Raw genomic sequence first — 288,358 nt, 5'->3', positions numbered from 1 at the left:
ATGAGGCAGGGGAACGTCTTTCACGTTTGCCTCACTGCCTGGCTCAGTTAGTGCTTCTCAGAAAACTCAGAATTTCCTGGGTGATTTCCGGAGCAGAGCTGCTCTATCAGTCTGTTCCATGTCCAGCCGAGGGGGAGCCTGCAGTCCAGGAAAGTGCTGAACTAGAACATGTCACTGTCCCAGGCACCAGTGAGTGCACCAATGAGAGAGCAGCACAGACCGGAGAATAGCCTTAGGGTCAGGGACTGCATTAAGCAACTTCTTTAGATGATCTCATGCCAATTCTTTATTCCATTCTCCTAATCAAAAGGCACCTCCCGGCAATGAATCCAACACTTTCTGCATCTGATCTTAATTCTCCTGCCTTTCCGCTTCCCCTGCCTCATTTCACTCTACATTGTCCTTTTATCTTTAATCTCAAATTTTCTTTTCTCTAGTAAAGGAAAATGAGTTCATCCTGATCATGAATAGAGATTCTGCAACAAAGACTTCGGCACTAAAGTCCCTCAAAGTCGCTATTATTTGGAGACTGAAGTTGGGGCCTTCTCATTGCTCTGCACCGGGATACCAGGAAAACTCCCGGTGGGCCCAGGTCTCAGTGGGCCACTTGCTTCCAACCATTTAGCCTATTTCATGGCCATTCCCTATTTCTTTATAAGGAAAAAATGTTTAATGGAAGAATACAGTAAGTAGATATAAAAGACTAGGAGAATAAAGAGGCTGAGTGAGGAGAGGAGGAATAATAGTTTGGAAACTGGGCTCATGGTCTAAGGTTTTCTAGTGGGCCCCTGGCATCCCAGTCACTGTTACCCTGTATAATAGGCTGCACAGCACGGGAGGAGTTTAAAATGTAACCCACCTTCTGACCTGTCAATACAAAAATAAAGGACAATGTCACCCTTTCCTCGTATACATTCACTGCACATTTATAATGTTTTCAAGGAATTCCGTCATGATTTTTATGATTTAGTTTTTATTTCTAAATTACACTGTTTACACTGCAAATAATTCACTCTACAATATAAAATGTCATTCCTGAACCAGCAAGTGTATTTTTTTTTTTTAATTTATAATATTGGTGTGTAGGCAGCCATCATTTTGCCTGGTCATGTGCTTTCAGAAAGAGCCAGCACTTTAGGATGGAACTGCTTTCTGGTAGGCTGTTGTTTCTTCTTCTCAATGTAACTGAATGTGTCTCAGTGGGACCTGGCTTTTACTATTGAGTGCTGTTTTTAGATCTACCAGGCAGCTTTTATCTTGTGTTAGGGAGCTGCTAACTTGCAGTACAGCAGTAAAGTGTGACTGAAGTTTATCAGAGCACAAGTTACATGACTGGGGGCACTTGGGAAACTGGCAATATGTCTAGCCCCATGTCAGATTTCAAAATTAAATATAAAAAAAGCTGTTTGGCCTTTTGAGAAATGAATTTCAGTGCAGAAGTCTGCCAGCGCAGCACTATTAACTGATGCATTTAAAAAAAATGTTTTCCCATGACAGTATCCCTTTAAAGGAGAACTAAGCCCTATAAAGCAATATGGTTAAAAATGCCATCTTATTGCATTTAACTTATTGCATTAGCCTAAAGTTTCAGCTTGTCAATAGCAGCAATGATCCAGGACTTCAAACTTGTCACAGGGGGTCACCATCTTGGAAAGTGTCTGTGACACTCACATGCTCAGTGGGCTCTGAGCAGCTGTTGAGAAGCTAAGCTTAGGGGTCGTCACTAATTATCCAGCAGAAAATGAGCTTCCCCTGTAATATAAGCTGATGCTACAGGGCTGATTATTAAATTCTGATGCTAATTACACTGGTTTCTGTGCTGCCATGTAGTAATTATCTGTATTAATTACTAATCAGCCTTATATTGTGACATTTCTATTCTATGTGTACTGTATATTGTGAGTGGGTCCCTAAGCTCAGTAAGTGACAGCAGCACAGAGCATGTGCAGTGAATCAGCAGAAAAGAAGATGGGGAGCTACTGGGGCATCTTTAGAGACACAGATCTTTACTGCTAAAGGGCTGTGGTTGCCTTGGGCTGGTACAGAAGCCCAAAACATAATGTACAACATTTCTAGCTACTTCTCTAGTTAGGCTTTACTAACTGCCATCAAAAAGCATGATTGTTTATTGATTTTCGGTCACAGACTCTGAAACAAGGTAGTCAGTAGTCAGTTCTCCTCTGGGCAGCCTCTTGTTTCAGGAATCAGGACAGCAGTGCAGAGGATATTAACAGCCAGATAGATTACATTTGCCCGACAATGCTCCATGAAATGGTAAATAGCCTTGATTTAGGCAAATGGCAAAACATCGAAAAATTAGTAACCTTTGATTGTGGGACAGACATACAATGGGCCTCTTTGGTCCATATCTGGGGGGGGTGGATATCTGTCAAAAAGAATTTGTTCCTTGGGACGACATGGATAAGTGATACCGATTGGTCTGACTGTTGACCAAGGTGCAAAGCTGTGTTTGCCAGCCTTGCCATATCTCCCAACTGTCCCGTTTTTTGTGGGACAGTCACGATTTTGACAGCTCGACCCACAGTCCCAGATTGTTACTGAAATGTCCTGCCTTTCTCCTTGATCTCCTGCACTGAACTGTCAGAAAAAGATAGTTTCTAAAAACTTAATTGGTTTTGGCAGAGACCCCAGAGCATTCAGCAGGTGCAATTTAGATACTTTTGTAACCATATAAGATACGCAAAGAAACAATGGTAACAATTTAAGATAAGCAGGTCTCTTGGGGAAACTGTAACTTGCCACTTAAATAAGAAGCAACCCCTGCAACTAATGAAAACCCCTACTCTCCATAGTCCCCCCTCCTTGTCCCCCCCCCCGCACAGGTGTTAATACCTGTAAATGCCCCTAAGTCGTCTTTAATTACCCCTCGATGCAGAGTCAGTGCAGCGGAGCTCACAGGCACCATCTTCACCTCTTTGGGAATCTTCAGTGAGTAAGCGCCGTATCTGCGCATGTGCAGTTGTAGCAATATTGCGATCCCGAAGTGCGCATGCACCAAAGCCATGGAAATTGCTGAAGGGACCTGAAGATTCCCGAATCGACGGAAGATGGCGCCTGTGAGCTCCACTGCGCTGACTCTGCATCGAGGGGTAATTAAAGAATTAGGGACATTTACAGGTATTGACACCAGTGCGGGGAGGACTATGGAGGGTTTTCATTAGTTGGGGGGTTTGGTTCTCCTTTAAAGAGCACTTCATTAGAAAAACTGTAATAACAATTAGAAAACACAGAAATGTGTTCAAACGTTTCATAACCTGCCAAATTTTATAAAATGAACATGGTAATTAGGGGTGTGGCTACAAAAATGGGCGTGGCCAAAATGTTGTCCCCTCTTTCCTGCTGGTAGATATGCCTTGCCAGCTAAGCACCTGTTCCCACAAGAAATTAGGGAATTCAGGTGAACTGGCCCATATGTTTTATAATCTACATATTGTCTGCCATCAGTCATCCTGTCTAGTGATGGGCGAAAAATTAGTAAAACTCGATAATTGTTGCCCGAGTCAATTTTGGACACGCATCCTAAAAGATGCTTGCGTCAATTTTGACGGCGCAGTTAAAGTCAATGGGCGTGATTTTGATGCAAGCAACTTTTCAGACGTGCGTCAAAAAATTTTTGATGCACATTTATTTGCCAGCAGTAAAAAACACGGAAATTCGCCACAAATTTGCACCAGACAAATTTATTTGGCTATCACTAGTGATGGGCGAATTTATTCGCCAGGTGCAAATTCACTGTGAATTTGCCCGTTTCGCAACTGGCGAATAAATTCGCTGGCGAAAATTCACCAACATCTCGATTTCTACTCCGGCACTAATTTAGACGCTAGCGAATTGCCGTCGGCGTCAAAATCACCGTTTCGCAAATGTTTCGGGAAATTTGCGGTGAAGCAAAACAGGACAAATTCGCCCATCACTAATCCTGTCCAGTGCTCCAATCTGCCCCTGCCTTCTATCCAGTGTCGGACTGGGATGTCAGGGCCCCACCAGAAAACCTTAGACCACTTTTCAAACTATTATTCCTCCTCTCCTCACTCAATCTCTTTATTCTCCTAGTCTTTTAAATTTACTTACTCTATCCTTCCATTATTGTGCATTATTGCCCATAAAGAAATAGGGAATGACCATGAAATTGGCCAAATGTTTAGAAGCAAAAAGGGCCCACTGATACCTGGGCCCACCGGGAGTTTTCCTGTATCCCGGTGGGCCAGTCCGACCCTGCCTTCTATCATAGAGCTTCATTTAGTAGATAAATCTATGTAAATGTGCACCTTTCATATTTTCAGTCTTTATTGTATTTTTTTTACATACCTGTACCTGGTGATTTAAAGAGAAAAATAGGGCAAGGATATTTTCCATATACAGGGATGCAGCACACAGGCTCTTGTTTATCATGGGACTGAAAGGGTCTGCTGGGAGTCCTAAGAAAACTGTGAGCTGTGCCTTTAAAGGAAAAAAAAAAAGCTTTCCCAGTGCCACCCACCAAGCAGCGGCTGAAACCTGAGAATGGGAGCACCAGGAAAAGCTGTTGGGAAACAGAAGGAAAGAGCTTGGGATTCACACAAACAAAGAAGGGACTTGGAGGGAGAAGCCCTGGGACTAGATGCCTGGGAAGCTCTACAGTTGTGATTCAGACCCGAGCCAGAACCTGATGAAGTTAAGAGCCCATTGGATCCAACTGTCAGGAAGGTGCAGGGCTGGTGCCACACACAGGGGAGCCGCACACACTTCCTTTTAAGTTTGGATGGACATACCAAGGAGTTGCAGGCATCCACACACCCTCCTAGTGCTGCTGCTGTCTGCGCTTACAGGTCAGTGCTACCACTTCCATTGCCATGCACCTCCAGGGATGTTGCTAAACTACAACTCCCAGTATCCTCAACTAGCAAGTAGATGCTAGATCAGCTATGAAGTAACACATTGATATAGATATGTATGCAAGTGCCAGATTACTATACTGCAGCTTAACTACAACTCCCAGCATTTGCTAGTACAGGCATGGGACCTGTTATCCAGAATGCTCGGGACCTGGGGTTTTACAGATACCGTATTTTGGACCTTCATGCCTTAAGTCTACTAGAAAATCATGTAAATATTAAATAAACCCAATAGGCTGGTTTTGTCTCCAATAAGGATTAATTATATCTTAGTTGGGATTAAGTACAAGCTACTGTTTTATTATTGCAGAGACAGCCTTTTTGTATTGCGGAGCTTTCTGGATAACAGGTTTCCGGATAATAGATCCCCTACCTGGATACCTAACATTAGATGAGAATATATATGTATATGCCTATGGTAGGCAGGGGCTGCAAAGAAAATATACTAGTGATTTGTTTGGTGATACTGAACTGCAACTCCCAGTGTGCTGGGTTTTTTTTCCATTTACTGTACAGAAAGAGGTCACATGATTAATAGAAACCCCTGGTACAGAGGGTATCAAGGCTAATTAAGTATCAGAATGCACACATAAGTCTCTGCATGTCTATACTGCATGATAGAAGTTTCAGAGACCAGTGACCAAATACATAGTGTCGGGCTATAAGTGTGCAGTGGCAGCGGTGAGTGTGTAAATGCACAGGCAAAATAGTGATGGGCGAATACAAGGTATTATTTTATTATTACAGAGAAAAAGGAAATCCATTTTAAAAATCAGGATTTTTTTTTTGATTATAATGGAGTCTATGGGAGAAAGCCTTTCCGTAATTCGGAGCTTTCTGGATAACGGGTTTCAGGATAACAGCTCCCTGTACCACCAAAAATGAAAGGAATGACAGTATAATGTTCTGCCTCCCTGTACTGGTAAAACTGGTGTGTTTGCTTCAGAAACACTACTATAGTTTATATAAACAAGCTGCTGTGTTTATATAAACTATAGTAGTACTTATCTGTTATCTACTGTGTATCCTGTGCTTGAATGGCTGCCCCCATGGCTACACAGCAGCTTGTTTATATAAACTATAGTAGTACTTATCTGTTATCTACTGTGTATCCTGTGCTTGAATGGCTGCCCCCATGGCTACACAGCAGCTTGTTTATAGAAACTATAGTAGTACTTATCTGTGATCTACTGTGTATCCTGTGCTTGAATGGCTGCCCCATGGCTACACAGCAGCTTGTTTATAGAAACTATAGTAGTACTTATCTGTTATGTACTGTGTATCCTGTGCTTGAATGGCTGCCCCCATGGCTACACAGCAGCTTGTTTATATAAACTATAGTAGTACTTATACTACTACTATATATATAAATATATATATAAAGAAAGGAGAACTCCACCACAACCTGGAATAAAAGTTTTGCAGGAGTTCTCCTTCCTTTATTATTTTGATTGACTGGCACAATGGAGTTGTTGGCACAGAGCAACTTAATTGGAATAAGAACATTCAATTCCTCTTCAGCTGTACAGACCACCATAACCCTTTATCTTGGATCCCTGATACTCATCGGCTATTATGGGCACTGATATGCTGCATGTTGGATATTGCTGGTATAAAGGTAGAGGTCCTGGTGATGGTCTTGACCATGAAACAATTTCCCTTATATTTGTGAGAAACACCCCAAAGTGTGGGGTAGGGTCCCTGCCAGCTTTTGCTCTGGTGTTCAGCAGTGGCAGAACCATTTATGTACCAATGTTGGGCCCAGAGTAACTACACAGAAAGGGTTTTGCCTAAAGCAGGAAGGACTCAAGAACATCATTAACCTCTGCAAGTGACTCAGGAATGGGGAGGTCAAGGGAACACTTCCTCTTAATGTTTCCAAACATCCATGAGCGCCAAGTCACATATGTTTGTGGTTCAATGACAATGCGAACCCCTTTGGGAACACTATTCCAGATAACCACTGGTACTTAGCGTACGGAAATAGGAAGTGGACTGAAGACATTTAGATTTAGAAGTTTCCATGGCTTCCCAATAGCAGGACGTTCACAGCGACCCTGTCATCCACTCACTGGTTGCTGATATGGGGAAAGTATATAAGAAATGATATGGATAGGCAGTATGGATAATATTCTAGCCACTCTTACACACAGTACCCTTCAATTAAAGGGATACCGTCATGTGAAAACATTAATAGTGCTGTTAATAGTTAATAATGCTGCTCTGCACTGAAATCCCTTTTTCAAAAGAGCAAATACATTTTTTCATATTTAATTTTAAAATCTGACATGGGGCTAGACATGTTTTCAGTTTTCCAGGTGCCTCCAATCATGTGCTCTGATAAACTTCAAAAGGAAATTCACTGGCACACAGGTAATACTAGCAGGGTAAAACCTTGCTATTTTATTCAATGGTTTGCAGCATGCAACGTTTCGGGGTAACCCCCTTTATCAAGCATGCTTACCCCGAAACGTTGCATGCTGCAAACCATTGAATAAAATAGCAAGGGTTTACCCTGCTAGTATTACCTGTGTGCCAGTGAATTTCCTTTTGATTCGCCATTTCAAGGTGGGACGCCGATTCTACCATTGCTGTGCACCAGGGACTATCTTCTATTCAAGGCCAGGGTGTGCGAGTGCAATTTGCTAATTTCCCTCTGATAAACTTCAGCCACTCTTTACTGCTGCACTGCAAGTTGGCGTGATATCGGATTTTAATTTTCGAGTGGACTAGGGAATAATTAATAATTCGAGTTTTTTAAAAAAAATTCCAATTAGATTTTTTAAATTTATCATGTACTGGACCTTTAAGAATTCAAATTCAACTATTCGCCACCTAAAACCTGCTGAAATGTTATTTTGGCCTATAGGGGACGTCCTGGAATCAATTTGGAGTTGTTTGCAGCCTTTTTGAAAATTTAGTTTTTTTTTTATTCTGATTCGATTCGAGTTTGTGGGTTGATCACATTTAACCGAGTTTGAAAAATTCGAATTTTTTCGATTGGTCTTTTTTTTTTCGAATTTCGAGTTCTAACAAACTCCCATGAACTCTTAATTCAACCCTTGATAAATCTGCCCCTATTAGAGTTGCCCCTGGGCTGTACACTCTGGGCTAATATTTATTTATGCATTTTAATGTCTCGGCCATATTAAATGTCCCTGTTATGGCCCTAATAAACCATCCGATTTCTTAATTAAACATACCTTGTAGTGACAGGAACATATCTAACGGGGGAACTATCTGTAACAAAAGAACGTGTGCAATGGTGATTTAATATGGGCAGAGAGATGAGGTGATAAATACAGGTTTAAACCCCCCCCCCCCCCCGAAACCTATTTGCAACCTTCCTATTGGCCCGTACATTAATTGTAACCTTACCCAGGGCAGAGAGTAATTTACAGCCATTGGCTTCGCCTTGTTGTGATACTACATCAAAGGTTGTCATAGCAGATTCAATAGCAATCAAATCCAAGCCTCTTAAATAACCGGCTTCCCAGCTGCTGGCAAGCGGCAATATATAATTACTCATAAATTGAATGAAAAAAAAGAAATAAATTGGTGGGCAGTTCAAACGAAAATATATACTATAATTTACCTTGAATAGGAAATGACTGCCAAAGCCAAACAGGAAAGGATGGTGCATCTAGACGCAAAGCTGACACTCATGTCTCTAATGCAGGTTTTATACAATGAGAATTTTAGTTTAGAAACCCACAGCAACGAATTCATGAATTACTTTTATTGTACAATGAAGGTGCCACTGGCTGCAGGCAGCACTTTCTTTGTTATGTGAGTAAAAATAAGGAGTATAGGTATGGGAACCTTTGTTGGAAAACCAGTTATCTAAAAGGTTCTAAATTACGGAAAGGTTAACTCCCATAGACTCCATTTTATCCAAATAGTCCAAAGGCGTAGTTCTTATTTCAAAAAGGGTTCGATCATAGATGTTAAACACAGGTCATCCAGAAGACCCCCCACAGTTGAGATGCTGTAGTATCTTGAGGGCTTCATGATGGACTTCAACTTGTCTAGAATCTATCCATAGACAACATATAGCAGCTATCCCTTTTCTACTCAAAATCCCATGATAGTCCTGGACAGTTGTATGAATGACCTGATGCTGATCTTCACCATCTTCTATGATCTGGCCTTATATCATCCTTTTACATATTATAAACCTACAATCTATCCATTGTCCAGGACTATCCTGGGATTCACAGTAGAAAAGGAGTAGTTGTTATTTGTAAAGGGATGAAATCATAAAAGTAGTGAAGATTAACATCAGATCATCTGGAAGACTCCTACAGTTGAGATGCAGGGAGCTATAGTATCTGGTGGACGTCATGTTGGACTTCAACTTGTCCAGAATCTCTCCATTGACCATATATATAAAAACAACCCCATTTCTACTGTAAATCCCATGATAACCCTGGACAATTGCATGAATGACCTGATACTGATCTTCACCGTCTTCTATGATCTACCCTTATCTCATCCTTTTACATATAATAAACCTACAATCTATCCAATTGTCCAGGGCTATCCTGGGATTCACAGTACAAATAATTAGTGTTTATTTGTAAAGGGATGAAATCATAAAAGATAGTGAAGTTTAACATCAGATCATCTGGAAGGCTCCTACAGTTGATATGCTGGGAGCTATAGTATCTCGAGGACATCATATTGGACTTCAACTTGTCCATAATTTCTTCATAGACCACATTTAAAAACTACCCCATTTCTACTGTAAAACCCATGATAATCCTGTACAATTGCATTAATGACCTGATGCCTTATCTTCACCATCTTCTATGATATGGCCTTTTCTCATCTGTTTACATATAATAAACCTACAATCTATCCAATTGTCCAGGACTATCCTGGTATTCACAGTAGAACTAAGTAGCTTTCATTTGTAAAGAAGTGAGATCATAAAAGTAGTGAAGTTTAACATCAGATCATCTGGAAGACCCCTACAATTGAGATGCTGAGAGCTATAGTATCTGGAGGACGTTATGTTGGACTTCAACTTATCTAGAATCGCTCCATAGACCAAATATAAAAACTACCCTATTTCTATTGGAAATCCCATCATAATCCTGGACAACTGTATAAATGACCTACAATCCGTCCAATTGTTCAAGACTATCATGGGATGCATGGTAGAAGGTGGATAGTTGGACTTCAACTTTTCTAGAAGCTCTCTAGTGACAACAGACATAAACTGTGTTTACCATCATTACCCATTACTGGGCTCTTAATTAGTCACTTGGGAATGTTTTTCTTTATGTGCCGGGGAAATCACGGTGGTAACTCCCTCTCATGAGTGCAAGTGCAAATTGAAACTAAAGTACCTTTCGATTCTATACACAGGATAAACTACATGCACTCACACTTAGCTATCTGTTTAAGGCTCAGCAAATGAAAGGTACACACTAATTATAAGTAGGATTTGCTTGGTTGCCAGTGTGGTTTTAGACGAAAATAGCTGCAATGTAAAGGTAGTTTTCTCATAAGATACACACTAACCGCTTGTTCTGTCCTTTGCACAAACGCTAACTCCGTAACCGTTGCTGTGCCTTCACTAGCACTTCATTGGGATGGGTATATGCCAAAATAAATCTCTTTTTCTAAAGAGAACAGTGTGTTTGTTGTTTTAGCTTTGCCTTCATAAGCTCTCTTTTATGTCTCTGGCACAAATATCTAATCCCAGCGGATAAAATTAGAAAGGTGAGGTTTACTATAAATCCTGCGTATCCCATATTGGGCTGCAACGATGACGAGCCATGGACTTCCGGCTGCTGTGATGGGTGGCCCTTTGTATTGTATGCCAGTATTTTCCATATCTTGCATGACAGTAGCTGGAAAGCAGCTGCACATAGGGGAAGTGAAAGATCAGTTTGGGCCATTGCTCGTGTCATTTATAAATGTTCCGACTCCCAGTCATTTGTTGTTCTTGGTGCAGCTCACCCATGAATTGTTTTTCTGTCTTTTATGTCGCCAGTTATCACTAAAAAAACACACGTACCCATCTTCACAGGTCTAGTCTGACCATGACTGGACAGGATCTAGTTATAATACCTAAGAGCCATGGATATCTTGTAAAATTGATTTGTATGAATGCTGCTTAGTGATGTCATCAGTTAGAATTGTTGTTTAGTGATGTCACTTGACACATGACTCATTCAAACTTGTGCATTATGAACATATAGGCTCTGTACTTACCTCTATACAGAGTGCAGCCAGATCCCTGACAAAAGTGCTCTCTCTGCATAAGGAGAACTCTTTTATGCCCCTACACACCTACAGGGTCTGGTTCCTCTATAGCAGTGACCCCCGACCAGTAGCTCGTGAGTAACATGTTGCTCTCCAACCCCTTGGATGTTGCTCCCAGTGGCCTCAAAGCAGGTGATTGTTTTGAATTCCAGGCTTGGAGGCAAGTTTTGGTTGTATAAAAACCAGGTGCACTGTCAAACAGAGTCTCAATGTAGGCAATCCACATAGGGGCTACCAGATGGCCAATAACAGCACCCCAAGAACATTTTTCATGCTTGTGTTGCTCCCCAACTCATTTTTCCTCTGAATGTTGCTCATGGATTCAAAAGGTTGGGGATCCCTGCTCTATAGTCTATATAGCTGTTGATGACCTACAACTCTCAAGACTATCATTATGTTAGTGGTTCATTGGATGGCCACCTTAATGTACTGTTAGTTTTAGAACCATCAAATGCTTCTGAGCATTTGATATGGTGCAGTTACAACCAATGCTCAAATAATACAGTGGTTTGTATGAAGAATTGCCTGATAACTGCATAGTCCATGTGACTCCTTAGAGATAAATAGAGAAGCAATGGTTGATCCAGTTGACCTGAACTGTAGAAATTACTTCTGTTCCTCATCGTGTGAATAAATCCATTTGATTCTTCTAGAACATAATGGGGCCTCCCAACTAGATGAAGCCCCTGACTAAATTGGGATGAAATACTGCGTTGTCAATGAGGCTAAATGGGAAAATGGATCTTTTAGTTGCCATGCGTGAGGCTTGATTAAATATCAATGGTTAAATATAATGGTTCCCTGTGAGAGCTCTTTGTCTGTGGACCCTTGGGGGCCAGCTCAGGACAGAGCTCATTAAAAGAGACATATGGCAACCATATTAGCAAGCCAGTGGTGTTAAAGGGGAATCCCCGTGGGGCAAATTAAAATGTGCAGTAAATATCTAAAAAAAGCAAATGGGCTCCAGTAAGAATGAAGAAAATGTAGATTTCATCGGCTTTTTCTCTTATAAAGCAAATGTGCAGATCTGCATCGCACCCTGGAGGGAGTCCTTGCTGATGAGATCTTTATGATCCAATCCTGCCATAATATGGCATTATGTACCTTTCCTTCACACCTCCCTGGGTTTCTCACACTCCCCTGCCTGTTTTATGACTTAACAGAATGTGAAAAATGTACAAATACATAGACACACCTACAAAGCACCATGAAAGTGTATCTATAATATATCTATATTCAACTATACACCACCATTTGTATAATAGGGATGTTCTGGGTTTCAGGCAGCACTTCTGTTTCCTAGGTTTCCAAAAAAAATGCTATAAATGGCAGTCACATAGGCAGCTAAACAATCTACCAGCCAGGGAACTATCTCCACTTCTTATGTGAGTTTCCTGCACATTGTCTGGTTTTCTTCCACAATATGGCTGATTATCCTTCCGATATTGGTCAAGCATCTGGTTGGGAGGCCCCAATACATAAGCCAACAACCCACCCTGCACCTGTGCTGTGCCATATAACCTAGAAACCTTCTTAGAGCAATCAGGAGCAATTTAAGAGCTTGCCTATGCAGTAGGAGGCAAACATGGGTCCTGATGCTGGTTAGGGTCACTAAATTACAGTAAATCACATTGAAAGAGGTACATCTAAACCATCCGTGGGCCATGAAGCTGGTACCTTGCCATAGTTTGGGTCTTCTGATAAGGACAAGAATCACTGCCATAAAGGATGTTGTTTATGGCTCCAAGAACCCAAAACTTCTTGAATGACCATCCATTTTCCTTGCATCCTTGTCAATGCAGCTGAACTGGGCTTGACTGAGAGTGAATACAGAACTGTATCAAATATGTAGGTCTACTGTTTTTTTTTTTATATACAATTATTTTCAATTAACCTTCTTGGTTCATAGAACAGAAATTTGCTATAATTAAAAGGCCCTTTTCTTTTTAATACCACTGCAATAAAATTCCAAATTGCTGGCATAGAGGACATTACCCTTCTCTAACCTCTGTCGTTGTGGGACATTAACCCAGTTTATAGGCGGAGATATTGGGCAGTTTGATTAGCAAGCTGATTTAATGAACATGTTTTACCTTGTAGTTTATTATTGGTTGATGTTTTACATTGGTACAACCCAGTGGCAGCCTTTTTATTCCTGTTGCTTAAGGCAACGATGATTAGCGCCAATAATTACGCTTGTAATTGAACACAGTAAATAGTTATATAAGATTCATATGCAGGTGTTTTTATGAAGAGCAAAATCTTTTCTGGAGCTCCTCTCACTCTCCTGCTTTTAAGAAGTTTGATTTTATATTGAGCAAAATTGCTTTTACATAAAATGTAAAGTAACACCCATTCAGTGACCATATAGTCGTGAAAGATTGTGAAATGCATGTCTGATGGCTATACATGGGCCACTATAGACCAAGTGCACAGATTACTGACCCATGTACAGTATGAACTATGTCCTACCTAAACAATGTCTGGCCAGATATCTCTCAGGCAGAGTTGAGGAACCACAATGTGTTATTGATGGGTCAGTCCAATTTAATCTGAATAGGCCCCTGTTATGATCCAGCTGTTGAGCTCAGGGCCATATGGATTGGATAAGCCTGATCTGCTCCAGTACCAGGGCGGTAAAATCAGGATAACATTGGTTCCTTGATCTTAACTTTTAAGTAGAAACTCTCTACCCTTCAATCTACCAAAAAAAGTACTGTAAATATTACACTAAAAGTTAGACGCCTTTTTAGAGTTACGAGCAATAGATTTTATGGAAGCCAGTGATGAAAACTACAAATGGCTGGTACGCTTATATCTCCATGTAAGATATCAGATTTCTGGCTAATTGTGTTCAAGAAATCAGATGGACAGGCCGTGGCAGTGTCGGACTGGCCCACCAGGATACCAGGAAAACTCACGGTGGGCCCAGATGTCAGTGGGCCTCTTGCTTCTAACCATTTGGCCTATTTCATGGTCATTTCCAATTTCTTTATGGGAAAAAAGAGGCTTAATAATGGAAGAATAGAGTATAATATGTAGAGAAAAAAGACTAGGAGAATAAAGAGATTGAGTGGGAGAGGAGGAATAATAGTATGGAAAGTGGGCCCTCAGTCTAAGGTTTTCTAGTGGGCATCCCAGCCCAACACTGTAGACTGGTCAACAAGCTGTTGAGTCAGATGCTTTTATTGGCCTGTGTACGATGAACTTTAGACTGCATCAAATAGATAGTGATATGAATTGTAATTGGACCAGGAAAGTGGGCACAAGGTCATAGTTATTGTCCTGAAAGAAGGCTGTTTTCCCTATATGCTCACAGCTCAAGCTGAGTGAGCCTCTGGCAATGTCAAAAGCACAGGGCCACCATCATAATAATTCCATTGGTTTGGCATGTCCAACCTGCTGGCTTGTTTATGAAAAAAGTGTTCTGTGGCCATTCTTGGATCCAGTTCTTCTGGACTCTAGAGGTTATATGTCTATTTTGTTTTTCCTTGACCCCATCCCAGGGAGCAAATGTGTGTGTATTATGTTGGCAGCTTTCAGTTGCACCTGCTTCCTCTGATGTCTGCTCACAATGAACATCATTACGGTACAATTCTGTGTCTGTCATCAGGACTGTATAGTTCATGATTCCACACCTTGCTGATTAAATGATGTGTTTGTGCTTTTTAGACATTTGCCTGGCCTATTGTGAAGCTGACTGTAAGTCATACTGCTGCGATGGAACTCCGCCATATTGCTGCTCATACTATGCCTACATTGGCAATGTCTTCTCGTAAGTATAATCTGCTCTGCAATGTTCTGCTTTTTCTGTAGGCAAAGTGAATTATATGTTCCTTTAAACATGCTGGTAAGGGGTCAATAAGTCACGACAGTTTTTTCCATGTAACAGCTACAATCAAATAGAAATATAAGGAATCCATACCTTGTCCATTACATGTGCCTTTACTTGTTGAGTAAATGGACATGTGCCTCTTTCTATACTGTGATCAATACTGTTCTTCTAGGTACTCCTGGAACCCTACCCAGTTTATAGTTGGCGATATTGGGTAGTTTGATTAGCAAGTGGGTTTAATGAACAGGTTTTACCTTGTAATTTATTAATAGTTGATGTTTTACATTGGTAAAACCCAGTGGCAGCCTTTTTATTCCTGTTGCTGAAGGCAACGATGATTAGCGCCAATAATTAAGTTTGTAATTGAACATAGTAAATAGTTATAAAAGATTCATATGCAGGTGTTTTTATGAAGAGCAAAATCTTGTCTGGAGCTCCTCTCACTCTCCTGCTTTTAAGAAGTTTGATTTTATATAGAGCAAAATTGCTTTTACATAAAATGTAAAGTAACACCCATTCAGTGACCATATAGTCATGAAGGATTGTGAAATGCATGTCTGATGGCTATACATGGGCCAACATTAGTTGTCCACTTGGCCACTATAGACCAAGTGCACAGATTATTGACCCATGTATGAACCATGTCCTACCTAAACAATGTCTGGCCAGATATCTCTCAGGCAGAGTTGAGGAACCACCATGTGTTATTGTGTCTTAAGTATAATCTGGTCCGCAATGTTCTGCTTTTGCTGTAGGCAAAGTGAAAAGTACCTATAAGGAATCCATGCCTTGTCCATTACATGTGCCTTTACTTGTTGAGTAAATGGACATATGCCTCTTTGTATAATGAGATCAATAATGTTCTTCTAGGTAATCCTGGAACACTACCCAGAGCTGCCTTAGATATTCTTGAACCATGAGCTAAGTAGGGGCCAAGACCTACAACCAGTTGGGGATTTATTTGGGTAGAATTTCATCTCCTACAACCCCACCCTCCTGGAACCTCAGCTTGAAGGTCCATTAGAGCAACATTTTGAGTGAACAAGGCAGATTTATCAAGGGTCGAATTTCGAAGTGGTAAATACTTTGAAATTCGGCCATTGAATGGCTTTACTTCGACTTCGAATGTCGAAGCGTTTTTACATTTGCCCATTTGCGGTCAAAGTAAAATCGTTTGATCGAATGATTAAATCCTTCAAATCAAACGATTTTATCGTATGATCGTGCAATTTTACTTCTACTTCAAAAAACCTAGAAAAATGCTGTAGAAGGTCCCCATAGGCTAACATAGCACTTCGGCAGGTTTAAGTATTGAAGTCGAAGTTTTTTTTAAAGAGACAGTACTTCGATTATCGAATAGTCGAACGATTTTACTTCGAAGTCGAAGTCATAGTAGCCTATTAGATGGTCGAAGTATCCAAAAAATTACTTTGAATTTTGAATTTTTTTACTTTGAAAATTCCCTCGAATTCACTTCGACCCTTGATGAAACTGCCCCTTAATTTGCTGTCCTAAATGTTCTTGGATCTATGAGCTGATAAATGTTGGGGTAGATTAGCAGTAGGATAACAGTCAAGGGGAGATGGACAGGAAGGAAAAATAGAAGAAAAAGACTAGAACAAACGCCAAGAACCCGGAAAGGTACACAAATATAACTGGCCGGGGGGTTCATACATATATGTTTATTTTCAGCTTATGAATAGAAAGTGTGCAAAAGTGTATATATAATATACAGTGTATAAAAATATATTATATATATCATCATCATTCTGTTTGTTCTTATGTGATCAGGCATAGAATGAGATGGGTTGCAATGCGTAGAACCCCCCTCTTTCATACAGCATTTCAGTGCCAGTGTCACAGGGTATTGAACAAACCTGCCAGGAGCCTCCACTAAAATATTTGCATTTTCCGGCCTTGGCTTATTCTTGTGAAATTTCAGGCATCAGTTTGCTCTACTGCACGTAATCCTGCAACTGACAGGCATCATCCCATAAATATTAATTCTCCCCAGATGACACCTGAGGCATGCGATTCACTATCAATAATACATAAGCCCCGGTAACCACATATACCTATTACCTATTACATAAAGGAATGTTATGACTTTTACACCATTTCCTATGTTTTATATACAAATCAACTATCATGCGTTTATGTTTTTATATTGCACAGGGTTATTTGTGTGTACGTGAGGGGAACAGGTCTGATGAGAAAAGCTTAGTTAAAAGGTCTATGATACAGTGCCCTCCATTGGCCAAAGAAAAGCTCCACAAAACATGAACTTTTATATGGGATCAACGTACTGCCTCTTCTGATAAGTAATGTTTGTAAAGTTATTTCCAAATGTCATCTATTCTCTGCACTGCTAGTTCTGACTCTTGCAATTATGTAGCAGATGCCATCTGATGACTTGTTATTGAGTGTAATGATATCCAAGTTACTGGGAGTTCCAGCAGCAGCTGGGGTTCCACCATTTAGCTTTATTACTTGCTTTAGACGAAGAGCAAACCAGTAAAATAGAACTATTTAGATATAGGAAAAGTCCAACCCTGCACCCACCAGGACAAGACTAAGGGGTCAGAGGGTTAGATAGCTGCGTATTCCCTGCTGGCACCATGTTTGTGTTAAAGAAGAGCTCCCATTGGAGGTGGCTTGGAACATGGTGGTTTTACGGATATATAGCTGGGATAGTCTCAGTTGTGCAACATTACATTTATCTGCTGTGAATATAAACATTTATCTGCTGTGAATATAATCTGTCAATTTCTTGATCCACTTTCACTTTGGTGCCAACATGTTCTATAGAGAGGAGGCATTTCATCTGCATTCATCTCATTTTGGGTTTTTTGCCAAGAAAATTTAGGATTTTTTTACTATAAAGCTTGAATTTTTTTAGATTTATTATATCCCCCAGTAATGCAAAAAGTCAGAATCTGAAAATCCGGCATCTCAGAAATGCCGAGGTTGTATATAAGTCAATGGAAGAGGTCCCTATCCTATATGGAAGTTTCTGTGGTCTGTGCTTGAATAAGCCTGAAAATCATACTATTTCAGACTTTTCTGGCAAAAATCCTGGTAAGAGCCCGAAAAAAAACGTATGATTTGGGTTTTCACTCGATTTTAACGAGTTTGTCCCTGATCTGATTACATCATGATTTTTTTAATAATAAATAAGTTCACATCGTGGATTCTAGTTTGGTCAGACTTTGTTTTATATATAAAAAAAGAATCCCCTTAATGTCTCTGACTATAGAGATGTTGTTGTTCCCAGACCGTCATATACAGTAGTTATAACTAAGAAAACCCGCAACTTGGTATGTTGCCCTGCTTAAAACTGACTAGGAAAACATCAGATGACTCTTCTCTGCTCACTAACTTCATTTTCTGAGCAGAAGAACATCCTCTTCTCAATGACTTAATTTTCCGTTGTGTCCGGTTAAGAGCAAGCGGCACTTTGGTTTCAAATTCAACGGAAACACTATCAACATGACCACATTGAGGCAGATGATGACTGCCAACTCACATTTTTCCAAACTGACATCCTACTGGCTTGTGAATTCTTTTAACTCCTTGAGAAAATCCTTCAGTACCAGGTGCTTCTTTTCATTCATAATTGTTAGGACAATGGGGGATCCTGACCTATTGTTGAACACTAATCAGGGTATTGAAACCAAAAAGTCTGAAAAACACTGAGAGTGGTACCCTGCTATCGACATACATTTCATGAGCTAAAACATATTCTCATAAGAATGTATTATGGTTTTAGAGAAACATCTGTAGCCTGTTCTGTAGAATGCTGATGAAGGAGCATATTATTTGATAGAACAGTAAGTAGCACGAGTGTTAGTTTAATACTCAGGCCTGTAAAGTTCACCATTGAAGCATAATTAAGGTACTAAATCTCAAGCCTGAGATCTTTGCATCCATATTGCTGTCTCAACTTCTATTATTGACCACAGATTTATTAGTTTGCTACTTCGCTGGCGTTCTCACACTTTCATTTCCTCCGCTTTTGCTTCATTCAATGGGAGGGTGAGGGCACTGAGCAATACAGATTTAAACAAAGAAAGAAATTAATTTAATCCATCATTAAAAAAGAAAAAATCAAATAAAAATTGGCACAAAGCATTCCACTATAAAGTTACTCAACCTGACTGGTTGTGGCCATAATTACTCTGATTATAATAATCCAGTAACACCAAAAAAAAATTAATTGTAATTGAAATGATATTTATGCCTAGTAATGTTTGGAAACTGTAAGGAAGAAATCTGTTTTTTTAACGTGAACTAATTGGTTCATCCATGGTGGGTTAAAAGAAAGATAATGATAATTCTCACTGTTGGTTTCTCCAGTCCACTAAGTAGAGCTGAAAGAATTAAAATGTAGAGGATCCAAGAGGTTGATTCCCCTGCTAGCTAGGGATGTCCTCGTAGCTGTCACCTATGCCCCAGAGCAGGGGTCCCCAACCTTTTTTACCTGTGAGCCACATTCAAAAAAATATAAAGAGTTGGGGAGCATGCAAAAACTTCCTGGGGTGCAAAAACTTCCTGGGGTGCCAAATAAGGGCTGTAATTTGGTGCCCCTATGTGGACTGGCAGCCTACAGTAGGCTCTGTTTAGCAGTGCACCTGTTTTTTATACAACCAAAACTTGTCTCCAAGCCTTTAATTTAAAAATAAACACCTGCTTTGAGGCCACTGGGAGCAAAATCCAAGGGTTTAGTGAGCAACATGTTGCTCGGCTACTGCCCTCGAGTCTGAGGGATGGATGTGTTCCCAAGGGCCAAGGGGTAGTCATTTGTTTCTTATTTAAGGTGATGGCTCTTGTTTTTTGGGACTCCACTTAGTGCCGGGGCTGGATGCACTGGGGAGTCTGGAGGATAAGGTCTCAGTAAGAAGCTTAATGTTATAAGAGAAGTCAAACCCCTAACAGAAGTTGGGGAAACTGACCCCGTTAATGAGGTGTAGAGGGTGGTGGCTACTAGTTTTATGTCTAGCACACTGAAGTTTTAGTGATCCAGATAGAGTAACATCAGCTTCATTGAGTAGAAGTAGTTTGGAGACTCTTGGGGGTTACCTTACCTAAAGTGAAAAAACACTCAGTGGAGAGGGCTACTGAAGTCCCTATGAGGCTTCCACTGGAGAGGATCCAGGGCACTAGAAGGACATCCCACTAGCACTCATTCATTATTGCCTTGCCATGTGTTATCATCAAGGGACTACCTGTGGCTACCAGCTAATACATCCATTTGATGTTCAACAACCACCGGAGCCCTGGAAAATGGCAATATGGCCAAGAAAGGGATACACTTAATTTTGGGTGTTGATCCCCATTCAGTGTCTAAACTTGTTCTTATTGGGCCCCACAGAAAATACATTTTAGAGCCCCCAACATAACCAGAGGTTGTCCTGTTTTACCTGTATGTTGAGATTGCTCAATAATGAGGGTCTCGTGTGGCCCCCTATATCTCTGGGCCCTCCTGCAGCTGCAGGGTCTGCTTCTTCTGTAGTTATGCCCTTTTTCCATTGTTCCAACATCAGCAATTGCACTTCTTATGGCAAAACAACTCAGAGAAAAAATATCAAGTTGAAAAACCCAAAGCAGCTGAGAAAAATATCAAGCTGAAAAACCCAAAGCAACTGATTCCTAATCTGTCTGGTTCTTGCCCTGCCTGGACAGCCTCTGTTTCCCGCTAGGTATTTCAGCCTTGAAGTCTGAGCTTAATGTTCTGTACACTTCCACTTAATGTTTGACTGAGACAGTTAAAATGATGTTACTGAAGGTAACCCTCTATAGAATATTTCTACTCCCTTGTTCTTTTCCCAACTCTCTGACAACTGTAGTGCAGCTATTATCTCTCCTGACAGGTTCAGTCTCCAGGGTTATGTATGAAACTGGCTAAAATGTGCTTTTTTAGGAGAAATTACTATAACGGCACAAAAATGGACTTTGATACTTAATGGACATAGGCTACAAGAATGCTCAATTGCCCCGCTACTATATTTTGCTCTCTTTTTGAAACTCTAATAGCATTTTTTATATGGGGTCCGTTATCCAGAATGTTTGGGACGTGGGATTTTCCAGATAAGGAAATTTAATTTGGATCTCTATACCTTGTCTACTAAAAAAATCTTGAACTTTAATTAAACTCAATACGATTGCTTTGCCCAATAAGGATTCATCTTAGCTGTGTACAAGTAGCAGGTACTGTTTTGTTATAAGGAAAAAAACGTAAATCATTCTTAAAAATTTCAATTATTTGATTAAAATGGCGTCCAATGGGAGACAGCCTTCCCATATTTCGGTGCTTCGGGTGTCTGGATAACTGATCCCATACCTGTATATCAAAAAACATGTTAATACAGGTATGGGACCTGTTATCCAGAATGATCGGGATCTGGGGTTTTCCGGATAATGGATCTTTCCGTAATTTGGGTCTTCATACCTTAAGTCTACTAGAAATTCATTTAAACATGAAATAAACCCAATAGGCTGGTTTTCCTTCCAATAAGGATTAATTATATCTTAGCTGGGATCAAGTACAAGCTACTGTTTTATTATTACAGAGAAAAAGGAAATCATTTTTAAAAAAATTGGATTATTTGGATAAAATGGAGTCTATGGGAGACAGCCATTCCGTAATTCGGAGCTTTCTGGATATCGGGTTTCCGGATAAGGGATCCTATACCTGTATTACATTTTTCCCAGTTCTATAGAAAAACAGACTAATGAAGGAAATCTTTACAAACCGTTTGAGGGCGTTTGATACACGGTCCGCCGATACTCCCACCAGCTAGAATCAGATGAACTAAAAAGACCACACAGTGGGATTTGATAACCACTCATTCTTATTAAAGAGCTCTGCTTCCTACAGATTACTCTTTAATTATACTGCAACATCTTTGCCAAACAACTTTTTTTTTCCCCATTTCAAGGAGGGCAGTTCTGCATACCCAGAAGCAACATTTTCTCCTTTTATTCTCTTTTCGTTTGAATGGAGATGAGAAGTGTGAATGGTTTGTTATTTTATTCGCATATTGTCTGAGTGATTACTGTAGGGTGGTTCATGCTTTGTTCCATACATGCCATAATGAAGGGGCCTAGGCACAAATCAAACAAGAAAAGATGAGAATTATGGGTGGATTTAGGCAGATTTGTTCTGCTTGATCCTCACCTGAGCAAGCTACATGAGATACAACAGCCTCCAAAGTCCAGAGTTTCTCATCACCTCCTTGGTTAATTAAAGTGCCAGTTATCCCTCAGGCCTAACCCTATTGTTGTCTTGGCATGGAGTTCCATATATATTTAACCTATACTATAGGTTGAGACTTTTTGGAAAGCTAAGTTATAAATTTGTAGTGGTTTCTCTACTAAATTGTCATGTCCTATGGGCAAATTAAATTGAAAGCTATTGTCCCATCTCTGGATAGGAAAGGGCATTACTAATGTATGTCTCCTGCTCTTCCTATCACATATAAGCAGTAAACCAATCCATAATAAAATGCAAGGTGTGTGGCTGGCAGTTTCCAGCTGTCCATATTCTGTAGGAACATTTGAAATAAGACTTAAAAATGGGGGATGTAAAGGTAAGTTCTTAGTATGATAAGAATGCTGGATGCATTCACGCATTCCAAGCTGTTGTCCAAATAACGTCAACTGAAAAACCACAAAGAATGCAAAAATTGTCGTAGAATATCTCTATATTGGACTGATGGCTAGTGAAGGGCGAATTTATTTGGCAGGCATGGATTCGCTGTAAAAAAAATAGTTGCTCATCGAAATTGGTACGCGCATAAAAATTGGCGCGCATCAAAATTATTCGGGCGCACATTGACTTTAATGCATTTGGACAAAAAAGTTGCGTGTATAAAAATTGTCGATCTTGTAAAAATGTTTGCACGTCAAAATTATTTTGACGCCCATTGACTTCGATGCATTTTGTGAATGTTTTACAGTTTTGTGAATTTTTCAAAGTTTTGCAAATTTTTTCCGTTTTGCTAATTTTTCTCCGCTTCAGGATTTTTTCAGCGCTTCACAAATTTTTCCGTTGTTTCGCGAATTTGTCGGCAAAGCAAAACGGGAAAGATTCGCCCATCACTACTGATGGCTGCAAGAAACTAGGTTCATTTCAAGGAGACCTTCAACGTGGACAACCTCTTACATGCAGTTGTTCATGAGATTAGTATAATATGGCAAAAAAAAATATTGCCAAAAAATAAGTAATTTATCCAGTGGGGAGAAAAAAGGGGTGAAAAGAGTATCAGCAGAAAATTAATATATAGAAACATTTAATTGAATTACATCTAACATTTCAAGATATATAAAAGCATGGGGGTGGCCTTTCAGAATAATTCTAGGTCCTGTAGGACACCAGAGACGTGAAGTATAGTTGCTAAAACCTGTTGAGAAGTTCCTTCCTTTCAAACAATGTTTGGTTAAGAAATCTGTGCACAAGAATGAAAGCTGATGATTGATTGATTGAGGAACATTCCCTGTGGACCACCCAAGCTTTGTGAGAGGGATTCTGCTTCAAGTCAGAGTGTGACCACCCCTATTCTTAATGAGTGGCAACGGTTTTCCCAGCCCTTGCACAGATGATGAGGACAGAGGCTGACACGTGTTTACTTAACATCTGGTGGAATTTAAGTTTAAGAAGGGAAACCCCCGACCTTAGACATGACATTATTTATACTAATGGTGAAAGGAAGCGGAAAGAAATATGTTGTGTGTGTGTGTGTGTATTGTGTCTTCTACAATGGTGCAGTCCATAAGATGATTTTATATTAGGAAATGCCTTCTCCTATCCTTGAAGGCTACTGTGCCATCCTCTGCAGTTGGTTGTTCCCAGACTATGGGTCTGGCCGCCACTGGGGAGGCTGCAGGAGTCATGGTTCAAGTTTAATAGGGGACACCCTAAAGACTATATACAGTGGTAAATGGAAGAATGAAATCACAATAATAGGTGGGCACTCGTGGAAGAACATCGTGGAAGAACATCTCCCTCAAGGCAAAAGCTATTTGTCATTTATTGCTAACTGCACTTTGCATTGAGACTATGACTAACGATGTCACCAAGTCTCCTTTTGTGGATTCCTTGAGTGCCCGCCTATTTGTGATTTTGTATATCATGGCCTAAGAAGGACCCAGACTAGGTTCTGGACCTCAACAATGAGCTTGAACCAAAAAAATCTGGTAACTACTGCTCTACAGCAAAGTGTTTTGGCCACATGGTGCCCTGCTGTGACCTTGAGGCTCCACAGTCTGGCACAGTAGATGGGGAGTATCTGTTGCAGAAGCCTCATCGCACTCTCACACAGTAATAACCTTGAAATTTTCTGTATCAATTTAGGAAATTCAGCTTTGGAAATCCATGTAACATCTCCAGCCATCAGTCATATCAGGTCCACCAGCAAGAGTTCCACCAAAGGCAGGTGCTTCCCTCTCCCCGTTGAAGTCTCCACCAAATCCAGAGTTATTTGAACATGATATCCAGTCTCTCAGCCCAACTTGACCTAGATTACAAACTGAGCAATTAAACATTCAGTTTCACCATCTCATATAACTTTAATACCGACCTAATATCTAACGTGCAATTAGTTTAATATCCCCCTCGCCCTAAACACCATTGAGCTGCTTCTGAATCAGCGATAATTCGAAACTAGCTCCATAACCTGATAACGGCTTTCATTTCAGATCAACATTGACACTCATGAGTCGGAAACAAGAAAGACAATTACCGTTTTTTTATATTGCATCAGATTCTGAGCCATGTGATTGATCTTCTTCATAAGGAAATTGACTGATTGACACGACTGTAGAAAGCTTTTAATTAAGCAGCGGTTTCTCACGAGCGAGGTTAAAGCAATAAAATAATCCCAGTAGTTCAGCAACAAAATAAAAGGGAAATTATTTTGCATTCATTTACAAGCAGTAAAAGGCTGTTGTTGTTGTTGTTTTTTTTAGGTATGGAGGAATCTAATGCTCACAGACAATGACAGCCTTGACTCCTCGTTCTGATATTTGTCTCTGCAAAGTCAGTCTTCTCAGACATTATTAGAAAATAAGGAATATTGATCATAAATAGAGCCCCCAGCAAAAGAAAATTGGACAGAATGATTGTGATTCAGCCCAGGCTGGTCTGTCTAAACTGCCACCTAAATGCCACATATACACAACTGCTTATGTAGTGGCAGTAGGGTTGCAACAAGCAACTGCCTGGCCACATCTGGGCATGTATGGCCACCACTAAACTGGAAAAATGTTCAAAATTTAAAGAAAATGTATAAATTATTGTGAAATCGCGCCACTGTCCTTCTAAGCACTTTCTAGTTTTCTAGATGTTAGCAGTTTTATACGACTAATATAATGAGTTTGAAACAACACAATCACCTGTTGTTCACTGGAGAGAGGCGGATGTTCTTGCACAGAGAAGGCATGTGAAATTGTGCCAGTGTCCTTCTAAGCCCTTATTTTTTTGGTTTTTTTTTAAGATATTAGCAGTTTTATACAGCTAATATGAGTTTGAAACAACACAATCACCAGTTGTTCACTGGAGAGAGTCGGATGTTATTGCATCCGATAAATTCGCAAATCTCCTGCAACAATTCACCGGTGTCAATTTCCGATTTTCACGATTTTTTCGTGAAAACATTCGATTTGCACGATTTTTTCGTGAAAAAGGTTGAAATTGCTAGATTTTTTCACGAAAACGTTCGAATTGCTCGATTTTTTTTGTGAAAACAGTATAATTTTTCACAAATTTTTCGCCGTTTTGTGTATTTTTCAGCAAACTTCTAAGCCATTTTTTTTTGTTTTTGTTTTTTAAGATATTAGCAGTTTTATACAGCTTTTCATACAACAGAAACAACACAATCACCTGTTGATCACTGCAGAGAGTTGGATGTTATTGTGCAGAGAAGTCATGTGAAATTTTACCAGTTTCCTTCTAAACCCTTTTTTTTTTGGTTTTTGAGATATTAGCAGTTTTATATAGCTAATATAATGAATTTGAAACAACACAATCACCTGTTGTTCACTGGACAGAGTTGGAGGTTATTGCGATGAAAAGTCATGTGAAATTGTGCCAGTATCGTTCTAATAAGCACCTTTTTTCTTGTTTTCAAGATATTAGCAGTTTTATACAGCTAATATAAAGAGTTTGAAACAACATTATCACCTGTTGTTCACTGGAGAGAGTTGGAGTTTTTTTTGCGCGGAGAAGTCATGTGATGTGTCTCTGTGTCTAGTAAGTGGCTCTGTTCGTTCAAATTCATTATATTAGAGGTGTAAAAACTGCTGATATCGTAAAAACTAGAAAACACGTGTTTGTTTACATTTCCCTTAAGTGAGTTGTTTTTTTCAAACTCCCCTTCCAGGAACATTTTGGGAACATTTTTGCAGTATTGATTTTTTTTCTTTTTCTTTTTCTTGTTCTCATGAGAAGCCTGTTGTTTGATGTGTGGGTTGAAACTGATATTGGAGCTTCTAATAAAGAAGGAGCTTGTCGGCCACTGTAGCCAAACACTTTCTGCATTCTCAGTACAGATGGGCCAGCGGGGCCACAAAACCCTCTGTGTAAACAGCTTGCCAAAAAGGGAAATAGTCACTGTTACTGGTTTTGTTTCCCTTAATTGACAGTATAGCATGTGGGCATAGTTCAGCCTTTCATTAAATGTCTTTAGCCTAAGAGCTGCCATATTGCTTTCATAGGCAAAAGCATTATTTTTCATAAACTCCTTGTGACCTCCACTTCGTTTTCTTCTTTTCTTAAAGGGATACTGTCATGTGAAAAAATTTTTTTTTCAAAATGAATCAGTTAATAGCGCTGCTCCAGCAGAATTCTGCACTGAAATCCATTTCTCAAATGAACAAACAGATTTTTTTACATTCAATTTTGAAATCTGACATGGGGCTAGACATATTGTCAATTTCCCAGCTGCCCCAAGTCATGTGACTTGTGCTCTGATAAACTTCAATCACTTTTTACTGCTGTACTGCAAGTTGGAGTGATATCACTCCCTCCCTTCCCCCCCCCCCAGCAGCCTAACAATAGAACAATGGGAAGGTAACCAGATAACAGCTCCCTAACACAAGATAACAGCTGCCTGGTAGATCTAAGAACAACACTCAATAGTAAAATCCAGGTCCCACTGCAACACTTTCAGTTACATTGAGTAGGAGAAACAACAGCCTGTCAGAAAGCAGTTCCATCCTAAAATGCTGGCTCTTCCTGAAAGCACATGACCTGAGATGCACCTACACACCACTATTATAAATTTTAGGAAAAATACACTTGCTTCAGGAATTACATTTTATATGTTACAGTGACTTATTCGCAGTGTAATTTATGAAAAAGAACGACACTATAAAAATCGTGACAGAATCCCTTTAATGCTTGAAAAATTCTCATAGCTACCAAATGAATATAAGGGAGCTACCATAATGATTGTTTTCTTGAGATTAGAACAAGAAGTTATTATATTGGGCCAAAATAACTCTTTAAAGCAGTCAGCAGGGATTTGCATATAAATGTAACATATAAACAGCAGGTTTGCTAAGCACTGGCCTGAGTCCTGACAAAACCTGCACAATATGTGCCACTAGCAGTGCATTTGGGTTGATTTCTATGGTAAAGTCGATCCCGGTGTCTCAGAGCCTATTTTGTGAGTAGTCTTGTCAGGCCCAGCAGCTCATCTGGCAAACAGAGCAGGTTCATAGACACATCTCACTGGCGCACTCAGGCAGAACAGACGGGTCTCTGTCCACTTCATTAAGCAGCCGGATGCACAGACAGGTCTCTGGATACACAGAACCTTGTTTAGCTTTTAAGCACCACTCGGCTCGCAAAATAGGACATTTCTGCCTTTATTCTCTGCTCGATGCTTAAAGGGGAACTGTGCCGCATTTTTGTGGAGTAGCTTTTAATGCCTTTGTTAGAATTGATTATACTAGGGAATCTTTCCTTGGTGAAAGATTCGGCCGAATACCGAACCGAATCCGAATCCTAATTTGCATATGCAAATTAGGGTCAGGAAAGAAAAAAATGGAAAAAATCTTCTTTTGTGACGAAAAGTCACGTGATTTCCCTACCCGCCCCTAATTTACATATGCAAATTCGGATTTGGTTCGGCCAGGCAGAAGGATTCGGCCGAATCCGAATCCTGCTGAAAAAGGCTGAATGCTGGCTGCATCCCGAACCGAATCCTGGATTCGGTGCATCCCTAGATTATACCAAAAGGATCATGAAGATTATGTGTGATAGAAGTGATGTAATAACTGATTGAAGTGATGTAATAACTGAGCATATTACATTATGAAAGGCTTTTTCTGCAAATTTTTTTCCATTTACAAATGTTATTCTCTCCTTCAGGTTTGACATTTTCCCCGTTTTATTCCCACTGGATATTATAGCTGAGTGAGCTGCAATTCCAATAACCACCTGCAGGCAGCAGTGTTGAGCAAAAGCAAACATTCTCTTGATATCAGTAGTATGTAGAGAAATGCCATTGGCCAGTGCAAATTTGGGACCTAGGGTTCAATTTAACATATTTACATATTTAAAGTAGTAATCAGACACTGCGGCTCATTTATCAACACTGGGCAAATTTGCCCATGGGCAGTTACCCATAGCAACCAATCAGTGATTAGCTTTTTTTAAAGCCAGCTGCAAGTAGAACAATGAATGCAACGATCTGATTGGTTGCAATGGGTTATTGCCCATGAGCAAATTTGCCCAGTGTTGATAAATGACCCCCAATGTGCTGATGTTCTGCCAGTGACAGCAATCATACGAAATAGCAGTGACAGTTTCCCAGTAGCCGCTAAATTTCTTTCAACCTGTCCGATCGACTGAACGACCAATTGCCATATGGGCCCACATGGGCCGAAAATCGGGCGAAAAAAAGAATCGTACAATAGGACCTTTGCGTCTATAACAGTACCTTGTACTTCATCTTAACTAAGTTATAATTCATCTTTAATTAATCCTTATTGGAAGCAACATAATCCAAATTCTGAAAACCCCAGGTCCCGAGCATTCTGGATAACAGGTCCTATACCTGTAATAATGACTGTAAATATAAATGCACAGCACTTTGCACCTCCTGTTGGTGATTGCATGGACGTTGCTGCGCATGCAACATAGCAAGTGCCCAAAATAAGGGCAATTTGACTCCAAAATGGCACATACTGTATTAACTGTAATATATTGAGCCTCATAAAATACGTAGGGGAGTTGGTGATTCATGACTCCGGTCGGTATAACACAGACAGTTATGATCCACTGTAACACAGAATAATATAATTTAACATATATAACATCTCTCAGACAACAGACACTGGGCTCATGCAATATTCATGGATGTGAAAATGTCAAGGGAAAGACAGACAAGTGTGAATATTCTGGGTGTATCTGGAAGAAATTGTCTAGGAAATGATTAGAGTTCTAATAGATGATGTGTAATGGCTGGCAGATCCTACCTCCCCCCCCCTCCAGGAAGGGCTGCACTTTAGGGTAATCTTTCATTCAAGCCGTCACTTTTATTAAAATCTCCAAATATGTTTATACCAAGTAACCCTGGCCCTCATCTTGCCACAGAATTTAGGGGTAATTTTAGCAGCTGGGGTGGACAAGAAATCCATACTCACACACACACACACATATATATATATATATATTGGCCCTAATTTAGCAGTAGTTCTAGATTTGGCCAGGAGGTGTCAGTGTTACTTAAGTCTTTATAAAGGAGAGGCACCATGTGCTCTTTCTCTGTGGCTGCCACATACTGTGCAAGGTGGATGTCTGCTGGAGAGCCTGGGACTTAGGCTCCAGTAAGGAAAGGCCCCAATGGAGGAGAACGTTGGAGAAGTCAGGGAACAAGGCCCTCGTGGTAGGCGTATATCCTGTCATAGTATACTTGAGGAGTGTAAGTCAGATTGCTGAGCTAGAAATAGTAGCTCTGAGCTCTAATATAGGAGGATAGATTGGAGGTATCTCTCCCAGGTAGGGTTGCCACCTTTTCTGGAAAAAAATACCGGCTTTCCTACATATTTATCTTTTTTTTCCCTATTAATAACATTGGGATTAACCATAATTTTTACCGGCCAGGTGGCAACACTACTCCCAGGTGATACTGACTGTTAGCGTAGGGATCATAGTGGATAGGGATCAGGTTAGTGGGTGTCCCTGGAGGTTCCACTGGAGGTGACCCGCTAAAGGGTGTCACAGGGGTGTCAGTGTGTAATACGCTCCGCTATTTAATTTGCCTTGACCACTTTGCCTCAGAGAGTGTGTACTGTGTGAGGACCCTGTTATTACTAATAAATCGATAATTGTAGAGGAAAAGATAGATAGATAGATAGATAGATAGATAGATAGAGAGATAGATAGATGATAGATAGATGATAGATAGATAGATAGATAGATAGATAGATAGATAGATAGATAGATAGATAGATAGATGATAGATAGATAGATAGATAGATAGATAGATAGATAGATAGATAGATAGATAGATAGATAGATAGATAGATGATAAATAGATAGATAGATAAATAGATAGATAGATAGATAGATAGATGATAGATAGATAGATAGATAGATAGATAGATAGATAGATAGATAGATAGATAGATGATAGATAGATAGATGATAGATAGATAGATAGATAGATAGATGATAGATAGATAGATAGATAGATAGATAGATAGATAGATAGATAGATAGATAGATAGATAGATGATAGATAGATAGATAGATGATAGATAGATAGATAGATAGATAGATAGATAGATAGATAGATAGATAGATAGATAGATGATAGATAGATAGACTGATAGAGATAGATAGATAGATAGATAGATAGATAGATAGATAGATAGATAGATAGATAGATAGATAGATAGATAGACGATAGATAGATAGATAGATAGATAGATAGATAGATAGATAGATAGATAGATAGTGATTAATCAGTAGAGACAACCGGACCGCTATATTTTGTTGTATACTGTTGATACTATTGAGTTGTATCAATGATGCCACAGACACAGATCTTACACAACCTGCCTTTTGTAGTGGCAGGGCCCAGAGCAGCACAGGCTTTATATTGGTGTAGGGTGATTTATGTGTTTGGAGAGGTTAATTAAAGGCTTTTACTACAAAGGTTTTTTTTATTGTATCCCAGGGCTAATTCCACTCATAATACAGCAGAATACATGGCAGGTTAAATGCAGTGTTTATTTCAAATATAATGCTCCTAGAACACATGTAGGATATACAGGTATCTGGGACTTGTTATCCAGAATGACTGGGACCTGGGGTTTTCTGGATAAGGGGTCTTTCTGTTATTTGGCTCTCCATACATTAAGTCTGCTTAATATAATTTAAACATTGATTAGACCCAACAGGATTGTTTTGCCTCCAGTAAGGATTAATTATATCTTTGTTGGGATCAAGTACAATGTACTGTTTTATTATTACAGAGAAAAAGGAAATTCTTTTTTAAAATGTTGAATTATTTGATTTTAATGGAGCCTATGGGAGATGGTCTTCCCATAATTTGGAGCTTTTTGCATAATGGGTTTACAGGGAACAGATCCCATACCTTGGACTATGGGATCTATAATTCTCCAGACCACATAATAAGTTATCTGCAGTGCAAGTTCCGTGTATAATAACCCCAGAATACAAAGCAAGGGTTGAGTGGCAATTTCATGTATATTGTATTAACCCCAGACAACGTCAGGGTAAATGTAGTGCCAACTCCATTATGTAATACCTCCATATTTTTTGCTGAAGGAAATTCATTATTGTTGGCAAGGCTTTGCCTTCTCAAGCTTTAAAGGAACAGTAGCACCAAAAAGGAAAGTGTTTTCAAAGAATGACAATATAATGTAGTGTTTCCCTGTACTGGTAAAACTGGCATTTATATAAACAAGATGTGGATTATCTGTTGGGGCAGCCATTCAAAGCTGAAAAAGGAGAAAAGGCACAGGATACACAGCAGATAACAAATGAGCTCTGTAGTATACAATGGGATTCTCCAGAACGTATCTGTTATCTACTGTGTGTCCTGTGCTTGAATGGCTGCCCCCATGGCTACACAGCAGCTTGTTTATATAAACTATAGTAGTACTTATCTGTTATCTACTGTGTATCCTGTGCTTGAATGGCTGCCCCATGGCTACACAGCAGCTTGTTTATATAAACTATAGTAGTACTTATCTGTTATCTACTGTGTATCCTGTGCTTGAATGACTGCCCCATGGCTACACAGCAGCTTGTTTATATAAACTATAGTAGTACTTATCTGTTATCTACTGTGTATCCTGTGCTTGAATGACTGCCCCCATGGCTACACAGCAGCTTGTTTATATAAACTATAGTAGTACTTATCTGTTATCTACTGTGTATCCTGTGCTTGAATGGCTGCCCCCATGGCTACACAGCAGCTTTTTTATATAAACTATAGTAGTACTTATCTGTTATCTACTGTGTACCCTGTGCTTGAATGGCTGCCCCCTTTACTACACATCAGCTTGTTTATATAAACTATAGTAGTACTTATCTGTTATCTACTGTGTATCTTGTGCTTGAATGGCTGCCCCAATGGCTACACAGCAGCTTGTTTATATAAACTATAGTAGTACTTATCTGTTATCTACTGTGTATCCTGTGCTTGAATGGCTGCCCCCATGGCTACACAGCAGCTTGTTTATATAAACTATAGTAGTACTTATCTGTTATCTACTGTGTATCCTGTGCTTGAATGGCTGCCCCATGACTACACAGCAGCTTGTTTATAAAAACTATAATAGTCTTTCTGAAGTAAACACAACAGTGCAGGGCAACACTGCATTATTTATTCATTACTTAAAAATTGTTCATTGTTTCATTGTTTGATGTTAATGTTCCTTTAAGCTATTAATGTGCACCTATAATATGAATAATGGGTAGAAGCAATGATTTTAAAACCTTCCCTATACACTCCTCAGTGTGTGTGTGTGTGTATATATATAGATATAGATATATATAGATATATATATATATATATATATATATATATATATATATATATATATATATATTTATATATTTAAAAAATAAGCACCTCTCCACCTGTCCTTCCCCTCCGGCTGTTCCCCAGAGATGGCACACATGCTCCTTTGTGTGTCTGTGATGTAAAATCTTACATGAAATGACCCTGGAGGCTTACACTATAATTGCAACCTGTGCTTTGTGGGCAGGAGAGGCTGTGATTTCGTTGCTGATGTAATGAGACGTGCCTGTAATGTGGAAAAACACTGCTCATAACTCTTCAGCCTCCTCTGCTAGCGGCAACTGTTTCCATCTCCCCACCATGCTTTTTACTTCTTTATTATAGATTGCACTGCGGCACAAGAGAAAAGAAAAAAGACAGATGCAGTATTCTGAAATCTATGGGACAGGTCATTTATTACTTGGTCTTTTTTCCTTTTCACTGGTTATTCTTCTCCTGTGTAGTGTCTCATGCTAACCACTTATATTCAAACAAATCTGTGATTTAAAATTAAATTTTTTTTCAAATAGATCTATCACTCTGCCACTAGGTGGCGCATGGAGTTAAATCTAGAGCTAAAGAAAATATTCAGTACACATTATTGGATAGCGGCATTGCTGCAAAGCATCCAGACCTTAATTAAATCAGCTCGCGCGCCATTCCTGTCACTCCCCTCAATAACAATACCTTGGAACAGGTTGCCTCTATAGACTTCACACAGTTCTTGGCTTTTCTACCTTCCAAGGAATCTGATCCCTGTGACTATCTGAGTTTCTTTCTTCTTCCAACACTCCATAAACATACAGACTGGGTAACTGGCTTTTGATGCAACTGATGCAATTATCATTCTGACTTAAAACTTCGATTTTTCTCTTTTATTCCAGGAAACCTTTCATTACTGTCAGCTCAGTAGTCATGGCACCTGTCACTCACATTGTTCTACCCCTCTCTTATTATCATTGGCCTTTCACTCCCCATTTTCCCCATTTGTTTTTTCCACACCCCAATGCACTTTCTGACCCTTTGGATGTTGCTCTCAGTGGCCTCAAAGCAGGTGGTCATTTTTAAATTCCAGTTTTAGAAGCAAGTTTTGGTTGCACAAAACCATGTGTACTGCCATACAGAGACCCCTGCAGGCTGCCAGTCCACATAGGGGCTGAAAAGCCAATCACAACCCATATTTGGCACTTTGCTTCTGACTTTCTTATGTTTCCCAATCTCTTTCTTCTGTATCTTGTCCATCATGTTCTCTCCCTGGCTTTACCTTTTTAAACCCAAGTGCCTCTGTTTTGTCAATGCCTATTGTTTTTAACAGTCCTACAATCTACAATATGAAGACTAGTCACCCTTTCTTCTTCTACCCCATCTTCTACAGAATATGTAGCTTGTTGCACTACAATGCTACTTCTTTATACCTATCCAGACAGAACCTATTTGCCATCCAACAAAAAACTATATTACCACTTATAATCAAAGTAAATCAAAGAGGTTCTTCATGGGAAACGTCTCTACTAATTAGCACTTCTTATCTAACATCTATGATCTGTGCTCCACCATGAACTTGTTATAAAGAGCTACTCTCTAATCCCATGATCTGACATGGGAATGTGCAAGGCTTTGTTATAAAATACTAGGAAGGATTATCTTTAAGATTTAATAGTCTGGACTCTGGAGGCCTGATGAAGTTGTTTCAGGAAACTTTATCCTTTTGCCTACTTCTTGGATTGAGGAAAGTCAAAAGCTGCATGCTAAGTTAAGCTTTCTTAAGGCGGCCATAGACTTAACAATTACGATTTTTCTTGGAAAAGATCTTTCCAAGAAAGATCGTTTGTTCAATACACACGTGTAGAGCTGAATTGTCAGATATACAGGTAGAAACAATAGAATAACTGAATAGATAACTGAGCCTGTCATGCCTCTTGGACAACTTGGCACCAGCTGCCATTATCAATGGATAAGTAAGTTTGTTTTCAAGATCTACTCAAACATATTTAGTTTTTGTTTCCAAAAAAACCTTATCGTTATCCTCCCACTGCCATGTCCTCTGGAAGATGCAAGTTTACCATTCTTGTTTGTTAGGAGGCCAAAGTGCCCCCAGTTGAACTAGTTTTGCTTGTAAATGTGCCATAAATAAACGACTGAGGCTTAATTTAAAACAAATTATGGCTTCTAGACCATCTTTCGAGAAAATGACCATGAATTCATTTCAATCTTTGTATTCATTATCAAGAGAACTTGGCATGTGCTACGTGAAAAAGACATGGCACCTTTAGCAGGGTGAAATCCCAGTGCCTTCTTCGTTACCAGGCAACAATTTTAACACTCTGATTAGGTTGGCTAATGGGTTGAAATAAGGATATATTTAGTGACAACACTGTCTCAGACTAGCTTAAACCCCAGTGTCCTTTTGGTCTAGTAGTTAATATTTAATGGAGTATTATTTGTGCACAGAACTGAGGAATATTACAGCTGGGACCACAACGCTCTTACAGGCAATGTAGGAAAGAACTGTGATTTTAATACACATTATGGCCAAATCCTTATAGAAACTCCCTTATGTGTTCATTATTATTATTATTTGAGTTTGTTTATATACATATACATCTTTTATCAGTTTGAGGACAGAAAGATAAATTCAACAATTTTCATTTCTCTGCTTATCTTGCCCCTTAGTTACAGGCAACTATTTAAATCAGAAAATCTGTGGCTATAGGCATAGGATTCTTTCTCTGGAAACCCATTATCCAGAAAGCTCTGAATTAAAGGAGGGCCATTTTAATCAAATAATTCAAAATGTAAAAAATATTTCCTTTTTCTCTGTAATATTAAAACAACACCTTGTACTCAATCCACACTAGTACATAATTAATCATTATTGCAGGCAAAACAATCCTATTGGGCTTATATAAGGTTTAGCTTTGGGTGACCAGGCACAAACCCAATAGAATCCTTACACCCAGGTTTGGCTTTGGGTGACCAGGCACAAACCTAATAGAATCCTTACACCCAGGTTTGGCTTTGGGTGACCAGGCACAAACCTAATAGAATCCTTACACCCAGGTTTGGCTTTGGGTGACCAGGCACAACGCTAATAGAATCCTTACACCCAGGTTTGGCTTTAGGTGACCTTAAATAATCCTTTTGGGCTTATTTAAGGTTTAGCTTTGGGTGACCAGGCACAACGCTAATAGAATCCTTACACCCAGGTTTGGCTTTGGGTGATCAGGCACAAACCTTATAGAATCCTTGCACCCAGGTTTAGCTTTGGGTGACCAGGCACAACACTAATAGAATCCCTACACCCAGGTTTAGTATGGGTGACCAGGCACAAACATAATAGAATCGTTACACCCCGGTCTGGCTTTGGGTGACCAGGCACAAACCTAATAGAATCCTTACACCCAGGTTTGGCTTTGGGTGACCTTAAATAATCCTTTTGGGCTTATTTAAGGTTTAGCTTTGGGTAACCAGGCACAACGCTAATAGAATCCTTAGACCCAGTTTTGGCTTTGGGTGACCAGGCACAACGCTAATAGAATCCTTACACCCAGGTTTGGCTTTGGGTGATCAGGCACAAACCTTATAGAATCCTTACACCCAGGTTTGGCTTTGGGTGACCAGGCACAACGCTAATAGAATCCCTACACCCAGGTTTAGTTTGGGTGACCAGGCACAAACATAATAGAATCGTTACACCCCGGTTTGTATTTGGGTTGACCAGGCACAAACCTAATAGAATCCTTACACCCGGATTTGGCTTTGGGTGACTAGGCACAACGCTAAGAGAATCCTTAGACCCAGTTTTGGCTTTGGGTGACCAGGCACAACGCTAATAGAATCCTTAGACCCAGGTTTGGCTTTGGGTGATCAGGCACAAACCTTATAGAATCCTTACACCCAGGTTTGGCTTTGTGTGACCAGGCACAACGCTAATAGAATCCCTACACCCAGGTTTAGTTTGGGTGACCAGGCACAAACATAATAGAATCGTTACACCCCGATTTGGCTTTGGGTGACCAGGCACAAACCTAATAGTAGGTGCTAGTAAGTATTAACGCAGTCGCCAATAGTAACCTACCAGTAATTTGATTTTATTGGTTTACTACAAATGTGTATGTTGGTAGATCAGCCCCAGCATCTTGTTCAGTGCAGATACCAAGGGAATCTTCTACAGGAAAGGCTCATGGACCAGAAATATCATTCCATTTGTTCTGGCTCCTGTAGAACAGAACTATAAAGCAGTGACAGGTAATTATCACTGGATTAGGTTCTCTCTAGCCCAGAGGCCATATTCAAAATATGTTTTGGGAATATTTTCTTGGTAGTTCTGATTCTGAAAGGATAATATTCATAGTGAAGCCAGTGGGTGTTAAAAGCACATTATACTGGCCACATTCAGATTTGGAAGGCCTTACATATCTTACCAGGCTCTTGTTGCTGAGTTAAGCAATGATGCTTCCGTGTCCTAATGACACTTCATTCAGAAGTTACTGAATCCCAAACAACCATCCTAATATAGTAAATTATAATTTGGCCACTTGCCTTTGGCAGCTTTTTATATGGATTAAGAGTTGTGCTTCAACAACAGCTAAAGAGCCACAAGCTGAACAATACAGATATTAAAGGGATACTGTCATGGGGAAAAATGTTTTATTTGAAATCCATTTCTCAAAAGAGCAAACAGATTTTTTTATATTCAATTTTGAAATCTGACATGGGGCTAGACATTTTGTCAATTTCCCAGCTGCCCCTGGTCATGTGACTTGTGCCTGCACTTTAGGAGAGAAATTCTTTCTGGCAGGCTGCTGTTTTTCCTTCTCAATGTAACTGAATGTGTCTCAGTGGGACATGGGTTTTTACTATTGAGTGTTGTTCTTAGATCTACCAGGCAGCTGTTATCTTGTGTTAGGGAGCTGTTATCAGGTTAACTACCCATTGTTCTTTTGTTTGGCTGCTGGGGGGGGAGGGAGGGGGTGATATCACTCCGTACTCAGTACAGCAGTAAAGAGTGATTGAAGTTTATCAGAGCACAAGTCACATGACTTGGGGCAGCTGGGAAACTGACAATATGTCTAGCCCCATGTCAGATTTCAAAATTGAATATAAAAAAAATATGTTTGCTCTTTTGAGAAATGGATTTCAGTGCAGAATTCTGCTGGAGCACCACTATTAACTGATTCATTTTGAAAAAAAATTTTTTCCCATGACGGTATCCCTTTAAAGGGGACCTGTCACCCTAAGAAATTATTTCAAATTCTTTTCTATCATGTTAGTTGAGCAAAATAAACTTTACTTACACTGTATTTATTATTTAAATTTTGTTTCCTTCTGTTTTGGAATTATACAATCACAGCAAGCAGGCAGCTGCCATTTTGTGGACACGGTTATTAAGGGAAATTGTGTATCACCCCAAAATCTTGTGTATGAACCAGAATGAGGGATCTAATGTCCATGTGCAGTGCCGTACACAATTATAGAGCCTGAGGAGGGAAGGGGGAATTTAAGGAGAGCTGTGACATGTATGAAGTGCTGAATGGAAAGTGAAAGTAATTGACTGCCCCTCCTCTATACCACGGGCAAAGAGGCGGGGCAGGTAATATTTGATTGACAGTTTAGATCTTTAAACACCTTTATAACAGGTATGGATGTTTTAATGAAAAAAAAATTTGGGGTTCCATATTTAATTTGGAAAGGACTTTCATTATGCAGTTTTTTATGTGTAGGTGACAGGTCCACTTTAAGCAGAAATGCAGCCATTTTGCCCTGCTGTTCCTTTTGTCCCACATTATTCCCAGCTCTGCCCCAGTATGTTAGGGCCTATAGCAGTCATCCCAGCTTTCAGCTTCTAAATACAAAGCCACACTGACTGTATAGAATTCAGTTCTCTATCAGGAGGGCTTAGAGGCTACCACACATGCTGCAGTAATTATAAGACTAAATCGTAACGTAATCTGTTATATTGTATAGCCCAATATCTCTTGGCAAATGCTGTTGGGAAATGATCTTTTGGAAAAACCAATCAGCTAGGAATTGCTATTTTGAAGTAATGCAATGCCCAGGGGCTCTTCCTGCTAACAATATCTGAATACCAGCATATTGATATCAACATTGATTACGATTTTTTTTTTTCTTTTATGTATCAGGGGCACAGCGATAGCAGGAATAGTATTCGGCATTGTGTTCATCATGGGGGTGATTGCAGGAATTGCGATATGCATCTGCATGTGCATGAAGAGCAGCCGAGGAACACAAGTGGGAGTTATTCGGACGACACACATCAACGCTATCAGTTCTTATCCAGGTACCCAAAATGCTTTACCTTTATTTTAGGCCCATTTTTTTTTGGATTGTAACTTTCTACTAAACTCTCTTAAAATAAGATACTTCTGTGAGTTCAACCAAATTGATCCAACATCTGGCTGTTAGTGGGCAATGGGGGCAGCCATTCAAACACAAGATAACAGATAAGCTCTGTAGAACATAATGTTATCTGTTATCCACTATTTAACCTGTGCCATATAGCCTTTTTTCAATTACCGCCATTGCTACACAGCAGCTTGTTTATATAAACTATAGTAGTACTTATCTGTTATCTACTGAGTATCCTGTGCTTGAATGGCTGCCCCCATGGCTACACTGCAGCTTGTTTATATAAACTATAGTAGTACTTATCTGTTATCTACTGTGTATCCTGTGCTTGAATGGCTGTCCCCATGGCTACACTGCAGCTTATTTATATAAACTATAGTAGTGTTTCTGAAGTAAACAGACCAGTTTTACCAGTGCAGGGCAACACTACATGATATTTTCTTTACTTTAAAACACTTGCATTTTTTGGTGTTATTGTTCCTTTAATAGAGTGGCGCTGACACAGCGGTGGTGGAACCACCGGGGGTGCAGCAGGTTTGATCGCACCAGGGCCCACATCCCCTCAGTCCCGCCAGTGAATCCGCCATAAAGATCTCTTCCAGAGGGGGAGGGGGCGGCTGCATGGCCTGCACCCACGCCCTATAGTTACGTTTCTGTAGTACAAGCACAGATGTATTCATGATAAAGGCGGTCTTTGCACTTTGTACTTTTGTACTTGGCCTCTTGGCTCACTCTTCATAAATGAGATCCCCTGTGTTATTTCATTTAATATGCATTAAAGGGGCCTCCAGATATGCCAGTGTGGCCTATTCCTCCATGACGTGTAGCCTTGTAGCCTTCAGTTGTTGTTAAAGATAAAATTAATGGTTTGATTTGGTTCTTTACAGCTGCTCCACCTCCATACAGCTATGAGTATGAAATGGACTTTCCTCTGGACCTACCTCCGCCATACACCCCAACACCACCAATGTCCCATTATCCGTCTCCTCCTCCATATCCTGGGCCTTCAAGGAAATAACGTAGAGTTATATGTGTTTACATGGTGGCACCACCCCTCTCTTCTTCCTCGCTAGACATATATATTATTACACATCCAACCTTAATTTCCTGAAGTGCTTGAACTTAGATATTTGGACCACATTCAGCGCTGATTCCTTGTATGAGCAATAAGAAAAGCTTTTCTCTGGAAAATAAAACATATTTATTTTTGTGTGCTAAAAGTTTACCAGAAAGAGAGGCGTTCATTGTAGACGTACAGTTGTAATGTGGGCTTTGGTCGGCTGAAATCCTTTGTATCCGAATATTTACGTTTTTAATAAAACATTAAAATTCACTAAAATGTGCTTGGCAGTTTTATTGCTACATCAGTTTAACAAAGGATGTAAATGTTTAGAGGAATAAACTCCAAGGGTTTCTAAAACAGGAGAGTAGAGATGGGCGAATAAATTTGCCTGGCGTGAATTCGCGGGGTACTTCCGCGTTTCAGCGCCGGCGGATAAATTCGCGGAACTCCCACAAAAAATTGCCGGCGTCATAAAATTTTGGATGTGTGTCCGAAAAGTCGCTCATCAACACTATTCGGCCATACATTGATTTTAATGCCGGCATCAAAATTGATGCAAACGACTTTTTGGACACGAGTCCAAAATTGACGCGGGTGTAAATTTTTGAGTTTTGTGAAATTTTTGCAGTTTCGCGAATTTTGCGGGAAATTCAAAAAATTTTCAGCAAAATGGGAGAACTTCACCCATCACTAGGGCCCTTTTACATAGCGGGTGCCCCTAGGCCCACTGCCGTTTGTTGTCCCCTCCCCTTTATTCATGCAAATTTTCATCATTGGGCCCGGAGCAATTGGGAAATTTAAAAAATGATTGTATCTCCTAGGCATCCCTAGTGCCTTTGAACCAATGTGGGTGTGTTTGGGCAGCATGCCACCCCCCAAAATCCTGCTGCCCTAGGCCCGGGCCTTGGTGGCCTTTCCACAAATCCGGGCATGCCCAACACTACTGGGGAGTTCTGCTTGTAGCCTTCATCAATTGCTGGACTTAAGGTGTACAGGTTACTGGTGCCTCTGTGAAATGGGGTGTTACTCAGTAGTACGTCATTGCAAAAGGAAGAAGGTGCTCCAGAATAGTAGTATACATCACAAATATGAATAGCTCACCAAGTTGATCATGTGGTCCAGGTACACCAGCCCCAGACCCTCAGCCACGGGGAGCGGAAAAAACCGAATTGTATAACAGAAAAAACAGGGCTATCCGGCACACAGGACCAAAAATCAGCTAAAAAATACATTTTTATTGGTCAAAGTTAAAAATGTATATACATCTCCTAGGGCCCTACACGCTTCGTACCTCTGGGTTACTTTATTATGGTCTGATTTTTTAACTGATTGTTGGCTGGATAGCCCTGCTTTTTCTGTGTGGAAGCAATATGTTTCACTGTGTTGCTTGAAGCAAATGCCACTTTGTAGACCTCATCTATTTGTGCTGCTAAATGAAGGGCAAAACTGGACAGTAGACAAGAACACCCAAGTGAAGAAGCTATATAAAAGAATATTAAAGCCCCTCCATGCTCCTACTGCACATTTTATATATATATATATATATATATATATACAGTGGTGTGAAAAACTATTTGCCCCCTTCCTGATTTCTTATTCTTTTGCATGTTTGTCACACAAAATGTTTCTGATCATCAAACACATTTAACTATTAGTCAAAGATAACATAATTGAACACAAAATGCAGTTTTTAAATGAAGGTTTACGTTATTAAGGGAGAAAAAAAACTCCAAATCTACATGGGCCTGTGTGAAAAAGTGATTGCCCCCCTTGTTAAAAAATAACTTAACTGTGGTTTATCAGACCTGAGTTCAATTTCAAAGGTTATAAAGCCATTTCTAAAGCTTTGGGACTCCAGCGAACCACAGTGAGAGCCATTATCCACAAATGGCAAAAACATGGAACAGTGGTGAACCTTCCCAGGAGTGGCCGGCCAACCAAAATTACCCCAAGAGCACAGAGACAACTCATCCGAGAGGCCACAAAAGACCCCAGGACAACATCTACAGAACTGCAGGCCTCACTTGCCTCAATTAAGGTCAGTGTTCACGACTCCACCATAAGAAAGAGACTGGGCAAAACGGCCTGCATGGCACATTTCCAAGGCGCAAACCACTTTTAAGCAAAAAGAACATTAAGGCTCGTCTCAATTTTGCTAAAAAACATCTCAATGATTGCCAAGACTTTTGGGAAAATACCTTGTGACAAAAGTTGAACTTTTTGGAAGGTGCGCGTCCCGTTACATCTGGCGTAAAAGTAACACAGCATTTCAGAAAAAGAACATCATACCAACAGTAAAATATGGTGGTGGTAGTGTGATGGTCTGGGGTTGTTTTGCTGCTTCAGGACCTGGAAGACTTGCTGTGATAGATGGAACCATGAATTCTACTGTCTACCAAAAAATCCTGAAGGAGAATGTCCGGCCATCTGTTCGTCAGCTCAAGCTGAAGCGATCTTGGGTGCTGCAGCAGGACAATGACCCAAAACACACCAGCAAATCCACCTCTGAATGGCTGAAGAAAAACAAAATGAAGACTTTGGAGTGGCCTAGTCAAAGTCCTGACCTGAATCCTATTGAGATGTTGTGGCATGACCTTAAAAAGGCGGTTCATGCTAGAAAACCCTCAAATAAAGCTGAATTACAACAATTCTGAAAAGATGAGTGGGCCAAAATTCCTCCAGAGCGCTGTAAAAGACTCGTTGCAAGTTATCGCAAACGCTTGATTGCAGTTATTGCTGCTAAGGGTGGCCCAACCAGTTATTAGGTTCAGGGGGCAATTACTTTTTCACACAGGTTTGGATTTCTTTTCTCCCTAAATAATAAAAACCCTCATTTAAAAACTGCATTTTGTGTTTACTTGTGTTATCTTTGACTAATAGTTAAATGTGTTTGATGATTAGAAACATTTTGTGTGACAAACATGCAAAAGAATAAGAAATCAGGAAGGGGGCAAATAGTTTTTCACACCACTGTATATATATATATATATATATATATATATATATATATATATATATATATATATATATAAAGACCAAAATCTGGTGCACACATAACAATTGTTACTGCCTAGGTGCTGGTTATAATAAATCATAGATAAAGCAACAAAAACCGCACTCACAGGACTTTTGAAGGTGCAAAATCAAAAAATATTTATTTCAACGTTTCGGCTATTCACTTAAGCCGTCATCACTTCCTGATGACGGCTTAAGTGAATAGCCGAAACGTTGAAATAAATATTTTTTGATTTTGCACCTTCAAAAGTCCTGTGAGTGCGGTTTTTGTTGCTTTATATATATATATATATATATATATATATATATATATATATATATATATATATATATTGTTCCCAGATAGGAGAACCCAGCCTCTCACTAAAAAAAGGCATTATTGTTTTTGTTATTGTTACAGGTAGTACCTAAACAATATTCCTTGTGAGTCACAATCAGCTCCTGAACCTCACAAGACTGGAGCAATGTTGACCTACTTTCGTTCTGTTCAATATTTTACAGCGTGCAGCAAGTCAGGCACAAGTGATGGCAAAACAAAAATGCAGAAATAGTCTAAGACCCAATTCCCCAGTGTCAGCCCATCAATCCGCTCCTCAGACCTAGGAATGGCGCATCAGAAGTCATTTACCAACAACGCATCAACTAATGTCTCTAATATCTAATGAGAGGATGGTGGTGTGAAGCTACTGAACATTACTGTATGTGTTGGGGTGGTGAACATCATAATGGATCCTGGTCATACCGGTACCGGTATATTAATCTGTATCACATTAGTATCAGCTGGGCAGCAGCCAGTTCTATGTGATGATGGAGAATCTCCTCTTTGTAAAAAGGGCCACCTTACAGTATATTCAAGGCTGGTGACTATGCAGGGAACAGGAGAGATGGAAGCTTAGGTTCCACCATCTTTCCTCACAAGGGCGACTTCGGAAAATGAAGCGCTCCCAGTGCCATCCCGCAGGCGATTTAGATTGCAGCCGGCAGGAGATTAGTTGCCCGAAGAAGAGGCGATTAGTCACCGGGCGAATAAATCTCCCCGAATCTTCCCGTGTGTCTCTGCCCTAAGGGGGGCCCAACTAATCCTAAAAGTCGGGCACCCGTTTAAATTTAAATTCTTAGGGTGCCTGGCACGACTCTCACCCCTGTGCCCCCTGACTCTTCTAGGGAGGAGTGAGATTAGGGTTATAGGCTTCTACATGAAAACAAAAAGGTATATATTTCCTTGGGTTAGGGACATGACATGAAACTACGTTTTTGTAGTTGACCAGACCAATTGTCTAAGGGTGCGGAACTGTTGGACAAAAAGCAATCCTTTAGTCTTACACTTACTGCTTTCAGGTGGGATTGAATTTATTAGGGAGATATATGATACAAATCAAGCATCTTGACGAGTCATGAAACCAATTCTATCTTCCACTACAATCTAGTTAAAGGGATAGTTCACCTTCAACCAACTAGTTGTTTTCAGATAGATCAACAGAAATAACGACTTTTTCCAATTGCTTTCTATTTTCTATGGTATATTAGTGCAGAGCAAGACTTTCCTTTTCTCACAAACGTTATTTTCAGCCATGATCATTTTGCCCTTATTGGTGAACCAGATTCATTACATTTCCCCTACAGTTTTAATGGTGAGTATTGCAATACTCATGTCTCCTTGCTGAGCATAAAGGAAACTCATTTTTATTACACGGGGGAGGGATAAAAACTCATAAATCTTTCATGCGGCTTGAGAAATGTTTTCTTCAAAGCGGAATTTGTCCCGTTAAAAAATGATGACTTGTAAAATTAAAATTCACCAATTTCTCAGATTATACTCCAGGGTTTTTCCATTTAAATGCAGGAATGATCAATCACCTCTAAAACAAACAGTCATCGCTCAGCTGCAAACAGACAGGCGGCTGGGTACATGGACGGAAGTGTCGCCGTTATTTCATGAAAAACAGAAATATTGTTTAATGTAGAATGTTATTATTATTATTAATATTATTATTATTAACCCTATTAAAGAGGAGCACTAGCCAAATACTGAAACACACCAAAAAAATAACATTTTGCATAATAAAAGAAAATGTCATTGTAAGCAGTTATTTTCTGTTATTCGCAATATTTCCAGGTATGAGATTCGTTATCTGGAAACCGAATATCTAAAAAGCTCTGATTACTGAAAGGCCGTCTTCCATAGACTCCATTTTATACAAATAATCCAAATTTTTAAAAATGATTTCCTTTTTCTCTGTAATAATAAAAGAGTAGTTTGTACTTGATCCCAACTAATATCCCAAGATATAATTAATCCCTATTGGGTTTATTTAGGGGCATATTTATCATAGGTCGAATTTTGAATTTGAAAAACTTCGAATTCAAAAAGACCAACCAAAATTAAGTTGAAGTTTTTTTTGGCTGAATAGGTCCGTTTTTGATCAAATAGGTCCATATTCATTTGAATCGAATTAATAGCGCATTCGATCGAATTAGATCCGAAGATTTTCCCAAAAAAACCTTAGATTTTTAAGTCCACTAATTGATTCCAAATAGGTTCTAGGAGGTCCCCTATAGGCTAAAACAGCAATTCGGCAGGCGAATGGTCAGACAAATTTAGATGGCGAATGGTCGAAGTAGAATTTTTTTTTAAGAGACAGTACATGATAAATTTCGATATTTGAATTTTTGATTTTTTTCAAATCGAATTTGGACTATTCCGTAGTCGAAGTACACAAAAAATAGCTCGAAATTAGAATTTTTTTCATTCGAAAATTCACCTCGACCTTTGATAAATCTGCCCCTTAATGTTTACATTATTTTCTAGTAGACTTAAGCTATGAAGATCCAAATTAGGGAAATATCCATTATCCGGAAAACCCCAGGTCCCGAGCATCCTGGATTACAGGTCCGATACCTGTGATTGCTATTGAATGTATCTCTCGTTTGCTAATCTCTGCACTGCTGGTCCTGTCTACATGAAATAATTTTGCAGCTCTTCTCCTGCCAAAACCTATTTTCTCAAATTCTCACTATGCTCTGCACAGTTATGTGATATTCCTTCTATGTGAGTCTATTAATTGCAGAACCTGCATGGCTCATGGTAATTTTACTCTTGGCTCAAGTTGGAGCTGGCTGTTTCAGTTGTGCATGTAGTCAGGAAGAGCAGTGCAGAGAATAAGCGACATACATGCTGCTCTAAAGGACAAGGAAAATGATGTATACATCATGATGTATGGGACCTTCTAGGATGCTCGGGACCGGGATCTTTCCGTAATTTGGATCTTCATACCTTAAGCCTACTAGAAAATCGTGTAATCATGAAATAAACCCAATAGGCTGGTTTTGCTTCCAATAAAGATTAATTAGATCTTAGTTGGGATCAAGTTAAAGCTACTGTTTTATTATTACAGAGAAAAGGGAAATCATTTTTAACAATTTGGATTATTTGAATATAAATAGAATCTATGGGAGACAGTCTTCCGTAATTTGGAGTTTTCTGGATTATGGATCCCATACCTGTACCTGGAATAAAAGGTTTATAACAAGGCTGGTGGCCCATATTTAGCCACTTGGATTCCTGTTGCAGGTTCTGTGATGGGGATGACTGACCAAGAGGCTAATCTGGTCATGACAGGTTGGCAGTTGCCGTCTGAGCCCTATGGACAGGGAGTCAAATGCCTCTGGTATGAAGGAGGAGGGATGTAATGGGGAGTGTGGTTGGTGCAGTTTGGGAGGAGGTCCTCTCCAGGGGCCTCTTTACTGTATACATCACTTGTCATTGTCCCAGTGATGTAATTTATGGTCCCAGAACCCTTGGGGCCACCGGCAGGGCCAGAACTAGAGGTTGGCAGAGGAGGCAGCTGCCTAGGGCACAATGATAGAAGGGTGCTGAGCAGCTACCTCTGAAATTGTCTTCTGCCTATCCCTAGTCCATGTTCGCACCCCTCAGCCTCAGACTCCCCTTACTTGCCTCTGTCACCCACCCCTCTGTCATTCTCACCTTCCTCCTGTCACCCTCCCCTCCGTCGCTCACCCCTTGCTCCTGACACCCTCCCCTCCCTCCTGTCATCCTCCCCTCCATCGCTCAAATCCCTCACTCCCCTCCGTCACTCTCCCCTCCCTCCTTACACGCTTCCCTCTGTCGCTCACCCCTTGCTCCTGTCACCCCTTCCCTTCATCGCTCACCCCACCCTCCCCTCAGTCGCTCACCCCTCCCTGCATCGCTTACACCTTTCTCCCCTACATCAATTTCCCCTTCAGCGCAGTCGGGAATGTGCACGTGTGCGGGGTGGTGGCCGGCCAGGTAGCCTAGGGTGCCCAGCCGGCCTGGCCATGCCCCAAGGAGCTGTAATAAGTTTTATTTCAGGCGGAAAGGCAGGGGGACATTTTTGCTTCTTATAGGGCAGGGGCCCAGTGCATCTTGCACTTGGGCCCGCTGTTGCCTATTTAAGCCAATGTCTTGTCCTTTAACCCAGAGCTGTCATCCTCCCAGGAACAAAACTTGGTATTTATTTATATAAATATGGGTGACTTCCAAAACAATACATTAGGTTTGACAGGTCTGCTTTTCATGCAATCATTACAGATGAGTAATCAATACAATTTGGAAAGTCTCTTCGAATTATTTCCTTTCATTATTTAAAATGTTGGGTTTTTTTTGAGTTCCGCTTTAAATGAACAAAGGTGGAATGGTAATATTGTTTTTTGTGTTTGATCATGGAAACATTGGGAGTGGAGACAAGGCAGGTGCTTCTCTGGGACTCATAGCAACAAGGATCCCATGGGGGGCAGATGTGAATGGTATCACCCTCTGAGATCTCCCTGCCCTGTTTGTTTCTCTCTCCTTCCAGCAGAACGAGAGTAACAATCCCCTATAGGACACAAGGTGGGGGGAGGAGAATGTGGCTCTTTGTATATACAAATAGATATGTATAAATATATCTCCGTTATACTGTGTCACTGCCTGGCTGAATTTGATATATTTACATATTTAAAATGATTTTAAATTAATTTATAAATTTTTTTACTGACAACTATTAAAGGGCTAATAACAACCTTCTTTGTATTAATAAAGTTTATCTTTAAGAAAGTATAAGGGATATCTCTTTTCTGCTTATCTTTGCAAAAAAAAACAGGAGCTTGTGTTGCCCCGGCTGATGTATTAGCAATAGTCGGCCATTGCAGTGTCAGTGTCTAACCACTAGATGGGACTGTGGTGGGCTGTATATGGATAGAGCAATGGGCGTTACAATGGGATTTGTTGCGGTTTGTTAGTGTAATGGTGAATACACAGACAGTGAGAGCTCAGAGTACACAGATATCTTGGGCACAACAAACAACACCTGAGCCTTATGGCAGGGGAATTGAACCAGAGCCGAAACAATGGTGTGAATGGTGTCACCTTGGTAACCCATCATGTTGATACTCAGGGTCTGTCTCAATAGAATACTATTTATGCATATAGTGCATTTCTACCGGCGGTAGGATAAATGCCATTCATCTCTTTGTAGACTAATAGTGCGCAGAAACAGAGGGTCGGGTAATACAGGGGCCTGATATATATATTTTTTCATGTGCACATAATAATAATGTAAATTAATTCTACTTATTAGTGAATTTTTTCACTGGATTTGCGGCAAAATTCCACACTTCGGCATCCTTGAATTTATTCCCAATACTACGGCAAAAATCCACAGCCAAAAAAGTGACAAAAAAGTCACAGACAGGGTCGGACTGGGCCGGCAGGACACCGGGAAAAAACCCGGTGGGCCCCCGGCTCCAGTGGGTCCCACCGGCCCAGATCTGCCCCCTGGTTTTCTTCCTTGCGGCAAAAAAAAGCAGCATGCGCGCTGACACTCGCTGGCGTGCATGCGCTGACGCGTGCTGACGTGCATGCACGAGTGCACGCATGCGCACATGCTCATTGGGTGGGTTGCCGGACAGGAGCCGCTGTGGGTCCAGAGTGGGGCCCTGAAGCAGAAGCCCTGGTGGGCCCCAGGCACTCCAGTCCGACCCTGGTCATAGAGACGATCGGATCAGCTCGATATTTTCCACCTTGAGGGTCGGTGGCGAAATCGTCAAACAAGCAGATCTCTATATGTGTGGCCACCTTAAGGGCAGTGGCAGACGAGGCTACTGGGGGAGATTAGTCGCCCAGCTACAAATCGGCTCTACTTCGGGCGACTAATCTCCCCTAAATGCCTTCCCACTGGCTAGAATGTAAATCGCCTCATGAGGAAACTTTGGGCGACTTCGGAAAGCCGAATCGATCCAAGTGCCATCCCACCGCGATTTACATTCTAACCGGTGGGAAGGCATTTAGGGGAGATTAGTCGCCCGAAGAAGAGGAGATTTGTCGCTGGGTGACTAATCTCCCCTAGTAGCCTTGTCTGCCACCACCCTAACTGTCAGTGACACCCAACTGCTGCATGAAGACAGAATGAAGAAAAACAGATGCTGAGAGAGGGATAAAGAATATAGACTTGATTATTTTATTTCAGAAACAATACAGAATTTTTAAGTGATTGTATGTAGAAAGTTTCTTATTTCAGTACTATAAAGCTTTTATCACATTAAAATTTTCATGATAGTTCCTCTTTAAGGTTATTTTGAGGCTAGTACCTCTTTAAATATGACAGCAGGCCAGCAATATATATTTTAGTGCATGTAAAACGCTCCATCTGTGTCACTGCTGTATATTCAGCCCTGAATCCTGACTCTGAATCATGGGGTGTGAATGAGTGATCAGCCCGCACGTCAGCTCTGCTAGGAATAGATTCACTGGATTTTTTTTAGAACTTCCCCATTTAAAGGAAGGCACGCTCCATAACCCAAACACCTTCCCAGGGCTTGGTGTGACAGTGCAGCACCCGTTTCTCATGGTTCCAGCAATCCGATTCTAATGTGTTTGATGCAGCGCTTGCTGTTTATGTACTGGTGCCTTAACTGCCACTTCCCTGGAAGCCTTGCCAGCCTGCAGTCACAAGCACGAGGGATGCTGAGCTAAAGATCCCATTTATCATTCCTCTACTCCAGTCATGCTGCTGCCTGCAAACCCATTTTCCTAAAGAATAGAGGGATATGACTCAGTGCCTCCTCCCTGTATGCAGAGCAATAACATTAAGGGCATGCAAAACTCTATTACCAGGCTGGTATGGCTTATTTTGCCATTTAACTGAACAGCTGCAGTTTCAAGTCAGTGCTGAAGCTGCCAGACTGCTTACTTTGCAGAGGAGACTACAATAAAACAGTGCCCCTGGTGGCCAGTTTATCCAGACAAAGGATAAAAGTTGTGTTAAAGGAGGCTATACACAGAGAGATCTGCTCATTTGGCGATGTTGCCAAATGAGCGGATCTCTCCCTTGAGCTGGGAGATATCGGACTGATCCGATCATGGGCCCTAGGGCCCAATGATTGGATCATAATGCAGGAGTACGGGCGGTCGGATCGCATCAATGAACAGACGGGATTTTTAGCCCTGACATTAGGCCAGATATCGATCGGGGAAGCCCGTCAGAGAGCCCCATACACGGGCCAATAAGCTGCTGACTCGGTCTGTCTGCAGCTTTTATCGGCCACCTTAAAGGTGGCCATACACGGATAGATCCGCTCGTTTGGCGATGTCGCCAAACGAGCGGATCTCCCTCCGATATGCCCACCTTGAGGTGGGCAATATCGGGCTGATCCGATCGTGGGCCCTAGGGCCCAACGATCGGATCCTAGCGTTCGCCAAACGGGCGGTCGGATCGCGGGACCGCATCAACGAACAGATGCGGCCGCGATCCGACGGGATTTTTAATCCCATCCGATCGAGATCTGGCCGACTTTCGGCCAGATCTCGATCGGGGAAGCCCGTCGGGGGCCCCCATACACGGGCCAATAAGCTGCCGACACGGTCTGTCGGCAGCTTTTATCGGCCCGTGTATGGCCACCTTAAGCTGTGAAGCCGCAAAAAAAGCTTTTGAAAGTACAAGTGTGGTGTGGGATCTGTTATCCAGAAACCCATTTGGCAGAAAGCGCCAAATTATGGAATGGCTGTCTCCCATAGACTTCATTATAATGAAATAATCCAAATTTTTAAAAATGATTTTCCTTTTTCTCAGTAATAATAAAACAGTAGCTTGTACTTGATCCCAACTAAGATATAATTAATCCTTATTGGAAGCAAAACCAGCCTATTGGGTTTCATTAAAGGGATACTGTCATGGGAAAAAAAAATTTTTCAAAATGAATCGGCTAATAGTGCTGCTCCAGCAGAATTCTGCGCTGAAATCCATTTCTCAAAAGAGCAAACAGATTTTTTTATATTCAATTTTGATATCTGACATGGGGCTAGACATTTTGTCAATTTCCCAGCTGCCCCAAGTCATGTGACTTGTGCTCTGATAAACTTCAATCACTCTTTACTGCTGTACTGCAAGTTGGAGTGATATCACCCCCTCCCCTTTCCCCCCCAGCAGCCAAACAAAAGAACAATGGGAAGGTAACCAGATAGCAGCTCCCTAACACAAGATAACAGCTGCCTGGTAGATCTAAGAACAACACTCAATAGTAAAAACCCATGTCCCACTGAGACAGATTCAGTTACATTGAGAAGGAAAAACAGCAGCCTGCCAGAAAGAATTTCTCTCCTAAAGTGCAAGCACAAGTCACATGACCAAGGGCAGCTGGGAAATTGAGAAAATGTCTAGCCCCATGTCAGATTTCAAAATTGAATATAAAAAAATCTGTTTGCTCTTTTGAGAAATGGATTTCAGTGCAGAATTCTGCTGGAGTAGCACTATTAGGCTAGGGCCACACTTTGGCGCTGGCGTCAATGCAAATCGCGGCGAAATCGCTGCGCTAATTCACACGCGGCGATTCGTTTTCTATTGTCGCCCGAAGTTGCCTCGCTGGGCGTTTCCGGGCGACAGTAGAAAAAGAATCGCATTGACGCCAGCGCCAAAGTTAACAAAGCTATTTCGGCTTAAAAACCGCAGCGACTCGCAACTCGCAACTCGCCCAGCGCAGAATCGCGGCAAAATCGCGCCGTCTGGCCCTAGCCTTAACTGATGCGTTTTGAGAAAAACATGTTTTCCGATGACAGGATCCCTTTAATGTTTTCATTACCTTCTAGTGGATTTAAAAGAGAAGTCTTTTAACTTGGGGGTGCCAAAAGTTAGGCACTCCCAAGTGATCGCATGTACTTACCTGAAACCCTGTACCTGTGCTCCTATCAGAAGAAAACCACACCGGCCTTGGATCCTTCTCGCGAGCACCATGGAGCGATCATCCTCTGGCTTCTTCTTTCTTCTCGCGGCAGCGCATGCGTAGTAGAGCGAAAAGCTGAACTTTAACGAAAAAGTCGGCTGTTTCGTACTGCGCATGCTTTTGCCCCAGGAAATTTAAAGTAAGAAGAATCCAGAGGACAAGCGCTCCATGGTGCTCGCTGGAAGAATCTGGGGTTTCGGGTAAGCACGTGCGATCACGTGGGGTGCCTAAATTTTGACACCCCCAAGTTAAAAGGCCTTTCCTTCTCCTTAAGGGTAAGATCACACTTTTTTTGGGGGGGGAGATTTGGTCGCCTGGCGACTGATCACCTCCTCTTTGCGGCGACCAATCTCCCCAAACGCCTTCCCTCACTCTGTGCTGGCTAAAATGAAAAATCGCCGGCGCTAATCACACGCGGCAATTCGTTTTCAGAAGTCGCCCGAAGTTTCCTAATGCAGTCATGGAAATGTTATCGAATCCCAGCATTCCATTTGAGGAGTCAAGTGACATGATGAATATTTGAGTTTTCAAGGAGCAAAAATAATAAAACAATAACAATGACTACCCAGCTTCCAAAATTAGAACATTCCATTCCCATTATCTTCAATTGTCTTTTGCTAGATCAGAGCTGGGGAGATGGAACTTCCGTTCTTTAGATCATCATAAAGCTCAAAACTCAGAATTTCAGATCCACAGAAACTCAAACCACAGGACAAAACTCAACTATCTCGCATTAGCTTTATTAAAAACAAGTCTCCAACCTCAGTCTTTGCTTATATCTGTGCTTTGAAATTAGCAGTTTTGTACACAATAAAATGGAAGTAGAAACTGGTAGGAAATTATGTTTGTGTGAGAAAGGGAAGGTCTTGTGAGGTTGCTCTGCTTAGAAAATAAAATTAGTGAGCAGGGAAGAGAGATCAGACATTGTTTGGGTCAGGTCTAGAAAGAACAACCTCATAAGATGTTCCTCTTCTCACTAGCTTCATTTTCTACCGTGTCCTGTTGGCTGAAATGAGCAGCAGGTGACGCTGTTGTTTCAAACTCATTATATTGGCAGTGTAAAACTGACACTATCCTAGACATTTCCTAAAACTAACAAAAATTCATGTCACATAAGAGGCTTTCTCATAGATTCATATATTCATATATACGCCAGCCTAGAAAACGCATGGCCCTTCGAGTGTGACTGAGACTGGGAAAAGTAGGAAATCAATTCACCAAAAAACACAAAACTCATTCATTCCATTGCAGAACTACTGAAAATGTGTTTGCAGATTATTCCCATTTATTGCTTTTTTCAAACTCCGGTAGGCATTCTAGCGAGCGGAGATAAAAAATCCGCTTATCAAATGATTGTTCTCTGGGCAATGAGTCTGTAGTCACTGTGCAACAGAAGCATGTGGGATACGGGTGCTAAAAAGAGCCGATATGATATAACCGAGCCCGTTATCAATCGACTGATGAAGCTAATGAGCTGGATAGCAATAACACACAGCAATAAACTCATAGAAACGTCTCCCACTTCTCTATAGGCAGATGGCTCAGTGTTACTATTAAAATTACATTTGCTCTAATTAAGATGCAGATTAGTGGCCTAAATTGCAGCTTTATCTGGGATTTTTTAGGATGTTTTTCGTTGCCAGAGTTTGAAAAATACTAATTTGTTTACTTCGTTATAGCTTAGCAGATTTCTTTTTCTTGGTGCCCCACTGACACATGGGGCATTTCTTCCCTCTGTCGGAAATCTCCTCTTTTCATGGGAATGAGGCACCTGATAATACTGGTCCATTCACATTCACCTAAAAACACATTCCATGCGACGATCATGGGTAATGATAGGGGCAGGTATTGTTGGGTGTGGGAGAGGACATTTCTCGCTGGGCGATGAGCAGACCCGCATTTTTCAGGAGTCGCCCTAACTTACTCAGGCAACCACATTAACAGTCCAGTCAACCACTGTTAAATATCTGTTCCCCACTCTTAACATATCCCTGTCACTGAAATGTATTGAAGTCTTTCTAGCTGTTCCGAGATGCAAACCTTGTACCTTTCATATTGAAGTGTGTCTTGGCTGCTTGGCTGCAGTCAGAGCATAGAGAGCTGTCAGGGGCATGACCTGGGTTGGATAGTGTTGTACCTCAGTAGGATTTGGTTGTACATGAGTGAGATAGGGTTGTACCTGGGTGGGATTTGGTCGTACATGGGTGGGATAGAGTCAAACCTGGGTAGGATAAGGTTGTACCTCGTGGGATAGGGATTCACATGGATTGGATAGGGTTGTACCTTGATGGGATAGGGTTTTACATTGATGGGAAAGGATTGTAATGGGCTGGATAGGGTCGTACATGGGTGGAATAGGGTTGTACCTCGGTGGGATAGGGTTGCCCATGGGTGAGATAGGGTTGTACATTGATAGAATAGGGTTGTACTTGGGAGGGATAGGGTTGTACCTCGGTGGGATAGGGTTGTACATGAATGGGATAGGGTTGTACACTGATGGGATAGGGTTATACATGGATTGGATAGGGTTATACATGGATGGGATAGGGTTATACATGGATGGGATAGGGTTATACATGGATCGGATACAGAAACGTAACTAGAGGGGCCCCCCTCCGTAGGCAATTTCCTGGCCGGTTCCTGGCCAGATTCCAGTGGCACGCGAGCTGCCGGGGGGCCCTGAGGGGGTGCGGGCCGTGGCCCAATCACTCCCCCAGTAGTTACGCCACTGATGGAATAGGGTTTGACATGGATGGGATAGGGTTTGACATGGGTGGGATAGGGTTGTACAAATATGGGATAGGGTTGTACATGGGTGGGATAGGGTTGTACATTGATGGGATATGGTTGTACATGGGTGGGATAGGGTCTTACATGGTTGAATAGGGCTGTACATGGGTGGGATAGGGTTGTACATTGCTTGGATGTATACATGGATGGGATAGGGCTGTACATGGGTGGGATAGGGTTGTATATTGATGGAATAGGTTTGTACATGGATGGTATAGGGTCGTACAGGGGTGGGATAGGATTGTACATGGGTGGGATAGGATTGTACCCTTGTGTGATAAAGTTAAAGCTGGGGCAGAGTGGGAATAGCCAAGGCACACTTCAATATGAAAGGTACAAGGTTTGTGTCTCTGTTTGAGGGTACAGGAACAGCTAGAAAGAATTAGTTTGGAGAATGAGAATTGGGAAACTATTGGCCAGATTTATTATTGATTGAACTGGGGAATCAATAAGGATATACAACAGATTTTTAAAGGTTGTGTGAATTCCTCAGAATGTGTTCTACTGCTTTATACAATCAAACCCCATTTTATTCCATGGAACTGAGCACATGATTGCATGGTCATGACCCATCACCCTATTATGCCAAAACCCCACACATGATTTACCCAAACGTTGTCCACTATGACAATCCCTGTCCCCCACTGTGACCCCTAAATGTATTGGCCATGGGGGCCCTGATTGGAATACCAACTGTCCCTCCCGATGGCAAGCGTAAGTGCCTTGGCTTGTGGGCAAAGTAAATAAGGCAGCTGCCTAATCTCAAGCTTTAAAGGGCTCCATGGTGTCAGTGTAGTACATGTAGAATAGCAAGTCAGCATTCCCTTTCAAGCACTATAATTTAACCCCTTGGGAGGCAGCAGGGGATTTTCAGGCATTTAGCCTTGCGAAGCACAAAATCCACTCCTTGTACCACACTTTATATTCTATAAAAGATACAGCCAATAATACCAAGTAACAAAGAGACATAAGCAGCCTAAGCCGCTGATAAAGGAATAAAAAAAAATGATAAAGGGAAAATATAAGTGAAATGGCAAAGCTATTCCATGTAAATGTGATGTAATTGGTCGACTTGTCAGGGAGCTGGGGAACAGATTAGCAGAGATGTGAAACATAATAGAATCTTTTTTAGAAAGAAATTCCTGTGTTTCTGTTCGGGGAGAGGTGATGGGAAGAATTGCATTTGTTGTGCCATGTACTCTCATTCTATCTTAGCCTTTCTGCCACTTCTTTATGGTAATTTCATCTAGCAAATATCACACTGTATAAATAAAGGACGCCTCTGATTTGTCAAACGTGGCGCCTTCTCTACCGCTCACATAAACTGATACAGTCAGAAGAATTCACATCATTTGCAGGGAAAGGTCGTTAGGGCTTATTTTCTACGGCACAGCAAAAAGGGGCCCAAGTGTTGCACGTATTAAAGGCCACTCATTAATTGCAGCTGCACCTAAACACTTTACCCAATCTGATCGTTTCAAGCACAACTGCATTTAATTTCCTAAAAATATACCACAGGTAATATTACCATGTTTTAAAGCAGCAGACACAATTGATTTGAGAACTCTAAAAACCCTGACATGATTTTCCCCTGATTGAGCTGGAATTTGGACAATCATATGCTTCCAGGTCATAGCCCCACCCCTGACATCAGGGGCAAACCCGGAGTCCCAGCACCCAACTTTGCACAGCAGCGGCAAGTACTTCCCCCTCCCATGTTATTGGGTCTGGGGGAGAGAAGAGGGGATGGTCCAGGCAAAGGAAAAGGTCTAGGTCAGCGATGCCCATAAAGGCCAGGGCCCACCTGTTTTTTTATAATGTCCCACCGGCCCAGTCTGACACTCATTGGACCACCCCAACTTCACACACTCCACCCTCCTTCCATTCTGCAGATTATCAAAAGTTGCCAACCCTCAGATTGGTCCAGTGGTGAAACTAGCAGGGTGCAGGTCTAGTGGCCACATGTCCCACAGACAAAGGTAGCCTGGTCAGTACCCATGACCACCACCCTCTGGCAGGCCACACTCCCTATTCTAGCCTAGGGGAGCAATGCACTGATGATAATGTATTCATGTGTACCCCAAGGTGTCTCCTACTAAAGCTGGTAGCTGCAGCCCATTTCAAAGTCCCCAAACTAAAGGTCAGTTCTCCAGAATACAGCTTATCATGCCCTTCACCTCATGGGATCTGAGTGGAATAAAGCCACTCCAGTGTTCCATGGCCTATTATTTAATCCTATTCTCTGCTGTTCTTGCAGCTAATTAGGCCCAATCACAGCGTTGACCTACATGAGTAGTTAATGATTAGCCTTCACCTGTTCCAACTAAGAGATTTTTCAAGGGCAGATGAATGATTAAAAGATAATGACGGAGACCTCTTCGCTGTCCAGTTTATCAATGGGTTAATCAATATGCATTTGTGTCCCAGCAACAGCATCTGCAAGCACCCTTCCTCTGAATGAGCCGCATTGGGTGAAGGCATGAGAAGCATCCTGTGCTATATGAAAAGACATAAATAGTGATGGGTGAATAAATTCAGCAGGCGCAAATTTGCGGTGAATTTCCGTGTTTCACCGTCGTCTACTAAATTTGCGAAACTGCAGAAAAAATTTGGCCACGCGTCAGAATAGTCGAGTGTATACAAATTGTTCCTCAACAAAATTATTTGGACGCCCATTGACGTTAATGCATTTGGACAAAATAGGCGCAAGTGGAAAAATCAACATAATTTTGACGCCAATTGACTTCAATGTGTCTCGCAAATTTTCCGTCGTGACGCGAATTTCACAGGAAATTCGCCAATTTTTCTGCAAAACTGGAAAAAATCACCCATTTATGCTGACTGCTTTCTTGGACAGATATCACCATATTTGAAAAATCATCGTTCCCAGGACACAATTTTCAACAGCACCGTTTTTGGGAATTTTAGGGTCAGGGCACACAGGCAGATTAAGGGAGATTAGTCGCCGGCGACAAATCTCCTCTTCTTCGGGGGCGAATAATCTCCACCGAACTGCCTGCCTTCCTGCCGCTTAAAATGTAAATCGCCTGTGGGATGGCACTCGGCGCAATTCGTTTTCCAAAGTCGCCCAAAGTTTCCTCGTGAGGCAATTTCAGGCGACTTCGGAAAAAGGTAATTACTGAAATAAAATTAAAAACCGAAGAAATGGTGGTTACAAAGAATTTTGAAAGCAGGTCTTCCTGTGGAAGTATCTGAAGACCAATCCAATGTCTTAACTTGATCTCTGCTGTTTTAGAGGATCTCTGTCCCTCTCCACACTTGCTAAATATAAAGAAATGTATATAGAGGTCATTCTGAGAGGTTTCTTTGTCTTTCTCTAGACATGCAGTGAGTTGATATAACACCAGTCACTATAGGTTCTTGGCTAGAAGGCAAGACATTCACAGATCCAGGAATACTTTTCTGAAGATACAGTCCAGGTATGTTTTCTTGGCACCCACCAGAGTGACTGTTAGTAGCACAGGCTGAAGAGTTTGTTATTCTGGAGTGATTAAGGTTGCTTGTCCCTCAATATACTGTATCATGTAACAGTGAATACAAATCAGGCTGGTTCAGCTTGGGTGTTTGGGAAACATGGATTCACTGATGCATGAAATATATTTCAGTCAAAGCAGAAGAGACAGATATAACCTGATAGGAGCATGAGAAAGAGGTGAGTTATTACATTCTCTGAAAGTCCTTTGCTGCAGTATATATATCTATTACTTACTTACCCAATTCATAGGAATGTAAATCTTGCCACTGATTCAAGCCGATATCAGTTAAAGGGCAACTGTCCTCTGGCAAACATTGTATAGTAAGCAAGAGATGATACATGCCAATCCATCGGCAGGTTTAAAACACTGATATGGTCGTAAATGACTACTGTCCACTAATATAATAAAGTTAAAATCGTAAAAAATACAAATATACTTAAAATGAAATTGATCTCAAAGGCTCTTTGAATATAATTTATCATTAGTATATTTTCTTAAAAGTAGAAAAATCAAAATAAATGTAACAGGTGGATAGGTCAGGGTCTGCCTTAACCTTCCTTGGGTTACTAAACACTAGGTCCAACTCCCTGCAACTTCTAGTAGGCACAATATAATTAGACTCTTTATCTTCAAGTGGGCCCTGCTTAAGCACACACAGTATTCACTCTTGATCAAATAGCTTTGGGCGCCAGTGGTTCTTTTCAAAAGCCAAACAATTTATTGAATTGGTGGTACACTTCTCAATGGTCAATAACTTCACATATTCATGGTGCATGATCAAATGCTACACTCCATGAACAAGTAGTGGCAGTAGGTCATTTACACAAATGTAGTACTCACGGATACTCTCTGATCCTTTGTTTGTCAGCTTTCTGAATTGAGACGCCATGCCTACCTGTGGTGCACAATCCCTATTAAAGGTAAATCTCACAGCTGGTCTTACGCTCCAAGAATCTCTCTATCCCTGAGCCAAACCACTTGAGTCTCTAATCTGGTGTCTTTGTCACCACAGGGTGCTAACCCTTCACTAAACTCCTCGTTGGAGCCTTAGCTGCTCGCTAACTTTCCTGAACCTATCTGTCACACCTAGGGGCACATTTACTTAGGGTCGAATATCGAGGGTTAATTAACCCTCGATATTCGACCGTCAAAGTAAAATCCTTCGACTTTGAATATTGAAGTCGAAGGATTTACCGCAATTACTTTGATCGAATAATCGAAGGAAAAATCGATAGATCGAACGATTAAACTCTTCGAATCTAACGATTCAAAGGATTTTAATCCATCGATCGAATCAGAAAATTGTTAGAAAGCCTATGGGGACCTTCCCCATAGGCTAACATTGATGTTCGGTAGGTTTTAGGTGGCAAAGTACTTGGTCGAAGTTTTTTTTAAAGAGACAGTACTTCGACTATCGAATGGTCATATAGTTCAAATTAGTTCAAATCGTTCGATTTGAAGTCGAAGTCGTAGTCGTAGTCGACCATTGTTCAAATATCTGCAACCCCATCATACAATGACATTCTTGACTTCAAGCTTGGAATTCAAAAATAAGCACCTGCTTTGAGGACTCTGAGAGCAACATCCAAGGGGTTGGAGTGCAACATGATGCTCACGAGCTACTGGTTGGGGATCACTGCTATATACAAAGCAATGTGAATACAGAATAGGTTTGTAGAGATAGAAGTGGAAGAGATTGTAGACGTTTTTTATAGAGATGGAAATGGGTTCAATCCAAATGAACATCTGTGGGATAAACTGAAACACCAATCCAAGCCAGACCCGATCCCAACATCTATGCCCACCCCTTGCAATTGAGAAGAAGCAATCAACACTTTTCCAACACTACAAACACATTTCCAAGTTCCTTCCAGAGGAGTAGAAGATAAAGGCTGTTTTGGAACCAACTCAAAATTGATACCATTGGACTGAGATGTTGGACAGGCAGATACCCACATCCAAATAAATATTTTTGGCCAAATAGTAGTATATGACAGGCAAAGGGGCTATCCTAGGCAGATTGCAGTCAACCTACATTTAAATATTTCCTTGCAAGTCACTGTAGAAGTTTTTCTAATAAAAATTTTTATAGCGCAGTTTATAATCAGTTACCAAGGTATTTTCCCTGGGAGGATAAGTGCACATTCTCTCCAGTAACGATATTAATTTATTTTACTCTTTTCAGCAACTTGTTAAATCTGTTTATTGAACACAAATCCACCATAAATGTCAAAACTTTCTTGGCTCCTCACAAATTCTATGTTGAACGTTCAATATACTGTATGCAACACATGGCAGATGGAGAAAGGGATACTTTGGTCAAGAACGAGAATCTCTGTGATGTGTATAAGATGCTAACATTTCATTGTCTGCAAGAACAAAGGACACATTAAATTGGTTAATGGGTTTATGACCAGTTTCAGATTTTACAGCATGAGATAAATAAGGGAAATGTAGGGATTATACTGTCCCTTTAAAACGTTCATCTGCATCTCTATAAATGGGAGTCACCTAGAACAACAAACAATTGGAAGTGCAAAATGTGGAAAATTAGGTTCAGACTGGCCTGCAAAAGTACCATCTCCAAGTCGTACTTCTTATTCCCAGTCAAATGCCTATATAATGCTTATAAAATTAAGCACTATCTATAGCTGCTAGACATAAAAGTGGTCTCTGTATGTCAGGATCTCTGGTGGACCCTAGGAAACCCAGTTCAACATTTGCCTTTGAGGACAGGCCTTGACTACACCATCCAAGCACCAGTCCAGCTACTCATGCTCCAACAGTTGCCCCATCTCATGGTGCCATTTGTTGCTCATGCCTTGAGTGAGGCATCATTACTACCAGTATGGGATCTATTATCAAGAATGCTTGGGACATGGGGTTTTGCAGATAAGGGGTCTTTTTTTTTTATTTGAAATCTCCATTGCTTTCTCAATTAGCACTATTGCTCTTTATTGTTGGTTACCCTTAGTAGAATATTGCAGTATCTCTGTTTTCCTTTTCCCTCTTCATGCGTCTCTTAGCCATTCAAGTTTTAATGTGTTCCCATTCCCTTTTAGTTAAATAAATGTATTGAGATTCAAGCTGAGGGAGTCGTGAGTTTATAGGGGAAGAAATATATAGTGAAACCATTCCGTTGCGACTTCATTTCATCTGGCATTTTTCTGGCAAAATTTAAAGAACAAGCAAGACAGCAAATATCAATCCAATGAGCAGCACAGAGAGCAAAACACATTATTGGAACTAATGTGGCAGCTGAAGGGCCCAAACAGCCCATATGAAAGGCAGAACCTTTTATATTATCCACTGTTCAGTTGCCAGTTAGTTACTGTAGATATTTTCTCAGTGGAACATTTCACTTTTTGATTTACCTCTGTAGAGACTTAACAGATTCTGAAAACACGTTAAGGGCTTTTGGCTCAGAAATCGTTAGCGTTTTAAGATGACAGTGATTTATATGATTTAGTACACAGTGTGTTCCTTTCCACTCTGGGCTTTGACAGGGAGAAGATAAATGGAGCTATCTTGTGTAATATCTCCCTGAAAAGAGCATCAAAAAAATACAGAACGTAACAAACTCATTGGGGTTTCCATCTTGATGAAGGATAACAAGATGTTATCATTGTGCTCCACCAATGTTAACCTTTCTCAGAGGGCGATGGTAGAAACATTACCCAGTGAGTGCTGTGCAATCTATCTATCTCATATGTGCCCCCAGAAGAGGCAAGACAAATGTAATGCTGCTTGGCACAACTATACGGAAATGCATGGGGTGTTGTTTGTTAATGACCAATAGTGTGTTTTGCTAGGGGATGAGCAGGAGGATTGGACAGCTAGTACTGGAGAAGCTAAAATGGAGAGGATTGTTACTTATTAATCTTTGAAACACTTACTGAAGGATAATGGATGTAGTCCAATGTTTGGGTTGAGAGGCTCCAGTGAAGAGTGTGTAGATAATGAGGGCTATTTAGTATCTCAGTTGAAATATAAAGAACTTCCCAATGTAAGACAACAATGTCTCACCAGTACTATGTGGGGTCTGGGTACACATACCCCAGACCTACAGCTCAAGGTGGAGGTATCCAACCAAACAGCAAAAGGCAGGCACTCACAGATTCCACAGACAGGCTTGAAAAACAACTTAAAACTTTATTTCAGGCCAAAAGTAGATTAATACATAGCTCCCCAAGGAGGTTGAGTGTAATCCACCAGCATTGGAACTCAAGTGCATAAACTCATCCTGAAAGTCCGATAAGGAGATGACTTCTAATCGCTGTTGTTGTTGTTGTGATTAAAGAGCTGCTGCATTTATCACCTGTCCACCGTATTCATCTTCTTCCAGCTGTCAGATGGTGGATATACCAACTGTTTCTCAGTATAATATGGCCATTGTCCTACAATATTTCCTGAAGGAGCATCTATGATTCTGATATATATATGGCAACTTTCTGCCCTTAAAATGGCCATAACTGTTGTACAGCCAAGGCAATTGTTTATTATCCACTACAATAAAAAGAAATGTTGTTGGGTTTTTTTGCTATTAGTCAATGTGACATATGGATATATCAATTGTTTGAATGTGGTTACATTTTATTTGAATCTTTACCAATCTGTCTTATAATATACATGTGTAATATATACATTTCTCCACCATTGGGTAGTAGAGTTTCACATGCTGATTTATCTAGAATTCAATTAGCTGCCTAGTGCACGTTTCCCGGCTATCCACAATGCCCCGAGCAGATAAAGAGCTCAGGCAACACAGAAAATTCCCAGGTGGTAGATTAATCTCTATGAACCTCAGAGCTGAGAGTGCTATAACATAGCTTGGCTTGATATGAGAGATAAAAGGAAGGAAGTTCAATATTTTATTTATGTCTTTAACAAATAAGAAATGTTAGCACTAGAAATAAAGTCAACGTTAAACCGTAGTTTGTGAAACACCAGTTATGAAACATGACATCTGTCAAAAGTGTGAAATTGAGATGTTGTATCTATTAAACAAAGACAGTCGTGCATGCAATAGGTTTAAATAGGGAGCGAGCTGTAAGCAGGGGTGCTTCGACAATCAGGTGAGTTGAGGCTGTCGCCTCAGGCGGCAGCGCCCCACTAGGTACCAGGGGCAGCAAAAATGCTGCTCCTGGTACTTTAAGAGCGAATTTCCGGGGGAGAGGGGGCAGCAGCAGTAGGCGGCGGAGGGGCCAGGATCACCCCCGGCTGTAAGGTGCCCTAAAGCAGCTTATCTGGTGTCTAAAGGCACTGTATGCTGACACCACTGTATATGGGACATTTCTGCAAATTATGTTGTTCTATCTTTTTGTTCCAAAAGTATTTTGCCTGGTAGGTCATTTTTTGCTCATTGTTCCATTTCAAATGTTTACAGAAAGGACCAAATGTGTGCAAATAATGATCAAGTAGATATCGACATACTGTAGCATGGTCTCTTCTCTCATTGCCATAAACGCAAGAATGTGTTTTTTTGGGGGGTAAAAGCTACATCTTTGTAACATATTATGCATTGTTGACCCCCTATCCTGGGGAAAAAAATTCTATATACAGTATTTACTTTGACCCTGGACACAAGTAGTAGAGCACTCAGGGGCACAAAAACACTGGAAGATTTTAACTTTATTTTAACCTGCCTGTTAGTTGATCCAGAGGAAGGCAAAAAAAGAAAACATTTAAAGTAGCTCCAATTTGCCTCAGACAGGGGAAAAAAAATCTTTCCTGTCTCCAAGATGGCAATCAGACTAGTCCGTGGATCAACTTGATCCAGGGCCCCTAACTTGTCTCATTGACCCTGCAATTAAGGTATCATTAGGGTCAGGAGAGGGGACACATTTGTACCTCCTCGGCCCCTTATGAATACAGTGCTGCCAAATGTAGGTATCACTGTATTCATCAACGGAACACAGTCCTCTACACTCAATTGTGAAGGGCAAGGACTTGTGGAAATTCACAGACAACGCAATATGTAAAATAACATGACAGATTGCACCAAATTTTTTGCGTTTTGCACCCAGCCCTGCACTTTGACCCCATAAAGTTCCCCTGGTTTTTGGGAGCACCTGGCCTGCCACCTGCTGAAAAAATTTGAGCATGCACCAATTGGGAAATATAGGGGGGTGGTGAGGGTACATGACTATGGCAACCCAGCAATATCTTTTGTGCTTCTGTATAACCCAAGGCCACCCCAGTCCTTTAGCATTAAAGATTTGTGCCCTGAAACAGTCCCCAGTAGCTCCCCATCTTCTTTTCTAGTAGTCCCAGAACCTGCTCTGGGCTGCTGTCGCTTACTGAGCTTAAGGACTGAAACACAATGCCCTGTATATATACAATATTAAATTAACAATGTTATAAATAAATAAAGTAATTTATTTTGAAACATGTGCAGCATAGAAGCAGAACTGATTAATAATCAGACTTGTAGAATCGGGTTATATGTAGCAACGCACCGAATCCTCTATTTTGGAACCCCCGAATCCCCCGAATCCTTTGCGAAAGATTCGGTCGAATACCAAACTGAATCTGAATCCTAATTTTCATATGCAAAGTAGGGTGGGATGGGGAAAACATTTTTTACTTCCTTGTTTTGTGACAAAAAGTCACTCGATTCCGATTCAGTTCGGCCGAGCAGAAGGATTCAGTCAAATCCAAATCCTGCTAAAAAGGCAGAATTTTGAACTGAATCCTGGATTTGGTGCATCCCTAGTTCTATGACAGATAAGAGTCTGATTAAAAAATCACTTTCTGATAATGTTTCATGATTTCTGTCAATCTCTAAGTTTCTCGACAACAACCCACTGAGCATGTGCAGTGCCACTGACACTCAATAAATGGCCTAACAAGATGGGGAACTACTGTAAACTGGCTCGAAGGCCTAAATCTTAACTCTAATTGGTCTTCTCAACCTCTGTGATTGAATCAAGCCTATCAGGTTCACATGCAGTCCATCTGTATCGAAAATCTGTTTACTATTTTTCCTCCAATATTTTTTTCCTTTAAAAATGTCATCAGTTTCACATGGTATAAAAATGCAGCAAATACATTTTCTTACCATCGATCGGAGGAGTAATGGTAGATCGAATAAAATGAATGACCTGCATCTTGATCTTTTGATGGAACTGTTCAATAATTTGTTCATAGCAACCAATCAATATACAAAATGAAAAACAATCCAAATGGACCTTTATCTTTGTCATTCAGGAAGACTAGACAACAGATGGGTTAGCAATGCTCCAAATTCTCAAGTCTTAATCTGACCCATCAAAGGGAAATTGATGGATGTACAGAATGTAAAATCCTAAAAATTAAAATAATTCACTGCAAGTTGTAATAAATTCCATGCATCAGTCCATAAATATAATGATGTTACTTTTCTGACGGATTAGAGGCATGAGAACTTATAATTATAATTAACTATGCTTTTCACTGTTGCCTCCTTCATACATATACAGTGTATTGATAAGGCAAGTGCAAATCAGTTCCTTGTATTCTCCTTCTTGTTTCAGGAGTACTCTAGAACTTACTATAATCCAATAAATAGTCCATGTGAAGACCAAGTATTGCAATGGCAGGAGGTTGTTAAAGGAGAACTAAACCCTAAAAATGAATATGGCTAAAAATGCCATATTTTATATACTGAACTTATTGCACCAGCCTTAAGTTTTAGCTTCTCAATAGCAGCAATGATCCAGGACTTCAAACTTGTCACAGGGGGTCACCATCTTGGAAAGTGTCTGTGACACTCACATGCTCAGTGGGCTCTGAGCAGCTGTTGAGAAGCTAATCTTAGGGCTCGTCACTAATTATCCAGCAGAAAATGAGGTTGGTCTGTAATATAAGCAGATGATACAGGGCTGATTATTAAATTCTGATGCTAATTGCACTGGTTTATGTCCTGCCATATAGTAATTATCTGTATTAATTACTAATCAGCCTTATAATACACAAAAGCCATGAATATCTTGTAAAATATATCCTTATAAACGGTGAGTAGTGATGTCATCAGTTATAAACGGTGAGTAGTGATGTAATTTCTGTCACATGACTCACTAAAATTTGTGTATTATAATTAATAAAGTACCCCCAGTTGTAAAATATGAGGATATTATAAGTTACCTCGGAGTTCCATGACCTGTATAAAAACACTCGGCCTTCGGCCTCGTGTTTTTATATGGTCATGAAACTCCTCGGTAACTTATAATATCCTTATATTTTACAAGAGGGGGTACTTTATTCACTATATATTGTGACATTTCTATTCTATGTGTACTGTATATTGTGAGTGGGCCCCTAAGCTCAGTAAGTGACAGCAGCAAAGAGCATGTGCAGTGAATCAGCAGAAAAGAAGATGGGGAGCTACTGGGGCATCTTTGGAGACACAGATCTTTACTGCTAAAGGGCTATGAGTGCCTTGGGCTGGTACGGAAGCATAAAACATAATGTACAACATTTCTAGCTACTTCTTTAGTTACTCTTTACTTCTCCTTTAAAGGGCACACAAGTACTAAGAAGGAAGTAAAACGTCTTAGCACTGTATTCATTGATATTCAGACCTACTGAAGGATCTCAAATTCAATTTTGCTCTCAGAAAGGTTGAAGAGTTTCAGGCAGCATGCAGAATATGCAAGATTGCCACCTATTTAATTGGTTTGGGCACTCCACTAGTTCCAATGCATGAATAAGCATGCAGCTCCATTTCCTTGGGAGCAGAATCAATTAACACCCTCCCCGTGCACTCTCCACAGTACGGAATACAATAACAAGCTCTTATTTGTATTACATGGCTGTTAACCTTTTCTTTGTCTGCTTCTACACCATCCAGTCCCATTAACTCTTCATTTCCAAAGGGCCTGCAAACACATTCATATTCCATTCTGTCCCATCCTGCCACAAGCTGGCCTTTACCCTAAATTGTGTCTTACTAAATACAATAAAGGCGAAAGATTCTTTGGCTCCTGTCCATACATCCACACATTGCCTTCACACATAAATTAGGGCATAATAGCATTTGGACAAGCATGATTACATGCTTAACATTTAGGGACCAGACATCATTTTCTGCTAATCCAGCCACTTCTTTTACTTGCATCTCAGCTGTAACTGACATAAACATGAAATTGTGCAAGAATTCAGTTTTTTTTCAGTAGATTACACATTTTATGCACATATAAGTCCTAATCTTATTCAAATATACTGTAGGTCATTTACTGTGGGTATGTTCTTACATGGGTATTTGGACAGATTTTTGGCAATCCCTGGGTGAATCAGGGGTAGCCCAAAAAAGTATTGTTAAAGGGCCCAAAACAGTCCCATCCGAGTAACATTGCAATTGCCTGATATTTGTTCTTACCTTTGACTGTCAGGTAATAGAGTCCTATGCAACATGGCACTTAAAGAACTTAAAACAGGCAGTTGTGCCATTAATCAATATATAATAACATATAGATATATATAGGCCTACATTCTAAGTGGAATTTTTGAACCTTATCAATGTTGCATAATTCAGCCCCTTGGGACCCAACCACAGAACACTTCTGTGGGACTTTGACACAGGCACTTTGCACCATATTCCAAGTACAGTGAGGTGGGTACAAGTAGTCCTGTAATCTATACCTGTATAGGGTTCCCCAAGCTCTCCTATCATTTAGACACCCATATATCACCACCCCACTCTGCAGCACTATATTCATGGGTACCAGAATGGCAGGGAAAGAGCAGCACCCAGGGTGCAAAGTACTAAATACATGGCACTTTGTACCCTTTTTTTCTTGCCCTTCATTATGTAAATGAGGCCCTATTTAAGCAGACATTACAAGTAGCAAAGTCTACAATGAATGTATGAAATATTCTAATCATTTCAATCTTTCTGATCATACTTCTGCGATGAACAGTGAGTATGAGATAGGGGTACATGGAGGAACACAGTAATGCTAAGCACTGGGGTGCAGTACATATCCAAACAGAGTCTAATAATAATTAACTGAGAATAATGATGATAATGATGCACCATTTCCAATGTACTGCCAATGCGGGACATGGTAATACATTTGCGCTAAATGCCTAGATATTGTTTGCTCCAGGTTCCATCTGAGTGACTGCCTCCTTGTTGATTCAGTGTGAAAACTAATAGAACTAATTGTGCAATAGTAATTCTACAGAAGACCGAGTTGGTAACACAGGGTTTTTGGTGAGTAATCCTGCAGGCAAAACATGAAGATCACCATGGCCAGTTTGCTACCTTCCGGTTGTTCACTCTTCATGGTGAAATTAACATGTTCCTGTTTGACCAGATAAAAAAAGGACAGTTGTAGTAACCCATAGCACCTAATAAACAAGTGGCATTTAATGGTTGTTTTGATCCCCATAAAATTCCCCATAAAGGCCTTCAATTATTTCCAGGATAAACTCCACCCAGTCATCATTCCTGTTGACCAAGCTACACCTTCCGCCACACATTGTAATTAAGACAATTAAAACTTGCCCCAGAAGTTCGCTGGGAGGACTGAAAATAAAACCCAAAGGGCAGTAATGATGACTGATGAGAAACTACTGAGGGCATTGTACATGCTATCCTTCCAACAGTTGCCAGGAGTTAAAACAGGACCATCTTTTTTTAATGAAGTCTGAGAAGTGCTTCATTCAAAAGTGAAAAAGCGCACAAAAAAAGAATACAGGTAGACTCGCCTTGTAAAAGTCCCATGTCACCTGGCCAGAAGGCCCACGATGAGCAAGAGTCTTCAGACCCACCTTCGTCCAAAGATCAGGATGGGTCATTTTATCCCCACCCCCAGCCAGAACGCAACAAGGAGAAAGGGTCTTCAAACCCTCTTCACTTACATGTCTAGGTTTCTCTTTATCCACCACATTCCAGCCAGAAGGCTTACAAGGGTAGAAGAGAACATGAAGACCTGGCCAGAAGGCCCACGATGAGCAAGAGTCTTCAGACCCACCTTCGTCCAAAGATCAGGATGGGTCATTTTATCCCCACCCCCAGCCAGAACACAACAAGGAGAAAGGGTCTTCAAACCCTCTTCACTTACATGTCTAGGTTTCCCTTTATCCACCACATTCCAGCCAGAAGGCTTACAAGGGTAGAAGAGAACATGAAGACCTCTGAAGAGGTCTTAAAACACATGCACCCTTTGTGGGGCCGGGTTCAGGGCTTATTTGTACAATTTCTTTTGTCTAGTTGATAGGCTCCCTATCGGTTTAGAGAGTCTAAACAGATAGACGGTTACTTATTATATTGAAAATTGTTTTTGGAACCCCAGGATGACAAGTTACCCTGAAACGTGATTAATTGTTGGAGGTTCTTTCCTTCTCAGCCATCTGCAGTGGGACACCAGTAATGACTTATCTACTGCTTAACGTCTGCCCTTCTCCTGCTTCCCAGTGATAATGAAAGCAAAGCATATGCTGTTTAGGGTCTCCCTGGGTCTCCAGTGAAGGAATACACAGCCTGAAGTTGTTGTCATAACAACTATAGGGCTATTTGTGGCAGTTCATAAAATTATTATCTGAAATTCCATTGCTTTATTAAACAAATTAGACAACTGGGTGTTCAACATGTTAATTACATGCAGTAGATTCCTACATAGATGTGCAGAAATGTGCATGAATATATAGAAGTGGATCTGCCATATTGCTTGCTATGGAAGAAACCTTCAACCTTCGACATGAATTCAGTTGTGCTCTTATTTTAGATAAGAAAATATAAATTTGTGTGAAACTGTATTTTCTGTACTTTAATGTAAAGGAAAATAAATTAGATTTATTTCCATCTTGAATATGAGCCAGTTGCATTATTTTTGAGCCCTTTCACTTAAAAAGGGCCTTCTCTTATCTAATGAAAACATTTGGCAAACATTTGCAATCAAATTCATCGTGCCCACACTCATCTCCAAATAATCTGTCCAGGTAAATGTCTTATTTCTTCTTAATAGGATCCCAGGTGGACTGAAACATTGGACATAAGTGGTATGTGAAATAAAGAGATTTTGCTGTTTTTAATCCAGTGCTGGTCCTTCTCAAACCCCGTTGCCTAGTATTAAAGCACTCCCAACCAGTGTGAAACCCCCAACCATATAGGGTCATTCCCTTAGTTTGGAGAACTTGCGAATGTCTATAAGAGCTTTCTAAACATGTCAAAAATCGCAAATTGTGAATATTTATGTTCACACTCTGGGGCACATTTACTAAGCTCAAGTGAACGATTAGAATGAAAAAAACTTCGAATTTCGAAGTTTTTTTTTGGCTACTTCGGCCATCGAATTGGCTACTTCGACCTTCGACTACGACTTCAAATCGAATGGTTCGAACTAAAAATCGTTCGACTATTCGACCATTCGATAGTCGAAGTACTGTCTATTCGACTACCTACCTCGCCACCTAAAACCTACCGAGCACCAATGTTAGCCTATGGGGACCTTCCCCATAAGCTTTCTAACCAATTTCTGATTGAAGGAAAATCGTTCGATTGATGGATTAAAATCCTTCGAATTGTTCGATTCGAAGGATATAATCGTTCGATCGAATGATTTTTCCTTTGATCGTTCGATCGAAGGAAATGCGGTAAATCCTTCGACTTCGATAGAAGTCGAAGAGTTTTACTTCAATGGTCGAATATCGAGGGTTAATTAACCCTCGATATTCGACCCATAGTAAATGTGCCCCTCTGTGTTTCAATTATGCCACAACTTTGGTGGCGGAGAAAATATTTGCAAAACAGTTTTGCAAATTACGAATTTAAGTTACTGTCAATAGAGTCCTGCGCGGGTCCTTTTTTGGAACCCGTACCGACGAGAACCTGCAATCCGCAACCCGGACCTGCATTCTTAACCGCTTGGACCCGCTACCCGCTGACCATCAAGAATCAGGAAGTGCTGTCGGAAGTGACATCATCAGAAGTAGGCGTGATCAGAAAAAAGGGAGTAAAACCGGAAGTGCTGTCAATGTAAATCGGAAGTGACATCATCAGAAGTAGAAGTGATCAGAAAAAAAGAGTAAAAATCACTATTGAGAAGACCCGCGCCCCGACCCGCGACTAGCAAACCCGCAGAACCGCCAACCCGCATCTATACCTGCACCCGGAACTTCTACCCGCAACCCGCAGGGTACTACAGGTTTTTGCGCTGCAAGACTCTAACTGTCAACACTATTTTCACGCACAACAACCTGGCACAGTAGGCGCACTCACGCAGTCTCATTTGCTAAAATGTATTCACAATGCGAATTTGCAAAAAACAGAAAGACTGGCAGAGCAGTGCCATATATTAGCGTTCAGGATAAAAACATGGGCAATACAACCATTTGCAATAAAAATTTGCGCTGCGCGAACTTTATAAATGATCCCCAGTGTGACTGTTACCCAATATTATGTAGTCAAATACAAGAGCCCTCTGCACTCAACCCATTATCAATATATTTAAGACAGCGACATTTTGTGCATACTGCTACTAAAAAATGCCTTACCCTTTAAACAAAACAGGGATTGTTTGTCCATATATTGCAATATATTTAAGTTGGCCAACTACGTCAAAGTCATCCCATATCTGGCCAGTCCTATGCTCAATTTTATCTGATTCATTAAGAATTCTATTGCTTCATTATACATTTTACAAAGGGACTTGGTTTTACCTGCAACTTAACTTGCTGCTTTCAAAGTAAACCTCCATACTTGGCTGCCCTTTTATTAGACACCAGTGGGATCACCCGACTATAGCTGGGAAGGGTGGGAGCTACAACATGGAGCTGGTCACTGCTCCTGTATAAACTATAACAAACAAGGGAAAGTTGTGCTCACCACTATTTTTTAAAACCATTAGGCGGGGGTGCAATGAGGCTGTGACCACAAAATACATATAGTCAAATACAAGAGTCCTCTGCACGCACAAAATGTCTCTGTCTTAAATATATTGATAATGGGTTGAGTGCAGAGGAATCTTGTATTTGTCTATATGTATTTTGTGGTCACAGCCTCATTGCACCCCCGCCTAATGGTTTTAAAAAATAGTGGTGAGCACAACTTTCCCTTGTTTGTTATACCCAATATTATGTACCCAGAATTAGATTTTCTTGCCCTATATAGTTTTCTGTCAGGTAAGTAACATTTTTATACTATTGAGTTGAGCAGTGTATATGTCCTTCTAATGGCAGATCTGCTGCAAAAATAATCTGCATGTTCCTGTATGAATGTCAGTAGCCCAGATAATGACAACATAAGTTGTTTACAAGGCTGTAACTTTTCTTCTGAATCTGTGCTCTTTGGAAGCAATGTATCTACCGGTAAGTACAATATATGTTTTCTCTGTGTATGCACAGCCTCCATAACCAGCATTTAATGACCTTCTATTTCGGAGATGGTAGAATGAGCCTTTCTGTTTCCATGCAAGCAGATTCTTTGGCTTGGTGTCCTTGAGCAACATATCATATCTGTACCATACAGCATCATCTAACACTATCATAATGCTTTTTACCTTTAATGATGCACACATACATTAGTTATTTTTTTGTACAACTATGGACAAACTGCTATGTCTATAACAAACCATTATTGCTCTCAGTCTCATTAATCAAAAACCCTGGACTGTTAGGGTTTGAACCCCTTCTGGCTTCTTGTAATGGAATTATGACCCTATATAAGGGCTACAGATGGATGGTTTAGCAGGCTGAACCATTTACACCTATATTTAAAACAGGGAATAAAACTATAAAAGTATACATTTATCTCTTAATATTTCCCTTTGTGGGTGGGAGTGGCAGGGTAGGTAAGTGAGTGCCCCAGTATGGAGGAGGCTGAAGTCATGATTCTTCTAATAAGGAAACCTCATCCAAAGACTCCAATGAAACAGTGGACAAGATTCTTGCAGGGCTTTCACCTGTAGATGTACCGGATTCAATAAGAAAAGCCTTTATCTTAACTAGCAAGTATAAGGTGCCTTTAATATATGACTTTAATATATCTCACCATAGTGTTTGCTAATATGAACGGAACATAAGTGAGTAATGTGGGTCAGGCTCATGCCAGAGGGGAAAAAAAGAATCCCATAAGTCTTGTATCTCTTTCAAGAAAATGTATTTTATGTCTGTTTATCTGCTCAGAGCCTCAGTAGCTTCAGTAGCTCTTTGGTTGAACTACCAATTAAACTAAATGCAAACACTGTTGGCTTTCCCAGGGAGGAGGGATATCATGTAAGAAACTAATGTATATGAACTCTGAATTGAGTAAAAGTATCTAATGTATAATGTATATGATCCCGAATTGCCGGCAATTTAGATTCCAGCGGGATGGCACTCAGATCGCTTTGTTTTCTGAAGTCGCCAAAAGTTTCCTCTTGAGGCAACTTCGGGCGACTTCGGAAAACGAAGCACTCTGAGTGCCAACCCGCAAAAAAAATACACATTTTATATACTTAAAGTTAAAGGGTATGTAAACTAATCATAAAAAGGTAATTTTTCAATTTAACTTTGAAATTTCTAAAAATTTCTTGTATGGGATCAGTGGGTTAAATATGATTTAAAACCAAGTACTGCCACCTCTTCTTTTTTGCCTTGCATGGTTGGATGTAAGAAAATAAATCAATTTCCCTTTACTAAGATAAAATCCTTTTTTTTATTTTTAGATTTTGTTTGCAAGGGTAGATTGAATCAGGGAAAGTCAAAGAGAAACTGGGAGCGTTCATTTAACCTGAAGTTCTGCTAAAGTGCACTCGGGCAGCTCCAGCAGAGAGGAAAAATACGGTCACAGCGCTGGAAGAAAATTTGAAATGTGAATGATATTTTAAATGTCAAATTTCTAAGGTCTTAACATGTCTGACCAGTAATAAGTCAAGCAAAGTGATGTATTTATGGTCAGTGCCCTTTTATTTCTGGATCATGGTAAAGTGCACTTGGGTTTGCAAACATAGACATGGATACAGGTGGGCCACACAGGTCTCTGAATGTGTAGATAAATTCTGAACAAAATACATTTTTTTAAACAATTATATATGTATTCAGTATTTTTCATTTTTTGATAAAGCATGAAACCCAAAACCTTCTAATATGTCATTTAAAGAGGAGCTTTTTCATAGGACCAATCCTATTCAGGATGAGCTGGGCACGGAAAAGAGCAATATTGTCTAGTCCATAGCAAAACAGAATGAGCATGGTTGTGCCCATGAATTAAACCGTACACATGTAAAGAACACAAGGAATGGCATGTTAAATTAACAAACGACACTATAGCAATTCTAATAATGGTCCAGATTCAATTTAGTAAGAAAAAGGTTTTCATGTGATAAACTTTTTTCTCACTGCTTTGAATCTGGCCCAATATATCATATAGACCTGTCTGTTTATCTGCAGAATTCTTCACAGATGTGACCCTTCAAGAGACCTTAATAATTCCAAGCTTGTCCAGGGGCTTCATAGGCTGCTTTGTATGACATCATATTATTTTTACTAAAATAACCTCCAAATCGTGTGTATTGGATTACTGACGCTGAGAAAAGTACCTGGTAGTCCAGTGGACGCCCACCGCGTCCTCTTCCCCGTGCGTCAAACTGAGCCTTGAGCCACTTCTGGGTTTGACACGATTTCTGGGTCTGATGTCATCATGGCTGGTGTGAAATTCAAATATTTAATGGCACCATGTACCTTTTCAAGTTGCCCAACGTAAAGGTCTATCTCCTAAATTTGCCTAACTGTTACCGACCTTGCCTGTCCTTAGACTATGCGTCTTGTTTCCCGTTTTACTACTTCAAGCTCAGTTCCCTAGTTTGCTCAGAACCCGCTCCTTGGGCTTCTCACATTAAGACCTGGCGGGATCCGAGTACCGGAGGGCTCCTCCCAAAGCCAAAGGCGGCTGTTATAGGTTGAAAAGCGAGCCGTGATCGGGTTGGGATACCCTGCATTACAGACATTAAAAAGCAATTGGACACAACCTTAAACCATAGGTTCCCATACAGTGGGGTGCAACCTAAAATTTTATTAGAAATTTAAATTATATTTTTCCCTGGAGCTATAGCAGGGGGACTGTAACTATTAAGTCTACATATATCTGATCTAAATAGCACCAGATCAAATGGACAATGAACAGAAGAAGTCTACTTCTATTGGTTAACGTGACTTTATATTGTCTAAGGGTTTGGTAAATTCCAATACAATGACAGCTGACAGATTTGTGCATTTCTGCATTAGTCATTCTGATTCAAGAAAATATCGGGTCCTAGGTTTGATCAAAGCATTATCTGCAAGGAGTGCGTAGGTTCTCCTGACTGTCTTTGGTTTCCTCCCACAATCCAGAAACTTAGAGATGGGTTAATTGGCTCCCGATAAAATTGACTCTGGTATGTGTGACTGTGGTAGAGACCCTAGATCGCAAACTCACGGGGTCTGATGTGAGTGGAGGATAGCAACCGATGGACAATAAACTTAAGAAGTCTACTTCTAGTGGTCAATGTGACTTTATAATGTCTATGGGTTTGGTGATTCCAATGCAATAACTGCTGACTGATTAGTGCTATCCTACATTAGTTACTTTCAAGCAAATATCAGGTTGTAGGTTTGATCCTGGCTTGAGAATTATCTGCAAGGAGTTTCTAAGTTCTCCCCTGAATTACTTTGATAACGTAGAGATAGGTTAATTGGCTTGAGACCTTAGAGACTTCCTAAATAAAATACAAAACTGCTAAATGACCATCAGTACATCAGTAAGTGAGCTTTAAGCTAGCATTGCCTTGTGATTGTGTTATTGTGTTGGCTTTAATTCCTCACATTTTTATGCAATCTTTTTGTTCAACCCACTGAATTAAAGCTGAAAGTCTGCAGTTCAACTGCATCTGATATGTTTCATTTAAAATTCATTGTGGTAATGTACAGAACCAAAATTAGAAAACAGGTGTTTCTGTCCAAATATTTATGGACCTAACTGTACATGTTTATGAAGATTCTCATTTATCCAGGTCATGTTATACAGTATCTAGTAGGATTAAGTCAAAGGCAACTGGTGGTGAGTGGTTTTACCAGGGCCATCATCAGGGGGGCACAGGGGGGATTCTAAAGTGGGTGTATACTAAAATCCTTCTTTACCGTGTTTATCTATACATTTTCACGAAAAACTCTAGATAAAATAGTAAAAAAATCTGAATTTTGACACCTAAAAAACTCCATCTTTTTTGAATTATTGCCCTAAAACCACAAGTTATTATGATTACTGCACGCAAACCCAACACAGATCATGATATCTTCCACTTGCAAATGGGACATCTGCCATTGACTTCTACATGACCTCGGCAGGTTTGAGATGGAGAACTTTATTATGTGGACTTTTAGCAGTCTCAGGGTTTAATACATCTTGAAAAATTCAAGTTTTTTTTCCTAAGAAAAAATGTTGTTTTTCCCTTTTAAAAGTCTGAACAGAAAAAAATCAAACATTAATAAATAACCCCCTAAATGTCCAGTTGCCTTTGACATAATTCTACTAGATACACTTATCTACACGCTAACATGGATAAGGTCATAGGTTAAAGAAAATGTAATGATGGGAATTATTATTTTGGTCAGCCCTATTAACATCAAAAGGCATCTGTTAGCTTGGCCTCCAATAAACAGATTTTTCCTTAAGGATTTCATGCTCCTGGTAACTAAATCAATAGGGCTTATATTTTCCCAGGGGAGAGCTCAGCCTGCTTCCATCTTATCAAAAGCATCTCTGAATTATTTATAACAAAGGAATAAACCTTCCAGTTCCACCGCCCTACTGCCCACTTGTTTAATGACCCCTGAAAATTCTCAGTCTACATGTTGATCTGATCAGAGTTAATGGCAGAAGTTCTTGTGGTATAAGCAATCTTAGAATAATATTTAACCAGATATATATATATATATATTTAGGCACAATGTCAAAGGAAGGAGACATCATCAATGTACCCAAAGGTGATAATTCAACCAGACTTTGAGTTTCAGAGTTACTTTACAAGACCAGAAGTTTTCAAAATTGGACTAGTACTAGATCAAGGATGAGGGACTCAAAAGTCACAATGGAGAACAGCTGGTCATAAAAACACTGATTTTGTACTAAAATGTCTTTATTTTGACCCCTGCCACCTGCTACCAAGTCCTGATCATGCCCATTTATCACTGCCTTGGGCTCAACAAAGATTTGGTCAATGATTGTAGATCAATGTACATATTTTATGCTACCTTGAAGGTAGAGAGCATTGACAGTTTGGGAATCTGACATTTACTCATCCTTTCTGGCATGCTAATCTGGTGTAAATTGGTGGGTAGAGAGCAGCCTTTTGCTAAAACTATTCCAGTATACACCTCTTTGTTTAGGTCAGATTTGTCACGCAGCAAAATACTAGCCACGATTAAAGACACCGTTCTGTAAACACAGATAATTTTACATGTTATGCCGTGGTGTTAAAGCGACAACGTGAATTGTACTTTTTATACACAGCTTTATAAATATGCCAAGGCAGCTCTTTCATGAGAATGTGCAGTGAAACATCTGTTCCACTCTGACATAGATGAAGGGTATAACGGATCTGTCACAACATGGCCATATCAGAGAGTCACTGCTGCTCAGTATCCCAATTACATAATTGGCTCGGACTCCGGGCGAAAAAAAAAGTCAGGTCACTGTGAGGTTAAAGAAATCAAACACATTGATCTGTAATGCATTCCAGCCTATAGAAAGGGTCTGTGCTATATCTATGTGTATTGGACTGTGCCATTGAGAGAACGTACACATAATAAAAATGCTCAATACAATCAGAAATCTCAAGACATAAAGAAGTGCTGGGCAAATGGCTTCCATTATTTCTGGATACCTGGAGCACACCCTAGCTTATTACTTTTCATAATCCTCCTATTGTGTTAGAAGAAACTAGTAGGATGTGCATGGCCTGATATCACCAAAGTAGAAGTAACAACAATTGCTAATACCATGATACTGTATATATTGGAACAGAAGGAAAAGGTGAACCCGATATAATTGCCCAAACTGGGGGGCTTGCCCCTCTGGTAAGGCCTGGAATAGTGGCGGGGTTTCAGGGAACTCAGCCTGAAAGCTTATTTGGGAAGATAGGCTATTGCCGAGAGCCAACCTGAAGGTCAACCAACCAGTGAGATTTAGGAATACATGTATATACTATGAGAGTTATTCTTGGATTCTTGATACATCAATGATCCTTCAATCTATCTGTAACATTTTTAGGAACTAAAGGGGTCCCTGTCGAAAGGTTAGACCTCTAAGGAGGGGTAAAACCAAAAAAAGTTCCCTGCCACAGGTAATCCCCTGTACAGTTCTACAGGAACATTTAACTGTACTCACCTAATAAATCTCTGTCAGGCTTACCGTCTGATCCAACGAAGAAGGAGCAGGAACTTGTAGAACACTAACCCACAAGCGCCTCGCACAACACTAACCCACCTGGAGTGGAACAGGGAGAAGTGAAGTGACGAGTAGCCAATGAGACTAACCGAAGCGAAGTACAGAGGGTTCAGGCAGAAGCGAAGTCAGACAGGCCGAGGTCGGGGCAGGCAGCGAAGAGTCGTAAACGAGGTCAGGCAAGAAGATCAGGGCAGGCGGCAATAAACAATCCGGGAACAAGCTGAGGTCAAACACAGAAGATCAGTAGAATACAATGCTAGGGTTTCAGTCAAATAACCTAATAACCAGGCAAGGAGTCACAGTACTGGTTAGGATTAAATAGAGCTTATTTGGCGCCAAACTGGCGTCATCACGCTGGCGTCGCACAGCTGACGTCAGTGCGTCCGTCATCGGCGTCCGTCGCTGACGCCCCTGCGTCGGCGACCGTCGCCGGCGCCTTCGCGCCGGCGTCCGTCGCCGGCGTCCAACGCTGCGCGCTGACGCGCATCGGTTCCCCGATGAGCGTGCCTGCGCCTGCGCCGGAAGGAACGTGGAAGCGGATCCTTACAATCTCTATATCAACAATACGATTTAATAATTTCTTTAAAGAAGGTCACCCACAGTTCTATGATCGTTCATGAAATTGCTAAATAAAAAAGGTATTTATCCAGATAAACGGCTGAGCGCACATGACCCTTAAAGGGTATTATGGGATTCCATTTTCCTTGTTAGTGTTTATGGAACAATATTTCTGCTCACTTACTCCTAGACTGTTGCATCATTTATACTCCTTGAACGGTAATATTTGGTTTAGGGCAAAACACACTCCGAGAACATAAAGTGCTGACAGAGAGCTTTGTTCTCGGCTTATGCACTTGCACAGGCTGGAGGCTGGGAGGCAAAACAGAGAGGGTGTCCCGGATTCTTTCTTGAGTAGCTCCCAATTCCCTTGGTAGACAGGTCAGAACCAGGTTCTGCTATAAAAAAAAAGGATGAGCTAAAAATAGTGTGTTGCTTTATTTGTCAGTCCTGCACAATGAGGAGACAAATACAAACTGATAATATATGTATGGAATCTATCTTCTAGGAAGTTCTGGAATATGACCCCTCCTTAAATTATGCTCATGTTAATTATCCATATTATCCAGTATCCAACTACACAGTTTCCATCAGACAAATCTATAGTAAATGCATTTATCATAAATCCTATACGAACATATCAAGGGAATATATAGGCCATATTGGTCAGTTCCTGTAGCCTATCTACTTATCCTGTGGATAAAAAACAATTTAACTGCAATGCCGCATTTAGGCCCTTTGGGGCCACACAGTCTAATTCATATGTCCAAAAAGCCTCCCTCTGGAGCAACATACGCTGCATATTCCCCCCTCTTGGGGTATCCAGGATAGGGGTCTTGAGCCATGTTAGACTAGATACAGATGTATATATTATTCTATATTTTTATTGCACATTGCACTTTGTATACACAGGATTCACAATACTTTACTGGTTTTCGTCTTTTAAAATTTTACATGATATTACAACTGTATCTTAATCACCTTTGATAATTAGTAATAACTAGTGTGGATTTTATACGTCTTTGTATAGCTTTTAAAATATTTGAAATATTTAAATTGCGCTGACCACTTTGATCAGGTGATGTCACTTCCCTAATTGGTTATTCACCATTGGCTATTTAAACTTGTTGTAATGAGAGGTGTGGTTGCCTTGAGAAAGGTTCCTGAGAGGACCGAAACGTCACGTTGGATACATATGCACATGTGAATATATTGTTTTTTCACTGAAACCCTGGTGTTGCTGGTCATTTCTGTACTACATATTATTTTACCGGGCCCCCAGGTATAGAACTAGCAAGCGGTGTGCCACCCCATTGACTGTATATATATACAGTCTTTGGTGGGCCCCTGGTCTAAGGTTTTTTGGTGGGCCCCTGGTCTAAGGTTCTTTGGTGGGCCCCTGGTCTAAGGTTCTTTGGTGGGTCCCTGGTCTAAGGTTTTTTGGTGGGCCCCTGGTCTAAGGTTTTTTGGTGGGCCCCTGGTCTAAGGCTTTTTGGTGGGCCCCTGGTCTAAGGTTTTATGGTGGGCCCCTGGTCTAAAGTTTTTTGTTGGGCCCCTGGTCTAAGGTTTTTTGGGGGGCCCCTGGTCTAAGGTTCTTTGGTCGATCCCTGGTCTAAGGTTTTTTGGCGGGCCCCTGGTCTAAGGTTTTTTGGTGGGCCCCTGGTCTGTTTTTTGGTGGGCCCCTGGTCTAAGGTTTTTTGGTGGGCCCTGGTCTGTTTTTTGGTGGGCCCCTGGTCTAAGGTTTTTTGGTGGGCCCCTGGTCTAAGGTTTTTGGTGGGTCCCTGGTCTAAGGTTCTTTGGTGGGCCCCTGCTCTAAGGTTTTTTGGTGGGCCCCTGGTGTCCCAGTCCAACACTGGATGTATATCAGACAAATCAAGAAAAATGACAACTATATTCATACCCATATAATATTCATTTGTCCTCCTCCCCATCCAGGGGACCCCCGACCTTCTGATGCTGGGGTTGGGCCTCCAGTGTAACCAGCAGCTGCACAGACAAAGGAAGAACATTAATTATAAGTGTAGCGACTAGCAGCTGATCAGCTCTCACTCCCTGTAGGAAAGGCTTGTGAACTGTAAACAGTCAGGTAATATAGGAGACCCGGGTGGCGCTTTATAGACACTGCCCCTTCTACAATCCCACTGTGCGGTATCAGCCTGCAGTACCTAATTCCATCCTGCAGGGGCTCCCGAAGGCGACTCAGCGTGTAAAGTACAAGACTGCAGTACCTGAGAATGTCCAGCAGGGTCTCCCATCAGTGCGTAACTGTATCAGTTTGCCGGCAGTACCCAACCTTTTCCAGCAGGGGGTTTGTAGAGAGCGCGGACCAATGGGCCGGATCAGCTGACGCAGCCTTTGGATGTGAGTGTGGCTGTGCCCTCCCTTGTGCCGTTCAGTCCCGATCAGCAGCTCGGAGGAAATCGGCTTTGTGTCTCGGCGGTTTCCGTTTTACTATTCAGCTGCCGGTGAGCGCGGATATTGAGGGTCGATCGTCGGTGGAGCCGCAGCCATGCTGCCTCATATTACGCTGCTCGTGCTGACTGCTGGAGCGCTGGCGCTGGAGGTAATAATGGGTCGGAGAGGGAGGGATTGGGAGCTGGGATTTGATGCAGTGCCGCCGGCTTACACCTTGCTTTGCCTTTGTACCCCCCAAACTGTCATCCCAAGCTCCAGCTGGCACTTTAGCTCCCACCATTACTCACTGCCATTATACAGGGGCTGATACTGATATTGTAATGAATGGGATTATTATACAAGTGAAGCAGACTGGGTGGCACAGAGCTTGTCATGGGTTAACTGGCACCCCATGAGATTCAACAATACCCATTGGCATAGGGCAAACTCATGCCTTCATCAGGATCCCTCATGTGCTTCCCCTGGAGATGCTCCAACCCTGGCACTTCCATTGTGATGAATAGACTGCAGGTCACATCAGTGACCCCCCCCATCCCCCATAAACCAAAGAGGTGGGTGGGTGAGGGCAGACCAGGGAAGAATTCTATTTAACATCAGAAAAAAAAATCTATGAACTGGCAGTCGGTTCCCCCCCCAGCCTACGAGCTCCATCTGAGGATTAAGTAATTATGATGCCAAGTGTCGGCGGCTGGTACTGGCAGTTTCAAGGCAGGTATGACTGTAGCTGTGTTATAACTGAGACACTCTTACTCAGCAGCACCTCCTCCCCTGGCAACACCTTGGCAATGGGGTAGGGAGGGTGTTGTGGATGTCTCTTGCATGTGGGTGTCTCTTGCATGTGGATGCCTCACTTGTACCTGCCCTCTCCCACGTCTGCCCGTCTCAGACATGTAGCCAGGTATCTGTCTCCTGGATCAATATCCGTGCCAGTGTGTGTGTCACTCAAGCAGTAGGGATCACACCTTGTCTTAAAATTCCCCCCCCCCACCTTATTTATCAGTCCTTGTTGTGCACTGGCTGCATCGGGTGGGATCAATGGGGATGCCCGATAAATAAGACAGGGCAGGGGGATATTCTGAACACCCACAGCACCCTTTGATAAATAGACTCACGATTGAACCAATTCTCTGCAAGGAGGCTCCGTAAGGGGGGGGGGGGGTGCGGGGGAGGCTACAGGCTGTTCCTTAGGGTGGGAATGAGAAGCCTTAGATAAAAGGATTTGACTGAAGAAAAGATTAAGACGGAGAAGATGGCGTCTTTGCAGTGCTGCATAGAAATTCTCCCACCGCTAGGTGTTTGGAAGCTTTTCCATTCATCCCTTTCATTCTGTAACATTATTCTGTAACATGGAGTCTGTATATGAGACAGTGCCCAGCTCATGCCTATAACTCAGTGGCATTATTTTATAACATGGAGTCTGTATATGAGACAGTGCCCAGCTCATGCCTATAACTCAGGGACATTATTTTATAACATGGAGTCTGAATATGAGACAGTGCCCAGCTCATGCATAAAACTCCGTGGCATAATTCTGTAACATGGAGGCTCTATATGAGACAGTGCCCAGCTCATGGCTATAACTCTAGTGGCATAATTCTGTAACATGGAGGCTCTATATGAGACAGTGCCCAGCTCATGGCTATAACTCTAGTGGCATTATTCTGTAACATGGAGGCTGTATATGAGATAGTGCCCAGCTCATGCCTATAACTCAGGGACATTATTTTATAACATGGAGTCTGTATATGAGACAGTGCCCAGCTCATGCCTATAACTCAGGGACATTATTTTATAACATGGAGTCTGAATATGAGACAGTGCCCAGCTCATGCATAAAACTCCGTGGCATAATTCTGTAACATGGAGGCTCTATATGAGACAGTGCCCAGCTCATGGCTATAACTCTAGTGGCATAATTCTGTAACATGGAGGCTCTATATGAGACAGTGCCCAGCTCATGGCTATAACTCTAGTGGCATTATTCTGTAACATGGAGGCTGTATATGAGATAGTGCCCAGCTCATGCCTATAACTCAGGGACATTATTTTATAACATGGAGTCTGTATATGAGACAGTGCCCAGCTCATGCCTATAACTCAGGGACATTATTTTATAACATGGAGTCTGAATATGAGACAGTGCCCAGCTCATGCCTATAACTCAGGGGCATTATTTTATAACATGGAGTCTGTATATGAGACAGTGCCCAGCTCATGCCTATAACTCAGGGACATTATTTTATAACATGGAGTCTGAATATGAGCCAGTGCCCAGCTCATGCCTATAACTCAGGGACATTATTTTATAACATGGAGTCTGAATATGAGCCAGTGCCCAGCTCATGCATAAAACTCCGTGGCATAATTCTGTAACATGGAGGCTCTATATGAGACAGTGCCTAGCTCATGGCTATAACTCTAGTGGCATTATTCTGTAACATGGAGGCTGTATATGAGATAGTGCCCAGCTCATGCCTATAACTCAGTGGCATTATTCTGTAACATGGAGGCTGTATATGTGACTGTGCCCAGCTTAGGCCTATAACTCAGTGGCATTATTCTGTAACATGGAGGCTTTATATGAGACTGTACCCAACTCATACCTATAACTCTAGTGGCATTATTCTGTAACATGGAGGCTTTATATGAGCCAGTGCCCAGCTCATGCCTATAACTTAGTGGTATTATTCTGTAACATGGAATTTATTATAGAGACCATGCTAGGGTAGCCACGTCACCCTTTTAAAACCAAACTTATATGGAATCCACAGCCTGCATGACTAATTAGCAATTCATTTAGATGCATGATGCATGGCTGCATATAAATCAGTTCAGTCTGCAAGCGTGCATCTACATGAATTGCTATGTAGACATGCAGGCTGTGGATTCCATATGTGTTCAGTTTTAAAGGGGTGAGGTGGCAACCCTAGACCATGCCCAGCTCGTGCCATTAAGATACCATTGTCACACGTGTATTGTATAAATACCACCGCCCTGTTAGGGTTCAGCCAAAAAGATTCACTCCCTGGAAAAGGTCCAACCATTATAAAAAGGAAAAAACATTGGTAGGTTTCTTATAATTTCTTGCCTTATTAGTATGCAGGAGGTTTTCCTGTTCAGTATATATTTGATCGTTGCCTGTGGTTTTCCAATGGATTCATTGCAGCGCGGAGCACCCCTTCTCCAGTTGAGGTTATTTTTGCAATAAAATGACCAATAATTGTATTTGATTGTGTTTTCCCAATATTTCAAACTGCAATGTCTTTGGTTTTGTTGGATTGCATCGTGTTTCACTGTTTTGTGGTGCTTGCTGGGAATTGTAGTGCAGAAGAGGGAGTGCTGTGACAGCGCTGCACTATAATGCTATGATTTGTGACTCAATTCAGTTGTGTTTTGTCTAACCTGACATAGAGTCAGCCCAGAAGCACAAGCCTTTTGGCAATTCTCCTCCTGCCAGTATTTATTTAGCCGGTTAGTAATATAAGGGGAGAGGTTAACCTAGAAATAAGGTACGACTTATTTTTCCTCTAGTTACCCTTAAGTGGTCTTTAAAGATATAGTGTATTTTTGCCTACAGAATATTTTTTTCTTTTTCTTTATATATATATATTTATCATATTGCTTGTGTTTGCAGCAGAGTTATTTGGGGAAACCTATATGGCAGTTCCTTCTCCTATTAATGAATTTAAAAAAGGCTGGATAATTTATTTATATATATATATATATATATATATATATATATATATATATATATATATATATATATTCTGTAGAGAGAAAGCACTCACAGATAAGAGCTGATAGAATGATAGAAGCAAATATAATGCTTTACTGCATCACAAAACAAATTGAGACATCAACGCGTTTCGATCCTCTAGGGACCGTTGTCAAGATATATGATTATATATATCTGTTTTAGAATCAGGCAGCATTTATTGTCCTGGCTGTTCCTCAACTACAACTCCCAGCATCCCCACGGCAGTTAAGTTGACTGGGGGGTAAGCAGGGAGTGCTGGCTTCCATAATGAGGGTTGCCAGCGACTGATAGCGTGCTGGGCAGGAGTGACTTTGCTGTTAGTGCAATGCCTTCAGGATTTATTATTCCTTAAAGTGTTTTTTTTTCTTTTTAAATCTTTTTGCCTCGTTATGACCAAGAATACTGATCTGGAGGAGGTGTTAGTTTTGCCAGTGGGATGATGTTTTACAGCCTGAGAGATATCAGACTTCTTATGCAAGAATTGCATTATTACTGTCTTAGACAGTAGCCCTCCTGGGGCCCCCCATTCCTCATGGACCCTCTAGCACAACATCTGCTACATTATAGTTACACCACTGCATATTATATTTTGGATCCAAACCTAATTCTTCTTATCCACATTACCATATGCACCGCATGTTCCTTAAAGGAATTGTTCAGTGTAAAAATAAAAACTGGGTAAAAAGATAGGCTGTGCTAAATAAATAATGTTTCTAATATAGTTAGTTAGCCAAAATGTAATGTATAAAGGCTGGAGTGACTGGATGTGGAACATAATAGCCAGAACATTACTTCCTACTTTTCAGCTCTCTTGCTTTCCCCTGATTGGTTACCCTGGTTACCAGGCAGTAACCAATCAAAGACTTGAGGGGAGGCCACATGGGTCATAACTGTTGCTTTTGAATCTGAGCTGAATGCTGAGGATCAATTGCAAACTCACTGAACAGATATGTCCCATGTGGCCCCCTTCAAGTTGCTGACTAACTCAGAGTTAGAGAGCTGAAAAGCAGGAAGTAGTGTTCTGGTTATTATGTTACACATCCACTCATTCCAGCCTTTATACATTACATTTTTGCCTAACTAACTATCTATATTAGATACATTTTTTATTTTGCACAGTTTTTATTTTCACACTGAACTGTTCCTTTAACTGCACACCAAGGTGGCAGTTAAGGCAGCTGCCAGTTGTGATGGGAGGCATTAGGTGGTCTCAAATTTGATGCAACAGATCTACAGTGATATGTCAATCTGAACAAAGCTAATTCATTCCAGTGTGACATGTTTTTATTTGAGGGTGTGAACTCCGCTTCTCCCGTCAAAACTGTCACCTTGGGGCCCACCCATAGAGTGCGAGTTGAGCAGATTCTTTGCACATGACCAGTTGTGTGGCCATGTGACTCTCTCTATTGTTACCTTCAATCTTCAGAGGTTCAGTATTTCAACTGCCACAACCCTAACATGCTGGAGAATTGTAGTTCAGAGCTGTCAGAGAGGCAAATGGCTCGGAAAAGTCTAAAGAAAGTATTCTATGATTCCTATCCTATACCTTTGAGTCCCATGTTGCTCGAGAAGTACCGGTAAGAGAGTATAGCAGACAATAAAACCTTTTTTGGCCGCCTTAAATCTTATGCATGTGATCTGTGCCTTGAACAGCGTTCACAGTTCCTGCATATTTTTCCCAGGCATAAAATGTCACCTTTACATTTTCAGTGCTTTGCTTTAAAGGGCAAGTGAGACCATGTAGTGAAAATATTTTATTTACATTTAAAGGGTCTAGCTGGTGCTCCAGCACCTGGAAATAAAATATTTATTAACCCATATTGAGAGCAGTGTGAGTGGTTAAGATGCCTGTTCAGTAGGTGCATGGCTCACTTATGATCACTGCTTTTTATTATGTGTGTGTGACAAGAGCTTGAAGTGTGTGCAGATGTGGTTTATAATCTCTTGTGCTCACACAGAGTGAGGACAGTTTCGTTCACTGTGCAAAATAGTAGCAAATTACCCTGTTCACCATTAAGGTGGCCATAGACACACAGATCCTATCGTGCAAATCGAGGATTCGTACGATTTTCGTATCGTGTGTGGAGTGTGCCGATATCTTTCGTCCGGCGGAGATCGGTCGTTTGGTCGATCGGTCAGGGTTGATTTTGACCCGACCGGAGCCCATTGCGCATCATAATCGGATCGTTCGGCCGAACAATAAGATTACCCCCAATATAGCCATGCTCGTTAATGGCATATCGGGGAAAGATACCAAACGAGCGGATCTTTGCGTCTATGGCCACCTTAACTCTGATGCTGGACACATTCTGGCCAGTTTGGTTGTTCTTACCATCTGGGTTGAAGTTGGAAGGAAAGTGAATGATTTTGTCCACTAGATACTCCTTGAAGCCCAATAATTATGGTGAATGGAAAGGGAGAGTAATTGACTGCCCCACCTCTATGCCTCAGGCATAGAGGTGGGGCAGGTAATATTTGATTGACAGCTCACATATTTAAATGCCACTATAAGGGCAGGACTACACTGACGTTTTCGGCGCAATCCGTCACGATGTGACAAAATGTCGGAATGAAGTCACATCGATGATCCAACGCGACATGACTGTTAAGATTCAGGTGCAGCGTCTGCATCCACCGCAGTCTTGTTGCGTTGGATCAATGCTGCGACTTCATTCGAAAATGCATTCACTTACCTTATTTCCATCCACTTTAACCAATAGTGCTAACAAAGCTTTAACCAATAGTGCTAACAAAGCTTTATAACTCATAAGACAACCCCCGTACACCATGAGTGCAGTCTCTGTATCCTGTTTATATGCTAAGCCCTCTATACAGTAAGGAAAAGACGGTTTCTGAGTAAATTAAGCCCAGAGTAAATTAAGCCCAGCAGTTGCTGTTTTAGCTTCTCTGTGGTGACGCTGCTGTTTTTATAAGCAAGTTCCTCAATTTTAATGGACTGCTTTGTCCTATGTCAAGGCTGAGATTCATTCCCTTTCTTAGACAGATCTCTCAGTTCTGCAGCAGTGATTTCCCTGGGTTCATTTATTTATAGATTTGTTGGGAACGTGTCCACTGCAAGAATTTATTCCATCATATCAACTTTTTAGCATGAAATACAAAGTTATTTATCAAACCTGCGGATAAGGCAAGTATAAGAGGGCCCGAATAAGGAGATAAGCAGTCGCACAAAATAGTGTTTGCAATGTCTAGTCTCACAAAATTTTGCATGCGTGCATTTGACCATGTCGTAGTGGGTCATTAAGTTTATTCTAGGAACCCACAGCTCTAGCACCACCCTTAAATTCCTGAAAAAATAAGTATCTCACTCTACAATATTGAAAAGCAAAATCCTTAGCAAAGAGGTTTTACCCTTCTGTGCTGGGATATTTACTCGCTCAGGCACAAAACAATGAGCAGCTTATCCCGTGAAGAATTGCTGTGAAAACTGATTCCTTTGTAGCCTTGAGCCAGTCTGTGGCTTTTATAATCCAGCCATTTAGCTGTAACAGAAGTATAGTTGTGCAAAACCAAACTAGTACCTTCTCTGTGGGGACACTGTTCTGGTCCCAGCTTCCTCCAGAAAGATGTCCTCTGCTTTGGTTGCGTTGGTTGATGTAGAGCATTTTAGAATCTTTGCTGCTATTTGAGCCTGTAGGACTTCATTCATTGATGGCTTCCAAACAGATAAGAAGTATCAACGGGTCACAAACATTATTATTGTAAGTTGTGAATCCCTGAGGCCGTTGCCAACAATCCAAAGAGCTCCCAGCACTGAAGGTGACAGTCAGTGACCTGAAATGTGGCATTTCCATGTAAATGGCTCTTTAGCAACCTTATATTTACACTGATCATTCGTTCTCTCTTGATTATTCAGCTGCAGCAAGACTAAAGAAGAAACATTCTCATTAGTTACTAATGGTTACTGCCCCATTAGTGAGACTGTGATTCTTTTCCCAAGAGAGAGAAATAAATGAGGTCTATATGAGGTCTTCTTAATCTAGCCATACACGGACTGAGATTATCTTCCGGCTCAGCCCCTCCAGATCGAGTCAGCCATTTATTGGACTTTGTATGGAGACAAGTCTGATGGCCTCTCCATCTAAGATCTACCCAAACTGGCCAGATATGTTTAAAAAACCCATGGGACATGGATGACATTTCATTGATTTGGTCCTCTTGGCTCTCTAAAGGTTCCTTGATGATCTTGTTGTCCCTGGCAGCCAAAATGTCTGGATCACTCCAAATTAGCCCAGCACGTTGGAGGCCATATTGGCTAAATATCCGCTTGTTTGACAAGATCTTCTGGTGTATGGCCAACTTGGTAGTAGTTACTGACAAGCAAGGAACTTTCCTTTTAACATCCCTAGAGGCTACTTAGCTTTGCTGCACGTGGTTCATTATGTACCTTTATTCACTTGTATATTTTATGACCTCTGGCCATTTGCAGTTCTTTGAAAGATAATAGCTCTGCTGTTTCTGCATTGTGTATTTCATTTAATTTGATTATATTGCAGAGTGCGGGCCTGAGTCTGCAGCATCTCCTCCCATCATCGTCACATTGCGTGTAGGAAAGGAATAGTGATGGTGGCAATAAAGAGAGAGGTTCATGAATAAATCTTTCAGGTTGTAAATTCTATTTCCTTTTAATAGGAGCTCCAAGGACTGACCACTATGAAGGCTGTCAGACAATAAATTAAATTAAAAGGGAAAGTGTGCAGAGATGGTTTCGGCAGTTGACTGCGCCTATTCATCTTCATAGGAGTCAAGTGTGGCCATGCTGTGTAATATTTTGGGCAGCACAGTGTGTGCCCTTTTAAAGGTGACGTTCGCAAGGCACAGGCCTCTGTTAAAGTACAGGTATGGGACCTGTTATCCAGAATGCTCAGGACCTAGGGCTTTCCGGATAACAGATCTTTCCGTCATTTGGATCTTCATGCCTTAAGTCTCCTCGAAAATCATATAACCATTAAATAAACCCAATAGGCTGGTTCTACTTCCAATAAGGATTAATTATATCTTAGTTGGGATCAAGTACATGGTACTGTTTTATTATTACAGAGAAAAGGCAAATCATTTTTTGAAATTTAAATTATTTGGATAAAATAGTCTATGGAAGATGGCCTTTCTGTAATTCGGAGCTTTCTGGATAATGGGTTTGCGGATACCTGTACTCTGAAGGTGCTAGTTGACGATAAAGTCCAAACTATAAAAGCCTGACCTTCCTGTAGCAGCCGTACGTAAGCACTCATATATCATTGCGCTGCGGTGGTGTCAGCAGCAATTCCTGCATCGCTGGAACCCTCATTTTTGTTTTTGTTTTTCAACAAATTGCAGAATTCTGCACCTGCTGTTAGTGGAAGGTGCCCTTGCCGGCTCCCTGCAAGAGAGAAAAGTTCTTTTCAGCGATGGCTTTATTACTTTTGTGCTCAATGAGGGCTGCGGTAGTTACTGCTAATCCTACTGCCAAGAACCAACTGCTGTTTCAATCCTATAAAACTATACAATACGATACGATAATTCAGATATGAGTGTATGGAGACAGGGTGTGGCAATTGTGCTAAAGGGCAACCCTGCCCAAAAAAACATTTTCTGGATAATGAAAGAATATTTATTTCCAAGCAACTTTCCAATATCAATCACACATTTTCAATGGCTTTCAAGCTATTTTTAAATATAATGGCAGTTGGGAGCAGTGTTTATTTATCCCATCTTGCTTTCTGGTTCTGACTCTTGAAACAATGTATCAGAAGTAATTTATCCTCCAGGTCTTTAAATCAGCTGGATGCCTGATTCAGAAGTCAGACATAGTAGTGCAGAGAATGTCCGTCTGGTTTGTTGTTCCAGAGTAAAATTACTACAGTTTTGTATATTATCCCCATGTCACAAGACTAAGGGGAATATTTATTAAGGTTAAAATGGTAAATTGGAATTCAAATTAGAATTTTCGATTTTTTTTTTTTTGTGTGTCAAATTCGAATTTAAAAGCACCAACTGGAATGTAAATTTGAATGTGAGATTTATCACGCCTTGATCATGGAAACAGTTCTAATTTAAATATTTGCCACCTAAAACCTGCCGAGTTCATTTACAAGTCAATGGCAGAGGTCTGTTGAAACATTTGAATATGTTAATTACCTTCCTGACAATTGAGTTTTTTCGGAGAAAAATTTGTGGGTCACGACTAGTCAATCAAATATTAGATGTTCGAGTTTTTTCATAACTTCCCATTTGAGTTGTGAGTACATTTGAATTTTTTAGAGTAAAATAAATTCACATAAATTTGAAATTCAACCCTAAATGTTTTTATCTTTATTGAAAATTACACTTTGCACTGGTTGCTCTGTTAGAATTTCCCCAGATTTTTTGCTGAACAGCAGAAATTCAACAACCCTTGGGTTAACTATACATTAAGGAGCATATTTATTATGCTGTGTAAAAAAACCGCGGGACAATACACCGCACATCGCCGGGTTTTGCCCGTGTAAAAAAACAGTTTTTTCATATAGTGATTTCCGCATTGAAGCAATGTAAAATAAAAGCGGCAAATCTGGCTTTCACATGGCGTAAAATTACACATCGTTTGATAAATTTGCCATTTATTTTACATAGCTTTTTACACCATTTTTCAGCAAATTTAGTTTTACACAGCATACTAAATATGGCCCTAAATGACCTTCAAAAAGAGCAGTTGAGAAGAAAGCCTGGTACTGTCGTTCTAAAACTGCTAATATTTCAGAAACCACTAAAAACCTATAATAAATGCAAGTGTTTAGAGGACCACTCTGAGTAAGTTTATATTAATTCATGTGAGTTTAGATCCCCTTTAAAAGCAGTAAATAGTGAGGGGAATTTACAAAATTGTCGCAGGCTATAGCAACCAGCTGCCATTACTTCTGATTCAACAAGATTCTCATGGGTTAATACCTGTTTGATGAATTCTCTGATGTGATATCTGACCTACGTCTTATAAATCTCTGTTTTTCCGAGTGCCCGTTTGACCTTTATTTTATGCTGCTTTGTTATAGCTTTGTTTACCTGTTTTACAGATTAGCGTGGAGTTTCAGTAAACGTTTTCTTGACACATATGTGGGCAAATTCACTAAAGGGCGAATTTTCACCTGCGAAGGCCTCGCCACACTTCAGGCAGCTTTATCAGTCACAAATTCGCTACCACTACACCAATTCACTAAAATGTTAAGTTGCGTCTCAGGCGAAGTCTCTCTAGCGTAAATTAGTCAGAGTGAGCATTTCATAACGACCTTTCGCTAACATTCGTTTCTGCGAATCGAAACTTCGTTTGTACACTTACGCTTAGGTCAATTTGAATAAGTTGAGTACATATAGGTCATATATATGTCTTTTACTAGTGATGTGGGGGAAACTGATTGAAGTGGCCACTTATTATTACAACTGTCCAAGGAAGCAAAATAAAGAAGAGATCCTCTAATGTCGTAGACACGAGCCCACCCTAAAACAAATGTGGCATGCCCCCTCAAATTTTTAAACAAAAATGTTCTAACCGTTACAACTTTTAAAGGCAATCCCACTTTAAAATATAAAATAATGCCAGCGTTTTTTTTGTTAATTGTTATGACTTCAGCATACAGGATATGATGTCACTGACATAAGATTGAGGAGGATGTCGCTTCATCTTATCAATTCAACAGGTCTAAGCTGGCGAAGGAAATTCTGGCGAAATTCGCGCTTTAGTGAATTTGCGGAGGAACAAACGTTAGTCTGAGTGAAAATTCGTCTGTCGAAAGAGCGTGAAACGTTGCTAGCAATGTACTCTTTCACTAGAGAATTGTTCTCTACGCCTGTTAGTAAATTGACGATGTCCCTTCGGATTGTATTTCTGGTGAATTTTCGCTAGTGACAGCCACTTGGCCCTTTAGTAAATCTGCCCCATGGTGTTAAAGTGATTAAAACTAAAACCTAACCTTCCCTCAGCCCCACAATGCATAGCTCTGTCAGCCTCCAACATGGCTGCTGCTGGGATGGGGAGCCCTGATTGGTTGGAGCACATATGTAAACACTGGCTCAAGCCTGTGGAGCTTATGCTCCGCCCCCAGCCCAGCAGCCATGACTGAAATAGTGATACAGTCTGAGGTGGGGCAGGGTATGTGTTTTAACCTGTTAGATAAGTGGCAGGAAGCTCGTTAAATTATTATTACATTAACGATGTAGCAAAAGCAATAAAGGTAGTGTTTTATATGCGTGCTGTATTGTCATGAATATAATCAGGGGATGGCAATGGAATTTAGGGTTGCCCTAATGTTGCGCGGTCTTTGTGCCTGGAACTGAATGAAGGGATTGTTCTGAAGAACTTATAAATGGCTGCACTGTGCCTGGGATTTGTACTGTGATCTGAGCCTCCTTAATGGGGATTCATCTAGGAACAGAAAGGTATTATATTCTGGTCACCGAGTATCTTTGTGCCCACCTGTTACAGGGGTAGTTCACCTTGAACTTCACTTTTAGTTTGATGTAGGCAGTGGTATTTTAAGGCAATTAACCTTTTTTTCTGGTTTTTGAATCATTTGGATTCTTTGCTCAGCAGTAGTGATGAGCGAAATGTTCTGCCGCAAAAACGACGTCCCTAGACTCCAATGGGTAAAACAAAACTTGACGCACTGATTCGAACGACAAAAAAAATTCATACACAAAGCGACGAAGCGAGTCAGATTCACCCATCACTCTTTAGCAGCTCTCCAGATTGGAATTTAAGAAACTTTTTTTAGTTGCTAGAGTCCAATTTACCCTAGCAACCAGGCAATGGCTTAAATCAGAGACTTAAATATGAGTAGAAAGATAAGCTGTAAAAAGTAGCAAAAGCAATGAACTTGCAAACTAGGAAAAGAGGCAGAAAAGGAAGTCAAATAATTAAAATATGATAACTAAGACCAATGGAAAAGATTCTAAAAAAAGGCCATTGTATAACATACTAAAAGGGGTTGTTCATCTTAAAAGGGAAAATTTGCATTTCGTTTTCCATTAGTTGTGGTTTATTAGAGTTATTTCGCTTTTTATTTAGTAGCTCTCCAGTTTGCAGTTTGGTTGTCAGGGTCCAATTTCAATAAGAGACTGGAATATGAATAGGAGAGGGAACTGAATAGAAAGATGAGTAATAAAGAGTAGCAATAACAATACATTTGTAGCCTTACAGAACATTTATTTTTTAGATGGGGTCAGTGACCCCTCCCCCCATTTGAAAGCTGGAAAGACTCAGAAGAAAAAAATAATGAAATAATGAAATGAAAAAAAGACCAATTGAAAAGTTGCGTAGAATTCGTCATTATATAACATCCTAAGAGCTAGTCCACACGAGGAGATTCGGGAAGATTTTGTCGTCTGGCGACTAATCGCCTTGTCTTTTGAGCGAATATCTCCCCGAAATGCCTCAGCATCAGGAAATCAATGTGTGCCTTTACAGTATTAAATATTTGCTATTGTGTGTGTGGTGTTGTCTTTTGACAGCCTTAAACAAACAGTCTGCTACAGAGGAATCATTTACATAGGCGTAGGAGTGCAAATAATTCTGGGGAATGCTATAAAATCTTGTTAAAAAAGGAAAAGGAGTGTAAAGTGGTTCAGTTTACGCAGCTGCTGGTAAGCAACAATGGGCAAATTCTAAAAATATTGAGTATGGGTTATAGGGCGTGCATGTACAGCAGCCATACTTAAAGGAGAACTAAAGCCTAACTAAAGAAATAGCTAGAAATGTTGTACATTATGTTTTGTGCTTCTGTACCAGCCCAAGGCAACCACAGCCCTTTAGCAGTAAAGATATGTGTCTTCAAAGATGCCCCAGTAGCTCCCCATCTTCTGTTCTGCTGATTCACTGCACATACTCTGTGCTGCTGTCACTTACTGAGCTTAGGGACCCACTCACAATATACAGTACACATAGAATAGAAATGTCACAATATAAGGCTGATTAGTAATTAATACAGATAATTACTACATGGCAGCACAGAATCCAGTGCAATTAGCATCAGAATTTAATAATCAGCCCTGTAGCATCATCTTATATTACAGACAAACCTTATTTTCTGCTGGATAATTAGTGACGAGCCCTAAGCTTAGCTTCTCAACAGCCAATCAGAGCCCACTGAGCATGTGAGACACTTTCCAAGATGGTGACCTCCTGTGACAAGTTTGAAGTCCTGGATCATTGCTGCTATTGACAAGCTGAGACTTTAGACTGGTGCAAAGTTCAGTCTATAAAATATTAGGGATGCACCAAATCCAGGATTCTGTTCGGGATTCGGCCAGTATTCGGCCTTTTTCAGCAGGATTCGGATAGTAAAAAATGTTTTCCCCTTCCCATCCCTAATTTGTATATGCAAATTAGGATTCGGATTCAGTTTGGTATTCGGCCGAATCCAAAATAGTGGATTCGGTGCATCCCTATAAAATATGGCATTTTTAGCCACATTAATTTTTATGGTTTAGTTCTCCTTTAAGATCTGGTACCTGAACCTGGAAGCCCCATCTCTGTGTTACTTTGATGATTCCTGGCTGGCCCCGTGCCACTGGTGTGAGCAGAAAATGCGCAGCTGTCATCCCATGGTGGCCTTGCCGAGATCTTGTCATATTTGTTTCACTGTCACATTAGTTGTATAAAGATTGTGTTTATGGAAACACCAACTCTGAAAAGTAGTGTTTATGAAATGATCACGAAGCCCAGGGTTCCGTGCCAACTCTGTTGGAGCAGTAGGCAGAGCTTGTACCACACTTTATCATTACTGCTCCTTAAAGGGGTGGTTGACCTTTTAGGCAACTTTTAGTATGTTATAGAATGGCCAATGCTAAGCAACTTTTTAATTGGTTTTCATTATTTATTTTGTATAGTTTTATAGTTATTTTTCCTTTTTCTCAAATGGGCGTTGCTGACTCCCTTCTAAAAAGCAAATGCTCTGAAAGGCTACAAATGTATTGTTATTGCTACTTGATATTCCTATTCAGCTCCTCTCCTTTTCATATTTCAGTCTCTTATTCAACTCAGTGCATGGTTGCTAGGGGAGTTTGCAGCCTAGCAACCACATTCCTTAAAATGCAAATTCAAGAGCTGGTGAATATAAAGCTAATTAACTCAAAAGACACAAATAATAAAAAATGAAAACCACTTGCAAATTGTCTCAGAATATCACTCTCTACATCATACTAACACTCCTTTAAAGGAGACATATAGGATAAATGAGAAACTCTTCATTTTGTAGGCAATTATAAGTAATATATGGTGTTGCTTTTACACGGTGCTAAAAATTAATATTATATTTAAAAATAGCCCCTTTATTGGAGCTCCCTATAGATGTTCACTGGTCCCTGTTTCTAAATGAGGGGTGGGCGTGCCCTAACAGTTCCTGCCAGAAGCACAGTAGGAGGGGGCAGCCAATCACAGCCCTGCAGTCACACAAACAGACTTCAGTTCCCAATCAGGTCTTGCTAGCTACTGATTGGTTCCTATCCTACAATGCAGTGAGCTGAGAGCCGCCAGCTCCCATACACAGCCTGGGAATTCAGGGAGCAGGAAGTGGAATGGAAGGGAGGGATTATTAGGGTTTTTGCAGGTAGAGAGCAGTTTAATTTGCTTGAGGTTTGCCTGGAAAGGTGCCTTCTCCATTTGTAATTGCTCTGCAGAACCAAGGAGGTGGGATCTGTAATAATAAACAAAAGTGATCTCTGTGTTTCCGTTCCTGCTTGTTTACTACAGGCAATTAAAAAAAAAAAAAAGGTTGATACGTTCAATTAATAGACACTTTAGTATTTGTTATTCTCATGTTAGATACAGGTCCATATTTTCCCTTTATTACTTTAGTCGTGCAGACGGCTGTTCCCGCCACGTCTTCATACAGAGCTGTTGGTGCACGCAGCCGTCTCTTCTGCTTTTAATTAAACTAAACCACAAACTTATAAAGTCTATGGGGATTTAATGCATAATAAATTTAGTGATGAAAGATCCCATTGATTCAATAGGGAAACGCCTTGTTTGCTTAAGGGTATCTTATATTGTTACAATTACTTATTTGCTTATCTAGAAATTGTTACAAAAGTAGCTTATCTGCTGCTGTGGCTGTCTTGGGCTCTGCCAAAAGCCAATTAAGTTAGAAACATTGTTTCTTTTTCTGGCTGTTCAGTGCAGAGAAAAACAGGACTTTCTACCAGAGGGACTGGTCCTCTAAAAACGGGACAGTTGAGAGGTATGGCAGAGAGTGTTTGTGACCACGCCCATTTTGTTTTCACACCTCCCAAATTACCATGTTTATTTTACAAAATTTGGCAGGTTATGAAAGTTTGAACATATTTCTGTGGATTTTATGTGTTATTACAGTTTTGTTAATGAAAACAAATTGCCCTTTAAAGGGAGTAGTTCACCTTTAAGTTAGCTTTTAGTGTGTTATAAAATGGCCAATTCTAAGCGACTTTTCAACTGGTTGTCATTATTTATTTTTTATAGTTTTTAAATTATTTGCCTTCTTCTTCTGACGCTTTTAAATAGGGGTCACTGACCCCATCTAAAAAAAAAACAAATGCTCTGCAACGCTACAAGTGTATTGTTATTGCTACTTTTTATTACTAATCTTTCTATTCAGTCCTCTCCTATTCATATTCCAGTCTCTTATTCAAATCAGCGCAGGGTTGCTAGGGTAATTAGGACCCTAGCAACCAGATGATTGAAATTGCAAACCGGAGAGCTGCTGAACAAAAAGCTAAATAACTCAAATGCTAAATAATAAAAAATGAAAACCAATTGCAAATTTTCTCTTAATATCACTCTCTGCATCATACTAAAAATAAATTTAAAGATGAACAACCCCTTTAAGCTTCAAGTCACGGTTTCCCCAAGAGACCTGCATTAGAGTCCTGCAGCGGGTCGGGTACCCGCGGGTTACCAGCAAAAACCTGCGGTACCCTGCAGGTTGCAGGTAGAAGTTTCAGGAGCGGGTATAAACGCGGGTCAGGGTTTGCGGTTCTTCTCAATAGCGAGTTTTACTCCCTTTTTTTCTGACCACGCCTGTTTCTAATGATGTCACTTCCGTTTTGCAATGACAGCACTTCCTGTTTTACTCCTTTTTTCTGATCATGCCTACTTCTAATGATGTCACATCCGGTTTACAATGACAGTGCTTCCTGTTTCTTGATGGGCAGCGGATCGGGTTGCGGATAAGGTACGGTACTTGCGGGTCGGGTCAGGTAGCGGGTCCAAGCGGTAAGTATGCGGGATGCGGGTCAGGTTCCGGTTTAACAAATTGGTTCCGCGCAGGACTCTAACCTGAATATCTTAAATTCTTACAATTGTTTCTTTGCTTATCTTTAATAGTTACAAATGTGTCTACGTGCACCTGCCACGTATTCTGGGCTCTGCCAAGAGCCAATTAAGTTAGAAACTTTGTATCTTTTTCTGGCTGTTCAGTGCAGGAGATCAAAGTCAGGACATTTCAGTTACATTCAGGGACTGCGGGTTGAGCTGTCATATCGGGACTGCCCCGCAAAAAACGAGACAGTTGGGAGGTATGTAAATGGACCACCTATAGTTGCATCTATTGGAAGGGAGCCGTTATCGGGTGACCGTGTGCCTTAAATTTAGCAGCTGAAACAATCTATAGGGCACGGTAGTAATGTTGAGGTCTTTTTGCTTAGTTTGCAGTTTCTCTGGCTGGGCTGTAAGTGGCCCTGTAATTTATGTATATGAGACGGCATCCTTGACTAGATCTCTGACAAAATGCCAGCATTGTTTGTCTAGGCCTGCCTTAATGGTGCCCCCAGAGATTTATATCTTGCTTTTTATAAAAGGAAACTCTCTTCAGCTAAGAACACTGTGTCTCTGCATGGGAGCCTTTTGCCCCAAATTATCAAGTCACTATAGAATTTCCTGGCATCATATTATCCTGAATCCTGCTTGGTGTCATTTTTTTTAGTTTTGTCCTTTAAATGACTGTAGGGCTGCGGTAGCCTTTAACCATGGACCAGAGCTGGAATATGGAGCAGTGAAGAATTCTAATGTTAGAGAGAAGTGAGCTCTGATTCTTGGCTAATCGTGATGATCGAATCTCTCCCGTTTCGATTCGGCACAAAATTCTCGAAATTGCGGAAAAATTTGCGAAGCGGCAAAAAATTTGCGAAATGTATTGAAGTCAATGGGCGTTTTTACAGGTGTCTCTTTTTTTTATGCACACAACAATTTTTTACTCCAAATGCATAAACGTCAATGGGCGTTTTTTCTTGTGGCAACTTTTTTTGTCCTAATGCATTAAAGTCAGTGGGCGCTTTTTCTTATGGGATGCACCCAATTCGGGATTCAGCCAGGATTCTGCCATTTTCAGCAGGATTCGGATTCGGTCGAATCCTTCTGCCCGGCCGAACCAAACTGAATCCTAATTTGCATATGCAAATTAGGGACGGGGAGGGAAATCGCGTGACTTTTTGTCACAAAACAAGGCAAATAATGTTTTCCCCTTCCCACCGCTAATTTGCATATGCAAATTCGGTTCGGTATTCGTCCGAATCTTTTGCGTGACTTTTTGTCACAAAACAAGGCAAATAATGTTTTCCCCTTCCCACCGCTAATTTGCATATGCAAATTCGGTTCGGTATTCGTCCGAATCTTTTGCGAAGGATTCAGGGATTTGGCAGAATCCAAAATAGTGGATTCAGTGCAACCCTACAAATTTCGCACATGGCAAAATTCGGAAATTTGGCAGCAAGTCCATGGATGACGAGTAAATTCGCTCATCACTAATGGTTATTCCATGTTCTGATATAGCGGATCACGGTTGCTACATGGGTTTAAATGCCATTTAGCGATGTGGGATTTTTATTTTTTTTTCTTTATGTGCTCTTGCGTTTGATATACTAGAGGCCGGGCCCCCAGTACTGAGGAATTGCAGTGCTTTAGTTGTGACATCACTGCAGCAATGTGACGTCACGCATCCGTGCTGTAGAAATAAAGATCTAAAAAAGTATTTTTTTTTTCAAATACAAGGGCAAATTTATCACTGTACTTTGGTGCCAGGGCAACCTCCTCCTAAGGTGGCAGTGGAAACTGGCAGCTTGGCATTCGGCTGGTGGCAAAGGTTTGTACAGGTATAGGACCTGTTATCCAGAATTCTTGGGGCTTTTCGGATAAAGGTTCTTTCTGTAATTTGGATCTTCATACCTTAAGTCTACTAGAAAGTCATTTAAACATTAAATAAACCCAATATGCTGGTTTTGCTTCCAATAAGGATTAATTATATCTTAGTTTGGATCATAAACAAGGGACTGTCTATGGGAAATGGCCTTTCTGTAATTCGGAGCTTCCTGGTTAACGGGTTTCTGGATAACAGATCCTTCTATACCTGTACTTGCCCTGCCATCTTCAGCAAAGTATTCATCAAGCTTTGACACTGCCTGATGTTTCTGGAAACTTTATATTAATATATGATGCATTTTCCATGTAGAAGTCTTTATAAAATTGTAGCTCCCATCCTCTCTTGTATATCCATGCACGAAAGCTGGGGCCACCTGGCCTCTTGGAACAGGAACTTGGTTCTCCTAGCCAAGAAATTGTTTTCTGCAGCCCCCCTGCTTCATCTCATTTGCACTGGGCAGTGTATATTTAGCTGAGCCAACATGATGGCACCACAGGTGGGTAGATTTCTATAGACAGGGTGAGCCAGAGGGTATAACCTTGTTTGGAAGCATAAATAAATAACCCTAGTGAAAACATGCTAGGGGGACGCTGGCCCACCTTGTTGTCCATCCTGAAAATATTAAAGCTCCCGAGCTCCTTGGTTATAGGGATGCACTGAATGCACTATTTTGGATTTGGCCGAACCCCTGAATCCTTTGTGAAAGATTCGGCCGAATACCGAACCCGAATCCGAACCCTAATTTGCATATGCAAATCAGTGAGGGGTTGGGAGAAAGAGAGCCACGCTTCCTTGTTTTGTGATGAAAAGTCACATGATTTGGATTTGGTTCGGCCAGGCACAAGGAAAACGGGCGAAAGCTGGCGGAATACCAAACCAAATCCTGGATTCCGTGCATCCCTACTTGGTTATGTATAATACCACCCAAATAATGTAATTCTATGCAACATATACCTTATCAACCATTGTTCAATGGTTAATTATTTTGTAAATGCAATTAAAAGCAATGTTTGTTGATCTCTTTCTGTTCTCTGGTCCTGCAGCCCATTCTCCTCCAGGTCTGGCTTGGGCTACATTATTTCTGTAGTCAGAACCAGCAGAGAATATGTCTGCCAGACAGATGCTTTAAAAAGCAACCAAATTTACATATGACTGAAACCACTTAAAGGAGAAGGAAATGCTAAAATTAAGCAAACTTTATCAGAAAGGTCTATATAAATACACCAGTAAACCCTCAAAGTAATACTGCTCTGAGTCCTCTGTCAAAAGAAACACAGCATTTCTTTCCTTCTATTGTGTACACATGGGCTTCTGTATCAGACTTCCTGTTTTCAGCTTAAAGGAGAAGGAAACCCTGTAGAAAAAAACCCCGTACCCCCCAACCCACGTAGACCCCCCCTCCCTCCTCCCCCAAGGCTAACTGCTCCCCTGGGGAAATGCCTCATACTTTATACTTACCCTTAGTCGCAGATTCTGGCAGGGGACTTCACGGCATCCATCTTCCAGGTCCTCGGTAAGCTGACTGGGAGGTCGGCAATCTCCGTCAATTTTGGAGCATGCGCAGTTGTAGAAAACCGTCAAATTGCTCCAACTGCGCATGCACAGACACACCGATCTCCCAGTCAGCTTACTGAGGACCCTGAAGATGGATGCCGTGAAGTCGGCTGCCAGAATCTGCTATGAGGGGTAAGTATAAAGTATGGGGCATTTCCCCGGGGAGGGGGCTGTTAGCCTAGGAGGAGGAGGGTCTATGTGGGGTGGGGGGTACAGAGTTTTTTTCTGCAGGGTTTCCTTCTCCTTTAAACCTCCAGGGCTAGGGCTTGAGCATGCTTAGTTTGCTCCCCACTCACTCTCCCCCTCCCTTTTTCACCCTCCCTCCTCCCCTTCCTGCTGTAATCTGAGCCCTGAGCCCATAGCTATGAATGAGCAGGGACAGACATAGGCAGGAAGTGATGTCACACAAAGCTAATATGGCAGCTGCTATCCTAAAAAACAGAGAGAGCTTCTAGGGCTGTGTACTCAAGTATGGTAAAGCATTCTGCAGAATAAATATAGTTTTATAGCTTGCACTATTGTGGTTAATCTATTGGCAATAATCTGCTTCGGTAGCTTTCCTTCTCCTTTAAGGTTTTGGAATTAATGGATATTGGAAGGTCACTTTAAATTACTAAGGATGCCTGTCCCATCACACAGGATACGTGTTTCATTGAGAACATTCTTTCAGGTGGAGTCTGAAGAGGTACCACAATGACCCTTCCTTTACTCTCTTCCTGGCCCTCTCAAGTATTTTGGAACTGTCATTGCAGGAGAAACCGATATGGCAGGTTATGTCCGTTTTTTGGCAGCCGTCCCGTCTAGTTAATCCCACGTAGATGCTAGGTCTGTTTATAAAACGGCTACAAATAAATATTAAACATGGGCCTGGAGGTACACGTGCACGTTGAATAGAGTATATATTAACCCCTTTCTCAGCAGACACATTGTAGAACTGGTTTGTTAATGTGTTTTGGGTAGGAAAGATCAAGTGTTTGCCTCCTGCGCTCCTGTTACACCCACATCCTGTAGCTCCTTCCAAAATGCCTTTCTGTCTGCTCGGTGCCAACAAGAGTAGCAGCTGCTAATTCAACATGTTAATGGAAATACTCTGTAGAAGTGCCAGACAGATACAAGTATTTTAATGCTCTCGTTAGTTGTATCACACGTAGAATCGAGGGAGAAATAAACACAAGTAGAAGCTCCAGTGAAGACTCTGTCCTTTGGTTAAAATTAGCATCCCAAAATGCTCTGTCCCCCTGTCTATGAATAGTGGATTCCTGTGAAATGAACCTACTGAGCGGCACAAAGCATCTCGCTATTTTGGTAACGCAGGAAGCTGCTCCGACCAGTGATTAAAGGGGAAAAATAGCTTGTTTACCAGCAAGCTTTCCATTCGATGTTTTTGTATAAAAATTTGGTAAAGCATATTGACATGCTATTCTAGAGTCTTGTAACTGGGTTACCCACAAAAAAAAGTGGGTAGGATTGGGTTGCGGGTCTTATCTATGGCAAGATTTACTCCTTTACACATTTCTCAGACATTTTATTCTGCCCCCCTGCCCACTTCTGATGATTAAACATAACCTCTGGAGACCCACAGCAAATTCAGTGTGTTTTTATTTCTCACACAACATGTTTTGGAAACAGGTATCCTTCATCAGGATTCAGTGTGTTTTTATTTCTCACACAACATGTTTCGGATACAGGTAACCTTCATCAGGATGTATCCTGATGAAGGATACTTGTATCCGAAACATGTTGTGTGAGAAATAAAAACACACTGAATTTGCTGTGGGCCTCCAGAGTTTATGTTTAAGCTGATTTAAAAGTTTTGTGGCTGGATGGGGCTGCTACTCTGTTGAGGACACCCTATACATTGAGTGAAGGACCACCAAAAATCTAAAACCACTTCTGATGATGTTGCTTTCAGTTGCTGTTTAATGGTAGTCAGCATGTCGCAGATTGGGTTGGAGATAAGGCAGTTACAGGTGGGGTCGAAGGGTAGCAGGTCCAAGCACAGGTCCGGATTTATGGAGAGGCTACCAAGGCCCGGGCCTACGGTGGCAGGATTTTAGGGGGTGGCATTCTGCCTAACCACACCCACATTGGGTCAGAAACACTGGGGAGGCGCAGGAGATTTTTTTAATTTCAAGTGAATCAATCCCCATTGCTCTGGTGCAAATGAAGAAAATTTGATTGAATAAAAGGGAGGGGGCGGGGTGACGAACGACAGCGGGCCTAGGGGGTGCCTGCTATGTAAATCCGGCCTTGTCCAACTGTTAAAAATGTACATCCAGTTTGCGGGTTGTGGATACGGTTTCAAAAATGGGACCCTTGCAGAAATCTACACTATATTGTATTGGATCAAGTCATCTGTATATTTGGACCTAAACTGTCCATACTGGCAGCTTATGTGTCTGTGTATGGGCCCTCTAGCTAGGATAAATCAGATATGTTTAGCAAACCCAATTGTTTACCAAATAGGGGGGCAAACATCCGCTTGTTTGGTGACCTCTCTAAATGAGCGGATCTTCGTGTGCATGGCCACCTTCATTTGTTGGGGAGCTAAAATTTTACCCAGAACCATCTGCAGTGGTGCAAGCTGCCTTTAATATGAGTTGACTATCTTTTAATATAAGGAGGGTCATTTATGGGATGTAAGCTATAAAACAGCATTTTCCTCAATGTGAGTAACTGCAATTTTAAGCACTTATTCAGAGGCATAACTAGAGTGTACAGGACGGGCCCCCTGCAAAAAAATCTTTAGAAGGGCCCAGCGCACGTCGATCCCCATCCTCCCGCCCACTTCCAGCCCACTCCATGCCCATACCCCACCCACTCCCTCCTAGTCTCCGCCCTCTATGTGCCCATGCCGACTCGCTCTGCTTCCCCGCTGCAGGTAAGAGAGTGGCTGTGGAAGTGGGAGGGGGGTTCTTGTTGGCTATAGTTACGCCACTGCACTTCTCAGTGTTTTCAAAGTTGTTTGTTAATATTATTGCTAATGATAATGTTAGTGATGTGCGGGTCGGCCCGGGACTCCTGGTTCAGGCCAACTGCCACACACATTTTGCATGGCTCTCCCCCACCCGCTACATTTCTTTTTTGACGTCAGAGATGGGCCGGTCGGGCGTGGGTCTATGAAATGAGGTGCCGGCTGGGTTAGGTGCGGTCAAATATTTGTCGACCATCAATACTCCCTGTCCCTTTCTATTCCCTGTCCTTGGGGTTCATACTTTGGATTCAATGTAGCACAAACCTGTTCTTTACCAAACTTCTGAAGAATCCTGACTTCTGCTACATTGTATCTAGAGAGGCAACCAGAAAAGCACAGAAAAGACACTGCACCACTACAGTGCAGTCTTAAATGCAACCATATTGGAAACTTGCTTAGAATTGTATTTCTTTAGACAGAATGTTATTTTTTTGGGATTTAGGTCCCCTGTAATCATGTCACAGAAACCTTTACAATGTGTTTGTGTAGCCTTTTTTATGGAAGGCCGCCTTGTATTCTAGTGTTAGTCTTTCCATACGAGTTACGTGACCCTCGGCAACTTTGAACTTGAGGAATCTTATAAATGTATTTCCGCAGCTCTGTACAATAAATAGGTATATGCAATGAACATACAGCAACCAATACAAGAAGCAAAAAGGACAGTTATTCAAATGTGTTGGCAGCTGTCAGCATTACACAATTACATTTGATTATTAATGGTCTCCTGCATTTCCCTGCTTATTGGGCTTCTTATGTTTCTAACAATAAATTGCCTGTAATGAATGTTAAGGTCGGGACAAGAGAAGTGACTGCTTGGCACCTGTTGAACTCCACTGCAAGGGGGCTGCCAGCTGCCTGACTCTTCCGTAGCGTTGCTGACTCCATTTTTGACTTGCCAGTGTGTTTCCGGTGACAGGGTTAGAGGAGTTAGCTCTTTGGGCATGATATTAGCAACTATTTTTGTAGTAAGGAGTATAGACTTAAAGGAGAAGGAAAGGTTAAAATCAAGTAAGTTTTATCAGAAAGGTCTATATAAATACACCAGTAAACCCTCAAGGTAATGCTGCTCTGAGTCCTGTGAGTCCTTCCTGTTTTCAGCTTCAACCTCCAGGGCTTGGGCTTGAGCATGCTCAGTTTCCTCTCCTCACCTCCCTGATGTAATCTGAGCCCAGATCTATGAGTGAGCAGGGAGAAATTCAAGCAGGATGTGATGTCACAGCAAGCTAAAATGGCAGCTGCTATCGTAAACAATCAGATAGAATTTCTAAAGCTGGTATGGTAAAGCATTCTGCATACTAATTAAGGCGTTCTAGTTTGCACTATTGTGGCTAATCTATTGGCAATAATCTGCCTCGGTAGCTTTCCTTCTTCATTAAAGGGGAACTACTTCCTGTTTATAAAACACGGACTATTTCCTGGCAAATAGATGCTAAAGCATAGGGACGTGGCTTATTGTGTTCATAGCATTCAGGCTGTACAGTAAAAATGGAAGGTTGCTAATGGCATAAGCTTTGGGCTACCTTGGAATAGCTCCATCTAGTTGTCATAAATAGATGGTGGAGATGCCAATGGGACTTGGCTGCCCCTGTCTGGGTCCTACACAAGGTGTGAAAGGATAAGGCTTGGTGGCTAAAATACATTCAGGGATTTTACTGGGGTTATACATAGTTACAGGTTCGCCTGGAATCCAAGGCTGTTCAGTCACTGTGCCATATTTATAGGGCTTAAAATGTGTGCTGTCATCAAGAATAAATATGGATAACTGATACCTCCTCTGGTGTAACCTTGTGGTTTGTAGGTGTTTCACACCACTAATTTTAATAGTGTGCAGATTAGCCTGTGTGTGTGCTCACACTTCTAGGTGTATTTTCCATTCCTGCCCAATCTAAATGTCACATGGGGGCCCTTGAAAGTGGTACTGTGGGGTTACTCGTTCATTCTTTGCATGGAAATGCCAAAGCGAAACAAGGTGACAAGAGGAGGGTCCTTGTTGCCACCCTGTCTGCTTCTTTAACTATTTCCATACTGTGTTGTGCAAAGCAGTGATTGGCATTTTGACTGCTACTGTCCCACATATGGCAGCCCTTTGTAAATAAATGTATACAAGTATGGCACCTGTTATCCAGAATGCTCGGGACCTGAGGTTTTCCGGATAACAGATCTTTCTGTAATTTGGATCTTCATACCTTGTCTGCTAGAAAATCGTTTTAACATTAAATAAACCCAATAGGCTGGTTTTGCTTCCAATAATGATGAGTTTGGATCAAATACAAGGTACTGTTTTATTATTACTGAGAAAAGGGAAATCATTTTTAAAAATTCGGTTTATTTGGATACAATGCAGTCTATCGGAGACGGCCTTTCCATAATTAGGAACTCTCTGGATAACAGGTTTCCGGATAACGGATCCTATACGTGTACATCAAAACAGCAAAGTGCAACTGCTCAGAGTGATCTTCGGAACCCTTTTACAATTTACTTCTTTTTTTTTTTCATGACTTTTCAGGATATTAGCAGTTTTTACTCTGCTGTTCTAATTTGACTCAACTGTGTTGTCGGCTGGTCAGACCTGAGAGTAAATGAAATATACACAAGAAGTCAGATTATTATTATGTGTTTGGTTTTGGCTGTGATAGGTGCCCTTTAAAAGCCTTTATTCAGCACTTGTAATGCTCTAAGTCAGTGATCCCCAACCAGTAGCTCGCGAGCAACATGTTGCTCACCAACCCCTTGGATGTTGCTCCCAGTGGCCTCAAAGCAGGTGCTTATTTTTGAATTCCAGGCTTGGAGGCAAGTTTTAGTTGCATAAAAACCAGGTGTACTGCCAAACAGAGTCTCAATGTAGGTTGATATTCCACATAGGGGCTACCAAATGGCCAATCACAGCCCTTATTTAGCATCCAGGAACATTTTTCATGCTAGTGTTGCTCCCCAACTCCTTTTATTCCTGAATGTTGCTCACGGGTTCTAAAGGTTGGGGATCCCTGCTCTAAGTGCTGAATAAAGGCTTTTTGAGCAAAAATATTTAGTGGTGCTGTTCAAACGTTCCCGTTTAGAGACCTGAGAGTCACCAGAATTAGAAAAAAGTCTTCTGTTGCTCCTTACCAATCCAACATCTGCTGCTGCTCTGCCTGGTATCTGGTATTTGAGCCTGTGCCTATTATTATTGTTTTTATTATTTTTTTATTTCAAAAGGGTTGCCCTGTAACAGCCTGTGCCTAGGAGGGGGTAACATGACCCTCCTTTAGGAATGCCACATGCACACTTGTTTCCCAGGCTCACCAGTGGAATGCACAGTGCTGTATGGCCTGAGGGCACCTTTACTTTCCTGCACATTGTCCTTACATACACTTGTTTCCCAAAGACGTTATCCCATGAATCTGCATCCGGGTTCCCAGAGGTTTCCCAAATCCGCCTTATAAATGGACTGTCAGGCTTAACACATTGCAAAAGAAAAGGAAAGCTCATTCTAGTTATAAAAAGTTATATTTTCTCTTATTAATAGAGCTGCAACTCCCTGCCCGCAGGGAGGCTTTCTGGGAGTCATGGTTAAAGAGTAGTTAAAGCAGAACTAAAACTTAACTAAAGAAGTAGCTAGAAATGTTGTACATTATGGTTTGGGCTTCTGTACCAGCCCAAGGCAACCACAGCCCTTTAGCATAAAGATCTGTGTCTCCAAAGATGCCCCAGTAGCTCCCCATCCTCTTTTCTGCTGATTCACTGCACATGTTCTGTGCTGCTGTCACTTACTGAGCTTAGGGACCCACTCACAATATACAGTACACATAGAATAGAAATGTCACAATATAAGGCTGATTAGTAATTAATACAGATAATTACTACACGGCAGCACAGAAACCATCAGAATTTAATAATCAGCCCTGTAGCATCAGCTTATATTACAGACCAACCTCATTTTCTGCTGGATAATTAGTGACGAGCCCTAAGCTTAGCTTCTCAACAGCTGCTCAGAGCCCACTGAGCATGTGAGTGTCACAGACACTTTCCAAGATGGTGACCCCCTGTGACAAGTTTGAAGTCCTGGATCATTGCTGCGATTGACAAGCTGAGACTTTAGGCTGGTGCAATAAGTTCAGTCTATAAAATATGGCATTTTTAGCCATATTAATTTTTAGGGTTTAGTTCTCCTTTAAAAGACAGCCACAAAGTTACCATTGCTGCTGTATGGAGCAGCCTGTGTTGCAGTGATATAAGCTGGAATGATATGTACTGATAGGCTGTGTCTGCTCTCCTTTGTTCATTAAAACGTAAATCCTCCGGGCCTGTTTGTGCTTCCTCCACTGTTTCACCAGTGACTTGTGATTTATCCGACATCATTCCCGAGGATTGATTACTGCTGATATGCTTTTCTGCTTCTCTCCCAGTAGAACTCAGGCTGATAAATTGAGAGTAGCGCCTTGCTTTGCCGCTATCATTTTCTCTCCTTATCTGCTGCCGAACATCTTGGGATCTGGTATCGGGCCAGACGATGAAAGCCTAATCATGGCACCGGCTTGGAATTCATTATCTTACTCTGCTCTGCTTGGATTTGCAGTAACTGCCCTTGTGGGCTTTGAAATGTGTAACAGATTGGAAATTTGCTTAGAATTCAATTTTCTTTTATTAGGCAAAGTTGTATTTTTGGGTTTTTAGAAACATTGTATCTTTTTCGGGCTGTTCAGTTCAGGAGAGCAAAGAGAAAGTCGGGACATTTCAGTAACAATCCGGGACTGCAGAGTGAGCTGTCAAAATTGGGACTGTCCTGCTAAAAATCGGACGGTTATAGACATAAAGTTATAAATCACTACAATGATGTTTGCATTATTGAATATTTTGAGAATTCAAATAAACGGAACACAGTGCTTTTAAGAAGTCCGTGGGTTAGTAAATAAAGGAGATAAAGATAGTACTGTATGCCTTTAAGTAATCAGCAACAGACAAGACAAAGGCATTCTAACTACAGCCCGACTCTTTTTTCTCCCTTGCCCTCTCAAGTAGGAGAACTGATGAATAGATTGACACTTCCCAAATTGCTGTGAAAAGTAAATGAGATTGAAATGAAAGGTACTTCGGCGCTTATTAGCGAGCACTGAATGGAGGCGGTGAAAGATCAGCGTCTATAGGCAAGTCTGATAGAATGAGCAGCACATTCATCTCATGGAGTTCAGGATACACACGTCCCTCTCTGACCAATCTATTAATATACGTGCAATTACGCAGGCTTTTGTTCTGTAATTTCAAGCCTGATGAATCTGCGTATAGTTTCCTGCCTACAGTATATTCTAATTTAGGGCATGCATAGAAAGATTACGTATTGTGCAGTAGAAACAATATTCCATTTACAGATACGTTATTCCTATCTACTTTATAATAATCCATATGAAAAATAAACTTTGTGTTTGTGCCCATAAAGTTTACTGCAGATGTCATACAGTAAAGGTGGCCATACACAGGCCAATAAAAGCTGCCAACAGACCAAGTCGGCAGCTTATTGGGCCTTGTATGAGGCCCTCCAACGGGCTTCCCCGATTGATATGTGGCCGAAAGTCGGCCAGATGTCGATCGGACGGGACTAAAAATCCTGTCGGTTCGCGGCCGCAACTGTTCGTTGATGCGGTCCCGCGATCCGACTGCCCGTTACCCATCATTAGGATCCGATAGTTGGGCCCTAGGGCCCACGATCGGATCAGCCTGATATTGCACACCTCAAGGTGGGCATATCAGGGAGAGATCCGCTCGTTTGGCGACATCGCCAAACGAGCGGATCTCTCCGTGTATAGCCACCTTAACTACAAGAGAACCCCCCAATCTGCTCCACATTTTTACTGGGATCACCAACCTGGCCCTCCATTGCGTCTATATCTTGGGAGAGTTACATGAGCGGTACCCCAGTATTTGGATGGTGCTGGATCACATGTGCCAAATTCAGGAGAGGGCTGCCCAGGAGGAACCCCAGAAGCGTGTTAGTGGATTGGGTTTTTATATCCTAATAGTCACGGGGAGCTGCAAACAGAGATAATATAAACTTTGTTTGAGTCTTAGTTTAGCTGCCATTTGAAACTCAGTTGATTAGCAGAGGGACTGATATAAGAAAGCTTAGTGGGGTAAAGGAAATACCTTCATTCAGACTTAAAAAATATTCAAAAAGTTGAATTGTGGAATGATGGTATGTTTGTAGTAGGGACGCACCGAATGCAGGAATTTGCAAATTAGGGACGGGACGGAAATTGCGTTACTTTTTGTCACAAAACAAGGGAATAAAAAATGTTTTCCCCTGGCCACCGGTTCGGTTCGGTATTCGGCCGAATATTTCGCAAAGGATTCAGGGGGGTTCAGCCGAATCCAAAATAGTGGATTTGGCACATCCCTAGTTTGTAGCACCCTGTTAAAGGGTTTGTTCACCTTCCAACACTTTTTTCAGTTCAGTCAGCTGTTTTCAGATTGTTCACCAGAAATAAACTCTGAACTGTTACAATTTTGCAACATTTAGTTGATACACTTTTCAGCAGCATCTCTGGAGTATTAGTAACTATTGTATCAATTGTAACCTACCTTTAATGAAACTCAGGGATTCTGCTCAGCAGGGACAAAAATAAGAAATGTATCAACTAAATGTATCCGTTTAGAACTGTTTACAGGGTCAGCGACCCCCCCTCCCAGAGCTGCTTTAGAAGGTGAGAAATTATACTTTGCACTTCAATATTAGAAAACCTGTCACACATAGAAAATAGAAAGTAATCGGAAAAAGTCTTTATTTCTGGGGAACTATCTGAAACCAACTGAACTGAAAAAAGTCTTGGAAGGTGAACAACCCCTTTAAGTAATATGTGCACATTACATTGGCCGCTACATGCAATACCCAAAATCCATGATGTTCCATGATGCACCAAATCCAGCATTCGGCAGAATATGGGTTTGGATGAATCTTGAAAGACTGCCCCAAGTGCAGTCACGACAAAAACAGACGCAAGTGTCATGTATTATAGACATTGCCTCTTTTGATGAATATTGTGCAACGCCACTATCGACACTCAGGGGCAGATTTATTAAGTATCAAATTCTAATTTTTTTTTTATGGTCAAAACTCTCAAATTCGAATTGGGAATAATACAAACTCGATTCGAATTTCGAGATTTATCAAACCTTTGTGGCTATTCTCCATCTAAAACCTGCTGAGTTCATGTATAAGTCAATAGGAGAGATCCAGTTACCATTTTGAAGCTGTTACTAGCCTTCCTGACATTCGAGTTTGTTTTGGAGAAAAAACTCGTTTCGAGTTGAGTCTAATTCGATTCGGGTCAGAAATATTCATTTGAGTTTTAGAGATTCGATTTTTTTTATTAAATAATCCCCAATCGAATTTAGAGTATATTTGAATTTATCAGCGTTAAAAAAACTCCCATGAATTCGAAATTCAACCTTTGATAAACGACCCAAACCGCAACCCACATATTTTTTTTTTTAAAGGTAAGTTTTATTTCGTTTTTGAACACAAAACATACTCACAGAACAAACAGTCAAGCAGACCGGTTCATAAAGATTATACATAGGTACAAAAAAATGGCAGAATGTACAAGTCGACTACAAGCACAACAAAATAAGCATCGACATGAGACAATAACGGACTTTTGGGATAAGCGAACACCCGAGGGACCCAAGAGGGGATTCAGGAGGAGCGGAATCACCACTAGTATGACCCAGGCGGTCTGTGCAACTACCGTTCAGTCAGGAAGATTCGGATCTATGTCAGTCCACGAACCCCATATCTTGTCAAATTTAGTAGGCGAGCCCCTAGATTCATAGGTAAGTTTGTAAAGGGGTGAGACATTATTAACTAGCTGCACCCACGCTCTAAGAGAGGGTGGTAAGTTTGCAACCCACATATTTACCCACTTTGATCCGCTACCTGCCTCGGACCCGCAACTGCCTGATCACCATCAATCGGAAGTGATGTCATAAAACGTAGGCAGGACGGAGACAATTTTTGTAAAATTTTAAGACCCCCGACTTGCAGACCCGCATCTATACCCGCACCTGAAAAGCCTAACCCGCGGGTACCCGACCCGCTGCAGGACTTGTGACTAGGCCACAAAGGCCCGGGCCTAGGGCGGCAAATTCTTCGGGCGGCAAATTCTTTGGGCGGCATGCTTCCCAGCCACTCTGTGGGGAGCACTGGGGACACGCTGCTCCCCAGTGCTTGCATACCAATGCTCTTGCGCTTGCACGAGGTAGCAAATCCAGTTGCTTCTAACCGTTTGCCTTATTTCATGGTTATTCCCTGTTTCTTTATGGGGAAAAAATCGTAATAATGGAAGAATATAGTAAGTACCTATAAAAGACTAGGAGAATAAAAAGGTTGAGTGAGGAGAGGATTAATAAAAGTTTGGAAAGTGGGCCCACGGTTTAAGGTTTTCTGGTGGGCCCCTGTCATCCCAGTCCTACACTATTGACACTGGGAAATGCTGGAGCTGTTGCTACCTATGAATATGGCAGTAGTTCCCAGGTTCCTACAATAGACTGAATCAATAGGGGCAGCAGAAGACCCAAGCCAAGGACACTGAGAATCTCTTGCATTTTGACATATCTGTTATAGTTGCGGTCGCTTTGCTGGTTACGGGCTTTGCAGGCCCATGACCTTAGTATGCTCAGCTTCTGCCTCCAGCAGCCTAGTATTTATAGGTGCGTGCCTGCTTCACCGTGCCCTCTATCAGAGATAGAGATATCATGCCCGATATCAGAGATGAGTGGGTCAGGCACAGGTCTATAAACACAGTTGAATTGCCGGGTCTGGGTTGAGTGGGTGTGTTAGGATAGGGGGCACATCACTAGTGTCCGCGATTAAACGACATTTCTCAAAAAAGGTTTTGATTCAGTTCCGCATTCTCCTAAATATTGTGGTGAAGTATTTGGATTCATTAAAATACAAAAATGATATATTTGGTGCATCCCTAGCGCTAGAAGAAGAATATGACCTCTCTCATAGCAGGGTGCTGGATTCTCCGGCAAATAGACAGAGATAAGTGTTTAGAGCCTCTTTGACTCTCACTAAATCATTTCTGCAGAATGCCCAGCAGATTAAACGCTCCCACTTGCTCCATCATTAATGCAAAGTTTTAGTAATAAATAGCGCATGCAGCGTTCATTAACATGTCTTCCACTTCTGCCCTAATGGTGACACGGACACTTACACATTTATTTACTGTGCCGTATCTGACATGATGATTTTTAATTATTTTCCCAAAACAAAAATCCCTTTCTCCCCCCCCCCAGCACTCAATGTAGTCGGTCTCTAACACGTAATTGCAATTCTAATTTTGTTTTAATGGAAGCTTCTATGGGAAGCGCTGAGAAATTAATCTCTCTAAAAGCCCTAATTACAATTGCTACGGTAGTGTTAGGTAAAGAAGAGCCATATTGGTGATTGCCAAGAAATTTGCCCTGAAATTTTTCCCACTGTTTTCCTTTAGGAACAAACTTAAAATTATTTTTGCAAAAAAAAAAAAAAAAAGAGAAACAGATGCTGAGAGAGGGATAGTGAAGATTAACTTGATTATTTCAGAAACGCTACAGAATTTTTAATTATATTGAGAAAACTTCTTATTTCAGCATGATGAAGCTTATATTAATTTTCATTTTCATGATAGTTCCCCTTTAATACTGAAAACCTTGAAGACCATGTAAACAATTGGGGAATTAGCTGCTGTTACACAGGCAAAATTTGCCCTTGCCTGGTATCCATGACAATAAATAATTAGACATGTGATTTCATTATTTCCATGGTTAGCAAGACACCCTTGCCCATGTTCTACATAACGTCAATAATGGAGCACCACAGCATTATTTCTCTTTTTATCTCTGATTTTCAGCCTGCTCCCAGCTTGATCTATTGCTCAATTTGTAAGTCTTCAATAAATTGGTCTTATCTGAAGCCAGCTTGTGCTGTGGAACATGAGGTGAGCTAGAGCAATGGGAAGCACATATTACTATCTTTTTATATAGGGCTGGCATGTTGCACTACACTCTAGAGCAGGGGTCCCCAACCTTTTTTACCTGTGAGCCACATTCAAATGTAAAAAGAGTTGGGGAGCAACACAAGCATAAAAAAGTCCCTTGGGGTGCAAAATAAGGGCTGTGATTGGCTATTTGGTAGCCCCTATGTGGACTGGTAGCCTACAGGAGTCTCTACTTGGCACTATACTCAGTTTTTATGCAATTAAAACTTGCTTTCAAGCTTGGAATTCAAAAATAAGCACCTGCTTTAAGGACCCTGAGAGCAACATCCAAGGGGTTGGAGAGCAAAATGTTGCTCGCGAGCTACTGGTTGGGGACCAATGCTCTAGAGGGACCGTTCATCCTTCACATCAGTCCCTGACCAGTGAAGCTTACAATCTGTGGTCAGTGTCGTACACACTATGTTCAGTTTCATCTGGAGCCTGAATATTTTTGGAACTTGCTTGTATGTTTTTGGATTGTGAGATGAGTAACCAGAACAAATACTGTAAATTCAGGAATATCCATCTCCAAGAGACAATACTTCAGCCCCTGTTCTGTACTGAGGGCCATGGTCACCATTAGAAGTCTGTAAAATTAGAATTTATGACCCTCCTAGTGTTTAATTCATAACTAGTAGACAGATCACCCGTAGGAGGTTTTAAGCTTAGCTTTACTAAATTTAGTTAGCCATTTAACTAAAGGTTAATCGATCTGGCCATGTCTTGTGGAACAATGTTTCTGATCCTAAAAGTATCTTGAATTTCTGCCCTGTTGTTTGGCAGAAAGTAAATAGGAACGAGGACCAGGAAATGGACTCCCCCATTCATACAAAAATAAACCCTTTTTATTCCATCCCCTCTATTCCCTTAGAGGCCCATTTATGAAAGGTCAAATTTCGAATTCATGTGAATATTTTTAAATTTGTATATACTCACAATTTGACTGGGAGGTTATTTAAGAAAATATTTTTCTAATATTCGATCGATTGGTTCAGACCCGAAAATTAGAATCGTATTCAATTTGTACGAATCGTTTTTATCTACCGAAAAAAATAACTTGAATGTCAGGAAGGCTATTAACATCTCCAAATGGCTCAACTAACCTCTGCCATTGACTTGTACATGAACTCGGCAGGTTTTAGGTGGCGAATATTTGAATTAGGATTCTTTCCATGGGCGAGGTGTGATACATCTCACATGTGAATTTACATTTGAATGGGGGATTAAAATTAGAATTTTTGAATTTGAATTTACTATTCGATTCATGATAAATCTGCCTCTTAAAATTCAAAATTTATTAAAGGGTCAGTAACATAAAAAACATTTTTTAGAATTTTTTTTTGTACATAACGAAAAAAAACACCAAAACACATTTAACGTTAAATCGGTGAAGTCTTTATTAAGAAAAACTTACCGATACTCCGCTTGCGCTCCTCTTCAGAAAAGGCAACATTGCGGCGATCCATCGCTCGATTTCTCCTCCCTGGCTATCTCCTATAGAAGGCAGGGAGGAGAAATCGAGCACGATGATTCATCGCCCTGTTGCCTTTTCTGAAGAGGAGCGCAAGTGGAGTATCGGTAAGTTATTTCTTAATAAAGACTTTGCGAAGTTAAATCTTTCTTGGTGGTTTTTTTTCGTTATGTACAAAAAATGTTTTAAAAAAACTATTTTTATGTTACTGGTCCTTTAAAAAAATAGAATTTTCATAACTATCGACCCGAAAACTTGAATTGAATTTGGTTTGAGTTTTAAAAGCTCGATTCAAGTTTTTTCTCCGATAAAAACTCCAATATCAGGAAAGCTGCAAACAACTCCAAATTGATCTCAGGACGTCTCCCATTGATTTAAAAAAGCAATTCAGCAGGTTGTAGATGGCGAATAGTCGAATTTGAGTTCCTAAAGGGCCAGAGTATGATAAATCTCGAATCGAATTTTAACAATTCCCTAGTCGAATTTGACAGTTTTGCCCATAAAAAACCTCGAAAATTAGTATTCGAATTTTTAATTCGACCCTTGATAAATCTGCCCATTAGTGTATCTATGCTATTAACTATAGAACTGAGCAAAGAAGCATCAGGAGATGCTTTCTGTAACAGTAACCATTTTGGGTGTTCCAGGACAAATAGGGCTATATCTCTGCTATTTAGGAACTCTTGACAACTTCATATATATGGGTAAAGTATTAATGTGATCCTGCAATGTTGCACTCATGTATTGGATGACTTGCGGTGGAATTAACCCGATTTCATTGTGATGCACAATGCGATTAGCCAGATATTGTCTGCGCCAAGAAGGTGCAGTTGTTTCAGATGAAGTGTGCTGAAGATATATTTACTCCTTCACCTGCAGTGCCACAAAGGGAATTTATGAGCCACCTTCCTCAGTATTTGTCGGTCTTGTACTTTTCCTCTGCCGGAAGGATGTAGGGAGGGGGTAGAGAAATTTATGGATGCAGGAAATTGTTTAAATCTTCCTCAGGGTAGCGCAAGAGTGAGCAAGCAATGTAAATATTTCACATAATATTTTATAGTGCGACGAGAGGGCTTTGCAAGGTTGCAATGCAGCGGGAGTTGCAGGATGACATGCCCTTGTCAAATTGGATCTTGGGTATGTAGGAATGTGACGGAATGCAGAATATGGGGTTTTGTTAAAGGGGCAGTGATGCCTGGAGACAAGTCTCTCTTTGGTATATATGGCATAACCTTCACCAGCATGAGCATAGAGAGTTTTCCTTTTAATTGGGAAAATTTATAAAGATTGTCCATTATTAGTTAATACCCAATCCGCTCCAGTTTCTTTACGTGACTCCAAAATTCTCCCCAGCTGCTCAAGAACATTCATTGGGAGACTCAGCTGCGTTACGAAAGTCTTGTTTTACAACTAGATCTGCACCTTGTCATAATTTCCTATTGTAGGAGGAGGAAATTTTAAAGGGGATTTGTCATCTGAAAAAATAATTCCAAATCCTTGCTTATCATGTTAGTCAAGCAAAATAAACTTTAATTACACTATGAAAATTATTTGAATCTTGTTTCCTTTGGTCTGGGAATTCATAATTATAGCGAGCAGGCAGGAGCCATTTTGTGGACACTGTTATTAAGACAAGTCCTGCATCATCTCAGAATCTTGTTTGTGCACCAGAATGGGAGACCTGATGTCCATCCCCATGCACTGGTTACACAATTAAATGGTAAAGAGATAGGGGAAATGTGGGGAGAGCAGTGACATCTAGGAAGAGCTGAATGGAAAGTGAAAGTAATTGCCTGCCCCGCCAGGGCATAGAGGCAGGTCAGGTAATATTTGATTGACAGCTGAAATTTTAAATGCGTTTACAAATGCTATGAATTAAGAATAAAAAAAAGAATTTGTGTTTCATGTTTAATTTGAAAACAAACCCACAGGTTCAAAATTAGGGTTGCCACCTTTCCAACTAGTGCAGACCGGGCAAGGAACGGGGCTGTGACATGGAGGGACGGGCTGTGAGGTCAGGAGGGGACTATGATGCGGTGATTGACCAATCACTGTGTCAATCATGGGGAGGTTTTGTCCCAGGCAACCCTTTAAAATACCAGGCTGTCTGGGTCAAAACCGGACAGGTGGCAACCCTATTCAAAATCCTTGACCTAGGACTTGACTATGGCTCCATACTTGACATCTGCGATCTTTGGCTTATTTTCCAGAATGTTTAGGCAAATTCTAGGAAGGTTCTTCAGTGTTGATTTTTCATATTGTAGAAGGAAAAATAGAGGGCTCTACTAGGGATTAGTAATACCTAGAGGCCTTGTTTATCAGCTCACCAATCCCCTAGTACCAGATTTGGTGAATGTTGCATATAGAAGATATTGTTCATCAAACTAGAGCTTCCATCATTGTACCGTGTCCCTTGAATCTGTTATTGTGTTCATTGCCAACTGGAACAAAATCATAGAGTTTTTTTAATTTAAAAACACAACCCTTGCCATTCAGATGAAATCTAGTCGTTTCCTAGCTACGTTGGAACGATCCAGGCGTGAAATAATATCCGTTGTCTGTCAATTCTCATGAAGACTGGAGAAATCTCAGAAGCCAGAAAGCGTGTGACTCCAGGATTCTCATCTTTGGCTCCCAATACTATGGATTTTCGTTAGAAATATGTTCCTTTTCCCCACTCCCATTCTGGGCCCCTAGGATGGAGATAACAGTTGATTGCTTTGCTTCACAAGAAGTCTGAGCTGCTGTCACTATATATCTATTCATGTAGGTTCTTGACCTTGCAAGAGTAACCAAAGTGTTATATGGTCAATCAGTCCCTATTAACTGTCAACGTATAGGAGAAGCATTGGTTAACCATATACGTGCAATTACTGGGAAAATCTTCATGAACTTTGATGAATGTTCATATATAGAAACCTTTTACCTCTTAGAACCTACACAAGGTTGTAAAGAGCTTTTTTGATGGTATAAAATGTAAAATGATCCACTATCATTATATATATATATATATATATATATATATATATATATATATATATATATAATATATATATATATATATAATATATATATATATATTAGGGATGCACCAAATCCACTATTTTGGATTCGTCCCATCCCCCAAATCCTTTGCGAAAGATTTGGCCAAATACCGAACCGAATCATAATTTGCATATGCAAATTAGGGGTGGGAAGGGGAAAACCTTTTTTACTTCCTTGTTTTTTGACAAAAAGTCACACAATTTCCCTCCCCGTACTTAGTTTTCATATGCAAATCAGGATTTGGATTCGGTTCGGCCGGGCAGAAGAATTCTGGCAAATTGTAATCCTGCTAAAAAAAAAAAGGCAGAATCCTGGCCGAATCCCAAACCTAATCCTGGATTCGGTACCAGTCAGAGCATTATCAAGGGCATTATCAAGTATAGGGCAAGTCATTTGGTTCAGATAATCTGTAAGTTTTGTGCACCAAGTTGTCATGGGTTTGCACTGTATTGCACTATAGCCTTGTACCACTGGGGTTCTCAGTGGTGATTTCAACCACATCACTATATGCATGGAATGCGCATGTCTGTTTTGTTTCCAAAACATAGAGGCAGCTTAATCGGCTTTTCGTAAAAGCGACCCTAATGTGCGGCTGTTTTATGGAGATTCGATTGGAAGCTCCGCTGGTGAATGAACTGATGTGAATGATGCACATTCTCTTTATATCACTGTGTGATTCCTTGGCACCGTAAATAAAGGATAGAAATAAGCTTGGGAAATATTGCTTTATGGTAGGGTAGTCCAGCATGCCATTGTCAAGGCCAGTGTTTCTGAAAATGTATATGTGGTTCATGTAACTTGAGAAAACCTGAGGTTCTCGTTAAACTGAATTCTTAATTTGGCTTCTATATAAAATTCTGACTTAGGCCACCATCCATTCCTAACCCTTTATTTTGTATAAACACACAGTTAATATCATGTGAGGCATGGACATTTAATACAGGTATGGGACCTGTTATCCAGACTGCTCGGGACCTGCGGTTTTCCAGATAACAGATCTTTCCATAATTTGGATCTTCATGCCTTAAGTCTACTAGAAATTCATTTAAACATTAAATAAACACAATAAGCTGGTTTTGCTTCCAATAAGGATCAATTATATCTTAGTTGGGATCAAGTACAAGCTACTATTTTATTATTACAGAGAAAAGGGAAATCATTTTTAAAAATTTGGATTATTTGGATAAAATGAAGTCTATGGGAGACAGCCATTCTGTAATTCGGAGCTTTCTGGATATCGGGTTTCCGGATAAGGCATCCTATACCTGTACAGGTACGGGACCAGGTTTTCTGCATAACGGACCTTTCCATAATTTGAGTTCCCATGCCTGAACCTACTTTAAAAAATCAGCTAAACAATAAATAAACCTAATAGGATTGTTTTGCCACCAATAAGGATTATTTATATCTAAGTTAGGATCAAATGCAAGCTGCTGTTTTATTATTACAAAGAAAACATTTGTACATTTGAAATAATTTTGGAAAGTATGAATTATTTCATTAAAACTAAGTCTGTCAGATGGGCAGTCTGTAATTCGGAGCTTTCTGAATAACGGAACCCATACCTGTATAAGCACATAAGAAGTCAATTTTTATTACAGTTATGTTTTATTCCATCGTTGTAAATGAACAATATGGCACTAGAGAAAGGAAATCAATACTTCACTGTATTTATTAATGAAATTTGGGTTACGGCGTCAGCGCTGCGTGAGAAATAGGCCTGCAGCTGTTTTTCTCATTAATCCGAGACATTTCTGCTATGTTTATGCAAATCCGTGAGCTGGGGCAATAAATTGCCAAAGCCACAATATAATATATATATATATATATATATATATATATATATTCAGCAAGGAAGATCCGCACTCTCAGGTCTTAAGTAAAAACGTAAAAGGCCTCGGAGGAGGCCGAGACGTCAGTCTCGTATGTAACAATAAAACTTTTTGCATTTTTACTTAAGACCTGAGAGTGCGGATCTTCCTTGCTGAATATGTATTGATATTATTGATACTGCACCCAGGCAACTTAAACTACTTTTCGAGAGTGGACTATATATATATATATATATATTTTTTTGTTTTTTTTGTTTTTTTTTTCTGCTGGCTGCTGGCCTTAAACCATAATCAGCCATTGCCTTTAATTAACTCGCAGATGGGTGAGACTGAATCCTCGCTCTGTGCAGAAAGTATATAAAAATAATTTTCTGGCCATTTTTATATCTACATAATGCTCGCCTTGTGAGTTCTAATCAGTTTTATTGGTCTTCAGAATTTATACACTTTCAGCTGGATTTACGGTATTTCCTCTTTATATTTGCTCAGTTTAAGATGTTGTTCAATGACAATCCATTTGCACACTTTAAAGCAGGGATGCACCGAAACCACTATTTTGGATTTGGCTGAACCCTCGAATCCTTTGCGAAAGATGTGGCCGAATACCCAACCAAATCAGTATATGCAAATTAGGATTCGGATTCGGTTTGGCTGGGCAGATGGATTCGGCCGAATCCGAATCCTGCTGAAAAAGGCCAAACCCTGCCCTATCCCAAACCGAATCCTGGATTCGGTGCATCCCTACTTTAAAGATGTGAAATGTGCTGCTAGAACAAAAGCAGTATGGCAACGCTAGCACTCTTATATAACATGTTCCATACAGACAACATTCCTTTATGGATTATCATTGCCATTTGAACCAGTGCCATCTTATAGGATAACGGATATGTGATTAGTGAACCACTGGCTCCTGCGAATATGATGCTTTTTATAATACCGGTGGGTCAGGCAGAATTTCACTGTCTTGAGCCCTCTTATTCTAGGGCCCTCAGAGCCGCCAGTGTATTTCTTTTCGGGCTATGCCATAGACTCAATTGCTAAAAAAGGAGAATACTTGATTGAACAATCATCTCAAGCCTTAAGCATTTAGGTGACACTTAATCATAGGAGCCTATGATTAAGTGTCACCTAAACATGAAACGCGTCAGGCTTGAGATGATTGTTCGATAAAGTATTCTCCTTTTTTAGCACTGGAGTCTATGGCAGATGGCCTTTCCGTAATTCAGAGCTTTCTGGAGAACGGGTTTCCGGACAACGGATCCCATACCTGTACTAGATATAATTAATCCTTATTGGAAGCAAAACCAGCCTATTGGGTTTATTTAATGTTTACATGATTTTCTAATAATCCTTACGGTATGAAGATCCAGTATACGGAAAGATCTATTATCCAGAATGCCTATAATGGATAACAGGTTCCATACCTGTATGAAGATTTAGGATTTATTACTGAGATGCCTATAAAGGGAAACTCGCTATTATCTCCTCCGACTCCCATAATTTATCAAGGAGCTGCAGGCGCTGAGCCTTCGCCGCTACCTGTATAATAATAAACACCTCCTATTATCAGTTATTGGGTTACATCTAGTCCCTTACTGCTGTTTTCCCACCCTGCTCCCTGTCTACTCATGGCGCTGCCTCGGCTCCTCGTGAAGCCGCTGATATTTTTATGGAGTCGTTTATTAGTAAACCTTTCCACCATTTAAAGCCGGCGTATGTCATAGATAAAAGCTCAATAGGATCTCGTCACCGAGTAAATATAATTATTTTACGGTAGTAAATCTCTCTGAATTTTTAGGGTACTCGGATGTCAAATTTCTCATTTATTGTACTGGGGGGGGGGGGGGAATGATCATTTTCTGAATTACCTGCTTATTAGACATGAATAAGCCATTGCTGCTCATTGTTTCTTAGAACAGTAAGTGCTGAAGAAAAGATGGCTACTTTTTTTTTTTTTTTTAAAAAAGAATTCTTTTTATTGAGTTTTATCAACAAAATAAATAATAAAGGGCTGGAAGGTGCACCCTTGTTCACAATGAAGTTGCAGGAGAGTCTATCCATGGAGACCAGGTCAGAAGTGACTAACGTTAGTGAAAATTCGCCAGCATGACGTTACTTCGGTACTTCTCCGATTTAATAATTGGCACAGGCGTAAATTTGCTGGTGAAGGAGATAGACTTTAGCGCTACTTCGCACTCTTTAACGCCAGGTGAATTTGCGCTCTGGCGAATGGATATAACTACGCAAATTCACTAAGATGCCGATTTTACTGAACATTACCTCTTGCGCCAGACTTGCCTTCGCCACCTCAGACCAGGCGAAGTGCAATAGAGTAGATAGGAGTTCCTCAAAAAAAAAAGTTGAAAATTTTTCTAAGTCCCAAAAAACGCTGGCGACTTTAGAGTCAAAGTAAACTTTATTGTCATCTCCGCAGTATACAAATATACAGTGAGACGAGACGACGTGGCTCCAGCTAGTACATACCACAAAAAGGCACTTAAAAATACACAATAAATATGTAAACATGAAATGTGCAATATATTGGCAGAAAGGGTTCCCCCCTACATTTCCTAACATATGGCACATAAACTATACAGTGGGCACATGTGTAGGGCATTATAACAACTCTATTTCCTTTTATAAGGGTTCCCTGGGCTTGTGTAGTGTAATGTATTTGCTGCAACATATACGTCCATTGAAATTTAACTTCCCGTCGTATGCAAATTAGCCAACGCTATCGCAGCTTTGCTTGCCGAATTAACGATATCGCAACTTTGCATCGTTCAGCGCCCTGGACGCAACTTTGCATTTTAGTGAATTAGCATTGTCCTGGCAAATTTTCGCATGGCGAATTGTGTTGATGTGAGCGAAGCCGTAGCTGGCGAGTTTCCGCAGGTTAGTGAATTTGCCCCCAGATGTCTTACTGTAACCAGATGGTTACTTTAATGGCACTGTACTGAATGAACAGAAGATTCCTCACTGAATTTGTATTTTTTTCCCAATGAGACTTTATTTGTGTGAATATTTTAAAACAGTGCTATCCGACCAACTTATTACATATAATGGGCCCATTGTATGTCATATTACATACTGGAGGGCCAGACTGAATTAAAATGATGATGGGGAAGTCTATGGAGCCTGTGAGCAGACTGAGGGCCATATCAAGCCTGCAGGCCTCCAGTTGGACAGCCCTGTTTTAAAATATTTCCTATGGGCAAATATAATTGCAAATACTGGGTTATATGTGTCAGTCGGATCCCATGCGGTGCCTGTATTTTGCATTTTTAAAGTAGCAAATGAAAAAATGAATAAATTATAGAGTCGGAGGCTGCACCAGCACAATATTGTCTGTCAGCAGATAGAATGGCATTTCTCCAAACCTATGAGAATTCCGTCAGAATATACTTTTGTGTTATTTCCCTTAAGCTTTTCCATTTTAAAGGGTAACTGGCAAGTAATCCATCAACCCCAATCGGAGCATGATTATCAATCTTCCAGTGTAGACAGAATGCCCCCTGAAGCCAGCCCTTTGGATGATAAATCATTTTGCAAACATATATTGAATCCCCAATCATATTTTCTTTATATCTGGGTCATTTCTATTCCCTTGCTATGGTCAATCTCCAACCAAATACAGTAGAACCCCCATTTTACATTTTTCAGGGGACCAGGAAAAACTTGTCAAATCCGGGAAAATGTAAAATCAGGGAAATGTGTTAAAGTAACTTTTTCTTCAAGTACTGAAAGGATATAAGAACAGAAGTCCCTTTTACTTTGAGATACAATATTTAGTGTGTTAATAACAAGGGTTAAACATTGCAGTGTTAATGTTACACTATGGGGGGCAAGTCCAAGACTCTCTGTCAGTCACATACACAACCTAAAGCAATAAGTAATTGGTGCAGGACTGTATACGGTAGAGTCCTGCAGCGGGTCGGGTACCAGCGGCTTACCCGCAAAAACCTGCGGTACCCCACGAGTTGCGGGTAGAAGTTCCTGGTGCGGGTATAGACGCGGGTTTGCGGGTCGGCCTGCGGGTCTTCTCAATAGCGATTTTTACTCCTTTTTTTTTTTAATCACATCTACTTCAGATGATGTCACTTCCGGTTTACAATGACAGCACTTCCTGCTCTACTCGTTTTTTTCTGATCACGCCTACTTCCAATGATGTCACTTCCGGTTAGGGATGCACCGAATCCAGGATTCGGTTCGGGATTCGGCCTTTTTAAGCAGGATTCAGATTCGGCCGAATCCTTCTGATAGGCCGAACCGAATCCTAATTTGCATATGTAAATTAGGGGCAGATAAGGAAATAATGTCACTTTTTGTCACAAAACAAGGAAGTAAAAAATGTTTCCTCTTCCCACCCCTAATTTGCATATGCAAATTAGGATTTGGTTCGGTATTCGGCCGAATCTTTCACAAAGGATTCAGGGGTTCAGCCGAATCCAAAAAAAGTGGACTTGGTGCATCCCTACTTCCGGTTTAAAATGACAGTTACTATTTTAAACCACTTTATTTCAAAAATAATAACATTCATAGAGGAAAAAAGTAGTTTTTGGGAACATCAGGACAAACTTTTGATGTAAAATCCAGGAAAACATTACTTATAATCAGGGAAGTGCACCCATTGAAATGCATTATAAATTGGTGGGACCACAAATAAAAAATGTAAAATGCGGGAAAACTAATATGCAAATTAGGATTTGGTTCGGCCGGGCAGAAGGATTCGGCCGAATCCTGCTGCAAAAGGCCGAATCCTGAAATCGATGCGTCCCTAATAAATATTGAGTATATGAAGCAAATGAGTGCAACTGGGGGGGGGGGCTTGAACTGGGTAGTAAAACCTCTTGCTAAATAAGGTAACTTGTAGAACTCTAGTCCTTTGTTGACCAACACCTTCACCTTGATCAGTCGCCAATTAAAATGTATTGTTGCTAATGGTGTCCTGTATCCTCTTGTAGGTACCAGCAGATGGAAATGGAGGCCTGTTGGCAGAACCACAGATTGCCATGTTCTGTGGCAAGTTGAATATGCACATGAATGTTCAGAATGGGAAATGGGAGACCGATGTGTCCGGGACGAAGGGCTGCATCGGAACCAAGGAGGGAATCCTTCAGTACTGTCAGGAGGTAAGTCTTCTCTTTATCATTTGATGAACTGCGTTGGGCTTTAATGTGAGCAGTCACAAAAGGGATACTGTCATGGGGAAAAAAATCCCATCAGTTAATAGTGCTGCTCCAGCAGAATTCTGCACTGAAATACGTTTTTCAAAAGAGCAAACTGTATTTTTTATATTTTTAATTTTGAAATCTGCTGTGGGGCTAGACATATTGTTAGTTTCCTAGCTGCCCCAGTCATGCGACTTGTGCTCTGATAAACTTCAATCTCTCTTTACTGCTGTACTGCAAGTTGGAGTGATATCACCCCCCCCCCCCAGCAGTCTAACAACAGAACAATGGGAAGCTAACCAGATAGCAGCTCCCTAACACAAGATAACAGCTGCCTGGTAGATCTAAGAACAGCACTCAATAGTAAAATCCAGGTCCCACTGCGACACATTAGTTAAATTGAGTAGGAGAAACAACAGCCTGGCAGAAAGCAGTTCCATCCTAAAGTCCTGGCTCTTTCTGAAAGCACATGACCAGGCAAAATGACCTGAGATGCACCTACACACCAATATTACAACTAAAGAAAAATACACTTGGTTGTTACATGGTCGAGTGAATTCTTTGCAGTGTAAGTGTAATTTAGAAATAAAAATTACAGCATAAAAATCATGACAAAATCCCTATAAGGAACAGGTGTCTGTATATTAAAAGCACTGCTGTAACCTATTGAATAATACTGTATGTAGGGTAATATCACTTTTTGTCTGTCAGCAGACAAAATCGTGGCAGCACATGTACTACCTGCTGTTAAATTGGCTGCTCCCAGATGTGATAGAGGGTTGCTATTCCAGTCAGTAGCCGGCAATGCAGGTGGTGACAAACAACTGGCCTTATACTTTGTGGCCTCTTTAAAGGCTAGCCATACACTGACTGGCCCATGAAAACTGATATCTCGGATTATTAGCCTATGTATGGAGGCTTTCTGAGGGCCTGTCCAAGCAATATATGATCAAAAACTAAACAGATATATATGGGACAGGTAAGAAAATCCAAATTATGACATATTGATGGGTTCCTCTCCTAAGGGTAAGGGCACATCTAAGAATCGGCTCTTTTTCTGGGTGACTAATCTCCCCGAACTGCCTCCCGCCGGTCGATTTAGATTCTAGCAGTTCGGGGAGATTAGTCGCCCCGAAGAAGAGGCAATGACACTCGGAGCTCTTCGTTTTCGGAAATCGCCCCAAAGTTTCCTCGTGAGGCAGTTTGGGGAGATAAATCGCCCCGAAGAAGAGGAGATTTGTCGCTGGGCAGCTAATCTCCCCGAATCTGTGCGTGTGTCTCTGCCCTAAAGGGGCTCCATGAACCGAGGAGCTAAACAATAAGAACATCCCAGTTTGGTTCAGCACGTAGGAGGCCACACTGGGCAAAGATCTCTAATGGAGTAGATTTCATGGTCAGACTGGGGCTAGCGGATGCTAGGGTAAAACCCAGGTTCTCTCCTCCGACTGGCCTCCTCTTCAAAGTTTGTGCGACATGCATGAGCGGGGGTAGATGTTAAAAGGGGGAGCATGTGCAGGCGCAACACTGGTGGGCCCCTAATGCGCCAGTCCAACACTAGATTTAAGGGTGGCCATACACGGGCAGAATAAAGCTGCCGATATTGGTCCTTTAGACTGATTCGGCAGCTTATCTGTGCATATGTGTTGGCGTCCAACGGGTCTCCCCAATCGATATCTGGCCAAAAATCGGCTTGATATTGATCGGGCAGGTTTGATCTTTCCTGCAATCGAGGGGACTGCATTGGATAGTTGATGTGGTCAGCGCCCATTTCCTTCCTAGGGCCAAACGTTCGGATTAACACGATATTGCCCTGCCTTTGGTGGGCACATCAGGGAAATATCCGCTCATTTGACGACCTCACCAAACAAATGGATCTTATCGTGTATGGCCACCTTTACTGTGTATGTCGAGCTTTGTGGGTTTAGTTCTCCTTTAACCCATTTCCCACTGTTTAGATTTTGCCCAAAAGGCCAATGCGTCATTTTCTTACCCAAATGGTGCAGCCACCATTATTTACCATCTGTCTGTGCCTGTGTATACTGCAGCTTTGTTAGCCCTTTCTGTTGCTAATTGAAACCATTTATTATTATTATTATTATTATTATTATTATTAACAACTATTTATAAAGTACAACAGTTTCCACAGCACCATACAATAGAAAGGGTGTAAATATCAAACAAATTGCGGAACGCCGATCAATAAAGTACAAAGGGCCCTTGCTCAATAGAGCTGACACTCTAATTACCATAAATTCATTGTGCATAGAAATATCCATACTCTATAATTTGATTTATGCCCCTCAGTACATAGCAGCTGCAGGCTGACACGGAGCTCAATGTAACACGTTTTGATTGGCTTTGCCCTCTGGGTGTTTTTCTGGTATTCAGTTTAGAAGCATAAATGAATATGTTCCCGGCCTGCATGGTTTTTGTGACAGCTGTCAAGAGACAACAGCAGAACGCCCCTTTATTTAAGAATGAATTTATATCCCCCAAACCAATCAAATCAGCAGCATGTCATTAGTATGCAGGAGACACCGGCCATGTTCCCTCTTTCTAATGAATATTCAAGGGAAATTGCTGAAATCTTGTTTTTACACAACAAAACTAAAAAAAAAACTATATTTATTTTTTTTAAGGTCAACTTGCCTTTTATTTTGTAGGGTGATGGGGATTAGATAATAAATGTATATGTATAAGTTGAAAATCCATGTCCCAGAGGGTGGGGGGTTTGCGTGAGAAGAGATGAGCGAGGTACAGAGCAGGTAAGTAAACCGGTTGCAGTCGAGTTATGGCTCAGCGCTTGAATGCTGAATGGGATTAGCTATTGACAGGACTATGAATAATTTATTTGGGGTGTCAGCCTTATGGAACTGAATGCTGGTGCGATGAGTAACAGTGAGTGTATTAGGGATAATCTCTCCTAGAAGCCACATTGGGGCTTTTAATATCACTGGCTGCCCATCCCTTAATACCATCTCTGATCTTAAAGGAGAACTAAACCCTGAAAATGAATGTGGCTAAAAATGCCATATTTTATATAATGATCTTATTGCACCAGCCTAAAGTTTCAGTTTCTCAATGGCAGCAATGATCCAGGACTTCAAACTTGTCACAGGGGGTCACCATCTTGGAAAGTGTCTGTGACACTCACATGTTCAGTGGGCTCTGAGCAGCTGTTGAGAAGCTAAGCTTAGGGCTCGTCACTAATTATCCAGCAGAAAATGAGCTTCCCCTGTAATATAAGCTGATGTTACAGGGCTGATTATTAAATTATGATGCTAATTGCACTGGTTTCTGTGCTGCCATGTAGTAATTATCTGTATTAATTACTTATCAGCCTTATAGTGTGACATTTCTATTCTATGTGTACTGTATATTGTGAGTGGGTCCCTAAGCTCAGTAAGTGACAGCAGCACAGAGCATGTGCAGTGAATCAGCAGAAAAGAAGATGGGGAGCTACTGGGGCATCTTTGGAGACACAGATCTTTACTGCTAAAGGGCTGTGGTTGCCTTGGGCTGGTATAGAAGCACAAAACATAACATAACATTTCTACCTACTTCTTTGATTAAGCTTTAAATGGGAACTAAATCGGCAGCCAGTTGACTACTTCCTAAGTATTATAGCTGTAGGATGCCAAGGATAGATCCCTAGTCTCCCCTTCTTGCCCTTGTTCCAATCCACCTAAGTTTGTTCCCCTGCTAAGATAGTACCTACGCACACATACTAGTAACTGTCAGCCTGGTTTAAAGGAATAGTGCACCTTTAAGTTAACTTTTACTATGTTAAAGAATGGCCAGTTCTATTTGTCTTCATTTTTTTTAAATAGTTTTTTTAATTATTTGCCAGCTTGTTCTGACTCTTTCCAACTTTCAAATGGGGAGTGGGTCACTGACCCCATCTAAAAACAATTGCTCTGTAAAGCTACAAATGTATTGTTATTGCTACTTCATATTACTCAACTTTCTCATCAGGCCCTTTCCTATTCATATTCATATTCCAGTCTCTTATTCAAACCAATGCCTGGTTGCTAAGGTCCCTAGCAACCAGACTGCTGAAATTGCAAACTGCAGAACTGCTGAATAAAAAGAAAAGCGAAATAACTCGAAAACTACAAATAATAAAAAAATGAAAACCAATTGCAAATTGTGTCAGACTATCACTCTATACATGGTATTAACGATTAATTATTAATTCAAAAGGTGAACAACCCCTTTAAATTATTTTTTAGTATGATGTGGACTTTACTATTCTAAGAAATTTGCAGCTGGACTTTGGTTTTTATTTTTTGTGGTTTTCTGTTATTTAGCTTTCTGTTCAGCAGCTCTCCAGTATTTCTGGTTGCCAAGGTCTTATTTACCTTAGCAACCAGGGGCACAGCACTAATACAGAGAGACAATGGCGTAACTAAGGAGGAAGCAGAGCCCACACTCGCAGGGGGGCCCGGGGGAACACGGGGCCTGGAATGTGAGGTCTGCCTCCTCTATAGCTAATAATTAACCCCTCCTCCCCAGCCGCTCTCCTACCTGCGGCGAGGAAGGGGGATGTAAGTTGGGCGAGAGTGGGCGGAGTCAGGACGGGATGTGGGCAGGGCAGACGGAAAGTGGGCGGGAGGATGGGGATCGGAATGCTCTCTAAAGATTTTTTTGCAGGAGGGCCTGATGCACTCTAGTTATGCCACTGCAGAGAGCGCAATTACACTAGATAATACGAATTTCCTTCCTCAAGGCAGGCGTGTACCTGTTAGCAGCCAGGTGACAATGGAAGTATATGTGTGTACTGGTTTTTAGAGGTGAGGCTGTGCTGTGGATACTGAATCTCTGTGCCCATGCCATGTATTATGCCTGTTCTGCAGAGGAGAGAAAAGGGATCGGCAGCTGGAGGTTCATTTGGGAGAGAAGCTTTAGTAACTGATACGAGGATGTCCTCAGTGTTTCTATGCACAGGACTCAAGGACACATGTCCCTTCTGAGCTGATCTCCCTGAGAAATATTCATGGCACCCGCAGCAGATGTGCCCTATACAGAGGATATCAAACCAAGCATTTGTCAGTGCCCTCTGTCTGCCCATGGACTCTCAGTGGCCCCAAACTTCTGCGCAAAATGCATTTTATGTGGAACAGCATAATAATTCCTTGTTTTTACTACCCCGCAGTACTGCAGTCATTACTAGTGGCCTGTAGATCAGCGGCACTTGCTGTTGCACTTGCTCCTCTCGTCGCATCATTATCCCATTTATATCGTCCATATCATTTGTCACTTATCTCTAATAGCCCCCTGTTTTTCCCTCACATTAGGCTTCACATTTCATTTATTTCTCTAATGACTTCAGTGGTTTTTATTTCTTCTGCTTAAGCCAGGTTTCCTTATCTCTCTCCGCTCTCGTTGCTGCATAGGTCTCTCACCGGGCACATAACGGGCTGTTGATCCTCCCCTGTGTCTTTGAAGGAGAATTCAACCCGTAATATAAAAAAAAAACCCTCCCCCTACCTTGGGTAGACCCCCCTCCCCCCAGCCTACCTGACCCCCCCGGGCAAGTGCCCCTAACTTTTTACTCACTTACTTAGTTCACGGGCATCCCATTCTTTCTTCTGTCTATTTCAGAAGTTTTGGCGCATGCGCAGTTGGAGTAAATTTCCGGTCCCGAACCACTACACATGCGCAGAAAGTCACAAAAATTTCTGCAATTTTCATGACTTTCGGCGCATGCGCAGTAGTTCGGGACCGGATATTTATTCCAACTACGTATTAGCCAAAAATGCCGCCAATACACGAAGATGGCTGCCGTGAACTACGAGGCCAGAATATCCACTGAGGGGTGAGTAAAAAATTAGGGGCATTTGCCCAGGGGGGCAGGTAGGCTGGAAGGAGGGGGGAGGGTTTTTTTTTTTGTTTTTTTTTAAACTACGGGCTGAATTCTCCTTTAAAACAAGTGCTCTGACGTTTAAGGTAAGGGCACACACTAAGAATCGGGGAGATTTAGTCGCCCAGTGACAAATCGCCTCTTCTTCGGGCAACTAATCTCCCCGAAAAGCCTTCCTGCCGGCCAGAATCGAAATCACCAGTGCGATTGCACTCGGATCGATTTTTTTTTCAAAGTTGCCTTACGAGGAAACTTCGGGTGACTTCGAAAACCGAAACCCTCCGAGTGCCATCCTGCTGGCGATTTCGATTATAGCCGGCGGAAAGGCTTTTTCTGGTGTGCGGTCACCAAATCTCCACGTATCTTCCTGTGTGTCTCTGCCCTTATACTTGTTATGCAAAAGACTTTTTTTTTTACTTATGGCACAAATGGGGTCTATTTCTGCAGACAAAAAAACACCCAAATCCACCCTTGCTGGAAACCCATTGAATACAGCAGCATTTAGTAGAACATCTTCACACTGATGCAGAACTGGCACTTTCAAGCATTTCCCATTCAAGCAAATAGGTGGCTTTTGGCGCTCAGAAAATGCTCCACGAGCCCTTAGAATAAAGAGGCTGTTCACTTTCACAACAATTTTTCTTTTCAAATACTAAACCACAAACTTTTTTCCATTACTGATTGTGTTTACGCATGGTTCTTCAAAAAAATTACTTCAAGCCCTTTTAGTTCAGGTTTTGGATCCGTTATCTGGAAACATGTTATTGGGCAACCCGCTATCCAGAAAGCTCCAAATTACAGACTCCATTTTATCCAAATAATCCAAATTTTTAGAAATGATTTCCGTTTTCTCTGTAATAATGAAGCAGTAGTTTGTACTTGATCCCAACTCAGATATATTAATCCTTTCTGGAAGTAAAACCAGCCTATTGGGTTCATTTCATGTTTAAATGATTTTCTAGTAGACTTAAGATCCAAATTGCAAAAAGATCTGTTATCTGTAAAATCCCAGGTCCCGAGCATTCTGGATACTTGTACTAGGGATGCACCGAATCCACTATTTTGGATTCGGCCGAACCCCCGAATCCTTCGCGAAAGATTAGAATACCGAACCAAATCCTAATTTGCATATGCAAATTAGGGTTCAGCCTCGCAGAAGGATTCGGCCAAATCCTGCTGAAAAAGGCCGAATCCTGGATTCGGTGCATCCCTAACTTATACCAACAGTAGACAAAAGTCACTGGATACAAGTATGGCATGACTATTTCATGACTTGGGGGTGTGCAGTAACACCAGAAAATTAAAAGGCTTTTGCGTCTTTTCAGATTTAAAAAAGAATGAAATCCCCCTACTCTGAGATTTAACTGATTGCTCCCCACCTGTTATCCGGAAACCCTTTTCCGGAAACCCGTTATTCAGAAAGTTCCAAATTACAGACTTCATTTTAATCCAAATTTTGAAAAATAATTTCCTTTTTCTCTGTAGTAATAAAACAGTAACTTGTACTTGATCCCAAATAAGATACAATGAATCCCTATTGAAAGCAAAACCAGCCTATTGGGTTTATTTAATGTTTACATGATTTTCTAGTAGACTTAAGATCCAAATTGCAAAAAGATCAGTTTTCCAGAAAACCCCAGGTCCCGAGCATTATGGATAACAGGTCCCATGCCTGTACCAACAGTAGACAAAAGTAACTGGATACAAGTATGGCATGACTATTTCATGACTTGGGGTGTGCAGTAACACCAAATAATAAAAAGGCTTTTTACATTTAAAAAAGAATGAAAACCCCTACCTTGAGATTTAACTGATTGATCCCCACCCGAGTATCGTACCTACCCTGGGCCCCCCAATACTGGCGCTGTGACTTTACAATTTGCTTTAACCCTGCTATGTAATTATAAAGTACTCTGAGCTATTTTATGTGACTTTTAGGGGCAAATTCACTAACCTCCGAAAATTCACCAGCGACGGCTTCGCTCACAGCGCAACACTTCGCCAGGCATAGTTTCACCAGGACAACCTAATTCACTAAAATCCGTTGTTGCGCCGAATGCTGGCGAAGTTGCGCTAGCGTCACTGCGCAAAGCCAAGTTGCGATAGCGTTGCTTAATTTTTATACGGTGGGAAGTTAAAGTTTATTGGCAAATACATTACACTACACAAACCCGGGAAACCTTAATAAAAGGAAATAAAGTTGTTATAATGCCCTACACATAAGCCCACTGTATAGTTTATGTCCCATATGTTAGGAAATGTAGGGGGGAAGCCGGTTACCCCCCAAAAAAAAATTACGTTCTTTTGCAGCCTATCACCCTGAAAAAAAGTAAGACGCCAGCGTTTTTTGGGACTTAGAAAATTTTTCAACTATTTTTTTTAGGAAGTCTTATCTACTCTATTGCACTTTGCCTGGTCTGAGGTGATGAAGGCAAGTCTGGCGCAAGAGGTAACGTTCAGTAAAATCTGCATCTTAGTGAATTTGCGTAGTAACGACCATTCGCCAGGCCTGGCGTTAGGGAGTGAAGTACCACTAGAGTCTATCTCCTTCGCTAGCGAAGTTACGCCAGCGACTGCTAATAAATCGGCGAAGTTCAGAAATGATGTCACGCTGGCAAATTAGCACCCGCGTTAGTCACCTTTAGTGAATTTGCCCCTTAGTCTTTTGTGACTATTATTCCCCCCCCAAAAAAACATAGTGGTGTGACTGGTCCTTTATCTCTGTGTCCTCCGTGCAAATCGAGCAATAAAGTACAGTAAGCTTGACATTAACAAAAGGGTATCTTCAGTTTTATGTTCACGCTAATTATTTTGTGCAGTCAGCTATTTCATTATGCAAAATACTGCAGAATTCCAAGTCATTGCTGTGCCTTGTACCATAATCATTTTTAGCTGATGGATCAGTTCTGTATATATTCATGATTGAATATGTCCTGTGACCCTTGTTCATGATATTTGCCCTGTGGAGACTTATTTGTCAATCCCTGGGCAGAATACATTGTCTTTAAAATGTCTGGCTAGATGCCCCCTTAGCTCTCAATAAGGTGACCATGATGGATCCCTTCTGTAAAAAACGAGTGGTACTTTTCAACTGACAACGCACTTTTTCAGGCTGTATTGATTTGTAACAGCAGAACCATTAAGGCTCTCATTCATTTTCATTGGGTTCATTTAACGCAAATTTCCTGTGGCTTAATAAATCAGTGGGGTGGTAGAGCGTCAGCATGTGGGTGCATAATTGACACACAATTGTACAGTATAAAAGTGCATAGGAAAGCAACAAGACAAGCATTCATAGATTTCTGCCCCAATTTTAATAAATAAGTCGCTGGAACAAAGCAGCATAGGGCAGAGGTTTTTAGATTGCGGTACATAAATCTGAACCAAATAACTTCACAGTGATTAGAAACCTTACGAGTAGTGATGGGCGAATAAATTCGCGAGGCGTGAATTCATGGCGAATTTCCACGCTTAGCCACCGGCAAATAAATTTGCGAAACTGTGGTGAAAAAAAAATGTATACATGCGTCAGAATTGCCGTGGCTAATTTTCTGGCTGTTCAATTTTATACTTCATTTGTTTTCCTTTAATCATATATGTGCTTTTTCAGTCAATACCCGGAGGAGCTCTAATATCTTCCCCAATACCAAGGCTTTTTAAAATTTCTAAAATGTGCAAAGACCTTTGATTATACTAGGGATGCACCGAATAATTTTTAACAACGTGCCTGTTTATTTTTCTAAAATACACTTGGTTGAAAATAAGTTCTTGAAAAAAGGAAAGCCTGCTCTGCTAAGAACTTACCCGGAAAAACTATACCCCTCAAACAATGTAGGTCTCTATAAAAAGATATTGCATAAAACAGCTCATATTTAAAACCCTGCTTCATGTAAATAAACCATTTTTATAAAAATATACTTTTCTAGTAGTATATGCCATTGGGTAATCATAAATAGAAAATTGCCATTTTGAAAAATAAGGGCACCCCCCTGGGATCGTACGATTCACGGTGCACACAAACATACCAAACAAACTATACTTGTTAGGTCACATGAGCCAATCAACAAACCGAGTTCTTTCTTTTGCTTCAACACTTCTTCCTGTTACAGTTAGAGCTGCAGTATTTCTGGTCAGGTGATCGCTGAGGCAGCACACAGACCATCATGAAATGGTGGGTCTAGGCAAGAGATGTAAAAGGGCAATATTTACTTAAATATATATTCCAGTTTGATAAGATTCTTTAATATGCCACTTAACTTGATATAAACTAACTGTTGCTGAAGTATTCATTTTGGAGTTATAGTTTTCCTTTAAGAAAACCCTGGGTCCCAAGCATTGCGAATAATAGATCCTATAACCGTACCTCTATTGCTTGGGCAAAGAAATATAAAAGGCCGGACTGACAGTTCAGAATAAATGAACATTATATGGTATTAATGTCTGGGGAATACATTTAGCAATTTTTCTCAAGCAGATATATAAGCGGGTCTGTGGGGTGGTGAATGTTCTTATAGGTTCTGGTTTGGTGCTTGGTTTGCCCTACAGTAGTATATGATATATATGTATTCTTTCTAATGAAAGAGTGACTTTCTCCATCAATTCTGATACTTCAACCCTAGAAATTGGTTTGTGGCTTGTAAAGAATGGTTGTAGGTATCACGGGCTGTAGGGGAAATAATAGCACATAGTCATCAAGCTCTCAGAGTATTTTGCTGGAAGCGAGGAAGGCTGTAGAACAATAAAAGTTTGTATAATTACCTTTTATGACTCAGAGTTGCCAAGATCCAGAACATCAGAAAGCTCCCATGTACAGATCTATTATTTATTCTGTAGATTTATGGTTCTTCCTTTGTAGCGTTTGTCTAGGCCTGTGGGTATTTTTGCATTCTACGCTGCAATGTGAGCTCTATAATTACTCATTCCTGCTTGGAATATACAGAAGAGCCCCGCACAACATTACAGGTCATTGGCATTCACTGAATTAATTTCCTTCATGGCCATTTATAGTTTTCACACCACTAAATTAGAGAGATTAGACATCGGCTGTGATACAGGCTCAGTCCAAAATGATTTAAAGCAAATTGTTCCAAGTTATTGTTGATGAAGTAACTGTTCTTCATATCTTTACATACTGCCCGGAGGCATGTGAGGCCTGTAAGCTCTTTCTTCCTATTGGTTTCTCTTAAGGGCAGAGACACACTCTCAAATTCGGGGAGATTACTCACCCAGCGACAAATCTCATTTTCTTCGGGGGCAACTAATCTCCCCAAACTGCCTCCCGCCAGCTATAAAGTAAATCGCCAGCAGGATGGCAATCGGTCTGCTTCGTTTTCTGAAGTCGTCAGAAGTTGCCTGGCGACTTTAGAAAACGAAGTGCTCTGTGTGCCATCCCGCCGGCGATTTAGACTCAAGACGGCGGGAGGCAGTTCAGGGACATTAGTCACCCCAAAGAAGAGGTGACTAAATCTCAGTGAGGCAACTTTGGGCGACTATTGAAAACGCATTGCCGTGTGTGCATTAGTGCAGGCGACTTTGCATTGTAGCCTATGGGGAAAAACGCAGAGGCAGTTCGCCAGGCGACAAAATCTCGCCGAATCTCCTTGTGTGGACTAGCCCTTAAGTAGGAGAAATAGCAGCCTGCTAGAAAGTAGTTCCATCCTAAAGTGCAGACACAAGTACATGACTGGGGGCAGCTGGGAAACTGACAATATGTCTAGCCCCATGTCAGAAAAAAATCTGTATCCCTTTAAGGTTTAAAGTATTTTGTAGTAGACTTAAGGTATGAAGATCCAAATTACGGAAAGATCTGGAAGACCTCATGTTCCGAGCATTCTAGATAAGAGGTCCCATACCTGTACTTCAAGGGATCTTCATATTACATTTGTTTTGGTGTTGGTTAAAGTGTGTTCTGCAGGAATAAGAGGAAGGGATGAAAGGAGGAATAACAAGTCATAAAGCAAAATGCAGTTTTACATTAGACAGAGACCCTATAATTGGACCACAGCTACAAGCAGAGATGGAGGAATGGAGGGTGGGTTTAACACAGTCATTTCGTTTTCATTAATTCTGCTGCTGTTATTATACATACTACAGAAATAATGAAGATCTAGGCTACTGTAGGAGCATAATGGAGTTTCATGCTGGAATTCAGTTAGTGTGTGCCCTTGCAACCTAATGTTATTGGCTGCATTACTCACTGTCTATATGTGTCTCACACATACAACCTCCCCCCATTGGTCTCCCAGTAATCTCAAACTGTTACAGGTCCCAAAATCCCACTGCACCTTTTGAGCACGGTGTTTATTTTCTATTATTGGCAAGTTTGCAATGAGTCTTGTGATAGGATATTTTTTTTTGGCTGTACATGGCTTTTGTGTATTTATGTACACATAACACTGTGCAACTGCCGCCTTATCCCAGCTATTATCTAGTACTGACTCGGCAAAGCTTGTCTAAATGCTACCATCTGCTCCCTCTGATAAACTCCCTTTTTAGATTTTTTCCTCCTACATGGGATCAGAGAATAAGTTAGAAACCTCTTTATTTAAAGGGATACTGTCATGTTTTTTTCTAAACACATCAGTTGATAGTGCTGCTACAGCAGAATTCTGCACTATTCAAAACTAGCAAACAGATTTTTTAATATTTAATTTTGAAATCTGACATGGGGCTAGACATATTGTCGGTTTCCCAGCTGCCCCCATTCATGTGACTTGTGGTCTGATAAACTTCAGTCACTCTTTAGGGCAGGGGCACACGGGCTGATTCGGGGAGATTTAGTCCCCTGGCGACTAATCACCTCTTCTTTGGGGTGACAATCTCCCCGAACTGTCTTCTCCCTGCCTTCCGCTTGCTAAACTTGTGGTGCTTCGATTTCCAAAGTCGCCCGAAGTTTCCTCGTGAGGCAACTTCAGGCGACTACGGAAATCGAAGCGCCGCGAGTGTATTGCCACAGGCGTTTTCTCATTAAAACTGTGTACTGCTAGTTTGTAGTGATATTACCCCCTCCCTTTCAACCCAGCAGCCTAACAACAGAACAATGGGAAGGTAACCAGACAACAGCTCCCTAACACAAGATAACAGCTGCCTGGTACATCTAAGAGCAACACTCAATAGTAAAATCCAGGTCCCACTGCGACACAATGAGTTACATTGAGTAGAAGAAACAACAGCCTGTCAGAAAGCAGTTTCATCCTAAAGTGCTGGCCAGACAAAATGACCTGAGATACACCTACACACCAATATTACAACTAAAAAAAATACACTTGCTGGTTCAGGAATGAAATTTTATATTGTAGAGTGAATTATTTGCAGTGTAAACAGTGTAATTTAGAAATAAAAACTACACTCTGACCTCTGACCTGATTCCTCTTATTTAAATTGTTTTTTTTTCCTGCTTTTAACTGCCGCTTCAATTTCTGCTTTCAGGTATACCCAGAGCTGCAGATTACCAACGTTGTTGAAGCCAACCAGCCGGTGACAATCCAAAATTGGTGCAAGAAAGGACGAAAGCAGTGCAAGAGCCGCACTCACATTGTGGTCCCCTACAGATGCTTAGGTAGGTTGCATGGTTGAAAAAGACCAATCACTCTCCAACTCGTGTGTTTGGCTGTGCAGGTAGGACACCCAAAGGTGCATGTAAAAGGGGTGCTTTCTTCAAGCTCACGTTCCAAGTGCACCTGGTGTATTTAACTCTTTTGATGTGGGGTGGAGGTGGATTCCTGATGAACGTTGTGAAAATACTGTACCATGATTATGTTTTCCCTGTCCTTATGCCTGTGGGTTTACTATATCTTTATAGTATTCATTGCTGCCTTCGTTTTCAGCTCACTGCTTTCAGACTCACTAACCCCTTTCATTTATTGTTATTCATTATGTCTTGCTTTGTACTGCGCTCAGCACTTTCTCAAGAGTAAAGCTGAAATACATACAGGTATGGGATCCGTTATCGGGAAAGCTCTGAATTACAGAAAGGCCGTCTCCCATAGACTCCATTTTATCCAAATAATCCAAATTTTTTAAAATGATTTCCTTTTTCTCCGTAATAATAAAACAGTAGCGTGTACTTGATGCAGACTTAGCTATAATTCATTCTTATTGGAAGCAAAACCAGCCTATTGGGTTTATTTAATGTTTACATGATTTTCTAATAGACTTAAAGAGATACTGATACCAGAAATTAGAAACATGAATTGTAGTAGAGTTCGGGGCAAAACCAATTTTTGACACCCATACCGCATGTTTTCCCACTGCCCAATCTGACCAGCAACCCCATCCATAACCCCATCTTTAACCATCTGACCACCATTAAACAGGAAAGGCTGTTGCTGCAAACCGGAAATGGCAGAAGTGGGTGGGGGTCACAAAAAGTTTTAAAAATGAGGGTAAAATATAGATATTATAACATCAGATAAGAAATATAGATGCAACCTGCAGTCCCACACCCAAAAATCCTATCCGCAACCTGCAGGGTACCCACTTTTTTTTTCTTCTAGTAACCCGCTGCAGGACAAATTTATTTACATAAATATATTTTTATGCCTTCCATGATCTCCTGGTGGAGGCCGGTGCTGAAATGCTGGAATCACTCATCCCCTTTCATTTTAAAGGAGAAGGAAAGGCTAAAATTAAGTAAGCCTTATCAGAAAGGTCTATATAAATACACCAGTAAACCCTCAAAGTAATGCTGCTCTGAGTCCCCTGTCAAAAGAAACACCACATTTCTTTCCTTCTATTGTGTACTCATGGGCTTCTGTATCAGACTTCCTGTTTTCAGCTTAAACCTCCAGGGCTAGGGCTTGAGCATGCTCCGTTTGCTCCTCTCTCCCTCTTCTCCTCCCTTTTCTCCCATCCCTGCTGTAATCTGAGCCCAGAGCTATGAGTGAGCACGGAGAGACTCAGGCAGGAAGTGATGTCACACCAAGCTAATATGGCAGCTGCTATCCTAAACAAACAGAGATAGTATAGTCTTATAGTTTGCACTGTTGTGGCTAATCTATTGGCAATAATCTGCTTCGGTAGCTTTCCTTCTCCTTTAAGCAACATAAATGTGCTCATTTTGATAGAATCCTCTCAAAATCATGCATGACCACCTTTCTGTCTATAATTGCTGCTTGTTTTCCACAACCCCACATAGAAGTACTGCTAACTGTAATTACCATTATCTGAAAAGGGCAGCTCTTTATTATTAATTAACCACTTGGTACGTGCAGGTCTCTGAAGCCTGTTTGTGCACGGGTTATTGTGCCATGTGTAGTGCTTCTCCATCATGCAGTGAGTGGCACCGTGACTCATTTACTGGCTCCGGGAAGTGGAAAAAAGATTTTCACACAGTGTATGCTTGAAGGACTGGATTTTAAAATAGTTTTTTTTTTCTCAGCGATGCTTTTGTACTGCAGTCATTTCTTTTATAAACATTGGGATCTTGACATTTCATAAATGTATCAATTTAAATCCTATATTGTTATTATTCTTGATATCGTGCCAACTAGTGATGGGAAAAATGTGCATTAAAGTCAATGGTTATTTTGACGTGCGACAATTTTTTTTGACGTGCTAGATTTTTTGCCTGCGAATTTTGACTGCAGTTCCGCAAATTAATTTGCTTGCGGCGAAACGCGGAAATTTGTTGCAAATTTGTGTCTGGCAAATTTATTCCCCCATAACTAGTGCCAACATATTCAGTAGTGCTGTAAAATTGAGAATAAAGTATTGGTAATGTTACATGATCAAGGTGAGAGGAATTTAAGGCCTTCTAGTTAATTCTGCATCAAGGGAGTTGCCTCACGAGGAAAATTCGGGGGACTTCGGAAAACGAATCGCCACGTGATTAGCACCGGTGATTTCTCATTTTAGCCAGCGCAGAGTGAGGGAAGGGGTTCGGGGAGATTGGTCGCCGCAAAGACGAGGCGATTAGTCACGAGGCGACTAAATTTCCCCCGAAACGCTCAGTGTGACCTTACCCTAAATCTCTAGTAGGGATTCACTGAATCTAGGATTCGGTTTAGGATTCAGCCTTTTTCAGGATTTTTTTAATTTTTGCAGGATTATTTTTTATTTTTGCAGGATTTGGATTGGGCCGAATCCAAGTGCCTGGCCAAACCAAATCCGAATCCTTAAAATCACATGACATCTTATCACATAAACAAGCAAATTACATTTTTGTAAAATATTTTTAACCATTCCTTGCACTAATTCACATATGCAAAGTAGGGTTCGGATTCAGTTTTGGATTCGGCCGAATCCCAAAATAGTGGACTCATGGCATCCCTAGTGTCAGATCTCATTGTATATTTAGTGCTGTGTGTTTAGTCTGGGACAGGGCGGAAGATGGGTGTATATCTACTGCATGCATCATTATGTGGAGCTGATAGGGAACTTTCATATAGCTTCACCAGCAAAGAATTTCCTTTAGTAAGCTAAATTCAGCCAGAGTATATTATTGCATAATGGATTTTGTTGTACTTGGTTCCTGCCCTATTTTGCATTGCTTTCCTTTTGCAATCCCTGGAGAGACAGGTAGGAAACAGTCTGAAGTCTTTACATAATTACGTATACCATCTGAATAGCACTGTGGTTCATTATTTTCATTTACTTGCCCTTTGGTTGCATGCTGTCCCTCCAACCTTCTACACTTGCAAAACCTAATTACCTTCCACGCATCTGTTCAACTGCCTGTTTTGCTGAAGAGGAGCAACGCAACCTCTCCAGTCCCTGATGAGCCATTATAGATAAATATATTGATCTTCATTTTACTTCCCTTTAAAGCAAGCAACATGGTTAACGTAACCGGACTTCTGGTAAGTGTCCCTCTCGTGGAGACGACCCAAACAGTTGACATTTACCTGCTCAATGTTTTTATTTCAAGCCGGCTTTGGAAGAGCCAATTATCTAATGGATTTCTTTTTAGCAATGTTTCCATCATCGTGAGAACATAATGGGAGCCTTGTCTAGTAAAAGGGAGCAGAAGCCATTCCAACAGCTGTGTCTCCGGCACAAATCAATTGCAAAAAGATCTTCCATTGTGCTCTGTTTCATTAATTAGAATGTTCTGTAACCCGTTGGGCACAAGTAGCACTTTATTTTAGTAGTAGGTACAGATACTGGTATGGCATCTATTATGCAGAATGTTTGGGACCTGGGGGTTTCTGGATAATGGATCTTTCTGTAATTTGGATCTCCTTACGTTTGTTACTAGAGAATCATGAAAACATTAATGAATAAATCAACCCAATAGGCTGATTTTGCACATTTGGATTATTTGATTACAATGGGAGGCAACCTTTCCATTATTCTGAGCTTTCTGGATAACAGGGTTTCCAGATAACAGATCCCATACCTGTACCCGTATGCTTAATATGACCTTTATTGTCCATCAAATATTCCACCCTGTGCTGGAAAGTCAAAGCACCTACTTTCCATGATGCCACCACATTTATTTAGGGCCCAGTGTCTCCTCTTAAACTGAGCAGATTGAAGGTGCCCTTTCTGACCAAATCAGAAGCTTACCTGACCCTCTACGACAGGCTTCCTGATTAAAGGGATACTGTCATGGGAAAAAAATGTTTTTCGAAATGAATCAGTTAATAGTGCTGCTCCAGCAGCATTCTGCACTGAAATCCATTTCTCAAAAGAGCAAACAGATTTTTTTATATTCAATTTTGAAATCTGACATTGGGCTAGACATTTTGTCAATTTCCCAGCTGCCCCAAGTCATGTGACTTGTGCTCTGATAAACTTCAATCACTCTTTACTGCTGTACTGCAAGTTGGAGTGATATCACCCCCCTCCCTCCCCCCAGCAGCCAAACAAAAGAACAATGGGAAGGTAACCAGATAACAGTTCCCTAACACAAGATAACAGCTGTCTGGTAGATCTAAGAACAACACTCAATAGTAAAAACCCATGTCCCACTGAGACACATTCAGTTACATTGAGAAGGAAAAACAGCAGCCTGCCAGAAAGCATTTCTCTCCTAACGTGCAGGCACAAGTCTCTTTTGAGAAATGGATTTCAGTGCAGAAGTCTGCTGGTGTAACACTATTAACTGATGCGTTTTGAAAAAAACACGTTTTCTGATGACAGGATCCCTTTAAGGTTGCCACCTGTTCATTTTGAGCCAAAAAACACTGTTTTTGAAAGGAGTGTCCAGTTCAAAAGCTCCTACCTGGTTTTTAGGAGTTGAAAACACATTACATTGATCCACACAACACGTGATGTCATAGACCCAACCACAATGTCATTACCCTGTCCCTGATGTCACATCTCCACCCCCAGCATCACCACCCTCCCCCCCTCAACATCAACAGACCACCTCCTCTGTCTGGCTTTTACTGCTGGAAAATGTGGCTACGCTATCCCCAAAAGATCTTTGCAGGTACGGTCTTTTTTCCCTGACTCATTAAAAACAGCATCAGTCTGATCAAAAGTCATAATTTTGTGTATTTTAAATGCACAAACCAATACACAATCAAAATACATTTTTTGTAATAACAGACATTTTTGTGACTTGTTAAAGCAACATAAATCTTCGTGTTCTGCCCTGCCCTAGTGAAGTTTTCAATAAAGCTCTGCTCACATCCCATAAACACTAAAAACTGGAAGCACCGAAAGGAAACCCACAAAGACACAGGGAGAACAAGCAAACTTCTTGTAGGAAGTTCCCTGGCTGGAATTGAACCTTGGACCCCAATGCTGCAAGTCATCAATGCTTTCTGGTCTTTGAAAAGTCTTTATAGATGGTAGGGAAAGCCCTGCATCATTATAATATATATAAGTTCATCTAATTGTTCAACAACTTGTGCTATACAACACACACTCTGCTGCTGTTCCTTTCTAAACTGATGTCACATTCAGGTTCCTCAGTCATAGTTTGAGACCCTAAACGGTTAATCTTAGTGTAAATATCAGTGTTTTCCCATACTGTATCATGTTCCAGTAATGAGAGAGATAAAAGGAACAATTACAAAGGTACTTACCCCCTGCAGTTACAGTCATTGTTTTCCATCTGTTGGAAATCACAGCCTCTTCTGAAGAACGTCATTCCTCATCTTTTTTGGATGATTTATCTTTTCTGAGAAGCGTCTAAGGCTAGGGGCACACGGCGCGATTTCGCCGCGATTCTGCGCTAAGCGAGTTGTCGCTGCGTTTTTTAAGCCGAAATAGCTTTGCTAACTTTGGCGCTGGCGTCAATGCAAATCGCGGCGAAATCGCTGCGCTAATTCACACGCGGCGATTCGTTTTCTATTGTCGTCCGAAGTTGCCTCGCTGGGCGTTTCCGGGCGACAGTAGAAAAAGAATTGCCGCGTGTGAATTAGCGCAGCGATTTCGCCGCGATTTGCATTGACGCCAGCGCCAAAGTTAGCAAAGCTATTTCGGCTTAAAAAACGCAGCGACAACTCGCCCAGCGCAGAATCGCGGCGAAATCGCGCCGTGTGCCCCTAGCCTAACAGAAGAAAATGCATTGCCTTCATAGAGACAAGGGTTTTATAGAACACAGAGCAGGGAATACGAAGATAGTAGTACAGGTATGGGACCTGCTATCCAGAATGCTTGGGATTTCCAGATAAGGAATCTTTCTTTAATTCAGAAACCCTATACTTTGTCTACTAAAAATCATTTAAACATTAAATAAAGGCAATAGGATTATTTTGCCTCCAATAGGGCTTAACTATATCGAAGTTATCAAGTGCAAGGTATTGTCTTATTACTACAGAAAAAAAGCAAATCCTTTTTAAAAATTTGAATTATGTGTTTAAAATGGAGTCTGTGGGTTTAAAGGCTTTCTGTGTAATGGGTTTCCAGATAACAGATCCTACACCTTCACAGAAATAAATTCAATCGCATTGAATATTACATTACACATTTTAAGAGATCACAGGAGGTCCCTGCCTTGCAGAGTCAGTTTATCTATAAAATCCGAAAAGAAAAAACTCGAACTTTTAGAGATTTATTATACCCTGAGGCTGAATCTGAAGTCTGAAATCGAAAATCCAGCATCTTAAGGTGGCCATAGACGCAAAGATCTTTTCCCCGATATGCCATTAACGAGCATGGCTATATCGGGGGTAATCTGATTGTTCAGACGTATGGCTGAACGATCAGATTACGATGTGCTATGGGCTCCGGCGGGATCGGTCGGGTCAAAATCAAACCTGACCGATCGACCAAAAGACCGATCTCTGCCGGACGAAAGATGACGGCACTCCCCACACACGATACGAAAATCGTACGAATTCTTGATTCCTACGATAGGATCTGTGTGTCTATGGCCACCTTTAGACCTTTCAAGGTTGTATATAATTCATTAGGAGTGGTCTGAGCTGGATTAAGACTGAAAAATTCTACTAGTTCAGGCTTTTAGGGGCAAAACTCAGGAAAATTCGGGCTTTACAGGAAAAAGCCCTGAAAAAATCTGGATGTTGGGGGGGAAAAAAATAAAAAAAATGTAGATCTCGATTTTATTGAGTTTTTCCCAGATTAGTAATAAATAAGATCAAATCGTGGATTCTTGTTTGTTTGGACTTTTTTAAGTAAAATAATCAGAAAAATTTGGATTGTGATAAATAACCCCCCGTGTGGATGGGTACACAAACTGATATCTTACTAGATCTCTTACTAGATCATGTTTATAGATCACTCTATAGCTTGCTGCCACCCAAAGAAAAGGCTAGATTATCACTGTTATCATATTTATTCCCTACTGTTCTGTTTGGGCCCTCTCTGCTTCTCCTTCCACTCATTCAGCCTGGTTGTTAGGTATGTATAACCAGGTAGCAATTTATGGTCAAAGTTAGAGAGACATAGAATAAGTTGTTGCCCCTGGGAAATCGTGGTTTAACCACATTATTGCAAAAGTGCATACAAAGTCATTTTCAAGTTATTCGGTGGTTAAACTGTTTTAACCTTGGAGATTCCCATTAGCTGCAATTAAAGGGTATGTTGGGTACTTTTGGCTACTGGGGGCATCTTTAAGGCACAGATCGTTGGCTTTGGCCTGGTAGAGAAGCCCTAACATTACAGTTACATTACAGCCACATTTCTAGCCTTGTTCTCTGTTGAGGTTTAGTTGTGCCTTAAAGTACATTTCATACTAATTTACTGGAAAGAGCTTATGGGAGAATGTTATAAAAACTGGTCGTGGAAAATATACTAATAGAATGTCTTTATGGAAAATGCTGTTACTGTAACAAACCCATAAATCCACATGCCTTCAAGCAAGTCGTAAACAAGGGCAGCACTGTGGGCATTGCCAGCTTGGAGCGCCGGGGGCCCTTGTGCTGGATTGAGATAAAGTGCACTATGTTAGAGTCCTGCAGCGGGTCGGGTACCTGCGGGTTACCTGCAAAAACCTGCGGAACCCTGCGGGTTGCAGAGATTCGAGAGCGGGCATAGACCTGGGTCAGCGGTTCTCTGGGTTTGTGTGTCGCAGGTCTTCTCAATAGCAAGTTTCACTCCTTTTTTTCTGATCACGTCTACTTCCAGTGATGTCACTTCCAGTTTACAACGAGGGCATTACCTGTTTTACTTGTTTTTTTCTGATCACGCCAACTTCTAATGACGTCACTTCCGGTTTACGATAGCACTTCCTGTTTCTTGATGGTCAACGGGTCACCGATCGGGTTGCGGATAAGGGACTTGGGGGGTCGGGTAGCGGGTTCATGAGTATGCAGTATGCAGGTTACGGGTCGGGTTCGGGTTTAACAAATTGGTTCTGTGCAGGACTCTACACCTTGTAAGTCCATTTTTACAACTCCTCTTAGGAAGTGTATTATGGTATGGGATCTGTTTTCCAGAAACCTGAATCATAGAATCCATCCAAATAATCCAAATTTTGAAACATTATTTCGGTTTTTCTCTGTAATAATAAAACAGTAGCTTGTACTAGATCCCAATTAAGATATAATTAATCCTTATTGGAAGCAAAGTCATCATGTTGGGTTTAGGTATGTAGTTCCAAATGACGGAAAGATCCGGTATCCTGGGAAAACCCCAGGTCCTGAGCATTCTGGATAACAGGTCCCATACCTGAATTGCAAAATGCATATTTTTCATTCTTTGTTTTGTACAATCTCAATTAATGACTCTTATTACATATGATTCGCATGTAATGTGTCGGCCTGGATTCTGGATAAACTGGGCATGATTGTCCATCTGTTCATTCCTCTATGGCAGCTGGAGCCCTTACTGTTTTCTATGGAGAAATCGTCAACCCTTCATACTGCAACTGCCACCAAGGATGCGTTGCGGTTAAAAATAAACCTGATGTAGCAGCAACATAAATATTGGCCAAATGACAGCTAGAACGGCTTCCTTCTCTTGACTATTTTCCTGTTGTAAGTGAATTGCTGTCTACCTCTAGCTAGAATGGCTTGTTATGCTTGTTGGTGGCAGAGCAAAACTCCTCCATCTGCTCGTACAATTGCCTACATCTTTCTGTGACCAACGCCCGTCCCCTGGCAAGATAATAACCAGCTTTGCCCGGAGGTATGACAGTGGCATTTCCAATTGAGCCTCCCAATGGAAAATTTAGCATTTGGGTTTGTCTAATTACTTGACATGTAGGAAATTACACTTGTCAGGTTTAGCACGGTGCCCATAAGAGACGATTCAGAAGATAAAACATTTAAAGAACCATGTGAATAAGTGCTTCCTAAATTGACATAATCATAAGCATTAAAATGTTTGATTTAGTAGACATGTCATTCTGAGTCAGTAGGTAAGTCTTAAATCCTGATGGTCCTCTGTCTTCATTTAGTGATACCCAGCAAAAATAAGAGCAAGTAGATTTGAATTTAAGGGACTTTGATCATTTACTTGCATACTGTTCCATAGACATCGGGTCATTTATTAGACTTACCGGTGCTATGGTTCACAGCTTGGTATGGTAGATGATGATGATGTCAACATGCTGCTGTTGGACAGGTTTCAAAGCAAAATTATGTTGATAGCTGCCTGTCCAACATCTCATCCCAAAGTCAAGGGTATTAATATGAATTTGGTCCTCCCTTTGGGACTGAAGACTTTCCATTAGATGGTTGGACATTGTTGGTGGGATTTGCCTCCATTCATACACAGAAGATTGGTGTGAGAATTCCTGATGGTCCTGTGGTGGTGTGGCAGGCGCCCACAGCTACCTTCTTTGTCGTGCACTGATCCGGAATAACGTGCTTCAGTGTTTTGACGCAAGCGTTGCATCTTATGTCATCTCGCATTGTTGCGATCCATCTCCATAGTTCCTGGATGTGTTTATACTGTTCTGATCTTGTTCCTTAACCTTTGCTAGTCCCTGATTTCTGCTACTTTGCTACCTGTATCGCCTCTGCCTGTTTACTGACCATTCTTTGGATTCTGATTTTGTACTGCGCTACTGACCTGTGACCCCCAGCTATGATTCCTGATTTTGTACTGCACTGCTCGTTTTGTTAGCAACCCGGCCTAACCTTCCAACTACGTTCCTTGTTCACCGGCCTTCCAGTACCTGTTTGATTCCCTTGTCTGTCCAGAACTCTTCTCCTTGGTCCTCTCACTTTATGACCTGCCGGCATCCGAGTAGCAAAGGGCTCCTCCCAAAGCAAATGGCAGCTGCTATAGCCAGAAGTGTGAGCCGGGACCTTGGGGTTTGTTCTGGGTTTTGGGCTACCGTACTTTGCAGTTGGCTGCTGATTGTGGGTATTAGGCCCCGCTCTTATCGGCATTCCAGTGGGTTAAGTCAAGATCTTTCACTTCCATTTCGGCAGACCAATTTTGTATGGACCTTGTACATAGAAACATTTAGGTGCTGAAATGGAAAAAGGCTTTTCCCAAACTGCTGCCACAAAGTAGGAAGTCCAGTACTGTCAAAAATGTCAGCAGTTATTGATGTGGCTTAAATAGTCAATTGCAATCATTAGAAGAGATGTCCGGTATAGTTGTGATGGCTGGTTGGCCATCTTGCTAATGATGATGTTGTGTTATTGGCTTTTTTTCTGCTCAGTGGAATTGATCATCATCATTTATTTATAGAATTGATGCAGTGAAACACTAATGTACAACAATGTAGATAACTGTATAAAGATGGAAATCAAAGTGTGCCTTGGTATGCAAATGATACCTTCTTTATGAGCTTTTAGGTTTTCACACATCAAACTTGGGGAAAGTTGGCTCAGATGGAGTCATCTATAAAAGAAAATGCCTCTGTCTGCAGATCACCTGCTGCCATTTTGGGTCCATGGGTTCTCATTCCTGGTGACAATTTGCCAGCTTGGAAGCATAGTTGGGAAAAATTTTTTATGCTGGCTGGTCTGTGAGCGAAGGTGCATCTAAAGCTGGTCGCAGACGCAATGATCCGATCGTACGAATTAACGCACAATCGGACTTCCCCCATCTCCCGACCTGCCACTAACCATTCCGATCAAATAAAGTACAAAAGAACAGATCAGCAGATGTTTTGCCCCCTGACAGCAATCGTACGAAAGTTATGTCCGACAAAAGCTAGTCTCCCTCTGAAAATCGTACGATCGGCAATACATGCAGAGATATTACCCGCAGCCGACAGAAATCTTTAAACTTGTCCGATCTCCGCCGGATGAAAAATGTCGGGACTCTCCACATACGGTCCGTAAATCATACAAATCCTCGGATTCATATGATCAGATCTTTGCGTTTATGGCCAGCTTAAGAGAAGAAAATGCTTGACCCCATGTTGGTTGTGGATGATCAGTAAGTTTGAGGTTTTTTTTGTTTTGAGACACCTCCATGTTAATCAGTTTCCGACTCCCTTTTAAGAAATACCAAATTTTTGAAAGCAGGGGACCCATAGCCGTTCCTATTGGCCGAGATAGGAAGCCTGTCCAGACATGGAAGTATTTTTCCATATCTTGATATTTTCATTTCCCATGTGTTGGAACTTCCATGTTGCTTGCCTCCCGGATACCAAACTTAACAGACAAAAAGAGAACAAAAGCACTGTATGTTTTTGACCACAGGGTTTAGTTTTGCTCCTGTGATTGTTATTTCTCTTTCTGAACCTGTGGTGTATAGATGCTGCTCAATGGATGGGTTCCATGCTGCAACATTCCATGTTTAAACGTTTGTTTTTCCGTCATTACCCCGTGTCCCTCAGTATCAAGAACGACTCATGCTGAGATTAGGCTTTCAGTGTATTTTTATCTCACCAGTCTAATCCTCCTGTGCCTAAGAGATCAAAGGGATTTCTCATTACTTACTATGAATATCTGCTTGTTTGTGCACTGCCTTTTCTGTGGGGACTCATCCATTACTTTGATGCCTTTCCTGGAGACCTACTTTGTAAAGTGCAAATCCAGGTTCATCCTTGTACATCTATTGCTAGCCTTCCTTTATCTTGTAATGAGGGTAGTATATTAGCTGGGCATAATATGTTAAAGCATTTTAAGGGGCCAGTATATTTTCCTGAAGAATGATGCTGAATTAAATTTATGGTGTCTCTCTTCACGGTCCATAAGGAATGTTAAGTGACTGTTTTTGCAGTATTGCACTTAGCACCAGGGCTATGGAGTCAGTACACGACATGGAAAACGCCATGCAACGCCATGCAACAACTCAACATTTTGTAAGATGCTGCAAAATCTGATCCCCCTAGGCTACAGTTGGATCAGATAAAGTCGATGGAGTCTTTAATTCATGCATTTACAGCCCAACAGTCAATGTATTACAATGAGGAAAAAAAAGGCTTTCCGACATCTGTTTTAAGACGCAGCATGGTGTTCACATCCGACGGTCGTGTCAAATGTAGTTTATGCATCAGATTTCTCTGGCAGTCCCATTATATTTTGACTAGTGATGTGCGGGTCGGGATTTTCCTGACACACACCTGCCCTCCCACCGCCCGAGCCGAAGTTACGAAAACGCAACATGCTAAGGTTTTCATCACTTCCAAAGCTCAGAAATGAAGCTCAAAAATGAAGATGGTGCCTACTTTTGGGAACGTACCAAAGGACTTCTGTCTACGAAGCTGACGCACTACCCTATTGGCCATCCAAGCCTGTATTTGTACTTGTATTTCTATTTACATTGCAATTTAAATTTATAAGTAGTGGGAGTCTGTACATTTGTACCGAATCCATCTCCGACTCCAGGAACCCAAAATTGCTTCCGACTTCACAGCTTTGCTTAGTCCCTGACCTTGATTTCTGCCAAGCTGGCCATGCCTCCAATTATGCTATTTGTAACTGTGGCATATTACTGGTCTATGTAGAGTATTTTGTGTAGATGAATAGGTGTTCTGCCGGTGGAATGCCTCCGGTGCCACCTGGGTTGCAATAACCTAAACCATTTGCATCCACAGACAAATATGTTATGCTGTAGAGGTGTTACTAGTAGAGATTAGTGGATCTCGTTGAATTAGATGGAGGACTGATGTTGCTGTCTTTAGGTGATTCTGTTGCTTTTCTATGGCTTTATGAGCCGCTTCTAAACAAGTGCTCATGGGCTTGTCCCAAGTCTTCTGCACTGATCCAGCTTTATAGTGGTAGGTGGGTGAGAAATCCCCATATAAGTTGTACTGACGTGCTAAAATGCAGGTGTTTCTGTCTCACAGATTGCTGGGTGCACTTTACAGGACGACTCCTAAGCCTTGTTGATGTGTCAGCAGCTGCTATGGCTTTTATGGTTTATTTTACAACACTCCATTACACAAGCTGATTTATAGCCTCATCTTTGAATATTCATGCTCTGAAGTTGATGACCTTACATTGTGTGGCCCCTTTAAAATTCTGCTGTGCTTTAAAGTTGCTTTATGCTGAGAGATATAATATTTATTGCTGGAATGGGGGTATGAGTTATTTCAAGCATTTTTCCATTAAACAATTTAAAGGAGAACTAAAGCCTTAAAGTAAATAGACTATTCTGTATTTTTTTATAGCATACTTACTGTACAATTCACAGAGACCTGTGTCAGGTCGGGTACCTGCTGGTACTCGCAAGTGGACTGTCCAAGGGTACCCTGCTTGGGTATACGGTTAAAGTGTGGATGTGTTCCCTCCCTCCCCACCCCAACGATAAGGCTATTTTTTGTTTCCAGGGTCAAGTTGTGGTAAATCTCACAATCAAATTCGAATTGGTGGTTTAAAATTCGATTTTTGGAGTTTTGACGAAATTAGAATTAAATTAAATTTAAATTAGAAAATTCAAATTTACCATTCAAACCTTAGTAAATCTGCCCCTTAGAGTTTTTCTTGAAAACTTTTCACCACGCGACCGAGTGGCTTCTTGAGTTCAACTGAAGTGGAAGGGAATTCCCTAGGGTTTAAATGCCAGGGAATTGTTGAACTGAGGACGCCACTCGGATGTTCGGTTGTTCTTGTTAGAAGAGTGTCATGGAGGCTCACCATAAATAACATGAGGGGCCTATTTTGGGTCCCCTTCTTTATGGTTAGAATCCATGTTTTAATGAGTTTGCAAAAAATGTGTCCAGGCATTATACATTATGTAGAGTTATGGTACATTTTCTTATGTTTGATGTTACTTCCCTTTTAAAGAGATTATTAGTTTTTCTTTGAAGTCTGTGACAGAGAGCGCCAAGCCCCACAGCAGATTTCAGCACAAGATTTAAGTGCTCTTTTATCTCACCGTAAATGACCAGAGATGGAATGGCAGATGTCTCGGAGGGAAGATGCCAGCAACAGGTTTCTGAGCAGCTGTGCAGTGGTGTCCCATAATGACATTGCCTAACATGGCCTTGATCAATGAGTGCGGGAGGTTCTTTACTGGTGACCTGAAAGTATCAGGAACCCTAAGTTCCTCACGGTCAGTCTAATATTTGCAATTTACTCCCTGATGATCTTGTTGGTCCACCTACATTATTATGACATTCAGACTGTGTTCGACCAACTTAAAATTTCATGAAACGGTTCACTTATTAATGCTGATACACTTGAAACTTTAACGTTTACCATGTTTGGCTCCAGTCCTTAAGAGGGATATAAATGAGCTGGAGAGAGTGCAGAGACTAAGTGCAACTAAACTGGTTAGAGGGAGGGAAGACTTAAATTATGAGGGGAGACTGTCAAGGTTGGGGTTGTTTTCTCTGGAAAAAAGGCGCTTGCGAGGGGACATGATTACACTTTACAAGTACATTAGAGGACATTATAGACAAATAGCAGGGGACCTTTTTACCCATAAAGAGAATCACCGTACCAGAGGCCTCCCCTTTAGACTAGAAGAAAAGAACTTTCATTTGAAGCAACGTAGGGGGTTCTTCACAGTCAGGACAGTGAGGTTGGGGAATGCACTGCCGGGTGATGTTGTGATGCTGATTCAGTTAATGACTATAAGAATGACTTGGATGATTTCTTGGACAAGAATAATATCAAAGGCTATTGTGATGCTAACTCTATGGTTAGTATAGATATCGGTATATATAACTTATGTCAGAGTATGGAAGTGTCAGTGTGTGTATGGATGCTGGGTTTTATTTGGGGGGGTTGAATTTGATGGACTTTGGTCTTTTTTCAACCCAATCCTATGTTATAGAATAACGTATTCTAAGCGTTTCAACTTTTATTTTTTTTTTATAGTTCTTGAATTATTTTCCTTCCTCATCTGACTATTTCCAGCTTTCAAATAGGGGTCACTGACCCCAGCAACTAAAAAAAAAACACAAATGTACTGTGTTATTGTTACTTTTTATTACTTATCTTCTGATTAAAGGGGAACTATCCCGATGATGAAAATGTAATATTAGCTTCAGCGTACTGAAATAAGAAACTTTCTAAATACAATCTGTATCGTTTCTAGAGCTCACTCTATTAAATTCCTGTCTCTCTACATGCAGAATGTGTGCAAAAGGCAGATATTTTGTTTGTACTGGAATCAGATATTTGAGTGAGCTCTAATACATCTGCTAGGAAAGGGAGCCCCCCTATAAGATAAATTGGGTCATTCACCTGACACCCAACTGCTGCATGAAGACAGAATGAAGAGAAACAGATTCTGAGAGAGGAATAGTGAAGATAAACTTGAATTATTTCAGAAACAATGTAGAATTTTTAATTGATTGTATTTAGAAAGTTTCTTACTTCAGTATGTGGAAGCTTATATTACATTTTCATTTTTGTGATAGTTCCCCTTTAAGACTCTCTTTTAATATTCCTGCCACTCTTTCAAAGCACTGGTTGCTTGCTTAAATTGGACACCAGCAACCAGATATCTTCTGAAATTTCAAACTGGAGAGATGCTAAAAAAAAAAGCTAAATAACTCAGAAAACACAAATAATAAAAAAAATGAAGACCAATAGCAAATTGGCTTAGTCTATCGCTCTGTAACAACCAATTAACTGTGAGATGCTGCATCTTCAAGCAATTGCTTTGTATATACCCCTATTTTTCATGTTAGAATCAAGTCTATTGTTAATAATGGACTTGTAGCTGTGGTTCCAACCTTTATGGCTGTATTCTCTTATGTACAGTCTCATGGTTCCCAATATGACTGGGCCTTCCCTTCTTGTGTTCTTTGACAGAGTCAATATATTACCCTGTGTCTCAATGTAATTTTGGAACATGTTTTGGGAAAAGTTCACCATGCTCAGAGTTTTTTTTGTTTGTTCTTCTCTCTGTTACAGTTGGGGAGTTTGTTAGCGATGCTCTGCTCGTTCCAGACAAGTGCAAGTTCCTTCATCAGGAAAGGATGGACATTTGTGAGACTCACCTGCACTGGCACACTGTGGCCAAAGAGGTAATGCCCTCATCCTAGTGACCGTACTTTAATTTCATTATCTTATTAATATAGATAAGTTTGCTAACAAGTACTTTGCCCAAACATTTGTGGCATTCTTTAGCTAGTACTATACGAAGCATGCTTGCTTGCCAAGAGCAGTGACCCCAGAAAGATTTCACCTCTTACTGTGATTTTTTCATCTTCTTTTATCTGGAGAAATAAGTCAAACCAACTGGACTTGCTGTGTTTTTCTTGAAGATGTTTCACCAGTCATCCAACTGGCTTTCTCAATTCAGAATGACTTGAGAAAGCCAGCTGGACGACTGCTGAAATGTCTTCAAGAAAAACACAGCAAGTCCAGTTGGTTTGACTTATTTCTCCAGATATTTCTACAGATATACCATGACCTGGATGAATGAGAATCTTCACAAACATAATCTTCTTTTATTAAACCTTCAATTTGTATTTCAAGCACCTGTCTAATTGCTAAGACCACTGTCCTATAAATAGAAATTATAACCTAAAGAGGTAAATTGTGAGCAAAAAAAAAACCTAACTGGTTGCAAACTAACCAAAGAAGTTTGACTGTTTATCAAACTGTTCGGTCATCATGGTGTGTTATAATTTTGTGCCGCAATTCCTGACGCCTGAAATGCTTTACCACCCCTGTACCATTGATCTGCCTACACCCATTATTTTGATCTTTCTACTAATTGATACATAGCCAGCCATTTGTTGATGTGCGTACAAGCCATTGCAATGGTTCCCCCATAACCTATCCTTCGATTTTAGGGGAAATTAAGCTCCCGTCTGTTGGTTAATTCTCCTGGGGTATAACTTCTTTCCACCTTTAGGCTATTTCTTAGGGAGTTCCATTACCATGTGTAGGGTACATAAGGGTTTAAAAAGGATGCTTTCTCTTTTCTTAGTCCTGCAGTGAGAAGATCATGAGTCTTCATGAATACGGAATGCTTCTTCCATGTGGAATCGATAAATTCCGGGGGGTGGAGTTTGTGTGCTGCCCGACTGCCGAAGAAAGCGAGAGCTTTGACTCCGCAGATGCAGAGGACGATTCCGATGTCTGGTGGGGAGGTGCCGATGCAGATTATGTGGATAGAAGGTTAGTTTGGCACTGGTTGAGCCTTTTATTGGCTGTACTTAACATCTGTAAACTGTAAAACTGTAAACATCCCAATGTATATTCCAAATGGACGAGTGGTGGGAGCCATTCTTAGATTCCTAGATTGAACCCATTCGTATTTTGAATTGCATCCTTTGTAAAACATTTAATAATGTAAATGGCCAAGTTGAGTGTAGTATATAAGTATCCAGACCTAGTCTGTTTCCTGCCACTATTAATAGCTCAATGATGTTGGAAGTTGGCAGTTTGATACCATCTTAAAGGAGAATTCAACACTAATGTTAAAAAAAAAAGCCCTACCCCCCTAACCTACATAGTCCCCTGCTCCCCCCCAGCCTAGCTGCTACCCCGGACAAAGGTCCCTAACTCTTCACTTACCCCTCAGTGCAGATTATGTCCAGCAGCCATCTTCTTCTCTTCGATAATCTTCGGAATGAGACCAGTGTAGCGGCGCAAAGTTGGAGCAATTTTTTGTTTCACGACAACTGCGCATGCGATGAAACTTTCCGAATCGCCGGTCTCATTCCGAAGATTACCGAAGCATCTGAAGGCTGCCGTAAACTCCGATGGACAGAATCTGCACGGAGGGATAAGCAAAGACTTAGGGGTATTTGCCCGGGGTAGCAACTACGCTGGGGGAGGAGGGAGAAGGTAGGGATTTTTTAACTTTAGGGTTTCGTTTTCCTTTAAGGCCATTGGTCAGGCAATGTCACCAGTGGTCTGACAATATTTAGACACTTATATGCATCAGTACAGGTATGGGATCCGTTATCCGGAAACCCTTTATTCAGAAAGCTCTGAATTAAGGAAAGGCCGTCTCCCATTTTATCCAAGTAATCAAATTTTTTAAAAAATTATTACCTTTTTCTCTGTTATAATAAAACAGTGCCTTGTATTTGATCCCAACTAAGATATAATTAATCCTTATTGGAATCAAAACCAGCCTATTGGGTTTATTTCATGTTTACATGATTTTCTAGTAGAATGGTATGAAGATCCAAATTACAGAAAGATCTGTTTACCCGGAAAGACCCAGGTCCCAAGCATTCTGGATAACAGGTCCCATACCTGTACTAAAATAGTTATCTAGTAATAGATTCTGTATTTACTTTAAAACATTTTCCATATATGGTCTGAGTTTTGCAAATAGGCCTGGCCTTACCCTGATTGGTCACATACTGATGTCATCCAGCAATCTTTCATTGGGCACCAGTTAACCCAGTGTAATGCCTGTCCACTCAGATATATCAATGAACTAAATGAGAGGACTAAAAGTTGCTTTGTTGTAATTAAAATGGCTTGGCACACTCACGTGCCATTGAAGTAAATGCCCCTTTAATGAACACATTGGCTATAAACACTATAAAACATTCCCTTTGCTAAATTATTTAGATTTTCATTTTAGATCTAATTAAATATAAAGGCACGATTATTGAAAGGCCGGTCGGAATGGTCAACGGGCAAATACGCTTGTTGCCAACCGAAGCAGATTCTTTGCATCAAAAAAAATGTATTCGGCTGAATATTGTTATTAGGGAAGTGCTCTGTCTTGTAAATTGCTTTGTTCTTAAATTAAATCGCTTGTGACATCTCCTCGCACTCATGCAGCAATGCAGAATAATTGGAACTGGGCAGCTTGGAACAGAGTCATTTCACGCTGAAAGAATATTCTATTAGCATTAATAACTCTCTATGCAAATAGAAAGATTTCTATGGAAATACAGTGTCATGCCAGGGCACCCCTCTCCAAGTATTCCATAATTAGCCATTAATCGCTCACTGAGGGGCTTGGGATGAACAGGGATAGAATACATCTTTTGCAAGAATATTGTTGGTCAGAACCAGCAGAGGATGCTGGGAGTTGTAGTCATTAGCAAGTGCTGGAAAAGCCGCCACTAGTTATGCTTGTTCGTCCCAGTACTATTGTCTCTGTTATTATTAGCAGCAATGTATTATATTAGAATGGGGTCCCAAGACGGCACTAGGGTGGTCCAGAGAGCAAGGCCAACTAGTGAAGGTCTTAGCTGATTTGCAGGCGTTTAACTATATAGGTGGCCGACCCTGTGGTTGCAGAGGAGGCCAGGAATGAAAGTGAACAGAGAACATCTTTGAATTATGGCAAGGGGTACAGACACTTAAAGGGGTTGTTTACCTTTACGTTCACTTTTAGTATGAGGTAGAGAGTGATATTCTGAGACAATTTGCAGTTGGTTTTAATTTTTTATCGTTTTTGGTTTTTGAGTCGTTCAGCTTTTTGTGCAGCAGCTCTCCAGTTTGCAGTTTCAGCAATCTGGTAGATAAGGTCCAAATTCCCCTAGCAACCATGCATTGATTTGAATAAGGGACTGGAATATGAATAGGAGAGTCCTGAATAGAAAGATGAGTAATAAAAAGTAGCAATAACTATATATTTGTAGCCTTACAGAGCATTTGTTTTTAGAAGGGGTCAGTGACCCCTAGTTGAAAGCTGGAAAGAGTTAGAAGAAGAAGGCAAATAATTCAAAAACTATAAAAACTAAAGGTCAGTTGAAAAGTTGCTTAGAACTGGCCATTCTATAACATGCTAAAAGTTAACTTAAAGTTGAACCACCCGTTTAAAACAAACCTTAAAGGAAAGCTATAACCCCAAAATGAATACTTAAGCAACAGCTAGTTTATATTAAATTAAGTCGAATATTGAAGAATCTTACCCAACTGGTTTATATATTTAAGTAAATATTGCTCTTTTACATCTCTTGCCTTGAACCGCCATTTTGTGATGGTCTGTGTGCTGCCTCAGAGATCACCTGACCAGAAATACTACAACTCTAACTGTAACAGGAAGAAATGTGGAAGCAAAAGACATAACTCTCTGTTAATTGGCTCATGTGACTTAACAAGTATGGTTTGTTTAGAGAGTTTGTGTGCACCGTGAATCCTAGGATACCAGGGGGCGGCCCTTGTTTTCTATTTATGATTACCCAATGGCACATACTGCTAAAAAACTATATTATTATGAAAATGGTTTATTTACATGAAGCAGGATTTTACATATGAGCTGTTTTATGCAATATCCTTTTATTGAGACCTACATTGTTCGGGGGTATAGTTTTCCTTTAATATGTTCACAGCAATATATGTTTGTCCCTTGCTACTCTCTGTACTGCTCAGAGGAAAATATCAATGACCGTCAGGTCCAAACTAAGTTTTGAAATAGGCCCTGACGTTTCAAGTACACAGAGACCCAATCGTATTACAATGACGGGAATAGGTGCCAAACAAGCAGATTTTTCCCCCAATCACCAGAGGCAGGTGTTATTGGACCAATCACATTATTCAGCCCTAGGGCCAAACAATCAAGTTACATTGATTGGAATAGGCAGCAACGGGATGAGGACCGCCTCAAATAGTTGGTGTGGTCTTCAGACGGGAAAATCAGAACTCCCCCATCGATGTCCGATTGTTATGGGCAGATAAGCTGCTGAATCAGGCACTTAAATCTGCCCGTGTATGGCCACCTTTAGTCTCTAAATGAGATCCACAGCTCAGCTGCTCAGTGCCATTGAATCAGCTCAATATCAAATCCCATTCAGCAGTCCCATAACTCTCTCTGCTGTGAGATTAAGTGGCAACTTGATGGCCAGTGGAACGGAAAGAATTTTTCATTCTGTTGGCCGGCCGGCCGGCCGTCTTTCAATAAAATGTTAGAAACAGGAGACCTGTTGTAGTAGAAATTCGATTTCTATGGTCTTTCCACCCCACTGCAGACACTGGACCTACATTCTCAGTAAATGGCGGCAAACTCTTGACAAAACTTAGTATAACCGTGCCTTCATCAGCTCCAGTGGCCACCGGTACTATATGCTATGGATGATAGATAAGTTGTAATAGCCTCATGTTCCTGAAGAATTCCTCGCTGAACTTGCAAAGGCTCTTTGACAGATCATTACCAGAGCGATGAAGTCTGCAGTGCCAAGTGACAGTATTCACATCAATGACCTGCTTTAGCGGCACAATGACATCTTAGACTTCATACAGATTGGACTTGGACAAGACAAAGTGATTTGATCTTGTAACTTCTCTTAACGTACAGAAAAAAAAATTGTCTTGGCTTTTAGATACAGGAAAAAGCTGTTTTTGAATCCTATGCCGTCCTAGACTATGATGGCGGCTTAAGAAGTTCCATTGTAATGTGACATACCCGTCATTGTGACAGTGTGTGTGCCGTTTTGTTTGACATGATTTTGCATAGTAATTAACAATTAGAACACGCAAGAGCGCGCCTGGCCTGAAAAGGCAAATCAATAGAGAATAGAGTGAGATGGTGATTGGCAGAGTGCTGGAAGAAAGAAAGTGATGAAGCAGCTTATTGCTTTGAAAAGCAATTGCAGGAGTGCTGCGTCTGCAGCCCCATACAGGATTCGCGTATATAACTGTAGCTGTGGATGATGAACAAGCTCTGGATTGAAACAATGGGTCTAATCTGAGAAATAATGGCCGGAAAACTGTGTAATCTGCTCGAAGCTTCATTCTTCTAATGTTTAGCCTTAGACTGTCATTGGGCAAGTGTGAACTAGGACAAGGATCCCCAGCAGTGGCCCTAAGGCAACTATAATTTTTCATAAAGACACAACTTTTTTTTCATTGACTGCCAGTTTGGCTAAATTGGTAAATTTCTTGTTGGGTCATCAGTTTGGGCAAGCAGGTGTGCCCATGTAGTCTATCCTGCCAAGAGACTCCCGACTTGTTTATATGGGGGCAGGACCATTCACAGTAGACTAAGCACACTCTAGCATCTGCTTGAACCCATGCCAGGGTATCCTTGCCCACGTGAATGCCAGACATTCTAATAAAAAGTCATGAACATCCATATGCAAACTGTGGCATGCCCATGCCAATGCTTTTTCTTTATTAGAATAGGCACATATAAATGTTTTTCAAGCTGTGTTGTATGTGGTGGAACACTTTAAAGCGCCCCTTCCATATGAGACTAGCAGTCTTGTTGGTCATGCTCTCATTGGCTTATGACCATCCAGTCCTGATGGATCACAGTGAGAGTCTTCCTTTCCAAGCACATTGGAAGTCAAAAGACATCGGGTCTTAGGACAGTAGAGAATTAGCAGATCCCTGAGCCGAAGCAAAAAGAGATTAGTGGGGGAAGAAGGAAAAGGTTAATTGCTTCCAGGAAGCTTTTTTTTTAAATATATTTATTGAAGAAAGTAAGCTCTTTGTGCAAGCTCCATATAAGTCAGTGATCATTACTGCATGAGGACAGTAATGCAAAAGAGCCGTAGTCTGTGCATTTTCCTCCTATGTATGGTTTTGAAAAATATCAAATTTGATCTAAAAGGCCGCAGATGAAGATGAACCAGTGTAGATAGCAATATTGTTATAGTCCAGGTTAAGTGCGCAAAAGGGCGCAAGGCTGTATCAGGGACGTTTTCCCAATAAAATATTTTCTACTTGTATTTGATAAAAGTGAAGTGCCCCATGCTTTTGGTTCTTGGATTATCCACTCCCCTTGCTGTGACCTATGTACTTCGCACAGCCTCTAGTGCTTGAATATTTAATATATAAGGAGGTGGATTTGTCAGTGGTAACCAGGATCTCCAACCACTAGGACAGAGAACCTATTTGCTCATTTGCTCGACACTTAATCAATTCCTTGAATTGTTCAGGATAAAAACTTTCCTATCTCCTCATCATCCCTACTCAAATCAGTTGTCTTACAACGTTGACTAGAATATAGAGATCAGAACACCCACTTAATCATTTGCTGGTCCCAGTCTACTCCATGCCAATCACACTACAATACAGGAAGGACACATGGACTGTTTCTTGTTGATATTTGCTCCAGTAATATTTATCAATGGAGAAAATGATGGTGGATACTTTCAGGGCAATCCCTTTGATCTGGTAGCATTCTCAACTGCACCTGATTATAACCTGGCAATATGCCCCAAATCATTTTTCTCTACATGTTGTAAGGTGATAGCACCTATTGAGGTTATTTATAAACACTGGGCAAATTTACAGATGGGCTGTAACCCATGCCGACCAATATCATTGTCCTACCTGCATCTAGCTGAAAAAAAGCCAATCATTTGGTTGTTATGGGTTACTGCCCAGATACCAATTTGCCCCATGTTTTTAAATGAACCGAATGTGTGTTCTTCTTGCTTTTGTGTCGTTCCAGCTTTGACCTTCATGAGCATTTTACTTCCCATCGTCATCGCCACTTTATCCTTCCTAATTTTTGCCTACTTGAATCGTCAGATTAAGTCCATTGTATCTAACAGCCATGACAGACGCAATACAGGCCTTTTTTCTTGACAGTTTTGAATAAATAGTAACGTTTTTTGTTGATATTCTGATTCTTTGGGTGCTTTCTTGAATAATTATTCAGTATATAAGCACCATTAAATATATATTGAGAACTCTGCATTATATGCATTTGTTCTTTTTATAGAGTAAACGCAATGTCAGAGATGAATGTTTCCTCCTCTCACTTAGAAGAGAAATGTTCTCTGCAGTGTAATTGAAAATTCCAGGTTCAGAAGACATTTGCATGCATCAGAGTGTGATTTCCAAGCGAGATGAATGCTTGTGATATGCACCGTCAGAGCAAGAGAACACGGCCGCCCGCAATAACTAATGCTTTTCCGCTTAGTAGCTCATACTAAGCCCTACATCGTTTGTCATGGTTTTTAGAGGAGAAAAAGGGTGTTTTCAGACCATTTTCACCACTTTTCCTCAAGAGATCTGAACATGACTATCCATAGACCCTGCACAAAGTTTATACACATCCAAGACTTTGCAACTATCTTTATATGTTTTCATTAAAATGCCCCTATAAAGAAAACTTTATTGAACACATTTTTTTTTAATTAAAATTTTACCAACTAACATGTCACATAGGCTAAGGTAAATATGATTTGCATTGCAGGAGAATGTATGACTTTTGAGGGACACTATGCATTTACTTTGGTTCCTTAGACCTTGCAAAGAAATTCTAGGGTCATGTGAATTCTGGGAATGTAAAATTGAGTTCTACTGTATAAATTCAGTAGGCGTGCCAAATTTTCTAGGCCGAGACCCAATGACTTTCTGACAGTGGAGAGGAAGACTCACATCTGGTAGATATTTGTGGACAATCAAACATATTGTGGTTTCCCTTTTAAAGATATTCTATACCTGTTTGTGTCCAACTTCACAAATCATATGCTAAACAGGGCACATTGGTTCAGTATTTGAATAACAGTGGATTTTAAATTGTATTTGTTAGTATGGTATTTAAAGCTATGGTATAAAGTATAACTGAAGCTGGCCATACACTGCCTGATCCACTCATTTGGAGAGGTCACCAGATGAGCGAATATGGGTCTGATTTGGCCACCCGCACGCTGAACCAAATCAGGCTGATCCAATCATTGGCCCGATGTGTGTCAGTCAACCCCACCACTAAGAGGCCGTATTTATATATAGGCACCAGATGCCCCATCTGAAATGACAAATGTTTTTGGTCTGTGTATTGTCACCTTTATTGTTCATCCAGAATTGGTGATGATCTGGCAGTTATAGGCTTGATGCAATATTTCTGCCTGCACGGCAACCAGGCAGATCATGTGTATGTGACTGTATATAGTTGGCCAAACTGCACTGATCAGATCAACCATAAACACTGGATAGAATCTAGAATGTTACATTTATATCATCTTAAATAACTGTAAGATACAACTTTTGGAATTTGCGTGAGTATTTGCTCAAGTCTGTATGTGCAAATTAGAGTTTGGATTTGGTTTGGCATTCAGTCCAATCCTGAAATTATGAATTTTGTGTTCAAAATAAGAAGCATAATCTCAGTTAGGCCATATCATTTTCTGTGGGCAGTTGATATGCCTCTGTTAGTGGGGTCCAACCTTGTTCTATAGTTTGGTACTGGTTTTCTGTATCCAATTGAATCAGTCAGTAGTCTTTCTGAATTGTTAACATAGTCTCCTCACATGGAGACTGTGTCTTCCAACCTTAACCAGCACCCATTCCACACATAGTTGATGCTAAATGCAACGCCTATGTACCTTGATAAGGTCTTGTACCTCTTGATAACAGGCAAAGTTTGTGTTGGCAGCCACCATTTCTGGTCACTTGACTTTCTCTCCTCAGTGTCTACAGGTGATTACCAACCAGGAGAATTTGCAGGACTAGATAACTTCAACTGCGTTTCTTCCTAGTCGGCAATGACTGCCATAGAGGCTCTACTTTAGGGAACAAGCCATATTTGGGTGAATAGGTGGTGCGGTTAATGCCTGGGATTATGAAGACCTTCAAGACCTACAAGAGAACGGAGGTTGAGTAAAGAGGACCGTTGTGTTCAATAAATGTGTGTTTTTACGACTCCTTAGGCACCTGAAAATATATTCAGTAAAATTATCAGTTGTAATCTTCTTGACTGCTGTATACCCCCCCCCCCCTTTATCAATAGTCAATGAATGGGACTTGTTTTGAAATACAATAATTTTAATTATTAAAATGTTATCTTGTTTTATTTCTTGAGCTAAAGAGTACAAATAGGGAAAATTAAACTGGTATCAATTTACTAGTTCTTGCAAGGAAGATATAGAGATTAGCAGTGAACTGATAAAACCCCCTGCATGATGGACTTCTGCTTATTAGTTGTATGTAAGCCAAAAATGTTGCAACAACAGGATGGATGGAGGGGTTTGTTTATACAGGTATCAACAAATATATATAAATAAATTAAGTTGGTGTTTTTTTGCCCATGTTAAAAAGGGTGTTTTCAGGTATGTACTGCCCTTTAAAAAGAAATGTTTTATCATGCAGTTCAAGATTTGTGTTGAACTGAAAATAAGCGACTGCACGCCCAGAACAGAGTAGAGCCTTATGTGGTATTTGTTACTTTATAAGGTAAACTGACAGTATTTGAAGATTTCAAAGGTTTTCATAATAACCCTGAAAGCTGCTTTGATTATTACGGTATTTCTGTCCCCCGCCGGGAACAAGCGTTGCAGCAGTTTGTTTCAGCTCTTTAAGGCTGAGGTATGTATGGAGTGGAACGTTTATGTATAATTGATTACATGATTTCTTTCAGAAATTATATTTTCATTATCTGTGACCTGAAGTCGCTATTAAAAGCCCTCTGTACAATAACATGTTAGTGCTTAGTAATGGGAGATAGAAAAGCTGGCTTCCTGTGGTATCTCTCTGTAAAAGCTTAGGAAGCCATTCCTGCTTGAGCTTTGTCTCTGGGAAACCTTTACCAGTTGTTTTTGTCTGTCTGTAGACCCCATTCATTTCATGGCCACTCTTTTCTACTGGGCTATAGGTGATGAATAAGGAAGGTTAGTGGGACTGTCAGCTATACTATTATTATTGTGGTTCATGTTGTACAAGTGTTAATCAGTGTCAGTGATCCCCAACCAGTAGCTCGTGAGCAACATGTTTCTCACCAACCCCTTGGATGTTGCTCCCAGTGGCCTCAAAGCAGTTGCTTATTTTTGAATTCCAGGCTTGGAGGCAAGTTTTGGTTGTATAAAAAACAGTTGTACTGTTAAACAGAGCCTCAGTGTAGGTTGACAATCCACATAGAGGCTACTAAATGGCCAATCACAGCCCTTATTTGGCACCTCAAGAACATTTTTCATGCTTGTGTTGCTCTCCAACGCCTGAATGTTGCTTACGGGTTCAAAATGTTGGGCATCCCTGCTCTATGTGAACAAGAATCAGGTTCCTCTTGGAAACTTTCTGAATACAATCAGTTACAAATGCTGTACTGTTTCTGAAATAAAGTTTATCTTCACTATTCACTCTCATGATCTGTTTCTCCTCATTCTTTCTTCATCCAGGAGTTGAATGATCCAATATATATTATAGGGGGGCTTATTTTACCTAAAAGATATATTAGAGCTCGATCTACTAAAATTACCAGACATCATGGGGCAGAATTCGAAGTAATTTTTTGGATACTTCGACCATCGAATAGGATACTACGACTTTGAATTCGATTCGAAGTAAAATAGTTTGAAAATTCGACCATTCAATAATCGAAGTACTGTCTCTTTAAAAAAAACGTCAATACTTCGCCCAATTAAACCTGCCGAAGTGCTATGTTAGCCTATGGGGACCTTCTTGATTAAGTTTTTTGAAGTTGAAGAAAAATCGTTCAATCGCTGAAATCCTTGATGAATGATTCAAATGGCCAAAGTCTATGAAAAAAAACTTCGACTTCGATATTCGAATTAATTTGTTTTCTTTGCCCTCTTAATATGTTTACTTGTTTACCTGTAAGTCAGTTCATGATACAGATATGTCAATACGCTTTTCGGGGAGATTAGTCGCCTGAAAAATAAGGGCGACTAAATCTCCCCGAATCTTAGCGTGTGTCACTAGCCTCAGAAGGACTACGAATTAAGGAGCACATGCAATGGAAAAGCTTCAGCCCTTTCTGGGAAATATAAAAATGTATAGTTTTTTTTTTTTTAAACCCCCCCCCCCCAACTGCCTGTAAATATCACACGTTGCTTTGTGCAAGAAATCTGAAAGCGCTATTCTGTTGATATAAGTGTTCGTGTCTCAATCCCACTTTCATTGTTGTTTATCTCCGCTAAAGCAAATTATAGATCGGAAGTCTTTGTACTTCCCTAGGTGCCAGCAATTACAAGCAATTTAGGAGTCTGTGCGATTGAGTCAAACAAATCACCGCTGTTATTTTGTGGTAGACGAATATTTATTACAGTGACATTTGGGGCTGATGGTACAAAAACAAGAATTCGGTAACATTTAAGATAATGCCAAAGATATTGCTTTGCCTACGATGTGACATTTTATATAGAAAATGGAGTTTCTACAATGAAGATGGTATATTTTAGTGCAATTTAGATTCCTCATGTAGAGTTTGTTGTAACATTACCCGTGAATAGCAAAACATAATATTCCTTTATAAATCCTTTAGTATCTTGGTCAAGGTCATATCCCTTGGTGCCTTTTAAAGGAAGGGCAAGTAAGTATTCAAGATATTTGTTAACCACCCAACTCCAGAACCTCTGCATTTTGGATCCCTGACCTTACAGTATGTCCTTTAACTGCACCCAGAGTCTTTGTTCATGGTGGCCACTGACAAGCTTGTGTCCATCATCATGGATCTTGCCCTCAGCCCTTACCCGCATGAAGGATTAATTATGGGCCTTTATATGGGAAGGTTTATTGTTTATGTTAAAGCAAAAATCAGGAAGTACCTAATGTTAATGTAAACAAGTAGCCCAAGCACTATTAAAAGTTTAAAAAAATCTTTATTAGGACATACAGAAGCCTAACGCGTTTCACCTGCCTGAATGGGCACGTACTTATTCAGGCACAAAACGTGCTAGACTTCTGTAAGTCCTTATAAAGATTTTTTAACTTTTAATAGTGCTTGGGCTACTTCTTTACTTGAAAGATATATTGGGCATGCACTCTCAGAAAAACTTTTTGTTGCACAAAAAAAATATATATATTATATTTCAAATAGTAGAACATACATCAAAACATAAATGGCCGTTCAGTATAATACATATACAACAGTATAAGCAGAAATATACATACCACCTAACAATATTCTTCAAGGCAGCAAAGAAAACCACCACAAGAGACATACACTTGCCAAAGATGAGAGTACGCCAACGTTTCGGCACTATAGCCTTTGCCAAGGGGAATTCTCTTTAACTCTTGACTCTAACAGTAGGTACCTCCCAATTTTTGCTTGGATTTATTCCACTAAACAATGGATAACCCTTGGACTGGGGATTCCTGGGATGTGACCACTGTATATACTTTTTGATTTAACTTGACTCAATACTTAACATTTTTTGTACTTTGAAAAGTGGAACTGCACGCCACAGATTCATTGCATATTTTATTGTTTATGTTGCCAAGTCTGTTTAAAACACAATTTTCAACTGTTATGGCAACCTCCGTTATTCTTATCAAGCCAGTTGTGTGAATTTTCGCAGTTTTTGAGGTTTTTTCTCAGATGATGGTGGCATGTTGAAGACTTTGTTTTCTTCTCTTGCTTTGGGATTATTCTTTTATTGACTTTGTCCAGTAATACACATTTTTCCCATTTGAAATTCAATGTTCTAGTGTTTTCATTTGGAATTGTATTCATTTGCAGTGATGACAAGGCTGTAGAAGCCCAACCAGAAGAAGAGGAGGAAGTTGTAGAGGTGGAAGAGGAGGAAGCGGATGATGATGATGAAGATGATGGGGATGAAACAGAAGAAGAACCTGAGGAGCCCTATGAAGAAGCTACCGAAAGAACAACAAGTATAGCCACTACCACCACTACTACTACAGAGTCTGTGGAAGAAGTTGTAAGAGGTAAACTTATAGTTCATTGATAAAATTAACCTCACTATCTCTCATTCTCCATAGTCTGGGAATTCAGTCTGATTTTTGTAATTGAAGAAAAAAGACTGGATCTTCTGATGGCCGTATATACGGAAATTACATAATTTAAGATACCAGAATACTTTGTGAAATTACTATAAGCAGGTTTGATTAGTTTCTGGGGTTCTTCTTTATGTGGTTTTGTGCTGTAAATATCTGTCAGTCCGTATGCTGCCATTTCATTTTGCCCTGATTTATATTCTGTATGTAAGTGATGTTAAAATGCTTTCATGATACTTGCAATTCAGACCTCCATAATGGTTCAGAGAAAAAAGTCTCTTTTATTATTAGAAGAGCTGCAGTTTCCTTTGATAAGTTGTTCAAAGAAAGCAAGCTAAAGGGGAAAAGTCTTTTTTTCTTTTTAAAATCCATTAAACGCTCAATAATTATTTTTTGACATAAAAGTTTAATTTTTTTATTTAAAGGGATACTTTCATTTTTCTAAAATGCATCAATTAATAGTGCTGCTCAAGCAAACGTCTGCACTGAATCCATTTTTCAAAAGAGCAAACCGTTTTTTTTATATTTCAATTTGAATTCTGTCATGGGACTAGACATATTGTCAGTTTCACAGGTGCCTCCAGTCATGTGACTTTTGCTCTGATAAACTTCAGTCACTCTTAACTGCTGCACTGCAAGTTGGAGCGACCTAACCCTCCCTTCCCTCCCAGCAGAACAATGAGAAGGTACCCAGATACCAGCTCCCTGGTCGATATAAGAACAGCACGCAATAGTAAAAACCCATGTCCATCTGAAAATTAATACTATTTTTGGAGTACACAGAAAAAAAAATCCTTCTCTGTTAATGAATTATGGAATCTTGAGTTCCTAGACTTTAATTTTCCAAGACTACACTTGTATGACCATGATTTTAGGTTTTTCTTGGCTTATGCCGTGACTGGACCATCTAGCCCATGAAGAACCTGGCATCTGGTGTGCTGCTAAAAATAATAGATGTAAAATTTCCTAAATGATATAGGTTGTGTAGAGTTTTGTGGTGAAAAATACAAAAGAGATTATGGAATTTGTCCTACTCTTGGGCCCGCTCAGTAAACGGGCAAACTAGTCTGACTTAGTTTATCTACAAGAGTTGCACTGGTGAGATTTTCATTTCCGATTGACAAATTTCACCAAAAAAATTGCCCTGTAAAAATTCATTCCACATTAATGATAGGTGGTGTCGTGTTCTAAGAGCACAATGTTGTTGTGAATGTGATATCATGAAAAACGTTTTGTATAAGGAGACATCCTAGCAGGCATGGGTGACTGTGAATGCAGATTGTTTTTTTAGCGCATTGTAATAACCCAGGTCCATCATTCCCCGAGAAAACAAATTGCCTTATGTGTGTTTGAAATATGACGTTAATTGGCAGTGCCATAGCCCAGCTGTTCTTGCCTCTCCCCATCGCCTAGAGGACTCGAGCTGTCTCGGGCACCACCGCTGCATATTGAATGCTTCTCGCATCCATACACACATTTACAAGTTACACAAGTTACAGCCTAGTCTCGTGTTTTCGCTAATTCCAGATATAAATCAGAATTTATCTTGTGGGGATTCATGTTCGCTACAAATGCATATGATTAGTATAATGTTCTTGTCACTGTGAAAGATTGTTGGAAAGGATTTTATCTTCTCGCACTCTCCGTCAACTGTTCTCTCAGGGAAAATAAAAGCCAGTTTCCCCGATACAACCTTGCCTGAGTCTTTGAAATAATGTGAGCCTCCTCTATTAGCCATCAACAACTTTGATGTGATGATCCCTCTTGGAATCTCTAAGACTCACCATGCAATGGGTTGTCTACCTGCTTCTCCTTTTACCCATTGTATTTGTACTTCTTATTCCAGTATGTCACCCATCCATTTGATATCTTCTTTCTCTCATTCTTGTAGACTACACCAGTTTCATCCAACATCTCCTTTCATATCACATGATAGTTGCTATTTCACCTGTCACCTTACTGTTTTATCATGCCCTTTTCTGTTACACCCACCACCCATTTAATACCATTTTTCTTCTTTCAGTGTCAATCTTTAAAATGTTTTTCTTTTAATCATTATCTTTAGTGGAAAATTGGAAATGCGGCTCAATCCCAATTGTAAGGCTACATTTTCAAAATGTGGCTCAGCCGATGTGAGAAAATTACCACAGGTTTATCAGATTCCGGGTCAGTGAATGTGTAAGACACTGTTAAACCGCATTCACCAATGTCCTCCGGTGGCTCGGGTTCAGCGACCCGAACCCATAGCTTAGGGTGAGGTACAGACAGCAGCAAAATGAGCATGCACTCCTGAAGCCAACTGGTCTGGATAAAACTTGACTTTATTCCATATAGCTAAAACAACGTGTCCTCACGCGTTTGATTACGTATCTCTAGATACGAAACGTGCCAGGATACATAATCATAGGCACTATGATTACATATCTCTAGATACGAAACGCATCTGGATGCGTAATCATAGACACTATGATTACGTACCTCTAGATACGAAACCCGTCAGGACACGTTATTTTAGCTATATGGAATAAAGTCAAGTTTTATCCAGACTGGTTGGCTTCAGGAGTGCTTGCTTATTTAGTGGAGCCTAATATATTTAATCCCAATAAAAAAAATTTATAAAAAAACACCATTTTTGGGCCATCTTGTTTCTGTCTCTGTTACTCATCTTAAGGTGGCCATACATGGAGAGATCCGCTCGTTTGGCGATGTTGCCAAACGAGCGGATCTCCGATATGCCCACCTTGAGGTGGGCAATATCGGGCTGATCCGATCGTGGGCCCTAGGGCCCAACGATCGGATCCTAGCGAACGCAGACGGGCGGTCGGATCGCTGGACCGCATCAACGAACAGATGCGGCAGCGATCCGACGGGATTTTTAGTCCCATCTGATCGAGATCTGGCCGACTTTCGGTCAGATCTCGATCGGGGAAGGCCGTCAGGGGCCCCCATACACGGGCCAATAAGCTGCCGACTCGGTCTGTCGGCAGCTTTTATCGGCCCGTGTATGGCCACCTTTACTTCTGTTATATTTTACCCTCTTTGGTTTTGACACTTTTATCCATCCTATTTCAACCCTCTCTCCCTTTTGGTTTCCACAATCTCTTCTAGGTTTCACCTATCCCCTTGTTCAGTGTTGCACCTTCTCTATGTTATCTTCTGTTTGTCTCCTATGTGCAATATCATCAGGGTATAACTTTGTGGGGCTGATAGAGGAGAGAATCTGGTAAAATGCAGTTTTAGATTATAGAATTGATATTCAATGTAACTTTGAAATATGCATAGACTTCTAGTTTCTATTGTCTCTCTACAGCCATGCAAGGTCCCAGGCACCTCTCTTTATTCTGTGAAGTGCATTGAAAGTTTGGGCAGTGTACATATTCATATCAAATTAAGTGGCACTTGTTTTACTTATGTAAATGTTGACACGTTCTTTTGAGAATGTCACATATTTAGGAAACCATAACGCCACAGGCTAGATGTGAGCACCATTCCCTTCCCCGATGTGCAGAAAATGTAAATTTTGAGGGGATTCTAGACAGATTCAATATTAAATATTCAGCCCCTGCTTGTCTTCCATTTATATCAGCACAACAAGCACTACTTGAGACACTGCACTTTTTCTTTTTAATTTGAGGCAAGTTTCAAGCAGCAGTAATGTTGACAGACCAAAGTCTACGTAGGGATTCATAGAACTTGAGATCTTTAAAACTGTATCTGAGAAGAAATATTTAATGAAACATTTTGTACTGCTGAACAGGAAGATGTCCCTGGACGCGGCTGACTCTTTTCTCACTCTGAGGAGTGTAAGTAGAGTTCAGACATTGATTGGTCCCCAAGAATCTTGATAGTCATTTATGAGAATTGAGCTTTGTTGTCTTTGAAGTTCTAAGTCATGATATAGGCACCAGGGTCCCACAATATAAAGCTCCTGCATGAGCAACAGAATAATATGGCCACTTTGTTGTCTAAATAAACAGAGGCTAAGCTATGCTTGTAGTAGACTATTTTTCTTATTGAGGGAAACTAGCTTCCTCATATCTGCAGCATCATGGAAACATTGACAAAGGTCTTAAGGAAGACCGAAACTTTATGAATAATGAATAAATGTTATCTCTTCATGTTATTCTATATGACATATATATATATATATATATATATATATATATATATATATATATATATATATATATATATATATATATATATAAAACTAGGGAAAGTTGTGCTCACCACTAATTTTTAAAAACATTAGGCGGGGGTGCAATGAGGCTGTGACCACAAAATACATATAGTCAAATACAAGAGTCCTCTGCACTCAAACCATTATCAATATATTTAAGACTGACACATTTTGTGCATACTGTTACTGAAAAATGCCTTACCCTTTAAACAAAACAGGGATTGTTTGTCCATATATTGCAATATATTTAAGTTGGCCAACTACGTCAAAGTCATCCCATATCTGGCCAGTCCTATGCTCAATTTTCATCTGATTCATTAAGAATTCTATTGCTTCATTATACATTTTACAAAGGGACTAAGTTTTACCTGCAACTTACTCGCTGCTTTCAAAGTAAAACTCCCAAACTTGGCTGCCCTTTTATTAGACACCAGTGGGATCACCTGACTATAGCTGGGAAGGGTATATATATATATATATATATATATATATATATATATATATATATATATATATATATATATATATATATATATATATATATACACACGACCCTGACCCCCTCCAAAACACCCCCATCAGGTCCTTGGAAAAAAATGTGGCTCTTTGTTGGTCCCCGGTCCAAAAAAGGTTGGGGACCCCTGGTATAGACCTTATACATCCAACGTTTCAGCTCACATTAGGGCCTTTTTTAAGAATAGACCATTGGTGTCCTAGACTAAGAATTTCTACCTCATTGAATTGGTAGTCACTGAGCCCAAGTAGATATTCGTTGATTCTTGCACTACTCACAAACCAGAGGTCTACTATTGTGGCCAAGTCGGCAGCCAGTACCTACCTTAGGTCATGTTTGACGGGCAACAAAAATGTCTCATACTGTATTCATAAGATTTAATTTTTACTTTTTGCCATTTCTGTTCAACTATTTTAGCAGTTAGTGAAACGAATGCTGTATTATTGCTAAATGAAATTCCTTCACGTCCTAAATAGAGGTGTGCTCTGAGCAAGCTGAGACTGGCCCTTGTCGAGAAATGATCCCCCGCTGGTATTATGATGTGACGGAAAGGGAGTGCGCCCAGTTCATTTATGGAGGCTGTGGCGGGAACCGAAACAACTTTGACTCTGAGGATTACTGCATGGCAGTCTGTGGCAGCGTCAGTAAGTGGACCTTTTTCGGGACCTGTTGCTCATAACAGATCTAGTCCTGATTCTGATTTCCGGGAATGGGCCTGCGCTGTCACTAACCTCACGCCAGTTCTTCTTGTTAACCGCTTGTGTCTCCGTACGTGCCACCCAATTAACCTCTTTTCTGCTTCTGAGGAGGCATGATACCCACAAATTCCTTCATTCTGTGTTTGGACTAACACGTCATCTGTGAGATATTCAAATCTAACTCATTCTACCCCTGGGACTCATTAGAGCTCCAGGGCTGCTGGTGGTGGTGGTTTGTTGTGTGTCCAAGAATTATGATCCCCTTCTAGTCTTGCCTGAGAATGCTTCCCTTCATTGATTGATCTGCACGTTGGAAGGTAATTAAAGGGATACTGTCAATGTTTTTTTCAAAACGCATCAGTTAATAGTGCTGCTCCAGGAGATTTCTGCACTGAAATTCGTTTCTCAAAAGAGCAAACAGATTTTTTTATATTTAATTTTGAAATCTGACATGGGGCTAGACATATTGTCAATTTCCCAGCTGCCCCAAGTCATGTGACTTGTGCTCTAATAAACTTCAGTCACTCTTTACTGCTGTACTGAAAGTTTGAATGATATCATCCCCCTCCCCCCCCCAGCAGCCTAACAACAGAATAATGGGAAGGTAACCAGATAACAGCTCCCTAACACAAGATAACAGTTCCCTGGTAGATCTAAGAACAGCACTCAATAGTAAAATCCAGGTCCCACTGCGACACAATCACTTACAGAACTGCCAGAAAGCAGTTCCATCCTAAAGTGCTGGCTCTTTCTGAAAGCACATGACCAGGCAAAATGACCTGAGATGGCTGCCTACACAACAATATTATAACTTAAAAAATACATTTGCTGGTTCAGTGATTAAATTTGATATTGTAGAGTGAATTATTTGCAGTGTAAACAGTGTCATTTAGAAATAAAAAATACATCATAAAAATCATGACAACATCCATTTAAGGTGATGAATGCTGAGATACCCTTTATAATTTACGCGAGTGAAGTTGCAGTGTGTGTGGAAACTGTGTCTAATAAATATACAAATCTGGAATATAATCTCTGTCTTTTTCATAAAATAATATGCCATCTTTAGTCTCTCTAGGCAGCAAAGCTTTAATGATATGCTACAGGACACCTGGCTCCTTTCATTCTTTTCTCTAAAACAAGGAACTTCATCAGTTCTGTTGCCCCAGACAGATACGTTGAAAAGCCTTCTAGAGGAAGATCAGTTTTACATTAAATTATATTAGATCTATTCTATAAAGCTGTTGAAGCAAAACTATACCCCAAAATGAACACTTAAGCAACAGATAGTTTACATCATATTAAGTGGCATATTAAAGAATCTTACCAAACTGTTCTATATATTTAAGTAAATTTTGCCCTTTTACATCTCTTGCCTTGAGCCACCATTTCGTGATGGTCTGTGTGCTGCCTCAGAGATCACCTGACCAGAAATGCTGCAGCTCTAACTGTAACAGGAAGAAGTGTGGAAGCAAAAGACACAACTCTGTCTTTTAATTGGCTCATGTGACCTAACAATTACGGTTTGTTGGTGTGTTTGTGTGCACAGTGAATCGTAACATCCCAGGGGGCGGCCCTTATTTTTTAAAATGGCAATTTTCTATTTATGATTACCCAATGCTACATACTACTAGATAAGTATATTATTACGAAAATTGTTTATTTACATGACGCAGGGTTTGTTCATCTTTTTAGGGCTAGTCCACACGAGGAGATTCGGGGAGATTTTGTTGCCTGGCAACTAATCGCCTCGTCTTTTGAGCGACTATCTCCCCGAACTGCCTCAGCGTTTTTCCCCATAGGTTACAATGCAAAGTCGCCTGCACTAATGCACACGCGGCGATGCGTTTTCAACGCTCAAAAGACAAGGCGATTAGTCGCCAGGCGACAAAATCTCCCCGAATCTCCTCGTGTGGCCTTACCCTTATAGAGACCTACATTGTTTGGGAGGTATTGTTTTCCTTTAACAACCATCAGAGCCTGATATAAGCCCCTGTGCCTGAAGGCCACCATTTCAATTGAAATTTACTCTGATTGGACATGTTGGCAAAGTTAAACCAACTGATAGGTTAGAGCAGGAATGAGATCAATAAACAGAGTACATTGCTCTTCTGCGTAATCTTGTAAAATGGAACTTGGGTTGGAAATGGCTGTCAAACCTTAAACTATCCAAAAACTGCCTGTTGGACTTTTAGCAGATTAGCTAATCAGCCTTCATTGCCATGTTCCTGTGCATAGTTTTATAGTACCGAATAGAAATGTTGGTCATTTGGTGACCTCCATTAGCACCCGGGTAAAGCCATGAGCCAAAGTTGGAAGAGTTACAGTAGTATTTGGCTTTGCTCATTTTCAACAGAAGTCTGCTCAGCTGTATCGGTTTAGTTTACAGTTTAAATATGTACCAAATCATTTAAAAATCTAATGTTTTTCAACTTATACTTGCCTTCTTAGATGTAGTCCTTTGCTATACTTAGAAATAGTGAAGAATGTAGTAGACTTTGTACAGGTCATTAGATCAGTAAGGGCTTGTATCCCTTTAATCTGTTAATATATTTCAGATTCGATAAAGTGGCAGCACTTTCACATGTAAGGGAATTAGCATCATTGGTAAGGTGCCAGCACTTGCACTTATAAGTGCATTACATTATGCTCAAAGCACCGGCACTTGCACGTGGAAATGAATTACATCATCAATAAAGCACCAACACTTGCACAATTGAGTGAGTTGCCTCATCTACGAAGGACCCAAAGAGAAATGTCCGCCCTTTGTTCCTGGTAGAAAGTCATAGGGAAATCAGGAAATGAAAGTCATGTTTAACTATTACTTGTAGTTTATGTCTCTAATTAAACGATGTACGCTATTAATGTATAAATATATTGTATATCTATATTTTTACAAAGGGGAACGCCAAGCAAATAAAAAACATATTAGCAAACAAAATGTAGAAGGGAAAAAAGTTCTTAGCAACATATCCATGGGATGTTCATTGGTTTTAAAGTTATTTGTACATGAAATTGCTCTCCTCCGGCTCCCACAATGCCTTGCATGTTCTGTGAAGCGACATACAAGGCATTGTGGGAATTGTAGTCTTGACTGCAGGAGAACTGAGAGGTCATATATGTCCACAAGCACAGTGAGCAAGGTGCAATTTTAAAGGCAATGGTCATGTTTTTCTCCCACAGTGCAGTTTTTCACCCCTTTAAAGGAGAACTAAAGCCTAACTAAAGAAGTAGCTAGAAATGTTGTACATTATGTTTTGGGCTTCTGTACAAACCCAAGGCAACCACAGTCCTTTAGCAGTAAAGATCTGTGTCTCCAAAGATGCCCCAGTAGCTCCCCATCTTCTTTTCTGCTGATTCACTGCACATGCTCTGTGCTGCTGTCACTTACTGAGCTTAGGGACCCACTCACAATATACAGTACACATAGAATAGAAATGTCACAATATAAGGCTGATTAGTAATTAATACAGATAATTACTACATGGCAGCACAGAAACCAGTGCAATTAGCATCAGAATTTAATAATCAGCCCTGTAGCATCAGCTTATATTACAGGGGAAGCTCATTTTCTGCTGGATAATTAGTGACGAGCCCTAAGCTTAGCCTCTCAACAGCCAATCAGAGCCCACTGAGCATGTGAGTGTCACAGACACTTTCCAAGATGGTGACCCCCTGTGACAAGTTTGAAGTCCTGGATCATTGCTGCTATTGACAAGCTGAAACTTTAGCCTCGTGCAATAAGTTCAGTATAAAAAAATATGGCATTTTAGACATTAATTTTTTGGGTTTAGTTCTCCTTTAAGTACCAAAGGGGGAGTTGTGCCTGACCTAATGGTAACGGTGCCTGATGAAGTTGTATCCACAAATATATACTTTCATATCTAGTCCCAAATCAGACACAACTGCACAGAAGTCCATCTACTGTCATTTCTAGTGTAGGCCGTGCAATTGACGTCCATACATAATACTTCAGGTACACGTCCGATGCACCTATCCGATACTGACCACAAAGGGAACCCTGGCGCTACCACCTGGTCACCGAGTGGCGCCAGCACTTAAAAATGACTTTAAAACCAATTAATATTTTTAATTTCCGTGCTCAGTTCAGAAAATACAATTATTGTACTTGGAAAGTTGATTATAATTACCTATATTGATTCTGATTTTTTTTTTTACTTGATTGCCGTTCCCTTCTCAAGCATGTTTTTTTTAACTAAATCCTGTGCAGATCTAAGCAATAAGTTTGTGATATGGGAAATTGCCCAAATTCATGACACTATAACAGCAGTTTATAAGCACTAGTGATGTTATTCTAGTTTAGTTGGGGCTCACCCAGCAGTCACTGCTCTCTCTGCTGAAACCATTTATACAAATGACTAGGAGGGATGAGCGAATTTTTCCCATAGACTTCAATGGTAGGGGGAAAAAAATGTTGCGCGTCAAACAAAAAATTGTCGCCCATAGACTTTAATACATTTTGACGACTTTTTGGCAAAGTGAAACGGGTTAAAATCGACCAGCCCTAATGACTAGTAAGGTTCTTCTAGTGATGCCAGACTATGCACCCCTACAGACCATTACTGCCTTATTCATAGGAAATAAATAAAAAATAAGTATGCACAGAATTCGGCCTTTTCAGCAGGATTCGGATTTGGCTGAATCCTTGTGCCTGGGCGAATCGAATCCGAAACCTAATTTGCATATGTAAATTAGGGGTGGGGAGGGAAATCACGTGACTTTGCATATGCAAATTCAGATTCGGTTTGGTAATATACCCAACTGGTAAGTGGGCTTCACTTTTTATTAGGGATGCGCCTAATCCACTATTTGGGATTCGGCCGAATCCTTGATAAAAGATTTGGCCGAATCCCAAATAGTGGATTCGGTGCATCCCTAATAAAAAGTGAAGCCCACTTACCATTTGGGTATATTCTCCTTCTAGCGTATGAACTGCTGTTATTTTTGTCTGTATTCTGGCATTCAAGTATGCAGTTTTCACAACTGAAATATGCTTTTGGCGCTTTCTTGATAATGGGTTTCCTGATTACAGATCGTATAACTGTATAGTAAGGAAATAATCATCAGTTTCACTTGTGGTTAAAATACCTATTTTTTCAAATATTTGTGTATGTATGTGTGTGACTTATTATTAACATGTATTAATATAGCGCTAACATATTTTGCAGTGCTGTGACCTTACCCTGTGCCTGTTGGACACACAGTTCTATTTCTGTGACAAACCTGATGGGAAAAGACAAGCTGCAGTGTTCCACATTCAGATAAATCTACATTAGTATTTCGACATCAACATTAACAATAGCCAATGCATTTTCTGCTTATACAAACGGCATTATGCTAATAAAAGGGCAAAGTAAATAGGATTTCCTTTCAGCCGAACGTAAAGCTGGGGATCTCCGAAACAAACAAAAAGAAATATAGAAATGATCCCAGAGGGGATTCCAGAGCTTTATTTGGAGACTTGCATCACTGTAAAAGGCAAACATAATTGTGATACTAAACTCTATAGTTAGTATAGGTATGGGTATATAGAATTTATGTGAAAGTAGGACGGGGTGTGTGTATGGAGGCTGGGTTTTCATTTGGAGGGGTTGAACTTCATCTATGTATCCCAGACGTGTAAATACGAAATGTCTCATTAATGGGATATGCACTACAGTGAGTTTTCCCATGCTGCTACTGCCATTAGGATATCATATTTTCATGATATTTGTGTGTCTTTTTCATGGTCATTGATTTCTCTATTATGGAACTCATTTTCCCCCTTCTTACCTATATATTTAGAGGGTTATTAATGATAATGTTTTATAGATTTTTATATGGTTATGTGCACATTCAATTGCAGAAGAATTCTCCATGCGTCAGGATATTTAAGGATATTTGTGTTTGCATTCACTGAAGGTGTATTAGTAATGCACAGGTTAAGCATAGTTAATATTTAATATTACATATCTAAAGAGAGAGAGAGAGAGATCGACAGGTTGGTTGAGAAAGAGATGATTGCTAGAGAGTGATAAAGAGATAGGTAGGTAGAGCAATATATAGGTAGACATAAACAGAGAGAAATAGGGGGAGAGAGAACAATATAGATGATTTATAGATGATTTATAGATGGATACATAGAAATGAATGGATCTATAGCTATTGATAGAGAGAGAAAGAGATGGAAGGATGGATAGAGATAGACGTGTGTCTATATGGATAGATAAAGAGATGGATGGATGGATAGATAGATATAGAGATGGATATAGAGATGGATGGATGGATATACAGATGGATAGATAGATATATATATAGAGATGGATAGAGGGATGGATAGATAGATATAGGGATGGATGGATGGATATAGAGATGGATAGATAGATATAGAGATGGATGGATAGATAGGTATAGAGATGGATGGATACATAGGTATAGAGATGGATGGATGGATGGAAAGATAGATATAGAGATGGATAGATAGATATAGCGATGGATGGATAGATAGTTATAGAGATGGATGGATAAATAGGTATAGAGATGGATGGATGGATGGATGGAAAGATAGATATAGAGATGGATAGATGATAGATATAGCGATGGATGGATAGATTGGTATGGATAGATGGATGGATGCATAGATATGAATGGCTATGGATGGGTTAATAGGGGGATGGATGGCTATAGATAGATATAGATGGGTAGGTAGATAATTTGGTAGGTAGATAGACAGGTGGATGGATGCATATATATAGAGATAGGTAGATATAGATGAAGATAGTGATAAATTACTATCTGCCATACCTGAATCCATACAGAAGAATAAATGAAATCGTCAGTGAAATTAATACCAGTAATTTAATTGCTCCTGTTTAAATTTTAAAGCAGATATGTCTTTTCTTGGAAATTCTATTTAGAAAGATATTTTTATTCTTATTTGCCTTTCATGTGTGGATGTGAATCCCTCAAAATTTTCTGTATTCTGACCATTCTAACCTTTCCTAGGATCCAATGTTGCTCAGCATATGGGAGACTTTTATCTGCATCTCATGTATTCCCAAAGTCTAGATTTCTTACCCACCTTTCTGCCAACCAAGCTCCCTTTCCTCACTACCCTTTTCTTTCTGTTCTTCAAATTCTCCCCCCGCCCCTCTCAGCAGTTCCCGCCACAGCCGTCAGCACCCCTGACGCAGTCGACAAGTACCTGGAAAACCCTAATGATGAAAACGAACACGACCGCTTCCTCAAAGCAAAGGAGAGGTTGGAGGGCAAGCACCGGGAGAAGATGTCCGAGGTAAGGCTACTGCAAATAGGGTCACCTCAACAAAATATTTGGCATAAGGCAAATGTGATGCTCACTGACATTTTGGGCAACCTCCTTTTTTTACCACTTCTTTAGCCAAAATGACTTGGCAGGCCACTACAATCTCTGCATAAATAATAAGTAGCACATCCTCAGTCATGCTGGCAGGATCACTTTATAAAGTAGATTATGAGCATTGCATTAACCCCAAGACATGCCAGTAAAATCAATACAAAAATGAAAAATAAAAAAAAGAAATCAGACATGGAGCTAGACATATTGTCAGTTTCCCAGCTGCCCCCAGTCATGTGACTTGTGCTCTGATAAACTTTAGCCACTCTTTACTGCTGTACTGCAAGTTGGAGTGATATCACCCCTCTCCCTCCCTCCCCCCTCCAGCAAAAAGGAAAAAAAGCACAATGTGCATTCAGTTTGGGAGGACTAAGTTGATCACTTTAAGTACAGGGGTGATTTATTTCAGTTGGGCTGGGCAACATAGATGATTTTACTATTTAAAAGCTGGGCTCACGCTCCTCAGTCTTCCCATGTGCTTCTCTAATGGTGTGATGTGCTGGACTGGTACATTTCACTGCGTGTATTAGAGAGATGTGTTCTGATTGGGGTCTCGGGAGGCTGCAGGAATGTGTACCAGCCGGGCACACCAGTTAGATTAATGTACCAGGTGACCTAGAGATGTAGTAAAAGGGAGGGTACAAGAAACTGCCAGAAACTTAGAGGGCGCTGTGGTGGCCTTAACTGAAACTGATGTTTGTTTATTAGAGTGTTGTGTAGTTTCACTTACATATTGGCACAAAATATGATTTTATGGTGGTCTAGTAACCCATAGCAACAAAACAGCAGATAGCATTTACTGGTCAACCTGAATGCAAATGTTGCTGTGGGTTAGTAGAGTTGAAGCAAGCTTGGCAACATTACCCCATTAGGCTGCACATGCAACAAGGCACAGCTGGACGGCAGAGCATAGTATCAACTACCATTAAAGGAGAACTAAACGCTAAAAATGAAGGTGGCTAAAAATGCCATATTTTATATAGTGAATTTAATGCACCAGCCTAAATTTTCAGCTTGTCAATAGCAGCAATGATCCAGGACTTCAAACTTGTCACAGGGGGTCACCATCTTGGAAAGTGTCTGTGACACTCACATGCTCAGTGGGCTCTGAGCAGCTGTTGAGAAGCTAAGCTTAGGGCTCGTCACTAATTATCAAGCAGAAAATAAGGTTGGTCTGTAATATAAGGTGATGCTACAGGGCTGATTATTAAATTCTGATGCTAATTGCACTGGTTTCTGTGCTGCCATGTAGTAATTATCTATTTTAATTACTAATCAGCCTTATATTGTAACACTGTATATTGTGAGTGGGTCCCTAAGCTCAGTAAGTGACAGCAGCACAGAGCATGTGCAGTGAATCAGCAGAAAAGAAGATGGGGAGCTACTGGGGCATCTTTGGAGACACAGATCTTTACTGCTAAAGGACTGTGGTTGCCTTGGGCTGATACAGAAGCCCAAAACATAATGTACAACATGTCTAACTTACTTTTTTAGTATGGCTTTAGTTCTCCTTTAATACACACAGTGTGACTCCAGTGGGGTATCTAAAGCAGCAGAGTGAGCACAGTTTGTTTGCATAGTGCCCTGTGCTACTGTACTTGCAGTCATGTCCGTCTGTAGGGAGAGTTGATATACAGCAGGGAGTAGGCTCGTGCAGCAGTCTGACTGCATTAAGCACAACATTGCAGTAAAGCAGATCCAGACTGCAGCTAGCGCTTATTACGACTGGATATAAGCCAGAGAGTACGGTGCTGGCTCTGTTCCACTTCTGATTTCCTTGTGTTTCCATTCGCTCAGCACAGATCTCTCTGCTTTTGACTTCAGAAACCTGATCCTTCAGCATGATGCAGAGATGTTTTTTTCTCCCGCATTCTCATACGAGGTCAAGAACATTGCTTGGGCCCAGGACACCAAACAAAGGCTTTATAATCAATCAGGGCTGCAGTGATTATTCTGTTCTATGATCATAAAAATAACTAAATTCAGGGTTTCGGTACAGCGGCTCCATTTCTGCATGATCAGTATCCTCTGTGCAAGGAACACCGTATTCTCAGTGCGACCAACTGAAACCGTTGGAGCCTGACCAGCAAGTTCTTATCCATGTCCTTCTGCACCTACAATGGGCCGTGAAAGCCCAACATTCCACAGTGGAGTAGCCTCTTCAGTAATTGTTGCAACTGGCATCATTGCAACTGGCAGCAAAAGCCTAATGCAGATTCAAATCCATGAGTTGCTGCCACCGAGAGTTGGAAATGTCATACAAGAACAACCATATTGAATCTCATTTCCGCTCACGACAATTGCATTTGACTCGGCCCCTCCGTTGCATTTACATAACGGTATTCGTCTTATGGGGTTTATTTACTATTGGTTTGTTGCCCTCTCTCTGCAGGTGATGAAGGAATGGGAGGAAGCTGAACGCCAAGCAAAGAACCTTCCCAAGGCTGACAAGAAGGCAGTAATACAGGTAATTGACTAGGCTTTAGTACAACACTTGATCTCCGGCTCAGTTGGTTGCATACAACTCCGGCACAGTTGATTGGCGCAGGGCTTAGTTCATTCTGTAAGTCATATTTATACTAATTAGTGAACAGTTGGTTAATGAGAAAGATCTAGAAATGATCATAATTCTTTCCACTAATTAAAATTCATTGCATCTACTTGAATGCCTCCAAGAAAGCCTCCAATTTCATCTGAAGGAAAGAGAGGCCTTATGTTCCTCCAGGGTATTGCAGCCAACAGACTAGTGCACTAAATCATCCTACAGTCTCCCATTGACTAATGAGCTCTTACTCAAATCCCAAACCCACTTTATTAAGCAATTATAGGCCAACACTTTAGCAATCAAAGGTTTTTCCAAGTCTGGTTAATCACAGTAGACTTTGTTTTCAGTCAACTGACCAGTAGATACTACATGTTGATTGGCTGCTATGGGGTTCTAGTCCAGTTACCAAACTGGGCACACATTACTAAATTACCACCCAAGATCTGCAAGTGCAGGCTGTTGATATTCCAGTCAGTGGGAGGCAACAGAGCTCTACTCTGTTGGTTCAAATATGCCAATAGTCAGTGTATAAGGGGCCACACACTGTATTACCACCTTTTTATTGTTCCGATATTTTGCTCAAAGAGGTTTAGAGATTGGAACAGCATACACTGGCCAAGATGGTGCAACGGCAGACGAACCTGCCCAGACAACGACCAATAGCTACAGTGTATAATGTGGGTATTGCTTGGGATCAGCGGGCCACCGTACCTGCCCAGATAACCATATGCAACTCTACATATGACTACATCTTTTCAGCTGCTCTTTAAAGGGATGCTGCCATGGGAGTTAATCGTGCTGCTCCAGCAGAATTCTGCATTGAAATTAATTTCTCAAAAGAGCCAACAGATTTTTTAATATTTAATTTTGAAATCTGGCATGGGGCTAGACATATTGTCAGTTTCCCAGCTGCCCCAGTCATGTGACTTGTGCTCTGATAAACTTCAGTCACTCTTAACTGCTGTACTGCAAGTTGGTGCGATATCATCCCCCCCCCCACCAGCAGCCTAACAACAGAACAATGGGACAGTAAACAGATAGCAGCTCCCTAACACAAGATAACAGCTGCCTGGTAGATTAAAAAAAAGATGTGAGCCAACGTGCTGGTGGGTAATTTTGTTAAAGGGATCCTGTCATCGGAAAACATGTTTTTTTTCAAAACGCATCAGCTAATAGTGCTACCCCAGCAGAATTCTGCACTGAAATCTATTTCTCAAAAGAGCAAACAGATTTTTTTATATTCAATTTTGAAATCTGACATGGGGCTAGACATTTTGTCAATTTCCCAGCTGCCCCCAGTCATGTGACTTGTGCCTGCACTTTAGGAGAGAGCACAGCACAGAAACCAGTGCAATTAGCATCAGAATTTAAAGGGATCCTGTCATCGGAAAACATGTTTTTTTTCAAAACACATCAGTTAATAGTGCTACTCCAGCAGAATTCTGCACTGAAATCTATTTCTCAAAAGATCAAACAGATTTTTTTTATATTCAATTTTGAAATCTGACATGGGGCTAGACATTTTGTCAATTTCCCAGCTGCCCCCAGTCATGTGACTTGTGCCTGCACTTTAGGAGAGAAATGCTTTCTGGCAGGCTACTGTTTTTCCTTCTCAATGTAACTGAATGTGTCTCAGTGAGACATGGGTTTTTACTATTGAGTGTTGTTCTTAGATCTACCAGGTAGCTGTTATCTTGTGTTAGGGAGCTGCTATCTGGTTACCTTCCCATTGTTCTATTGTTTGGCTGCTGAGGGGAACATTAGGGCCTTTATCGAGGAAATGTTGGATGCACAAGGTTGAAAAATAAAACACTGATTTTTCACTGATCTTGGAGTGTGGGTCCTTTTGAACCATATATATATATATATATATATATATATATATATATATATATATATATATATATATTTTTTTTTTTTTTTTTTTATTATTATTTTTTTTTTATTTTAACATGTCTTTGTAGGTTTCTTCCTCCTACAGTTGCACCTCAGGAAACCCTTTGCTGGTGTGAGCTTTGTGGATTAATCAGGATTGGAATGTTGTCTAGATGTGACGGCTCTCTTGTGCTCCAAGCACAGCCTGTTACAGCGAAGTGCACCCGGGATTTGTTTAAAATAGGCAGAATAAATATCTCGGAGGGAAGAAATTGCCCAAACGGTTCCACTTCCGCTGACGCATTTAAATAATCTAAACGGCTTTCTTTCGGGGCTTCCCTGCCAGCGTGCATGAAGCATTTGCCCAAATGTTATTATTGTAATAAGAAATAAAAGCATCCCCGGCCTACTTTAGTGTCAAATTATTTCATGTACCCGATAACGTTCACCGAGTTGGGTAATTGCAATGAGGCACCTCCAGCAGGGAGCTGACTCTATTAATCCATGTACAAGACAGAAAATTAATTAAAACTGTGTTAGTGCAGCACTGTGGTCTTCACACTTCAACACTTTGTAGCTGTCGACATAGCAGCAAATAATAGTTTTTAGGGATGCACCAAATTCACCATTTTGGATTCGGCCAAACCCCCAAAAGATTTGGCTGAACCGAATCTGAATCTGGGTGGGAAGGGGAAAACATTTTTTATTTCCTTGTTTCGTGACAAAAAGTCGCGCGATTTCTTTCCCTGACCCTAATTTGCATATGCAAATTTGATTCGGCCGCCAGAAGGATTCGCCGAATCCTGCTGAAAAAGGCTGAATCCCGAACCGGTGCATCGCTAATAGTTTTATTTTTAAAGGGGAACTAAACCCAAATTTATCCATCCAGGTTTGTTTACTGAATGTATACTGGAAAGCCGCTTGGAATTCACTTTGCAAACATTTACTGACTTTTTGCACATACGCTTATGCACAGCTCTTCATTTCTTCAATACATCTCTGTTTATCCTTTCAGCATTTCCAGGAGAAAGTCGAATCCCTAGAGCAAGAAGCTGCAAACGAAAGGCAACAACTGGTCGAGACCCATATGGCCCGAGTGGAAGCCACGTTAAATGATCGGCGACGAATTGCCCTGGAGAATTACATCACCGCTCTGCAAGCCGATCCTCCACGGGTATGTATAATATTGGTTACAGTACAGGTATGGGATTCGTTATTTGGAAACCCGTTATAAAGAAAGCTCCGAATTACGGGAAGGCCGTCTCCCATAGAATCAAATTATTCAATTCAAAATGATTTCCCTTCTCTCTGTATTAATTAAACAGTAAGATATAATTGACCATTCCTGTTGGGTTTATTTAATGTTTAAATTAATTTTTATTAGACTGAAAGGGGTGGTCCACCTTTAAGTTAACTTTTAGTATATTATAGATTGGACAATTTTAAACAACTTTTCAGTTGGTCTTAATTTTTTATAGTTTTTTAATTATTTGTCTATTTACTCTGGCTCTTTTCAGCTTTCAAATGAGGGGGGGGTCACTGACCCCATCTAAAAACAAATGCTCTGTAAGGCTACACTTTTTTAGTTATTGCTACTTTTTATTGCTCATCTTTCTATTCAGGCCTCTCCTATTCCTATTCCAGTCTCTTATTTAAATCAATACATGGTTGCTAGGGGAATTTGGACACAGATTGCTGAAACCGTAAACTGGAGAACGGCTGAATAAAAAGCTAAATAACTCAAAAACCACAAAAAAAATGAAAACCAATTGCAAATTGTCTCAGAATATCACTCTGTACATCATAACTAAAATTAACTCAAAGGTGAACAACCTTTTTACAGAAAAAATCCCTTATCATGAAAACCCCATGTATTCTGGATAACAGGTTCCCATACCTGTGTTGATAATCGTGTCAGAATTGTTCTGGCTATGATGTCACAGGCAGTGTATGTCACCGGCATTTCTATGAGAACAAAGAGGCTAAATAGATGGAATAATAGATTATAGTAAGTAAAGAAAAGAGTCTAGGAGAATAGAGGTTCAGTGAAGAGAGGAAGAATAATAGTACTGAGAGTGGGCTAAGGTTTTCTGGAGGGTCAAGGATTGTGGCAGGTCCGGACTGAGAATTAAAATAGGCCCTGGCATGTCAGGTACACAGAGGCCCAATGAGCCCACATAGAGGCCCAATCAGCCCTCATCAGCCCACTAAATACTGACTTTCTATGGGACCTTATAGCAGCCCCTCTGGCATTTGCCAGAACCCACAGATTGCCAGTCCATGTCTGGATTGAGGGTTGGACTGGCCTTTTAGGGTCAGGGCACATGCACAGATTCAGGGAGATTAGTCCCCCAGCGACAAATCTCCACTTCTTCTGGGCGACTAATCTCCCTGAACTGCCTCCCGCCGGCTACATTGTAAATCTCCGGCGGGATGGCACTCTGAGCGCTTCGTTTTCCGAATTCGCATGAAGTTGTCTCACGAGGAAACTTCGGGTCACTTCGGAAAACGATCTGCTCTCCCCTTACTGACTTCCCAAGTGCAGGGAGGGGCTGCACGGGTGAGGGGCTGCATGGGTGAGGGGCTGCACGGGTGAGGGTTGGGTTTGGCCACATCTCTTCCAGTCCCAGGACTATAACCAGTAAGCAGGAATAGACACTGAGCCTCCACTTCCAGAGTGCACATGACTAGTTGCAGATCATTGCTGGGGACACTGGGACTGGAAGTAAAAAGGCCATACATAGCAACTGTCAGCTCTGCACTTGGGGAGCTGGTACGGGGGGGGGGGGGCAGAGGGGACATTCCTGCTATTGAAAGCAATGACAGTAGGAGACACTTTCTCTCTCGCTCTACTCGGTCACTGTTTTTCCTTTGGAATAAGAACTTGTTATTAGTTCTCTTTCTGGGCCCTAGGGAATGTCATTTATCAGCAGGAAACTCAGTCGGTGAATAAGAGAAATGACCTGCACCAACTGCAGAACACTCCGTCCTGGCTGCAGTCTCTCTCTGAAACTGAAATCAGTGATTCACTCACTAGTGTAACTGTCACACCCAGCCTGGGACACCATGTTATTGTCTGAACCCAAACGCACCGATCATTAACCGTATGTTATCTAATTGCACAGCCTTGGGGCCACACTAGAGGAGTTACTAATGGCATACTCACAGCCATAGGTTACAATTACCTAAAGTCACAGTTAAAATAAGAAGATCATTGAAAGTAGTTAAAAAGAGATGGGCAGTGCCAATTCACTATTTTAAGGCAACTTTCTTTCTATGTAATTATTTTGCTTGTAACCTGCACATTTGAACCTTGACACTGATCCTCCCTGAAGGATAACGAAAACCTAAAAAAAGAAGTTGCTATTTTAACGTATGGTTCTAGTCTAGAAGCACAGCAGCCCTATAACACTAATGACCCAGACCGAAAAAGTGGTCGACAGCAGCCCCCCCCATCTACTGATCTTGTTGGGCCGTCCTTTGAGTGTCAGTGGCACTGCACATGCTCAGTGTTGCAGTGCTGTTGGGCAGCTGATCTTAGGGCTTGTGAGAAATCATCAAAAACACCATGAATGTTATATATGAATATTATATATACAATATATATACTATACAGTATATATACTAAGCCAGGGCCGGAACTAGAAGAAGGCACATGCTTTGAACGCAAAGCTGGGGGGCCCCAGGCATGTACCCTCTCTGTCGCCTACCACGTGTCCGGTCCACTTTCTCCGCGACTGTATGTTCAGTTTCCACGTCTATTTGAGTTTCTGCGCATGCACATGCGAGCGTCAATTCGTGCACACGCTCGCCCAGCAAGAGATGCCAACCTGGTTCCAAAGAGATCCAGGAGTGTCTTGGCCACATTGACTCCACCCAGGCCACGCCCCCTTTGCACCACCTATTTCTGAGAATTCCTTGTGCCATAGGCTGTTGGCTGCTAATACAGCAGGCAATTTTATGGGTTAAAGGTTAAAGGCACATGTAATTAATTAAAACATGAATGCTAATGTGAGGAGCCCTCTCTTGCTTTTGAACATGTGTTTTCTTGCCGAGTAGAATAAATGCACTACCCTGACTGAGATTGGTTTAGTTCACATGCTTATCGATTGTTAATGGAGAAGGAGAGCTGGAAATGACTGTTACAGACCTCTAAATTTGATTTACCATGGGTAAATGACAGTTTGAAGCCAGAGTTCACCATGATAAACTGTCCACATAGTGAATGTCAGCCAGCCTGATGGGGAGTATAGAAATTGTCCTTCGGGTGCTAAATAAGGGCTGTGATTGGCTAATTGGTAGCCCCTATGAGGATTGTAAACCTACATTGAGATTCAATTTGGCAGTGCACCTGGTTTTTATACAACCAAAACTTGCCTCCAAGCCTGGAATTCAATAATAAGCCCCTGCTTTGAGGCCACTGGGAGCAACATCCAAGGGGTTGTAGAGCAACATGTTACTCATGAGCTACTGGTTGGGGATCACTGGTTAAGTATGATGTAGAGAGGGATATTCTGAGACAATTTGCAATTGTTTTTCATTTTTTTATTATTTGTGCTTTTTGAGTTTAGATTTTTATGCAACAGCTCTCCAGTTTGCAATTTCAGTAATCTGGTTGCTAGGGTCCAAATTACCCTAGTAACCATGTATCAGACTTCCCGTTTTCATCTTAAACTGCCACGGCGGGGGCTTGAGCATGCTCAGTTTGCTTCTCCCCTCCCTGCTGTAATCTGAGCCCAGAGCTATGAGCGAGCAGGCAGAGACTCAGGCAGGAAGTGATGTCGCAGCAAGCTAATATGGCAGCTGCTATCCTAAACAAACAGAGACAGCGTCTAGAGCCTTTTACTCAGATATGGAAAAGCATTCTAAAGAATAAAAATGGCGTTCTAGCTCGCACTGTTGTGGCTAATCGATTGGCAATAAACTGTTAATAAACTTTCAGGGGAGATTTAAAGTGATCTGTAGCCTTTCAAGCTGACATTTAGTGATGTGGTTTAATGAAATTGGGACAATTTCTCAACTTCTTACCAAGCAGCAAATATTTTTCTAAGATGTTTGACCTTTATCGGAATAATAGTTTTAGCAGATTCCTGCTGTAGGGATAAATATCAGATACTTGATTGCACTCGGGCTAAAGCTTCTATTGCTTCTAGGAATCGTGTCCCCTTGGGGGGGTTATTTATAGCTGACATTTCAGGCTACTCCCCTACACCCTGATATTAGGCTTCATATGGTGGATTAGATGTAACAGTGATGCTGTGCAGTTTCACATTTTTTTGTTGGTATAGGGCTGCAGATTTTAATTGATTCAAAGAGGAATTAAAGGAGAAGGAAAGGTTAAACTAAGTAAGCCTTATCAGAAAGGTCCACCAAAATATACCACTAAATCCTCAAACTAATGCTGCTCTGAGTCCTCTGTCAAAAGAAACACAGCATTTCTTTCCTCCTATTGTGTACTCATGGAAGTTGTATCAGACTTACTGTTTTCAACTTAAACCACTTTGCCCTGGGCGTGAGCATGCTCAGTTTGCTCCTCTCCCTCCTCCCTTCTCTGATGTAATCTGAGCACAGAGCTATAAGTGAACAGGGAGAGACTCAGGCAGGAAATTATGTCACACCAAGCTAATATGGCAGCTGCTATCCTAAACAAACAGAGAGCTCCTAGAGCTTTTTACTCAGGTATGGAAAAAAACTGTGGTGTTTATGTGTTATTTCTGCTTTGCTAATGAAGGTGGATTCCGTTTCCCCAAGAGAACTGTTTATCTTAAATTGTTACAATTATTTCTTTGCTTATCTGAAATTGTTACCGAATCTATTCTGGGCTCTCTGCCAAAAGTAGGGATGCACTGAATCCAGGATTCGGTTCGGGATTCGGCCTTTTTCAGCAGGATTCGGCCGACTCCTTCTGCCGAACCGAATCCGACTCCTAATTTGCATATGCAAATTAGGGGTGGGGAGGGAAATTGCGTGACTTTTTGTCAGAAAACAAGGAAGTAAAAAATGTTTTCCCATTACCACCCCTAATTTGCATATGCAAATTAGGGTTCGGTATTCGGCCCAATCATTCGTGAAGGAAGTGGATTCGGTGCATCCCTAGCCAAAAGCCAATTAAGATAGAAACGTATCTTTTTCTGGCTGTTCAGTGCAGGAGATAAGACATTTCAGTAACAAACCCGGGACTGTGGGTTGTGCTGTCAAAATCGTGACTGTCCTGCGAAAAACGAAACAGTCGGGAGGTATGCTTTACTAGAGAATGTCCCTGCCTTGGAGAATTCCCATCAGCCCATTATCACCATGGGTCTAATTATTGAGTTGGACCCAGGATACCTAGTTCTCTGTTGGGCTTTTGGAGACCTGCTCAGAACCAATGTTCTTTGTGCATTTATGATGTCTGACCATTCCTATCGTTGTCATTTAATGGAGTAACGTCTGTGCCGCTGACCTTGTTTCTCCGATTTCCATCTCTTTTTCAGCCCCGCCATGTGTTCAACATGCTGAAGAAGTACGTGCGGGCAGAGCAGAAGGACAGACAGCACACTCTCAAACACTTTGAGCATGTCCGCATGGTAGATCCCAAGAAGGCAGCTCAAATCCGATCTCAGGTATTTATACAGCGTTCTATCCGATGTGCCACAACACTGATTTATTCATTATCATATTTGTTCCGGATATATTATTTGCTTTCATCTCCTTCAGACTGTGATATCAAACTGCTAATTTGTTGCTATGGGTTACTTAGACTAGAGTAATGTCGTTTTGCTTCTCCCTATGCACAAATCAAAATAGTGATACCGTTAGGAGCATAGACACAAAGCTACAGGTCAGGTGGTTGAAGTGGTGCTTTATTATAAGCCTTTTTTATGATCACAGCGAAGTGCAGTTTTTGGTCACAAATCACAGTGTGTTACCCGCAGTTCCCCCAGAATTCCATATTAAATGAGGCCACTTGCAAAGCTGCAACAACTTTTAGCCGGGCAGAACATGTGGCATTAGTGCTGTGGGCTTTTGATTGTAGAAGAGGCTTCATATATGGTGTTTCTTCTATGGTACAATACGCGCGAATTCGAGAAAAGGCAGCGGGACCCAGATATGTTTTAGCACCTGGTACTGCCCTAGAACCCAGCCAGTCGCGCACCCTACAAGATCGACTGAAAGAGAGGGAGCCCCCACCCCTCAGTCCTGCTACCAGATTTAAAGCAGTTTATTTAGTAAAGGTTTTTTATATCTCAATATCAGCACAGGGGCTTCCACCTCTGGAGCTGCCACTAGTGATGGGCAAATTTCGCCGAAAAATTTGCAATTTTCTGCAAAATTCCCGAAACGCCAGCGTCAAAAAATTTTTCTAGGCCGGCATCAATTCCAGTGGCAGCGACAAACGAAACTTGACCCGAGATAAGCGATTGGAAATGGTTTATTGCCCCGTGCTGTCTGGTTACTACTTTCTTGTCTCAATACGACACTTTGTTGCGCTGTTAGCATATGAATACGTCCTAATTGTTTCTTTCTCTGATTGATTGTTAACACTATTACTAAATACACTTTCTGCTTATTCACATTTATTTTTATAGCCGGGCTACTGACTTACTGTGCCCATATAGAAATTGATGTGTCCAGTTTATTAGAGATAAAAACACCATTTACTGATTGAGTGAGTGTGCGGACCCTTCTTCTCTGATATATATATATATATATATATATATATATATATATATATATATAGATATAGATATAGATATAGATATATATATTATATAAAATGAGTATTTCTCGCCCTCCAATCCAATATGCAGGCATATGTGCAAATTCATTTCTCTGCACCTGTAACCACATTCTATTGTATCTTTCTTCAGGTAATGACACACCTTCGAGTGATAAACGAGAGAATGAACCAGAGCTTCTCACTCCTTTACAAGGTGCCGGCCGTGGCTGAGGAAATCCAGGATGAAGTCGGTAAGTCTGTTAAATGAGCGGTTTCACTCTACAGACCACTCATAACACTCTTTTCCAGATACCCTTCATTTTGCATTTTTTTTTATCTTTTCACTATTCACTCACTTTAGCAAAGATTTCCGTGATCTACAGGTCAAAAGTCCTTCTTTTTTGGTTAAAGGGGTTGTTCACCTTTGAGTTAACTTTTAGTATGTTACATACCTCCCAACTGTCCTGTTTTCAGCGGGGCAGTCCCACTTTTGACAGCTCAACCCGCAGTCCTACATTTGTACTGGAAAGTCCTGACTTTCTCAGCACTAAACAGCCAGAAAAAGATACAAAGTTTCTAACTTAATCGGCTTTTGGCAGAGAGCCCAGAACAGAGAACAGGTGCAAATAAGATACTTTGTAACAATTTTGAGATAAACAAATAAGTAATTGTAACAAATTAGATAAGAAAGTCCCTTGGGAAAAGTAAAGGTGGCCATAGACGTAGAATCGCCAAACGAGCGAATCTCTCCCCGATATGCCCACATTGAAGTGGGCGATATCAGGCTGATCCGATCGTTGGGCCCAAGGGATCATAATGCATCCGATACGGGCGCTTGGATCGCGGGACCACGTAAATGCACAGATGCAATCCAATGGGATTTTTTAACCTGCCCAATTGAGATCTGGCCGACTTTCGGCCAGATATCGATCGGGAAAGCCCGTCTGATGGCCTCACACATGGGGCCAATAAGCTGCCGACTTGGACTGTCTGCAACTTTCTTCGGCCCGTGTATGGGGGCCTCACAGCTTAAAGGAGAAGGAAAGCTATGGAGGCATTTTATTGCCAATAGATTAGCTGCAACGGTGCAAGCTAGAATGCTATATTTATTCTGTAGAATGTTTTACCATACTCGAGTAAAAAGCTCTAGAAACTCTGTTTGTTTAGGATAGGAGCTGCAGTATTAATGTGGGGTGACATCACTTCCTGCATGAGTCTCTCCCTGCTCTGGGCTCAAATTACAGTAGAGAAGGGAGGGGGAGGGGGAAGAGGAGCAAACTGAGCATGCTCTTGCCCAGGGCAATGAGGTTTAAGCTGAAGGCAGGAAGTCTGATACAGAAGCCCATGTGTACAGAATAGAAGGAAAGAAATGCAGTATTTCTTTTGACAGGGGATTCAGAGCAGCACCACTTTGGGGGTTTACTGGTATATTTCGATGGACCTTTCTGATAAGGCTTACTTAGTTTTAACCTTTCCTTCTCCTTTAAAGGGCAATTCACCTTCATTAACAAAACTGTAATAACTGAAGAAAAAACACAAATATATTCATATATATATATATATTTCATGACCTGCCAAATTTTATAAAATGAGCATGGTAATTAGGGGGTGTCACCACAAAAATGGGCGTGGTCATATTTTTTTGTTGGGAGGTATGATGTTATAGAATGGCTAATTCTAAGCAGCTTTCCAATTGGACTCTTTCCAGCTTTCAATTGGGGGTCACTGACCCCATCTAAAAAAACAAATGCTTTGTACGGCTACTGATTTATTGTTATTGCTACTTTTTATTACTCCTCTTTCTTTACAAGCCTCTCCAATTCATATCCCAGTCTCTTATTCAAATGAATGCATGGTTGCTTGGGTAATTTGGACCCTAGCGACCAGATGGCTGAAATTGCAAACCAGAGAGCTGCTGAATAAAAAGCTAAATAACTCAAAAACCACAAATAATAAAAGAAAATGAAAACCAACTGCAAATTGTCTCACAATATCACTCTCTATATCATACTAAAAGTTGATTTAAAGGTGAACATCCCTTTTAACAGTTTTAAGCCTGTATCTTTTTTCCAGACTATACTCTGAATTAAAGTATTATTTATTGCATGTGTAAAACACAGTAGAGACTGACGACGTGACTTATTGGATAATGAATCATTTGCATATTTGTGTTTATACATGTGCGGGACATGCCATACCGCTAGCCTTACCCAAGACATTCCCAATAATCGGAATAGCCATACAATTAGCAGTGTTCTTTTTCAGCTTGTACCCTAGTAAAATGTAATATCTCTCTCATTTAGCTTATTACGCTGTACAATTAGGTGACACCTGAGAATCCCTTTACTCGTATCTTGTACCAACACCAGAGAGTGAGATTTGAAAGCTTCATTTTTCAAAAGTTCAGTAGAACATTTGTGCAGAAAGAGAAGAAAGGCCATAGGCACTGCTGGAAGGTTGGGGCCCAGATCTAAATGGAAGAATATGTAAATCTGGGAGGTCCAATCTAGTTATAGTTAATGCCCAGCACCCCAAGTAACCGATTTTAGTCTATAATAAAATGCTTGTTCTCTTCCCTGTACTAAAACCAGCCATGGATTAGATGTAAACTCCGCAAGGCTTGACTTTGGGTTTGGTGTGTAGGGGAGAAGATGTTCCATTATTACTATATAAGGACACCGTTCTGCTTATGCCTTGGTACCTGCAGGCTTTGCCGTTCCAGTCAAATGATTACACAGAAGGGATAACCTATTTCTAGAATGCAACTGCTTGCCGATCTGTCTTTACATTCTCAGAATTTAAAAACGAGGGGGGAAAAGTCATCTACAAAATATGTAATATGCCCTAAAATAATGTCCTGCAATAGAGCAACTGCCCTCTGCTATGTACGTATGTCCCAAGGGGCTCGAGAACATTCCAATTTGTGCTCCACACATTAAAGCATTCTAGACCCAGGTCCTCCATCTGATTTTGTTTCCTATTTCCCTGCAAAATGTCACATGTTCTTGCCGTGCTTTAAAAAAACCGTCAAGATTGCACATTTCTTTCTGTAGAATCCAGGAGAGCAAAAGATAAGTTGTGCTGAACTATCAAAAGTTTCCTCCACTTTATTCTTGTAATTATCCATAGTATCTAGTATTATTATTATAAGAAGGCAGTGATCCACTAATGAGCCTATCAGTAAGTGCCAATCCAGGCACGATATGCTTTAGGCTTATGTATGTCCTAATAAAGTCTTTTTAACTTAATAATACTTGGGCTACTGCTTTACTAGTAGTGGGTCTCTTCCCATTTTAAATTCTCCGCATTGGCAACCCTTGGACTGTGGGTTTTCCTGGTGAGAGGCCACTTTATAACTTATATAATACACAAAAGCCATGAATATCCTGTAAATTATATTCTTATAAACGGTGAGTTCTGATGTCATCAGTTATAAACGGTGAGTTCTGATGTCATTTCTGTCACATGACTCATTGAAATTTGTGTATTATAATAAATAAAGTACCCCCGGTTGTAAAATATGTGGATATTAGAAGTTATCTAATAGTGTTTTTATATGGTTATGAAACTCCTCGGTAACTTATAATATCCTTATATTTTACAAGATGGGGTACTTTATTCACTATATATTTTTTTTTTATATATTTTTGATTTACGATTTTTTGCTCAAAGGACAGAGCCATACACCATTATTAATGTGTTTATCCACTAATGATCCCTCTCCGTAAGGTGGCCATACACAGGCCGATAAAAACTGCAGACAGACTAAGTCAGCAGCTTATTGGCCCATGCGTGGGGCCCACCAACGGGCTTCCCCAATCAATATGTCGATCAGACAGAAATAAAAATCCGGTCGGATCGCGGCCACATCTGTTCATTGATGCGGTCCCGTGATCCGCCCGCCTGTTTACCCTTCGCTATGATCCGATCGTTGGGCCCTAGGGCCCACAATCGGATCAGCCCGATATTGTGGAAAGATCCACTTGTTTGGTGCCAAAAATGTTAAAACATTTTCAGTTTTCAGTTAATAGTGCTGCTCCAGCAGAATTCAGCACTGAAATCTGTTTCTCAAAAGAACAAATAGATTTTTTTATATTTAATTTTGAAATCTGACATGGGGCTAAACATATTGCCAGTTTCCCAGGTGCCCCCAGTCATGTCATGTGACTTGTGCACTGATAAACTTCAGTCACTTTTTACTGCTGTACTGCAAGTTGGAGTGAAATCATCCCCCCCCCCCAGAAGCCTAACAACAGAACAATGGGAAGGTAACCAGATAGCAGCTCACTAACACAAGATAACAGCTGCCTGGTAGATCTAAGTATCAATCAATCAATCCATAGTAAAATCCAGGTCCCACTGAGACACATTCAGTTACATTGCGTAGGAGAAACAACAGCCTGTCAGAAAGCAGTTCCATCCTAAAGTGCTGGCTCTTTCTGAAAGCACATGACCAGGCAAAATGACCTGAGATGCACCTACACACCAATATTATTACTAAAAAAATACACTTGCTGGTTCAGGAATTAAATTTTATATTGTAGAGTGAATTATTTGCAGTGTAAACAGTGTCATTTAGAAATAAAAAATACATCATAAAAATAATGACAGAATCTTTTTCTCTATTTTTTACATTTTTTATTTTTATGCTTAATTCTTAATTAATCGTGTAATGATAAAACACGGTTTTAATTTTGTCTCCTTTATAAATTGAATAAATAAATTAAATATTAAAAAAAAAAAAAAAAGAATCCCTTTAATTTATAAAATCCCGTATGGTCTTGGTGAAGCCATCTAGGCTTTCCATGTTCTAAATTCTTCGGAAAATCAGATGATATTGTTGCTCATACTCATCGGCCATGTCGTTATAGCTGTACAGTTTTGTGACTAGGACCATATCATTTACCTGATAACCATTCACTTATAGAGGCATCTGTAGTTTAAAGAATACCAGCAGTTAGAAGCGTTTGCTTAGCTTTGTGCCCCCTCAGTGTTTCCTAAAATAACATCCACTGCGGATTCATTAAAGAAGATGAAGAAGTGCTGCGTCTCGTATTCTAAATAGCACCAATAAATAGAAGAGATATTAGATTCCTCATCTACGTCTCCCGTGGCGTGTGGATTTTAAGAATATCCAGGCACGGCTTATAACCCATTTTCCAAACAGAGATAATAGGCAAATACCTTGCATAACCCTGGAAAATTAACATATCGGGTCTGATGACGCTCAGGTTTGGAATTTCAACAGCTATTTAGTTGCTAAAGCTTGAAACCTGACAGCAGTTTGGAATTTAAAACGGGAGATCAATAGGGAAATGCCTGATAGGTTAACTATTAAAAATGAGAATAATGATAGAATTGAACCATCACAGTTGATCTGTTATTTGGTTGCTGGGGTCAGTGACCCCCCAACAACCTAAATTGCTTCTTTTTTTTTTCTAGTAGAAGGCAGGACTGCAATGTTAATTCATAATACAACCTGTTAAAACGTTGCATAGAATAGGCCCATTTAACGAGCTACGTCTGCCTGAAAGAATACAACACTCATTATCATTTATGTATGTCGATTTTCTTCCAGCACAAAAGTCAGAAATGGGAGGAAAACCCTTTCCATGTGCAAATGGCTAATAAGATGTTGCTCCTAGCATTTCTCTCTGTGCAATTTAACTCTGTTTTGACAGATTTACTTAGATAATGGAAATTGAAGACATAGGAGCTCACACTTATTTGCTTGGAGACACAAGATACAGCTACAATATCTTTCTAGTTTTCAGTGAAGCATATGATCATAGCATTATACTTATAAAAGAACCATAGTCACCTGCACATATCTATTAATTAGAAGCTTTAAGCTCCTCCAATGCCATGTGTACAACATCCTACAATAACACAACAGCCAATCAAAAGTCTTAGCACATCCACACTCGTATATACAATCCACAATATTGCTACTCACACTCACAGTTGCCAACCACACAAATTGTAGTCTAAAAATTGCCTTTGATGGGAAATCTTTGCAATATTTTGCTCACTGGTTCACCCTGCTCCCTCCATCTCTGTGGTCTCACCCTGCCCCACCAGATTCCCTCTGTTACCTCTTTATTGCTTTGATCACTGAGTCTTCTTTGTATTTTCCCCTCTTGCCTTCACTTCCAACAATGTTCTGTGTCTCTTCCTTAAATCCCTGTAACTCTGTGGTCCATCCACCTTCTGTCATCTGTTTCCCATATCTTCATGTCCTTTATGTATCTTCATCTCCTCTTCTCTCCTCACTTCCACGATGTGTCCTCTTTTTCCTTCAACTTCACCTCTTTCTCTCTCTGGGGCAAATTCACTAAAATTCGTAGTTGCGCCAGGCGTAACTTCGCCGCACTTCGCCAGGCGTAGTTTCGCCAGCGCTTCGCAAATTCACTAAAATCCGAAGTTGCGCTCAGGGGTAGCGTAAGGTTGCGAAGTTGCGCTAGCGTTGATTCGCTAAGTAAAGCGAAGTTACGCTAGCGAAGGCTAATTTGCATACGGCGCCAAATTCAAATTTCAAGGAGGAATACGTATCAGCACTACAAATGGCTAGAAAAGCTTCAAATCATCAAATAAAAATTTTATTTTGCCCTACACATGTGCCCACTTTTTCAGCCTATCACCCATAATGTAGAAAACACGCCAGCGTTTTTTGGGACTTAGAAAAATTTTTGACTTTTTTTGAAACAATCCCTATCTACTCTATTGCACTTCGCCAGGTCTGAGGTGGCGAAGGAAGTCTAGCGTAAAAGGTAGCGTTCAGTACACTGCGCGCGTTAGTGAATTTGCGTAGTTACGTCGCTAGCAAAACTTCGCCAGGCGTAAGGGTGCGAAGTAACACTAGCGAAACTACGCCAGCGTTCGTTAGTGAATTTGCGCAGTAACGAAAATGACAAACGCTATCGAAGTAACGCTAGCGTTCGGTGCTTAGTAAATTTGCACCTTTGTCTCTCTCTCTCCCTCCCCCAGTGAAAACTCTTCTGGTTTATTAAATGAGAATGATTGCTCAAGAAAGTAATGGTCTTTATATGTTACGGCAAATACATTGGGCTTCTGTACCGGCCCAAGCGAAAGTTCAATGCCTCCCAGTAGTTCCCCATCTTTTTCAGGTCTGGCGTTGGTACATTAATCCTTCGACACAGCAGCTTATTTATATAAACAATAGTAGTGTTTCTGAAGCAAATGCACAGCTTTTACCAGTGCATGCTAACAGCATTGTGAACTACTTTAAAACTCTTTAATTTTTAGTGTTACTGTTCCTTCACAGGCTCTAATGGTTACTTCTGTAGCCAACATCCCATACAATCTGCTACATTCACAGATATGATTGGAGCCCATTCTTGCTCAGCTCACCCTCCTCTGTATTCGAGAATTACAGCTCATTAGAAGCCTTTCTATCATCTAAATCTCTATGGGGGAAAGCTGCAAAACATACCAGAGCAAATTTCCACTTCTGCCCTCCTTGTGAAGCCAATAACATACAAGACTCCTTTGAAAATTAGCCTTTTGTACGTTTTCCCAATATCTAGCACTTAATGTTTTCAGAATATAGCTTTTATAGGCAGTTCAAAAAAAAAAATAATGTTTCTTGGCTGCAAGTCTCACAGTCTGGGACTCCCCGTGCCTCTATTCTCCATCCAATTATTTAATCCGATCCTGTCTCTGCACAATGGGCATTGTTATGGCACAGTTATTACTCTAGGGTGTTCTTCACCTCGGAGTCTAAGTTATGCCAATTAGAAATTGCCTGAAGGTAGATTTAATCCAGCAAGTTGCATATTCATCATCTCTCTGTTCCCGGGGAATACAAATAAAGTGATTGGATGGAGGGAATGCATCAAGGCAATATTACTGCTGCGAATTCCTGGATGGAATTCTAAACTGCAAAGACTATTGTAATGCACATTTTCTGTTATTTATTTATTTTAAAATTACTTTTGTAGCTTGATTAGATTTTACAGCAGGGAGGATGGGGAGCTACTTATTAGTATTACATAGCACCCCATTGTTTATTCTACGGTCCTTCACAGTAGAGTCCTGTAGTGGGTCGGGTACCCGAAAAAATCTGTGGTACCCTGCGGGTTGCGGGTAGTCGGGTATAGACACAGGTCGGCGGTTCTGCGGGTCGCGCCACGGGTCTTTTAAATAGAGATTTTTACTCATTTTTTCTGATCACATCTACTTCCGATGATGTCACTTCCAGTTTACAATGACAGCACTTCCTGATTCTTGATGGTCAGCGGGTCCGGGTTGCTGATAAGGTACTTGCAGGTCGGGTATCGGGTCCAATCGGGTAAGGTTGCGGGTACGGGTCGGGTATAGGTACCAAAAAATGGACCCGCGCAGGACTCTACTTCGCAGCATCATGGTATCCAGTTGTACCTATGTATTCAGGACAGCTGAAGGAATGAGGCTAGTTCAGAGATGCCTGAGATTTAAATTGGAACAAGGAATTGTTTGGATGTAACTGCTGGGTATGATCAGTGTCATGGGTGGAGGGTTTTTTTGGTTTTGGGGAAGCTCAATAATAAACCTTTTCTACACAGACTCCTTCATAGTATCTAGGGATGCACCAAATCCAGGATTCGGTTCGGGATTCGGGCTGGATTCAGGCTTTTTCAGCAGGATTCCGATTCGGCCAAATACTTGTACCTGGCCGAACCGAATCCGGATCCTAATTTGCATATGTAAATTAGGGACGGTAGGGAAATCACATGACTTTTATCACAAAAGAAGAATTTTTTCCACTTTTTTCTTTCCTGCCCCTAATTTGCATGCACAAATTAGGATTCGGTTCAGTATTCAGCCCAAATAGTGGATTTGGTGCATCCCTAATAGTATCCCAGAGGCAATTTCATGTACAGGTATGGGACCTGTTATCCAGAATGCTCGGGACCTGGGGTTTTCCAGAGAACAGATCTTTCCGTAATTTAGATCTTCATAACTTAGGTCTACTAGAAAATCACATAAACATGAAATAAGCCCATTGGGTGGGTTTTGCTTCAAATACGGATTAATTATATCTTAGTTGGGATCAAGTACAAGCTACTGTTTTATTATTACGCAGAAAAAATAAATCATTTTAAAAAATTTGGATAAAATTGACTCTATGGAAGACACCCGTTATCTGGAGCTTTCTGGATAACGGGTTTCCGGTTAACGAATGGCATACCCGTATAATACTTTTGAACACATGACTTCAGAATTGCAATGTTAATGTCATATAAAATACCTCCAAGAATATTTGGCAGGATAAATGTAGTACAGGTATAGGACCCCTTATCCGGAAACCCCATATCCAGAAAGCTCCGAATTACGGAATGGCTGTCTCCCATAGACTCCATTTTATCCAAATAATCCAAATTTTTAAAAATGATTTCCTTTTTCGATGTAATAATAAAACAGTAGCTTGTACTTGATCCCGACTACGATATAATTAATCCTTATTGGAGTCAAAACCAGCCTATTGGGTTTATTTAATGTTTAAATGAATTTCTAGTCGACTTAAGGCATGAAGACCCAAATTATGGAAAGATCTGTTATCCAGAAAACCCCAGGTCCCGAGCATTCTGGATAACAGGTCCCATACCTGTACCAGTTTCAGATACAGTAACCAAGAACACACAGCAAGATGCATATATTCGGTTCTGGATTCTGGCTTTCTTTTAGCAGGATTCGGATTCAGCCTAATCCTTCTGCCCGGCTGAACCGAATCCTAATTTGTATATGCCAAATATGGATGGGGAGGAAAATCATGTGACTTTTTGTCACAAAAGAAGGAAGTCCCATCAACACAGGATTCAGTTCGCTATTCGGCCGAATCTTTCAATAGGATTTTGGGTTTGGCCGAATCCTAAATAGTGGATTCGGTGCATCCCTATTTCATACATCCTAGAATGGCAGGGTAAATATAGTGCTAACTCCAAAAATAATGCCCCCAGAAATATTAGTATAAATATAGTTTCAATGTCATGTATAATAAACCCAGAATACATGGCTGGATAAATGGTTTGGGTTGTCTTTGTTAAAATCTGCCTATGTTGACCATAGAATGTATTAGTAAATATAATTATAAACTATAGCTATAGACAAATCAGGACTCAAGAATTACTGTCTGGTTACTGGGGTTATTATATCATAATTAGTGATGGACGAATTTGTCCTGTATTGCTTCACTGAAAAATTAGAGAATTTCCATTGAAATTGCAGGAACAGCAAAAGATTTACGAAACGCAAGTTTTGACGCCGGCATCAATTCATGGGTGGCAAAATCGATGCTGGCGATATTTCCAACGACACACGCCTATTTAATCCAATTGCATTAAAGTCAATGGACGTGCGGTAATTAGTAAATATCGCCGGCATCAAAAAACTTTGACTTCCGCAGATTTAATTTATTAGCCTGCGGCAAAGTGCAGAAATTCGCTGCGAATTCCCCCCAGGCTAATAAATTCGCCCATAATTAATCATAATGCAATGGATCTGTATTGTGATGCCGCACAAGCAAAGCTCTGTTGACCAATCCCAGGGCAAATGAATGGCTAGAATGTTGCAGGGTCCCTGCTGGTTCTTATCCTTGGTTTCTTTCATATTATAACAATGAATAGTTACGGTAATTCACCTACAGTAATGGAACAGCAGCTGAGTATATGCGCAACAGTATTAAGAAATTGAAAACCACAGCGTTCTTATATGTTGGACAGGCAAGGATATTGGTGCCTATAGGGCCTGAAACGCGTAGGGCCATTGGAGATGCTCTTTTCGATTTCTAAAGTTCGCGCAGCGCATAGTTATTCGCAAATGGTTGTATCGCCCATGTTTTTTCCTGAATACTAAAAAATTGCACTGCTGTGCCCATCTTCAATTTTTTTCGAATTCGCACTGAGAATACATTTTCGCAAATGAGATGGGTGAGTGCGCCCGCAGTGCGAGGTTGTTGTGCGTGAAAATAGCGTTGACAGTAATTGAAATTTGCAATTTGCGAAACTGTTTTGCGAATATTTTCTCCTCTACGAAAGTTGTGGCGTAATTAAGTCGCACGTAAATATTCAAAATTTGCGACTTTTGACAAAATCGCTTATAGACATTCGCATTGTGAGAAAAAAAACGCAATTCTGTTTGCACCACACTTATTCAGCTTTATAAATATAATCATGTGCAGGGCAAATATATTCCTGGAGGACAGTATTGCTAGGGGTGACTATCACCCAATGGTTTTAGCTGCACAAACAAATTGTAGTGCCACTACTTACTCATTTCACTCAATGTTTTTCCCGTAGGAGGGCTGAGGAATGATATGACCTCTGTTATGCATTATCTATATTTCAAGATTCCTCGCTGTTGTTTAGATTTGTAAGGCCATGTTTTTGGTTTCAGATGAACTCTTCCAGAAGGAGCAGAACTACTCAGATGACATGGTGTCCAACATGGTGAGCGACCACAGAGTCAGTTATGGCAACGATGCCCTGATGCCGTCTCTCAGCGAGACCAAGACCACCGTTGAGCTTCTTCCCGTAGATGGAGAGTTCAACGTAGAGGACCTCCAGCCCTGGCATTCATTCGGCGTGGACTCTGTTCCGGCAAACACTGAGAACGAAGGTAGGGGGGAAACACAAGGACCTCCATAATAATGGCTTGGTAGCTTGCGATCTGCAGTGTTTTGAAGTGTTTCAGCATATTGTTTGTATGTTGTGTTGGGTTTTATCTGCATGATTAACCTTCCCAGGATTATCAGTGCTCAGGCATAGGTTCCCTTTGCAGCTTGTCTTCTGCAGGACGATTAATGAACCTTGCCAGTAAAGGTGGCCATAGACATAATTACGATTGCAGGAAAGATCGTTCGTTTTTAGTGATGTGCGAATAAATCCGGCAGGAGTGAATTTGCAACAAATTTCCCCCAGTGATGTGACTTGTGCCTGCACTTTAGGATGGAACTAATTTCTGGCAGGCTGTTATTTCTCCTACTTAATGTAACTGATTCAGTCTTAGTGGGACTTGGTTTTTACTATTAAGTGTTGTTCTTAGATCTTCCAGGGAGCTGTTATCTGGTTACCTTCCCATTGTACTGTTGTTAGGCTGCTGGGTGGGGGGGTGAGGTAGGGGGTAATATCACTCCAACTTGCAGTACAGCAGTAAAGAGTGACTGAAGTTTATCAGAGCACAAGTCACATGACTGGAGGCAGCTGGGAAACTGACAATATGTCTAGCCCCATGTCAGATTTCAAAATTGAATATAATAAAATCTATGTGCTCTTTTGAAAAATGGATTTCAGTGCAGAATTTTGCTGAAGCAGCAAATCACCTGCTTTGAGACCACTGGGAGCAACATCCAAGGGGTTGATGAGTAACATGTTACTCATGAGCCACAGGTTGGGGATCACTGCTATATTGGATAGCTGACTCATATTGCCTGTCTTACTTTATTGTCTGTCTATTAACCTTCAAGAGTCACGGGGGTTGCCCTTTGTAAACAAGATCAAATAAATACACATAGATGCACATGTATTGCTTTTACAGTACAAGTAGTTAAAGGACCAGTATCACTTTTTCAAGTTAAAAATCCACTCTACCCTTTTCAACCCACAGGTCTGTCCTGCAGAACGTGTATTATGCTTAAAGGAGAAGGAAGGCTACTAAAGCAGTTTATTGCTAATAGATTAGCCACAATAGCACAAGCTATAACACTATATTTACTCTGCAGAATGCTTTACCATACCTGAGTAAACAGCTCTTGAAGTGTTCTCTGTTTGTTTAGGATAGCAGCTGCCATATTAGCTTGGTGTGACATCACTTCCTGCCTGAGTCTCTCTCTGCTCAGTTATAGCTCTGGGATCAGATTACAGCAGGGAGGGGAGGAGGGATAGGGAGAGAGGAGCAAACTGAGCATGCTCAAGCCCTTGCCCTGGAGGTTTAAGCTGAAAACAGGAAGTCTGATACAGAAGCCCATGAGTACACAATAAAAGGAAAGAAATGCTGTGTTTCTTTTGACAGAGGACTCAGAGCAGCATTACTTTGAGGGTTTACTTGTGTATTTATATAGACCTTTCTGATAAGCTTACTTAGTTTTAGCCTTTCCTTCTCCTTTAATGCTTTATAAAACAAAAATACCATTATAAAACGCTGCTTCCGGATGTACACTGTCTCTCCCAAAAGGCGACTGCAAGATCCAAGGTGCGGCGCTCCACATCTCCTCCTTCCCAGCCTTCTAAACCGGTTGATCGTTTTTGCTGCGAGCAGTGTAACTTCTTCTGCGTCATTTATTTGTGCAAGAGCAGACGAGAGGTGAAGGAATGCAGCAGCGCACTGGTCAGCCATAAATCTAAAAACTAACCAAGACCCCTCCTAAATGAGTGAGTGCATTCCTTCACCTCTCCTCTGCTTTTATAGAAAGCTTTTATACTTTCTGCAGCATAGATCTGTGGGTGGAAAAGGGTAGAGTGGATTTTTAAAGGGGACCTGTCACCCAGACACAAAAATCTGTATAATAAAAGTCCTTTTCAAATTAAACATGAAATCCAATTTCATGCATTCATAGCTGTTGTAATCTGAATTAAAAAATCTCAGCTGTCAATCAAATATTGTCTGCCCCTCCTCTATGCTTTAGGCATAGAGGCGGGACAGACAATTACTTTCACTTTCCATTCAGAACTTCCTAGTTGTCACTGCTCTCCCCACATTCCCCCCGTTCTCTTCACCATTTAATTGTGTAGCCAGGACATGGGGATGGACATCAGGTCCCCCATTCTGGTGCACAAACAAGATTCTGAGATGATACAAGGCTTGCCTTAATAACAGTGTCCACAAAATGGCTCCTGCCTGCTTGTTATAATTATGAGTTCCCACACTGAAGGAAACAAGATTCAAATAATTTATATTGTGTAGTTAAAGTTCATTTTGCTTGATTAATGTCATAAAATAGGATTTTGAATAATTTTTTGGGGTGAAGGGTCCCCTTTAACTGAAAAAATTTTGTATTACTGGTCCTTTAAGCCATATAGACCAGTGGTAAAATATATTTAAGGGATGAAAGATCTCATTTTAAATATTTGAGTGCATAAACAAAGCTTATATATTAAAAGCACTTAAAGGAAAGTACATATTCTCTATATAGAGAAAAGCTTTCTATTGTGATAAGAAGAATGGGATATTTCAGGTTGAGTCTCAGCTTATGGTGTTGGAATATGTTCCAGTGCATCACAGAGAGACAGTCCTTATATTATTTTCTTCCATTTGTGCAAATGCACCAGTTATATTTCTCCTTCATCTCCCTGTTTGCAAATTGCCTGTTATAATGTGTGTGAACTTGTGTTTTTGCTGCATGTGCCCAGTGGAACCAGTGGACGCCCGCCCTGCTGCAGATAGAGGGCTCACTACACGGCCAGGTATGTGTGTCCTTTTCTTAAATGGGAACTATCGTGAAAATTAAAATTTAATATAAGCTTCATCATACAGAAATATGAAACTTTCTAAATACAATCAATTCAATATTCTGCATCGTTTCTGAAATAATCACGTTTATCTTCACTATTTCTCTCTCAGCATCTGTTTCTCTTCATTCTGTCTTCATTCAGCAGTTGGGTGTCAGATAGTCACTGACAGTTAGATTCAATATATCTTATAGGGGGTGTATTAGAGCTCACTCAAATAACTGATTCCAGTACAAACAAAATCTAACAAAATAACTGCTTTTTGCACAAATTCTGCATGTAGAGAGACATGATGTCTGGTGCTTTTAATAGAGTGAGCTTTAATACATCTTCTAGGCAAAAGGAGCTGTCCTATAAGATATATTGGATCTAACTGTCAATAAATATCTGACACCCAACTCCTGCATGTAGAGAGACATGATGTCTGGTGATTTTAATAGAGTGAGGTCTAATACATTTTCTAGGCAAAATTAGCCCCCCTATAAGATATATTGGGTCTAACTGTCAATGAATATCTGACACTCAACTGCTGCATGAAGACAGAATGAAGAGAAACAGATGCTGAGAGAGGGATAGTGAAGATGAACTTGATTATTTCAGAAATGGCACAGAATTTTTAATTGATTTTATTTAGAAAACTTCTTATTTCAGTATTCAATTTTAATTTTTGCGATAGTTCCCCTTTAAATGGGTTGTTCACCTTCCAAACACTTTTTTCAGTTGAGTTGTTTTCAGATAGTTCACCAAAAGCAAAGACTTTTTTCAATTGACTTTTTTTCAATTGCTACCGTTTTCCCAAAATTTAAGTTTAAAGTCGAATGTTGGTGTCTCCATTGTTTGAGTCTGGCAGCTCAGTGATCCAGGAACAGATTCTGAACTGTTATAATTTGTTACATTTAGTTGATATAATTAGTTGATCCATTTCTCAGCAGCATCTCGGGAGTATTAGTAACTATTGTATCAACAGCTGCCTGTAATAAAACTCAGAGATTCTGCTCAGCACGGAACCAATTTGTTAAACCCGACCCGCAACCCGCATACTTACCCGCTACCGACCCGCAAGTCCCTTATCCACAACCCGATCCCCGACCCATTGACCATCAAGTAAACAGGTGCTGTCGCTGTAAACCGGAAGTGACATCATTAGAAGTTGGTGTGATCAGAAAAAAAGGAGTAAAACAGGAAGTGCTGTAGTTGTAACCCGGAAGTGACATCATTGGAAGTAGGCGTGGTCAGAAAAAAAGGAGTAAACTCGCTATTGAGAAGACACGCGACCCGCAAACTTGGAGATCCGCTGACCCACGTCTATATCCGCTCTCTGAAACCCGCAAGGTTCCGCGGGTAACCCGCGGGCACCCAACCCGTTGCAGGACTCTATCAGCAGGGACAAAGATAAGAAATATATTAATTAAATGTATCAATTTAGAACAGTTAAAGAGTCGGCAACCCCCTCCCCTCCCAGAGCTGCTTTAGAAAGTGAAAATGAAACTTTACACTTCAATATTGATCAGAAATAGAAGATAACTGGAAAAATACTTTATTTCTGGTGAACAATCTGAAACCAACTGAACTGGAAAAAAGTGTTTGAAGGTGAACAACCTCATCTTATGATATATGCCGGGAGGAGGGGATTCTATTGAGAATATATGACCTGGAGGTGGAACAGGCAGGGATCCTTAGATAGGCTTCCCTCTGGCTATATATATATGTATGTATATATATATATATATGTTGGCATCTGCAGTCATTAAGTGGGTTTAATGTGCATTTCACATCTGTTATTCTGTATAGCAGTGATGAGCGAATAAATTCACCAGGCGCGAATTCGGCAAATTTCCACATTTCGGCATCGCCAAATTAATTTGCGAGTCTGTCGTGAAAAATCTGCAGCATCAAAAATTTGTCACGCATCAAAATTATTCGGACGCCCGTTGACTTTAATGCATTTGGACAAAATAGGCGTGCGAATAAAAATTGTCGCATCCGTCGAAATTGATGCGCGTCAAAGTAATTTTGATCCCCATTGACTTCAATGCTTTTTGCAAATTTTTAGAGGGAAATCCGCAAATTTTTCAGTGACGCAAACGGGACAAATTCGCCTATCACTACTGTACAGTATATATACACATGTATCTTTCATCATATGCTAAAGCTATAAATTTACTGCTGGTATTCACCAATCAATGACTTTATTTGCTTCCTCAACCTCTTTGCTGTTCTTTATTCCACAGGCTCGGGACTTACCAATATCAAAAGAGAGGAAATCTCAGAGGTAAAGATGGATTCTGAATATAGACACGATGCCGCCTATGAAGTGCACCATCAGAAACTGGTAAGTGATATACAATTACAGGCACTTTGGAACAAAAGAGTCCATTTACCCTGGTGAAAAAAACGCAGTTATAGGGTAAGATAGGGTTGATACTGGGGCTCATTTATCAACAATGGGCAAATTTGCCCATGGGCTGTTATCTATAGCAACCAATCAGTGATTAGCTTTTTAAAGCCAGCTGCAAGAAGAACAATGAATGCAGCAATCTGATTGGTTGCTATAGGACGGCAACAGCCCATGGGCAAATTTGCCCAGTGTTGATAAATGAGCCCCAGTGTGTTTCAGGAAAGAACAGCTGAAACCATTGCCCTTAGGTGAAATACGTTTGAGATCATAGCGTGTCACGGTGACCTTGCGTGTTCTAAAGAAAGAATTGTTTTATTCTGCAGGTCTTCTTTGCAGACGAAGTGGGATCAAACAAAGGAGCAATCATTGGTCTGATGGTGGGAGGCGTTGTCATAGCAACGGTGATAGTCATCACTTTAGTGATGCTGAAGAAGAAGCAATACACAACTATTCATCATGGTGTAGTAGAGGTAAGGACTGTGAGCTGAGCCTCTAATGATGGCGGTGGTGGCAGTTTTGGCTGTAGAAATCAGCAGAAATCAGCCGCCATTCTTTCCATGGATCCTCTCCATGTGGCACACTGTAATGTTCAGTCACTAGCCAAGAGGGGGCCAGGAGGTCAATATCTTTTTGTATTGATCAGTTAATACATCGGCCCCAGTTCACAAGAGGAGCAGCTCACAAGGGAATCTAATAGTGATCCATAATTCGTTATTCCTGCTGATCTCCAGGCCTGTTAATATGTTGCCCGTTCTTCTATACGTTACGTTGAGCTGGAGACGGTTGGGCAACATTATGGCTCCATTTAATGGTGAGGCTTCATTTTGGTGACATTGCCAAAACAGTTGGATCTTTTACCAGATTTGGCCTCTGGTCCAAATTATTGACTGGCCCCCTGGCTAACAATCGGATCATAATGTGTAGACCCATTGGGATTGAGCTACAACGACACACCAATAGGGGGAGTTTTAAACCTGCCTGACAGAAATCTGCCTGCCAGGCTCTTGTGAAGGTCCCATACAGACGCAGTTTTGCTTTCAGATGCGCCACAATTCCGCTTAGCTACCACAGTTCCTCCCGTGAGAACCATGTGATCAACTCCTAAGGGCAGAGACACACGCTAAGATTCGGGCGACTAATCTCCCCGTACTGCCTTCCCACCGGCTAGAATCTAAATTGTCGGCGGGATGGCACTCGGGGCGATTCATTTTCCGAAGTCACCCGAAACTTCAGGCGGAAAAAAAAGCGATCCGAGAGCCATCCCGCCAGCAGTTTAGTTAAGGAATCTGTGATTTAAGGTTGGTATTTCCAGCAGCTGGTTGCTAGGGTCCAGTTTACACTAGCAACCAGGCAGTGGTTTGAACAAGAGGCTGAAATAAACAGGAGAGGACCTGAACAGGATGTAGCGATAGTTTTGTGGTTGCCGGCATAAGTGACACCCCCCACCATTTGACGGCAGAAAAAGAAGACAAATAATAACAAGAGCAACTGCAAAGTTGCTAGGAATAGGACATTTGATCACATATTAAAAGTTAACTTAAAGGGATTCTGTCATGATTTTTATGATGTAGTTTTTATTTCTAAATGACACTGTTTACACTGCAAATAATTCACTTTACAATATAAAATTTAATTCCAGCAAGTGTATTTTTTTTAGTTATAATATTGGTGTGTAGTGCATCTCAGGTCATTTTGCCTGGTCATGTGCTTTCAGAAAGAGCCAGCACTTTAGGATGGAACGGCTTTCTGGCAGGCTGTTGTTTCTCCTACTCAATGTAACTGAATGTGTCTTAGTGGGACCTGGATTTTACTATTGAGTGCTGTTCTTAGATCTACCAGGCAGCTGTTATCTTGTGTTAGGGAGCTGCTATCTGGTTACCTTCCCATTGTTTTGTTGTTAGGCTGCTGGGGGGGGTAGATATTACTCCAACTTGCAGTACAGTAAAGAGTGACTGAAGTTTATCAGAGCACAAGTCACATGACTGGGTGCACCTGGGAAACTAACAATATGTCTAGCCCCATGTCAGATTTCAAAATTAAATATAAAAAAATCAGTTTGCTCTTTTGAAAAAGGGATTTCAGTGCAGAATTCTGCTGGAGCAGCACTATTAAAGGAAAACTATACCCCCCAAACAATGTAGGTCTCTATAAAAAGATATTACATAAAACAGCTCATATGTAAAACTCACAGCTTCATGTAAATAAACCATTTTGATAATAACATACTTTTTTTAGTAGTATTTGCCATTGGGTAATCATAAATAGAATAAATAAAAAAATAAGGGCCGCCCCCTGGGATCGTACGATTCACGGTGCACACGAACATACCAAACAAACCATACTTGTTAGGTCACATGAGCCAATAAACAGAGTTGTGTCTTTTGCTTCCACACTTCTTCCTGTTACAGTTAGAGCTGCAGTATTTCTGGCGTCTGATTTTCCGTTAAGACTTGTGATTCCTTTTCCGTCAGGTGGATGCGGCAGTGACCCCAGAAGAGCGCCACCTCACCAAGATGCAGCAGAACGGCTACGAGAACCCGACGTACAAGTTCTTCGAGCAGATGCAGAACTAAGAAGGCGCCACCTCTCGAATCCGACAGCAAAGGAAACCGCTTCCCCCGCCGCTCGGGGGCCGTTCAGCTCTATACATATATAAATATAGGGAAAAAATTTAAAAAAACCCCCACCAATGTTGTATAATTTGACTCATTCTTCGCCTTTTTTGACAGCTGTGCTGTAACACAAGTAGATGCTCCAACTCGAACTAATACCTACGGGATTATCAGTAACGTATTCTCTTAACACTTCCGTCTTTCCACGACATTATCGATGAATGTTTTTGTGTACTGTAAAGAGTTTAGCTGTCTCTTATCTACTGCATGCCTAGCCCCTCCCCCCGTCCCCCATTATTTATCACGTTGTTCCAGTTGTATATTATTCTTGTGATTTGTGACGGAAACAAAAAACAAAAAAAGCAAAAATGAAGTCCTGACTGAAACCTGCTTTACAAACGACCGGGGATGGCATTTTATGTATGTAAGGCTCCGCTGCTTCCCTTTGCCGAATACAATTTCTTTTTTTCACCCTCGCTGTGCATTTAAAATTTCAATTTTTAAAAAAAAAAATATTCCATTAAATTTACCGATTTTTTTTCTCTCTTTCTCTACCGTGTTCTTGTACAGATCGTTCTCCTGTGTTAGTGGTGTAGAAAATCATGGGAATACACATTTATTTCTTTGTGCCTGTTTTATGTGCACACTATGGGAACTGCAAAAAAAGCAAAAAATGTTTAAAAAAAAAAAATCTATATATAAGAAATATTTTTTTTTTTCATGTACTTTTTTTTTTTTTTTTTTTAGCTCAAACCTCATTTTAGTACTGGATGTGCCTGCGACACAATGTTTTGCAGTGATCTTCCAGCTTTTAAAAGGGGTGTAATTGTAATTCTCTAAGCACTTTTTTTTAGGGAAAGGAAAAAAAAAAGTGCCCAGCTGGTTGAAAATTAGCAGAGATTCTTTACAAAAATTTAAAAAAAAAAAAACTTTCTGCTGGATGATTGTACAGAATCATTGCTTATGAACTAATAGCTTTCTACACTGTGTTACATAAATAAATTTAAGAAAAAAAAAAAATCGGATTTATTGGTGTGGCCTTTTCGTTTTTGTGCGCCGATCTGCCGGGTCTAACTAGCTTTCTCCGGATTTTCATAGGGAATTTAGTTGGGTCTCCCCCAAATATGGCAAATAGTTCTCTCTAATGTAGAAAGTGTCAGCTGAAACTATCTACCTTATTATATTATTAAAGTACAGGTATTAAACAGAATGCTCGGGACCTGGGGTTTTCCAGATCTTTCCATAATTTGGATATTCGTACCTTAAGTCTACTAGAAAATCATGTAAATATTAAATAAACCCAATAGGCTGGTTTTGCTTCCAATAAGGATTAATTATATCTTAGTTTGGATCAAGTACAGGTATGGGACCTGTTATCCAGAATGTTTGCGACCTGTTGCTTTCTGGACAACAGATTTTTCCATAATTTGGATCTTAATACCTTAAGTCTATTAGAAAATCATGTAAACATTAAATAAACCCAATAGGCTTGTTTTGCTTCCAATAAGGATTAATTATATCTTAGTTGGGATCAAGTACAAGCTACTGTTTTATTATTACAGAGGAAAATGGAAATAGTTTATAAGAATCTGGATTATTTGGATAAAATGGAGTGCATGAGAGATGGGCTTCCCATAAATTAGAACTGGTTTCCAGATGAAGGATCCCATACCTGTATCTATATTATAATATTTAAATATAAGTATTTATATTTATTATAGTTTCTGACCATGAAATTCACTTAGTGGCCGTAAGGATGTGCATATCTGGGACTGTTATTGTTCCCAGAAGGGCAAGATCATAGATATTTGAGAAAAAGATGACTAAGTTATATATCACCCTCCCACGGCACATCCTTCCTTTAATCTATCTGGTTTTCTCTGTGACATTGATCCCCAACCAACATGTTGCTCACCAACCCCCTTTAATCTTGTTCCCAGTGGCTTCAAGATAGTTGCCAATTTTTACATTTTTGATTTGGAGGCCAGTTTTGGAAGCATAAAGGTGACGTTTTACTCCAAGCAGAGCCTCCTGCAGGCTTGCCGTCCAAATGGGGCTACCAAATAGCCAATCACAGCCCTTATTTGTCATCTGCATAGATTGGATATGTTGGACTTGAGTGTGGCTCATGAGTAAAAGAAGGTTGGTGTAGACCCAGTATCTACTCACATTCCCACCAGACATTTCCCCTCTCTACCATCCACAATGGGTTTGCCATTTATTGCGGCTCTACCCTTTTGGCAGAACTGAGCTTTTCATAGTTCCGTATTCAGACCGTGTCCATACATTAAAGGAGTGTTTCAACATTGAGCTTTTCAAAGTTCGAAAAACGATTCAAGATGTTGCTTTCCTTTGAATGACTGAACTAATATTGAGTTGTATAAGGAGTGTTTCTGAAATCTGCTGCACATCTGTGTAACATGGAGTCCATCAACTTCCAACAACCTGTTACATTCCATAATTCTTCTGCATTTCTTGCTTTTGCCTCACAAACACCATTTTTCTATTGGATTAAGGTCCGGGGATTGGGTCACTCCATAACGTCAATCTTGTTGGTCTGGAACCAAGATGTGGCTCGTTTACTGGTGTGTTTGGGTCGTTTTCTTGTTAAACCCCCATTTCAAGGTAATTTCCTCTTCAGCATAAGGCAACATCATCTCTTCAAGTATTTTGATGTATTGAAACTGATCCATGATCCCTGGTATGAGATAAATAGACCCAACACCATAGTCTGAGAAACATCCCCATATCATGATGCTTGTGCCACCGGCTTCACTGTCTTCACTCTGTACTGTGACTTGAATTCATTGTCTGACAAACTGTCTGTGGCCCGTAGACTCAAAAAGAACAATCTTGCTTTCATTAGTCCACTAAATGTTGCGCCATTTCTCTTTAGGTTAGTCAGCTCTTCAGCACACGTCTTTTTATCAACAACGGGACTTTGTGGTGGCTACTGCTGGCTCTGGAAGTGTCCAGATTCAGGCACCTGAGTTCTCTACAGCAGCTTGGACTCCGGTGCCTTCTTCTCCCAACAGGTGTGTCAGACCAAAGCAAATAAAAAATAAATATTAAAAGAATATGATTACACGGGGTCCATAGGATATAGTCCAGGGTAGTCTGTGCACTAATGTAACCCCTGGTCAGATGCACTTCATATATTATCAGATTCTTATATCCCTGTCACTCCTTTACAGTATATGAAGGGGTAACTATGTGGTCTACATACTATACCTGCCCGTGCTTCTCTGCAGTCATGTTTGGAACCGAGGAACATATTCCCTGCTTCATGTCAGCAAAAGCCTGTTCTGTTGGCATCTCATTTAGCAATGGAAATGAGCCGCCATTAAGCAGATAATTACTTTAGTAGCTGAGCTGCCTCAAGTCTGATTGTCCGCTGCAGATAACATTTATTTCTTTTGCACAGTCTGATCTGCAGTACGATGATGACGTTCATCCCCCCTGGAAAAAAAGGGAATCTGGAAAGTAATTGCTACAATTTTGCAGTTTGCTGGCCTCCTGGAGAGAAAGAGAGATTATATAGCGAGAGAGGGATAGAGACAATGGTTCCCAGCGAGAGGCGTAATGACTGACTGTAGAACAGAGAGAGGCCGTGCAAGTTCCCGTAGGCTGGGGGAATGTGAGCCCGACATCTTGCCATTATGATGTTCTATCCGCACGTCGGAACAGCATCTCCACTACACATGCCCAGGCTGCAATATATTGTATGGCTCCATATAGAGTGTGTAACATGATGATAAAGGGTCTATGCAGTTTCTTTTTATTTTTTTCTAAAAAACGGTTGTTCACCATTTAGTCAAATTTTAGTATAACGTAGAAAGTGATATTTTGGGACAATTTGTAATTGGTTGTCTTTTTTTATTATTTGTGGTTTTCGAGTTATTTGGCTTTTAATTCAGTAGCTTTCCAGTTTGCAATTTCAGCAGTCGGGTTGCTAAGGTCCAAATTACCCCAGCAACCATGCACTGACTTGAATAAGAGGCTGGAATATGAATAGCAGAGCTTGATTAGAAAGATAAGTACAGATATAGGAGCTGTTATCTGGAAACCCGTTATCCAGAAAGTTCCAAATTATGAAAAGACTTAATTTTATCCAAATAATCCATTTTTAAAAATCATTTCCTTTTTCTGTGTAATAATAAAACAGTAGCTTGTACTTGATCCCAACTAAGATATAATTATTGGAACCAAAACCAGCCTATTGGGTTTATTTAATGTCTACATGATTTTCTAGTAGACAAGGTATGAAGATCCAAATTACGGAAAGATTCAGTATCTAGAAAACCCCAGGTTCCAAGCATTCTGGATAACAGGTCCCATACTTGTAATATAAAGAAGCAATAACAATAAGGGGCCCATTTACTTAGCTCGAGTGAAGGAATAGTGGAAAAAAAATTTCGAATGGTTTTTTTTGGCTACTACAACTTCGAAACGAACGACTCGAACTAAAAATCGTTCGACTATTTGACCATTCGATAGTCGAAGTACTGTCTCTTTAAGAAAAAACTTCGACCCCCCTAGTTCGCCACCTAAAAGCTACCGAGGTCAATGTTAGCCTATAGGGAAGGTCCCAATAGGCTTCCTAAGGATTTTTTGGTCGAACAAAAATTGTTCGATCGAATCGAACGATTCAAAGGATTTAATCGTTCGATCAAACGATTACCGCTAAATCCTTCGACTTCGATATTCGAAGTCGAAGGATTTAACTTCGACGGTCGAATATCGAGGGTTAATTAACCCTCGATATTCGACCTTAAGTAAATCTGCCCCTAAATGTGTAGTCTTACAGATCACTTGTTTTTTAGATGAGGTCAGTGACCCCCATTTGAAAGCTAGAAAGAGTCAGAAGAAGAAGACAGAAAATGTAAAAAACATAAAAAATTAATAATGAAGACCAATTGAAAAGTTGCTTAGGATGGGCCTACCTGTAACATACAAAAAGTTATCTTAAATGTGAACCACCCCTTTAAAGGTAAATTTATAGCATTTTAACCACCACCAGCGAATATTCACTTGTAAGGCTCTTTCCTATATAAGAATTGTCTGGTGCCCCACATAGAAACCACCACCTGGGTCTGCTCAGAGCAGCTCCTGTACCTCCCAGACTTATGGATTTTTCTTATCAAAAAAAAAAAAATTTCTAATTTTTGCATTTTTTCCTATTTCGAATGAACTCACAATTTAAAAAACTCGAAGGTTAAAAAAAAACCCCAAAGGTTAAAAAAATCGATTGAATACAATTATGAAAGAAACACCAATACCACGAATTTTTCATGTTTATAGGCTTAAAAAACTCGAACATGTCAAAGGTAGGTTGGTCTACTGAGGGGGTCTAGCTGCCACTTTGCTGATTTCAGGCAGAAGGAGATGGTGTAAAGAAAGCCCGTGGGATGCCACTTTTGATATCTTGAGAAGGCTCCATTTGATAGGCTGCTGAGGTTGTCAGTGCCAGTAGGACCCCAGAAAAGCTCTTTAGTAACTTCTTGTAGTCTGGCCTGAGCTACGGTTGGTTATACAAAAAGGAATTCTGTTATGATTTTTATGGTGTAGTTTTTATTTCTCTAGCCAATAATGTCAGTGGAGGGCACTATGGGCAGTTTTTGGGGTTCTCCAGTGGAGAAAAGCACCAGCCCAAAGGGACATGTTACTGTGTATATCTTATTTCTTGCGTAGAGCCAATAACAAGTGCTGAAGTAGATAATAGGCTTCCATTGAATGTCAAAATCTCAGTATTTATCAGATGACAAACAAAAAAGTAGAAGACATAATATAAATGTATCTAGAGTGTTGGTCCTTTCCACTAAGTAACCCGTCAAGAAGCAGTTGAAGCCTTCATGTGCCGCCGTGTGAGCCGAGAAATGGGCTTTATTAATGGGTTTGTGCCTCTGTCGCTGTCACACTTTACTGTTAGATTTCGGTTGGACTCAGATCCCTGGTGTAGAAGGACTGGAGCTCGGCAAGAGGAGAACAGCACATTTCTGACATATTTATATGACAGACAATTTTCAAGCTTCTTTCAATAGTCACAGAACGTCTTTGTGAGCACAGATGGGTTTAGTGGCGGCCGCTGAACTGAAGTGACAGAACAATATCACGGCAGATCTTTAGTATTGAGACGTTCTCCTCCCCAGGTACAGTATAAGGCACGGGAATGGTACATGCACTCTTTAGTGGGAGCAAGGCCATTGCCATAGAACTAGGGATGCACTGGATCCAGGATTCGGTTTGGATTCGGCCTTTTTCAGACAGCACAAGGCTTCAGGAACCACCAGAATCAAGATTCTATCCCGGGCACTGGCTGGGAGTAAGAATTGGCCTTAAATACCTCCAAATTTCGCGCCAAAACGTGCCCAATGCGCGCTGCCGTAATCGCGCCAGCGCGCCTGTGACCTGTGTACCGTGACCTTCGGCCCAAAAGACTTTCTAACTGCCGTGCCCCTTTGCCAGCCAGAACATCTCGCCTTGTACCCCTCGTTAAGTCCAGGTGGCACCCAAGTAAGCTGAGGGCTCCTCCCGAAGCCCAACGGTGGTCACACTACTGGTGAAGCCGAGCCGAGACCAGGGTACTTGGCACCTGTTCTGGTATTGGGTGCCGGCCGTGACACAAGTTTATTAATTAAGTCAGATGAAGGAGAAATGGGTAAATATTTACAGGGTGGACGGCACACATTGTTGCTCCATCTTTGTGCAAGTGCAGTTACAGCTGAGACCGTTGCACTCATGGAAAATAGCTGCCAGGCCTCGGGATCATTGTGTGTCCTGATTTATTGATGCGTTTCATTTTTCATTATGGTTTGGGCATTGTAAGCAACGTAGTAGAGTTTGGTCTATGTAGGACAATTTATTTTATCCAGGATTTGGCTTCCATGTAGGGTTGGCACTTTTTTTCCGGTGGCTAAACCTAAACAAAGGGGGCAGATGTGGGCACAATGATGTTGGGCGGGGTTATGATTCCGGGGTTATTGCATGACATAGTTGCAATTGGCTGCATTCCTATCCAGTTTTCTCAATGTTTAAAACAAGACAGAGGGGTAGATTTATCAAAGAGTGAAGCTAGAGGTTGCAACAGTCTGCTAGTGTGAAATACCGCCTCTCGCCATTCATTTCTATGGAATTTTTAAAGGCGTATTTATCAAACGGTGAACTTTCACTTTCACTCTTTGATAAATACGCCTTTAAAACCCCCTATAGAAACGTTTCAGTGATGTCAGGGAAGCCTAAGCTCGCATGCGCAATGGGGTTTTGGTGGCCTCAGGAGAGTTTCTGCGCATGCGCGTGACGTAACGTTCGGTGATGTCACAAACCCAGAAATTCTCCTGCGCGAGCTGCAAGACCCCCAGCCAAACAGTAGAAGCTCTGAGTAAGTCAATGCTTTATCGTGAGTATGGAGTCTATTATAAATTTCTGTAATAATACAAAAACTGAGCCTGATGATAATTAAGCCATGTTGAGTATCATAACATTTTGTTTTTTTAATTTATTGGCCAAATTATTGTTCGGGTTTCACAAGGCTGAAAACCAAACAGACAGTTGAGACTTGAACAGGCCTAAGAAAAACAGAACTTTTCCCGACTTCAGTGCAGGGGGTCCATGCTGGTCATTCCCCACCAGGGTTGGACTGGGCTGGCGGAACATCAGGAAAAAACCTAGTGGGCCCCAGTGCTCATGGGCCCCCACTGGCCCAGACCTGCTCCCCTGGCTGACCAGCTGTTGTGCCTTTTTGCGCAAATGCACATCACTTTTTTGCTGCGTTTATTTATGCATACGCTCAGCGAGAGTTTAGAGGTCGGGAGAGGGCCCCTGGGAACTGCCAGGAGGGGCCCAAAGACGTAACTACAGAAGAAACAGAAACTGTGACTGCAGGGTGGCCCAGGACATAGAGAGGCTCTAATTTATATACGATTTCAATAAATATTGGTAAAACAGGTCAATCTCTAGACATTTTGGGGGCTTGAAAAATAATATGCTGCGGGGCCCAGTAATATCTAGTTAAACCATTGGGAGGGCCCTTCATTTTGCAGCCCTGGTGGGTCCCCAAGGCTCCCGACCGACCCTGTACCCCACTGGCTACCTAATACATGATACCTTGGGGTTCCTCTTAAGGGCAGAGACACATCGTCAGATTGGGGGAGATTAGTCACCCCGCGACAAATCTCTTCTTCTTCAGGGTTACTAATCTCCCCGAACTGCCTTCCCGTCGGCTAGAATGTAAATCACCGGGCGACTAATCTCACCCAATCTGACCTTGTGTCTCTGCCTTTAGCAGATTATAAAATTACAGGAGGGCTATGGAGGTGATAACATATGGCTAGCCAGCATTAGAGATAATGGCAGCTTAGACTGTATCTGAGAGTCGGTAACAGCTCCATGAGTGGTGAATTGAGGGAATAAAGAAGGAATATTTACCTCTAATACTTTGGCTAAACAAAGGTGACTCTTTATTCACAACGTGATAGAAATGTGTTTTCTCTGCTGGTAACAAATCAGACCTGAATAAAACAAAGATTGTACATAAAAGTGCCATAGTGAGTCACGCGTTGCCTCTTCAGCCCAATTGTGTCACAAAACCGATGGCTGCTCTTGTCTGCTGGGAGTTGCCGCACCTTAAACACTTTCATCTGAATGACAATGATGAGCCTCCAGCAGCCGCTCTTACTCTCCATGATAAAAGTGCAGGGCTGCTCTCTGTTCAAGGAAATAGTCATTGGCATTAGAAGAGAATGTACAGTTGGTAAGTACAGTATCATTGCTGAGCGACCAACCAATCCATTCAATATAAACCAACACTTCTACATCAATCAGTGTAATATGATTTTCTGTGCCTTCAACAGGTCTAGTTACCCTTAGCAACCAATCAGAAGGTTCCATTTCCATGTCAGCAATACACAGGCAGGTTAGCTGGCTCCTGATGAAAGTCTGTGAGTGAGTGAGTGAGATGGGGAAGTTAGATTGTAAGCTCCACCGGGGCAGGGACGCATGATGTATAATCTCTGTAAAGACCTTCTTTGTTCTATAAAATAAATATAAAGATGTACCGGATCCCAAACCGAATCTGAGCCATGATTTGCATATGGAAATTAGGGGAAGGAATGGGGGGGATTTTTAGATTCGGTTGGGCCAGGCACTTGGATTGGGGCAAATCTGAATCCTGCTGAAAAAGAATCGAATTTGTTTGAACCAAGCATGGGGGAATTCCTAATAAACATTAATTAGAATAATAAACTGCGCATTTTACTGCATTACCCCTTAGGGCAGTGACATTCTGCGAACACTTGTAAATAACCTTCCTTTGTCGAATATGTGCAATCTATTAACGCTACATTTTTTTTATTAATATATGTATTTATTTCATTTGTGTATATGCCCCACCCCAGTCACTTCACAAGCCTGCCAATCTTGCCACTGTCTGGTTGCTAGGGTATGCAGGAGTCTAGCAACCAGACGGCTTAATTTTCAAACTGTAGACCTGCAGAACTAAAGAACAGAAAACTGTCTTAGAATATGACATATATTTGACTCCCGATTATGACTGACAGCTGCCTGCCCTGAACTTTTGCCTGGATACGACCACAAATTTTCTAAACCCCTTGGATACTGTGAATATATGTATTTATTATAAAGCCTGTACACCGGCTTCCTTCTTGGTCCGAACCTTTAGAGCTGCCAGGTAGAGTCCTGCGTGGGTCCATTTTTTGGAACCCATACCCTCAACCTGCAATCCGCAACCCTGACCCGCAACCCGAATTCCTAGCCGTTTGGACCTGCTACCCGACCCGCAAGTACCTTATCCACAACCTGGACCCGCTGACCATCAAGAATCAGGAAGTGCTGTCATTGAAAACCAGAAGTGACATCATCGGAAGTAGACGTGATCAGAAAAAAGGAGTAAAAATCGCTATTGAGAAGACCCGCTATCCACAAACCCACAGAAGCGCTGACCCGCGTCTATACTCGGAACTTCTACCCGTAACCCGCAGGGTACCACAGGTTTTTGCGGGTAACCCACGGGTACCCGACCAGCTGCAGGACTCTACTGCCAGACCCTGACACCTACCCTAAAACAGAGACTAATGGAATCCCTAGATAAGTCCCCATGTTCCTGAGCAGACACCAAATGCCTGTGTAGGTATAACTAGCTTACTCCTTTCTTTATTTATAGAGGATCACATGGGCTTTAAAGGGTTGGTTCAGAGTGGGTGTTGCATCACTTCTGGTAAACACATTCCAACCAGTGATTGCATCAGATTCATGGCGCAAGTCTGGTGTTTCTATTGAGGCAACCCATTGTGGGAAACCTGGACCTACCACTAGGTTCTAGGCAGCGATAGCTCCAGGGTAACCCAGTGGCTCCCCATTCATCAGAAGAGGCAGGATGGTCACATTATCAACCACGAATTGAGTCAATTGTTCCTTGGGCTCCCATATTCTCTGTTTCATCTATGAATTGCACTGTCCCTTATGTTCAGCTGACACTCATGTAAAATACTTGAGACTACCGCCATGAAGCAGCCAAATCAACGGGAGAACGGGAGGCGTGAAGTCACTCTTGGTTGATCTATGGGTTATAGCAATTTTTACTATCTAGCAAAATGCTGATTGAAGGTATAAATAATGGACCTGACAATTTGGCCTCTAATGTTCACATTTTAAAATGTCATTTCCAGCGCGGACCCATATTGCTGTAGGGATTGATGTGTAACAATTAATGTCATCTCCTTATTCCATCCACATGATATAAACTCTGTTCTTGATTACCTCTCCCAGGGCCGGGGGAACTCAGAGTCCAGATCTATCGTTTTTTAAACATAATATTGTGTTGGCCTTAATGTTTGCTGCTGGTCTAGAAGCTCGTAGTAACCAATCGGCAGGTCTGTTGTCACCTTCTAAAACCGGCAAATGTTGCCCTTTATTACATTTCCATGGTGAGCTGTAGCTGTGAGCTATGTAGCTTTAGATTGGTTGCTGGTACCTGTTGTTTTCCATCAAAGTGGTGGGAAGTAGTCTTGATGATAGACCAATCATACAATGGCTTTCAGATGAGAGTGTAGCCACACTAATTCTTCTGTTACAGTGATCTACTACAATGTGCCCTGAGAGGAGGTGAGAACTCACTGTACTGCTTACTGGATTTTGAGGGGTACTATCTGATCAGTGCTTGGGACAATTGCAATCTGCCCTTAATCTCCCTACTCATAGATCTCCCTACAAAGGACCATAGGACAGTTGTTTGTTCTAACTAAAAACAACTGCTGTTACCATGTAAGATTTCACCTCCAGGCTGGAGATTTGGCCCTTAGACGGCAGTTACCTATTGATCCACATCTCCATGATTGTCTAGTGCAGGGATCCCCAACCTTTTGAACCCGTGAGCAACATTCAGAAGAAAAAGGAGTTGGGGAGCAACACAAGCATAGTAAATGTTCTTGGGGTCCCAAATAAGTGCTGTGATTGGCCATTTGGTACCCCCCCATGTGGATTGTCAATCTACATTGAGTTTCTGTTTGGCAGTGCACCTGGTTTTTATGCAACCAAAACTTGCCTTCAAGCCAGGAATTCAAAAATAATCACCTGCTTTGGGGCCACTGGGAGCAACATCCGAGGGGTTGGAGAGCAACATGTTGCTCAAGAGCGATTGGTTGGGGATCACTGGTCTAGTGTATAAGGAAAACTCAAGAGTTTAGAAAGAAACAAACCTGAAATATCTAACAGATTAATCACATACTCTTTATTTCGAGATAGAGCCAAGGCAGGCAAACTAGCAGTCAGCCCATGCATGTGTTCTAATTTCAAATTAATTGGACAGGCGAGAGTATGGAGAGTATGAATCACCATAAGGAAGCAGTATGGCGGCTTGCAGTTGAATTACTGATACGATCATGGAGCTAAATGAGACCAGTGCTGCCCAAGAAGTTGATTGTGATCTACCGGTAGATCCTGACCTGACAAGTGGTAGATCCCAGCAGCAGATCCCAACTTTATATAAGCCGGAGTGGGTGGCTTAATCCAAAAACTTTGAAAACACAGGCCTTTGTAGCACAACTCTACATAATTGGGAAATCCAATAAAACTAAGCGGTACAATTAAATATGCTTTATGCTTTTGGGTACAAGATTCGTTATTTTTCATTTGATGTAGAAGGTATATTTGACCTTGCTTCAGTTTCTTGTGTACAATAATTGCTAGCCTGTAGTTCTTTCCCTGGCTTAAGACCAGCTAATAAAACAGCAGCTGCCCTCGCATCTGTACCGGAACAGAAAAAATTGCAACCATCAGCAATAGTGCATTATAATGAAACCCAATCATGGCGGCATTCAACAGTCAAACATAATCCTTTATTAATACGGCATAGATTTGTTTAGAAATGAGGCTCCTTTAACATTTCTGATGAACCCAACTTTGTGAAGAGTAAAAGTGTTATGAATAGGGGGCTGTCAGAAATGCAATAATCTGTTATTACAGCTAATGCCGGTCTTTGTTAACCTCGTGTGACCGGCTGCAAAATGATTTAACGGGCAGAGCAGAACTCCTGCTCACTTGAGTGCTCTGCATAAACACATTTATATAATTGCCTGGGAATTATGACATCTGTAATATGGAAATACAATATCAAGAAGAAAAATGCGTGGGGGGGATAATAAAAAATAAATTCTAAGTTGGCGCATTAATCTCCACAGTAAACACACTGTTTTCTCATTTCATCCTTATGGAAAATGTAAATATGCCATTTCCTCTCAACCTCAGCATATCATTACCCTGATGTAATTAGGTGATAATAAATGGTTGTTTTACTGTTTATTATCTGTTCTATTCAGATATCTGCTTTGTGGCAAATCCAACTGTCGGTTCTCTGTGGTAAATAACAGTCCATGGCTGTCTAACTGGCAGCTCTTCGTGGTATGTGCCTATCAATGACTATGCAACCATCAGCTGATTGTAGCAAGTTAATTTCCATTATTATCCAGCTGTTGGATCTTTGTGGGATGTGCCCATCAAAGACTACTCAACTGTCAGATCTTTGTGACAAGTGATTATAATTATCTAACCTTTGGCTTTTTGTGGCACATGGTTATTCATAGCTGTCTAACTGTTGCCTCATTTTGGCAAGTGCCTATCCATGACTATCCAACTGTTGGCTCCTTGTGCCAAGTTCCTGTCCATGACTATCCAGCTGTCAGTTCTCTGTGGCAAGTGGCTATCCATAACTATCCAACTGTTGGTTCATTGTGGCTAATGTCGATCTGGATGGAAATTCAATTTTAAGCCTTGGCATTTCAAGAACACAGAGACCCAAACAGCCAACCAAAGGCCAAATAAATAGTGACTGACTGTGGCATCTTACATCAGCAGCTCTGGTATTTGCTAGAATCCACTGCCCAGGCCTGTGTCTATCCATAACTAATCTAATGGCCATCTCCTTTGGCAGGTGCCTATTACATTTTATATTTAATATTACAGAAGCAAGCAGTGCATTTATAGATTAAAAAAAAGTTGTTACCAAGTAGATATTAATGATGTTAAATAAAAGGGAATAAAACACTGAGAAACCCTATACATACCAAGCTAGAATTTCTTTGTGTCTTCCTGAATCAAGAGTTGGAATCTTGGGTACATACTCCCACAATGGTGAGACCTCAAGTATAAGTTACATCTTCCTACCTTTTTATGGCCTGTCGGGACACCCTCTCTCTCATCCTCATTACCTTATGCATGATGTAGGAGTTCCCAGGGTTAATGACCCCCTATAGATGGTTGTTGGTTTTAGGCCAGTTTTCTGCAATATTGCCAGTACCCAATATTATAATGAAAATAGGGGTAGGATGTGATCCATATGTGGGCAAACGGAATGATACCAAACATGAGGGGTGTCTCATGTTCCAGTCCCCCAGGAACCATCCCTCCTAACTGGTGGTTATAGGCTGGCCCTGTTTGGTATAAGGGTATGTGCTCTCCTCATAACTAATATGTGAACATACCTCCCAACTGTTCTCTTTTCTACAGGACAATCCCGATTTTGACAGCTCAGCCCGCAGTCCTGGGTTTCCTACTGAAACGTCCTGAGTTTCTCTTTGATCTCCTGCACTGATGCCAGAGAAATATAAAGTTTCTGAAGCTTTTTGGCAGAGGATGCAAATCCAATGATGAGATATGGATCCTTTCCTATAATCCAAATATTTTGGAATATTGTAGAAGTCATTACACTGCCCATCCAGATCTGGGTATGTAAGCCTTCTTACTTCATGCAGTTTTTGGAAGTCTCATGTTGGCCATTACCTTAAATTTCAATTAATACCTAAAGGTCCTCAGTGAAACAAGTCAAAAAGAAGCTCTCCAAGATGACACCATGCTTCGATAGTCAATATAAAGAGAAAGAAACAATCTCTTTTTTTCTGGGCCAAGAAGATGGACAGTTTGCAGTATTGCCAAGGTTCCAGATGGTCAGGCAGAATAGTAAAAGTCATTAAACTGCCTGGTGAGATCTGGGTATTTACACCTTCTCATCACTACAAGTCTCATGGTGGACCTTAACTTATACTTCAGTTGATGCATAAATGTCCTCAGTGGAACAAGTCAAAAAGAAGCTCTCCAAGATGCCGCTGTGCTCCAATAGTCAATTTAAAGAGCAAGAAGCAATCTCTTTTTAACCGGGACGAGATGATATACAGTTCACTGTATAAATGTTAATTCCACAGCAGTTAACTATCTCTCGGAGCCTCTATATTTTTCCAGATATAGTTATTAATTCTTCTTTATCGCTGTGTCAGGTTGGATATTTTTATTGATGGAAAGGAGGTGATAAGAGATTCTTGGGTTATTGACTCTATATCTGACAATATGCTATCTTATTTATACTCCTTGAATGTCAGAGCCTGTGGGATCAATACTGTTAAACATTTCCACCGCACTTTGGCACAATTCCGACACGTTCTTTGTGGAGCAGTGAAAATGTCAGCAATGCACCTGTCTAAAAAAAAGTCAATGTTAGCAGGAGACATTAGAGATACAGATATACTGGTTAAACATCTTCATCTGCTGGTCTACAGGTTCTCAGGAATTCATGTGCGTCTGGTAATGGTTAACAAGTCCAAAGGCGAAGAGGGGCAACAAGAAAGTTGGCTGAGAAAACTGAAAAATAACATAATGCAACACTTGAAAGCAAAGGTAGAATTATCCAAAGGAGACAAGGGGGGAGGGGGACAATATCATAATATTGAACTTGGATTCTTCTTACCCTTGTTTGTCTACTGCTCAAAAGGACCATGATCCTAAGGTTAAACCAGAGACATCTATCAATTTAGGAAATGTTCGGTTACATAGACGGGCAACACTTCTTTTTTTTTTATGTATTTGTGCCCAAACAGGTGGTCCTCCAGCTATTGCTGGAAGTTATTACTCAACAACAGCTATAGGGTTGCTTTATGTGTGTCTCTGCCTATTGTTGAGGCTCCCTACTCTTCTACATTGCTCCAAGGCAATGCACTTATTGAATAATAATAAATTCTCAGTATATATCTCTTCTATTTAGAAAAGAGGACTGAATGGAGGCTGCATGAAATGCACTAGGTAGGACAATGTAGACAGTGCGAGTTGCTAATGAGGACATTGTATTGTACATTTAAAGGACAAGGAAAGTCTAAAATAGAATAAGGCTAGAAATGCTGTACTTTGTATACTAAACATAAACATGAACTTACTGTACCACAAAGCCTAATCAAACAAATAATTTATGCTTTCAAAGTTGGCCACAGGGGGTCACCATCTTGTAACTTTGTTAAACATTTTTGCAAGACTAAGACTAAGTGCACATGCTCAGTGTGGTCTGGGCTGCTTAGGGATCGTCATAAACAAAGCTGCTTGAGTTCTGCATGGCTGGGAAGTAAGGCGCGGGCTCCCCCTGCTGTACATAAGTATGATTGTTTCCCTGCTCAGCAGTTAGGGACCGTCTGACAATTCCTATCCACAGCAGTAAATGAAGGGAGAATTCCACTGCATACAGTCAGGTTTCTTATAAAAACGGTACACATTTTTTAATTAAAGTATATTGGAGATAGGTTTCTTTTTCATTAAAGAAATTGTATTTTTTTGCCTTTCCTTGTCCTTTAAGGCCAACGGGAACTATGAAGAGGGAGACTTTGTGATTTTATACCTGCAGAGTTTTCATCCTCAGGGCAGTTACTGGTAAATGGACATATTAAAAGTCCATTTACACTCTGTTATTGCACCAGGCTAAACAAATGGGTGCTGCACAGAAAATGCATAGCTCAATGTTGCTTTAATAAAATGCTGAATGAAAATTCAGTGATTCAGCTAGTGAAGCCTTTATCAGTACAAAAGCTGGTTATAACCCAGTACAACTATTATCTTTCCTTAGCAGAAACTGGATGGGGTTTTGCAGCTGGTCGGCTGAGAAACAACCTGTCTCCTCTGTCTTGCCGTAAGCACTTCATTTCTTAACTCTGTTCCCTGTTTATCTTCACATAATTATTGTCCTTCTGCTGGGCTATAGCTCACTTTGATAAACAGGTTAATAACAGCAAAGTACAGTTCAGGAAGACAATCCTTTTATACTTGCTTCATCAAACGTTCGGAGTACTCTAACATTTTCTCAAACCTAGTCCTTCTTTTATATTTGTATCCAGAGGATACAACTTTGGATTCCTTTAAAAAAATGGGCTGGGACTTTCTGGGTTCTCGGCATCCTATGTGATGAGTTGATATTGAGGGGGTGAGTCAAAGATAGAACAAATGTCATGTTTATATGTTTGGGGTGTATGTGTTCAAGATAATTTGCCAGATACATTCCTTCTTGTGCCTATCACTTCTCCCAGAGGAAATTTGGTACTCACAAGGTTTCCATATTTTTGTGATATTGCTGAGTTTGCACCTTCATTAGGAAATGTAGGGTAGAAGAGAAAGAAATAAGTGAAAATGCATACAAATAAAAACATACAATCTGTATATCTCACACTGAATTAAATAACCACTGATCTATTGTCTAGTCTCTAGAAGTTCTAGAGCAGTGATCCCCAACCAGTGGCTTGCAAGCAACCCATTTGGAAGTTGATCCCAGTGGCCTTACATCAGGTGGCTATTTTTGAACTCCTACCTTGAAAGCAAGTATGTTGCTCTCCAACCTATTTTATATTTGAATGTGGCTCATGAGTGTTGGGGACCCCTGGTCTAGACTGAGGACCAGTTGACTGTTTGATAATTGTTCTTGAAGTTAAGCTGAAGACCCTTATTGTAATAAACTATACCTTGGTATGGCTGATGTGACTGATGCCTTTCCATACTATTACAGTACATGGTCATCCTCTGTCTTTTAACTCCTGATACAGCTCTTGAGACAGGGCACTGATGTGCTCCAGTGTTTGCCATGATTCTTCTGTTGGTATAAATTTAGTAAGATCACTGAGATCCTTAATTCAATGATAGTGTGGTGTAGGCCACAGAACTTCCCGTTCAGGGTAGACTTCAACAGGTATGCAGTCATCTTGTAACAACCACGTTATCAGGAACCTTTGGATACACAGGTGGACCCTGTGGGTTCGGGTGTTCGCCGACGCCCTTTTGGGGCACCTGGTTTCTGCTGCAGAAACCGACAAGAAGCCCGTAAACGAAGTACCGGCAAGGATTTAGAGAAAACGTAGTCAAAGTCAGGCAAAAGTTCAAGGCAGGCGGCAGGAATGGTAGTCACAGATCGGGCAGAAATCAAAACCAGGAATTCAATAATCAGAATCAAATACTTCGGCAGGAACAGATAAACTTGAGCCAGCTTGGGCAACTTCCAAAATGGAGACTGGCCTAAGGAGTCTTTTGGCGCCAAAGTTTGAATTTCGGGGCCAGCCAATGACGTCATGCTGCTTGGCGACAAGACGCAGGCCTGCGCAGGGACTTAGAAGGAGAGACGCGCCAGAAGGTTAGAGATTGCCGCAATCTCCCGGCGCGTCTTACACATCTTTTAAAGCAGGGGAGGGATGGTGGAATTTTGGTTTGAAGAAGCTACCAAAAGAAGCTTTACAATGGAGATTTTATATTATACATGAATCTGCCAGTCTCTTTTTGGGGAGGCTAAGCTTTCACAAAACTTTAATATTCTCCACCAAGATTATAGAGGTTGCGTATACCAATACCTCCAAGAATGATTGCTGACAGACCACAGATGTATAGTGAAACTGGGCATTAATCTGATTTATAGGGATCTGTTGAAGAGAGCCTGGTGCGAGATTAAATACCAGCAATACCGAAGTGAACTGTAATTTTAATAAACTACTGGAGCCCAAACGTGAAGCAGAAAAGTGTCTAATAGAAGACTGGACACCCTTCCTCCCGTACTACAGATATATATAGATAATTGTGTAAAATGCGGAGAAGCAAGGGGCTTATGGGAATAGCATTATATATATATACAAATAACATTGTGTGCCCCTTTCTATTCCTGCCTTATCCAGCCTCCCTGCTGGTGCCTTTTCCCCTCTGCCAGGAACAGGTTTGCAGATGCACATTAATCAGTTCCTTGTCCAAATCCCACACCCAAGCGCATATTTTTACCAAGCACAGCTGCCTTGATAAGCAAAATATTTGGAATATGCATAACAGAGGGCAAAACAGACAGAATTAAAAATTGTCTTTCCTGAAATTTGTTTTTAAAATGAACGTACTGAAAAAAAAAATGTCCAAAGTTCCATTTAGAGGAACAAACAGCAAGTTATACATCAGTAAAGGGGATGGTGGTTGGAAATACAGCTTCATGCAGGACAACAATATACGGTTGGGGGGAGACAATGCAGGAAAGCTGGGGCAGGAGGTATAGGGGGCACACAAGGCTCTAATTACTGAGCAATTACAACATATATTGGTAAAAAGGTCAACCTCTGGATATATTTGGGGGCCCTAAAGTGCTGTGGGGCCCAGTAACATGTAGTTACGCCACTGATGCTATCAGATACACTGGCTCATGGGCATGAGAGGCAGAGGGTTGCTGTGACATGGAGAGGTCCCAAAATGTTTTTTTTGCAGGGGAACCTAGGAAGGTGATGTTGCGCCACTAAGTATTACCAACTTCAGTCATTTCTAAACATAAGTCCCCAGGTGGTTGAACCCATTGCATTTTGGTTGCTCTCAGACCTGCCTATGAGGAGCACCTAAGCGCGCAAAATGCGTAAGGCTTTTTTTATGTTGACTATTTGCCTAAAATAATATCTGCAATTCTTCTATGACACTGACATCAGTCTGTGGGATCTGTGAGTGCCTGGTGTTCTTTCCATGGTTTCAGGAGTGGTTTTCCCCAGAGGGCGCCTGTAGGCCAGTGTCCTCCGTCGCCCCTTCCCTCCAGCAACCTTGCGCGCATGCACATATTTTATTAGTGGATCGCTAAGTGCCTATCGCTTAGTGCTCCGGGATCAAGGTGATCAACCCTGCGGCTGGGCAGCATGCCGTCCCTTAATTTTTGCTGCCCTAGGCCTGGGCCTATGCGGCCTCACCGCAAATCCGCGCCTGCAGGGTTTGTGCCCAGAGATACCTTATTTTGCTCATCTGCCCACCGATTAGGTATGTAGCCACCCAAATGCACATGTAATTCTCAAAGCCAATTGCTTTGTTTTGCAGTACATGTCCAATTACACGCCACACTGTGGTCAGATATTACATAGAATGCTGCTATATAAAGCATTGGTGTTGCATCTGCCGGGTAAACATGGAGTAGGGTGCCCTGGAGCCTGCAGAAGGACCACATTAAATCCAGCCTCTCAGTGCCTGCACATCCAAAGTACAGAACTCATAATGGGCGAAAGTGCTCTGCTGCTTTGATGTTCCGGTAATTGCCGGGAAGAGAGAGATAAATCGTTTTTTCTCCCCTGGCTCTGATCTCTCACTTTCCCTGTAATATCGTTAGAAACAGTTGGTTCCGCACACTCACTGGAATATTATTGGAAAGTGTCCTTCTGACACTGGTCTAATTCGGACGCAGAACTGCTGTTTCCCAGGAGAATCAGATCCCTTGATCAGAAGGAATGAGAGGTTAAGAAACAAGAGTGTATGATAATGAAGTATATTATGTTATTTTAAATATAACATTTAGGATCAGAAGAAAAGGCCTGCGCATGCTATGGATGGACGCACGGATGCCACAGACATCATTCATTCCCTAATCCTTCCATCTAACTGGGGTACTAACCTATACCTTCATGAAACCATTTTTTTATTCTGACTGGGTACACGGACTTCCCAAAATAAAATAATTTAGTTGTGCTTGTATAAGTCTCCCATGAAAACCAAGGGTAACATGAGGGAAACAGACCCTGTGACTGCAGGGGGTCCAGGGGTATATGGGGCCTGATGAGGCCCTACTTAATAAGCAATTTCAATATATATTTGTAAAACAAGACAACCTCTGGATATGTTGGGGGGCCCTAAAATTAATTTGCAGTGGGGCCCAGTAACATCTAGTTACACCACTGGGAAGCATTCTGTTCTAGAGCTTCCCTCCAGTCCTACAACACCCTCAACCCTTACCTGCTACAGACAAACTCAGACAAGAGGAGGGTGAGGAGAACCAAGAAGGTGGTCTTACCACAAGGTGCTCCTATAGTGTGCGGATCTGTTGGACGGTGTGACCTCTCTGCCCACATTGAATGCACTCCATCTCCATCATTACTTGTCCTCTTGTCTCCTCATTAATCTCCTTTGATCTGCGCCTTTGGTTGTTAGCTGTTGTCTTCTACAGACTTAAAGGAACGGTTCAAATAAAAACTGGGCAAATAGTGCAAAAAAAAAAAAAAATGTTTCTTATATAGTTAGTTATCCAAAAATGTAATGTATAAAGGCTGGAGTGACGGGATGTGAAACATAATAGCCAGAACACTACTTCCTGCTTTTGAGCTCTCTAACTCTGAGTTAGTCAGTGACTATAAGGGAGGTCACATGGGACATATCTGTTCAGTGAGTTTGTAATTGATCCTTAGCATTCAGCTCAGATTCAAAAGCACCAGTTATGACCCATGTGCCGCACCCCCTCAAGTCAGTGATTGGTTACTGCCTGGTAACCAATCAGTGGAAACCAAGAAAGCTGAAAAGCAGGAAGTAGTGTTCTGGCTATTATGTTACACACCCAGTCACTCCAGTCTTTATACATTACATTTTTGGCTAAATAACTGTATTGAAAATATTTTTAACTACTTTTGCAAACTATTGACCTAGTTTTTATTTTTATACTGAACGATTCCTTTAAGGAAAAGCACAATAATTGTTTCTGTTAAAAGAAGAGGAGGTGAAGTTATCCCTTTCACATATTAAGAACCACTGACCATAACTTCTCCCTTTCCTTCTTGTCTGGAGAGACACGGCATCTATTTATCACTCGATATACATGGAGTATACTGTATGTTTGACCTTTCATTATATGGCATCTATAATATACCCCAGAGGGGAGCTTTGGATACTTATCCATCTCAGCAATGCAACTTCAGCTTTCCAAGTAATATACTGAGAGCCTGGCTATTTTATGTCACCTTTTAATTTAATGAGAGGCAGATACCTGATGGAAATAGCTTGGCTGCTGTTTTGCTGTGCAGAATGCAATGTGCTTGGCATTTATTTCCCAAATTAGGTTTCTTTTTTTTTTTACAGCTCAGGTAATGGTTGTAGAGAAATGCTCACTCACAGGGTCTCTCTCCTACAAGTACATCTTTTGACATTCAGTCGTATGAGCAGTAACATAACTAGAGGGGGGGCGGGCCCTGGCGCGCGACATGCAGCCGGGCCCCCGCCCCCCTTCGTAGGCCCAGAATCAGCCCGGATCTCCTAAGAGATATAAAAAAAATTGCATTTTATGGTATATTAGAACAAAAAAATTTAACACCTGCCTGTCCAACATCAAATTCCAGAACCATGGCTGTCAAAATTAAGTTGATTCTCGATAATTTCCACTAGATGCTGGATCATTGGATCATTGCTGGATCATTGTTTGTAGGATTTTCTTTCATGTATATACAGTATATGCAAGAGGTTGGGAGTTAGATGTAGGGAATTAGGTCTTTCTGACATTGGTGGTCCAATGACTCCCATAGGTGTTCAGCTGGGCTGATGTCAGGTTTTTGTGCAGAGCAGGAAAGTTCTTCGACTCCTATCTCTAAAAACCAATTATATATGGACCTTACTTTGTGCATGGGGATATTATCCTTCTGGAACAGGACAGAACCTTCCCCAAACTGTTTCACAAATTCTTGGAAGTTGTCAAGAATGCCATTGTATGATGTAGTGGCAGGTGTGTTGGCAATGATCATTGTGACTTAATCAGCCAATTCCAATCAGTAGAAACTGTGTCGACAGACTTTTGTCCAGATAGTGTAGCTGACATGCTTTTAAATAGCATTCTGTCACACTATTAAAAGACCTAGAACCCACCATAGATCACATGTTGAGATCTTTATCTTTATCAGTTTGAAGTCTTCTCAACCCACAAAGGTATCAGTAATAGTCAACATGGCCTGGAGAGAAGTCCTATGAGATCTAACAGGTCTTTACCCTCCACGGGCCACAAGTGTGATCATTCTATTGAGGCGAATTCTAGTATATTTGCATGTTTGCATGTTTGCATCTTCAGGTGCTGGTATCGGTTGAGAGTCAGGGCATAATGATTGATCTGCATGGATCATGTCTTCGATTCTGCTCACTAGAAGATACAAGGTCCATGGAGTCATGGTGTCTGTGGAATAACTAGAGGGTACTGGACCCTCAACAAAGTCATTTGGGAATAAGACATTCTTCAGGAACATGTACTGAAATTGCTTATTGGTCGTTGACACACTGGGTCATGCAGTACTGCACATACATGGAGACACCAGGGAGACATATCAGGGGATAATTTAAGTTCTATTATACAACAATTTCATTACAATATTGCCGTACCTTTTTAATACCAACAAAATCTTCAGGGATTGTAAAATAAATCAAGAAAACTAAAATGCAATTACATTTTTTTCAGCTTGCTTATTGTTTTCAGCCAGTGTGCAATCTGCCAATCTGAAAATTAAACAGAGGCTCACAGGAACGGTTAAGCCCTGGGTAACAAAACTCCTTTTCGACTTTCATACGACTCATTTAGAATTGTAAATAGAATAGAAATGGAAACATATTTACTACTGGAACTTTTGCTGGGGCTACATGAATGTAAGCTTAGATGGAGCTGCGTAAATGTAAGCATAATGCAGCCACATAAAAGTAAGGCTGCATGGAATGGCTAGATGGAGCCAGATAAATGTAAAGCTAAATGGAACCAGATATATGTAAAGCTAGATAAAGCCCCATAAGAAATGGATGGAACCGCATAAATATGAGGCTGGATGGACCCGCATTAATGTAAGGCTGGATGGACCCGCATTAATGTAAGGCTGGATGGAACCGCATTAATGTAAGGCTGGATGGAACCGCATTAATGTAAGGCTGGATGGAACTGCATTAATGTAAGGCTGGATTCACAAAAATATAAGGCTGAATGAAGCCACATAAAATGTAGAGCTAGGTGGAGGCACAAATTGTAAGGCTAGATGGAACCCCATAAATCTAAGGCTGGATGGAACCGCATTAATGTAAGGCTAGATGGAACCCCATAAATCTAAGGCTGGATGGAACCGCATTAATGTAAAGCTGGATGGAACCGCATTAATGTAAGGCTGGATGGAACTGCATTAATGTAAGACTGGATGGAACCGCATTAATGTAAGGCTGGATGGAAACACAAATCTAAGGCTGGATGGAACCGCATTAATGTAAGGCTGGATGGAACCGCATTAATGTAAGGCTGGATGGAACCGCATTAATGTAAGGCTAGATGGAAACACAAATCTAAGGCTGGATGGAACCGCATTAATGTGAGGTTGGATGGAACCACATTAATGTAAGGCTAGATGGAAACACATAAATCTAAGGCTGGATGGAACTGCATTAATGTAAGGCTGGATGGATTCACATAAATATAAGGCTGAATGAAGCCACATAAAATGTAGAGCTAGGTGGAAGCACAAATTGTAAGGCTAGATGGAACCCCATACATTTAAGGCTGGTTGGAGCAATATAAATGTAATGCTGGATGGAGCCACATAACAGTAAGGCTGGATAGTGCAACAAAAATGTTAATCTAGATTAGAGGTCCCCAACGTTTTATACCTGTACCTGTAAGCCACATGAAATACAAACACAGTTGAGAGAGAGTTCCTGGGGGTTGCCAAATAAAGGGCTGCCATTGGCTATTTGGTAACCCCTGCCTATACGTGGTAACAAGACCACCATGGAATGTTTATGGAAGTTGTGCTTCATCTAAAGATGAGGAAAGCTACTAGGGTTTCTGTACATTGTGCTCATGTTCTTTTATTATTATTACAGTATTCAGACTGAAGAGGCTACTTAGGGCACTGCTGCTAATCATTTAGGGGCCGATTCACTAACTTCCAGTAAAAAAACGTCGAATTTCGAAGTGTTTTTTGGGCTACTTCGACCATCGAATGGGCTACTACGACCTTCGACTACGACTTCGAATCGAAGGATTCGAACTAAAAATCATTCGACCATTCGATAGTCGAAGTACTGTCTCTTTAAGAAAAAACTTCGACCCCTTAGTTCGCCATCTAAAAGCTACCGAACTCAATGTTAGCCTACGGGGAAGGTCCCCATAGGCTTGGCTAACTTTTTTTGATCGAAGGATATTCCTTCGATCATTGGATTAAAATCCTTCGAATCGTTCGATTCTAAGGATTTTATCGTTCGATGGAAGGAATAATCCTTCGATCTTAGATTGCATTATTTGCGCTAAAATTTTAATTCCCAGTCGAATATCGACCCTTAACATTAACCCTCGATATTCGACCCTTTGTGAATCGGCCCCTTACTGTCGGGCACTTTCACTGTTTGATACCAGCTCGGTATCATTCTTCCTTCTGCAATAGTGTACGTTTTGGGGGAAAAAAAATCAATAGCCTCCAACGTGCAACGTTCTAGTGGATATTAAAAAAAAAAATCTCAGTAGCCTCTGAGGTTAAAGGCCAAAAGCCATATTCCACCTCTGCTGTACCCAAAAAATGGCCATTTGTTTTGCCCTCTTCTTTAAGGGGACCCAAGGTAAGCTGGGTTAGGGTCGGTATGTGATTCGGGGAAACCCCGCCCCGCACATCACTACTAAGCAGGGTGCATTGTCCCTTTAAAGGAGAAGGAAAGCTACAGAGGCATTTTATTGCCAATAGATTAGCTGCAATAGTGCAAGTTAGAATGCTATATTTATTCTGTAGAATGTTTTACTAAACCTGTGTAAATAGCTCTAGAAACTGTCTGTTTAGGATAGGAGCTGCAGTATTAACATGGTGTGACATCACTTCCTGCCTGAGTCTTTCCCTGCTCTGGGCTCAGATTACAGTAGAGAAGGGAGGGGGGTGGAAGAGGAGCAAACTGAGCATGCTCTTGCCCAGGGCAATGAGGTTTAAGCTGAAAACAGGAAGTCTGATACAGAATCCCATGAGTACACAATAGAAGGAAAGAAATGCAGTGTTTCTTTTGACAGGGGACTCAGAGCAACATTACTTTGGGGGTTTACTGGTATATTTAGATGGACCTTTCTGATAAGGCTTACTTAGTTTTAACCTTTCCTTCTCCTTTAAGAGCCATACACATTTATTTGCAGTGTGGCACATGGAATGTTTCTGCTGTACATCTCTATGCAAATGAGCGGGCGCCTGAGCCACTATTTATAGAAAATAAAGGAAAAACTGCGCCAGTCACATGACATTCACATGAAAGTCCAGAATGTTCTACTGTATTTTCCAGCTGGAGGAACAGCAAGGCCAGCACAGTTGTATTTACAGTAGGGGGGCTGGGGGGAGAATTTGGTCAGATGCACTGGAACAAGGTTGTATGTGGTATACCGTTGCTCTTATTGATACTAAATTAACTTTTAGTATGATGTAGCGTGTGATTTTCTGAGACAATTTGCATTTGGTTTTCATTTTTTGTGGTGGTTTTAGTCATTTTGCTTTTTATTCAGCAACTCTCCGGTTTCCAATTTCAGCAATACAGTTGCTAGAGTCCAAATTACCCTAGCAACCATGCATAAATATGAATAAGAGATTAAAGTAGGAATAGGAGAAAAGATTCAATATAACTAACTTTGTAGCCTTACAGAGCATTTGTTTTTTTTTTAGATTGGGTCAGTGACCCCAATTTTAAAGCTGGAAAAGGGAAATGAAAAAAAGGCCAATTGGAAAGTTGCTTAAAGAGATACTGTCATGGGAATTTTTTTTCAAAATGCATCAGTTAATAATACTGCTCCAGCATGAAAATCCATGTTTCAAAAGAGCAAACAGACGTTTTTTATATTTAATTTTGAAATCTGACATGGGGCTAGACACTGTCGGTTTCCCAATTGCCCCTAGTTATGTGACTTGTGTTCTGATAAACTTCAGTCACTCTTTACTGCTGTACTGCAAGCGATATCATACCCCTCCCTCATCCCCCAGCAGCCCATCAGCAGAACAACGGGAAGGTAACCAGATAACAGCTGCCTGGTAGATATAAGAACAGCACTCAATAGTAAAATCCAGGTCCCACTGTGACACATTCAGTTACATTGAGTAGGAAAATCAGTTCTGAAAACAGTTCCATCCAAAATGACCTGAGATGTCTGCCTACACACCAATATTATAACTAAAGTCATTCTGTAGCATACTAAAAAAAAAGTTAACTTAAAGTTGAAATCCCTTTATTGCCCTAGTCTTTTCTTTCATTTCATTACTATACATACAGTATGTTCTTCCATATATTTGGCCTCTTTGTTCTCATGCAGAACTGGGGATCACAGAGATGTTTTTGAGCAGCAGGAGCCCCTGGAAGTTTACCTGGTATCCTAGTGGGCCAGGTTTTTGGAATAGATTTGCTTTGTATATACTATGAGGGAATGGTTTGTAGGAGCACAGTTTAAACAAAATCAGCAGTTGGAAGGTACACTGCTCCTTTAATTACTAATATGCTACGGAGGGGGAGGGATGGCTCTGAATTAGGAATGCACCGAATCCACTATTTCAGATTCATCTGAATCCCCAGTGAAAGATTCGGCCGAATACCCAAACTATCCATTCATATGCAAATTAGAGGCGGGAACAGAAAGTGAAAAAACTGTTTTTACTTCCTTGTCTTGTGACGAAAAGCCATGGGATCTCTTTCCCGCCTAATTTGCATATGTAAATTAGGGTCCGGCTTTAGTTTGGCCAGGCACAAGGATTCCGCCGAATCCTGCTGAAAAAGGCCAATTCCTGGATTCGGTGAATCCCCAGTCTGAACACAGGTGTAGTTAATTACCTTTCTTTCTTAATGATCTTTTAATTCTGTCCTATCAGCTGCCGGGAGGACAAGGATAACCCACGATTCGGTGCAGACGTGGATTACCAGTAAAACGGCATTCTGCACGATTTAATTTTTGCTCTAAATCTCCCGTTCCATTCGTGGGTATTTGTCTCATGTTAATGCAGGCTGGCCGTGTGCAATCCAGGCAGGAGCTCCCAGCATGACTGTTCAAGAGCTGACAAATTTACAGGAGAGATCATCCAATTGGTTTCACAGTCGTGGACTGTTATTAGAGGGCCTGCCGTTGTGCTGAGTGCAAGAGATACGCTGAATGGGAGAAAGCTCTGTGCATCCCAATGCCCTGCTCACACAACCAAAGCTCAATATAGATTTTACTCTCCTGATAAAACGGCCTGTGTTTTATTAAAATACATTATTGCACATTGCTCATTTACACAGCTGGACTTTCTCCCCTTTCAACAGATAATAATAATGTTGCAACAGTGACATCTCCTGGACATGCCAGAGACTACAGCTTTTTATTAGTTGTGGTTTTTGAGTTATTTAGATTTTTATTCAGCAGCTCTCCAGTTTGCAATTTGAGCTGCTAGTTGCTAAATCTAGTTCCTAAGGGTCCAACTGACCCTAGCAACCATGCATTGATAGGAATATGAATAGGAGAGGCCTCAATAGAAAGAGGAGTAATAAATAATAGCAATAACAATACATATGTAGCCAAACAGAATCTTTGTTTTTAGCTGGGGTCTGTGACCCCCCCCCCCCCCATTTGAAAGCTGGAAAGAGTCAGAAGGAAAAGGCAAATCTAAAAATGCAAAAAACTAATTATGAAGACCAATTGAAAAGTTGCTTAGAATTAGCCATCCTATAACATACTAAAAGATAACTTAAAGGTGAACCACCCCTTTAATTCTGACTTTGGGTTCAAGAGCAATATAATGTATAGTAGGACTACATGTGGTCTGCTGGGCTCAGCCAACAGAACTTTATGAAATAATCAATTAAAAAGCCCTTTTAACTCACTGAATCCATAAGGAATGCTTAGTGAATAGGACCCTCCTTGTAGGCCACGCCATTGACAAAGGAGCGAAACGGCGTGTACGGAAAGTTCGTGTTTGGCACGTTGTACTTTGGAAAGGAGACTTGAATACTGGTAGGCAAATAATATTTTATATTACCCTGTAAATGTACAATGCATAGAAAAATAGTTACAATTCAGCAATAGAAAAAAAAAAGTATTTATACAAATAGTGGGGAAGGGGTGTATAAATCAGGGCTACATATAAGCTTCAAAGCAGAGGAAAACAGACGTACTTACATAGAAGCTCGTTATAACATTTAGGAGCAGATTTATCAACGGTCTTTTGAGCATTTCGACTACTATCGAATAGGCCAAAATTCAATTCAAATTTTAAAAAAATTTGACTTCGAATATCTAAATTTATCATGTACTGTCTCTATAAAACTTCGACCATTTGCCGTCAAAAACCTGTCGAATTGCTGTTTCAGCCTATGGGGGACCTCTTAGAGCCTATTTGGAGTCATATGGTGGACTTTAAAAATCTAAGTTTTTGGGGCAAATACTTTGATTCGAATTCGATCAAATGCGATTCTAACGAATTAGAATACAGCCTATTCAGCCGCAATTAAAAATGTATTTTTTTTAAATAAATTTCGATTGGTCTTTTTTTATTCAAATTTTGAAGTTATGGGAGTTCAAAGAAACTCCATTACTTCGAAATTCGACCCTTGCTAAATCTACCCCTTAGAGGCCCGTTTATCAATGGTCGAATTCATGTGAATTTTTTTTTTTTTTTATTCCGCCTCTCTCCATTCATTTCTATAGGATTTTTAAAGGCGTATTCATGAAATGGTGAACTTTGACTATCACCTTTGGATAAATACGCCTTCCCATAGAAATAAATGGAGAGAGGCGGTTTTTCACTCTAGCAGACTGTGGAGATCTCTTAACTTTAATCTTTGATAAATCTACCCCAGAGACTACTGTAACAAGGAGCATCTCCAACTCCTGCTTTTCTTTGGAACCACCGCACAGAAATGGCTGGGGGCACTGCCAGTTATGTTGAATAGGTTCAAAGAGAAGCAGTAAAGTTTTTTTTTTTAGTTTTTAAGATATTCACAGTTTTTACAACACAAATATAATACAGTTAAAAACAGCACCACCTTTTTCTTATTTTGCCCAACTGTGGAAAACGTTGGTAGGAATGAATACACTGAGGCAATTTGCAGTTGGTCTTTCTTTGTGGTTTTTGAACTATGTCGATTTTTAATCAGCAGCTCTCCAGCAGTTTGGAATGTCGGCAACTAGTCCAGTTTCACCTAATGGTTTGAACAAGAGACTGAAAGTTGAATAGGAGAGGGGCTGCATATAAAGACATGAAACACAGATTGCTCAAATTGCAGTCTCAGAAGAGTAAGGCAAATATTTTAAAAACAGTAAGCAATGAAGACCAACAGAAAATTTGCAAATAAGTCATTCTATAACATAGAGCTTAAAAGTGATCTACCTCTAAGTTCTGTTCAGAAAATTAAATTACAGCTCAAAGAAAAGCCATTAGACATTGCCTGGATCAGTTGTAAGCAGTGCAACGCAAGACTTTTCTTTTCTCACTCACTTGACTTTCTACCCACTGTCTTCGTTCGTCCGAAATAATTTGCAGGTGGCGCGGTTGTTTCAAATTTCCTTTGAATGACAATACACATGAACTGCACTATATGTTAAATTCATAAAGGCCGTTGAGCACGTATAGTACAGTAAAGGGAATGAGTCAAAAGTGTTAAAAGGTTGTTGGTATTAGGAAGAAAAGCGATGATACAAGTTATCCGTCAGTTGAAATGGATACACAGTGCTGGTACACAGGAAGCACTATATAAAGAAAAATATACATTCATACATACATATACCCAAGGCAACAAATCAATCAAGGGATTAAAGGAACAGTTCAGTGTGAAAATAAAAACTGGGTAAATAGATAGGCTGTGCAAAATAAAAAATATTTCTAATATAGTTAGTTAGGCAAAAATGTAATGTATAAAGGCTGGAGTGACTGGATGTGTAACATAATAACCAGAACACTACTTCCTGCTTTTCAGCTCTCTAACTCTGAGTTAGTCAACGACTATAAGGGGGAGGGGCCACAATGGACATAACTGTTCAGTGAGTTTGCAATTGATCCTTAGCATTCAGTTCAGATTCAAATGCAACAGGTATGACCTCAAGTCTCTGATTGGTTACTGCCTTGTAACCAATCAGTTGAAAGCAAAGTCGGAAGTAGTGTTCTGGCTATTATGTTACACATCCAGTCACTCCAGCCTTTACACATTACATTTTTGGCTAACTATATTAGAAACATTTTTTATTTTGCACAGCCTATTTACTCAGTTTTTATTTTTACACTGAACTATTCATTAAAGGAGAATTCAACCCGTAATAAAAAAAAAATACCCTCCCCCCTACCCTGGGTAGACCCCACTCACCCCAGACTACCTGACACCCCCCCCCCTCAGGCAAATGCCCCTAATTTTTTTTACTCAGCCCTCTGTGCAGACTCTAGCCCCGGAGTTCACGGCAGCCATCTTTTTTCTTCGGTCTTTTTCTGACGTTTCGGCGCTCGCTTTTTCGGAAATTTTCGTGACTTTTGGCGCATGGGCAGTAGTAGTTCAGGACCAGAAATTTACCCCAACTGCGCCAAAAATGCCGTCAAGACACGAAGATTACCGGAAAGGAATTAGATGGCTGCCGTGATCTCCGAGGCCAGAATCTGCACGGAGGGGTGAGTAAAAAATGAGGGGCATTTTCCCAGGGAGAGGGAGCAGGTAGGTTGGGGGGCGGGAAGATCTACCCAGGTTAGGGGTGGGAGGGTTTTTTTTTTAATTATGGGTTGAATTCTCCTTTAAGGGGAAGTGAATCATAGTAAAACTGTAATATCACCAGCACTTTCTACTTCTGAAAGCTGGATTAAATTGATATTGTTAAACAAAAAAAAACTCAAATTCTTCAGCTATTCAATTTAGAATTTACACCTCTATCTGGTTGCTAGGGCTCCATGCCAGGAGCACTGTGCCACCATCTTGACGCAATTATCCAAGGATAATTCCTGAATAACAAGGTGAAGATGGCAGCGCACCGATATAAAGCACCCAAAACTTGTACATTTTTCAGCAGAAGAAACAGACCTGTTGTCTAATTGCAAGTGCCAGAGACAAAAGCTAAAGTGTCAGTAAAGAAAGACAAAATAAATCACTTGGATTAGGTCTGTGCCCCAAATACTAAAGATATGGCAGAATAGCGAGATAGCAATGACAGCAAACTAATATAGAACTTATCTAACTGGCCTCTGAACATAACTCATAACATACATCATTCAAAATATTTGAACGACAAAACATTTAATAAGCAATAAGATAAACCCACTTGTAAAAAAAGTGAAATGCAAAAAAAAAAAAAAAAAAATGTAAATATGAACACAAAGGCAAGGGAAAAATATGTATATTCACTTGAAATGGCAAGAAATCTTTTACAAGGAATAGAAGGCTTAGGCAACATATTGAAGCAGTTTATTTTTACTGCCCTCTGCAATGTTCCAGCATTTGTAGGACAATATTCAAAAATATATATATACACATGTATTGTATAGTCAACGCTAAGCAAATAGTCCAAATATTCAGGAAACAAAGAAAAATATTAGGAGGGAAGCACGAAGGGGACATCCAGTCGTAAATCAAGATCAGAAAGGGTTTGGCTTTCCAAAATGTATAAAAAGTTAATATTTCTCTCTGCGTACTTTTCTAAAATGCCAATGTATAACCCTAAACCTTGCTCGATAGGTTTATCAGTTGGTTGGGGCGACTCCTAGGGGCAGATTCACTAACTTCGAGTGAAGGATTCGAAGGTAAAAAAACTTCGAATTTCGAAGTTTTTTCTGGGCTACTTCGACCATCGAATGGGCTACTTCGACCTTCGAATCGAAGTATTCGTAGTAAAAATCGTTCAACTATTCGACCGTCGAAGTACTGTCTCTTTAAATATAACTTCGACCCCCTAGTTCGCCATCTAAAAGCTACCGAAGTCAATGTTAGCCTATGGGGAAGGTCCCCATGGGCTTGGCTAACTTTTTTTAATCGAAGGATATTCCTTCGATCGTTGGATTAAAATACTTCGAATCGAACAATTCGAAGGATTTTATCGTTCGATCGAAGGAATTATCCTTCGATCTAACTATATGCGCTAAATCCTTCGACTTCGATTTTAATTCCTAGTCGAATATCGAGGGTTAATTAACCCTTGATATTCGACCCATAGTGAATCGGCCCCCTAAAGTTTGTCCTGTGACCAGCAGACAACTGCCTTTAATTCATGGCCAAGAAAAAGAACTGCTCTGCTTTACTAGGTGTGCATTATAGTGAAAATTTAATATAGGCTTCAGCATACTGAACTTTCTAAATACAGAATTAAATATGCTGCATAATTTCTGAAATAATCAGGTTTCTCTTCACTATCCCTCTCTCAGCATCTGTTTCTCTTTATTCTGTCTTCATGCAGCAGTTGGGTGTCAGATGAATGATCCAATATATCTTATAGGAGGGCTCCTTTTGCCTAGAAGATGTATTAGAGCTCACTCTATTAAACTCAACAGACATCATGTCTCTCTACATGCAGAATTTGTGCAAAAGGCAGTTATTTTGTTAGATTTTGTTTGTACTGGAATCAGTTATTTGAGTGAGCTCTAATACATCTTCTAGGCAAAAGGAGCCCCCCTATAAGATATATTGGATCTAACTGTCAGTGAATATCTGACACCTAACTGCTGCATGAAGACAGAATGAAAAGAAACAGATACTGCGAGAGGGATTGTGAAGATAAACTTGATTATTTCAGAAAATATGCAGAATATTTGTAGAATGGTTTGTATTTAGAAAGTGTCTTATTTCAGTATGCTGAAGCTTAGAATACATTTTCATGATAGTTCCCCTTTAATTTTTAGCTCATGATGTTGGTCGTTGGTTAGGACTTTATTCTGGTGGACACAATGAAATTCCCCAGCATGCTCCAGATCTGACAAAATAAGGTGTACTTATAAAAACACTTCTGTATTTGAAAGACAGAAGAGGTTTGTCAAACAAGGAATCTGCATTCTGCAGAATGCCAATTAATAAGTACAAATAAACCCCCACAGGAGCCTTAAGGATCAGAACGGGCTTTCTTAATGAAGGTGTAGATGGTTTTTTTATGGGGAAAAAGAACAGAAGGTTTAACCTCACTAGAAAGAGCTGAGCTCATTAAAGGGGTGGATCGCCTTTAAGTTAACTTTTAGTATATTAAAGAACTGCTAATTCTAAGCAACTTTTCAATTGGGCTTCATTTTTTTTATTTTCTATAGTTTTTTATTTATTTGCCTTCTTCTTCCGTCTCTTTCCGGCTTTCAAATGGGGGTCACTGACCCCATCTAAAAAAACAAATGCTCTGTAAGGCTACACATTTATTGTTAACGGTACTTTTTATTACTCCTCTTTCTATTCAGGCCTCTCCTCTTTCATATTTCAGTCTCTTATTCAAATCAGTGTATGGTTGCTAGGGTAATTTGGACTCTAGCAACCAGATTGCTGAAATTGCAAACTGGAGAGCTGCTGAATAAAAAGCTAAATAACTCAAGAACCACAAATAATAAAAAAATGAAAACCAGTTGCAAATTGTCTCAGAATATCACTCTATACATCATACTAAAAGTGAACAACCCCCTTTAGGTTCATGTTGTATATAAGCGGTGACTGTAAACAAATCTGTTACCCAAAGAGTTACAAGTGTGCGGAAGAAAAACCACAAAAAAAAAAAAAACATGCCTTATATTGTGAGGTCTGAAAGTAAAAATGCATGAGAATCCAATAAATGAGGACCTTGCAATGCACAGATTGAAAGTATCAGTTTGAGTTCCTGCTGAGCACAATTAGTCTTTTTCTGTCTGAAGAGAAGCAGTAGCCAGTGTGACTGCTGTAACAGGCTGCCCAATGCCATGTAATTGAATCTTTGCCATTTTCTTTTGTTCACATTCTGCCACCAGTCGACTCAGTTCTGCTGCGCTGTAGCCAATTAGGGTCTTGAGATCACAAACAAACTTATAAACAAACCTCTTTCCTTGAACTTTACAGATCATATCACCATCGTAGTAATACCTACATGGGAAAAAAAAAATATTCTCCTGACAACATGAATTTACATTGATCGCTGCAATCAAAAGCCAGTATGAAAATGTAGCATTCCTCATGGTGGAACTCCAGTACTCTGCAACACCTTTTTTGTGTGCCAGCAAATAAAAAGGGATGCACCGAATCCACTATTTTGGATTCGGCCGAATACCCCGATCCTTCTCGAAAGATTAGGCCAAATACCGAACCGTTATTTGCATATGAAAATTAGCTGTGGGAATGGGAAAAACCCTATATACTTCCTTGTTTTCTGACAAAGTCACGTGATTTCCCTCCCGCCCCTAATTTGAATATGCAAATTAGGATTCAGTTTGGCCTGGCAGAAGGATTCGACCGAATCCAAATCCTGCTGAAAAAGGCAGAATCCTGGATTCGGTGCATCACTAAAATAAATGGAATTCATTTTCCAATTATTTAAAAATAAATTATTCCATAATATTAGGGATGAACCAAATGCAGGATTCAGCCGAATCCTTCTGCCCGGCCAGGTATTAGGTAGGTAGGTATTACTACGATGTTGATATGCATATGCAAATAAGGGGTGGAGAGAGAAGTTGCATGACTTTCTGTCACAAAACAAGGAAGTAAAATATGTTTTTCCCTTCCACCCCTAATTTGCATATGCAAATTAGGATTCGGTTCGGTATTTGGCAGAATCTTTCTCGAAGGATTCGGGGGTTTGGCCGAATCCAAAATAGTGGATTCGGTGCATCCCTACATAATATTAACCGTATTTGCTTCCTTTTAAGCTTGTTTTTTTCTCTTACATAAATATTGCAAGATTCAGATCCTACCTTAAAGCACGGCTAAGCTTTTCATAATTCATGGTGGGTTTGTTTTTCCGCTGTCCCCATTTCTGTGCCACCAGTTCTGGCTGGTTCAGTTTGAATTCTCCTTCGTCGCCAACCCATGAAATACAGTCTCTAGCGTCTTTGTCAGTGAGCAATTCTAAAAGAAACTGCCATAACTGTATCTGCCCATTGTTCCCTGTAAAAAACAAAAAATACCTGATATACATATCAAATATATGGAAATAGCACATTTAAAAATGCAAATTTGTAGGGAAAAAAAATGTTCAAAACTGGTGACTTTCCAAAATTGGCCCTGCTGAACAATAATTTTTTTTATAAATGCTAGCATTCTGTGTGTTAAAGGGGTTGTTCACATTCAACCAACTAGTGTTTTCAGATAGATCACCAGAAAAACAACTTTTTCCAATTACTTTCTATTTTCTATGTGTCACAGTTTTTCTAATATTGAAGTGTAAAGTGTCTTTTTTCATCTTCTAAAGCAGCTCTGGGAGGGGGGGGGTCGCCGACCCAGTAAACTGTTCTAAACGCATACATTTAGTTGATTAATTTCTTATATTTGTCCCTGCTGAGCAGAATCTCTGGGTTTCATTACAGGCAGCTGTTAGAATTGATACAATATTTGCTGATACTCCAGAGATCCTGCAGAGAAATGGATCAACTAAATGTTGCAAAAATTGTAACAGTTCAGAATCTGCACCTGAATTACTGAGCTGCCAGACTCAAAACACCAGAGACACGAACATTCAACTTTAAACTTAGATTTTGGAAAAACAGTAAAAAATTAAATAATGGAAAGTAATTGAAAAAAGTCTTTATTTCTGGGGAACAATCTGAAAACAACTGAATTGAAAAAAAGTGAAAAGGAAGGTGAACATCCCCTTTAATGATTTATCATTTTATTTACGGTACAATCTGTCATGTGATCTATGGTGCGTAAAAATATTTAGGGATGCACCAAATCCACTATTTTTGATTCGGCTGAACCCCCGAATCCTTCGCATAAGATTTGGCCGAATACCAAACCAAATTTGCAAATTAGGGATGGGAAGGGGAAAACATGTTTTACTTCCTTGTTTTGTGACAAAAAGTCACGCGATTTCCCTCCCGTCCCTAATTTGCATATGAAAATTAAGATGTGGATTCAGTTTGGCCCGGCAGAAGGATTCGGCCGAGTCCTGCTAAAAAAAGGCAGAATCCACTTTTTTGGATTCGGCCGAACCCCCAAATCCTTTGCTAAAGATTCGGCCTAATACCTAACCCTAATTTGCATATGCAAATTAGAGGTGGGAAGGGGGAAACCATTTTTTACTTCTTTGTTTTTTGACAAAAAGTCACGCAATTTACCTCCCCGTCCCTAATTTGCGTACGCAAATTAGGATTCGGTTCGGCTGGGCAGAAGGATTCAGCTGAATCCGGCTGAAAAAGGCCGAATCCTGGCCCAACCCCGAACCGAAACCTGGATTCAGTGCATCCCTATCCCTAAAGATAATATTTCCTTGCTTTTAGGTCTGCTTTGAACTGGGAGTAAATGGTAAAATTACCTGTTCTGTTTCCTGGTGAACTTCTGTCTTCCCCAGAAATGCGTGGCGCCCTTTGTATTTTTGCTACTTTGGTTTGACTGTTTATTACTTTAATGGTTGTTTGCGCTGAGGGCTGGATTGATGCTGGTATAATCTGTACAGCTAAACAAAAAAAGAATTAAACCAATGAGAATGTAATGTTCTCCCTATTAAACTATAAAATAAAAAAATTGCTGCATTGCAATAGCAGTTACACACAGTAAGTACAATCATGAAGAAGTCTTAAAACCTTACACATCTAAAAATGCATAAGGAAAGGTTATCTTACGGTGATCAATGGTAACTGTTGCAATTTCGCCTCCCTGTTCCTGACTCGCCAAAACATCTGAAAGAGATATTAAAAAAATGCTGCTTAGCATTACTAGGTTAAATGGACATGCACTCATTATTGCTAACAAGAGTGGGCAAGGAATAAATAAGTAACGTGACAGGTGATTCTACTTGATGGGACCAAACTATTGTCAGGTAAACATTTATTAATTAGATTAACACAAAATTACATTTACAGAACAAGCTTCAGTCAGTCACATGGTCTGAAGCACACCTAGATATCAGGAACAGCTCACAACCGGTTTACTATGGCTTTAACTTGTAGCTTAACCTTGCTGAAGAGATCGAGATATAGGGAGACATTTATCAAGGGTAGAATTTATTTGAGTTTTTTTTTTAAATTCGAATAGATTCGAATAGATTCGAAATTCGACAAGGGTGTTATTGATAAAAAAAAAAAAAAAAACCTGGACAACCGACTCGAATCCAAATAGAATTAGACTAAACTTGATTCGAGTTTCTCCGAAAAAAAACTTGAAATGAAGGATAGTAACATGTCCATATTGGTCCCTGGACCTCTCCCATTGACTTTTACTTGAATTTAGAAGGTTTTAGGTGGCGAATAGTCTAATTCGAGTTCTTAAAAGGCCAGAGTATGATAAATTTCAAATTCGAATTAAAACAAATCAAGTTTGGATAATTCAAAATTCAAATTTGAGAGTTTTGACCTAAAAAAAAAAAAAAAAAAATTGGAATTCAAATTTTCAATTCGACCTTTAATAAATCTGCCCTTAATAAGTAGCTCAGTAGTGATGTGCAGTCAACCCAAACACATCCTGCACTATTATTTATAGTGAGCCGAACCTGGCAGGGAGAGCGGAAGGAAGAGCTCAATCCAAACCTGCAAGTATCGAGCCAAACCACACATCACTATAGCTCAGGGTTTTCTGGCAGTGAGCACCAAAAAAATAGAGTAAATACTGGGAAGGTTCTCACATTTCCGAAGAAGCTCCAAATGACTCCACAAAATTTCTCCTCTGGGGACTCTCTGGAAGAAATCTTCTTGATTAAGGTTGCAGAGTTCTCTTCCCGTTATACCGAGGGAGTTCACATTTATATCAGTCAAACCGAATTCCTTCATTACCCAGAGCACCCAATGAAGAACCTGATCTACAGACCATTGAAGTGGATCTGAAAATATTTAAAATAATGTCACATCACAAAATTGCTGAATAATCATTTGTATAACATATAGGCAGTCTGTGTCTTCAAAAAACAGTTAAGTTTGGCTCCTACATTTTAGGGTCAGGGCACACAGGCAGATTCAGGAGACAAATCTCCCCTTATTCGGGGCGACTAATCTCCCCGAACTGCCTCCCCTGACTTCCCGCTGGTGATTTACATGTTAGCCGGCGGGAAGGCATTCATTTTCCGAAGTTGCCTCACGAGAAAACTTCGGGCGACTTCGGAAAACGAATTTCATAGAGTGCCATACGGCCGGAGATTTACATTTTAGCCGGCGGGAAGGCAGTTCGGGGAGATTAGTCTCCTGGCGACAAATCTCCCCTTATTCAGGGCAACTAATCTCCCTGAATCTGCCTGTGTGCCCTGACCCTAAGGATATTTGTGGTTGATAAAATATTGTAATCTCACATTCTAAAAACCGCAGTTCAGAAGAACCAGATTTTCGTGACCGATCTTCTTCAAAGGTGATAGATGAGAAAGAAGAACGTACAGGGGAAGTATATGAAGTGTTAGGCTTAATGAAATTACTACAAGGTATTGGAAAGGTGTTTTACCATATGGAATGCCTAAGCGTTCTTGCTCTTTCCTGTAGCCTTCCAGTGCTGCTGCCCATCGGGTTACTTGCTCGGATGTTTCATCAGAAATTGTGGTAATATGTTTTGATCCATCCAGAGTTATCACCTGTGCTTCCTCCACAAGTTCAGCTTCCATTGCATCTTGATGGGCATCTGGGTCGATTACCACTTCAACAGTTTCAACTGCCTTCACAATTTCCAGGATGTTTAGTTTTGGCTCCAGTCCTTAAAAAGATAAATAAATATCAAATATACCTCCATGCAACTATAGCAATAAAAAAAAACCTCACAAACTGGACACAACCATTACAATAATACATCTTGAGGTCGAAGCAGAAATAATAAAGATAGAATGATTTAAATATGAGCACACAACCACTTAAAGGGAACATTGTTGTTGACCACTGCTTTGATTTTGCCGAATGTGCACACACACAAGTGTATGACAAACAGATTGCTGCAGGGTGGAAGTCCACAAGGGGACTAACAAAAAGCTAATCAGAGACGATATTTGGCAGCCTTTGGAAACCTTTATCACACTTCCTATATAGCTCATTAGTAATAAATGAGATTTATTATTAGCAAAGCAGCTTCCCTAAACCCAGCTACTCTATTCTAGTATTCCAGGTCATAAGAGCAATCTAAAATTGAACTGAAACGGGTAGCACGATAAACTGGAAAAAGTGCTTTTTGCCCCCATATATGAATTATAGTTAATAATCAACACCAAAGGGCTTTTATCTGCTAAAAAGAACTTTGTTAGGGGGAATTCCAAGCTGTATGGGCAATGTTAAATTCAGTATAGCTAGAAGTTAAACTTGCACAGGTAGAATTCTATGCAGGAAGACTTGCAAGTGGAAGACTTAGAAGTCCTGTATCTATGATCCCTGCATGGATCACCAGTAAACCCTCAAAGTAATGCTGCTCTGAGCCCTCAGTCTTTTCCTTCTATTGTGTACACATGGACTTCTGTATCAGACTTCCAGTTTTCAACTTGACCCTACAGGGCTAGGGCTTGAGCATGCTCAGTTCCCTCCTCTCCCTGCTGTAAGAGCTATGAGTGAGCAGGGAGAGACTCAGGATGGAAGTGATGTCACACCAAGCTAATATGGCAGCTGCTATCCTAAACAAACAGAGTGTTTAGAGCAGTTTACTCAGGTATAGTAGAGCAGTTTACTCAGGTATAGTAAAGCATCTTGCAGAAGAAGAACAAAAACTAAAAGGTTTTGAGTTGGGTTCAAATCCAGTCTAAAAACAACCCTTGCAAGGAGTTTGAAGAGATACTGTATATGAGAAAACATATTGCTGCAGCACTTCTGTGCTGCAAAATGGAAAAAAGTGAATTTTATTAGGACAAAGTTACAACGTTTTGGGCTGTATCTTGCCCTTTATGAAGTCTTCATCATACATGTATTACTTTTAGCGCTCAGATGCAATAAAAAAAAAAAGTTTTCGTGTATACACTAACCTTGCTGGGAGATCACCTGAACACTGAGTTGTACTGATCCATCTGTCTTTACTCCTTGGTCAAATAAACTGCGATCAGGATCAAGCTGTTTAAGTGGAGGGGAGGAAAAGGCTCATTGTTTACCTATACATGTCACAGAACAGCTTTAGGGTGTTTAACAAATCTACATTAAGGGGCCGATTTATCAAAATGTGAGATTAGAACTCACCACAGAAAAACTCACCCATGTTCTATTCATTTCTCAATGGAGTTCACCATAAATAAATATACTTTTAAAAATCCCATAGGAATAAATAGAAAGTGATTGAGTGTTTCTGTGGCGAGTTTTAATCTCACACTTTGATAAATCTGCCCCATGAAAATTGAAAAGCACTCACAGACAGCAAATAAGATTCAACAGACTTAGAATCTAGTTCATTTCAATGAAATAATGAAACAAAAAGTGTCTCTCAATTCATAAATGGTTAAGGAGATTCATGGTTTTGCAAACAAAATGAATGTTTGACACCCAATACAAGGGAATCTTATGCTAGCGTGCTCAAAAATACCCAATATGGCTGTCAATGTTGGCTTGTGTTCATCCTCTAGCTTACTTTGCCAGACAGGTAAGCAGAGACAACATGAAGAGAACGGAAGACAAATACAGATTGAATATATTTTTCTCACAGAAGCATTAAAGGAGAACTAAAACCTAACTAGCTAGAAATGTTGTACATTATATTTTGGGCGTCTGTACCAGCCCAAGACAACCACAGCCCTTTAGCAGTAAAGATCTGTGTCTCCAAAGATGCCCCAGTAGCTCCCCATCGTCTTTTCTGCTAATTCACTGCACATGCTCTGTGCTGCTGTCACTTACTGAGCTTAGGGACCTACTCACAATATACAGTACACATAGAATAGAAATGTCACAATATAAGGCTGATTAGTAATTAATACATGGCAGCACAGAAACCAGTGCAATTAGCATCAGAATTTAATAATCAGCCCTGTAGCATCAGCTTATATTACAGGGGAAGCTCATTTTCTGCTGGATAATTAGTGACGAGCCCTAAGCTTAGCTTCTCAACAGCCAATCAGAGCCCACTGAGCATGTGAGTGTCACAGACACTTTCCAAGATGGTGACCCCCTGTGACAAGTTTGAAGTCCTGGATCATTGCTGCTATTGACAAGCTGAAACTTTAGCCTGGTGCAATAAGTTCACTATATAAAATATGCAATTTTTAGCCACATTCAATTAATTCTCCTTTAATAGGTATAAAGTTTATAAAACACAAAATGTATTGATACCTGGATATCTTGCAAACATATTTCATGTGCATCAAGTGAACACTGAAGTCTTGGCTCTAGCAACTTCTTGAGATTGCCAATTGGCTCATTGATGTCAATAGACTGACTTATAAACTCTGCTGTGCTATACGTGTGTTCTATAATGCTAGAAGACAGAAAGCAAAACAGCCAAGTTAGAATAGCAGATAAACAGCACAGTGGAAATAAACTGAACACTGCATCAGCTGCAGATCAAGGTTAAAATATATATATCAGAAGAATACACAAATAATTAAATTAAATGTCTCAAACAACTCCTTCCCTATGAAGGCCTCTCTGTACCTGTGCAGCGTTTTTCAAAACAGAGCAAGGAATTCATACATTACAAATATATTTGTTGTGTCATAAGCTACAGAGAAAGTTATAGTGAAACCAACAAAACATAAATGACCCGTACCTTTCTTCTGTGCATTCGGTCTTCTCTGTGCCATCAATTTCTATCTCTATCAACTCCTCAGCCTCTCTTTTTGTCATGGCTACAATATAAGTAGTTCTGCAAAATACAGAAAAAACACTCAGATTCCCTAGTAATTACTTAAGAAACAAGCTCTGTCACAGCTCTGGATATAATGGGGCACAGACACTCAAAAGATGTCCTAACATAATTCAAGATGAAGAGCCGCTATGAAAAAGTTTAAAGACCTGGGTCGTTATTGTTATATGACTGCTGAACCTCTCAGTTGTTAGAGTAAGTTAAACAGTGGTATACATACTAACCCCCCCCCCCACAAATGAATAGATGTTTCACACAGCGTTATCCTCTGAGCACTTTTGTCATTTACGTTTATCTATAGCCTTTTTTTTGACAGCGCAAGTCAACTAAATACAGAAAATTCTAATAAAAAGCATAGACACTTATGACAAGTCTTCTATTATCTGTCTCAGAAACCACTTAGAATAGCAAATGAATACAAATGTTTAAAGTGCTAAGAGAAACAGTATGATTAACATTATTAATCAATTAAATTAATTGATTTACATCAATTCATTTGTGGGGTTTAGATCACCTTTACTTTAGACCTCAATAATGTGATTGATACACACGGAGGATTGCAGTGGATCCTATTACTGTTCCTATGGTGCTCCGTCCAAGCACCTAAAATATCAATCCAATATCTGTAGTCTGGAACAAAGGACCAAATCGCAGGATAACTGCAAATGTGCCAAATTTTATTTTAATCCACACACATGTTTCGGGCGCAACTGCCCTTGAAAAAGGGCAGTTGCGCCCGAAACATGTTGTGTGTGGATTAAAATAAAATTTGGCACATTTGCAGTTATCCTGCGATTTGGTCCTTTGTTCCAGACTACAGATATTGGATTGATACTTTAGACCTCAGTAAGGGTCTGCATTCCTGAATACTTTACCTGCAGAGATGTCAAACAGGCATTTGTAAGATGCTCCCTGGATTGCTTCTGATCCAGTTTGGCATCTCCGCAGGTAGTCACACCAACCTTGCCCCCTGCTCTGCTGCTTTTGGAGATACTGGAGGCATCAGTCGGACTGGCCCACCAGGATACCAGGAAAACCCCCGGTGGGCCCAGGTGTCAGTGGAACCTCATGCTGCTAAACATTTGGCCTATTTCATGGCCTTTCCCTATTTCTATGAGAACAAAGAGGCTTAATAGATGGAATAATAGATTATAATAAAGAAAAAAAAGTTGAGTGAGAAGAGGAAGAAAAATAGTACTGGGGGTGGGCCCCAGCTCTAAGGTTGTGGGGTGGGCCCCAGCTCTAAGGTTGTGGGGTGGGCCCCAGCTCTAAGGTTGTGGGGTGGGCCCCAGATCTAAGGTTGTGGGGTGGGCCCCTGCTCTAAGGTTGTGGGGTGGGCCCCTGCTCTAAGGTTGTGGGGTGGGCCCCTGCTCTAAGGTTGTGGGGTGGGCCCCTGCTCTAAGGTTGTGGGGTGGGCCCCTGCTCTAAGGTTGTGGGGTGGGCCCTGCTCTAAGGTTGTGGGGTGGGCCCCTGCTCTAAGGTTGTGGGGTGGGCCCCTGCTCTAAGGTTGTGGGGTGGGCCCCTGCTCTAAGGTTGTGGGGTGGGCCCCTGCTCTAAGGTTGTGGGGTGGGCCCCTGCTCTAAGGTTGTGGGGTGAGCCCCTGCTCTAAGGTTGTGGGGTGGGCCCCTGCTCTAAGGTTGTGGGGTGGGCCCCTGCTCTAAGGTTGTGGGGTGGGCCCCTGCTCTAAGGTTGTGGGGTGGGCCCCTGCTCTAAGGTTGTGGGGGTGAGCCCCTGCTCTAAGGTTGTGGGGTGGGCCCCTGCTCTAAGGTTGTGGGGTGGGCCCCTGCTCTAAGGTTGTGGGGTGGGCCCCTGCTCTAAGGTTGTGGGGTGGGCCCCTGCTCTAAGGTTGTGGGGTGGGCCCCTGCTCTAAGGTTGTGGGGTGGGCCCCTGCTCTAAGGTTGTGGGGTGGGTCCCTGGTGTCACAGTCTGACACTGGGAGTGGGTGAGGTTTAGGAGGCAAATTACTGACAGGTAGATGGACCTATCACTGGGGAGGGGAGCCAATATCCGTCTCATTCCTACACAAGTCTCATTCCTGCAGTTGGATCCAGGAACAAGCGAGACGTGATGTAGATTGGAGTGTAAATAAACTATTTGGAGGGTGAGAGGCAGAAAATGATAGTACATCAGTGATATTTAAATACAGGTTACTGCTTTTTAAATCCTTATTTTCTATACAACACACAGTCCCCTTTAAACAGATGCTGACACAATGGCACTGCTGTGTGGAGTTGCTGCAGGATGGGGAGGGCTCAACCTGTAAGTTTCCACTACATGAAAGTATAGACACAACAAAGGTATTGCTCAGGAAAATGGGTGATTTATTTAGCCATAAGTATTCACAAAAAGAAAGCAATGTTTCAGGCCTACTCGGCCCTTAAGCCTAGGCTTGATTTTGTCTTTGCTGTGGAGATTGAGAGCTCAGGCCCCACTGCAGCAGAAAGTGACAGGTATGAGCATCATCACACAGACTCTAGATTAATGTAGAGCAGCTCAGATAGAAGAAGAAGAACTCCAGGGAGCACGAGGTAAGTCCAACCAAATAGATACTGAACTACAACTCACAGCCCAAGAAGCAGTAGAAGAGCAGAAGCTAATGTAACAAGTTTTTTCTATAGGCTAGTGAGGAGCACATGGCGAGCCCAGGAGAGTTTTCAACCCCACCGATGGTGTTTGCCGCCTCCTCTCCACTCACCTCTCTCCGTGCTTCCGTTTCCCCCCTGCACTTTCTTCTTTTAAACAACCCCGGCCTCACACGCGACGGAAATGAAGCTGCGGCCGACGGAAACAAAACACTTCAGAGGGCGGAAAAAGAAAGCCGCGATTTGCTCCTGCGCCACCGGAAATCACCGAGCGTCATTTCCGGTCGGCCTGGCTGCTTCGCTCGGCGGGAATGACGTCCTGGGGCGGGGCTTGGAGTGCGGAGTTGGAAGAAGGTTTCTAGGAGGGAGGGGGTGGGGAGTGAACTGGTGTTTGTGATAATTAAAAACATATCCACTACATTATGTAGTGTAATTCTATTCTCTCTTCAAATAGATATTAAAGGGGAACTACACACAAACATAACTTAACCTTTTTGAAAAGTAAACACAATTTCAAGCAACTTTGCATACCTCCCAACATTTTGGAAGTAAAAAGAGGGACAAAAATTGTTTTCCAATTTTTTTGACCACACCCCTTTCTGTGGCCACACCCCCCAATTACCATGTTCGTTTTACAAAATTTGGCAGGTTATTAAAATTTGAAAATATTTCTCCTTATCTAAACTGTGTATTTGTGTCTCAAAATTGTTACAAAGTATCTTATTTGCACCTGTTAGCTGTTCTGTGCTCTCTGCTAAAAGCCAATTAAGTGAGAAACGTTGTTTCTTTTTCTGGCTGTTCAGTGCAGAGAAAAGAGGGACTTTCCAGTACAAATGAGGGACTGCGGGTTGAGCTGTCAAAAGAGGGACTGTCCCTCCGAAAAAGGGACAGTTGGGAGGTATGAACTTTGCAATATACATCAATTAAAAAATATGCAGACTTTTCATGATTTTTAATGGTTTCTGACAGTTCCCTAAGCCTCGCCCCCTGCTCTCCTGCTGATTTGTCTGACTACTTTGCTGAGCTGTCTGACTATTGTTACTTTGTATCAACAGCCATCTGTCCTCAGCCTGCCTCCTCCAAACCCCACAATTCCCTGCACATGTGATTTCAATAAGGAACAGAACATCCCAGTGCAATGCATTGTGGGTTATGTAGTTCCTGCATGCTGTCTGTAAACTGCGGAGAAGTTGTTACAATTTGTAACATTAGTGTTTTAGTCCCTCCTTCCCTGCCAGGATTTCAAATGAAGCAGAAAGAGAAAAACTGTTAAACAGCTGGATTTCAGCATGGAAAATGGCATTTATTCATACTTTTCGAAGTAACCAATCATAAATAATTGTATAAACGGTGAACTTTTTAATTGTATTGGAACATTAATTAGAATGAGCCGTGGTTATTGCAGAGCTGCTTTCACTGTACGATATCAGTATTAAATGGCAGATCTAAACAATGGCGACTTTCTAATCATGACTAGACTTATAATCCATAGCTTGAATTGTATGAAAGAGAGGGTGCTGTTTACAGATGGAAGGATCCCAGAAATTGCAGGGTCAGGGCCTTATTTATATATAGTGTTGCCACCCGGCCGGTATTTTACCGACCTAGCCGGTAAAACACCAGCCGTGGGCCGGTATGACAAATTTACCGGCAATGTAGCTGCCGGTAAATTGGTAATACACATAAAAAAAGACAGTGGACTGCCCCCAGCCTGCTCAAAACTAACCTTTTTTCCTGGGCTTCTTGCCAAACGCGCGCATTGGCTCTGCCCCCTTTGACGTCACGACCCACCCAGCCAATAGCGCACCATGGCCCCGCCCCTTTAGTGTCACAACCAGCCCTTTAACCCCACCCCCTCCACCTGCCGGTGATTTTTTTAAAAGGTGGCAACCCTATTTATATATAGGCCCCCGAGGGCCAGTGCCTAGGGCATCACGGTTTTGAGGGCGTCCTTCGGGGTGCCTATTTTTTTTAAACCCTCCCCACCCTCAGCCACGGATTTCCATAGGACAGGACGTCACTCACACGGGCGCTGATGTCACTTCCGCTGAATACGCCGGGTGATGTCAGCGCGCATGACGTAGGAGCATGTTTAGGTCCGATCCAGCTTTACTCTGGATCAACTGGCAATTAGGCAGGTTATACATAAACATAAAAGGTTGAACTTGATGGACATGTGTCTTTTTTCAATTTACTATGTTACTCAAATTCCCCCACTGTGATTCAGTAGCTAATTGTCCCTGGAAAATAATTTTAAGTTTTGGCAACTGTGAAATATGATAATTGTCACCGTTTGTAGCATGACTTGAAATAAAATTACACGATTCTGCTGCTCTGCCTTAGAGGGACACTGTCATTAAAATAAAAACAAAATGTTGCCTATGTGTGAAAACAAAGGGAGGATGTAGAGTGCAGCTGATTCTTCCTGCACCCTGTGGCACTTCCTGGCATGTCCACAGTATATGTTGTGCCACAACAGCATTGCAGGAACAAGGACTGTTTATATCAGCTCTCCTTCCACAATTAAAAGAAAATAATGCTACAAGCAACTTTTCTATCCTTCTATAGGCTTTTGGACAGGCACTATCTTTAAAGGAGAACTAAACCCTAAAAATGAATATGACTAAAAATGAATTTTTTTAATATACTGAACTTATTGCACCAGCCTAAAGTTTCAGCTTCTGTGATATATGCTGATGCTTCAGGGTTGATTGTTAAATTTTGATGCTAATTGCACTGGATTCTGTGCTGCCATGTAGTAATTATCTGTATTAATTACTAATCAGCCTCATATTGTGACATTTCTATTCTATGTGTACTGTATATTGTGAGTGGGTCCCTAAGCTCAGTAAGTGACAGCAGCACAGAGCATGTGCAGTGAATCAGCAGAAAAGAAGATGGGGGGCTACTGGGGCATCTTTGGAGGCACAGATCTTCAGTACCGTAACTGGAGGCTGGTGGGCCCTGGTGCAGGACATGCCGCCGGGCCCCCCTCCGTACGCGATTCTCCGCAATGAAAACAGCGGTGTGCGACGGATAGCAGCGGCTTGCATGCTGCCGGGGGGCCCTGAGGGGGTGCGGGCCCTGGTCCAACCGCACCCCCTGCTGCCCCGGTAGTTCCGCCACTGCAGATCTTCCCTGCTAAAGGGCTGTGTTGCCTTGGGCTAATACACAGGGCCACCATTAGAAATCACGGGGCCCTGTACATCAAAATGTTCAAGGGCCCAGGGCCACCCCAAAACCCCATCCCAGATCCCGCCCACACCACAGTTAAAAGACCACACAGGCATCAGTGCTAAAAACTGTAACCCCTCCCCTACACACACAAGTTATAAAAAGCTATTGATGGCCAGTACCCCCTTATAAGTTTAAAAAAAAACTGTGGCCCCAGGGCCCCCCAAAAAGATTTTTTTTTAAAAAAATTGGTTGTCAGGGCCCCCCTACAAGTTAAGAAAAACATTGGCGCCAGGGCCCCCCTTACAAGTTTAAAAAATTTGGTGCCCCAGAGAACATTTTTTAAAAAAACATTGGTGGCAGGGGCCTATAGAATATTAAAATGATACACTGGTGGCCAGGGGTTAAAAAAAAAAAAAATTGGTGTTGAGTAGAACTGAACTTATGGCTTCAGGACTTTAACTTCGGCTCCTTTCGTCTTTTCGCCGCTTCAGGACTTCAGTTTCGGCTCCTTCCGTGACTTCGGGTCTTTTCGTGGCTTCGGCTGTTCGGGACATCAGGAGAGCCGGCATGGCTTCTGCGCTGTCAAGGAGGGCCCGGCTATTTTGAAAAGTCAGCACAGCCGGCCCCCCCCTTTAGGACTGGGCCTGGTACAGCAGTACACTCTGTGCCCCCCTGATGGCGGCCCTGCTGGTACAGAAACCCAAAACATAATGTACAACATATCTAGCTACTTCTTTAGTTAAGCTTTAGTTCTCCTTTATCTCAGCCCTCCAACCTCTTGTTGCCTGTGCTTTTCTACAGACATGTCACATGGCATTTTCAGTTTTCGCAGTCTCTTGTAAAGTTGTCAGTGGATAGGGGAAAATTATCCACACACAACAGGGCACCAGGGGGGTGGGTGTTGCCGTGTGCTTATTCTTTTGTACTCCTGTTTTTTAAGCAGGGTGCTCTACTCACTTCCTGTTAGAAGGCCACAATGTTCTTTGGCAGTGAACAGAAGGAAATGAGTGCAAGATAACATGCTTCATTGTGCTTCCAATGCGCTAACCATTGTGGATAGGGAATCTACAGTATAACCAGACAGACAGTAATTAGCCTAGCTCCATTTGACAGAGAAGCAGATCAGACTGCTCCTTTATAAGCACCAGCCCTCCCTGAATAGCACATGTGGCAATTACTGAATAGAAGGTTCCCCTCTCCCCCAGCTAGGGTTGCCACCTTTTCTGGAAAAAAATACTGTCCTTCCTATATATTTAACTTTTTCCATCGGGATCAGTCATCATTTTTACCGGCCAGGAGGGTAGAATACCGGCCAAATGGCAACCCCACCTCCGGCTCTTCCACCGGATTGGGCTACCAGGAGGGGTTTTCTTTTTAAAGGAGATACATAGCATAATTTTCTTGGCAATAATGAATAAAATATGGTGCTGGTTTCACTCTAAGCTAATGTGTTTGGGGTGGCAGTACCCAATCCCTCAATTGTATATGTTTAGGGGTGATGTTACCCCCATTATAATCAACACTAACGGGGAGTTGCTCCACTATACTGGCCGCCTTATGTAGCGTTGGATGCAAGGCTGCTGCTTACCTCACTGCCAGGAGAACTGTACAATTCTGAAAATAATTCAGACATAAAATATCTTTTCAGCGTATATTGGCTGGTGAACAAACTACTTGGAAAATTTACTCAGCAGGTAGGAGACTACCAACTGCTGTGATGTGTTGTATAAAGTTTTTGAATGTCTTGGTGCATTACCGGAGCAGGCCAGTGGATGGCAGTGCTCTGCAAGAATTTTGTAACAATGTATACCAATGTGTCTAGCCACATGGGGGAATGGACACACTTGTTTGTAATTTTTGGCTATTTTAAAAGGTGAATTGGGTTATGTGCACTCGGGGAAGGATCATTTGATCCGAAAGATGTTGTGCATTTCTAAATAAAGTGATTACTGAGTTATAAGACAATTTGCAGAAATAAAGTACCCACTGTATAAAGTGCTTAGAAACCCAGTGGCTACTGCTTCTCCCTTTATATGTGCTGGGTTGTCAAAACCTCTTGCCTCTCACTGCAAAATATAGTTGTGGCTCCAGTACCCCCTGCTTCCACTGAGTGTGCTCACTTGTCTGAGATCTGCCTGCTGTGGTGCAACTAGAAATCAGACTGTTCCAAGCAGTTGCAGGGTCAAATTCCTCTATAGTTATGCCCTTGGTTGCTGGGTATGAAAGTTATTACACAGTGAGGCCAGTCAATATCCTACCTTGTTTCAGACACTGTTTTTAATTAGAGAGGCCAGCTTTATTTTGGTGTTCTTTGTCCATGCCCCTGCTCTGAACAAACCTTTCTCTATTGCAGGTAGTTGTAGGCGAAAAACTTCAAACTTCAAATTCAAAAAGACCAATCAAAATTAAGTCAAAGTTTTATTTGGCCAAATAGGTCAGTTTTCAATCGAATAGGTCTTTATTCGGCCAAATTCGAATCATACGAATTGAATTGAAAAAAACTTTGATTTTTGAAAGTCCACCAATTGACTCCAAATAGGAGGTCCGCCATAGGCTAAAACAGCAATTTGGCAGGTTTAAGATGGCGAATTGGCGAAGTCGAATTTTTAGAGAGACAGTACATGATAAATTTCGAATTTACGAATTCTTTTTCAAATTCAAATTGAATTTGGACTATTCTCTAGTCGAGGTACACAAAAATAGCTCGAAATTCAAATTTTTTTTCATTCGAAGATTCACTTCAACCTTTGATAAATCTGCCCCTAAGAGTAAAATTAGAACCAAATTATCTGATGAGCACCTTGAGAATTCACTGAGAATTGCAACTACTTCCGTTCAACCAGATATGGATACATTAGTTTCTCAAACACAATGTCAAAAATCCCACTAGGTTTATGATACCCTCTTTTCTTCTACTTTTACAATAAAATAAATCAAAAGCTAGCGTTAGTGTTTGTGTGTATTTCGAGTGTGGCCCCAGAAAATATTTCTTCTTCCCAGAGAAGCCAAAAGTTTGGACACCCCTGATATAAAGTGATCGTGAGTACAAGCCATAGGGGACATTGGGTGCCAGGGAGAGGGGGGGTACTGAAGCCATATGGGGCAATGAAATGCCTGGATTAGGGTTACCAGGTCACTTTAAAATTTAGGGACACGTTGCCCAGTTTGCAATAAAATTTAAGGGGTTCACTTTTTTGTATGTTATAGACTGCCCAATTGTAGGCAACATTTCAGTTGGTCTCCATTATTTATTTTGTGCGTTTTTTTTCTAATTAATTGCTTCTAACCCTTTTCAGCTTTCAAATGGGGGTCACTGACCCCATCAAAAAAACAACAACAAATGTTCTGTATTGTTCATGCTGATTGTATTACTTACCTTTCTATTCAGGTCTCTCCTATTTATATTCCAGCATGACCAGAACTAGGGGTAGGCAGAGTAGGCTATGTCTAGGGAGCAAACCTGGGGGGCACCAGGCATGTACCTTCTCTGCCTCCTACCCCTAGTCAGGTCCCCTATCTCCTCACTCTGCTGCCTTCCTGTATATTTATATTTTTCCCTATTAATAATACTGGCCAGATGGCAACCCTAACTTGCGCACATCCATACCTCCCAACTGTCCTGTTTTCAGCAGGACTGTCCCGCTTTTGACAGCTCAACTTGCAGTCCAGCGTTTGTACTGAAAAGTCCCGACTTTTTCTGCACTGAACAACCAGAAAAAGATACAAAGTTTCTAACTTAATTGGCTTTTGGCAGAGAGCCCAGAACAGCCACCAGGTGCGGCGAAGATACTTTTGTAACAATTTTGAGAAAAGCAAATAAGTATTTTCAACAATTTAGATAAGGAGGTCCCTTGGGAAAAGCTAGACTCAGTTTAGGGTAGAGACACACTTGGAAATTCGGGGAGATTAGTCGCCCAGCGACAAATCTCTTCTTCTTCGGGCGACTTATCTCCCCGCAATGCCTTCCAGCTGGCTGGAATGTAAATCGCAGGCGGGATTACACTCGGAGTGCTTCATTTTCCAAAGTGTCCTCATGAGGCAACTCTGGGCAACTTTGGAAAACAAAGCGCCCTGAGTGCCATCCCGCCGGCGATTTAGATTCTAGCTGGCTAGAAGGCTTTTCGCGGAGATTAGTCGCTTGAAGAAGAGGCGATTAATCGCCAGGCGACAACATCTTCCTGAAACACCGAAATATGTTCAGACTTTCACAACCTGACAAATTTTGGAAAATGAACATGGTACTGAGGCGGGTGTGGCCACAAAAATGGGCGTGGTCAAATACTTCATGAATAAAGCTCTCCATAGACGCGACGATTCTTCTTGCCGAAAGACCGATTTTAGCGAAGTCCGACCAATCCTTTGAAATTATCGTGCGGTTAGTGGGATTCGAGCCATCGTACATGTTACGATTTTTCAGCCGACATCTGTCAGGAAATTGATCAGCCAGGTCAAAAAATCTTTGTCGGTCCCAGTGCAATCTATCTGTGTTTGCAGGGCCAAGCAGGCAGATCCCCTTTGTTTTCCTGGCAAATTGGTCTTTTTAGTTGATGGACAATTCGTCAGATCATTCCGAGGAAATCGTGGTCTCACGATGAGCAGAGCCGGGCCAACCCGGCCAGGTGCCCTAGGCTGGCGGGCTCTGTGCGCGCTCGACTGCGCATGGGAAAGTGCGCTCCTGTGCGCATGCGCAAAATGTGCCAGACGAGGAGACGGGACCGGACATGGGGTAGGCGACAGAGCAGGTACGTGCCTGGCGCCCCCTCAGCTTTGCGCCCTAGGCACGTGCTTACTCTGAAATCTCAACATCTATGTCCATCTTAATGGTAGAACTTGGAATGAACAGCTTTCAGGCAGTGATTTTCAAACTGCAAATTTTCATTTATTTTAGCAGTGTAAAAAACTGCTGTTTATTCCAAGTTCTACCATAATTCGGGAATACTTTTTTGGGGTTACACAGACTGGTACGTTCGAGCCAGCGTTTCGTTCTTCGTCAAAAAATTCGCCACTTTTTTTGTCCCTCTTTTTATTTCTAAAACGTTGGGAGGTATGCGCATCTATTAACGCGTGTTTGTCTATTCAGCGACTTGGGCATCTGCCCGGTCTGGCCCAGCGATGTATTCCAGTCTCTTGTTCAAATCAAGGCACGGTTGCTGGGGTAACATTGACCCTAGCAACCAAATGGCTAACATTGCAGGCTGGAGAGCTGCTGAATAAAAAGCTAAAAAAACTCAAGAACAAAATACAGAAAATAAAAACCAAATACAAATTGTCTCAACATCACTCAAAGTAGACGAATAACCGCATCTCCGAATTTTCAAGTGACCTTCATTTTGCCTGAATTAAAAATAATGTTCTTCAGTTTAAACAATTCTACTGTTGTTTATACTTTGATTCTCTCTGTCTCTTTGTCACTGAACGCTCGCGACCATAACAGGCGCGTTAATATCTAAGGATCATCCGCTTGCTGATCACGTGCTCATCCCGCGTCACTAGCGGGGGCGGGGCCTTCGCGGCGTGAACTAGTCTTTGCGTCATCAGTGCGAGACGACTGTGACAGGAGAGCAAGGTGACCGCGCTGTTGTAGCCGGAGAGAGGTGAGCATCAGTCGCAGCCCCCTCGGTATCTTTATTAATGGTATAGTGCTTGAGGAAAGGGAATAGAACGGCACAAAGGGCTTCCACTCTTTTACTTCCTGCATGCCGGCCTGTTGCTGTGTGAGTTCTGTGCTCTGCTCCCTCTTCTCTCACTGTAGAGCCTGTACTTCACTTTCCTCAAGGGTTTCTGTCCATATGCACGCATAGCTATAGCAATAATCGCTATATATACATACATATATATGATACACGGAAGCCATCAATATACTGTCAATTGTAGCCTTGTAATCTGTGTTTAGTGATGTCATCCATTGATTAGTGATGTCATCCATTGATTAGTGATGTCATACATTGCTTAGTGATGTCATTCATTGATTAGTGATGTAATTCCTGTCTTGTTCACCCCCTGGCTACCATAAATAATGTTCCTCCTGTTGCAACTTTTAGCATAGAGACAAAAGAGATTACAGGAGATTGTCGCCTAGTTGACAAATCGCCTCTTCTTCGGGCGACTATTCCCCCCCGAACTGCCTCCCCGCCGGCTAGAATCTAAATCGCAGACTCTGAGCTCAACGTTTTCCGAAGTCGCCGGAAGTTTCCTCGCTAGGCAACTTCTGAAAACGAAGTGCTCTGAGTGCCATCCCAGCCGCGATTTAGATTCTAGCTGGCGGGGAGGCAGTTCGGGGAGATTAGTCGCCCGAAGAAAAGGCTATTTGTCACCGGGCGACTAATCTCCCTGAACCTTCTCGTCTGTCTCTGCCCGTAAAGGAGAATTCAATTTGTGGGAAAAAAACCCTGTACCCCCCCACCCTTGGTAGACCCCCCCCCAAGGGTCGAATAGTGAAGTCGAATTTTCGAGTGTCAAAATCTACACATTCAAATTTTAATCCCCCTATTTGAATATAAATTCAAATGTGAGATTTATCACACCCCCACAATGGAAACAATCCTAATATAAGTATTCGCCACCTAAAACAGGCCAGGTTGTACAAGTCAACGGCAGAGGTCATTTGGAGATGTTAATAGCCTTCCTGACATTCAAGGTTTTTTTTTCCCGGGAGAAAAACTCGATTCGTACAAATCGAATACGGTTCGAATTTTCGGGTCAGAACTATTCGATCAAATATTAGCCATTCAAAATTTTTCTTTAACCTGCCAGTTGAATTGTGAGTATATTTGAATTAAAAAGAATTCTTAGGAATTCAAAATTTGACCTTTGATAAATGGGCCTCCCTGTGTACCTCAGTGGCAACTGCATGTCATTTTAAGATAGCCTCCTATGGGCTAATTTATGGAATATCTAAATGGTTGTCCTCTGTGTCTTCAGTTCATTTAAGCCTGGGTTTAATATCCTATGTTCAGATACAATGTGGGTCTCCATGCTGGATTTACATGATCTACATTTAAAATTAAATTGAACAGCTAGGTTCAGTAATTCCAAAATTGTTGGGTTGCCCCCTCTCCCCCCCCCTTTCTCAGGTAGGTTATGACAGTTTTTGGTGGACTTATGGGAAAAATCAGTTCTCCTTGAAGGTCGTTTAGAGTAAAAAATGGAAGAAAAATTGTTTGGCTTCTTAGAACTAAAGCTGATACTCCATACCTCTATACAGGTGCAACTTTGTTACAGGCTAAGGATTCTGGGGGGTCTTAAACCTAAAAAAATCTGAAAAGGGGTGGTCTGTTATGTTTGTGCCACACATTGGCCTTCCTGATTGTGGGCAAACTTCACTCTATAGCAACAAAGATGGATGGATTGATAGATAGATGATAGATATATGATAGATAGATGATGGATGGATGGATGGATGGATGATCGAGGATGGATAGATGGATGATAGAGGATAGATAGATAGATAGATAGATTATAGAGGATAGATAGATGATAGAGGATGGATGGATAGACAGATGGATAGATAGATGAATAGATAGATGAATGGATAGATATGTTAGATGGATAGATCTAGATATATAATGTAACGTTCAGCTTGAAATCTGTATTTTATATATATGACAAAGAGGCTACATTTAAATGTCTATCCTGTGTTTTTGCTTTACAGGCGAACCCCACATCACATCATGATTCTTCAAAGGCTCTTCCAATTCTCGTCCGTTTTCCGCACTGCGGTCTCTGTTCATTTGCGGAGGAACATCGGACTGACAGCCATCACATTTAATAAGGCAAAAGAGCTTGATCCAGTGCAAAAACTCTTTCTGGACAAAATCAGAGAATACAACACAAAGAGCCAGTAAGTTCCGACTACAAACAAACACAAGGACATTCCTTTGTGGGAGGATTAGAAATGTTTTTTTTTTTTTTTTTTTTTTTAAAGCGTTGGCTTTGTTCAGTTGCGCTTCTGTTTGTAATCTGGTTGCTAGCATCCTGTTTACCCACAAACCTGTGACAAACTAAAATATGAGTAGGAAAGGCTCGATAGTAAGTAATAATAACACTGTAACCTTGCAGAGCAATCATTTTTTTTGGCTGCTGCCACAGTCGGTGACTCCTATTAGATAGTTGGAAAGAAGCAGAGGAAGAAACATAATTAAAAAAAAAAAACTATGAATCATTGAGATAATTTGCAAAGTATTCTAAGAATAGGACATTCTATAACTTGCAAAAAACAAAAAATGAGTTGCAGCCATTAAAGGGGTTGTTCACCTTTGCATTATCTGTTAGTATGATGTAAAGAGTGATATTCTGTGAAAATTTGCAATTGGTTTTTATTTTTTATTATTTATAGTTATTTAGCTTTTTATTCAGCAGCTCTCCAGTTTGCAGTTTCAGCAATCTGGTTGCTAGGGTCCAAATTACCCTAGTGACCATGCATTGGTTGGAATAAGAGACTGAAATAGGAGAGGCCTGAACAGAAAGATGATTAATAAAAAGTAGCAATAACAATACATTTGTAGCCTTACAGAGCATTTGTTTTTTAGATGGGGGTCAATGACACCCATTTAAATGCTGAAAGGAGCCAGAAGAAGAAGGCAAATAATTAAAAAAAATAAATAGGGATGCACCTACTATTTTGGATTCGGCTGAACCCCTGAATCCATCACAAAAGATTCAGCTGAATACTGAATCAGAATCCTAATTTGCATATGCGAATTAGCGGTGGAAAGTCAAAACTTTATTTTACTTCCTTGTTTTGTGACAAAAAGTCACACAATTTCCCTCCCGCCCCTAATCTGCATAAACAAATTAGGATTCGTTTCGGCCGGGCAGAAGGATTCAGCTGAATCCGAATCCTGCTGAAAAAGGCAGAATCCTGGATTCGGTGCATCCCTAAAAATAAATAATGAAAACCAATTGAAAAGTCGCTTAGAATTGGCCCTTCTATAACATACTAAAGTTGACCACCCCTTTAATAATTTAATGGCCAAACTCACCCAAAAGTCCCTTTGCATAAGACAAAAAAAAAATCTAATTCTAAGCAACTTCCCAGAATAAACGAATTTCATTAAATGAAATTGCAGTCTTTCTTTGTCCCATTTCTCCTCCTTTACAAGAATCCCTGCAATGCCTCCCATGCTTTTTTCACAAGTCTCTTAATTACGTGGACTGTGCTACATTGTTTCAAGAGTCAGACCCAGCAGATACGGCTTTCAGTCGCAACTATAAAAACACTGACAAATGTGATGCTTCTTTCATTTTGCAAACAAAGGGATGATCCCTAAAGTATCAGGGAGGAAGATCAGAGAGTGTCCTTATTATTTGCCACAAACTCTATGGAGGGAATTCACAAAAGTGGAGATAGTGGTGGTAAACTGGAGTAAAATACTTTCTCCATATTCACAAACAGAAATCTGCCTAAATTCCGACTCAACCGCCACTTTTAATTTTTTACGACATTTTAAACGACATTTTCTCCCGACATTTTAAAAATGGAGTAAAGCTCAGTATGACTCTTCCCCATGTGTCAGATCGATTCTAATATAATCTGCTCTGTTTTGGTTCAGCCAGTCTTCATTTCACACCTTTTGTAGGTGCCCCATTGGGGAATTATCATATTAATAGGGATTAGGATTTGATAGTCAGGGCACAAATTTGTATCTAACCCTATAGTAGAGTCCTGCACGGGTCCATTTTTTGGAACCCATACCTGCAATCCGCAACCCGGACCAGCATTCTTACCTCCTTGGACCCGACCTGCAAGTACCTTATCTGCATCCCGGACCCGCTGACCATCAAGAATCAGGAAGCGTTGTCATTGTAAAGTAAGTTGTAAGTGATATCACTGGAAGTAGGCGTGATCAGAAAAAAAGAAGTAAAAATCGCTATTGAGAAGACCCGCGGCCCAACCCGCGTCTATACCCGCACCTGGAACTTCAACCCGCAGGGTACCACAGGTTTTTGCAGGTACCCGACTCGCTGCAGGACTCTACCCAATAGGTGTAAAAGCCTCTTTAATAGGGATGGGCGAATTTGACCCGTTTCGTCTTGCCTAAAATTCGCCGCCGGCGACCCTTTTTATCTTAGAGACTCTTATATCTTGTTACCGAAGTGGAATTACACAAACGTAGGCAGATTTAAAAAAAGACCAGGTTATCCTGAAAAAAAATGATGTGTAATTTTCCTAGGTAAAAACAAATTCCCTCGCCCGGAAATTCCAATTTCATGGCTGAGTGACAGGTTTAGTAAGAGCTAAAGACAAATTCAGAAAAAAATGTTGTTAAAATGTCGTGTGAAAGTCAAAATATGAAAACTGTCTGTTTAAAAGACAAATTTACAGAAGTGCAGATAAAGGTTTGTGAATTTGGTGGGAAATCCAACATTTTTATCTCCATTTTTATTTTGTCTCAGTATCACCACTTTGGTGAATTCCCCATTATGTGTCGGTATACATGAAATGCAGTAAACTGCCGATGTAAGATACTCACAATTGTTCCACTTCTCTAACTGGCGTATTCATTTTCTTTAAAAGGAAAGCCAGTGGCCCTGTTGATGCTGGCTCTGAGTACCAAAAGGAAATGAATGAAGATATCAGCAAGCTTCAGAGGTTATATGGAGGTGGAGACCTAAACAAATTTCCAGACTTTAAGTTTGAAGGTAAGTTCATCAGCTAAAGGGAAATTGGAACAAAAACACGTTTGCTGTAGCACTCTCTCCACACAAATCAGATATTACACACCTTGCTTAGTGACAAGAGCAATGCTCAGGACCTGGGGCTTTCCAGATAACGGATCTTTCCATAATTTAGATCTTCGTGCCTTAAATCTACTAAAAAATCATGTAAACATTAAATAAACCCAATAGGCTGGTTTTGCTTCCAATAAGGATTAATTATATCTTAGGTGGGATCAAGTACAAGCTACTGTTTTATTACATAGAAAAAGGAAATCATTTTAAAAAATTTGGATAAAATGGAGTCCATGGGAGACAGCCTTTGCGTAATTTGAATCTTTCTGAATAACGGGTTTCCGGATAACTTTGGACGATGGAATAATATTTACTGGGTTTATGATTAGGGATGCACCGAATACACTATTTTGGATTCGGCCGAATCCTTTGCAAAAGATTTGGCTGAATACTGAACCAAATCTGAATCCTAATTTGCATATGCAAATAAGGGGTGGGAAGGGGAAAACATTTTTTTATTTCCTTGTTTTTTTGACAAAAAGGTCACGCGATTTCCCTCCCGCCCTAATTTGCATTTACAAATTAGGATTCGGATTTGCTTCGCCGGGCAGAAGGATTCGGCTGAATCCTGCTGCAAAAAAAGACCGAATCCTGGATTCGGTGCATCCCTATTTATGATTAAGGAAGCAGTATACCACCTTTTTCAATAATTCTACAACAAATAGGGCATTTATATATTTACATATTTTTTGACTGATGTTTAATTAAGAAATCTGGGTTTTTGTTGTTTTCTGCACTGGATTCGGTTGGGGATTCGGTTTTTTTCAGCAGGTTCGGCCGAATCCTTTTGTCCAGCCGAACCGAATCCTAATATGCATATGCAAATTGGGGTCAGGGAGGGAAATGGCGTGACTTTTTGTCACAAAACAAGGACGTAAAAATGTTTTCCCCTTCCCACCCCTTATTTGCATATGCAAATTAGGATTTGGATTCGGTTCGTTATTCGGCTGAATCTTTTGAGAAGAATTTGGGGGTTCGGCCAATCCTAAATAGTGGTTTCGGTGCAACCCTAATAAATACGCTTCCAAAAATCCCATAGGACATGGGTGAGTTTTTATTTATTAAAATCTGAACTCTGAAATCTGAACATATTTTGATAAATCTGCCCCTAATATAGGTTTTATTTTTTGTTATTCCAAGATATTAAGAGATACATGTGCTGTTTATATGAATGAATTTTGTTACAACAGCGCCACCTACTGGTCAGTTTCTCACCAGTCTGACCACCAAGTAGTCAAAGAAGTTGTCAGGTGAAAGAGGCTGCTCTGATGTTCATATCTCCATCACAAAGAAGTACTATTATCTTGCTGATGGTACTTCTTTTTGGGGGAGGTATGAGATTATTACTACACAGTCTTCTCAATGAACACAAAATGATTCTCAGGATTCATCAGTGAGACTCCTGTCTGCTCTACGTACAATCATCTGTTCATGTGAGACATTCAACATTCTCTTCTCTCTAGTTTTGGGATGTAAAATATTTTTGTTTTTTAGACTTAATGATTTTAGCAGTTTCACACCGCTAATATCATGGAAACATATAGCTTGCAGAAGTGCTTGGAGGAAAAGTGAGCAGCAATTTGACATTGTTATATACGTGGGTTTATAGCCCCTTTAAATATAACATTTTTCTGCTTAATGAAAGTTATTTCATAGTTTAGACAGGAAGTATATCATTGTCTAAGATCATTTAATGCCTGGGGTTACAGTAGGACATACTAAATTTTCTGTGTTTATATTTTTCAGAACCTAAATTTGAGGAATCAACCAAATAAGCAACCCACCCAGACATCGATTGGAATATCCCTTGTTTCCTGGACTCTTATATCACCCTAATAGTAACTTAATAAACCACGCTGGTGAATTTTCCGTATCTGGTGGATTCATTTTTTGTAAAGGGGTGGTTCACCTTTGAGTTAACTTTTAAGTATGATATAGAGAGTGATATTTTGAGACCATTTGCAGTTGGTTTTCATTATTTTTTTTATTTGTGGTTTTTATTTATTTCGCTTTTTATTCAGCAGCTCTCCAGTTTGCAATGCCAACCATTTAGTTGCTAGGGTCCAAATTCCCCTAGCAACCATGCATTGATTTGAATAAGAGACTGGAATATGAATAGGAGAGGCCTGATTGGGAAAGATAAGTAATAAAAAGTAACAATAACATTTGTATCCTTACAGAGCTTTTGTATTTAGATGGGGTCAGTGACTCCCGTTTGAAAGCTGGAAAGAGAAGAAAAAGGCAAATAATTCAAATTCTATTAAAAAGAAAAAATGATGACCAATTGAAAAGTTGCTTAGAATTGGCCATTCTATAACATAAAATGGGCTATAACATACAAAAGGTTAACGTAATGGAGGGTGGACTGAAAAAAACATCAAATTTAATTGGTATTGAGACCTATTCCAATCCATTTATTGGACCTGTTATCCAGAATGCTTGGGACCCGGGGGTTTCCAGACAGCAGATTTAATTTAGATCTTCATACCTTAAGTCTACTTGAAAACCATATAAACATTAAATAAACCCAATAGGCTGGTTTTGCTTCCAATAAGGATTAATTATATCTTAGTTGGGATCAAGTACAAGTTACTGTTTTATTATTACACAGAAAAAGGAAATCAAATTTAGGAATTTGAATAAAATGGAGTCTATGGGAGATGGGCGTTCTGTAATTCAGAGCTTTATGGAAAAAAGGGTTTCTGAATAACTGATCCCATACCTGTATTGGTGGCAGATATTTAATTTACTCGTGTAGACTTCGCTTGTGTCAGGTAGGAAACTAGTGCAGGAATTTGACCCCAGCTGGGGAAAATGGTCAAACCAGTACATTTAGGTGAATATTTTGGCTAATCCCAGGTTCCCGTTGAGATTTTCTTTAGCTCACATGGGATAATGATTTAGTTTATTTCAAATGACTCCATGGGATCAAAGAATTGCTCACAATTGGGCAAAGACTGCATATCCATAAGTGCAATAAATACTGATATTCCCTTGTGAATTGCATTGATTGTTATTATATGTGCTCTCATATTTGGGAAGCAAATCCCCCAGCAGAAAAAATTTGCTCTACAGTCATACGAAAAACTTTGGGAACCCCTCTCAGCCTGCATAATAGTTTACTCCACTTTCAACAACAAAAAGATAACAGTGGTATGTCCCAATGAGTACTGGGGTGTTTTCTGAACAAAGATTTTTAGTGAAGCAGTATTCAGTTGTATGAAATGAAATCAAATGCGAAAAACTGGCTGTGCGAAAATTTGGGTACCCTTGTAATTTTTCTAATTTGAATGCATGTTACTGCTCAATACTTATTACTGGCAACACCAAATTGGTTGGATTAGCTCTTTAAAGCCTTGAACTTCATAGGCAGGTGTGTCCAAGCATGAGAAAAGATATTTAAGATGGCCAATTGCAAGTTGTGCTTCTGTTTGACTCTCCTCTGAATATTGACAGCATGGGATCCTCACAGCAACTCTAAAAATATCTGAAAACAAAGGTTGTTCAGTATCATGGTTTAGGGGAAGGCTACAAAAAGCTATCTCAGAGGTTTAAACTGTCAGTTTCAACTGTAAGGAATGTAATCGGGAAATGGAAGGCCACAGGCACAGTTGCTGTAAAACCCAAATCTGGCAGGCCAAGAAAAATACAGGAGCGGCATATGCGGAGGATTGTGAGAATGGTTACAGACAACCCAAAGATCACCTCCAAAGACCTGCAAGAACATCTTGCTGCAGATGGCTTGTTGTATACAAAAGCTTATTTACACAAGCAATCTTGTTGAAGTTGCTACTTTGAAAGCTCAGCCAATGATAAACAAAACTCAAAAGAATTAAGAGGGGTTCCCAAACTTTTTCATATGACTGTATACCCCCCCCAGTAATCCCAACATCACGTTTTATCTTTATGCTGCCCATCCAGTTGGTACTACAGGTATGGGACCTGTTATCCAGAATGCTCAGGACCTGGAGTTTTACGGATAATGGATTTTTCTGTAATTCGGATCTTTATACTTTGTCTACTAGAAAATCATGTATTGGTTTTGCCTCCAATAAGGATTAATTATATCTTAGTTTGGATCAAGTACAAGGTACTGTTTTATTTTTACAGAGCCATGGCCAGTGTATAAAGCTGGGACCTGGCTGGCAGTTGCACCATTGAGAGCACTGGGTTTTTGTTTGCAGCAGTGCCCTTGAATAAATATGGCTGCCCCCATAGGAGAAGACACATTTAAGGTGACTTCACTGTTTTTCTCCTGAGAACTAGAGATGTTGACTAATTCTAACAGCCTTATTTGCTACTGTTTGATTCTAAATCGCTATTTAATAGATCCATGAAATAAGTGTTGCCGGTGGCGTCATTGAGCAATAGCCAGAAAGCCGCTGGTTCGAGGTCCCTGCACCCCATGAATATTTGGGCAAACTTTTTAAGATCCGCTGGTATCGTTGTATGACCGTTGCCTTTTAAGGCTGCCAATCTCATACGTTAAATTCACATGGGCCCTGACATGCTAAAAATAATAAGGTGGACTGCGTGAGACGCCAGTTATAGAAGTAGGAGGGGTTGCTGTATTTATTAGCGTATTCATCTGGCAGTTTGAGAATTCAGGCCAAGCAGTGCATTTATACAAGTGATCCTTGGCCTAAGAATAGCCAACTATGTGGCACTGTGTGACATTTGTATTGTGTCGTCTGCATTTTACACTATTAGATCTCAGGATATCTTTCATATACGGGAAAATCTTGTGAAATTTCACTTGCTGTGCCATTCGTTTTGTACCAAGAGCTGCCAACATTTCTTACATTTAATACCTTCTCTGGGCTAAAATGTTTAACTTCTGCCTAATGAAACTTCGTTAACACACTTACGCTTAGGTCAGTTTGAATAGGGTGGGTACATATAGGCGTCTTTATTAGAGATGTTGGTGCAAATTCTTGAAGTGGCCACTTATTATTACAAATGTCCAAGGAAGCAAAATAGATCCTCTATTGTCCTACACATGAGGCCACCCTAAAACAAATGTGACATGCCCCTCAAATGAATAATTTTGGCAAGCACGCCATTAGGGATGCACCGAATCCAGGATTCAGCCTTTTTCAGATTTGGCTGAATCCTTCTGCCTGGCTGAACCAAATCCGAATCCTAATTTGCATATGCATTAGGGGTGGGGAGGGAAATTGCATGACTTTTTGTCACAAAACAAGGAAGTAAAAAATGTTATCCCCTTACCACCCCTAATTTGCATATGCAAATTCGGGTTCGGTATTCGGCCGAATCTTTCGCGAAGGAATTGTGGATTCGGCCAAATCCAAAATAGTGGATTCGGTGCATCCCTACACTCCATATACCACTCGGATAAAACAATGAACTTTATTTCAGCAGTTGAAAAACAACTACATCCCGTCGCGTTTCGTATCCAAAGATACAGACTCTTTGGATGCGAAACGCGTCGGGATGTGGATGTTTTTAAACTGCTGAAATAAAGTTCATTGTTTTATCCTACGAGTGGTATACAGAGTGCTTACCACAATTCTTTGATTGCATCTTAACTTCAGTTTCGGGGCGATGCCCCCGGACCTTAAGATCCATGCTTTGTTAAATTATATGCGAACCCTCAAGCGCAGGACCTGGGGTATATAAACCCAAGTCAAAGTTTGGATTGGGTGAGCGGTTACAACTATAAAGAAAATTTATCGCTAAACAAATAGCATGTCCGTAAATTAAGTTGATATCGTTAGCGATACTGTTTCTTGAAAGTGCAAAACGAACTGAGCTATAAATAATTTTTGATTTAACGCCCCTCAAGTGGTTGAAAACAATTTATTCAAAAAAATATTTTTAACAGTTACAACTTTTAAACACAACCCCACTTTAAAATATGAAAAAAAAAGCCAGTGGGTTTTTTTTTATTTTTTTTTATGACTTTTCGGCATACAGGATATGATGTCGCTGACATAAGATTGAGGAGGATGTGGCTTCATCTTTTTAGTTCACCAGGTATAACCTGGCAAAGCAGACTCTGTAATATATTGGAAGATTTGCAGAGAATTTGCGGAGAAAAATTCACCTGGCAAAAGGGTGGAAAACTTAGTAGCGCTGAGCTCTTTCGCTAGCGAATTCTCTTCTACACCTGTTAGTAAATTGGCGGTTTCCCTGCGGATTGTCTTTCTGGTGAATTTTCGCTACGGCCACTTCGCCCTTTAGTACATTTGCCCCTCTGACTGAACCCTCTCAATAGGTTTGGAGAGACCGTCTATCGTGAGCGCAAAAGATTGGCCTTTATTGAAGGGATCCTGTCATCGGAAAACTGTTTTTTTCAATACACATCAGTTAATAGTGCTACTCCAGCAGAATTCTGCACTGAAATCCATTTCTCAAAAGAGCAAACAGATTTTTTTATATTCAATTTTGAAATCTGACATGGGGCTAGACATTTTGTCAATTTCCCAGCTGCACCTGGTCATGTGACTTGTGCCTGCACTTTAGGAGAGAAATGCTTTCTGGCAGGCTGCTGTTTTTCCTTCTCAATGTAACTGAATGTGTCTCAGTGAGACATGGGTTTTTACTATTGAGTGCTGTTCTTAGATCTACCAGGCAGCTGTTATCTTGTGTTAGGGAGCTGCTATCTGATTACCTTCCCATTGTTCTGTTGTTTGGCTGCTGGGGGGGGGGAAGGGAGGGGGGTAATATCACTCCAACTTGAAGTAAAGCGTGATTGAAGTTTATCAGAGCACAACTCACATGACTTGGGGCAGCTGGGAAATAGACAAAATGTCTAGCCCCATGTCAGATTTCAAAATTGAATATAAAGAAACTGTTTGCTCTTTTGAGAAATGGATTTCAGTGCAGAATTCTGCTGGAGCAGCACTATTAAAGGATTCATTTTGAAAAAAACTTTTTTTTTTCCCATGACAGTATCCCTTTAATATCAGAACTCTCCAACATCTCTAAACAATAGGCAAGTAGTCCGATCTTGAAGGAGAATTCAACCCTAACACTGTGTACAGCTAAGTATCTCCAGCCAGTGTCGGACTGGCCCGGCGGGAAACCAGGAAAAAACCTTTCAAGCAGGCGCACCACGCGCTCGTCGCATCAAGGTAGGGGGTCGGAGTGGGGCCCTGGACAGTAGTCACGGTAGGCCCCGGGCCCCCCAGTCCGACCCTTTCTCCAGCCTAGTGGAACCTTACACAGACACAGGGATGGAAACCCATGTTGTACCTGTTATACAGTATATATAGTGAATAAAGTACCCCCTATTGTAAAATATAAGGATATTATAAGTAGGGAGGCAAGTTTGGAATAGGCCTTTTTCAGCAGGATTCGAATTCGGCCGAAACCTTCTGCCCGGCTGAACGGAATCCTAATCTGCATATGCAAATTAGGGGCAGGAGGGAAACCGCGTGACTTTTTCTCAGTAAAATATGTTTTCCCCTTTCCTCCCCTAAATTGCATAAACAAATTAGGATTTGGTTCAGTATTTGTTTGAATCTTTCGCGAAGGATTCAGGGGTTCGGCCTCGAGCTTTTATACAGGTCATGGAACTCCGAGGTTACTTCTAATATCCTCATATTTTCCAACAAGGGAAACTTTATTTATTATAATACACAAGTTTCAGTGAGTCATGTGACAGAAATGACATCACTACTCACCGTTTAAAACTGATGACATCACTAGTCACCGTTTAGAAGGATATAATTTACAGGATATTCATGGCTCTTGTGTATTATATATATATAATACACAAAAGACATGAATATCCTGTAAATTATATCCTTATAAACGGTGAGCAGTGATGTAATTTCTGTCACATGACTCACTAAAATTTGTGTATTATAATAAATAAAGTACCCCCAGTTGTAAAATATAAGGATATTAGAAGTTACCTCGGCGTTCCATGACCTGTATAAAAACACTCGGCCTTCGGCCTTGTGTTTTTATATGGTCATGAAACTCCTCGGTAACTTATAATATCCTTATATTTTACAAGAGGGGGTACTTTATTCACTATATGTAACTATACAGCAAGCACATTAGTGATAAACAGTAGCTGATCTGTACTATACTGACTAAATAACCACTTCCACCACCCACAGCTGCTCGGGGTTATAGTTCAGCTACATCTTGTCCCTGTTCACTGGTGAAGTTCTTACTGACTCTCCCACTTCCATCAGCCCAACTCATTTGTCTACTTATCCCTTCTGACTGAGAGCAGTGACATTATCAGGCTCCGTGCTTTTATTAATTTTGCTCTTATTAGCTCTATTTTAGGAAGGAAACTTCAGGAAACCTTTTCCTACATCTAAAGACTTATCCCGTGTGACAGCAGCTAAACATCCCTTGTCTTATCTGCTTATCTGCATCTGCTCACTGACCTCTCTGTCTAAAGAACTCATACGCTCCAGCCAGGATAGTCATTTATTTACATACTCATCTGCAATCTGTACTCCAACTACATTAAAGGAGAACTAAACCCTAAAAATTAATATGGCTAAAAATGGCATATTTTATATACTGAACTTATTGCACGAGGCTAAAGTTTCAGCTTGTCAATAGCAGCAATGATCCAGGACTTCAAACTTGTCACAGGGGGTCACCATCTTGGAAAGTGTCTGTGACACTCACATGCTCAGTGGGCTCTGATTGGCTGTTGAGAAGCTAAGCTTAGGGCTCGTCACTAATTATCCAGCAGAAAATGAGCTTCCCCTGTAATATAAACTGATGCTACAGGGCTGATTATTAAATGCTGATGCTAATTGCACTGGTTTCTGTGCTGCCATGTAGTAATTATCTGTATTAATCAGCCTTATAGTGTGACATTTCTATTCTATGTGTACTGTATATTGTGAGTGGCTCCCTAAGCTCAGTAAGTGACAGCAGCACAGAGCATGTGCAGTGAATCAGCAGAAAAGAAGATGGGGAGCTACTGGGGCATCTTTGGAGACACAGATATTTACTGCTAAAGGGCTGTGGTTGCCTTGGGCTGGTACAGCAGCACAAAACAAAATGTAAAGTAACCTTTGCACTTCATCTTACTTGTAAATGCAACTTCAACTTTTATTTTATTTTCTGAAAATAAAAATCTAAGTTACAAAAAAAAAAACCAAAATGTAAAAACATTTCTAGCTACTTTAGTTAGGCTTCAGTTCTCCATTAAAGGGATTCTGTCATGGTTTTTATGATGTCTTTTTTTTATTTCTAAATTACACTGCAGATAATTCACTCTACAATATAAAATATCTTTCCTGAACCAGCAAGAGTATTTATTTAGTTGTAAATGTGCTTTCAGAAAGAGCCAGCACTTTAGGATGGAACTGCTTTCTGACAGGTTGTTGTTTCTCCTACTCAATGTAACTGAATGTGTCGCAGTGGGACCTGGATTTTACTATTGAGTGCTGTTCTTAGATCTACCAGGCAGCTGTTATCTTGTGTTAGGGAGCTGTTATCTGGTTACCTTCCCATTGTTCTGCTGATGGGCTACTGAGGGGGGGGGGGTGATATCACTCCAACTTGCAGTTCAGCAGTAAAGAGTGACTTAAGTTTATCAGAGCACAAGTCACATGACTGGGGGCAGCTGGGAAACTGACAATATGTCTAGCCCCATGTCTGTTTGTTTTTTTGAGAAACAGATTTCAGTTCAGAATTCTGCTGGAGCAGCTCTATTAACTGATGTGTTTGGAAAAAAAACATTTTTTCTCAAGATAGTATCCCTTTAACTGCCCATATACATCGTGAAAATGTAATATAAGCTTCATCTTGCTAAATATAAACAATTAAACATGTTGTACCATTTATGAAATAATCAAGTTACTCTTCGCTCTCCCCCTCTGAGCAACTTGTCTATCGTCATTCTGTCTTCATGCAGTAGATGGAGTCAGTTTTTGAGTGACAGGTCTAATGTATCCTTATGGGGGGGGGGTTGCACCCTTAACCTTGGTGCTCCCTGTTTAAAAATAACCGGCTCTGATGGAAATCCTGTTTCTCTGCGTACAGAGTGTTTGCCAGTTATTGTAGTACCTTTTTGTTTGTGCTGGAGTCGGTTATTTGAGTTATTCTGCTAAGAAAGGGAGCCCACCTAAAAGATGTATTCAATCTACCTGCTAATCAAAATCTGACCCAGACGTTACTTACCTTAGATTCGGCGCATCCGACGTGACGCCTACACCTCGCGTCGGAACGGAAGCTATCGGATGTCAAAATGCCCGTGTAGTTCTACCCTAAGAGTGGAACCTTTTTTGTGTTCTGTTCTCTGCACTTTTGTACCCAGGGCCGGATTTATGTCCGCGGTGCCCCGCGGCCTTGTGGTCCTACCGCCCGCGGTATACGCGCGTTCCTAATGCGGCTGTCGGCATGCTGCCCCTAAAATTTCACTGGGCCTTTGTCCCGTTTCGCCAAAAATGCAAATTTTGAGGCCTGTGTCAATTCTGATGCTCACATCGATTTTGACGCTGGCATTAGTCAGTGGACGTCCGAATAATGTTGACGGTTTTGACGCAAGCGACCTTTCCGACACGCATCCAAACTGTTTTGATGGCAAATTTTTCTTGGCAAATTTTCGCTGCAGTTTCGCTAATTTATTTGCAGGCCGTGGAAATTCTCCGAAGATTCGCGTCTGCCAAATTTATTCGCCCATCACTACTCGCCACAAATCCAGGCACAGAAATAAATCACTCAGGGCAACAAAGAACACAGGTTTTTAATGTTTTTTTTTTCCCCTACATAAAAGGTTAAAACGTTAAATATCATACAAGGATGAAAAGTGCAATAAAAGCCAGAGCTCATTTAAAATGTTTCCCCCCATCCACAGTGTTACTATACAGACATGCACAATGTTCTCTGCTTGTGTCTCAGATCAGAACTGGACTCCACATCCGCTGCTGCACATTAAATCATTGGAGTCAGTATTAGACTTATGGCCAAAAATGGTGAAGGAATCACCACGGCTGAAGCAAGAGCGGATCCTAATCTTATCACAGGGGGGGCACAAGATTTTTGTGTATGTTTCTAGAACAAATTATCATTTACAGAATTAAAGGGACACCAGCACAAAAAAAGAAACAAAATACATATAACCCACGTCAGCCATAGCTAGCCCTCCCACTGTCGCTGAACTCCAACTCCCAGCATTCTCAGCGGGACTGTTCAGGGACAGGTGAAGAGCAGCAGTTTTGCTTTCCCCACTTTCTATAGCAAAAATATAAATAAACCTTTTCATTCTTCAATGGTGATTTTTTTTTTTTTAAAGACACAATACTGGCAATTTTCTTTTCTTTCTTAGAATTGATAGAATTAAGAACATTTAAACATTGTGAGGAATGGCATATATTTCTACTGAATTTCAGATTTAAAGGGACCCCCGAAACTCATCTCCTGGTTCCAGTGTTGGTGCCTCTGCATCTACTCGTGCCCATCTAGACAATAGTAGACATGTATATGCCATCACCATGAAACCTATTGAGCTGACCAACATCTTAAAGGGATACTGTCGCGGAAAAACATGTTTTTTTCCAAAATGCATCAGTTTGTAGTGCTACATTCTGCACTGAAATCCGTTTTTCAAAAGAACAAATTTTTTTTATATCTAATTTTGAAATGAGCTGTGGGGCTAGACATGTTGACATATTCCCAGGCGCCCTCGGCTCATGTGACTTGTGCTCTGGTAAACTTCAGTCACACTTTACTGCTGCACTGCAAGTTGAAGTGATGTCATTACCCCTACCCCTTCCCTTTAAAGGATAAGTAAACCTTAAAAATAAGTGAATGTAAAATTAACGAGGAGGCTATTCTAAGCACTTTTGCAATGTACATTCATTGTTTATTGTTTTTTAATTCCAAGATATTAAAGGATACATGTACTGTTAATATGAATTAATTTTGTTACAACAGCGCCACCTGCTGGTAATTTTCCCACCAGTCTGACCACCAAGTAGTCAAGGAAGTTGTCAGGAGAAAGAAAGAGGCTGCTCTGATGTTCTTCTGCTTAGGAAAGATTTGAGAAAGTTTTTTTAATTTTATTCCTAAGCAGAAGAACATCAGAGCAGCCTTTTTCTTTCTCCTGACAACTTCCTTGACTACTTTGCTGGTCAGACTGGTGGGAAACTGACCAGCAGGTGGCAGCACAAATAGTAACACCATAGGGGGACATCACACACAGTGTACACGTAATATCCAAAATATTTTAATTGACCAAGGCAAAAAAAAAAAAAACAGAATTACATTACATATTTTTAAGTTCTTTTTAGATCATTTTTAAATAATCTGATATTTATTAGCACTGGCACCTTAATTAATTGATGATCTAAAATGAATTCATAATTAATTGACAGCATACTGAAGCACAGGCACTTTAATTAATGAAACTGATTCATAAATTAACTGATGGTTTTATCGATAAATTAATTGGTTGTCACGCTAGCATTGAATTGATTTCACAAATTACTAATCACTAATCGATGCACCTAAAGGGTAATGTACAATTTTAAATCAACTTTGGAACAAAATAATCAGATAGTGTGGGGTTACTACTGTCTGTTTTTTATTAATTGTCGTTTAGTAAATATACCTCTACACAAATCTGATCAACTAATTAAAAATTTAAATTAACAATAGGAATAATCTTTTGGTTTTGCAGAATTACATGCGTAAATTAGAACAATGCGACTACTGTTGAATTACAGGGGGAGTTATAAGGGGTTTCCAATTGTTTTTGCCTCCGACCCACTGGCCATAGTTTTAGCGGCAGGGACTCGCCTCTTCTGAAAAATATTCTGCAGGGAATTTGGAATTTTATGTAGGAATAAAACATAAAAATATGAAAAGTGGAGCACCCAGAACACGTGATATTTTGCAAAACATGGGGAAGTCGTTGCCATTACGAACTACGAGATTAAGAATAAGAACTTTTCTTGATTTTATTTTACAATCTGGCAAGGCGTTCCAAGATCATCATCACTCTGGGAATTTTTCATTCATGTAAGTAAGGCATTGATGAAGAATTTTGCAGCATATGGCAGAACTTTACAACTAGGAAAGGGAGAGCTCTCGCACACCCGTATTTACAATTAAGTCTAAAGTTGTCTGGTGCCCCGTGATCAGGTCCGGACTGAGAATTAAAATAGGCCCTGGCATTTCAGGTACACAGAGGCCCAATCAGCCCACATAGAGGCCCAAATAGCCCCCAACCAGCCAACTAAATACTGACTTTCTATGCCACCTTATAGCAGCCCCTCTGGCATTTGCCAGAACCCACAGATTGCCAGTCCGTGCCTGCCCGTGATAGAGGTAATGGCAACCTCCAATATTCTGTAGAAAGCAAGCACACTGGCACACGAGGCTACTGTCGCAGGTAAAACCTTGCAAAACTTTTTTTAATGCGGAAGTGCAATGTGCTAGACAAAAAGGTGTGCCCCGAAACGTTGCAGTTCCGCATTAAAAAAAATTGCACGTTTTTTACCTGCGACAGCAGCCTCGTGTGCCAGTGTGCTTGCTTTCTACAGAACTTTACAAGTGACTTTACAAGGCAAGGGATCAATAGCCCGGAACATCATCTGGTAGGTCAGAAACTCAAACTCTCTCTGAAAAATGCAGAAAGGCAGCAGAACAATACTAAGATATATTAAGCTCATACTTTATGGCTGATCAAAAAAAAAAAAGCGGTGACATAAGATGTCATGGCAGGTGTCTTAAAGTAGAATGAAACTCCAATCCCCAGTTTTAAACTGTTACCTACACTTGTCCCATAGAGGCTCGAGAGTTCTGCAGAGGGGTTAGTGGATGCTATCTTCATGTCAAGTCTGATTTGTGGCTCCTAAATGGCAATCTCCAAGAAAAAGCAGGGCCAGACCTACTTCCAATGATTATGCTCCAGGTTGGCGACTTCTGTCTAGAAGCCAGAGGCCATGGGCAACTCTGCAGATTGAGCACCGGTACAGGGGCCTCCAGGAAACTTTAAAGCAGTGATCCCCAATAAGTAGCTCCAACCCCTTAGATGTTGCTCCCAGTGGTATCAAAGCAGGTGCTTATTTTTGAAATCCTGGTTTGGAGGCAAGTTTTGGTTGTATAAATAAACAGGTGTACTGCCAAAAAGAGCCTCCTGTAGGCTGCCAGTCCATATAAGGGGCTACCAAACAGTCAATCACAGCCCTTATTTGACATCCCCATGGACTTTTTCATGCTTGTGTTGCTCTCTAACTCTTTTTTACATTTAAATGTGGCTCACGAGTAGAAATGGTTGGGGACCCCTGCTTTAAGGGATGGCAACTATAAGATTCTGGTGGCGGTAGGAGGGCCTCTGCGGAGATGAATATCAGTTATAAATGAAGGGCTGGGGTTTGTTCTTTAAGCTGAGCTTACACAAAATTTCTCATTTGGAAACGACCCACAAAGTGGGCCAGATAGGGCTGATGCAATCATTTAGATCTCCTACTAACAACCTTCTCATAATGCAGGCCTATGCAGACCCACTGGGAGACAAGCTCATTCATTGGGGTCTTCACTCATGCCCCACAGATATCTGTCCAGATAATATTTGGGAAGGCCTTAGCCCCACATGACCAGGTTTGGGGTTATGTAATATCAGCATGGGCAGCTTTCCCAGTGATTCCATGAGTTGCATCTGCCTGCCATACTCACCTGGCAATGCACATGGGCAGTACTCCTTGTGTTTCCCAATGTCATTAATTCAATTCATCATTTTTTAATAAAATTAGAACTCATACGTTTTTTTTTACAGAACTAATACTTGTTAAAATGCTTATACAACACTCTAAGGTAACAGCA

General features: G+C 40.8%; 4 protein-coding genes and 1 long non-coding RNA gene across 5 annotated transcripts; 3 read left to right on the top strand and 2 right to left on the bottom strand.

The window, feature by feature from the left end:
- The first annotated feature begins 4,517 nt into the window (after positions 1-4,517).
- On the top strand, positions 4,518-40,749 carry cyyr1.S (cysteine and tyrosine-rich 1 S homeolog). Its single transcript, XM_018248862.2, has 4 exons — positions 4,518-4,829; positions 14,844-14,946; positions 39,191-39,348; positions 40,304-40,749. Exons 1-4 carry the CDS (start codon positions 4,763-4,765, stop codon positions 40,432-40,434), a joined length of 459 nt encoding a protein of 152 aa, XP_018104351.1. The 5' UTR covers positions 4,518-4,762; the 3' UTR covers positions 40,435-40,749.
- A 41,631-nt stretch (positions 40,750-82,380) lies between these two features.
- On the top strand, positions 82,381-215,255 carry app.S (amyloid beta precursor protein S homeolog; the record flags this gene model as incomplete). Its single annotated transcript, NM_001086095.1, is given in 16 exon segments — positions 82,381-82,522; positions 127,098-127,265; positions 140,596-140,725; positions 156,747-156,859; positions 157,771-157,961; positions 170,128-170,333; positions 182,952-183,088; positions 185,562-185,636; positions 188,605-188,763; positions 194,063-194,191; positions 195,440-195,539; positions 206,683-206,904; positions 209,634-209,687; positions 211,964-212,064; positions 212,454-212,600; positions 214,602-215,255. Coding segments are annotated over 16 exon segments (2,088 nt in total). The 5' UTR covers positions 82,381-82,468.
- A 28,813-nt stretch (positions 215,256-244,068) lies between these two features.
- Positions 244,069-245,389, bottom strand: LOC108709216. Its single transcript, XR_001934592.2, has 2 exons — positions 244,736-245,389; positions 244,069-244,439 (listed from the first exon to the last, which is right to left on the bottom strand). It is a non-coding gene; the product is annotated as an uncharacterized LOC108709216 (long non-coding RNA).
- Positions 245,390-248,755: 3,366 nt separating this feature from the next.
- On the bottom strand, positions 248,756-259,972 carry gabpa.S (GA binding protein transcription factor subunit alpha S homeolog). The gene is made up of 10 exons (XM_018248861.2): positions 259,789-259,972; positions 256,998-257,093; positions 256,562-256,706; positions 255,274-255,358; positions 253,785-254,030; positions 252,982-253,176; positions 251,984-252,040; positions 251,677-251,817; positions 250,118-250,310; positions 248,756-249,290 (listed from the first exon to the last, which is right to left on the bottom strand). The coding sequence occupies exons 2-10, from the start codon at positions 257,072-257,074 to the stop codon at positions 249,065-249,067; spliced, it is 1,365 nt and encodes a 454-aa protein (XP_018104350.1). The 5' UTR covers positions 257,075-257,093; positions 259,789-259,972; the 3' UTR covers positions 248,756-249,064.
- Positions 259,973-268,422: 8,450 nt separating this feature from the next.
- On the top strand, positions 268,423-275,447 carry atp5pf.S (ATP synthase peripheral stalk subunit F6 S homeolog). The gene is given in 4 exon segments (NM_001093968.1): positions 268,423-268,446; positions 270,504-270,692; positions 273,369-273,493; positions 275,330-275,447. Coding segments are annotated over 3 exon segments (324 nt in total). The 5' UTR covers positions 268,423-268,446; positions 270,504-270,522; the 3' UTR covers positions 275,359-275,447.
- Positions 275,448-288,358: the final 12,911 nt, after the last annotated feature.

Source organism: Xenopus laevis, chromosome 2S (assembly GCF_017654675.1).
Source record: "Xenopus laevis strain J_2021 chromosome 2S, Xenopus_laevis_v10.1, whole genome shotgun sequence".
In the NCBI taxonomy this organism is placed as follows: domain Eukaryota; kingdom Metazoa; phylum Chordata; class Amphibia; order Anura; family Pipidae; genus Xenopus; species Xenopus laevis.
The sequence above is the reverse complement of the archived record's forward strand: the minus strand, read 5'-3'. Positions and strand labels throughout refer to the sequence as shown.

What these genes read in the sequence shown, in the direction of transcription:
- cyyr1.S (XM_018248862.2), top strand. Translation starts at nt 4,763, where the DNA reads ATGGACATACCAAGGAGTTGCAGGCATCCACACACCCTCCTAGTGCTG. An exon ending in GCTGCTGTCTGCGCTTACAG is followed by an intron (nt 4,830 to 14,843) that starts GTCAGTGCTACC and finishes TGTGCTTTTTAG; the next exon opens with ACATTTGCCTGGCCTATTGT. An exon ending in TACATTGGCAATGTCTTCTC is followed by an intron (nt 14,947 to 39,190) that starts GTAAGTATAATC and finishes TTTATGTATCAG; the next exon opens with GGGCACAGCGATAGCAGGAA.
- gabpa.S (XM_018248861.2), bottom strand. Translation starts at nt 257,074, where the DNA reads ATGACAAAAAGAGAGGCTGAGGAGTTGATAGAGATAGAAATTGATGGC. An exon ending in TTTGGAGCTTCTTCGGAAAT is followed by an intron (nt 252,041 to 252,981) that starts GTGAGAACCTTC and finishes TATCTCTTTCAG; the next exon opens with ATGTTTTGGCGAGTCAGGAA. An exon ending in TTCACCAGGAAACAGAACAG is followed by an intron (nt 250,311 to 251,676) that starts GTAATTTTACCA and finishes TGTTTTTTACAG; the next exon opens with GGAACAATGGGCAGATACAG.